Genomic DNA, 288,358 nt, shown 5'->3' on the forward strand with positions numbered 1-288,358 from the left:
TATGTATGTATATAAGTATGATATGTATGTATGTATCTATGTATGTATATAAGTATGATATGTATATATATAAGTATTATATGTATGTAAGATATGTATGTATGTATATAAGTATAATACGTATGTATATAAGCATGATATGTATGTATGTACATAAGTATGATATGTATGTATATAAGTATTATATTTATGTATATAAGTATGATATGAATTTATTATTATTATAGATTATTATTATTATTATTATTAAGTTTTATTTATAGGGCGCCACAAAGTATCCGTAGCGCCGTACAAGGACAAACAATGGCACAGTACAAGGTGAAACAGCACAGTACAAGTAACAGTAAGCACTATAACTCTGGGGGCTCAGGCACAGCAGGAAAGAGAGGGAGGGGAAAAGTGAGATAAAGTGAGTAAGATATGTATGTATGTATATAAGTATGATATGTATGTATGTACATAAGTATTCAATGTATGTATGTATGTATGTATATAAGTATGATATGTATGTATATAAGTATGATATGTATGTATGTATATAAGTATGATATGTATGTATGTATGTATGTATATCAGTGTGATATGTATGTATGTATATAAGTATGATATGTATGTATGTATATAAGTATGATATGTATGTATATCAGTGTGATATGTATTTATGTATATAAGTATGATATGTATGTATATCAGTGTGATATGTATGTATGTATATAAGTATGATATGTATGTATATCAGTGTGATATGTATGTATGTATATAAGTATGATATGTATGTATATAAGTATGATATGTATGTATGTCTATCAGTGTGATATGTATGTATGTATATAAGTATGATATGTATGTATATAAGTATGATATGTATGTATATAAGTATGATATGTATGTATGTCTATCAGTGTGATATGTATGTATGTATATAAGTATGATATGTACTTTTATTGGTCCGCAGGCTATGGGCAGTCACATGTGCAGAGTGCTGGTTTATTTTGGAATGTGGAGCTGATATTGTACATTGACATGTGGGTACCGAGGTATAAATCACAGTGATTAATATTCAGTAGTCTCGGCTCTCTGTATTGCTTGGATGTAATGTTATTTACCAAACATTTCCTTCACGCACAGTTTGATCCCTCTGTATGACAACAAACAGCCTCAAGTCCCCACTGTCAATTATTTGAGAATATAAACAGATTATTTTTACAATTACTGCAAACAGCTGGAACGTCTCAAGTTCCTTAAAGAGACGTTTACCAGAAAAATAATACTGCACTTTATGATATAATGATTATAATTACATTTTAACGTATTCTGCCCTGATGCTTCGGTTCTGGTTTAGCCGTCTCGCTATGGCTGGCGAGTGAGATTGTTATCCTATATTTATGTTCTGCAGCTGCGTGTGACAATGTATAGTCGCCGTCACCATGGAATTTATAGGTAAAATGTCATCTTTTAAGTTATTTTTAATACTTACCTCGGGGTATATTTACTAAACTGTTGGTTTGAAAAAGTGGAGATGTTGCATATAGCAACCAATCAGATTCCAGCTATCATTTATTTAGTGCATTAAACAAAATTACAGCCAGAATCTGATTGGTTGCTATAGGCAACATCTCCACTTTTTCAAATCCGCAGCTTGATAAATATACCCCCTAGACTCTTTGGCTTTTGTATTTTCACATATACCAGAGTGTCGGCAGCCACACTACAATCTCTTCAGACTTACTGGATACATGACAAATTAAATCTCCACTTAAGAATATATGGCTATTGTACCATTAGAGAAAAGTTAAAAACAATATATTACAAATCATGGGCCTGATTCATTAAGGATCTTAAATGAAGAGGATTCTTATTTCACTCTCCTGGACAAAACCATGTTACATTGCAAGGGGTGCAAATTAGTTTTCTGTTTTGCACATAAGTTAAATACTGACTGTTTTTTCATGTAGCACACACATATCAACTTTAAATTTCAGTGTACAAATAAGCTATCACGTATTTGTGTGTTACATGAAGAAACAGTCAGTATTTAACTTATGTGCAAAACAGAATACTAATTTGCACCCCTTGCAATGTAACATGGTTTTGTCCAGGAGACTGAAATAAGAATCCTCTTCATTTAAGATCCTTAATGAATCAGGCCCCATGTTATTATCTATTGGGGAATATTTCATAAACATGTCTGGGCTAGATTTTTAAATACAATCTAATTAAGGTATGCAACATCTCCAACCGTTTATCTCATTTCAATGACCTGGCTCCGCAAAATTACATCTGGTTATTCTGCGTCTAATTCATACTTAGCAATGAACGTCCTCAATCTGCGCAAATCAGGATGCCCGACGCCAACCAAGAGGAATTTGCCCTGCACCTCGGCCATTTCCTGCGGACTAAACGCGGTTCTGAGTTTAGTAAATAGCTCAGTAATTATCTTTCATACAAACAAAACAATATGCACTAATAATAAATATTTGGCATTATCATTAGTTCCCCATCATGGCGATAAGTCTGATTTTTTTTATTGCCACTTGTTGATGCGATAAAACAATCACATTGCAGTCATTTATCAAAAAAAAATAATGTCCAGCTCGCACTGGCCCGGATCGGTAACAGTTAACTCACCGCAGCATCGGGCCACTGTTTGTGCACGTGCAGATATGGGCTTCAGTTCCGCTAATAATAAAAAAAAAGTATAGTAAAGTATAAAAATAGATTTTATTTATTTATTGTAAATGCATTTACATTTTCAAATACAGGGAAAACAGCAAAACACAAGTATCAAAGACCAGAACAATAGTCATTGTACAAAGTAAACAAACTACCGGAGCTGGTGTAAACACTGCAAGAACGTAAACATCAATGAATAGTCCATCAATGGTGAAAAAGAGAAATGTACAAAACTGAAAAGAGCGGTGTATAATGGTGTATTTTAAGTGGGGGATAGAGAGGGGGAGATGGTGTAACCAAGACCAAAAGCAGGATTTTATTTTGTAAAAAAATGAAATAATAAATATTGTTCTGGGAACAAATATTTTTTTTGAAATAATTTTGTTGCACCCTGAGATGGTTGTTGTTGAAGAAAGCGGACTTTTGTTGTTACACAATGGCAAAAGTTGGATACACGCAGGTGGTATGCTGTAAAAGCTGACTAAAGCATTGCATGGGTTAATGTCATGTGGATAACACATATCACCATGCTAATGTACCCCTGTCCTTTATTTTTCGTCATGTGGTCTTTCTTACGTGCTACCGTGGCTATCTCTAGACCTAGCGGAGCCGACTCAGTATGGGGGACACCAACCCATGTCACCCGGGGGAGGTAAAGGAAGAATTCTAAACCAATCCGAAGATGTCAACAGTAGGGGGCTGCCAGTTACCACTGGGTCCTGTGATGGGGTTTAAAAGAGCCTGTCTTGATAGAGAGGGTGTTCGTTTTGGGGAAAGACCAAGTCTAGAGGTATTATTCTGATTGGAGTAATCTAATCCTTGGATTAGACCTGGATGGACTGTCAGGATTGTATATCATATAGGACATTAACACCTGTACTGGACGTGTTACTCGGCTATTGTTCCTGCTCTTCCTGCTCTAATAGCATAGGAGTATTTCTGTGTCGGTACTGAGTGATCTGAAGATCCCCCTATCCTCACAGTTGAGGCTTCCCCATGTAAATGCCATGTAATTACAGAAACTTCTAATTTATTAGTCGATGGCATAACGAGTCCTAACACCAGTAAAAGCACCCATAATAAGTATATATGCCAGGGACATAACAAAATTGTTGTGAAAAATTTTGGGGGGAATACGGGTCTCTCACCTCCGTCTGGGGCCTCCTGCGATGGCTATAGTTTCACCCCTGCTTCTCATCGTTTGATAAATAGGCCCCTACATTGCACTTAGAGTGTGACTGATGTTTCCTGAATGGTGTCCAAAAACTTACTAAACGTTGTTTCCAATAGGCATAGACGCAAGTACACACAAATATACACACACATGTATACAAACACTCACACATACACACGCATGTACACATACACTCACACATACACAAACACACACATGTATACATACACATACACACACATGTATAAATACACTCACACATACACATACACTCACACATACGCAAACACACACATGTATACATACACTTACACATACACACACATGTATACATACACTCACACATACACACACATGTATACACACACTAACACATACATACATACATACACACATACACATACATACACACACTCACACATACACACGCATGTATACAAATTGACCCTAGTCTCTGTCTGTCTGTGTGTGTGCGTTAGGGAATTTAGAGTGTAAGCTCCAATGGGGCAGGGACTGATGTGAGTGAGTTCTCTGTACAGCGCTGCGGAATTAGTGGAGCTATATAAATAAATGGTGATGGTGATGATGATACACATACACACACATGTATACATACATTCATACATACACACACATGTATACATACATTCATACATACACACACATGTATACATACACTCACACATACACACATGTACATATACTCACATATACACGCATGTATACAAATTGACCCTAGTCTCTGTCTGTCTGTGTCTGTGTGTGTGTGTGTGTTAGGGAATTTAGAGTGTAAGCTCCAATGGGGCAGGGACTGATGTGAGTGAGTTCTCTGTACAGCGCTGCGGAATTAGTGGCGCTATATAAATAAATGGGGATGATACACTCACACATACACACACATGTATACATACATTCATACATACACACACATGTATACATACATACACACACATGTATACATACATTCATACATACACACACATGTATACAAACATTCATACATACACACACATGTATACATACATACATACATACACACACATGTATACATACATTTATACACACACATGTATACATACATACATACATACATACACATGTATACATACATACATACATACATACATACACACATGTATACATACATTCATACATACACACACATGTATACATACATACATACATACACACACACATGTATACATACATACATACATACATACACATGTATACATACATTCATACATGCACGTAGATGTGGACAGATTCCAAACAGATTTTCACAGAGGGGGACGTGGAAGGAGAAAATGGCATCACCGTTACGTTGTGCAGACAGCCATATTCTCAGATGTAATAAGTCTCAGATTTAGGGATGACACTGTCTCACTGAGAGGGGGACTGAACAATACCTACATAAGCCTTATTCATACAGGTGTCTAAGAACAAAAGTTAGTTCAGCGCTAAGTGACAAGTCCCAAAATGTTCCAGTACCTCACCTCACACTCACGCTCTCCGAGGGGGGGGGGGGATTAACACGGTAAAAGAATAATAATAACGATATGTGATAAAAAAAAAGTGGGAAAAAAATTAAAAATTAACATCAGCTTCAAAGAGCGTTACATAACCCGCCTGTCAAGATAACATTACGTTTCTTACACAGCGCAGATCATTGGTAGCTATAGCTTATGTATTATAGCTGATAAGGATTTATTACAATGTTTTCTCTCACTAGAGAAGAATGCAGGATTCAGAATAAACGCAGAGTTCATAAACTGGTCAGGAAGCAGCTCTATAGCTTCTTTAATCCATAACATGAGGAATGTAGACTTGTTTTATAATATACATTTCTACTTATAGATAATGAGGACAGTAAGTAGAGTTCCCCTCCTACGTGGTAACACACGAGGTAGAGATGACCTCATGTTGTGCTGTACTCTCTTCTGTAATACCGTCTGTAATTGTTGTTTTATAGCAGAGAAAACATATCCAGATCATCCAATAGGAAACCTGGGATCCTGTGGGCTGTGAGGGTCATGGATCGTTTATATATTTTGGTGTGTTTGATATACGGGGGAGAGAAGGGGACACAAACCATAATTGTCAACTAAATGACTCTCATGTACTGGCAAGTATGGCGGGGATGTGGTGAAACGAGTTGTGTTGCTTTGTCCCCGCCCCTTGTGAATCGCATCATCCAAATCCCTGTCCCACTCACCTCACTAGGAAGTGAGCAGGGTGCAGGAGAGCTGGCCAGAATTTGGGAGTCTTTTGGACATTCCGAGAAGAATTGGGGAGTTTTTCAAAACTAGTACACTGCCGAGGGCCACATGGGGTCTGGATCCGACTCTGGGGGGGTTTTGAAAACAAGTTTTTGCAGTTTTTGAGACAATGGGATTGATTCTTTAATAACAGGCCAGGGGGTAAATGTATGAACCTCCGGATTCTTCATCTCCGGCGAGTTCAGCATTTTCAGCGCTTAAATTTAAAGCGGCGCTGCCTTGTAAAGGGAAACTTCCTTTTACAAGGCAGCGTAGCTTTAAATTTAAGTGCTGAAGACGCTGAACTCGCCAGAGTTGAAGAATCCGAAGGTTCATACATTCAGCCCCAGGGCAGAAAAATGCATCATTGGGACTTATAGAAAAATTGATGGAGAGACGAGTTCTATCACCGGCCTCCGCTGTCATTGAGTCTTTAATTTGTATATCATTAGAGAATGACATAAATTACTATTCTATGAAGTGGAGTTTGTATGGTCATGTTGAGGTTTGAAGTATTGGCAGATTTCTGACGTCTGACTTTAGTGGATAAAATAAGCACATAGCTTGGGGAATAGTCCATGGTGCTATAAGTTACTAATTCCTGGTGCTATAAGTTACTACTTTATATTGCGCACTTCCTTTGTGTTTTTGGATTCATCAGGATTATCATATAAATACAAAATCAAGAATGAGTGCTAATGTATCTCCAAACAGCAGCCCGAGGTACACTAAAGGAGCCACCGACTCTCTAAATGGACAGTATATAACAGAAAAGTGTAATTCACAGCGCTAGAGAGATCACATGCAATGGAATGCCAGCATACATGGATTGCTGTAACACATAAAATAATACACACATAGAGTAGTAAAGTCCCAACAGGTGGATAAATATCTAGAATGCCTTCAGGTGATTAATCCCTCTTCCAATTGTGATCTATGTGGCCAACTTGTGCAAATAACCACGTGAAGGGATCCCCGCAGGGTATGAGCTTACAAGATACTCTCTTTAGGCACAGCACATCAAAAAAACCATCTGGCGGTGAATCCACAATTATCTTCCACAGGGAACTCCAACAATGTGGGATATATGTGCAGAAAAAAGATCATAGTATAATACCATTTTATTTAAAAATTGATAAAACAATACACAGATTCTAATGTGCTTCTAGGAGCGTACCCCATTGTAGGATTCAGATAGCATGTCAAATGAGAATAGGAGTGGGTTTACCCGATGTCCATCCGCTCCCAGCCAACAAGTGAATCCGTGGGGTAGTCCAGAAGCAGGGTCTTCCTAGTTACCCAACGCGTTTCGAATATAAAATATTCTTTGTCAAGGTACCAGGAAGCTCACAGAAATGTCCTTATAAGTTCTCACAATCCGATCATGTGATTTAGTCCGCAAATCACGTCAAGAGTAAGCGGTCACGTCACTATAGACCAGAGCGAGGCTTGGAAACTTCTCATCTTACACATGCGCAGATGGAAGTTGACTCTCCTTTATTCATGCCTCAAATCGATCTTCATAGTGGAAGCCAGACTCAGACTTGCAGCGTTTTGTAGGAAACATGGACGCTAACTTGACTGTTTCCTACAAAACGCTGCAAGTCTGAGTCGCTGATTGTGTCTCATTAACTAGCATGAGAAAGACACAATTGGCTTCCACTATGAAGATCGATTTGAGGCATGAATAAAGGAGAGTCAACTTCCATCTGCGCATGTGTAAGATGAGAAATTTCCAAGCCTCGCTCTGGTCTTTTAATTTGATTTTTATTCCCAATTTTAAAGCGCTATGGAATTTGCTGGCGCTATATAAATAAATGTTGATGATGATGATGATGATTCCACTTTGTTCAATGCAACTTCATTCATATCCTCCTGGAGAGGATGGACCTTTCATCACATGACCGGCCCGGAGAGGAGGGTCTATCTACTGAACACATCAGACTGTGTCCCGGTGTTAGCAGCAGCATAAATGAGGCATATGAGTTGCCTCTAATCACGGAACACTTCGAACAGACGGAATTTCCATTTGGGCTTTGCATTCACCCCAGGAGTTTTCCATCGCTGACATCCACCATCCTACGGTACTTTTCTCCCAATATCATCAGACATAATCGCTAGATTGCATGACAATATTATAACCTGACCATTATTTAGACAAAGTTAGGATCGAAAACAACACTTCACCGCTGATTCTAAATTACCATAGTGCACATATAGGTAGGTCATCAGCCATTATTAAATATATACTAGCAGTACATATTAACGAATGTGATACATTGTCATTAGTAATTTGTTTACATTTCAGTTTGATGCAACGGAGCCAGTAGAACATCACTATATTCAAGTTCCTATCCAGCAATATTTATTGCTGAATTTTTAATTTGTTTTATCATCTGACCTCATTTTACTATTTATTCATGACCTTTTTCAAACATTCACATTATTCATTAAACTATCCATTTATTACGAATATTTAAGTTTTACAGCTTCTGTTCTCGTGTGTGATTACAGATAGGGATGTTGTGCGCTGGATTTTTATGTTTATTGTGTTTATTCAGTGTCAGAGGTAACTTTACTCCAAGCAGCACAGATTCTCTACAGGTGGAGTGTGCATCTACAATTGCTATATACCGTATTTCCCAATGTATAAGACGCACCTTTTTCCCAAAAATCTTATAGAGGGGTAGTGAGGATCCGGGAGGATAAGAGGGGGGGGGGGGGGGCAGCGCTGCAGTGGCAACAGGGGGGGAAGGGCGATTGTGGGGGCTTGCTGCCGGCGGCTGCACACTATGTGCAGGTCCGTTCCGCAGAGACAGGCAGGGAGAGTGTGCTGGCCACAATCAGTGTGCTAAACACAATCAGAGCAGCCGGGCAGCACACTCTCTCTGCCTGTCTCTGCAGAACGGACCTGCACATAGTGTGCAGCCGCCGGCAGCAAGCCCCTACAATCTCAGCACACTTTTCTACAGTGGCAGCGGGGAGATCCAGGGGGAGGGGAGCAACGGTAAAGTGGCAGTGGGGGGATCCAGGGGGAGGGGGGCAGCGGTATAGTGGCAGCGGGGGGGGCGATTTTGTACATTCTACAAAATGATAGCTAGAATCTGATTGGTTGTTATAGGCAACATCTCCACTTTTCAAACTCGCCGGAAAATTCTCAGCTTGATACATTTACCCCCAGATCTCATGAATATGTGAGAAGTAAAATGAACAGGCTAATGTGGCCCGTACAGCGGTCTTGCGGTCAGGTGTCTGCGCATGCCCAGAACTGGACCCTACACCAGAGAACCCAGCAACGTTCAATTCATCATCATCATCATCATCATTTATTTATATAGCACCAGCAAATTCTGTAGTGCTTTACAATTGGGAACAAACACAGTAATATAACAATACTGGGTAATACAGACAGACAGAGAGGTAAGAGAACCCTGCCCACAAGCTTACAATCTATAGGACAATGGAAGTCTGATACGTGAAGGTAAGTGCTACATATTACATATTGGTCCTGACAGATTGCAAAGGTAAAAAGTACTTAGTGGGTTATATGATCCAGTTACACAGTGATGTTGGTCACAGGGTTGTTGTCTTGTGTGAACTGTGTAGAAGGTGGTAATAGGGTAAACTAGGGAGATTAAGAGGGACAAAGGACCCTTACAATAGACTAGGATTTCATAGAAGGAACAGGGAGGGGACTGGGCGTATGCACGTAGTCAGTGTACAGAAAGGATGTGCCAAGCTGGAGTGCACACAGCAGCGTCTGGTTCAGCTTTGGGCATCTCTCAGGTACGTGATTTTCTGTCGTATCACCTGCACCAGCTACCGGTCGGGTGTAAGTGCCGAGTGATAGTGATGACGGCTGTGTATGTAATATTTTATGTATTTTTGCGGAACAATGCACCTAATAGCATTAGAAAGAGTAAGTGCTTTGTATAGAAGTTCTGTTTGTGGAATTTACTAACTCAGCTGGGGAAAGAAATGTCTGTATTCTAGTAATTCTGATGTACGTCAGTGAATACAGAACCATCCAGAATCCCCTTTTGTTGTCATTCCGCTTAAATTTACAGCATCTGCGTCAGACGTCTCCTGGTCTGAATGGAGCCGAACAATCCCCAAGCACCGCCGGCCTGGCCTGATGCAGGTGTAAATGGCGGCCATAAAATAGACGCATTTACTTGTGTATGCAGAGCTCGCGTAAAAACGTATCGCTCGGCATACTTTAAATGCGGGTAGAGCAAAAAGGAACCTTTAAAGCTATAATGAGGACTTCCGTTTCATGCTTAATAATAAATAAATTTAAATAAAAAACAGTGTGCCCTTCACCCCTAATGTGCTATCAGCACTAGCACTCATAGCTTAGGCTGGTAGCTGAATTTTAGTAAACCCCTCCATTCCCTATAATAGAATAAGTCCCTAGCTTTGTTGTAATTATTATGGTCCCAGCACCATAGGGCAACAGGAAGGTGACAGTATCACAAATAACCGTGTATTACAACAGAGTTATGCAGAAGAGCATCTCTGAACCCAGAGCACGTCGAACCTGGAAGTGGATGAGCTACAACAGCAGAAGACCTCACCGGGCTCCACCACTGCAAGCTAAGGGCAGGAAACTGAGGCTACAGCGGGCACAGACTCACCAAAAACTGGACAGATGAAGATTGGACAAACGTTGCTGGCTCTGACGAATCTCAATTTCTGCTGCGATATACAGATGGTAGGGTCAGAATTTGTCATGAACAACATTAATCCATTGATCCAACCTACCCTGGGTCCACGGTGCAGGCTGGTGGCACTGGTGTGTTTGTCCGGGGAATGTTTTCTTGGCACACATTAATATCATGATGCCAACATGTCACTATGGACCGGAATCTCTATGGAATGTGTCCAGCACCTTGTTGAATCCATGCCTCAAAGAATTCAGGCTGTTCTGGGGACAAACAGGGGTCCTACCCGGTATTAGAAAGATGCACCTAATGAAGTGTCCACTGAGTATACATTTCCCAGTTCTATAAGAAGATTGTAGATCATCATCATCATCATCATCATCATTTATTTATATAGTGCCACTAATTCCGCAGCGCTGTACAGAGAACTCCTTCACATCAGTCCCTGCCCCATTGGAGCTTACAGTCTAAATTCCCTAATATAGACACACACTCACACACAGACAGACAGGAAGACAGACAAAGAGAGAGAGAGACTAGAGTCAATTTTGATAGCAGCCAATTAACCTACCAGTATGTTTTTTTGGAGTGTTGGAGGAAACCGGAGGACCCGGAGGAAACCCATGCAAACACGGGGAGAACATACAAACTCCACACAGATAAGGCCATGGCTGGGAATTGAATTCATGACCCCAGTGCTGGGAGACAGAAGTGCTAACCACTACGCCACTGTGCTGCCCTTATAGATTAAAACATGTGTTCCCAGTAAGGTACATAATCCGCCAGTTGATCAGCAATTTAACGATATTCATATTATGTTCCGCTCATTTTGGATTAAGTGAAGTGGATGAACAATATTACTGTATAAATTAGCGCAATGAGGCGAGAGACGGTGTCATTATTTTCCTGTGTGCAGAAAACTTTGCTTTCAAACCATCACTGGTTTTTGTGTAAATATTGGTGGTGACAGCTGTTCTCCTAGTGAACTAAAAGCTCCAGAAAGAGATAAAAACTGCTGATACCTGTTTTCAGGGCGATGGATAATCTGCTGCGTGAAGAGAACAAATCTCAGCAGCGGGAGAGGTGTGCAACGTTCTCCTACAGGGGTGAGGGAGATGGAACAGCTATGTCAGAGCTTGCAGTTTAAATATTGGCATCAGAGACACCATAAAACAATGTACCCCCAAAACAATGGCTCTGTCTGATATAGAATGCTGTTAGAGTTCATTATTTCAAGTTTAGTAAATAATAAAAGTAGAGATGCTCAGGCTCGGTTCCCCGAGAACCGAACACCCCCGAAATTAGCAGATCCGAGTACCGAGCCGATCCGGTTTCGGTACTTTCGCGCGCCCTTGGAATTGAAAATGAGGCAAAACGTCATTGTTACGTCGTCGGATCTTGCGGGTTTTGGATTCTATAAGTACCGACCTCCACGGTGATCCAGCGTCATTTCACAGAGGGACACAGAAGGGGTAGCACAGTTCTTGGCAGTCTCTAGTGCAGTTGGGTCATAGGTAGAAAAGAAAGAGGAGGGGGTAGCAGTGTTCTTCAAAGTCTTGGTCTTCTAAATCTGCAGTCACATTGTACTGTGTTATATAAGTAAAACACAAAGAGGAGAGCTCCATTGCTCCATTGCAAATTGACATTGCTGAAATAGAAATAATAGGGCTGGCAGTGTTGTTCTTAATCTACAGTCACATTGTACTGTGTTATCAAAATAGATTCACAGCAGTACACAGAAGACCAGGAGCACCAAGCAGCTGCTGGCACCAGTCATGATGATAGTAATCCCTCTATGTCATCTGCTAAAGACTATGTTAAAGTGCATAGTGTTTTTGAGTCAGGGAAACAAAAATCTAAAAAAACACCTTGTACCTTGGTCAAGAACAAAAGACGTGAAATCCAAGTTATCTGCAGAAAAAAATAAAATTGCCAACACGCCATTCTACACACGCAGTGTCAAGGAAAGAATGAGGCCTTCGCCTTTCTCTATGAGTGCGAGATCTGCAACTGTTACTGGGGCATCTTCTTGTAAGGTCAGACATGACCAAGCAAGATCTTGTCATTTGTGGTGTACAAATACTTTTACGTGTAAAAGCCGAGATGGAAGAAAACAGTAAGGAATTAGAGGAAAATGTATGTTCATATTCAGAAATTACACAAATTCCTAAGGAGAGTCCATCCACGAGTGCTATGTGTAATCGTGACCATTCTGATAGTGTACCCGTAAAGAGGGGCCCTTTCAGCATTTCTGCAGATGTGTGCATGAACAGCCCGAGTGTAGCTGGTGATACACAAATTGAGGATGCCACTTTGGAATTGCAACAGGATGAGGGGGATATTTGTGTAGCTGATGACGGCGCTAATGAAGCTGTTGATGAGGACGATGTTGTTGGTGTAAGTCCTGCACTAGTGGCAGCAGTTCTTGCACGTGATAAGGAGAAGGCCATTATCATGCCTGGGCATAAGACCAAAAAATCCACCTCTTATGTGTGGAATTATTTTTACTCAAACCCTGACAACAGTTGTCTAACCATTTGTAGCGTTTGTAAAGCCACAGTAATGTAAGCATAGATGTCTAAATAGACATGGATATGTATTGCCCTCCACTTTGCTGCTGTTTCATCAGTATTGCACAAAGTGCTTGTAATCTGCACTTTACGTCAAAGGTACCTAACTATATTATAATTTTTCTATTCTGCCACTGCTGTGTGGCAATGTGTCCTAGATGTGCTAGGAACTGCCGTGTGTTTGAGTCATTGCTCTATCGCTTACCATCCAGCCAGGTCACTGGAGTCTGTTTGAAAGTGTATGAAAATAATATTGTGACCTGTGACGTGACCAAAATTGACTGCAAATGACTTGAAATCAGTGCTATTGAGGTTAATAATAATATAGGGGTTTTATAAAAAAATAGGGACCCAAAACCAATATCAAAACCAAAATATGCAAGGGTGGTTTTGCCAAAACCAAAACTCGAAGTTAATCCAGTTCCAAAACCAAAACCAGAACACGGGGTCGGTGAACATCTCTAAATAAAAGTAAGAGTCAGGAAAAGGGCTATTTGGTGACCAGCAGGGGCGGACCTAGACTTTATTTTTTTTTGGGGGGGGATGATTTAGCATAGCCACGCCCCCTCCATTCTGATTGGCTGGTCCCAGTTGGCCCTGGTCACACCCCTCACTTTTTTTTATCGCTGTCCAGGACACAAGTTAAAGGTAGGCTTGTGCTAGGGTGGGGGGCGATTGCCCCGATCACCCCCCCCCCCCACGCGCACCACCGGATCCGCTACTGATGACCAGTCTTAGGTCTGGCGACTATATCTTGTGACCTGTGCTAACAGTAGAACTAGTATCTTAAGCTGGGCCCCCGAACATGCTCATTAGAGCGAGAAAGGGGGTATCCAGAGGAATAAAGGTCTGGATAGTACTGCTCAGATTCCAATCATGAGAAAATATTGGTAAATTGCAATTAAAAGGCATTAGAGAAGGGGGATTATTAGGAATGGGGTCATGGTTTACCACTGTAATTTCCTCAACAAACAACTTAGAATAACAATCTATGAGGTCTTCTTTATCACAGGGAGAAGAGCCCTATTTACCAATCCTTGAAGCCGGAAATAGCTATTGCTGGTTATCACCATTGATTGTGTGTGCGTCTCCTGTGATAGATACATGGGAAGCCTATTTAAGAAGGATGCATCAGTCCCTGTACCACCACAATCCACTGATTCCAATCACCATCTCAGGATTGCAGCAGCGATAGTGGGTGGAAAAAATGCTTTATTTCATTAAATAAGGCATTTTTTCCATGTTAAATGATTTTAAAATTGTTTTTATATTCTTTTTTTTAGTTCCCAGTGCAGTGCTGGGTCACAAATGCAGAGAACCAACCCCAACTGGCCAACGAAGAGGTAAATCTCTGGTTAGCGCTGCCAGACTGTTCCCCAGTCCAAGTTTAATGATCAATAGCAGTAATAGCATCAGATGTGAGGATAGAGAATCTCTTCTATCACTGCTTTCTGTTACATATATTTCCACAAAATATACTGTATATTACCTATGTGACAATGTAAATAACTTTAAAAATGATTAATCGCATTAATCTTCCCTAAGGTTTCTTTACACTATTTCTTACCACTAAATGATTACATATCCCCATGTGAGCAGATATTATATCACACTGGACCTTAGGCACTTTGTAGTGTAGAATGTGTCGGTATTTTCACTCAAGTCTATTTGTTATGAGTTCTCTGTAGATAACCCACCACTGGCACCAATTAGGGTTCTTTGTAAAACTATGTTAAAAATTAAATTTCTTTAGTCACAGTAGTTTAGATGTCTCTGAAATGCAGAATCTTTTTAGATAAATGGCCAGGACCTAGTTGTAATGTCGGTGAATAGGTGAGCTCTATGTGCATTTTGTGAATGTGGTATCATTTATCTGTTTTAGTTCAATATGAAGGGGCAGGCTGGGCTGGGGGGAGGGTATCTGCTCCCCGAGCTGGTCCCATAGTGGGCTACCTTAGCTGGGTCACTGGGCCACCTGCATTTTTTTCCTTTAAAATATTCCTAATAGGCTGCTGAGTCTAGCCCCCCCCCCCCAGCCCCCCTGGCTAAAATTTGCCAGCTCTCCTTTGTCAGTATGTATTAGTGGCATGTATCGGCTGGCTTGGAATCTGATCTATGTAGAAATGTCCTTAGCATACCTCCCAGGGTGGTGTGTAATGGACAGCCCTTTAGCAGGGTGACCACGCTCTCTATGCTTGTGGCAAAGCCCTCTGTCCTGCTGCCAGGAACAGACGTTTTGGGAGGTAGGCCTAAGACTTCCCATTCGTGTGGATGATGAACTGATAACTTTAAGCTCTTTATCCTACTTCTTTCCCTATTCTACTCAGTCTGACTGCTAGCTCTCCTGACTGAAACGCCTACTCTCACCCATTAACCAGCCAGCTTCTCTTCAGGGATTCAGTGACTGTCTCTCTGTCTCTCTCTCTCTCTCTCTAACAGATGGAACTATTATGCTCTTTTATTTTTTTACTCTATTATCTTTCTTATTAAACCGTATTCCCTTCATCATTCATTAATTATGCAGTTCCTATTTTTTATTACTATTCTACTCTTATTCTCTATGCTTTTCCCTCAAATCTGTACTCTCTTTAGTTTCTTTGTGGATCTCTTTCTTTTTTTCTCTGTCTGTTTCTCCGTGATCTTCTCTCTTTTCCTGCACCTCTGTAACCCTCTCAGGTCACAGTTACAGGGAACAGATCATATCCCGCACCCTCCACTCTATCTTCAGACAAATATGACAATTAAACAGCAGCTCTGGCCAATCTCCTGCTTCTCACTGTTGTGAATGTTAAAGAAACGCCCCCTAATCTTCAGGACATCACATGTTAATAGGGTTATCCCTGTTGAAAATATCGTTCACTAATGTCCATGGGCAGATCCTAAGACAAATGCAGCCTGGGGGATCTTAATCAGACTGGCATATGAGCCATCACAGTGAACATTAACATTAACTGACGCGTGCTCCACGCTAAAAGCAGGTTTTTTTTCTTGGATCTATTGGGCAGTGGCGTTTAGACCCATCCATGGGGCAGACATATTAGATTTACTAACAATATTAACCAGCCTAAAATGTTGGGGGCTAAAGGAACAGAATGCTGCCGCCCTAACTTACGGTCTTATGATGCGTTGACGGTTATAATTCAGACATATACCCTGAAAATCTATTTGGACAATGTTGGACAATGTTGCACTATTACGGTTTGTTCATTATCATTTTCTTAATTACCTGTAGCGGCAGCCAAGATATCATCATCTATAGAGAGGAGCTAGGTGGATTTGGGAGTTGGAAGCTGAATACATGGTACATACACTACTGCCTCTCATATTCCACACACATGCAAAAAATACATTTCATTTCGTAGGCTCAAACATTTCAATGACACACGAGCAGTAGAGAGAGCTCATTATGGGGCACATTTATCAATCTTTTCCAGGGCCCGATTAAGGGTTCCAGCCACCCTAGGCTATTACCGCCGCAGCGCCCCCCCAATATAAGCGTATAGGAATACGCCTGAATATGTATATTCAGGAGAATTCATCAGCATTCAAATTTAGACAGAGTGCACATTCTCTCTTACCTGTTCTTGCTCTTCTCTGTTCACTTTTCTTGCAGCTTTGTTGTCTTCTAGCTGCTTCTGGAAAGTCGGGGTCCTGTTTTGAAAATATGCAGCAATTGTATTATAATGCTAAATGTTAATGAATCCTGAATGATTAGGCTCCAAAACACAACAGTCCATTATGGCCAGATAAAACTACCCCATAGCACAGGCATATGTAGGCAATAAAATATATGAAAATTGTTGTCAAAGAGCTATAATCAAATATAAATCTCTCTCAGCCCCACCTGACTAATATTTAGCAGTCTAATGACCCTAGAAGCACAGAGACCATCCTCATACCGGCCAAACAATACAAAGATTATGTCCCCCCCAAAGCTGCTCTATTTTTTTTAAATAGTCCCCTCAACCATTTCATCAGCCCTGTTCAGCCTCTTCACCTGCCCCCTTTAGCCACTTTAGCCATTAGCATTGTTATCTGCCCCTATTATCATTGTTACTTGCCCCATTAGCTTCTTCACCTGCCCCTTTAGAATTAGCTGCCCCCATTAGCATTGTTACCTGCCCCCATTAGCCTCTTCACCTGCCCCCATTAGCATTGTTATCTGCCCCTATTATCATTGTTACTTGCCCCATTAGCTTCTTCACCTGCCCCATTAGAATTATCTGCCCCATTAGCATTGTTATCTGCCCCAATAGACTCTTCACCTGCCCCTTTAGCATTATCTGCCACCATGAGCCTCTTTACTTGCCCCTCCGCCCCCAGACATTAGGACTTACCTGTTGTTCCTGGGCAGCAGTCCTCTCTCCAGCGCTATACATGACAGGCAGTCTGGCAGCGATCGCTGCTAGCTGCCTGTCAGCGCGGCCGTGGGCGCTTCTTACTGTGGTCACGTGAGATGTGGAAGTCCTGATCTCACGTGACCACTGTTAGAAGCTCCCGCGGCCACGCTGACAGGCAGCTAGCAGCGATCGCTGCCAGACTGCTTGTCATGTAGTAGTGACAGTCGGGCCGCCCCCCTTTAGACAAGGGGCGGTCCTGATGATGCAGGCCCAACGCTGCCTCACCAAAAAAAAAAAAAAAAAATGACAGGCAAAAAAAATTAATCTCGGGAACGCTGCGCCCTCCAGACTCCAGCGCCCCAGGCTGCAGCCTGATCAGCCTATTGGTTGATCAGGCCCTGATCTTTTCATAAAGTGAAAAATAGTTTTCAATCCTTATCGCATTGATAAGGATTGAACTATTTCTCAAATTTATGAAAAACGGATCACAGAAACAGCAGTTCCGATAAACTGCTGTTTCTGTGATAAAAAAAAAATCATACTTACCCCCCTCTTCAGAACGCGCTGTCTCCGGATCTCCTCCAGGTCCTCTTCGCTCCTCTTCATACATTAATTGCACATGTGCAGTTCGAAGCAGAGCTGACAGCATTGGAATATTTCATTTGTGATAATGTACGCCAGCTTCAGCATGACAAGTTTCCGAAAAAAATGTTTTTTCGGAACTTGTTAGATTGCGGCCGGGAGCAGTCACCATACTGTAGAATGAAAAAAAAATGAAAAGGAATGCAAAGCAGCAGATATCCACGATATCCACGATAATTGCTGCGATGCAGCCTTCTTAAATATGCGAGGGACACAGAGGGTTGTTTTTTTAATGGTAAGTGCACGATAGTGCGTGATAACAACAGGTCTCCATACTGATATATACAATCAGACTGCTTGTCATGTAGTAGTGACAGTCGGGCCGCCCCCCTTTAGACAAGGGGCGGTCCTGATGATGCAGGCCCAACGCTGCCTCACCAAAAAAAAAAAAAAAAAAATGACAGGCAAAAAAAATTAATCTCGGGAACGCTGCGCCCTCCAGACTCCAGCGCCCCAGGCTGCAGCCTGATCAGCCTATTGGTTGATCAGGCCCTGATCTTTTCATAAAGTGAAAAATAGTTTTCAATCCTTATCGCATTGATAAGGATTGAACTATTTCTCAAATTTATGAAAAACGGATCACAGAAACAGCAGTTCCGATAAACTGCTGTTTCTGTGATAAAAAAAAAATCATACTTACCCCCCTCTTCAGAACGCGCTGTCTCCGGATCTCCTCCAGGTCCTCTTCGCTCCTCTTCATACATTAATTGCACATGTGCAGTTCGAAGCAGAGCTGACAGCATTGGAATATTTCATTTGTGATAATGTACGCCAGCTTCAGCATGACAAGTTTCCGAAAAAAATGTTTTTTCGGAACTTGTTAGATTGCGGCCGGGAGCAGTCACCATACTGTAGAATGAAAAAAAAATGAAAAGGAATGCAAAGCAGCAGATATCCACGATATCCACGATAATTGCTGCGATGCAGCCTTCTTAAATATGCGAGGGACACAGAGGGTTGTTTTTTTAATGGTAAGTGCACGATAGTGCGTGATAACAACAGGTCTCCATACTGATATATACAATCAGAGAGACTGAGAACTATACATCTGAAGTGGAATATAATTAACTGTACACATAGTACTGGCTCCTGTTCCCTTATAAGTCCCCACTTATATAAATCTCTAATTATTACAGCTTTATCCACCATTTACCAGGAAAATAAGAGAAGTGAAATTAACTTCTCCCCATGTGGATCTCTGATATATCGGCTTCTTCTTCTGGAAGAAATGTTTCCTGGCTGGGATTAAGGCGGCACGTAGGCTGTATCACAAGGTGCTGACTAGGTCCGTATCCTGTCTGTGAGCCGCGCAGGGGAGACCTCACACACTAACCACTGCGATGTACCTGTACTAGTGGAGCGCACTGTACTGTACATAAAGATCACTGTAATACCTGTACTGGTGGAGCGCACTGTACTGTACATATAGATCACTGTAATACCTGTACTGGTGGAGCGCACTGTACTGTACATATAGATCACTGTAATACCTGTACTGATGGAGTGCACTGTACTGTACATATAGATCACTGTAATACCTGTACTGGTGGAGCGCACTGTACTGTACATATAGATCACTGTAATACCTGTACTGATGGAGTGCACTGTACTGTACATATAGATCACTGTAATACCTGTACTGATGGAGTGCACTGTACTGTACATATAGATCACTGTAATACCTGTACTGATGGAGTGCACTGTACTGTACATATAGATCACTGTAATACCTGTACTGGTGGAGCGCACTGTACTGTACATATAGATCACTGTAATACCTGTACTGGTGGAGCGCACTGTACATATAGATCACTGTAATACCTGTACTGGTGGAGCGCACTATACTGTACATATAGATCACTGTAATACCTGTACTGGTGGAGTGCACTGTACTGTACATATAGATCACTGTAATACCTGTACTGATGGAGTGCAATGTACTGTACATATAGATCACTGTAATACCTGTACTGATGGAGTGCAATGTACTGTACATATAGATCACTGTAATACCTGTACTGGTGGAGCGCACTGTACTGTACATATAGATCACTGTAATACCTGTACTGGTGGAGCGCACTGTACTGTACATAGAGATCACTGTAATACCTGTACTGATGGAGTGCAATGTACTGTACATATAGATCACTGTAATACCTGTACTGGTGGAGCGCACTGTACTGTACATATAGATCACTGTAATACCTGTACTGGTGGAGCGTACTGTACTGTACATATAGATCACTGTAATACCTGTACTGGTGGAGCGCACTGTACTGTACATATAGATCACTGTAATACCTGTACTGGTGGAGCGCACTGTACTGTACATATAGATCACTGTAATACCTGTACTGATGGAGTGCACTGTACTGTACATATAGATCACTGTAATACCTGTACTGATGGAGTGCACTGTACTGTACATATAGATCACTGTAATACCTGTACTGGTGGAGTGCACTGTACTGTACATATAGATCACTGTAATACCTGTACTGGTGGAGTGCACTGTACTGTACATATAGATCACTGTAATACCTGTACTGATGGAGTGCAATGTACTGTTCATATAGATCACTTTAATACCTGTACTGGTGGAGCGCACTGTACTGTACATAGCGATCACTGTAATACCTGTACTGATGGAGTGCACTGTACTGTACATAGAGATCACTGTAATACCTGTACTGGTGGAGTGCAATGTACTGTACATATAGATCACTGTAATACCTGTACATGTAATACAGTGATCTCTATGTACAGTACAGTGCACTCCATCAGTACAGGTATTACAGTGATCTATATGTACAGTACATATAGATATAGGGACTTAAATCAGCTTAGACACCTAGGTGTATTTGACAGGTTCACAGTAAATCACTTATGTTATTTTTAACATTTTAATACCATTTTATCCTCTCATTTATCCCCACGGGGCACCACCTCCCTTTATATATAATCCCAGGATAAATCCTCAGCTGCACTACCGTTGGCAGCCAGTAGATGTCCCCGTTGAATCTGCCCCTACAGATTGTCAAAGTCATTTTCTACTGGACTTCAACCATTCCCTATAAAAATGCAAAATGCAACAATTTCACCACTGGATTCATTAAATAATCACCACAAAGCAGCAAGTAACTAACACACGTCATTTTTCGTTCTTAAAAATAACAAATCAAGCTGCAGATTTTATATAGAGACAAACTTCTTATCATGCAGATCAGACTGCGCACGTGAAACTCATAATATTTTCATTACCATGGAGTCAAATTCGAAATCGTTCGACCTTTAGTGTTGTTTTATAATGAACTTGCAAAAAAATCATTAACAGCCACAAACTGATTCATCATTTTGCCAATAAAAAATGAACAGAAAATGAACAGACTATAATTCCTGAGATAACGGCGGATTTCTTATTATTGAACATCCCAGCAATGGTGTTTTTATCTACTATAGACGTATTATTTATTATACTAGATGTACAGCAGCTAATCTGTGTATTGGATTTGTTTAGATGTTTTACAATCAGAGTAAATTTATTCTTAGTAAATGTTTATTTAGTTTGTATCTGCAGCATTTATAATATTGATGATTTTAAGCTTTGTCTTTTGTAATCACTTTTCCATTAAGCTCTCTCCACTTATTGTACTTGTATATAATGTTGGAGGGATACGTGGGCGGATTTGATCAGCCAATTTGGTTGTTTTCAGACCAATAATTCTATTTGATCAAAATGTGAGTGGATTTGATTGGATAGAAGCAGTGATGGTCCAACAGAATCTGGGGCCTACGGCAATAAGACCATGTGACCATGTGACCCTTCCTTATTTACCAGTGGTAGAACCTTCGTAGAAGCTGGAGATGTGGTGGCTATCTAGCCAGAGGGGGCTGGCATATATATTAGCGTAGTTAAGCCTCACTCCAGAGCAACACTGTGTATGTGCTGGCCTCCCACATAATCAGAAGAGGGGTGCCTTAGGGGTGGGGGGTTTCCAGTTTCCCAGTAAACCCCCCTACACGGGAATCAGTTCTGTGATTCAGAAGAAGCAGAAACAGGTTCTAGGAACCTCCACCTCCTGCCTGCATTAAAATAACTGTAACACAGACTGCAACCTATGACCTATGTTTTAATGAACATTGGCTTCAACAAAATGGCTGCCTTTACTGTTCTTAATTCTGTTTTTTGGTGTTTCTGTGACTTTACTAATTCTGATTTGTTTTTTAATATTTAATTGAATGTGAGAGGAGATTAGTATTCATGTTGTAGAACTGCATTACTTTCAAGATTTTACATTATTTTAATTTGGAAAGATGATCAAGATTGATTTATTTAAAGGTGGTCAATATTAATGTAAGTTTTTAACATACAGTTTACTTTATACATCAGTCTTATTTTTCCCGCATTCATTTCACATATGCTGTTACATTTACATACACTGGACGTTTCTAACTTTATTATTATTGCGGCAAGTGGTTTTTGTTTTGCTTTCTTTAGCCCAAAAACCAAGCTTTTAGAAACCGCCCTCTACAGACCCTGTGTTTGCCCCTGGTGGGTCCTATGGAAGATAGATCAGCATTGTCCAGCTTCCCTCCCAAAAACATCCCAAAAATAATATAAAATAATAACATTCACTTACAGTTTATATGTTTATAACATTAGTAATGGGGAAAATAGCTTTTTTGAGTTTATTTCAAATGCAACTAAAACCTTAACGTGGATCATCTCACTAAGGTATAAGCGCAGAGAAAACTGATCTGCGAGACTGGAGAACAGACACGCGCTGCAGGCACCCGAGCAGCACCTCGGTTTTTATTACATTTGTCCCATTTCGGTAAAGCTTTTATTACAGTACTCAGACTGCGCTCAGAAATACACAACTCCGCTAAAAGCTGGTGGAGAACTGATCTCGTTCTGTGCAGCCAATCAGATTCTAGCTATCGTTTAGTAGAATGAACTAGAGAAATGATAGCTTGAATGGGCAACATTTCCACGTTTACTTTTTAGAAGTTTTGATAACCTTACCCCTAGGTGGGAGGTGTAATTAATAATATTAGCACTTTACCAGCCCATGAACATAAGTAGAAAAAAAATCATGTATTACAATTAATAATTTTGTGAACAAGGGTTTTGGGTCGACTTTTAAATTAAAGTAATTTCTTTTAAAACTCTGTGGTTTATGTTTTTTACTGGTATAATGAGCTGGGGATATTGCTATTAATAACTATTTGTCTTAACCTTCAGACTTCATTGTTGTCTTAGATCCATGACCTGTTAGAGGCAGATAACTCGGGACGTGTCCAGATGCGTTGGTGTCAAAGAAGATGTTTTGAGTTAAGAGTCAAAGTGGGTGTGGCTACAGTATTATTCGCCACCAATAATAAAGCAGCCGATGGCAGCCGCAGAGGTCACCAAAGGAGGACCTGAGATGGTAACAGCAATGACAGATGAACTGTCCGGGTCCAGCAGCTGAACTAACATAGTTCCAGTAGATCATCTAAATAACCCCAAGCACGATGACTCCTCCGCTCCACCATGACATCTCCCACCATCTCTACCTGCCGCTCCCGCACCAGCGTTCCAAAAGGAATTATTGACTGTTATTAGTACTGACCTCCGAAATGACCCAATTTAGGCCGGACAGCCCTCATTTGAAGCCAGGTTTTACGGAAAAGTGGGCAGGATTTGTTAAAAAGTGGGCAGCACAGTGGCTCAGTGGTTAGCACTTCTGCCTTACAGTACTGGGGTCATGAGTTCGATTCCCGACCATGGCCTTATCTGTGTGGAGTTTGTATGTTCTCCCCTTGCTTGCGTGGGTTTCCTCCGGGTGCTCCGGTTTCCTCCCACACTCCAAAAACAAACATACTAGTAGGTTAATTGGCTGTTATTAAAATTTACCCTAGTCTCTCTGTCTGTGTGTATGTTAGGGAATTTAGACTGTAAGCTCCAATGGGGCAGGTACTGATGTGAGTGAGTTCTCTGTACAGCGCTGCGGAATTAGTGGCGCTATATAAATAACTGATGATAATGATGATGGGTTGATGAGTATATTAAGGCGTGCCATGTGTGAAATGGGGTCGTGTTTTACATGGATCAGGGGTAAAGTTTATGCCTCGATTTGTTGGGAGCGATGTCAGTACAATGACTGATACAATCCTACCATACAGGGAAGATTGTTAAAGGGACTCTATCACCAATTTTGTATTATTTATGATGTCTAAAATGAAAGTTAAGCTGCAGGTACTGTCTGTTCTATCCTTGGTTTCTCTCCACTCACTTCCAGCCTCCTTCCCTCTAAAACAAATGGTAGGGGGGCGCCAATATTTGGGGGACGGGACGGGACCTAAAACACTGATCCAGTGCCCCCCACACTGAGCGCCGGCCGTTGACATGGAGGAGAAGCCGGAGGAAGCTTTTTACCTGTGAGGTTGCCGGTTGCTGCTCAATGTTAGTGTTCTGTTAGGAGCGTGGGGCTTGCCTATGATGTCACAAGTCTGACGAGCGCTGCCCGCCTGAGGTGGGGGAGCAGTCTCCAAGTGGGGGGCTCAGGCACCATCTACCGTGGCCACCAAGCTTCAGCTGGCCCAGGTGTGAGGTGGGCTGTGGATTGTAGCACTCAAATATAGGAATACGTCTTATCTGGATAGACAAGAAGAAGAATAGCGATGCTTCAAATTGGCGCTATAACTGCTATTTGCAGCAGGTACTGTCAAATAATGTACAGGAAACTTCTCTGTACAAGTTTTTATACAAATACGATTCTTTGTAATAAGATAAAGCACATGGGAAAGACTTTAATCTGCATTTAAGGCGACTTTGATTAAAATGAGACTAAAATAGTTTTTTTTTCTTGTCTATAAAACTTTTACTGAACGTTGATCTGTGATCGTCTCTTTGTATCCAGCCTGCAGATAGTCTGGGAGACGCGGCCATCGTACCCTGCGACATGCAGCTTGTTTAGAATGACAGAATAAATTACAGAGCACTTGGGTTCCCAGCAGTGAGTTCAGAGATACTTCCTAGATAAATAATTGACAGGAAACCAAAATCACAGACTGAGAGCAGAAAGTGGGATGAGATGTTTTCATAAAAAGCACAGCTCATCACTTGCAGAAGTTAAAGCTCATTTTCCCCCGTATTTCTGGGTGTTGGATCAGCCTGGGTGACGGAAAACTGCTGATCGATACAACTTGGATTCATTTCAACAAATTAAGTAGTTTCTTAGTGAAATCAGGCAAATACAACTTACTAAACATTACGTGGATTGGGGTCTAAGCAGAACAATGCTTATTACATCTTATTGTTGTATTTATTGTAAATATGGCCACTGATTAGGTCGTGATGTATGTTGATAACTTATGTCATTGATGTAAATCCTAAAAGTGAAAGGGTTAACTAACAGTGGGGTATTTTTTAATTTACTTATACTTTTTTAATTTATATATTTATTTTATTTTTGCAACTAAGCATCAGGTTCTCATTAATAACATCTTAGAAGACACTACCTCACTCTCTCTCTCTGAACGTCAAACAAACTGAGGCTGGGTACAGACTACAGGGTTTTCAGCTGATTATCGGGCCAATCACACGATAAATGACCGTTCGGTCCAATATCGCACTAGTGTGTACGCTCCAACGATGAACGGTTATCGTTCCAGAGCCCAGCGTATTATTTCATTTAGTTTTTAAAGCAGACTAAAAATCTTGTTCAACGATGTAACAATGTCGTTCCAATCCTGCAGTGTGTATGTACTCAGGACTGGCAGTGTCCATAGATCTCTATTGAGTCGCAGAGTCACCATTTTTTCTGCTGATGGTTAGGACAAATCTGACGGTAAATCTTGCAAAACATGTTTAGTGTGTACACAGGAATCGGCTGCTGATCGGGAGTTTTTTTCTCAGTCGTTGGTAAAATTTTTAAGAATATCACATTAGATTTATCATTACAATGAACTAAGCTCTTCAAAACTGTATATCTTGAAGAGGAGAGATAACACAATAATTTATTTCTGTAGGGTACATGGAGCCAGTGTGTCGATTGGCAGAGAGGGATATTATACTAGAGTTTCCTTTGCTTGTTATGACAAGACAAAAACTATATATACCTTTAATACTTTAATGCTCTGTCACCTCCCAAGATTGGAGCCAATATATATATTCTATAAATTTGTTTGAAGCATCACATGAGGTCTGGCTTACATTCATGATGACAGACATATAATCATGTGATCTAACAAATATATATGAGGCCTAACTTCTAACCACGCTTCATTGGTTCCCAGACAATTGACAGGCTGCATTCTCCTGAATATTAGTTCATGTCACAAAATAGCTGCATCCTTTATCTGGAGATAAAGGATCCACTTTAAGAGAGATCATTAGGGCTCCCTCCACACAAAGTTCTTGAGACCCACTTGTTGTTTTGTGATCTCCCTAAAATATCTAAAGTCGAACAACTGTCTGAAATTCTCTGAAAAAGGAAACAAGCAGATTCACTGGAACAAAGTTTTCCGCCGACTATCCAGTTTCCATGCACTGAGACCATAAGATGAATAATGCCTCTCCTTCCAGATTTGGTGAACACATTATAAGGATTGAAGACTTACAGGGAAATACATTAAAACATTAATGTAAATATGTAGCAATGTTACCTAATCAGTCTTCATAAAACATTATCGAGGTTTAAAAGAAAACAGCCTTTTGTGCTACATCATACTTTTCTTCTACAACCTTCACTTCCATCCAGACGCCTCAGGTACGACAGATACTGTCCATCCTACTTTGTTTTGTGGGTCTCTTGAGACATTCCAGTCATAATACGTCTACTTAGACTAAGAACATCTCGAGACGTGAACTCTGAAACACCTCAGGAGACCTGCAAAATCCCATGATCTAATGCTTGAAGACTTAGAGGGAACTTTGCTTATTTATGTTCATAGTTTTATCTGTTATCTCTTCTCTTTTTCAAAACGTAGTCCCCTTGAAACTCTGTTGCCTCTCGCCTTTCTCCTACAACTCATCATCCCATTCCACTCTACAATGTCATCTCTATGTCGTTCCTTATCTCTTCAACATCTCCTAGTAGGTAAAGAGAGGTCCTTCCCCTTTCAGCAGCGATCTATCAGTACACACTTTAACTGTTAGACATACCATTTCTGTTACCTTGATTATTCAATAGAATGGCTTGACTGAATTAACTATTTGGCTGGATACAAAGGGTTGCAATATTACATCAGGGAATGACACTTCACGCTTGTGTGAAACATTAAGACATTTAACACATTGTATCTGCAGCGTTACACGATCTGAGGCTGTGATACATTTTGATACAATAACATTTATATTGATACATATTAATACATATGCCAATGCTAATTCAGCCAGTATAGTACCGTGAAGACACATTGCACATAATCTGGAAGTTGTAACCAAATGACTTCCTAGATTATCTGTTGACCTAGATAACTAACTTGGGCTGCCAGCTAGCTATATTAACAATTACTCAGACATTGTTCTGATTACTAAAGCTGGGTACACACTACAGAAATTTCGACCAACTTTTTATGCCGAGCGATTTTACATGCGATCGATGTTCCGATCGCTCGGTCCATGGACTGCATACACACTGGCCTTGGTTAGGACGATAAAGGGAAGAGCGGACGTCCCTTTGGTGACTTTTTACAGCCATGTTGCCGTGAGCAATGACTGTAATTTCATACTCACTGTTGTGGATCGGTCGGAAGTTTATACACACTACACAACGGAAACGAGATTGGAACGAAAATATTAAATGGTACGACCAACCAAATGAGGCGACAATCGTCCATTTGGGAGACTTTCGACCATTGTGTCACTGCACACACTGACCTGACTTTTGAACGAGAGGTCGTATGTCGGCTGATTTAGCCGATTATTGGATGAAAACTGTGTAGTGTGTACCCAGCTCTACAACCCAAATATATTCCACACTCATAACGATGAACATTTGAGACAAATGGTAATTACCTTAACTCACCAAACTCAATTTACCACCCTGTCATGCAATATGGCTTCTGTTGTCCTGCTTTTTTCACATAATAGGGCAATAGTCTTTATAGTTCCACTACATACAGTATTGCAGGAAAAGCAAGGCCAAAACATACCTAAAAACAAGAAATAACAATACACATAATACACCGATGCTCTGGTATATATACATAGCCTGGGCCAAGGATTAAAAAATACAATGAACTGTGAGAAACGGGTGATGAATAACAAGTCCTCAGTCCACTGGGACCCCATGTCGTCACACGGACCATTTACATAAGATGAATGTGTGGGAAAGGCTCATTTACAATGGCGTTACCTGGTCTGTAGAGGGCTTATACCTGAGGACCCAGAGATTGGGTCTTGTTCCGATATGTATAATGAGATGAACTCTGCACTCTGCACTAACGCACATTACTAGGTGCACTCCAACCAATGTGCTAAACACCTTCAAACACACAGAGTGACAATACTGACAGTCCCGGTGTTCTCTCACTCTTTTAGTTAATTTAAGTCATACATTAGGCTACACCGCAAAGCATTCTGGGGGAAAAAACGAAAAACTTGAAATGAACAAAGTGGGAGGATATTGGACTTTAATTTGATATTTTTACTGTTTCCATTTTTGCTAGGTGCAGATTTTATTTATTGAGATATTTATATAAACTTTGTGGTGTAACCTTGAGATGTGCGTGGTGGGCATGTAGTCACACTTACGCAGGTATCGGCTCAAGTGGACGCATATCTGCTACAAACTTACATAGGAAAAAACGCATGTAAAAAAACGTATTTGCATATTTTCACTCGAACGCATCTCAAGATGCGTCTAGCTAAAAAACACTGCCAGACTACATTAGGCATATATGTGTGTATACGTATGCTCCTTGATAGCTTAGAGAAAACATAGGGTAGAGAAAGAGTAGAGATAGAGTAGAGAAAGTGCACTGATAGAGTAGAGTAGAGATAGAGAAGAGACAGAGTAGAGAAAGCACAGGGATAGAGTAGGGTAGAGTAGAGATAGAGTAGAGACAGCACAGGGCTAGAGTAGAAAAGAGTAGAGTAGAGATAGAGTAGAGACAGGGATAGAGTAGAGTAGAGTAGAGATAGAGTAGAGAAAGCACAGGGATAGAGTAGAGTGGAGTAGAGATAGATTAGGGACAGAGTAGAGAAAGCACAGGAGTAGAGTAGAGTAGAGTAGAGTAGAGATAGAGAAGAGACAGAGTAGAAAAAGCGCAGGGATAGAGTAGAGAAAGCTCATGGATAGAGTGGATATAGAGTCAACAGGTTTAGTAGGAAATGAGAAAGTCACTACCCTATTTGTACACAACATAATATAATGAAATGTCATGTATACAAGAAAGAATATTGTTTGGACAGTAATTGATAGGGGCAAAAGTCACATTTTCAATATAGAATGTAATTAAATACAAATACAAATTAAACTCAAACATCTGTTGTTTTTTTTCTCTTCAACTATCAAAAGGGAAATCTTCTTTTCTGCAACATTCCAAGTGGAAATGTCAATGTGAATAGACAGTGAGGACTTTTTATACTATAACTGTGAGGTACAGTAGCTGGAGGGGTCAATGGCTACATCGTGCTGAAGATCATCATCATCATCGTGTATCACTGCGCCTGCCTCCAGCACCCGTAAGATCTTTGTCTCTGTGGATGCGTCTACGTCCAATTGAGTTGCAGGTAAGTGAACATGCCCTCGCTGTACTCCGCCCAGGCTGCCACGTAACGCCTCTCAGGGTGTACGGCCACGCAAATCAGCAGTGCGCAATAAATACGAACCTATGTGTACGCACTTTTGGTACATGTGCTTGGTGAAATATGTATCTTACGCAAAAAAAAATATGTGTGTCTACTTTTAAATGAGCCCCACGAAGAAGCATTGGGGGTCTTTAGCCATTCGTACACGACCCCTAATGATTACCGTTAAGCCCACAGATGCTGCTGCTCAGCTGAACCTTGTGTGCGCCTCTGCAGCTCACAGAGGATGTGTCCGCTCTCTGACATAAAGCACACATCCATGTAACAATGTGTCTGCTAACTTCACATGATACCAGGAGGTCAATAGCCCCAGATACACGTGGGGAGAAAGAGCCCTCTTCACAAGTTTATATTCCTTAATCTCTCTGCTTTATACATGGGAAGCTCTGCTGACATAGAGGCTGCTCAGAACCAGGGCTGGGTGATGAAAACAAGATGTATGGTGGAAACTCCTTCACTGCCGCAGAGTCAGCGTATACTATAGTTAGAATGTAACGATACAGCTTTTATTTATCACACTGTATTAAAGTCCCTTCTCACTGCTGGGCGAAAACTTTTAAAAGCTGAAATAATGAGTTAAAAAAAGCCTAACATTTAAAAGAGGGTTCCAGTCTCGGGGAAAGTGATGGACCAATAGGAAATAAGGGTCGGCTTGTACTTTGCAACTTTTTCACCGAGAAGGTGACATTGAATTGTAGTCAAGTTTTTCTCAGATGTTGGTAAATGGGATCATTTTATCATTGTGAGGAAGGATCCAAGAAAGATGGAAGAGAGTAAAATTTATGCACAAAAGTTTGCGGAGTAAATGCGGAGTTTACTGTGGTTAATGAGCAGCCAAAAAGAACATAAAACTAACGGCGAGTAAGTTAAAAGAAGGAATAGCATTAAAAGAAATGGATAAGCAGAACAACAAATATGTATTTTATTCTAATAAATAAATAATAAATGAATAAAAGTTGAGCTCTTATAAATATTCAGTTTTCCTTAGTTAATTTCTTAAGATAAAGGAAAAGCAAATTATGTTTTTGGGCTAATTGAATTCCCCGTTCACGCACACAAAAAAAATGTAACATTTTCGCTTCACGCAGTTCTGCTCTTCACCTGTTGACGCCATCGCAAGCAAAATCTAAAGAATTTTTTTGCCTATGTTATTTCCCGATAGTACGGGGCGAGCGCCAGAAGTCTTATTGATTCTTGTTGCACAACATTTTCACTCGCGTGCAATGAATTGTATCACCCGAGTCTGCTCTCCACGCTCCGGGGCTGGTGGAGCGGGAGATATGGTAGTGTGCGCTGCGTAAGAACACTCTGCCCGCGCCCAGAAAGCGGGCGCACACATATGCTCCTATAGAGACCTGCGTGATTCTATGGCCAGGATGTGCCTGTTGGAGGTGGGAAGGGGCATCCTAACGTTGGCCATATACAGTAAGGGCTTCAGACCTGTATGCAGACACAGATATGTCTATTACAGCTGAGGTATTTGTATCAGTTTCCGGGTTACCACCAGCGGGTAGAAGTAGAACAGGTACTTGCCGACGAAGGCTACCCCTTTTGTATGGCAGTGCCTATTTATCAAGTATTGCTAAATAACACCGTCTCAGAATGGCGTTAAAAGAGTAGACCGCCCAAAAAATTATATATATTTTTTATTTTAGGCCGGTTCCCTCTAAAACATGAGGACAATGAGTGTGCTCCCCCCCAGCACCAGGCTACAACAGGGAAACCTGCAGGGTGGGGGGCCCGTGTCCTAGTGGTTATCAAAGAAGAATACAACAGTCCTCAAACCCTTGTGTCCCACTTGACTAAATAATAAAATCTTATTCATCTGTTCCTCTGTCTTTCACCAAAAATCCCGTAAGAGCCGAGGAAACTGATTGTGACTGTGATTGGGAGTGACCGAGAGTCCCGTTAGCTGCTCAGCCAATCAGAAGCGTTCTTCTTCCACGCTAGAGATAAAGCTCCGACAGTTGGGGAATCAGCGCTCCTCGATGTTACGAGCAAAATGTAATATTGCGTCTAACTATCCTGCTCGCCAAACTGCGCATGTTCACGTGAGGACCGCACGTCCATTGGGTTGGGTGAAACTTTGGCTATAATGAGTGGACCTCTGGGCACTTATCGTAGTGTAAGTGAACATTACCCCTCATTACGCCGGATAGAATCAGCCCCTTTGTGTCGACGTTTCAAAATGTGAACATGAAACAATATTATAGATGCCCATCATGAACGTCTGCTGAAGAATGTCCGCGACATGTCCAAGGGAGGTCTGCCACCTGCACTGTGGACACGGCTATCATAGCACAGATATCTATGACTAGAGGTCTCTGCACACACCCTCTGGAGCTTTACATGGTATTCACAGCTTATCTGTACACAGAGCTCTCACTGATCCCTATAGTAAAGCTGATCCCTATACACACCGACATGTCAGGTACCGTGAATGCTCCTTGAGCTATTTTTAGCCGTCAAAATGTTTTGAATGACGTTCTAAGAGTAGATTGATGATTAAATACCAGCATGTACGTAGACTCACCCAGGTATCCAGGGAATCTCTTTGTTTTCACAATTTTGAAGACATTTAATTACCTTGTTAGATGTAGTAAGAAAGGGGTCGGCCCTTGGAGACGTTTTACAAGTTTCTTTAAGGAAGGCTGAAAATATAATACGGGTTTATTTATTATTATATATTAACATAGAAACATAGAATTTAACAGCAGATAAGAAACACTTCACCATCTAGTCTGGCTTTCTTATAACCTATGGTAACCTCAAACCCTGTTTGGTCCTTTAATCTTTGATATCCTTATGTCCATCCCAAGCATGTTTACATTGCTGTACTGTATAAGCCTCTACCACCTCTGATGGGAGGCTATTCCTCTTATCCACTACCCTTTCTGACTCTGAACCTCCTTCCCCCCAGTGTCAGTACATGTCCTTGTGTTCCAATACTTCTCTTCCTTTGTAGAATGTTTCCCTCCTGTACCTTGTTATAACCCTGGATATATATGAACGTTTCTATCATGTTCCCCATTTCCCTTCTCTGCCCCGAACTATACATAATAAGATATTTTAGTCTTTCTGGGTAAGTTTTGTGCTGTAGACCATGCACCATTTTAGTTGCCCATCTTTGTACAGTCTGTAATGTATTTATATCCCTTTATGGAGATATGGCCTCCAGAACTGAACACAGTATCTAGATGAGGCCGTACCAATGACCTATACAGTGGTATTATTACTTCTTTCTTTCTGCTACTGATTCCTCTCACTATACAACCAAGCATCTGACTTACCTTCCTCATTGCTTTGTTACATCACTTACCTGCCTGTAAGTCACCTGAAGTAGTGACTCCTAGATCCCTTTCCTCCGCAGTAGTTTCCATTATAGTGCCATTAATACTATATTTAGCATGTGGGGTTTGAGACCCAAGTGCATGATTTTGCGTTTTTTGGCATTAAACTAGTTTCCACTCTCTTGACCGTTCCTCTAGTCTACATAGATCATCAGTCATTTCTTTTACACCATTATTATTATTATCCTTTCTTTGTAAAGCGCCATGCCTCCAATAGTCCCTATTTTTATGCTCCTATAGACTGCAACTCAGCGGATTGAAATGGACAGATCTGTGGTCCTGTCCTGTCCAGTGCAGGCTACAATCATTCCCGACTGAATGTCACCAAGTCACCAGCCTCCGCCCTTAATTAAAACTTTTCATTTACAATACTGCACTACATTTACAACACTAAATATATAACGGTGTTCCCTCTATTACACGTGTCCCAGCTTTCCATTACAATTTTTTGCCAACGGAGACCAAATGACGCGACTGGGGGCGCCAACTATTTTTACTTTGAAATAGCTTATTTATACAAACTGAGTTGAGTGCTAAAGTTTGCCAGCCCTCCAATGCTGCCCGCATTTTCCATGCCACGCCCGGATCCGCCCCAGTACGATCAGCTCCTCCCATCTCAGGAAGTAGACATTCGCCCCCCACGTACTCAGTACAACCATGCCGCACTATGCTGGGTGGGAATCTGACAAAAGCGGGTGCAACGCTAAGAGTTATCGGAAACGGACGAGTGCAGTGTTCTAGACCTCTGTCTCTAGCAGCAATGTTGTTACTGCTATTTATGGATCATTTTTATGCTTTCAAATCACCCAAAAGGAAAAGTCCCATCAAGCTATTTCCTGTATACTGACCACAGGCTACATAGCATAATATTATAGTGTCCCTGAATCATTTATCACTCTCGAAAAGTATCGGTTTAATAAGAATATCATAATGATCGAACCCTGACGCTGACCCATTTAGTTAGACAGTGCCAACCATATTACACAGCGCTGCACAGAGAATATTTACTTCTCAGTAACTCCTCCTATTCTAATGTACTGTACGGATAACCAAACCATACCTCCCAACATGTCTGCCCCCTGGCAGCGGGACACAGGGTGTGGCCATGGCACAATGGGGGCGTGGCTATGCCCCCAGAAGGTTGCCTGGTGCTGTAAATGTATCTATAATTGTATTTAAAACTGGAGATTGGCGAGAATCCGGTGATGCGGTGCTGGAGGATTCCCCATAGATCAGTGCAAGGTCCGCTTGAACCTAGCACCCGGGGCTGACTGGCCAATTTAAGCCCAGGGGGCGGTACTCGGCTCAGCCTATTAGGAACATTTTAAAGGAAAATAATGCAAGTGACCCAGCTCAAGGTAGCCGACTATGAGACCGGCCCGGAGGGGCAGATGTCTCTTGTCCAGCCAGCCCCTGCCCAGCAGGAGAGTGAGTGAGAGATGGGGTCTAGAGACGGTTATACTGCTGCAACCCGGTTGCCCACATGGTACCAGAGAGCAGCAGCGCCGGTGCCCCTTTAGACAATGCTGGAAGGATTCTGTCAGTGCGCTGCCCCCTGAAGGCCACAGGAAGCACTGCACAACAGTCATACTCATACAGCTCAGAGTGACTGCAGCCCGGGGGTCTGGCTACTGCCGTTCTGGGACTTATTTCAGTTTGAATTTGTACGAGATCCCCAGGAGCGGGGGGTCTGGAATGTACTTGTGGACAAGAGATTTGAAAAGAAATCTCCCAGCCCGAACCTAGTAGTGCCAATGAGAAGTCAAAGCACGGCCCAGATTGAGGTCCAGGTTGATTCAAGTGGAAGAGAAGTAAATCAGCCTGGACTGGATACAAGAATGAAGGGATGGGGTCTGGATTCCCCTGACAACGTGTGTGTAATAATGGTATATAAAGATGGCGCTCTGTTCCTGTTATATTCCTGTGACCTACAGCTGACGCTCTCATTCATCCTCCAGCTGTCCAATGTTACGTCCTGAGACAACGCTGTCCCCGCTACCAGGTGGACCTGCTCCATAGTAAGCGGATCAAGAGGAACAGCGACAGTCACCAGCAAAGAGGTACTGCAGCAGCTCCACACACCAGAAAAGAGGGGCTGTGTCCTAATTCATCTCTAATAGTATAATGCTTGGATATCCTTCACATATTGGGGCTCAGGGAACAAAAATTTTCATTGGGGGGAGGGGGCAAGGACTACTGTAGGACTTGGAGCCCCTTTTTCTCATGCTTGGTATCCTGTTTTACGACAGTTGTATCAGTGACTGTAGATATACAAAGACCCCCAATCATATGTTTATTTTTATCAGTGTTTCAGTGATTGGCCAAAAATGTATTTATACATTATTAAATAAATATTATTATTAATATTAGATACCAAGTAGTACCATAGCTGTTAGAAAGATAGATAAATTCAATTGTTCATCTTAAAAAATTACATTTTTCATAATCCTTAACCTAGTTTTTATTCAGATTTCGTTGACAGCCAAAATATCATTTCATTGGGAGTATATTTAAATCTATAGTCACCGCCTCACTGGTCTGAGCTATAAATGTAAATTGCTATATCTCATGTTTGTTACTGGACGCACCGCACGAAATTCAGGGTAAACGGAAAGTAAATAGTTGTTTACTGCGGAACACTTAGATTTTTTAAAAATAAACAAATCAATCAATCTGTATTAAATCTATACTAAGACAATCTATATTACAGTACATCTGGTAGTTATACTAAGACAATCTATATTACAGTACATTTGGTAGTTATACTAAGACAATCTATCATTTTAAAAAATTTCACAAGTTTAGAACAGATTCTGTGGCTTCAGAAAGCAGCACGAAGGCTTTTGTATAGAAGTTTATGAGGGGGGGGGGGGGGAAACACAGTCTTTGCCCACCCAACAGAAATCATGGTGTGGCAACTGCCCCCTCTGGTCTCTACAAGCCTGGGGGCCTATTTATCAAACTTTTTTTGCTGGAAATCCCCTGAAAACGGACGTAGCCGCAAATAAAACTACCCTGCAAATTTATTATTGGTGCATCGCGGCAGATATCACAGATATCTGCTGCTTTGCATTTTTTTTTCGAAATGCATAGCAGTCCCCATAGATGTCTATGGGGACTGCTATGTACCCAGGGGCGGTGCTAGGGTTCTCGGCGCCCTAGGCAAAATTTCGCCGCCGCCCGCGCCCGCGCCCCCCGAACACACTAAATAAAAAAAAATTAGATTTCACTTACCTTTTCTTCCTCTAGCTGCTCCTCGCGATGCATGCTGAGAGGGGAGAGGAGGGGGGAATAACTTTATTCACACTGTCTGTCAGTGACAGACAGTGTGATACCTCAGAGGCGCCGCCGGACAGACTATCACATGCTCACTGACGTCGCTGCTGTGCATCTCTCTCGTGCCGCTGAACCGCTGATTAGAAAATCTAGTCAGCGGCGCCCTGCAGGTCCCTGGCGCCCTAGGCAACTGCCTAAGGTTGCCTAATGGGAGCGCCGGGCCTGTATGTACCACAATTTAGCAACCTTTGAAAAAACTTTTTCAACCGGGGAAAGTGCATTCGCCCGTAATCAATGTACAGTAAATAATGCAATAAATAATTTTTTTTTTCTGTGCGTTTTATGGCGAATTTATAATCCACATAAGGATTGGACGCATCATGCGGTGTCCGGTGTAGAAGAGCACAGCACCTACATGCTATTTCAGCAGCGCACGAACCTAGAGACCTGCGCCTTGATGAATTCGTGAGTGCGCAAATCCTAAATACGTGCGTATGATACTGAGCGCGGGTGGCACTCAGTGTGCGCCGCGATGAATCAGGACCATTTACTGCTCTACAATACAAGAAAAGCTCTATCTCACCTGTAAAAACTAATATCAAATTTGTTTGGGTGGAGAAAAATAATTAAAAATCGTTCTTGGCGATACCGAGGCAGCGCTGAAGAGTGAAAATCAGAACGGCGTCCTGAGCGCGCACCGTCATTTATACCTCTGGCACCAGAAGGGTTAAGACTTAGAAAAAAAATGTTTAAATCGATGCATGTGTGTAATGAAGGGTGTTTTATACAAGTCCAGACAAACATGTCCTCTGCTGTCACCCAACCCACTAAAAATCCCCCCCCACCATAAAAAATACAGAACGCAATGGTCCTGGGGTGGCGTCACACCCCAATTTCACGACGTCACCTTTGACATGAGGTATTTGCTCCAATCGTTCTCCCAGAGATCATCAACCGGGAAAAAATCCAAAACCACTGGATTAAAATTTCACTCTCAAATTTGGAAAATCCCCAAGTAGATTACGACAACCAATAATTTCAGTTTTGAAGGAGGCGTAAATGGAAATTTATGGAAAATGATAACGTGGCAGGAGGCCATGAGGTGGCGCCCAGCGAGTACAGGGCAGGTTACACAGCAGGGTGGAAAATTTTATTTCTGCTAATTAGCTTATTTCTGCTTTATTTTACATCTTTATTCACTAAGCTGAGAATGAAAAAAAAAAAATCATAAAATTCCTTTAATATAATAAGTTAAGATATTGTATTTCAATACCGGCAGTTTAAATACAGGGACAGGCAGAAACAGCTCATCCACTGGAGGAAAATCTTTTTGCAGTTACTCATCGTACGCTGCCACATTTCTATAAATGTCTGTCACAAAGTCGCTGACTTTGAACAATAAACTGCAGTGTTAGTAGAATGTGAACTGGGGCCTAAAATACAATTTTTGGAGTAAACCTTGGGGGCATATTCATAAAGCTCTCAAATAATCAATATATGTTTTAAAATTGACTTAAATCCTTTCCTGTGCTATTCATACCTTAGTGAGCAGATATTTTGTAAAAGTGAAACTTTGCATTTAAAAAAACAGCAATAAAATTTCACTTTGAAAGTAACTGTTTACATCTGGTCAAAATAGGAGGAATTGTCAGTGACACTTTTGGAAAAAAAATGAGATTTGGCTTTAAATAGGCAGAATAGTAAGCAGTATCATTTAGACTAGAATGAGGTCTTAAAATTGATATCAGAAAAATATGTCCTCCAACATTAAGGGGTCTTCCACCTTTATATATTTAGTGACCTCCCATTTCTATTATATTATTTTGGTGGGGTCAATCCCCACAGACTATTTATATAGAACCTCTACTTGGTCGTTTCTGGAGCTGGTGAGATCCAACATAATGCCTTAAATTGCGCAGTCCTCCAATTGGCAGCCAGACCCCCACCTACAGGGAAGGGGGGATAGGGGGTAACAAAAAAGACAGAATACTCCTTTAATGCGCCACCAGTTTCTAACTTCAAGCTCAATGCATAACAAATGTACATTTAAATAAAAAGAATTGAAAACAATATTTTTTGCCATTAAGCGCAGCAATAATGACCCCCATTGGAATAAATATTGGAGGGGCCGTACCCCTCACATTCTCCCGCCAGGTTTCTGAGTCTGAGATCTGTTGCCAAATATTTCAGTACATAGCTATGAAGGGGTAGTTAGAACCGGGCATCTTTCTATAGATCCCCAGTGAAGCGAATAAACTAAAAATCTGCAAACGATTAAGCACTAAGAGCCATAGGGTGGTCTCCAAAAGGAGTTCTGCATGGTCCAAATTAACTAGACAAAGGGTGTCTCTTAAGTTGCTGTGGAACTGCAAGTCCCAGCACACCATCAGCATGCTGAAACCTATAGTTCCACAACAGCTGGGGAGCCCCAGGTTGTGAGCCCATAAACATAGTTATATTTATATATTTATATTTTATACATCCATTATATTTAGTAATAATAAAAAACATACATGTACTTCTATCATTTCTTTCCACAACAGCAAATCCCAGAGCCATGAGTTGTAGATTTCTATATTGCATGTTGCTAGGGAACAGTATACAAATGAAATACAATTAAAAAAAAAAAATGCAAATATTACTCCAGCTCTCTGTGCAAGAGCCCAGGGGGGATAAATAAGAGTTAACGCGGCTGGAAGCCAGCGAGCAGCAATAATACTACATGACCCCATCACACCTCCTGACTGACAGTAACTGATGGAACACTTGACTCTTCTCTTAATTGCAGCAATATGCATCTGTGGCTGAGGGCTTGCATGCATGGGATAGTCAGCTGGGGGGGCTGGCAGCGCAGGGGTTAAAGGGCCTGTCAGTCAAAGTGCTGATCCACATCCCAGTTCTGCAGGCACGTGTGTGCAACAAGGAGAGAGGGAGGGGGGGCTGCTGCTTTTCCTGTGTTCTGTAAAGTGGGGAGGAGAAGTGGGAGTGTGCTGGAGGGGAGAGGGCTGGTGTTGGTTGCAGTGTCTTGCTGGCTGCGGTGCACTGAGCCCTGAGTGTGTCAGCTCCGCCTCAGCTCTATAAGAACAGCAGATCCTGCAGTCCTGAAGTCTATCAGAAAGTTACATCAACGAAATGGTCAGCCCCAGAGCCGCAGCAAAATGCTGGATGGACACCTCTTTCTGGGATGGCTGTCATTGGCACTTATAGTCCTCCTCTCCATTGGGCCAGCGGCTGCTTACTTTGGGTAGGTGTCAGTCCCTTGGACCAGAATGAACTTGCAAAATAAAGAGCAATTATTCTTTTTTTTTATTTATTTATTTATTTACTTTTGTTACCAGTCCATTGTTGCTGTGTGTCCCCGGGTTGTGCGTCTGTCACTGGCACAGTGATACATTGTGTCTGCTCCGTCACTCACCTTTGCGCAAGTTGTGACAAGTGTTTGGAGAGAGGAGAACCTGCCTCTTACACTGATGTGAACTGGTGGAGTCAGTCCCTCTGCAGTGGAAGGAGCTGTGTCCTGGGCTCTTAGTTGGGGGACTGTGTCTTACTGTAAAGTCATTTTCTGTCACTGCACCAGCCCATGTCCAGATTGTGTTACAGCAGATGCAGAGCCCTGTCCCAGACTGGAGGCTTCTTCTCCAGGCTGATGGATGAAGCTGTGTATTAAAGAGCTGCCTCTGTCCCCTCTCTGCTGTGAAGTCCCTTGTAGCAGGTTGTAACTCATCCACACAGGACATGTTGTTGCCTGGATCCACTATTTGTTTATTTAATGTGTGTGTTGTATTATTACTGTGTGTGGGATGTTTTTTTTTCTCTGACCTCTTCCCTCTCCCAACACTTGGTGCAATAAGATGGAATCTATGCTTGAGGCTTATTGTGTTTTGTTTTATATACTGGTGATTTCACACTATGGGTTGTGTTGTCTTTGCATGATGATTAATGCATTATATAAAGAGGGGCAATGGTTTTATTGTCATTCTATGTTGTTGGGATATAACTTTCAGTTGTAATTTTTGCAAGTGTAGAAGTTGTCACTGAACTTACTGAATGTTATTCTTCATAGCAAAACATATTATTCATATGACTGTATTACTCAATAGAAGTTTTCAGTTGTTATTTTACTATTCTATCTGTAGCAAGACCAGCCTGTGCTGGTCTTGCTACAGGTAGGTGATTTATTTTCTTTAATTGCACCTTTTGATTATGGACACGGTGAGCCTGAAACTAAATGTAATACTGTATTTCCCATTGTACTGGCTCAGGAAAAGATTAGCGGCTAATTGTGTTGGTAAGAGCATGCAATATGAGAGCTTTGATTAGATTCTGATTGAACCTGTCTGGTGTGTTTGAATTTGATTATTCAGCTTCTTGTGTCTATCACACAGAGACATGTTGAAGAAACTTGTCTAGTTTGCTTGTTATTTTTTGTCAAGTATCATACAGCGCAGTATATTAACTTCTGGAAACAAATATCTCTCTCGACATCCTCCTTCCAGATGTTGGTGGCGTTTTCCAGAGTTAAATAAGAAATTTTTCTGAATGTATTCTTCTTAGTGAGTTACTTCAACGGGAAGTATCTGATTGGGGGAAATAGCAGACACCTCTGTGACAATGTATTAGGGCTGATACACATGGACCTTAAAATCCAGCAGACAAAGCGCGTTTAATGTGCGATCAGAAGGTCTACTAGACGCCTACTCACGCCAGGGCTCTAAAAAATAATGTAGGCAGATGGACCTGTACACAAACACTTCTGACAAGTGTTCACTTTGCGGGGTAAATTTTAATGTTGACTGTAGTGTTCACAATCGTTAAGGCTCAGTAAAAAAATATTCTGGTTGTGAAGGCATCGCACAGCTTCCACGGTGCGAGGATACATTTCTAAGTTTCTGTGAGTGTTGTCTTTCGGTGCCTGAGGGTTACGAAGCCTTATGGGGAAACTAAAATGTTAGGATCGAGGAAACAAACCAAAGATGCGTATTATTTTATCCGCAATATGCTGCATTTCTTGGTTGGCATGTGAGTGGCACCGTGGCTTGTCTCGGCACAGAAGTGCCCACTTACTGCCTGTAAGTTTTTGGTTTACGTTGATTGGGCGGCTCTGAGATTTCGGCAGCAAAATACTGTTTTCATGTGTCAACTTTTTCCTCTGGATGAAGCGGTTATAGAAGAGTTAAACTGGTGCAAATCCATTTTCTGAACAGTAGCTCCTCAGCGGTTATGTTACAGGGACACAATGCCATCGGTGGAAGGTCTAATGAAGGACGAATGGTGAAAAACTGTTATGTTGACCGAACAATGAAGGTCAAGGAAAGGTTGACGTTCAGACACAACAGTGAGCGACTTTGGGGTCACTATATCCTCTCCTTCATTTCCTCTTGTCGGTTTGCAGCGACAGCGTCAATATACAGGTCACAGTGTTGTTCCATTTCGCCAGTTTTAAAAGAATGACCGGTCGCCCTTTTGGATTATCCCAGGGGGTCACATCCAACATTTTTGAGGCTTTCGATGGCATTCCCGACATTGGTTACTTAATTACTTCTTGTTAATATGGGGATTTAAATGATTGTCAAATTTATCACCTGTTACCTACTGTAAAAAAAAGAACATTCCTTAGAAATGTGCCGTAGTGACACTATTTGGCCAGCAGGGGGTTCCATTAACCCATTAATGAGTCCTGTTCTCTCAAGTTTAAGGATAATAATACGAGAGACTTGCAGGTGTATCCTGTTCTCAAAGAAAATATAGTATTTTCATGGGAAAGTTTCTTTTGTGTTATTCTTTTCTTACTTTTACTATTCCTTCTTCAGCATATACTTTATGTCCTCTTGGGGAATGTGCAGCCTTTAAACACGTGACCGATATGACACTGAAATGCTTAGAATGCGCTTTTAAAACAACTGTTCTACATTTTATTTTGACGTCTGCAGATTTTCTCGTGTTTAAATACCTCCAACCAATTTAAATATGTTTTCTATTTTTTTTTTTTTAAAATACTTCCAGCTGTGGAGTTTCAACTTTAAAGTTGCCGTACAGACAAGCCCGTATGCAGGTGACTGTTCTTTTAGCTGAGTGATATTTTGGGAGATTTGGGCGGTGTATATAAACAAGCATTGTGATGTCACAGAGTGTAAGAAAACACCGCACTCTCTGTTCTGCTTCCTGCAGATTTTTAGGCAAGATTTGGCTTTGACAGGATGCAGGGAAAATGTTTTGAACATGTTTGAAATGTAATTTTACATCTATAGAGTGACAGTAACTCCAATCCAGATGTCTGGGTAGATTTTAAAATGTATACGTACTGAATGTATCAGTTTACTGTTGTGTAGCTTTTAGAATCTGATAGTTCCTCTATACTTGTACATCAATTTCAGATTGTCCGACTACTGATGTCTCTAGATCAGTGATGGGCAAACTTTTTCAGGAGCCAAATAAAAAAGAAAAACTTTAGGCGGGCCAATAAAATTTATTAAAAAACTCAAATATCGAAATATATAATACAAATTTTTACAAAACTAATGTGATGAATGACGCTGTGACTGCACTTCTAGAAGTTCCTCGTATCTATTTTTTTTTATTTAAATATAAAAACAAATAATTATATTTTAAGAATTTTATGCATATTTTAATGAAATTTTTTAAAATATTGGCGGGCCGGATAGAACCTCTAAGTGGCCAGATCTGGCCCTCGGGCCGTAGTTTGGCCATCACTGCTCTAGATAATTGCAGAACATTGCTCTGTCCCATCTACCCCCTGACAGATACATAGTAATATATTGTGCAGATTATTACATTACTGACCTCTATAGAGATCTGCAGAACATTGCTCTGTCCCATCTACCCCCTGACAGATACATAGTGATATATTCTGCAGATTATTACATTACTGACCTCTCTAGAGATCTGCAGAACATTGCTCTGTTCCATCTACCCCCTGACAGATACATAGTGATATATTCTGCAGATTATTACATTACTGACCTCTCTAGAGATCTGCAGAACATTGCTCTGTTCCATCTACCCCCTGACAGATACATAGTGATATATTCTGCAGATTATTACATTACTGACCTCTATAGAGATCTGCAGAACATTGCTCTGTTCCATCTACCCCCTGACAGATACATAGTGATATATTCTGCAGATTATTAGATTACTGAGCTCTGTAGAGATCTGCAGAACATTGCTCTGTTCCATCTACCTCCTGACAGATATATAGCGATATATCATGCAGATTATTACATTACTGACCTGTCTAGAGATCTGCAGAACATTGCTCTGTTCCATCTACACCTGCCAGATACATAGTGATATATTCTGCAGATTATTAGATTACCGAGCTCTGTAGAGATCTGCAGAACATTGCTCTGTTCCATCTACCTCCTGACAGATGCATAGCGATATACCCTGCAGATTATTACATTACTGACCTGCAGAACATTGCAGAACATTGCTCTGTTCCATCTACTCCCTGACAGATACATATTGATACATTTTAAACCACATTTAGAATCTTGATTTTGAGAGGATAATTATTGGGGGTTGAGTCTGACTTCAGCCCACACATGGTGAGATCGCAGTGTGTGTGTGTGTGTGTGTGTGGGGGGGGGGGGGATCTTCCTCCCCTGGGTAAAGCTAAACCAAAGGTTCAATACAAAAACAAGGCAGTACATGTATAACTACGGTGCCTGAAACACATTACATAGTATCAAGGCAGAGATAACAACAGAACCTCCATGTTTTGCTAGGGGACAGAAACGTGGCAAATCTCCTCCGCAAAGCACAGGGTGTTTGTTATGTTTTCTACATTTTGACTTACTAATGTCTTGTATATTTGTGTACTTGTTAGTAAATAGTGATATTTATTTGATCCTTGGCGATGATAAGTGATTTATGGCGGCAATAAAAAAAACAAAGCCATCCTTCAATGGGGTAAACAGGAGCCTTAGGGGTAAATGTATCAAGCTGCGGGTTTGAAAATGTGGAGATGTTGCCTATAGCAACCAATCAGATCCTAGTTATCATTTATTTAGTGCATTCAACAAAATGACAGCTAGAATCTGATTGGTTGCTATAGGCAACATCTCCACTTTTTCAAACCCACATCTTGATAAATATACCCCTTAGTCTGCTTTCTCTAGGACCTGTTTATATCTCTTTTGTAGGGGAGCACAGTAGATAGAAATGAGCGATCGTCAGGTTGACACAATCAAATCTTTTTGTCTTAAGTATCATATAGGGAAACTTAATTCTAGAATGTTGCGTGAAATGAGTGAGAAGAAGACTATACTGCGACGGTTCCGTCCCTGGGACAATTGTTAGATGTTGGAAATGGAATAATGTAATAGAGTGGAAAACAAAAGGATTCTTCTTATCTAATGCGGGATACAAATGAACTCCTGATAGATACTTTTAGATACATTTGCATTTCAATGTGACGATCAGGTGTGAAGATATGTCATATAGAAATACCATATATAAGGATTAAGATAAAAACATCCTTTCACTCTGTCCAGTATCACTACTAATCTGTAGCACATCCATATGCTAATTACAATAGTTTGTAAGAATATTTTACAGGTTCAGAGTCAAATATAATACAAATGGGAGTATGTGGGTTTCGACGCGTTCCGCCGAATGCGATGTGCAGAATTCTTTCTGTAGGTACCTTGGAGATTACATAAATCATTGTTATTTTTTTGTAATCTGTATGGTAAATGTATCAGAATTGCAGGACAAATTAATTCGTTTGTGATATATTTTTTTTGCGGCAATAAAATATTGTCCCTTCCTGGACCTTAATAATTTCATTGTTGTATTTAAAATGTTTGTTTTTTTTAAATCCTATTTTCCCATATCTATGGTATTGAGTTACATGAAAGCAGACCTGCCACATACAGAGGATACAGTTGTTGCTGTGGGCTGAACCGGTATTCACACTATCAATTCACCAGGAACTAGTGACATCAGTGAGACGCGAGGCACCGCCACTAGTGACATCAATAAGACACGAGGCACCGCCTCAATAATGTTAAAAGTTCTGGAAAAACATGACAAGTTGTGTTGTCATGATTATTGGGTTCAGCCAACGAAATGACTGTGTTCAATTTGTCTCTAAACACCTTATGGATCAAGGAGGATCTATGTATCTATGCAAATTAACTGATACAGTGTTTATTAGTTTATTAATACGTCATATATACCACACACATTGCAGATCCACCCTTGGCTTTATAGTCAAATTTATGAACACACTGAACTGCGGATGCCGCTGGTGCAAATGAAACGGCTGAAACAAGCGTATTTACCAGAAGCCCCGGACTTGAATCAGTGGCATCTACGTTGCAGCGCCCTGGAACACCCCTACTGTACATTGCCTACAATCGTCGGTCCCGTCTCACCCCCTTTAAATTGTGTTACTTGCGTTTGCATTGTGCTCCAATTCAGAGCAAGCGCAGAGCGAATTTACGGAAGATCCAGAATGCAAATGGACATAAATTATGACCTCTATGTTAAAATTTGTCTATCGATGAAGCATTTTTTTTTTCTGTTGTGAAAAATTATAAATACCCCAATCTGCGAATAAAGTAAACGGTAGAAAAGACTGTTTAAGTGAAGTTAACTACAATTCCCAGCATGCCTTGCACATGGTTAGCTAATTTTGCCTGTAGCCCTCAACGTCTAGCCGTAAAGAGTCTACCAGAAATACTTTGGGTCTTTGCTCCGAAACGCATAATTTAAATTCTTTCACCCTTGTACTTAGTATAAGACTCTGGTATTCCTTCTTTCCAAAACCCAGAACAGCCTTTAATTGTGGTATAGTGTAATGACAGGAAAACATGAGCAGCCTCTGTGCACTGAATGTGTTTTACTATCTAGGGCCTTTCAGTTTTAATTCAAGTACAATAAGCTTTTAAGTCGACTGTTATGCTCTTCTGAGTACTATATATACGGCGTGTTTCAGTGCTGAAGGGGGATATGACAGTATGTGTAATACTGGTCTGCGATACGCGATCATCTGATAATTGTCTGGTAATTATCCCAAACGCTGTATGTTAATGTTATTTATGTAATGTGTTTTCAGTACTGTTATATATATGTATATATATATTACGTTATACCTAGGGGTATCAATTATCTTTAGCTGTCGCAGTAGTTTATCTGAATGTGCTCGTTTTGTCCTGAAGAGATAGATATTCATCCTATCAATTCATAGAAATTAGTAACACGGCTGCAGTTTCATGAATACTGTTTCAGCTTAGCAAACGTCTGACCCCTCGGTGAGCAGGTGACTGGTTTACTTTCTAGTTAGGATAATAATTGAACCTTTTTTTTATTTGAATTTCTATTTTTGGGGCATTGTAGCTTCCTGTTTTTTGGGAGTAATCCTCCTTTGTCTTCATGAGTAAGCTCCAATACCGTCAGTTAATAATGCAGTAAGACCACCGACGTCATCGAGAAGTCAGCAAAAGTCAATCACTCACTACATTTAGTCAGAGCTTGGAGTTGTCGGGAAATACCCAGAAATGAAAACGCTATTAAACAGTTACTATTATCATCCTTTATATAGCACCAGCAAATTAAGTAGCGTTGTACCATATCCAACCAGTTACCTTTTCGGAACAACTGGGGTCACTTTCCGACCAGGGCCGTATCTTTGTGGAGTTTGTATGTTCTTTCCGTGTTTGCATGGGTTTCCTCCGGGTTCTCTGGTTTCTTCCCACACGCCAAAAACATACTGGTAGGTTAATTTTACTGCAGCAGGTGGACAATTAAGCGTATTTACACAAATTGGAAAGCTCTGTGTGTCCATATGTTTTGTACTTTCATAAATGATCTTTTCTGTGTTTAAAATACTCTAAATATAATGTACAATTATTTTGTAGACAGAGATTACTGATGCTATCAGCCTTTATGGTATATTGTGTGGTATATTAGAGGGATAGATCTTTGTTTTATTGCAGAACTAATTGGTGACTTTTAATATCCTTTTATTTATACACATACATTATCCTATATGTTATCTTTTATAGACACTACCTTAGAAGACATTTGCCCATATAATATGTGAACAGTTACATTATTTTTAAAAAAATCTGTACTTACATTGTTTTGGTTTAAATTTATTTTAGAATTATTTGCAGCATTATTTTGTATTTTGTTTTCTAAGTTGAAGGTGGAACTGTCATGAGGTAATGAGCGAGGAGGTTAATAATTATTTAAGTTAACTATTTAAAATGCAATAGAATTGTATTATGATCATGTCCAGTGGTCAGGTTATGTTGGAGGTGTAGTGTCCTATGTCTGTATACAGTGTAATAGGATTGTATTATGATCATGTCCAGTGGTCAGGTCATGTTGGAGGTGTAGTGTCCTATGTCTGTATACAGTGTAATAGGATTGTATTATGATCATGTCCAGTGGTCAGGTCATGTTGGAGGTGTAGTGTCCTATGTCTGTATACAGTGTAATAGAATTGTATTATGATTATGTCCAGTGGTCAGGTCATGTTGGGGGTGTAGTGTCCTATGTCTGTATAAAGTGTAATAGGATTGTATTATGATCATGTCCAGTGGTCAGGTCATGTTGGGGGTGTAGTGTCCTATGTCTGTATACAGTGTAATAGGATTGTATTATGATCATGTCCAGTGGTCAGGTCATGTTGGGGGTGTAGTGTCCTATGTCTGTATAGTGTAATAGGATTGTATTATGATCATGTCCAGTGGTCAGGTCATGTTGGAGGTGTAGTGTCCTATGTCTGTATACAGTGTAATAGGATTGTATTATGATCATGTCCAGTGATCAGGTCATGTTGGGGGTGTAGTGTCCTATGTCTGTATACAGTGTAATAGAATTGTATTATGATCATGTCCAGTGGTCAGGTCATGTTGGGGTGTAGTGTCCTATGTCTGTATACAGTGTAATAGAATTGTATTATGATCATGTCCAGTGGTCAGGTCATGTTGGAGGTGTAGTGTCCTATGTCTGTATACAGTGTAATAGGATTGTATTATGATCATGTCCAGTGGTCAGGTCATGTTGGGGGTGTAGTGTCCTATGTCTGTATAGAGTATAATAGAATTGTATTATGATCATATCTCTATCTATCTCAATCAGGCTTAATTTACAATTAGTTATGTTATTTTGAACTGTTAATGTAAGTTGTACAATATGCTACACACACATTAATGTTTCCTCCACACATTGAAGCTATTGATGAGATTTGTTTGTTTTTTCTTAAGAGCGTTTTGCAAGGGATTTATTGTTAAACAAACATTTTGTTCTCTTATCTTGATGTTTAATATTTCCATGTTGTTACTAATCCAGCGTAGTCCGTACACTGAGGCTGGACACAGAATGTGCTTGTTCCTCTGTCAGCGCTGTTTGTGTTTAGCATTTCACAGATCTGTTATGCTGTAATTTAGTGATGACAGTGAGTTGAATTATTCATGATTCATTTTGTGGATTTATATTCCAAATGTAAGTCTGGATTGTTTTCCATTCTTCTTTCTGCAGTAAGTTGAATTGTCAGCTCAGTGTAATGTGTGACTATGGGGCAGGGCGGACAAACAAATGTAGAATTCAGGAGTTAGGTCACAGAGCCAACGGAATATTTTTGGGTACAAACCCACTGACTTTTAATTTAAGTATTTTTGTGGAAGTGAGGGGGGTCGTAGGCTTTGGAAGCGCCAGGCTGTTGCTGGATATCATGGCAAACTTCGGCTGCGCCCACTTCCGGTTGCTGTGGTAGAGGAATCTCTGCTCATTTTATGAGATGAGAGCAGAAATGAGCGGAGATTTTAGGCCGGACATTTTTTTTTTTTTAAAGCTTTCTTATTTGTGCTGAAAAACTTCTGTTGTTAACTATGGATTACTGTACATTCAGCTACGAGTGACAGGTTTATAAGTGCACCCCCACTTTGGGATTTTCAGATGTTAATTAACAGGTTTAATTTGTTCTTTAATCCTATAGAGTGTTGTAAAGTGATATGTAGTATACTCACGCTCTATGTAAATAAATAATAATAATAATAAACATAAGACATAATCCTATTGAGCAGCACGGTGGCTCAGTGGTTAGCACTTCTGCCTCACAGCACTGGGGTCATGAGTTCAATTCCCGACCATGTCCTTATCTGTGTGTAGTTTGTATGTTCTCCCCGTGTTTGCGTGGGTTTCCTCCGGGTGCTCCGGTTTCCTCCCACACTCCAAAAACATACTAGTAGGTTAATTTGCTGCTATCAAATTGCCCTTAGTCTCTCTCTGTGCATATGTTAGGGAATTTAGATTGTAAGCTCCCATGGGGCAGGGACTGATGTGAGTGAGTTCTCTGTACAGCGCTGCGGAATTAGTGGCGCTATATAAATAAATAGATGAGGATGATAATTAACTATTGTGTCAGTCACGTAGACAGAACTGCACATTTATCATATATATACATATTTTACTGTGTGTTATAGCTGTGTAATAACTTAAAAATGTTACATTTTTACCCGTCTGCACAAATTCAATGTATCGGTTCCCTCAGTGCGTAATAGCCGCAGAGCACTCGATGGGGCTTTTCATTGGAGTATGCCTTTCCTCCACCTATCTGGATATCCACAAGGTCTGGGGCCACATGAATGTCGGCCGAAGTGCGTCTCAGTCGCTGTCCGTTGCTGCACTGTTAATTTCAGATTTTTCAAAACCGCTTGACAGATATACTTAAAATAAAAAAAAAAAAATATATATATATATATCAAACAGCGTTCAGCAATTTTTCCTGTGTCTACTGTTCTCTTTTGTTCGGACACCGTCTGGCACTAGTGGTGACATTACACAGAACAGAGTCTTGGATTCTCCCCCTGTATAGTGAGATTTACAGCACAGCACAATGTGAGTTACACATTATCCTGCGCGTATAATGAGACTGAGTATTACTGTACTCTCCGATGGCCGGCTGGGGGACAGGAGACAGCTGTAATGTAATCTCGCCATGGTCGGATCTGAGGGAAAGAATGTAGGTACCGCGCTATGTGTGGCCGCTCGGAGTGACGGCATTGGGGAATGAATCCTGTATGGCGCATGTTAACAAGACTGCGTCACCACACAGTTATGCGTCAGCCTTGGTGGGTCGTCGGTGGAGCTTTCGGTGAAACATTATATTAACTGATATCTCAGTTCTCCCAGTCAGTCTGTGGGTATGGTCAAAAAAATTTCGAAGGTACCTAGCCAGCTCGGCTCGGTACTCTGATCTGCTAAGTTTGGGTATATTTGGTTCTCGGGAAACCGATCCTGAGCATCTCTAATATAAATACCAAACATACACAAGGTCATTACTATTTATTAAACTACCTATACTACATTGTATTACTCACACTAGACAAGGCCTCTTTAACCAAACAATAAAACCATGGGGCAGAAAACAAATTCTGGATCCCAGACAGAAATGTACAAGAACCGCACAGTTTTATAAACAATAAGACAATTGTCCGGTAATGATATTATTGATACATACAGATTTTTATCACCGAGCATCTCCTCCTACGGTCACTGGGAAGAGCCACGGTGCACTAGGTAATGAGAATAATATCATACACAGCCAGGGTCATTGAGTGACTCCTCCCACAGTCACTGCGAGGAGCACTGTTATATAAAATAATGAGCGGTGGAATGTCATACACAGACTGTTTCCTACAGTCACTGTGAAGAGCACCGCTACATAGGGTAATTAGAGTAATCCACAGACATGATCAGTATGCTCCACCTCTAGTCACTGTGAGGAGCATTGCTGTACTAGGTAATAAGCAGAAGAATATTATACATACTGACATGGTCACTGACCATTTTCTCCAACAGTAACTGTACGTAACACTGGTCAGTAATCTAATAAAGGGCAGTGTGATTAAATCTAATTTTGTGTATATTAGACATGACCTCCTAAAGTTTTCGGTGAATATATTGTATTGCATTGTTAGGGAATTAAGTGCTTCAATGGCCACCCAGATTGCACAGTGTGTGACGTGTCATGTTTATAATTGTAGTGCTTCCAGATCCAGGGCCGTAGCTAGGGCTGTGAAGGGGGGTGCAATTTAGGAATATTTTAGGTTAATATAGTTAAAATTGAGGGCTTGGGGGGGGGCGGAATTTGTCTTTCTCGCCCCAGGCACTAGAATTCTAAGTCACGGCTCTGTCCAGATCCATCAATACTGCTCTTCAACTGATCTGTTTGTGGCTCTATCAACCTTCTCTAGATTGCAAGCTCTTTGTTTCAGAGATGGGGAATAGGTATATGGAGTGCTGTTACTATTATTTCATGAATGTATCTAGTGCAGCCGGACCAGGATGCCCATCCCCGGATACTATTCTCTAGTGTAAAGTTGTTGAACAATACTTCCGAGGCCCCGCGGTCTTACTGCTGTCTCCCTTAGTCATGAGGTACCTGTAGCGAAAACAGAGTGGGGAATCCCACGAGGTCTCAGGTTTCCAATGCCACAACTGATGGAAGGCAGAGCCAGCAGGATACATGTCTGTACTGTGTAAACAAACACTGCAGCAACTCTACAGCGTGCTCCAAACCTACGTCCATGTATTGCACAATAACCGGGCTGTAACCGAACACTCCGCCCGCTTGGAAGTGAATGCTAAGTGTCGCACTCGGAATGTGACTGGAAGGGAGAGTCACTCTCACGTTCCACATCTTTGGGACTCACATCTGGTTTCAGTTTATAGGATACGGACCTTATTTAAAATTGGCAGCAGTTCCTCTTTCTTTACAACAACGATGCAACCTCATAAAGGGGGAGGGGGGGGGTTAGAACGACTCCAACGTGACTGCAGTCATAGAAAACTGTTTATACATTTCTTTTTAACATTTCTGGGGTAAATCGTTATATATGTTATGATAATGGTATATTTTAGCAATGATTAATGAAAGTGTCCTTTGCCTGCACACGGTGGAGGCAGCCATGTTCTGGGCTGATAGTCATGAGAGGGCAACCAATGGGTTCACTAGAAAATAGTCACATGACTAAAACATGACCCACAGCCTAGGAAACAGTGACATCTAAGTGACCCATAGCTCGGTGAGGTCACTGCTCTTTAGTTATTTGATGGTTTCCATTGTCATGAATATCATGGTAGACAAAATGGCTGCCTCCTCTTTGTGACGGAGAGGCGGCTTAAAGGAGGTGACGGAGGAAGAGCTTAAAGCCGCGCTGCTACCTATGGGATAAGTCTTGCTGAGCTCGTCACTAATGTTTTCGGAGATATGGGGGCTGCCCCATGCAGACTGTTTCCTGGGGTTCCATCCGCTCTGTAATACAGCACCGGCAATTTCCGGCTCTTCTTGAAAAGGGAGAGCTGCGTGCACCTATGTATATTATGGGGATAGGAAGAGTTGGAGAGCAGCCAAGCACTGTCTAATATTATAGCCACGCCCCCATGCATGCTGGTCACGCCCACTGGCGGCGTGGTGTGGAAACCCCCCTCTACAAATCCTGTGTTTGCCCCTGGGGGGAAGGTGAGCGTTTTTTTTGCCGGGGCTATTACAGGAGGACTGCATGAACCCATCAGGGTAGAGAGAAGTTAGTGAGGTGCAGCTTTAATGCTATGTACATGTGATATTATGTAATTGTGACTTTCTCAATCGTCCACCTCGCTACGCCACAAAAGGATGAGGATGAGGAGGCAATGTGCAGCCCTTTTGAAGGTTGAAGGGGTCACACATGTGAATAAGGGAAACAGGCAAGTAATGTATTCATTCATAATTCATAACGCACCACCCTATGCAGTAGCGTAGCCCCAGAAATTTCATGTAAATTTATTAACGAACTATAATTGTGTCAAGTGACAAAAGGAAAGAGGAAGCTGATCACAAGAGCTTACAGTCTCATAGGAATAGAATATATTTGACAGGTTGGTTCAGACTGAGCAGTTTTAGGAGTCGTCTGAAGAACATCTTAAAATGTTAATTATTTTGAATCACCATCACTGTGTGTTTCAGAATGACGTGTGCTTCAGCGTCTATGAATTCCTGTATGATAACTGTAAGTGGGATTAGGAGCTATTCCCACTGCGGTGCCATGTGGTGAGCTGGTGTTAGTTGGCGTCTATGGATTCCGCGGCTTAGAGAAGGAAACATCATTATTAGAGGACAGTGGCAGCGAAACACAGATGGAATGTGCACATGCTCCAAATGGCATCTGAAAACGAGTGTCTGAAATTTCCCTTAGTAGCCGGGGACCTGGGGGTGTCCAGATGTCAGACCTGACGCTCATAGCTAAAAAATTCTGGTGTTGCAAAAAACAGCTGGAAGAGAGAAGTGTCTGTTTCATTGACTCTCTTGTTTTCATCCAGCTGAGCTGAGCACTTTGGTTCAGACAGATGCTGGAGTTTCTGGTAAATGGTATCATTAGTGGTGGAGTGTTAATTAATTTGAATGCGTACAAGGTTACTTCCCTTCCTCTCAAAGAGGAAATATTTACCCCAAAGTAAAACATTCCTTTCCTATAATCACATTTTGTGACTGAGCATTAACACACGTTGGGTGTATGGCTTTACTTTCTTACATTATGTATCTGACAACATAATCATGAGGCATCAGTAGGACAGGAGCTTCAAATTACTACTCTGTGATCCTGGGGGATTCTGTTCCTTCCACTATATAACTCTCAGTCTGTGACTTCCGGCTGCCTCCATTCCCCTCCTCACATCATGTCACTGCCCCTGTCACATGCAGCCCTGTCCTCACTAACACATCACTCATCCCCTGATATACTCTGTGCTGCTGGGGACCCTGCTCCTTCCACTATATAACTCTCAATCTGTGACTTCCTGCTGCCTCCATTCCCCTCCTCACATCATGTCACTGCCCCTGTCACATGCAGCCCTGTCCTCACTAACACATCACTCATCTCCTGATATACTCTGTGCTGCTGGAGGACCCTGCTCCTTCCACTATATAACTCTCAGTCTGTGGCTTCCTGCTGCCTCCATTCCCCTCCTCACATCATGTCACTGCCCCTGTCACATGCAGCCCTGTCCTCACTAGCACATCACTCATCTCCTGATATACTCTGTGCTGCTGGGGGACCCTGCTCCTTCTACTATATAACTCTCAGTCTGTGACTTCCGGCTGCCTCTATCCCCCTCCTCACATCATGTCACTGCCCCTGTCACATGCAGCCCTGTCCTCACTAGCACATCACTCATCTCCTGATATACTCTGTGCTGCTGGGGGACCCTGCTCCTTCTACTATATAACTCTCAGTCTGTGACTTCCGGCTGCCTCTATCCCCCTCCTCACATCATGTCACTGCCCCTGTCACATGCAGCCCTGTCCTCACTAACACATCACTCATCTCCTGATATACTCTGTGCTGCTGGGGACCCTGCTCCTTCTACTATATAACTTGTAGTCGCATTGGTGATTGGGGAATACAAACAGCGAATTTCAAACCAAAAGTCAGGCTCACACAAATGTTAGTGCCCATTGACTACAGAATAGTAGGAACCAAAGGTGGAAATGGTTACAAATCACTGAAGGATACTGCGTTGGCTTTACAAGCGTATTCCAGCAGTGGCCAATGTCACCAGAATGCACCTTGCACAATGTGTCTCTGTGGCTTGAAGAGAATTGTGGACATTCATAGCAAATTAATAACCATACCAGTCATCCAGAGTTATAATCTGGTTGCTATGAGTAACCAGGGTGGGATTATCCAACAGGTGATGTAGGCGTCCACCTAGTGCACAGTGGGACCTCGCAGAACTTGAACTCTTTTTAAAAATAAAATGTAGAAAAATGATGTAAAATAATAAAAATGAGCTAAAATAATGTCTGCAGAGATCGAGCTGTTGTGTCAGACACTGAAAGGTAAACGGAGGCATAAGTTAGGGCTGGCTCGGCGGCAGAGCACAAGGTGTGGTCGTTCCTGCTGCTCCTGGCCTCAGTCACACGAGGAGCGTGCGCTGATCCCTGATTGGAGGAGTTCAGCTCAACCGACTCTGACTGCTCTCATGGGGTCGGGCTGTTTCTGAGTAGCTGAGAGGAATAGAGGAGAATCGGGTAAAAAGAAGGGGGAATGTGGGGTACAATGCGAAACAGGGGGCATGTGAGAGAAGTGGGTGGGCACAGGACATGTGGTGGTAAAGCTGGTGGGTAGGGGAGCATGTGAGAGAAGTGGGTGGGCACAGGACATGTGGTGGTAAAGCTGGTGGGTAGGGGGGCATGTGAGAGAAGTGGGTGGGCACAGGACATGTGGGGGTAAAGCTGGTGGGTAGGGCAGCATGTGAGAGAAGTGGGTGGGCACAGGACATGTGGGGGTAAAGCTGGTGGGTAGGGGGGCATGTGAGAGAAGTGGGTGGGCACAGGACATGTGATGGTAAAGCTGGTGGGCAGGGGGGACGTGAGAGAAGAGCTGGTGAGCAGCAGTGGGCATGTGATAGTAAAGCTGGTGGGCAGAGGGGCATGTGAGAGAAGTGGGTGGGCACAGTACATGTGGGGATAAAGCTGGTGGGTAGGGGGCATGTGAGAGAAGTGGGTGGGCACAGGACATGTGGGGGTAAAGCTGATGGGTAGGGGGCCATGTGAGAGAAGTGGGTGAGCAAAGGACATGTGAGAGAAGTGGGTGGGCACAGGACATGTGGGGGTAAAGCTGGTGGGTAGGGGGGCATGTGAGAGAAGTGGGTGGGCACAGGACATATGGGGGTAAAGCTGGTGGGTAGGGCAGCATGTGAGAGAAGTGGGTGGGCACAGGACATGTGTGGGTAAAGCTGGTGGGTAGGGGGGCATGTGAAAGAAGTGGGTGGGCACAGGACATGTGGGGGTAAAGCTGGTGGGTAGGGCAGCATGTGAGAGAAGTGGGTGGGCACAGGACATGTGGGGGTAAAGCTGGTGGGTAGGGCAGCATGTGAGAGAAGTGGCTGGGCACAGGACATGTGGGGGTAAAGCTGGTGGGTAGGGGGGCATGTGAGAGAAGTGGGTGGGCAAAGGACATGTGAGAGAAGTGGGTGGGCACAGGACATGTGATAGTAAAGCTGGTGGGTAGGGGGGCATGTGAGAGAAGTGGGTGGGCACAGGACATGTGATAGTAAAGCTGGTGGGCATGTGAGAGAAGTGGGTGGGCACAGGACATGTGAGGGTAAAGCTGGTGGGCTGCAGTTGGCATGTCAGTGTATACCAGGTTTGTGATATTGTTGTCACTTGTGTATGGGGGTTACTCCTAAACCCGTATCTGCCTCGAGCTCCACGGGGGTCTTAATCTGGCTCTTTTAGTAGCTTTTTTTCCTTTGAACCAATTTTCCTAATTGTCCCTCAAACAATATGTTTTTTTCTTCATCCAGTGAACACCAGGATTAAACGCACCTATATAAGTTTCTGCAGAGATGTGTAAATAGCGATCTCTCGTCCTGGGGGTCGATGGGCGATTAATCATTTACCAGCTTGTGAAAGCCTTTAACCACATAAATGAACAGGACGGCCACTTCCCTCTCTCCCGCCAGCCAGGACTTGGTTTAATCATTAAACGACGCATGCTTTATCACTGATTTATCAAGAGCTGCCTGGAGGCTAATTTATCGATAGATAATTGCTTAGGGTCATAAGGTGACTATAATACCTGGCTGGCACTTTCCAACTAACTGGTAACTGGATTTCCACCACTGATAAAAGAACGTATTATGGAAAAGACACATTTCCCGAGTGTCTGCTTTTACAAGATCGTTTATGAGAGGGGGGAAAATAGTATCACTAAGGCTGGGTGCAGACTAATGATTTATCTATAACAATTTTACTAACGACTGAAAAACAAAGTCCCGATCAGCAGCCGACTCATGTACACACTATATAAGTTCTAAAAGATTCACCTTCAGATCTGTGCTCTTCAACTCTCATAACCGTCGGCAGAAAAGATCGTTACTCCGTAAACTGTATGGAGATCCTGGGCCTGAGTCACTAAGGTAAGTAAGGCAAAAAAAGGAGTAAATGTTCTCTGGACAAACCATGTTACAATGCAAGGGGTGCAAATTAGTTTATTATTTTGCACATAAGATAAATACTGGCTATTTTTTCATGTAGCACACAAATACTTGATAGCTTTATTTTTACACTGAAATTGATCTAGGACATGCCCTACCCCAACTATAAATCTGTCCCCACATTTTAAATTTACCTCCCCCTCCAATGCAGCATGGTTTTGCCCAGGTGCAAAGTTACTAATTTTTTATGCTTTGCTCTCCTTAATGACTCAGGCCCAGGGGAGCACACGGGGGGAGTTTCTGGGTCTCCATAAACCCCTCCCCTCCGCTAATGAAGTGCCCCACATAGCGGTACTGTACTATACAGCAGCCGCGGCGCTGTCAAAGAAGCGTCCGCGGCGGTGCTGTATTGTATACGCTTCTTTGACAGCGCCGCGGCTGCTGTATAGTACAGTGCTGCCGAAACTGAGCTGCTGCGCATGCGCGTGCGGCTTTTTTTTTTGGGTGGGGAGGAACCCTCCCCCTAACAATCCTGCGTGCGCCCCTGAGGTCCCCTGATCATACACACTGCAGGATTTGAACGAGATTGTTCCAGCGAAAACATAGTATGTGTGTTATAGTAAAAAATATATAACTTCTATCAGTATGGACAAAATATATTTATATGCTTGTAAAGTAAAATCTTGGTACATCAGTCCTAACCTTCCATTTTGTACACACGTGTGTTAACGTGTAACCTATGTGTACCTATAGACATATAACATCACAAAAGGGTTTAATCATATTTCCACGTTTATAAATGACCCTTAGTGAATTGGGTCGTGGGGTTGATGTTAACAGAAATATGGCAGCAAACAGTGAACAATCTCCTATTGAATTTTTTAACTTCTGAAATGTAGCAAAGGTATTGGTTTACAGTACCGATAAGGGTATATAGAATATTTATAATAAACGTTAATTATTTTTTACTGATTAATGCGTAAATAAGGACGGTGAAGAAAGCAAGAGAGGGAGATACAAGTACATACTATTTTTAAATAGGTGCCCCCTCCTACTAGTTAGTATAGAAGGTAATCTAGGGGGGTCAAATCTTTTACACCGATTTCCTGTTTATGCCAGAGATGGTGTTGAAATATGACATTGTAAAGATATTGTGTGGGAAGCTCGGTGACAAATGGCTTAGTACATTGTCCGCGACGTTCCCATGTTCAGACCCTTACTCACATAGCCCCCCTCGTTCTGACTCATGCCCTCCACCACTTCCAGGGATGAGAACTGTGGTACAGTATTTGGGAAAGCTTGGCTGTAATTTCAGTTGAATAAGACACTGTGCGTCGTGTAATGTCATCTGCATGGAGTTCTTGAGAAAAGTCAAAATTTCCCAATGTTTGTGTGAACATAAAGTTACATTGTGTAGAGGTTGGCGTCCCCGGCTGCAAATTTATGCCGCATTGTTATACGGCGCAGCTAAGAAAAGGATGTTTTCCGTCAGTGGCTGATCCATTTAATTTGCCCTTTTCCTCGGATCCATGGACGACTTCCAGGTATTTGGGGAAACCCAAGCATCCATCCCACACATTTACTGAACAAAATACAGCTTAGTCCTGAATATTCTAATATACTTGATATTTTTATTGTCAGTATATTAAAGTGGAATTAAGTAAAAAAACAAATATTGGTCACAAGGAGGGTAAACTCTACTCTGTACTGTCTTTGTTAGATGTAAATTTAGAAGTTGCTCCCCGCATGCTTGCATTTTTCTCTGAATTTTGTCCCATCGATTTAGCAAATTGTCCTGTAAGCAGCAATGTTTTTTTCTTTCTTTATCCAACTATGACTTGATTAGTTTTGCAGTTGAAAGGCATTTGCCGTTGCTCTTGGTCCGTATTGCTGATAAGCTCTTGTGAATAGCCAGTGTTTATTAGCTTAGCGATCGATAATCAGCAAATTCTTGGTGTGTTTGCATAGGAAATTCACCGGAGTGAAACAGAGAACACATAGGCATCAAACTCCTGTGTGAAACAACTCTTAGGAAGACCAAATATTGAATTAACATAATCTGTATTCTGTGAGGTTTGGGCAGCACAACAATTGAGAACCAACGTGGCATTCCTATCAGATCTCTCTTAATTATAATCTAAATATTGGAGGAAGCCAAATAATGTGCTGGCGTTTTTACTATCTCTCGTGCAAGTATCTTTCCTGTACAGTATGGGTGTAATTTCCCTGACAACGTAAAGTAGCTACATATAGGCAACCTGCCTGAACTTCAAGAGAAAGCAGGGTATGGCATTCTGATACTTGTAGTCCAACAACACATTATTTTTCTTCTTCACAATTTCTACTCTGTCCACATCTTTTCAGGATCCTCTGACTAGTTTACTGTATGAGCGTCTGGAGGAGAAAGTTGTCTCCTTTCACTTGTAGTACAATAATTCTGCTATTTTAGAGTGGAACCACAACGTTTGGTGATCGAGAGCCCATAGATTGTAAGCCTGCGGGCAGGGGCCTCTTACCTCTATGTCTGTCAGTATCACCCAGTATTGTTTTATCACTGTGTTTGATCCCACTTGTACAGCGCTACGGAATTTGCTGTCGCTATATAAATAAACGATGGTGATTCTGTGCTCTTAACATACTGGCCTAGTCTCCAGATTCTGCTCACTTCTTAGTGAAATGGTCGGGACGGCTGCCTCAATGACGTGGTTTTCCGCAAATCACGTCATGTTGGCCACGCCTACCCGGCACTTCCTCTACCTAACTCTTCCCCTCACACTGTGTAAACACTGCAGCCCGTTTGTTAATCATACAGATAGGGCAGGCTTTATTGCAGCAATTAGTCCACCTGGCTCCTCAACTAGAAAGAAATAAGCAGAAATAATCCCTTAGATTGTACGCTCCTCTGAGCAGGGCCATCTCTCCTCCTGTTTCCACCACTTCTAACTCTGCTCTCCAGCTACTTAGCCCTCCTCCTCGAGGACCCTCCACCCCACGTCCACTCTCGCTCCCTCCTCCCCCCTGGGGGTCTCCCTGTCTTCCGCGCCCTCCTTCTTGGGCCCCGTCGTTTGCGGATCCTCCCTCCCCCTTCCCCGCCCTCTCTAGCTGTGCATTGAGCTTACTGAGTTGCTGTGTTTACTGTACTGTGCTGTCTCCCATTGTATTGTGATTTTGTTTGTCTCTGTACGGCGCTGCGGATGCCTTGTGGCGCCTTATAAATAAATATTAATAATAATAATAATAAAAGCAATGCTGTGATATACACTACAGTCTACTCCATCTGTATACTTACCGATAAATTATCATGAGCTGGATACAATGATAATGCAGTAGCAGGCTGGGCTGGGGGGAATGTGCCACCAGGGCTACCTTGGGCTGGGTCACCTGCATTTTTTGTTCCTTTAAAATGTTCCAAATAGGTTCCTGAGTCGAGCCTTGCCCTCCGGGCTTAAATTTTCCAGCCCTCCCCTGCGCTAATGAAACCAGCGGCAGATTACCGCTGCACCTACCCGCGGTGTTTGATGCACATTATTCCATTCTGCAGATAACTTGTTAAGGATCAGTATAAACACAATCCTCACTTGGCAAGTAACGTAATATACGGCACTCGCACGTTCCACTGCGATTTGTCATATTTAGCACCTGAACTGACAAAAAAAGAAATTCTTCACGTGCTGCAGTTTGACACATTCCAGTCCCCGGGAAATACTGAGCAGGGGGGGCCCCGGTGTTTTCACATTCTGCGTTATTTCAGAATGCGCTGCTACATATTCACATCACACCAGAAGGACGATTGTTCTATACGCAATGGAACGCTTTTTAATGATCCGTTGTCAAATTTCTTCCAGCAATTTCAGATCCTTTAAAGCTTTTACTTTTATTCCCGATAAAGACAAATGTCTTTGTTTCTTAATTCTTCAGATCCAAGTTGGGTTTTTCTTTTCTTTCATATAAAGCATTTTACAGCTCACAGAACATTAAGGTTTAAATGTAATGCACAAGAGATCCACATAGAATCCGTACATACAATATCTCCGAGGTGGTCTGCGTTATAGGATGATGTGGAGATCTGGACAGTTGGGGGGGTACGGATACTGCACTTGAATTTGTGTGACGTGAACTTGGACATAACAGTTCTGTATGTTTTCATCCAATGCCATGTCTTATTTTTTTATTAATATATTTGCAATTACTTTCACTTTATAGCTAACTTTTAAAACAACAGATAATGGTTTTTTTTTGTTTTTTTTTAAAAACAACACACGTTAAGGTTTCAGAGATGCTCCCTCTCTAACTGAAAGTGTACCTCTCACCTCTATCATCATCATCAACATTTATTTATATAGCGCCAGCAAATTCCGTAGCGCTGTACCTCATTTATAGAGGGCACCGGAGGTGCAGTGGAAATCGCCTTATTCTTGGTGCGTGTAGACCGTCCGCTCAGCACATATCAAGACAGCTATCCGCTCTCATTAGACATCTCCGCAAAGTATAAATACGTCTACAGAGGGGCGAAAAAAATCTGAAGAGGCGCAGTGTGCAAATGTGTAGACGTCACGTCAAAGTCCAACTTCCGACCACTTTATAACCACCCTTTAAGTTAAAAAAAGTATCTGTTTTTATCCCAAAATACTGTACGGTTAGGCTAAGTCACTAGGGACTAGTGGCAAGACTGAGGCACGAGGCAAATATTGGTTGAAATCTCCGAGGTTTGATACATTTTTAAGGGGAAAGCGGGATAAAAATAATCCACACCTCAAGCCCTACCACAAATCCACACAAATATGCCCACTTTCCACCCCGTCACGCCCACTTTTAATGGAAGCTCCTCCCCTTTAAGGTCACAGAATAGGGACTTTCCCAACACAATCCGAACATTTGGCAGGTAAGTTGATCAGCTGAGCATTGGTTTATTGGACATATCACATTAACATTACTTAGTTCCTGTTAATTCACAGCACCCCACTAACCTACCAGTAGAAAATTGTTTTTCTTTAAACACAAAAGCGGAGATAAAAGCCCTATCTTTGTTAAAAACACCCGTTTTTGCTGCAGTTAAGACTTTTCGCACTTTAGTAAAAATAGCCTAGAATGTTGCATAGCATTGATGCATGGGGGCAGCTCCTGAACGAGCCCTGTATTGTGAATATGGAAATTCAAATGGCAGACGAGATATTTACTTTGGAGCGCGCTGGAGGTTATTCAGGCTTTGCTGTTTAATAGACGTATTTCTACATAGTAAAAGAATTCCTTTATAAATGTTGCAGTATGTTTGTCCTAGAAGTATGATGGCACGAGAGGGGCATCGGTGCTTGTGCCAATGCAGAGATCACAGCTGTGAGATGTTGTGTCCATCGTACATCTAAATCACCAACATGCAGACTGAGGGGTCCATAGTCACAGGGGTGCTTGTCAACCTTGGGGAATTGTATAAAAGCAATCATGGATTTCCTGTTGGCTTATGGCGACGATAAAACGATCACCGCACTTTAACAAAAATTCTTGCAGGGAATAATAACGTCTAACGTCTCCTGCCACTCTGCGGGAAGATTTGGAGTATTTTGTGAAGGTCACAACTTGTGTATTTTATTTTATTGCCCCCTGAAATGTCTCTTTCTGGTGAGAGACTGGAATAATACGATGTTAATGGTCTGGTGTCTGCTCTCCCACTTCCTCACTGTACGCTGGACCTGGGAGTATGGCGGAACGAGAAGGCGGGCAAGGGGGTCCGTCAGCGGTCACCCCACTTGCCTGTTGGGACGCTCCATCTCGCAGGCTGAAATCTCTGAATTCCTTATACTTTTAATGTTTAAGTCTTAGGGAAAACAGGGGACTGGAGGGGGGGGGGATTATTTTCTCAGTAATGGTTCCTATGGGGATTAACCTTGGAAGGATAATGTTTATGTAACCTCTGAAAACAGTCACAAGACACTAGCTGGGTCTTGAGCACTGAAGGGTTCTGGTGTAAGGGAAGTCTGATGATGTCACAGCCCTCGCTGCCAGCGCAGATGGTTACAAATCCTGACAGTACGATGCAGCAGGAGAGGAATGAAGCATGAATCACAGCGTGCTTAGTATTGTGAAGGACTCTCCGTGTCATACTGAACAGGAAACAGTGTAACAAGCTATAAATTTCATACCCTGCCATTTTTTTTTTCTTTTTTAATTCCAAGTTTTAATTTATAGACGTGTTGCTGAGCAATGCATCAGAAACACACACAGCTACACAAAGAGCCTCCCCGCTTAATGTACATTTATATAGGAGGCTTTAGCACACAGTTGTATCACGTACGCTGTTTGCATCACTTTTTTCATAAATACACAGAGTGTCGTTTAATTACAAAGATGCAAATAATTTTTTTTTTTTGCGTAGATGACGACATTAAAGTGTGTCCTGATTTCTCTCTCGTTATATGATCTTATATAATGTACACGGAGGGCCTGGTTCATGTCCGAGCGCAACTTAAGTTCCGTGTTTAAAAAGAGCGTGCAACTAGTGCGTAGTTCCGTTCGCAGTCAAATCCAAGTGTATCTCAGGATACGTTTCGATTAGTATCTGGGTATAAGTACGTAAACGTTACTTGCCGTATGCAGACGGACTGCAGTACACTTACAGCCATGCAATAAAAGTTCAGGGTGCATAAAGATTTAATTTTCTAATAAATTAAAATAACAATTGTTAACAGTATAAAAGATTATATATTTATATTCAAATCTAAGTTTGTTTTATTGAATATTTTTTTTTTACATTCATGACATAAAGATTATTTCAGTGCGTACTGAACATATAATGTATTTTTATACTATATATTAGTTTCATACACATGTTCTGTGCTTGCTAGTGGCATGCATACGTGTAACTTTTAATCCAAAGACTATGCCGTGCCAGTCATCACTGTCAGTCACGTTTACGCCTGCTCGATAGTGGGTGCCATGATATCGCTGAAAACCAGTGCACTTACGTCAAACACAGGACATTAATCGGTCGCATCCGTTTCAGAACGCCCTCACTGTGCATGGCCTACGTTAGTCCGCGCCGTCCCCCTTATTCCACCATTCAAACCGTAGGCATTAGTAAGTGTCAGTGCTGTTCAGACATGAATTACATTCAATTGCATTCGTTGGCGTAGGGTCGGTCTCTGGGTATGCACAGCGCTATTTCATGTAAGATACATTATACAAATAGACAAAAGTCCGAACACCTTTTATCTCTTAGCCTTAAATAGCCCAATTTTTAGTTGGACAGTCATGATTTTCTGTTCTTTTGATTTAGACATGGAGAAATTAGGGAGGGGGGAACGTAGTTCGGGGTATGGCTTGTTTGGATCAGGAGGATCATCATCATCACCATCTATTTATATAGCGCCACTGATTCCACAGCGCTGTACAGAGAACTCACTCACATCAGTCCCTGCCCCATTGGGGCTTACAGTCTAAATTCTCTAACATACAAAGAGAGAGAGAGAGACACTAGGGTCAATTTGATAACAGCCAATTAACCTACCAGTATGTTTTTGGAGCACCCGGAGGAAACCCACGCAAACACGGGAAGAACATACAAACTCCACACAGATAAGGACATGGTCGGGAATTGAACTCATGACCCCAGTGCTCTGAGGCAGAAGTGCTAACCACTGAGCCACTGTGCTGCCTGGCCTGATGTCCATATAGAGAGTGTTGTGACAGATCCTTTGTCATCTTTATGTCTCAACCTATTTGTCCAAGATGTTGTTTTTTTTTGTGTGTGTGCGTTAGTAACACTTTGTGGCTCATCTCGAGTTGGTCGTGCAGTATTTGTGCCAGGCGTACAAGTGTGTGTAATTATGCCCACCAGAACGTAGAGATGCAGCTAGACGTTATTAGTCGTAAATGTCAAAGTGGCATAACCCTTTGTACACAGTATAATAATGTAATGACGTCTTATATACACGAGACAGAATATTCTCTAGTCAATAATAAATGCGAAAGTGGCATGTTTAATATAAAATGTAATTAAATACAAACACATCCCCATCTGTTGTTTTCCCTTTTAAAAATCAAATGAAAATGCCAATTAAATAATGAGTGGGCACCTGCCGCTTGGTATGACAGAGAAATTATGCTAATCAATTAAAGACTATCAGATGTATGGTGCAAAAGGAAAAAAGTTCTATTGCTGTAATAGGGCTTTTCGCACCTTTGATAAACCAGCCACACAATGTGTTATCACCCAGAGGACCCATCACAATAGTGCCCCCTATGTACAAATTATACATGAATACCTGAAAAGATTTAGTAAGAAATTATCTGGTCCATAATATAAAGAGAATGTTTTCTATTTGTGTTATGTGTAACTACAGTTTGTAGTGAAATAATTGTCTGTCTTTGGACCGATGTGCTGCTCTGTTACGCAGTGTACAAGTCCATGGGAACAATATGTATGAATGTACAATATGCTGCAGAACATCCAGAGGGCAGGGAACCAGGGGCTGGTAGGATCGCAGAGGGATTTAATTCTCATTCCCACCGGCCAAACCAAGCTTCAGGAATAAACCCAATACATCTATCAGCAGCACATTATATTCTGCTCCAAGCATCGTCCACTGAAATCCATTCTGACCTACAGGACTAATTCAGAGCCGCAGACTCGATGAATTCATCTGTATGGATCGTGTTTAAGTAAAGATAGCCAAGGACGACGGTGAATGTACTCAGTGCAAACCCCGAATCATTTAAAATAATAATAATTTAAAAGGTTATAGCAGCAATAGATGTAATACACAGTGGGTGAGATATAGTGGATGGTGCCATTATCGTTTCACACACTTATGTCTGATATTGAATAATGTAGAGGCCGCAGCGTGGAAATCCAAAAATCCATGCGGTGTGATATAAGTTACTGGTGCTGGACGTTACTATTACTGGTGGCTGGACGTTACTGGTGGCTGGACGTTACTGTTACTGGTGGCTGGACGTTACTGGTGGCTGGACGTTACTGGTGGCTGGACGTTACTGTTACTGGTGCTGGACGTTACTGTTACTGGTGCTGGACGTTACTGGTGGCTGGACGTTACTATTACTGGTGCTGGACGTTACTGTTACTGGTGCTGGACGTTACTGGTGCTGGTGCAGGATGTTGCTGTTATTGGTGGCTGGACGTTACTATTACTGATGCTGGATGTTACTATTACTGATGCTGGATGTTACTATTACTGGTGCTGGATGTTACTATTACTGGTGCTGGATGTTACTATTACTGGTGCTGGATGTTACTATTACTAGTGCTGGACGTTGCTATTACTGGTGCAGGACGTTACTGTTACTGGTGGCTGGACGTTATTATTACTGGCGGCTGGACGTTACTGTTACTGGTGGCTGGACGTTACTGGTGGCTGGACGTTATTATTACTGGCGGCTGGACGTTACTGTTACTGGTGGCTGGACGTTGCTATTACTAGTGTGTTACTGGTGCAGGACGTTGCTGTTACTGGTGGCTGGACATTACTGTTACTGGTGCTGGACGTTACTATTACTGGTGGCTGGACGTTACTGGTGGCTGGAAGTTACTGGTGGCTGGACGTTACTGTTACTGGTGGCTGGACGTTACTGGTGGCTGGACATTACTGTTACTGGTGCTGGACGTTACTATTACTGGTGGCTGGACGTTACTGGTGGCTGGAAGTTACTGGTGGCTGGAAGTTACTGGTGGCTGGACGTTACTGTTACTGGTGGCTGGATGTTACTATTACTGGTGCTGGACGTTACTATTACTGGTGGCTGGACGTTACTATTACTGGTGCTGGACGTTACTATTACTGGTGGCTGGACGTTACTGGTGGCTGGAAGTTACTGGTGGCTGGAAGTTACTGGTGCAGGACGTTACTATTACTGGTGCTGGACGTTACTGTTACTGGTGGCTGGACATTACTATTACTGGTGCTGGACGTTACTGTTACTGGTGGCTGGACGTTACTATTACTGGTGCTGGACGTTACTGGTGGCTGGACGTTACTATTACTGGTGCTGGACGTTACTGGTGGCTGGACGTTACTGTTACTGGTGGCTGGACGTTACTATTACTGGTGCTGGACGTTACTGGTGGCTGGACGTTACTATTACTGGTGCTGGACGTTACTGGTGGCTGGACGTTACTATTACTGGTGCTGGACGTTACTGTTGCTGGACGTTACTGGTGCTGGACGTTACTGGTGCAGGATGTTGCTGTTACTGGTGGCTGGATGTTACTATTACTGGTGCTGGATGTTACTATTACTGGTGCTGGATGTTACTATTACTGGTGCTGGACGTTACTATTACTGGTGCTGGACGTTGCTATTACTGGTGCAGGATGTTACTGTTACTGGTGGCTGGACGTTATTATTACTGGTGGCTGGACGTTGCTATTACTAGTGTGTTACTGGTGCAGGACGTTGCTATTACTGGTGCAGGACATTACTGTTACTGGTGGCTGGACGTTGCTATTACTGGTGCTGGACGTTGCTGTTACTGGTGGCTGGACGTTACTGTTACTGGTGGCTGGACGTTGCTATTACTGGTGCAGGATGTTACTGTTACTGGTGGCTGGAAGTTACTGGTGGCTGGAAGTTACTGGTGGCTGGAAGTTACTGGTGGCTGGACGTTATTATTACTGGTGGCTGGACGTTGCTATTACTAGTGTGTTACTGGTGCAGGACGTTACTGTTACTGGTGGCTGGACGTTGCTATTACTGGTGCAGGACGTTACTGTTACTGGTGGCTGGACGTTGCTATTACTGGTGCTGGACGTTGCTGTTACTGGTGCTGGACGTTGCTGTTACTGGTGCAGGACGTTACTGTTACTGGTGGCTGGACGTTGCTATTACTGGTGCTGGACGTTGCTGTTACTGGTGGCTGGACGTTACTGTTACTGGTGGCTGGACGTTACTGTTACTGGTGGCTGGACGTTACTGTTACTGGTGGCTGGACGTTACTGTTACTGGTGCAGGACGTTACTGTTACTGGTGGCTGGACGTTGCTATTACTGGTGCAGGACGTTACTGTTACTGGTGGCTGGACGTTGCTATTACTGGTGCAGGACGTTACTGTTACTGGTGCTGGACGTTGCTGTTACTGGTGCAGGACGTTACTGTTACTGGTGGCTGGACGTTACTGTTACTGGTGCTGGACGTTGCTATTACTGGTGCTGGACGTTGCTGTTACTGGTGGCTGGACGTTACTGTTACTGGTGGCTGGACGTTACTGTTACTGGTGGCTGGACGTTATTATTACTGGTGGCTGGACGTTATTATTACTGGTGGCTGGATGTTGCTATTACTAGTGTGTTACTGGTGCAGGACGTTGCTGTTACTGGTGGCTGGACATTACTGTTACTGGTGCTGGACGTTGCTATTACTGGTGCAGGATGTTACTGTTACTGGTGGCTGGACATTACTGTTACTGGTGCTGGACGTTGCTATTACTGGTGCAGGATGTTACTGTTACTGGTGGCTGGACGTTACTGTTACTGGTGGCTGGATGTTGCTATTACTAGTGTGTTACTGGTGCAGGACGTTGCTGTTACTGGTGGCTGGACGTTGCTATTACTGGTGGCTGGACGTTACTGTTACTGGTGGCTGGACGTTGCTATTACTGGTGCTGGACGTTGCTGTTACTGGTGGCTGGACGTTACTGTTACTGGTGGCTGGACGTTACTGTTACTGGTGGCTGGACGTTACTGTTACTGGTGGCTGGACGTTACTGTTACTGGTGGCTGGACGTTACTGTTACTGGTGGCTGGACGTTACTGTTACTGGTGGCTGGACGTTATTATTACTGGTGGCTGGACGTTATTATTACTGGTGGCTGGATGTTGCTATTACTAGTGTGTTACTGGTGCAGGACGTTGCTGTTACTGGTGGCTGGACATTACTGTTACTGGTGCTGGACGTTGCTATTACTGGTGCAGGACGTTACTGTTACTGGTGCTGGACGTTACTATTACTGGTGGCTGGACGTTACTGTTACTGGTGGCTGGACGTTACTGTTACTGGTGGCTGGACGTTATTATTACTGGTGGCTGGATGTTGCTATTACTAGTGTGTTACTGGTGCAGGACGTTACTGTTACTGGTGGCTGGACATTACTGTTACTGGTGCTGTACGTTACTATTACTGGTGCTGGACTTTACTGGTGGCTGGATGTTACTGTTACTGGTGGCTGGATGTTACTGTTACTGGTGGCTGAACGTTACTATTACTGGTGCTGGACGTTACTGTTACTGGTGCTGGACGTTACTATTACTGGTGCTGGACGTTACTGGTGGCTGGATGTTACTGTTACTGGTGGCTGGATGTTACTGTTACTGGTGGCTGAACGTTACTATTACTGGTGCTGGACGTTACTGTTACTGGTGCTGGACGTTACTGGTGCTGGACGTTACTGGTGCTGGAGCTGGACGCTACCGTTACTGGTGGCTGGACGTTACCGTTACTGGTGGCTGGACGTTACCGTTACTGGTGGCTGGACGTTACTATTACTGGCGGCTGGACGCTACTATTACTGGCGGCTGGACGCTACTATTACTGGCGGCTGGACGCTACTATTACTGGTGGCTGGACGCTACTATTACTGGTGGCTGGACATTATTGTTACTGGTGGCTGGATGTGTGGGAGTGCAAGAGTGATGGTGATCAGCAATAGATCTCTAATTCTGTGAGGGCGGATGGGGAGAGTGTAGCAAATGGGAATATGTTGTGGTTAAAGGAGGGGTAGTTCTATAGTGATTGGTCCAGGATGACCAGACCGCCTGGAAGGCAGAAGGAGTATTGTGCAACATGCAACATGCTGTTATGGTCTCCATACGATAAGTGGTTCCACGTTCTGAATAGTCGTAGAGAGAGAAGGTGGGGAGATAGTTAATATGACGGAGTGGAGAATGGATTTCCAGCCAGTAGAGGTGGATTTTCGGACAGATCCACCATAGGTACCTCTCTGATCGCAGGTGCGCCAAAAGAGATCCGAGGAATTGGGGAAAAACTAAGCGAATGCGGGTGGGGACCCAAAAACATCTTGTGACCGTTCTCTTTAATCCGAACCGAAATTGATGTTTTAGGCGCATTAAGTCTGATATTAGCCCATTCTTTCGGGTCCAGTACCTTCTCCTTGTCTCACTCCCACGCCAGTTCATAGGGGTCCTTTGGGAACTGATTGTGTTGAAGTAAAATCTGATATATGGTGGAAATAAGGCCCTTGGTGACAAAGGAACCACAGCAGAGTTTCCAGCAGCGAGTATTTCTTAGACACTATGGGGAGCTTGAGGGAGGTAAAGTAATGTCGGAGTTGGAGATATTGGTAGAACACTTGTTTGCATTGTATTACAGAGGGCTGTGAAAGTGGGGAAAAACTTACATGAGGGCTAGGTGTCGTACAAAGAGCAGGTTATGGTGTGTCCAGTGACGGAAAAGTTGGTGCTCTCGTCCCGGGGAGACATTACTATCACTGGTGGCTGGACATTATCACTGGTGGCTGGACATTATCACTGGTGGCTGGTCAATACTATTACTTGTGGCTGAACATGACTATTACTGGTGGCTGGACATTACTATTACTGGTGGCTGGTCAATACTATTATTTGTGGCTGGACATGACTATTACTGGTGGCTGGACATGACTATTACTGGTGGCTGGACAATACAATTACTGGTGGCTGGACACGACTATTACTGGTGGCTGGACATTATTACTGGTGGCTGGACAATATTATTACTGGTGGCTGGACAATATTATTACTAGTGGCTGGACATTATTACTGGTGGCAGGTTACTGGAAATTACTGTTGCTGGTGACTGGTTATTGACATTACAATTAGACATTACTATTACTAGTGACTTATTTCTGGGCACATCTACGGCTGATGACATAATATTGGATATAACAGTTGCATAATACTGAGCACTGCTACTATTGCTGACAGTATTATTTGATACTGTTATCACTAACATAATACTGGTTATGTCTGCTATTGCTGTACATATTACTGGACATGAAGGCTACTGCTGACATATTCTGTACTGCTGATGCTTACTGGTGCTTCACAAGTGGTCTAGTACCTCATAGTAACAGTATTGGAAACCAACTAGAGATCCCCAATCAATTACAGGTGCACTATTAAAATATCTACATCGTTTTATTATTCATCTTTCTTTTCCTATTTTATTTTATATTTTGTAAGCAAAAAAAACATTTCAACGGACCAGTGGAGCGTGAGAGGGCCGCATGTAAGACCCCCTAAATCTATCAGGTTCTCCACCTCTGCCATCATCATCAACATTTATTACAGATTGAATATCAATAACTGAATTATACGCTGCATACACTGAGAGATACAGCCAGAGCCGTAACTAGGGTGGTGCGGGCGGTGCCATCGCCCCGGGCGCAAGCCCTAGAGGGCGCAGCAGCCGCCCGCTACCTTCCCCTACCCGCCGGCATATTAAAAAGAAAAAGAAAATTGCAGCTGTGTCAATAAAGTTAATACAAAAGGAGGGGGAAAAAAAAAAAAAGTCACCTGATCTCCCGGCGCCTCCCGGCAGTCTCCTCGCTCCCACTGAATGTGACGTCGTATTCAGCGAGGAGCACTGCTGGGGCAGAGGCAGCGTAACAGCACAGGACACAGGACGCAGGACACAGGACACAGGACACAGGACGGGTAAGTAAAATTGTATTTATATTATGTGTGTGTGGGCAAGCTATGTATTTTTACTCAGCTTAGGAGGTCACTCAATATTCAAAAGCCAGCATTTTTTTGCAAAATGCCTTTTACAACAATCCAGTAACTGTTTTACTAAACAATTGATCTATAAGCGATCTGGAATGTACCTAAAGTGCTTATTTATTAACTTATCCAGCAAGTTAGTAGGTCAATTGTATTTTAGAAAAAAAAGTAAAATATTAAAAAAAAAAAAAAAAAATTTGTGTTCTGCAAAATTAAATATCCTTTTTGCTTGTGGGTGCTTGTGAGTGCTAAAGGAGGCACACTGGTGAACATTTATTTTCTTTACTACCCTCTGACCTATAAGATCTGTTCTGTTACTTGACCTAATATTCCCATCTTGCCTCTTTTTAGTGTACTATATTAAAATAGCAATGTATGTCATAGGGCTTCTCCTTTCTATATAAAAAAAGCTAGCTTAATGGAATCCCACCAGTGTGTGTGTGGGTGTGGGTGTGTGTATATATAGATATGTATATATATATTATATATTCTTTCAGTAAAATGCTAGCCACACCCACACATTAGGTTGGCCACACCCACTTGTCAAATGCCACTCCCACTTAGATGGGGGGCACCGGTGCCCTGTCTCGCCCAGGGCACTAAAATGTCTAGTTACGGCACTGGATACAGCTGACAGTAATTAATACAGAATTTCAGTACTGTCGTTTTTGGTGGTGTTTCACTAGAAACTCAATTTACCTGCATTTATTTTGTCTACCTTGTACGTCCCTGTTTTATGTATGTCCCTGTTTTCCTCACTGTCTGGCGCTGCGGAGCACTGTGGCGTCTTACAAATCAATGATGGTAATAATAATAATTGCACTTAATTGTAGATTAATTAGTTCAGATTATAATGAGTAATATTTCATTGGCAAGTTTACATCAGGAAAATACTTGTAGTAGGTTATTTTTTTTTTTTTTTTTTTTCATGTGATCCCCTCTTATCAAACCAAGGAAAACATTTAAACATTGAAACATGATACAAATTTAGATAATAATACAACAATTTGTAACCGTTTCTTCAAACTCTGTATCAGTATTTTGTGAGCTAATCCTGCTACAGTGCTGAACCTCCTCACCGATTACAACCTGATACATTCATCTAGAATTGAGACTTTTATTGCTTCGTGTATCTACGGAAAAGATGAAGATGACCCAAGTCCTCACCTCCTGATGCCCTGAAGCCTTTCACCAGCCTGTCCAGGAGGAGCAGCCAGGATAAATACTTCCATTACAGGGAGGGTATTAGTGTACCTGTAGGTAAAACACAAGCAGCCACAGGAAACATTAACTGGAACACACACAGTGATGCTCTCTCTCCCCCCTGTTTATTAATGGAGTTGGCAACCTTAGTCTAAGCTCTAGAAAAGTGGTTTCACACGCGTTTTATGGTGTCTAAGCCACAGCCCACGTTTCAGTGATTTTGGAACGTAAAGGAGCAATGCTAAACATTCATATGGAAGCTTAAACACCACTCTATTGTTATATACCATATGTAGAGTATTTGGAGGATAGGTAGAGGAGGAAATAGATAAATAGTATATATAATTTTTATCTCATAAGTCTTTTAGGTCTCAGTTTCGATAAAAAGCAAAAGTATTTTGACCTGTATGTTAGTGGAATACTGTAAAGCCTTTTTTATGGAATCCCCCCCCCCCCCTCATTCTGAGCAAATTGCACATCAGAACTGACCACACCTAAAACCAGACTCTGGGGCATCTCGTTCCAAGTTCAGACTGGTTTGCAATGAGAATACTGAACCAATACAAAACTGGACAGGGGCAAGGGATCTGAGACAAAAGAAACGTTGCAGTCTAGACATATAAATTGTTGTTGTGGAGTTTGCATATTTTTATCTTTTTCGGATATCGTCCAGGAAAAGGGGCCACAAACGTTTAACGCATAATTAAATATTTTAATAACTGTTTTCAAGGGTGGTGATTTGTTCTGTATCTGTTATATTGCCTGAATGTCAGGATAGCTCTGTAGAAATCTTTTATAAATGTTGCTCAATGCTCCCTGCCATATTCGAGTGTATTTCCATTCCTTGTGCCAAGTGTTTTAGGTCAACATAATACAACAAAGTTGAAAAAATCCCACAAACTTTAACTAGTAAAATATCATAGACCAGAAATGAACATTCTATTAATGTGTGTGTGTGTGTGTGTGTATAGATAGATAGATAGGTAGATAGATATGAGATAGGTAGATAGATATGAGAGATAGATAGATAGATATTAGATAGATATTAGATATGAGATAGATAGATATTAGATATGAAATAGATAGATATTAGATATGAAATAGATAGATATTAGATAGATATGAGATATATAGACAGGTAGGTAGGTAGATGGATAGGTAGATAGATATGAGATAGATAGATAGATAAATATGAAATAGATATATATTAGATATGAGATAGATGTGAGAGATAGATACATATTCGATACATATGAGATAGATAGATATGAGATAGATAGATAGATATGAGATAGATAGTTATTAGATAGATATGAGATATATAGACAGGTAGGTAGATAGATATGAGATAGATGTGAGAGGCAGATAAATACATATTAGATACATATGAGATAGATAGATATGAGATTGAGATAGATAGATGGATATATAGATAGATAAATAGCTGGATAGATAGATATGAGATAGATAGATATAAAGATATTAGATAGATATTAGATAAAGATATGAGATAGAAAGATATTAGATAGATAGATAGAGCATACCCGCCTCCACTATAAAATGCAGAAATTAACAGCATTGAAAGCTCTGAATGCGGAGCTTTGCCTGAAATTTGGGAGCCTCCCGGGACAGTAGGCAAGTATGAGATAGATAGATAGATAGATAAATATCACCCATGAAGGTCATAATGGAAGACAGCTAAAACAGCAAAAGTTGTTTCTAGAACTGATTTAAATTAAAATATATTATTCCTTTGTTATTAAGTTGGACATAATACATTTAATGAAGGAGATGGAACTGTGGCTGCATCGAAGTGTGTCTGTGTGTGTCTGTGTGTGTCTGTGTTTGTATATCTCAGTGTGTGCGTAATTTCTCACACACGCAGATTATTTTTACTAATTAGAGTTGACAGCTGTTTAACTCCACAAGACACAGCAATCTCTGCTGCCTAACTTTATGTTAAGTGACAATTGTGTCACGATTCTACAGTTGTGACTTAATATCCGCTGAACAGCTGACAGCCGCCCCCTCCCCCGTCTTACTTTATGAAAACACTTTTTTTCCGCTGTCCTACACTGTTTCATTAAACCTCAGCGCACGTATCTGATCAGAGATCTTGGAAAAACCCCATCGCATCTCGTATCTCGTGTCTGAATCCTACTGGGAGTTTTATTGCAATGAGTAACGTGATCCAAACCCGGGACTGGTTTCTGGCGTTTAACACTGATCATATTTCCTACTACAGATCTAATGCAAGTCTGTAATAACAAACTGTACATGACATTTTATTTTGTATCTATCCAATACTGAGTCTTATCTGTTTATTTTTTTTTTATTTATATTAGAATAAATCAATTTAATGCAAATGGAGAAATGAAGTATGCTCATTTTATATATATATATATATATATATATATATATATATTTGTGTGTGTGTATATATATGTATATATATATATATATATATATATATATATATATATATATATATATATATATATAATTATATATATATATATAATTAATATATACAGTGTGTATATATATATATATATATATATATATATATATATATATATATATATATATAAATATATACTTGATTTCTTTGCATGTGTGGATTATAAGAGTTGTTGCTGACATTTGGTGTAACTTTCATTACAATAACACCATTAAATATATATTTACTGAGATAAATGTTGATGTGTTCAATACTTATTTCATCCGCTGTAAATATGGGTAAGGGAGCTAATTCCGACAATGGGAATGTCAGCACTTAACCTTCCGATAGTGTGATTGGCAACATTCACATTAAAACACCAACCGGCGGCTGTACCTCAGACCTGATGGTATTTCTCTTTTAATGTTATTTAACATAAAGCCCACTATGCAAGCTTTGGTTGGAACTATTGAAGTACTGGTATTTTTGTTCACTGTTCTGCACTGTTGTACCCTGTATGGTCCACTGTCTGTTTTCTGTACGGAAATTGGGCAAATCTTGTCAGCCTTATAAAGACTAATAATAATGTCTGCATTGTGATTGGTGACATTGCGAATGCTTTAATATGGAGTTGGTCCCCCTTTTGCAGTGATAACAGCTTCCACTCTTCTTGGAAGGCTCCACAAGATGTTGGAGTGTTTCTGTGAGAATTTGTGCCCATTCATTCTGTAGAGCATTTATGAGGTCAGGCACTGATGTTGGACGAGAAAACCTGGCTCACAATCTCCATTCTTGTTCATCCCAAAGGTGCATTCAGTATAGAAATCTTCCTCTATCCTCAAAAACGATCAGTTTAAAGGTTTTACTTTTTTATGTTTAACTTTTTTTTTTTTTTATAAAGAATTTGGGAGAGTTTAACATTCTTGTCTTGTTACTTGTGGTATTTCATGAATCTCTTTTGTCTTGGATAATTTGTCGATCATTCTATAATAAGGTTATGTATCAGCATTGGTTCACTAATTGTTCTTGGAAAATGAGTTAAAACTTGACTGGTTGCTGCGGGTTACAGAATCTTTTTACAGTGCACCAGTTTTCATAGCTGTCACACCAACACAGTTTTGTTATTATTGCGTAGCACATCCAGCGTTAATATGTAAATTTATTTATTTAGAGCCAGGTTAAAGAATACATGGGTAATAACATAGGCTCCGGCATCCATAAGGTTTGGCAGGTCGACCAATAGCAGGCCAGCCTTAGCGAGTAGCATGGTGCAAGGTGCATTTTCCACATTCCTGCTGACCCGCTGGCAGCACATAGTCCGCCAACAACAGGGGTCAGCAGAGCATAATCGGGCATCACAAAACATCTGGGGGCCTAACAAATCCTTGTAAACTCCATGTAAGTAAACTTTTGGGATGGGATATACTATAATTTTTTAAATTTTCGTTTTGGGTGGAACATTCTTGAATATGTTTAAAGGTAACTTGCGGAGAATTAGATATGATTTATATATTGCCTTTGTCCGATACAGCGCTGAATGTGCTATGTCCGGGTGTTCTGCTCTTTTCATGATGACCAAATTCAGCCCAAAATCCAAGATGGAGGCAAAAGGTACAGTAATAAAATAGCCCATCATGCCTTCAGTTAGACCCAATATTATTTAAGATTTCCTGTTTTTTTAACAGTGTACATCATTGTACATTCCTCCAGACTGAGTATAGACATGAAATACTGATATTGATATACGGATGAAGAACTGCTGTTTTAGGAAGGTGTTTGTCGGTATTGGGGTAAGTCCCCACCCATTGCTATAGTCTTCTGTGTGGTTTCTGTGATTCCGGCAGGGCCTGAGGTAATCGGCACTTTCACAAATGTGCTTCATCTGTAATACAGGAATTGTGCGAATCCAAGATTCGACTAAATCCTTGGGTGCGTGATTGGGCAGCACAGTGGCCTAGTGGTTAGCACTTCTGCCTCACAGCGCTGGGGTCATGAGTTCAATTCCCGACCATGGCCTTATCTGTGTGGAGTTTGTATGTTCTCCCTGTGTTTGCGTGGGTTTCCTCCGGGTGCTCCGGTTTCCTCCCACACTCCAAAAACATACTGATAGGCTAATTGGCTGCCATCAAAATTGACCCTTGTCTCCCTCTCTGTCTGTCTGTCCCCCTCTCTGTCTGTGTGTGTCTATATTAGGGAATTTAGACTGTAAGCTCCAATGGGGCAGGGACTGATGTGAATGAGTTCTCTGTACAGCGCTGCGGAATTAGTGGCGCTATATAAATAAATGATGATGATGATGATGATGGTCGAAACATCCAAATTTAGTCAACTGAATCCAAAATCTGCAACTGTAGAGCACAGAACACAGGGCTACCACTTCTGTAAGCCAAATATAGAGATATGAATGTATCATTTAGGTCCCACTTGCTTGGAATTCGGATTTGGTTCAGTATTAGACAGAATTGTTTGCTAAAACATTTTGTATTTGGTCGAATCCAAAAATATGAATTTGCTGCATCCCTAATACATTGACTAATACACTGGGCTATTTCTTTGTTCCTGTCTGATGATATTGGATCAGATGTTATTTTTTAAAAAAATTTAAAAATTCCTTTTGCACCTAGACATTGCAAGTCAGTGATATAGTGGTGCCCATTTTTTACGTCTTACCCCCTTTCAGTGAGCTAGTTTTACACTCACACCTCCTATGGTCACAATTAAAGGGAATTCCCCTGGCCATATTTGAAACTCCCATATTTTTTTTTTTACGTGCCCCCAGAAATCCAGCCCCCATGCCCCTACGTACCCACTCAAGATTGACTTCCGAGGGGCAGGATACTGACCAGCGTCTGCACTCTGCACGGTCTATTGAAGGATCGCCGAGCCATAGACGAAACGGCCGAACGTGAGTAGTTGATCAAACTAAATACATACATTCTAGACCATTTGTACAAGCGGTCTTTATAGAGCAGCCTGGGAAAAGATTGTCTGTCACTGAATATCACTAAAAGAGCTATAAAATAATTGACTAAAAGTGAAATAAAACCCACTAGTCACGATTAATACATATTATAGCCTACGAATTATTGATCTAAATAATGCACATAAAACACCTGAAATTTTATACAGATTGAGTACAGCATCTGGCTGTTCTCCTTGTTGATAGCTGATATGCAAAGTTGGTTCGACCCGGTTCACATCCATAAAACATATTTTTTATTTATATGAATTATTAACATTTATTTATATAGATCAAGCATACTCTGCAGCACTTTCAATTTGAACACCCAAGGAGGTTTGTGTGTGTGTGTGTGTGTGTGTGTGTGTGTAAGAGAAGGGGGGGTGCTTCTCTATCTTATATCACTCTGGGATGGGGAAGGACAGGCACAGCATACAGAAGCATTAACATACCCACACACATACAATGATATGGTGTGAAGCAAGGCAACAGGTCAGAACTTGGATTGGTAGAGATTACATTGGTTACAGTTCTGTTCACAGACCTAATGACTAAAAATGGCCACATAGAACAACCTGACCGAATTGGACATATCCAGTAATTTGTTGGTTAGATCAAACAGCCCAATATCAAAGGCCCAAAGTGATCCCTTTACCACTCGAAAGTCCACAAACAGAAATTTCAGACCAGTTAGGTCTAAATGGCTACTTGAACCAACCAGATTGTTAAGTAGAGAGAACAGATCTGATCTGAAAGATCATGTAGAAGGTTTGGTGGCACCATGTGGGGTGATATCACAAATTGGTCCAATATTGGCATGCACATGGTTTCAAGATATCTGGCATGCTTGAAAAAAAAATCTGATCAATATAGATCAGATAATTTTTGGGCACACATGCAAATTTGATTGTCCAATGTCTGATTGTGTGTTCTGCTGTCTGCTGCTCCTGTTGTGATTGCTCTGTCCGAGCGAGTGTGTGGCCAGATTGGAGACAGACACTGTGGCTGAGATACAGGTTAAGGCCGATGTGTGACCAGATAGTCAGACACAGATGGGTGTGATCAGTGACAGGTACAAATGTTCCATTCCTACTGAACCGTGCAGCCAGAACATGTGGTTTAAAGATCGTTCAAATCACAGATATTCAACAATAGTGACGGCCATATTTAAAACGGAAGTTTTGTTAAAGGTAAAAGTTGCCGTTTAAATATGGTCATCACAATCGTCTGCGATCTGACGGATCCGCTGGTTAATACATTTACTGGTCTTTAATCACCAGACTAGTAGTGTTTACATTAATAAATTGTTACATGTCAGGATTATTTAAGCTTCATGGATCTGAGTTACTAATGTGCAGACTGCTAGTTAACAGAAATGCTGATTGAACACAGGAGTATGACCACAAGTGTTTTTTAAACTGATCAATCAAAAGTGAAAAAAAACAGAGCTTGCTCTGCTTTGCTATTTGAGCTTTTTGATCTATTTCAGTAACTACCTTAAATTGATGTGTCAGTCTTTGCTGTTGGGGAGGAGGGGGGGTATAAAACCACATTTTAATATTGCCTCCTTTCCATTAATGTCAGGGGAGTCGTCATCATCTATTTATATAGCGCCACTAATTCCGTACCTCTATACAGAGAACTCACATCAGTCCCTGCCCCATTGGAGCTTACAGTCTAAATTCCCTAACATACACACACACTAGGGCCAATATGAGAGCAGCCAATTAACCTACTAGTATGTTTTTGGAGTGTTGGAGGAGACCCACACACACACACACACGGGGAGAACATACAAACTGCACACAGATAAGGCCATGGTCGGGAATTGAACTCATGAACTTCAGTCCTGAGTCCTGAACACTAATTGTGATGCTATGTTTCATGTGCATGTGGGGTGTAGTAGTCTCGGGGTAGAATTGGGGACTGAAATATGTTTCTATGGGGTAGATAACACATACTGTGCTTAATAAAGTTATTAAGTTAATTAATGCTTTAACCTGTACTGGAAAACCCTCTGTGTTTGTCTACCTAAACCTGATTAATCATGTTAATATTTTGTACATTTAATGAAAGCTCCTAAACCCCCAGGTATTCAGACTGTTGCTATAAATGGCTACACTTTACTCTGCGTGCTTCTCTTTCATTTGAAGTCTAAGGGGCATATTCAATTGTCGGCGGAAATTTCGCACTCGTCGCTCTATTACCATTACTACGGTAATAGTGCGCATACAAACAGTTAATACGGTAATTTTCTCGCTGGATTTCAGCTCTCAGCTCCCTGAGCCGCGAGCTGAAATCCAGCTAACTATTACCGTATTAACGGTAATAGTTTTTCCGCGGCGCGGAAAAGAAACAATTAAATGACAGCTCTGAATTTTGTTTTACCTCCTTAATGTATAAAACAGTGATATGAGAGAGAATTCATTATCAACAAATGTATCTGTTTCTGTTTCATTATCATCTGTGGAATTTGCTGCAAAACCTGAATAACAGACTGACGTAGAGAGATTGATACTGTGGGTTGTACTATGCAGCAAGAGTGCTGGGTCTTGGAGGAGGGGCCTATGGGGCTGGGGGAGGGGCCATTAAGGGTCAGGGGTGTGGCTAGATATTGTGAGAAGCATTGTGAACACCAGGGGCCTGATTCATTAAGGAAAGTATAGCCCAAAAAAAAATTAGTAACTTTGAATCTTGGAAAAACCATGTTACAATACAAGGGGTGCAAATGGGTTTATTATTTTGCACATAAGGAAAATACTGGATGATTTTTCATGTAGGATGCAAATACTTAATAGCTTTATTTTTACATTGACATTAAAAGTTGATCTAGGACATGCCCTACCCCAATTATAAATCTGTCCTCACATTTTAAATTTACCTCCCCCCTCCAATACAATATGGTTTTGACAAGGTTTGTTTTGCTTTCCTTTCCTCAATGAATCAGGCCCCAGTTGTTCATGTGTTTGCAGAAAGACGCTCAATTCAACCAACGTGCATAGATTTTGCATGCAAAAATGATGACGTGTAGTAAGAACACACAAATGTGACACGAAATAAAGGCTTGAAATCCCCTCGCTCATAAATGAGAGTAAACCAAGCAGTATCTTACAGAGAAAGCCTAAACTTGGAAATGAACGATGGGTGATCGTACGGTGATTATTGGACTATTTACCCACGTTTCTTATAGATGCACTAAACTATAACAAACGATCTGACATTTCCTTTCAGTGTCAAACCTGCTTTAAATAAATAAAAGCTTAGATTTAATTTACACCTTTCATCAATGTTTGTGAAGAACCCCCAGAATTTATTAGAAGTACAGGAGTCGAATAGGGGGTGGGGGGATATGTTCCCTTAACATATTTGCCAAGAGTAACTAAATGTTGCATAAATCCATCTTGCCTCCTACAGAGTCAAACACAGGATTTGTAGAGGGGGGTTTCCACACCACCAGTGGGCGTGACCAGCATGCATGGGGGCGTGGCTGTAATTTTAGACAGTGCTTGGCTGCTCTCCAACTCTTCCTATCCCCATAATATACATGGGCAATGCTGCGTGCACTACTGTTAGGTGCACACAGCTCAGAGTCGTGTGAAATGGGGGCAGGGTCCAGCCACCTCAATTATACAGTGCCCCAGGCTTGGAGGGGGGTTTCCAGGCACTAGGAACCCCCCCCCCCCCCCCCCCCCACTCCCCCTTGGTTTGCCTATGTCCTAAGAATAAACCAGCAAAGGTGATATTGTTATTTTATTACAGAGAATTCAGCCAGTCTAATTTCTCAGTTTAATAAGATACTCCCCCCCCCCCCTTCCACCCATTCCTTTCTCAATTCATTATAACAGACCTTGGCTGGCAGCCAGAACAGACCAAAGACCATTATAAATACAATCTGATATATTTTTTATTAACGTAAAACTCTAAGGCTAGGCACACACTACAGGTTTTTCACCCGATTATCGTTTCAAAACACATTGTATTGATTGTTTGATTTGATTTTATAAACGGACTAAAAATCTCTACAAAATGATGGCACAATGTCGTTCCAATCCTGCAGTGTGTACACACTCGGCACCGGCAGTGTCCATAGATCTCTATGCAGTGTACAGAGTCACCATCTTTTCAGCCGATGGTTATGACGGATGAAGAGCACAGATCTGACGGTAAATCTTGTAAACGTGTATAGTGTGTACACAGGAATCGGCTGCTGATCCGGACTTCTTTTTTCAGTCGTTGGTAAAATCATTAAGGATATCACATGGGGAGAAATTTTCTGTAGTGTGTACCCAGCCAGAGAGGTTGATCATTAGACATTTTTTTCCACTAATAAGTAGCAGATAAAATAATACTAGTGGTTTGCTAATCATAATATGTTCAATGGGTGGTTCTGAATTAAAAAAACACTATATGTGCGATTTGTAGTCTCTGCAAATACATTGGAAAACAATGTGTTACTTTATGTTACTTTGTTCTATTAATCTCCCTGAAACTCTCATTACGCAGGTCAAAGGGCATTTCCTGCCATGAATCACCTTAACACATTGCGTAAATGAGGGACTAATTGCTCATCCCAGTATCAGCAGCGGGCACAATGAATGGCCTGTAAGCCACGCGACATGGTTAAATGGTGGCATTGCGTAATGAAAACCATTAGTCGTGCTACAAGGTGGTTATTAATTGCTTGTGTAGATCATCCCATAGGAACTAAGCTGCTACAAAATAGGCAATCGCTGGTAAGCGATTATTCACCCATGACCGAGGGACTTTAGCGCTTTACCTCTTATAGCGTTTATAGGATTGGCGGTGTTGTATAAATAAATGGTGATGCTAATGATGAAAGGATTTAGGAAATATTTACAAATTGACTCCCAACCTCCTTGTTACACCGCACCATACTCGGTATGGTCCCTGAGTTGAATAACACCGTAAACCTAGACTTACGTTAGCCATGACTCATTATTACATCAACAGACAGAAGCAGTACAATGATGGGGCAGGAGGCTGGGCCAACGTTGTGCACTGTTTGCAGCCTACTAAAAATCGTCCACCTTTATGAGACCAATTTCTTCAGCCTACAGCACTGTGGATGAGGGTCACAGTTAACGCATGGGCTAGTAAGGGAGCCGGGAGTTAGTTTGTAGGATTTTCCACCAAAAAGGTCAAATTCTCTTCTTAATTGGTAGAGAGGGTCTTGTAAAATCACTGAATGTAATATAATTGTATGACCGTTACCGTCGCTCTCTGTACCCGGAGTATCTATGTTGTTTTCAATTCTGTTTTGTAAAGTTTACAATACTTTGTTCAACGTTCTAATCCCTGGAACATGAGTGGGATTTAAACGTGGTCCGACCTCTGATCCCTGGTGGAACACACAGGACGTTCCCGTTTTCACTTTGAGACTGGCTGGTTTGAGAACGTCACCCTCCGGTGACTTTGTGGGGTTTTGTTTCGCTGTTATCTAGCTGCGGTATGACATGGTGACTGTACTGATGATTAGTGTGTTGGCCCATTAACACTGGCACACATGACTAACTGGGGCATTTTTGTTTCCCAGCCAGCAGTTTAATTTACGTAATTGGTTGGGAATAATTAAATCTGACATGAGAACACAGACTTGCAATTAATGACGGCTATTTTCGGCCTCTTAATCCAGGAATCCCTTTCTACACTGGTTTTACAACGAGTCCGCCGTGCTCGTATCAGCAGACCGCATTGGGGTGACACACAGGGTCTACATCTAAATCACTGCACATTTCGACAGCACTTCAAAGGGTCCAGCTAAAGCCTTCCTGGACTTGTGATGTGGAGAACAGCTGAGCTGGGAAATCTATTAATCCAATTGGGACAAGTCGTTGCACAGGTAGAATCACATGTGGGCACGAAAACCATGGTGCAACAGCAAATTATGCCCCCTGGTAAAGAGAAAATGACTTGTCTCTGGGCAATAAGAGCTCAGCACAGACAAACGTAATCTCAGAATCTAATGTTGCATTACATATGGAACGCGTCGGGTGTGACCCGTCGGGATCAGTGATCCATCCATCTGCATGTTTCTGGTGTTAACTGGAGCAGCGGTATATACTGCAGGGCAGACTGAAGAAACTGCAAATCGAGCATGTTGCCACACGCTTGGTTGGTCGAGTTGGACAGGTCCGGCTTTTCAGTCATCAGGTTGAGCAACCAGATTGCACAGAGTTTGGAAGTGCATCGTACCAGTTATGGGACTATATGTGAAACAAAATCAGGGTGTGTGCGGACAGTTTGAAACAAGATAGGGGATCCTTGTGACAAAGCATCGCCAGGTCCCCTAGTAAAATTTAGGAAAGGCCCTGACAATGCGGATCAAACCACACAGACTTCCGTTCTGCTCTCAGAAGAGGAAAAGCTTCTTTGTGCACGTGCTGGACCCAACCTATGCCTGCTGAAAAGAGGCCCGTGCTCTTCTCTTTTGAAAGCCAAGCGGGAGACTTGAGGTGGGAGAAGGTGACCCGACATTCCCAGGCCCCCCTCACAACTGGGCTCAGTAAAAGCTGCAACCTCTGCAGTGATGAAACTGACGCAACTGCTGCCTCAGCCACTAGAGAGCTGAGGTTCTCTGAGCTGCTGGGCATTCCCTAGGATGATGAGTAAATTAATGGATAGCGACTCTCCACAAATTTTTCTGTGCCCAGTTTCTCGAGTGTCTTTGCTGTTCTTGTCTCAAATAACGAAATGTAACCAGTGTATGATGAGGGGTATTTCCATGAAGAGCCTGTTTCATGTTTGTAAAGCCCTTTAGGACACTTCAACAACCTTTAGAACATTCAACTTTTGTTCATGACAAAGTTTTCAGACTGATCACCATGAAACACAGATTTTGGTTGTAACACTGGATTTACACCAGCTGATGGTCCAACTCCTTGTAGGCTATGTACATAGGGTACGGCTGTTTGCTGTCTTACAGTCAGTGCTGGTCACAGCGTTTCATGGGTAGACAGTTAGTTTTTTTCTACTTACAATATGGACCACAAGACGAATGTAGCGTAGAGTTAGCATCTCATAGACAGAGCGCAATCTTGTCCGTACACAGCTTAACTATTATATGTGTTGAGCGATGTTATGTGGTTCTGCAGTTTGCACAGAGCATTTTTGCTACTAGCAGACTACAAGCCAACCCCACAAACTCTGACTTTACACTGTCCTTGAGTGATGCCAGATAGGTAAACTCCACCCACCGAAAGTCATTTTATTTTTGTCAGCAATGTCCTTTACTCTGGACAGGCTGTATGTATGTTAAAACTATAATTTTATGCTCCACATAGGAACATAAGAATGAGAATCCACGGAATGGTGTTAGATAAGGCGAGAGCCATAGGAAGGGCATCACCAGCAGGAAGATCGGTGATCACATGCTCTGACTTTACACGTTGGCTTAGAATTGACAGCGTTTTTCTTCAGCTGATCTCTGGTGCTGAGTAAAGCACAAGACCCAGGACACCTGCTGAGCCCCCGGTTATCGGACCAGTCACTAACATATCGCTGTGCGGTATTAGTGCGGATGACATAGTAAGGTCAACAGATGCCAAATAGTCTCAAGTGCCCCATAAGTTGTGTTATTTATGGAAACTGAATTCACAGAAAAAGTGGGTGCTGAATATTTCATCTATCTGCTGCCGGAGGTGATAGGAATATATAGCAAAACTCCATTAACCCTCTGATAAATGACCTACAGGTGCCAAAGCTTGTATTCAGCATTAGATCTGGTGACGAGTGAAACTGTCCTTCACTTAGTATACAGATCTTTATCTATTTCCTATGTATGTATCTATCTATCTATCTATCTATCTATGTCAGAGTTATCTGTCTGTCCATCTATCGAAGTAATATTGTGGTTACACTCATTGTGTTGTGATCATGCCTCTAATGTACTATGATCAAACCCTCTTTTCGGAGGAGCCTTGTCCATAATTGGGATTTTCAATTGTTGGGAGGTATTCTATCACTGTTTATCCTACCAATTGGTCTTTGACACCACAAGACACATTGAAGTTTCTTTCTACACAAGTGTATCTATCTAACAATTGCTCTTTAAGGCTGATATCATTTAGCGTGTTTGGCAGGTTTTAAGAATGTGTTTTTAGTACTGCTTGACCTGAAAAGAGGAACTCTCCGAAACTTGTCATAAGAAATTAACTAATTCCTGTACCATTAAATACTACAGTGCTTGGCTACTCTTCCGGAACATCCGAAAGACTGCCAAATTTCAGGGAGTTCTCTTTGACTGCCAGGAGAGTAGGCCCTCCTCCCAAATCCTGACCAATCGACTTCTAAAGAAGGTGGGACCTCGATGATGTGATTTGCATCATTGGTTCTTGCTGGGTGGATGCTGATGACATAATTTGTGCAATCAGACCACACCCCCTGCTGTGCGCTGATGTCAGCGCATCATTGAGTAACAGAGGGTGGATTATTGGGACATTAATTCCATTGTCATGCCTCCTGCACGCTCCCTCTCCTCTGGGATCTCCTGGTTGGAAGGTCCCAAAAGCAGGAATAAATGTGTTAGAGCTGCAGCGGAAGCAGAGGTTCAGCAGGATTACCAACCAGTCTCTGTGTTGGTCCTACCGCTCACCTAGGTTATAATATATAACAATCAATTGGCAACCAAGCACAGTGATCCCAATTGTTTTTTTGATAATCCATATATCTTAAGGCTATGTTCACACGTTCCTGTCATACGTGTTCTTGCGTCTACATATAAACAGGGCAGCATCCGCCCACTAAACACACGGGGCCTGATTCATCAAGGCGCGTATCTGACGAAACTGAGTGTATTGTCCGCAAAATCATTCGGGAGATACGGCCGTGAACGCTGCGTGTTCATATGCAAAGGACACTTACTACAGTCTATGATTTTGGGAAGTGAACTGGACGGGGAAGGGGCGTGCCAAATTCAAGCGCACACAGCCCTATCCAAATCAAGCCCCAAAGTTACTTATTTTTCTGCAGTATCTCTTGCTCCAGCTACAGGGCTAGTCCTGATCAGTAGTGATGGCAGTCTTGTATGCATGCTATAACATATGTTTGCAACAACAACATTGTAATAAGTGTATGTCATAAAAAACTTATTTTTTTAAAAAAACACACTTTTATTTAACTGTTTTATCATTAATGCATTTATGCATTAACAGGTGACATTAATTCAATATTTTTTCCTGTGCGCTCTTTTGCAAATTTATAATTCACATAGGTATTGGACGTATCCTGCAGTGTACTGTGTTATAGAGCACAGTAGACCTGGCCCCCGATTTTGAAAGCACACGTATCTAGAGATCCGTGCTTTAATCAATTCCCTGTAAAGATAGCAGTGAGTGCGAGTTAGGATCAGGCTCTGGCACTTGGCAGTTTTGGTTACTCCAGTGTGCGGACTGATGTCAGTATGTAACGTGTGTATACTCCCATATAGTTAGCCTAACTCCTCTCAGTACAGGACATATAATCCCAGCACTTAGCAGTTCATAACATGGGGAGAGTGAGAGAGGAGAAAGGCCGGGCAGCTGGGTGAAGTGCAATTAATTTGTCTAAAATTCATCATTGCAAAAAATGGTAACATGAGCTCTGACTATTAGCATTTCCTACGACTTTAGTCCACAATAATCAGTTCTGTTTATATCTACATCTAACAGCTCTAGTCAACTTGTGGATCTCCAGCGCACAGGTTCACGAATATACATCTAGGTGACTTTTATTATTGTTATTAGTATCCTTTATGTAGCTCCAATGTATTATCCAACCCTGTAGGAGCAATATTTGAATCATGTACATTAGTTGCCTAAGATTTCTCGGTTACACAGACATTTATTCTTGCAGCTGCCTAGTCTAATACAGGACAGCAATGTCAGACAATGTGTTCCCTTGTTTGATCTACTAGGCAGCCCCCCTATAAAGGGTATTTAAGTTGTAAAAGAATAACCTGCATTGCACTCAGCTCTCTTATCATGGTCACACACAGATTTGTAAGACAATTTGGTGGACAAAATTAACACTAGACATAGACGTTGGCGGTAATATTCCATGTAAGCTGAGTGATCTGGGAATAGAAGTGTTAAAACCCTAACAAGAACTCCACCTTAAAGGGCTTTATTGGGAATCTGCTGCTCAGTGTAACCCCGCTCAGTAATCCCGTCCCCTCCTCTAAGAGGTTGCTCTCCTAAGAAGAAATAGTGATTGACGTGTGTGGCCCCATAACTATAGTCTGCTTCAAATAAAACCAGATTGGATAACATTTTGATTGAAAACAGGAAATCCCGGGTAGTTTGTGCTGCCAGCCCATTACATTGTTCCATCTGTGACAATCTTGGCCTTTGTGCTTGTTGTCCATCCGGGCACAGGTCCTGATATTTAGCAGATGGGACAGACTTGTCTCAGGGTATGTGCAGAGTCTTATGTAAAGTAAATGGCAATTATTTTAATGCCATTTGTAGAGCGAGGAGTGTAGAGCGAGGAGTGTAGAGCGAGGAGTGTAGAGCGAGGAGTGTAGAGCGAGGAGTGTAGAGCGAGGAGTGTAGAGCGAGGAGTGTAGAGCGTGAGCTCAGAGCGAGGAGTGTAGAGCGAGGAGCTCAGAGCGAGGAGCGTAGAACGTGAGCTCAGAGCGAGGAGCGTAGAACGTGAGCTCAGAGCGAGGAGCGTAGAACGTGAGCTCAGAGCGAGGAGCGTAGAACGTGAGCTCAGAGCGAGGAGCGCAGAACGTGAGCTCAGAGCGAGGAGCGCAGAACGTGAGCTCAGAGCGAGGAGTGCAGAATGTGAGCTCAGAACGAGGTGCACTAACATGGTTTACGAGCTTCCATGATTCATGTTTTTTTGTGCAGTAGATATATAAACATCTATTTCCTGTATACACCAGTATCTAGTGCATAATACTAATAATCAACACTAATAATAAACATTAAATTGTGTGAAATTAAAAAAATAACGTTTTGTAAAAGTTTTGTGAGTTTTCCTGCTTCTTTTGGAGAACATTTTTTTTTGCTTTTTGCTTCCACATTGGGTGCAGACGGCTGTGTTTTTGTAAACTGCTTCATATATTTTAACTGCCAAAATATAGGTTTGTTGTGCTGTATTCCACGGTATCCTTGGCCACCCCCAATATCCAACCACTATACTATGCCTGTCAGCAAAAGTAAAAATGAGGTGTAGATATTGGGTGGTCTTACCAGTAGCTGGCAGCGCTAAAACTACCTTCAGCTTTGAGTGTCAATGGAGCGTTTGTACCTCGTTCGCAGCCACTTGGTATCCAGGTGAATTGTTGACCATTTAAAGCTGCAAATTGTGCAGTACATCAACTGGATCCCTCCGTCTGTTGTCCTGGAGGGGAAAGAAGCTTATTTTTGCAACCTTAAACCGTTGAAATCTCCTCATAGACTGTATTGTTGCCACATGTGCTGTTCTCGTTTGTGGGTAGTAGAATTCTTTAGTAATAAGTCAAGGTTTTCTTGAGCGTGTGCTTCTACAGCAAAACCTTCCCATCTCGCTCAGGCCAAATGTTCCTTTTTAGCTATTCATTCTGTCTTTTTTTCCCCCCCGTTTCACCATTTGACCCTCATTCTTCTACACTTGGACGTCTTTCTGCTTGAGAGGTAACAAACTGGTTTGCAGTACGAGCCAAGGGTTGGATATGTGTATACTTCTTCAATGGCAGACTCCCCTTACCACATCCTCTAAGCTTTACAGCCCTTGGTCTCAGCCTCTCAGGGAGTGCTTCTAGTTCCTGTGTGTATTATAGAGATCCGTGCCAAATCTGCAGACTGTAGGGGAGGTAGGAGCGCATTAAATGGTGTGTCTCGGACAAACACAAACCCACAGCATTATATCACATTCTGAGTGGTTTACAGAATAATTAAACCATAATCTCTCGTGCGACGGCTGCGTTGAAGAATTTACATCTAGCTGATTTGTATTTTTATCCTTTGTTTACATAGCGCCAGCATTTTACGAAGCGCTTAACAAAGATTTAATCATTCACATCAGTATTGACTTATATTTTTATTTAAAATAAAAAGTTGTATTTGTAAATGGAACATTTTCCGTAACTCATGGAAACCAATAGGTTAGTAGAGATTGTCAACCTGTGGCTCTCCATCTGCTGTGGAACTGCAAAGCCCAACATGCCCTGCAAAATCATGCTGAGACTTCTAGCTCCCCTAAGTTGAAAAGCCTCAGATCGCCAGGCTCTGGTGTAATACAAGCGAGACAGATGAAAGAAATTGTCTGATTGGTCGTTATTTGCACTGTTATTAAATAAACAGGCTGGATGCTGGTAGATGCATGTATATTTATTATCAGACACAAAGGGAATCTGTTGCCTTTAGGGCAATAGAGCAGCGGGCTTTCCTCTGTGACATATTATTATTGGCTGGTAAAGCCATCTGGGATGAGCGAAAGGTTGAATAAATATTTGAGTAGAAAACATTTCTACGATGCAGAGGGCCGGCTAGAGAAATGGTTGTGATGAATAATATTAATATGTAATGTGAGATAAATGTGACACATTGTTAAACGTTAGTTACAGGGATATTAAGGAGAATTCTCCAGTCTGTGAGAACTTAAAAAAAGATATTGATAACTTCACATTATCAAGACATGGGTACCCACTTTCAGACTCATTCCTCTCACCTATGCCGATCTGGCTGGATGGTTTTGCTTAAAAGAACTACTTCCATGAAAATGAGCCTAAATATGGGGGGGGGGAGGGTTATTTTGTCCCAATTTTGCTCGTATAAATGATGGGATCTTTAAAATTCTCATTTCCTTCTTTTTTTTCATACTGTCCGTTTTGGGTCATTGATATATATCTATGTGGACAAAGTTGTCAGCATGCTGGGACTTGTAGTTACACAACAGCTAAATATAGACAAGCAGTGGTTCGCCAATGGCTCTGGAATTACAACGCTCAGCTTGCCCTGACATCCAGTTCATGGGAGGTCATGCTGGGACCTTTGGTTCCTCGTATTGTGCTCCAACACCTACAGTTGTGGCTAAAAATATTGGCACCTTTGCACCTTTTTTGAATTAAATCACAAAATCACGAGTTTAAATTAACAACAGTATTTGGTCTCCACAACTATTTTTCTGTTAATATTCATAACCTTTGTTTTTTTATTCTGAATTTAATACTATATATATTTTTAAATCAGAAAATGAAAATAAATGGCATTGTCAAAATTATTGACATCCTAGACTTAATATTTGGTAGCACAGCCTTTGGTCAAAATAACTGCAATCAGCAGCTTCTGGTAGCCATGGATGGGCTTCTGCACCTCTTCGCTCGCCCTCTCGTCTACTCTTCTTGTGCAAACAGCTCCAATGCTCCCAGAGTAAGTGGTGTCGTTTCCTACATCCGTCTACAAGTGTCTATGGGATTCTCATTACTGGCCACTTCAGAACGGTCCAGCGTCTTGTCTTGGAACATTCCTGGGTCCATTTTGATGTGTGTTTGGGGTCATTGTCCTGATGGAAGACCAGTGACCTTCAACGCAGACTCGGATTTCTGATATTGGGTTCAACATTGCACTCCACAATGGCCTGGTAATCTACAGATTTAACAATGCCATGCAGATGTTCAAGACAGCAACCCCAAAACATCCATATTTGTAGAGGAAGGTTGTCTTTTCATTCTGGTTGATGTAGACATAGGAATGATGTGCTTTTCTTATGTCTCACTCTGCAGTGGTTCCCTCCTTGGCCTCTTACTATATAACCCCCTTTCCTTGAGTTGGCGATAGATGAGTAGAATCTGTCTAGCCTTGTGTCTGAAGGTCAGCTTGAATCTGTCCAGCAGTTGATTGAGGTTCTTTCTCCACCAAACAATCCTGCGCTGCAATCTTCGGTCAAGTTTTCTCTTTCCAGGGAGGTTGGCCATGGGCCTTAAACTCCCTGATAACATTACATAAAGTGGAAATGGAAACATCAAGATCCATGGAGATTGATTTGTAGCCTTGAAATTGTCCATGCTTGGTTCCAATCTCCTGTCTGACCTCCTCAGACCGTTCTTTGGCTTTCTTTCTTTTCTCCATTCACTTTGCAGTACACACAGTGACACCAACAGGAGAATAAGTCATTTTCTCTATTCAAGCTTGTTTAATGATTTTTTTTTTTTTTTATTGCAGGCACCTGCAACTCACCAGAGGTGAATCCGTTACTACACCTCTTTGTCTCTTTGCCTTCTCACCTCTTTGTCTGTTTTACCCAGTTTGTTTATTAGGTTACTGTGTTTGTCCCCATTTGTAAAGCACTACGGAATATGTTGGCGCTATATAAATAAATGATGATGATGTATGAGGTTTAGGAGAAGAAAGAGGAATTAATTCCAACAAATTGAAAATAATCTATAGCAATCCAGCAACTCTACGTCAGTATTCGGGGCCGGTCTCTTTTGCATTTCTCGGATAGACTTGACCTCCAATAACCCTGTGTGCCTTCTGAATCATTCCCCCGAAATGCTTGGCTTTCAAAACAAAAAAATAAAGTTTGACGCAACTACTGAACTTCAGAATATGATTCTAGAATGACAACATACCCCCGGCCCGGCGCTAATCTTACATTACGCTCTCAACTGCTTCCACTGTGTCAACAAAACTCAAAGACCGGAACAGACAGACAGGAGATTAGATCGTTACGTTGTAGCACCGTCTGAGAACACATTCACTTTAAAGCTGAATTAAAGAGAAGTAAATGACACAGTATGAAAAAATATTTCTAGAGGGAACAGGCTCTTTTAAGACGTAAGTGTAGTGAGGACATGGCGCTGTTTACGTAGTAGGTAAATACAGTGATTCTTTTTTAAAACTGACAAACATTTCAGTAATCCTTTATCTTCCTTTAAATCTCAGTGAGAATCGTTCTGGCTCACGGTTGGTTTATTGATTGTGAAAACACACATTGTCAATCACACACACAGCTCATAGCTGCTTCTCCTGAACAAAAGCATTAGCTGAAAGAGAAAATATAATTTAATAAGGGGATCCCAAAACAGGGGCTTATCCATTACTGGTGCTCAATGCAGGAGCTGTAGACTCAAGAATAAGCTGGGTGTCAGGTGCTTTGTGTTAGCCAGGAACTTATTTTATTCAGCAGATCTTCCTTAGAGTGGGTAGAGGCACATACACTGAGCAGCTACAACATTAAAACCACCTGCTTAATATTGTAGAGTTCCCCCTAATGCCGCCAAAACAGCTCTAACTCATCGAGGCATGGACTCCACAAGACCTCTGAAGGTGTCCTGTGGTATCTGGCACCAAGACGTTAGCAGCAGATCCTTTAAGTTCTGTAAGCTGCGAGGTGGAGGTCTCCATGACTCGGACTTGTTTTTCCAGCACATCCCACAGATGATCGATCAGATTGAGATCTGGGGAATTTAAAGGCCAAAATAAACACCCTGAACTCTTTGTCATGTTCTTCAAAGCATTCCTGACCAGGCCACCTTCTTCCACTGCTCCATGGTCCAGTTCTAGGTGCTTTGGAGGTGGACAGGAGTCAACATTGGCACACTGACCGGTCTGCAGCTACGCAGCCCCATACACAGCAAGCTGCGATGCACTGTGTGATCCGACACCTTGCTATTATTGTCAGCAATCTGTGCTTCAGTAGCTCTTCTGTGGGATTAGACCAGACGGGCGCCTTCACTCCACACATCAAAGAGCCTTGGGCACCCATGACCCTGTCACTGGTTCACCTGTTGTCCTTCCTTAGACCACTTTTGGTAGGTACTAGCCACTGCATACCAGGAACACCCCACAAGACCTGCTGTTTTGGAAATGCTCTTACTCAGTTGTCTAGACATCACAATTTGGCCCTTGTTAGAGTCGCTCAGATCCTTACGTTTGCCCATATGTTTTGCTTCCAACACATTAACTTCAAGAACTGACTGTTCACTTGCTGCCTAATATATCCCACCTCTGACAGGGCCATCGTAACCAGATAATCAGTGTTATTCACTTCACTTGTCAGTGGTTTTAATGTTGTGGATGATTGATGTACAAGTCAAAGTAGATTGTTCTCCCGGAATGTCCGGGAGACTACTAGGTACGGGTGAGACCTCCAGGAGATCAGGCAATATTCCCATAAGGAATCTTCCTGCAAGGTGTACAGAGACGTGACGTGAAGACATAAATCGCAGTGGAGGGGCTGTGATGAGAGGATTAGCATCATCATCCACTTAGCTCCATCCACTTTATGGCGAATGTCACCAACAAGTCACGCCCACCTCTTCTATTCGTACTACATATCCCAGAAAGGACGTATAAAAATATTGGTATTAGTATGATACAGGCGCATTATCACCCTGCTCATTAAAACTCTAGGAAACTAGCAATTACCTGTCCATTTGTCTGTACGTAGCAGTGGTACAAGTGTCAGTGCCCGGCCACAGTACAGCTAAGATGCTAATACCCAATTTTTTATGACCCTCTTTAAACACCCCGACATTAACAGCTGCTTATAAATTCCAGTAAAAATAATTAGAGACCAATTCTCAAAAAATGTTGAAGATTAAAAAGTGAATAAATTGAACATGAAACTGTATCTATGCCATCCCTTGGACAACTCTAACTTAGCATATGTCAAGTTAGTCTATTGGTAATTCAAGGTAAAAATGTAGTTATAGTAAGAATTGTACAGATCAGTAATTTAACATGGGATCCCTCGTCTATGGTAATTCTCTATAACACTTCTCCTCTGAGCATACAGCTTACACCACTACTGCATGATACAGTACATATAGACACATAGACCCTCTATTGTACTGTACACACTAAAAGCCGCTCCCCTGCAGGCACCTGTCTGTCAGAGATCGTCCTCCTAATACTCATCCCTGTCCCCTAAAAATGAAGTAAACAAACTAACGTGCTGCCACTAACCAGCTAATCCTATGAAAGACTACATTTGCTTAGCAGGTTATTTTCAAAAAGTATCAAAGAGCAAGATACTATTATGGGGATAGTGTTCAATGAATTGTTCTAAATCAGGGGTCAGGGAACTTTGTTACCTTTTACCCTCAAATATATTTAGATACACCTACATTACCCCCTTGATTTGAAAGGAAGGAAATCATATATTATTAATTATTGGAATTAAAATTTCTTTGAAAGTTTCAACTTCAAAACTTCAGGTTTTGGAGAAATGATGTTGCTTCATTTTTGATACGAGAGCATCAATATTGGGGCATTTTGATGTCAGAGCAATTTGGATACAGTCTTCAGCGTCCAATCAATTTCTCTGCTTTGTGTTTATGTTCGTTAGAGTGGAAAATCCTTGTTCGCAAAGGTAGGTTGTTGCAAAAAGCGGCAACTTTTTGACTGCCTCCTCATGTGCAATTTTAATGCCTTTGCAGCTGTTGACATCCAAAAATATGACAGATCTGCTTTGTTTTCAAATGCAATACGTGCTTCATTATTGCATCGAAGCTCAAGAAGTGCCTCTGCCAACCCTTGAGGCTCTTCTGGTACAACAGCAATTTCACATTTAAAGGGGTCTACAATCCAACTGACAGCATGTGAATCGGCAGCATTACCCCCCCCCCCCCCCCCCCCCAGGAATTTTAATTTTTACCCCTGTTCCCTGACCACTGTTCTAAATGATGGTTTTATTAAGTATGATTCATCTCTACAGCCTTGTCTCACTGAGCGCAGGGTGGCAGTTTCTGGAAACGCATTTTAAGTTACACGTGAGGGTGGCATGAATAGCGGCGATCGCTCACATCATGTTAGGGGCTGCAGATGAATTGTGATATATATATATATATATATATATATATATATATATATTAGAATATTTTTTCATTAGTCATATCAGGAAAATGCTGCAATAACTTTTCTTATATCTTATTTCCAATTTAAGGACAGTTGTCCTTTAAAGAAGAAGCACTTTAAATGTATAGATAAAAATGTGGGCTATTATAATTAACGTTTTGGAATTGGTACAATTTGCAAGTTCTTAAACCACACTGATGCTCTGCGTAAAAAAATTTGCTCCGTAGCCGTTCTCACACAAGCCTATCCTTTCATTGTGGGATGTATCGCTATGTCCTTTCACAATTTGGGGTGTTTTAAGTTTCAGGTATTTATTTTTAATTTGCTGAAAGAATGCATAGCATAATATTTGCATTATCTTTCCTTGCTTTTGTAGAACAATTCCCCTTCACATATAATACTGGGACGTTTTTAGTAGAAATTTCCAATGTGCGCAGTTGGAGTCTGATCCTCTGTTTGTATTGAGAAGGTTCGAGAGATGTTTTGAGCATTAATGTGAAGACTCAAACTTGTGCAAGGTGGCGCGGAATGCGACCTTTGACCTGCGTCAGTAACCGTGTAGCGAGTCCAAAGGGAACTTTCCACACCAGGATTCCTCGGAAATGGACCTGTCAAATTTGTATAGCTGGTTTATGATATGTAGTATGATTGTAAGTTCTTGCACCTTGTGTAATGTCTGATCACTGTATTTGGTGTCGTGGGAGACTTTAAAGGGAGAAAAGGTGGAATGTGATTGGCTGGTAAGAGGCCTGGCTCTCCAATCATGTGCTACCTTTCCCTTGGACAACACAATTAGCATGATCACGGCCCATCCCCCCTGATACATAACAAATCGGCCATATTGACGCATTTTGCTTTGAAACACATCATCAAGGCCTTGCTCACATCAGAAGACAGTGGGAGTTTGGCCTAATATACTGAGAGTTATCCATCGAGGGTGGAGGAAACCTTTAATGAATAACCATTATGCCATTAAACAAGCTGACTAATGTGGGTCGAACGAGCGGGAGAAATCCGCCAATCGTTATTTCACTTGACTCCTCCCACAGCAGACTGGGCGAGATACCCAGCTTAGTTATATCGGTCAGTTGAGGTCATCTGAGTGTCACATGAGCTAACTTTATAAAAATGCCAATACTTTTTCTCTAGGGGAAATAATCATATTTGTGCACATGCTTTGAACCAGTGGGGGGCACAGTGGCACAATGGTTAGTATTGCTGTTTCACAGTGCAGTGGTCATGGGTTCGATTCCGACCAGGGCTCTGGTTGTGTGGCGTTTGTATGTTCTTCCCGTGTTTGTATGTTCACCCTGTAATTTCTCTGGGTGCTTTGTTTTCCTCCCACACTCCAAAGTCATACTGGTAGGTTAAGTGGTGTCTGATGAAATTAACCCTAGTGTGTTTGTGTGGTAGGGAAAATAGATTGTAAGCTTCACTGGGGCTCGGACTGATGTGAGTGAATAAATGTTCTCTGTAAAATGCTGCGTAATATGTAGATATATGTATATAAATAACCGATGCTAAATGACTACGCAACAAATTTTGGGCCAGCAATTGTTTCTGTTTGAGCCGATTCTTGACTAGAAGTATTAGGCCGAGTGCAGTGCATTTAAATAGCAATCTAATCGGATAAGGAAGTAGTTAATCTAGGAATCTAATGGGGCGTAGGGAGGGGGGAGCATAATTACTAAGCGATTTTCGTAGACCAATCCCAGATGTTGTCTTTTCTGCAATCTCATCATAAGCGCAATTAATGTCTAAACAGCTGTCAGTTACGTCTATAAAGGCTTCGTTTTATATAAACTATTATAAGCATATTCTGGCAGATAAGTTCTCGTGCAGCCAGTGATGTTGTTTTATGATGTGCTCAGTGTATTAGTCTTAATCTTTTAAGTGCTGGGATCTCCTTCTACTGAATATGTTGTTATTACTGTAAGGCTGATATATGGCGGAGAACGATGCGGCACAGAGGCTGCGCGCTGTTCTGACACATCTTACAGTGCAGCGCTGCAAGTATAGCCTTATCTTTTTGGCAGGCTAGCTATATAAATATTTCAATTTATTGCCTGTATTATACAACATATGTATCGTAAATTATAGGACATGTTTTTAAAGAGGACCATATAAATGATTATTAAACTCGTATGTACTTCCCAAGCATTTTTAGGCATGTTCCACACTATAATAGTCACCTATTGTTTTAGTTTTCTCCACTTAGTGTCCGTGTGTACACTAGTTTGCAGTGGGTGAAGCCAGAACCAACTACAGAGTAAAAGATTAAACTATCGATGCACAGAAAATGGAAAAACCTAATTGCCCGATACTGTGAACCTCACAGCAGACGATTCACTCAACTCTATTTGAGAGTAGTACGCGGTTTAAATCCATCGTAAAATGATTTTCATATAACTGGTTAGTGGGCTATCACTCAGCACTATGGAAATTTACAGACACCATAAGAGATTGACTAAAGCAGTGGTCAGGGAACGGGTAAATTACCCCAAATGGGGTAAAAATGAAATTCCTGGGGGTAATGCTGCCGATTCACATGCTGTCAGTTGGATTGTAGACCCCTTTAAATGTGAAATTGCTGTTGTACCAGAAGAGCCTCAAGGGTTGGCAGAGGCACTTCTTGAGCTTCGATGTAATAATGAAGCACGTATTGCATTTGAAAACAAAGCAGATCTGTCATATTTTTGGATGTCAACAGCTGCAAAGGCATCAAAATTACACATGAGGAGGCAGTCTAAAAGTTGCTGACTTTTGCAACAACCTACCTTTGCGAACAAGGATTTTCCACTCTAACGAACATAAAAACAAAGCAAAGAAATCGATTGGACGCTGAAGACTGTATCCAAATTGCTCTGACATCAAAATGGCCCAATATTGATGCTCTCGTATCAAAAATGAAGCAGCATCATTTCTCCGAAACCTGAAGTTTTGAAGTTGAAACTTTCAACGAAATTTTGAATAGATTCAATAAAAATTTTAATTACAATAATTAATAATATATATGATTTCCTTCCTTCCAAATCAAGGGGGTAACGTAGGTGTATCTAAATATATTTTGGGGTAAAAGGTAAAAAAGTTCCCTGGACTAAAGGGTCACCCAGAAATCTTAGCGTGCCTAGGACCCAACAAATTTTCCCCAGCTACATCAAAGGATGGGTAATCAATATTTTGTATAGAAATCCCACGTGTGTCAGGAGTATGAACTTGGAGAATCTTTGTAGAACAACCTATGTGGCAGTGCATGTTCAGATGTTTGGATTAATTATACACGGTATATAACCTGAAAATTGGATCTTTACCTAAAAGGCAGCAAGACCCCCGTCTCCACCCAGGTAACTTGTCCAGTGGTGGTCTCTCCTGGAGACCTTGTCCCTTACTGTACGTTTGTCGCTGGAAGCACTGCAGGGTAAGATTCAAGCAGCTACATCAGAATCTAGTCAGTGCCCAATTCACGTTGACTACAGGGCAGAAAAAAAATCCCTTTGCCTGTGGAAGTTAGGGGTACTCCCAACGCACTGTTATGTGGGTGGCTTCCTTAGGTGGAATATTTCATTTTCTAGTTCTCCTTTAAAATATATCTGTTTTACAGACATAAGGATCCATAAAGAGCAGCTCTGTAAATAATATATAATAATAATAATAATAATAATATATACACATTCTGCAGTGTAGCACAATGTAAATATTGCATGTATAGCCCAGTGGTTTCAATGGAAAAGATAGCAATCTCTCTAATTGGTGCAAATGCATGAGCCAAGTGAGCCGAATGCTTCAATAAAAACATCTGTAACTTGTAAAAATGTGGGATAACTGTAAATCCAATTGTCCCGGTCTTTACATAGAAGCAAAGATATATGTATATGCACCTATATTTTTTTTTCCGCTTTTAAATCTTGATGTTACAGCCGGGAGCAGGTGCTGCACCCTGACCTTCAGTGTAAACAATCGTCTTATTAATGCTCTTATACCAAATGTAAACCAATCCTTAATTTGGGAGCACAAATCTATTTTTGGGAGCACAAATCTTCCCCTGGCAGGAGTGAAATATTACAAGCAGCTAATTAAGTGTGTGTGCCGTCCGGTCCGTAAGGCCCTCTTAATGTTCTGTAATCTCCTCGCGCTCGCTATGTGTAACATGCAAAGAATTCCAGCAGGGAAGACATAAAAAAAATAAACCCACTAATCCTTGGATAAAAGACTTGAAAATAAAAGTACAAGCAGGAACGTGTGTAACCCCTTCACGCGATACAGCGTAATGTAGCACATCTGCCGTTAGTCTCAAGTGCAGACCGCGGCAGACATAGAATGGGCGGGGGGTTGACAAAGCGCCAGATCTTAGACCAAATTTTAGATGCTTTTCAACACAATTTAATAAAATACAAAGACATCTTAAGTGACACTTTGCAGATTACTAAATAATGTAAAAAGTATTTAAAGTTAGGTTTCTTTGTCCACTAACTCTCCCATGTCACACACTAAAAACACATACACGCATAGGACACACATATAAGACAGACATATACATGGGACACACATAGATAAGACACACACATGTGACACATGCAAACAGACAAACACATAGGACACACACACACACACATGCACACACATATACAGATACATTGAGCAGAGATAGATAATAACATCCAGTGTGCAGGTATCTGTCTCTATCAGTAATGTACCTGTCTGTGTCCTGATGCTGAGAATGGAGCTGAGTAATGAAGAATAAAAAGTAGAACTCCTGGTTTGTTCATTATGCTGAGGGGAAGGTTGTAAATAAAGTTTTGCCAGAACATCAGTTTCAGGTGAATTAATCTTACAGAGTGTCTCTATAAATTATACAAGCGGCAGCCATTTTTTTGAAGACTAAACTGCATTGGGGACTATGTAAATAGCTCAGCCACTATGGCTTCTGCATTGGAGACAAATGGGATTGTGGCAACTGAACACCAAGTGATGGTCAGTACAAGTGTTTATTTGAGTCAAATAATTTAGAATAACAGCTAGCATTTCCAGTTGGAAGCCTAGTGCCAAATAATCCCCAATATTTCAATGACTAAATTAAACTAGATGGGTCCAATTCATCTTTGGACGTAAGACTAAATTTCCTGCTGTATCTTGCGTGAAATAGCTCTGCACATGCTCAGTAGCGGACATTACGCCAATGAGCGCAATTTTATGTCTGAACAAAAATGACATTTACTACTGCACACAACTTGAAGGGCAGAATGGGACTGGGAAGGGGCGGATGAACATAGGCAATGTACAGTAAGGGTGCGCCAAAACAGATGCAGCCAATTTAATTCCTGGGTTTCTCTAAAGTACATGTGTGACCGGATGGTCTTACTTCACCACCCGGTCTGTAGGGGGGAAGGAGGAACGGAGAGAAGTTCTTCCTGCAGAGTTTATCTTGGTTTCCTTCTCACCGTCAGTAACCGACTGTTACTGACCACTTCTACTGGTGTCATCTTGCCACCAGACACCCGCCGACTGCGAATGCCAATAGTTGTGGGAGAATTCAGCCGCCACCACTGGGCTCCTTTGCGGAACACAGAACCACTAACTTTTGGGTAGCTGGTATAACTGCTGCAGCGCCTCTTTGCTGAGGGCTGGCTGGTACCTCCTGACCGCTTATTATGGATCAGGACTGCTGGGTCACTTGCAGAGCATTGACACAGAGACGCTGGGTTCAACACAGGACAGCCGTGGAGCGGATTAGAGTGTAAGCTGTTGTCTGTTGGTCACAGGATACAGCAGGTAATAGTCTCAGGCAGAATCTTCAAGCAGTGATGGTTTATTGCTCAAGAGCCCTGACAGAGACTTTTCCACACCAGTTAGTGGTCCTGGTGAACATCCAGAAGTGTAGATGGAATGATGCTACTTGGTAAAACATAGCTCTTTATATACAGTTTCACACACATACCCTGTAGGTAATCCAGCCTCCTGCCCCTTTAAATAATCCCGGCTGCTCCATGAATCAGCCTGGAGGGGTCAACACCTTTTTACACTACATCTGAGATATTGCATCAGATATTTAACCTCAGGATATATAATATACTTTAGACTTGCAGATAACGCAATTGTAAACAAAATTTACACCAATCTGTGATTTCCTAAACAACTTGCTGTCCCATTATTCAGACAGGTTTCCTATCTCTCCAAGACACAGGATGAAAGGTAACAGCCCCCTGCTGTGCATTCAAGCTAGAAAGACCTGTTGGTCACTGAGATGAAAAGGTCTTATTAACTTAACGAGGATTTCTTTTCTTCCTTTCTGACACAAACACAGTTCCCCCAACATATGAACACTGCATCAAACATCAGTACATTTCTAATACACCAATGCAACACAATATAAAACAAAACCCCATACATTTGCAATGATATACAGGGGAGCACTGCTCCCCTAATGGAAATAAATATCTACAATAATTTGTCTCTATGTGATCCAGCCACAACATGTTTGTAGCTATATCATTTGCACCAGCTACAGTAGAGGTGCAAGTGCTGAGTGATACAGGTGACTGATCACGGCATTGTCTTTGTATTAAGAACGACACGTATACGTACCACTAGAACATGAGTGTGCGAGGAAGAGAGACTATAAAAATGTATTGTATGTACTGTACATATTAAGAACATCTTGATTTATGTATTTACTGTATATGAAAAAAAGTTTTGAAAATTAATTTATTATATAATTAGGAAAAAAACTAATAATAGCTACACAACCTGTGGTGGAACTACAAGTCCCAGCAGACCTTGGTGCAGGCAAAGTATACTATGGTTTTTTGAGCTGGAGAACTGTTTGATTTACGCCCGGCCTGCACAATCAGTGCTTTGACTAATGGGAAAGAAAATAAGTGACTGCTCTGTAATTTAGTCTAAAATGAATTTATTTATGCTGCTTCCGAGGGAGGATGGTCCTAGTTCCACAGCAGAGGGGGCTGTATTATAACTTGGGCAAATATAAAACGCTCAGACCTGTCAAAGCTTAGTAAATATTGAATTCCATTGGTCTCATCACCTCCATATTGCTCAAGTTAAACAGAAACATATTTGTGTACGTAGGAATGAATTATTGTCTGTTTCCCAGGCACGGTGTAACTCTCCCTGTATAAGAGGATGTTACTACTGTATAACATTCATCCATCATAATACACAGCTGGGCCCATACATCTGATCCGCACATGTGAGCTGCTCACTTACAATACAGGGATGTCCCAGCGGAGCCGCTACAGAACGCTCATTTTATGGAATCCAGGGTCTGAGGGGCCTATTGTTAAGGGGACTTTCACCGGTGTTAAGAATTAATTTATTTTTAAATGCTGTTAACCGCGATGATAATTTGATTATTAACACTATTCATCAAAACAATTGCAAATGGGGAGATGAGCAATTCTCTGCAGCCCCCGTGCATCCTGTGCTACTGGTCCGGGAAGTAATAGTCAACTTAGCGCTTCGGCGAGCCAGCCTATGTAGATATGCACATGCGTGGGCCAGCTAGCGCGGTGGTGCGCGACGGAACGAAAAACCCTAGATTTAGGCTTTCGGTTCTGCTAGTAATAATAAAAAGAAAAAGTAAAAAAAAGAAATAAAACATATATTTATTTTTAAAAATGAAACATTGAAAAAAATGATTCAAAGAATGAAACATTTTTTAAATGACTTTAATCTGTTGCCATCCTGTGATAACCTTAACGGGACAGATACTATACTTGTTAATCAGACTTCCCCTCTGCCACTAACCCTTTGCTGTATAGCGCAAAGTTGGAAAAAGCACCGTACCTCTGCGCCCTGTAATAACTTGTCCCCTAAACAGAATCACCAAATATAGATCCATTCTTTAGATTACATGTTTGGTAAAAGCATACTTGCCAACTTTTCCTCGTTGGCTTCAGGGAGATCCCGGGGGAGGTGGGCATGCGGGGGTGGGGCTTGATGCTAAGACAACACAATTTTTGCGCCATTAAGTCCCCTCCCACCACTTATCTATTGTGGGGGCAAGAACCGGGAGGTTGCCCTGCTCTCCTGGGAGCCCGGAAGGTCTCCCGGACACTCCAGGAGAGTAGGCAACTATGCGTTAAAGAAAAGCAGCTAATGAATCTCTAGAGACTGAAGTGTCTTTTACATTTCTGTCTCCATTACTGAAGTCATGTTGTCTTACCTGTCAGTCTTTGATTGGTCTCCATGAAAATGGCCACCTCCATAGGCATCAATACATGGACATAGGACACAATTTCTGAACTGTGTCATCATGCCACAGATGGCGAAGCCAACCACGTCTTGTACTGGCTCAGCATCAGGGAGAATGCCAGACTCTTCCGGGAGTGAGGGAGATCACCCCTATTTCAGGGAGTCTACCTGACATTCAGGGAGAGTTAGCAAGTATGGGTAAAAGGAACAAGTTTGGGATTTCGTGCTGTTACATTTTGTACATACCTTCAGAGGCATAGCGTGGGGGGAGCAAGTGAAGCATGTGCTTGGAGCGCCAGATGTACGGTGGGGTTTCATCAGTGGCGGTTGGCTCCCTTAAGCGTCGTAGTCCTATTATGTTATGTCGTGGATGATGTCATCGGAGAGGAGTCTATTAGTAAAGTACTGGAGATGGGTGAGCAAGGACGGAGGAAGAGATGGGGTGGGGCAATTTGGGAAGGGGTTAGAGAACCGAGGGGGATGAAGCAATTGACCTGGCGGAGGGGGATTTTCTCCTTGTGCCATAACTCTTTGCTACGCCCCTGTATACCATTTATATAACGGAGAGCAGATTCTATTCATCTACCACGTATAAACCATAAACCACCGATTTTTTTAAATCTGAATATTTTCTCAAACTTTTCTTGCACATTAACACAAGACACAACACCAATTATTCAGAAGGAATCCTACCATCTAATGATTTTAATTGAGCAGCTTGTACAGGCCGGTTCACAACTTCGACTAAAGACGCTGTTTTTTTTAAGTCTGTGCTTATCACTATGTACTTGTATAATCAGGCTTGTTGTGTGTTCCTGTCACCCTGAGACACCGCACACTGCTGATCTATGAACACAACTATTTCCCACAGCTGCTTCTTACCCCCGGAAGTGAAAGTAAAGTCATTATGGACCTTTTAATACTTCTAAAGCAGCAACTACAGTAATATAAACTGCTGCAATCACAGCACATGTGTAGCATCACGCACAATGTAAACATCACCACAGCAAAATATATTCAATGAAACCTCTGTTATTTACAAACACAAGTTTCATGTTCTCAAGCAAACCCCCATGTCCCAAAAATTTAACAAATTCATAAACAACCCATAATTTTCTTCTTTTTTCTATAATTGTTTTATAACTGTATCTGCACATTGATTCCTATTTCCCAGTGTATTAGTTGTTTTTTTGTAATATGAAAGGGAGCAATGATACTTGGTTGACGTGAGTGTATATATCTGAGTATTGTGATGTAGACGTCAATAACACAGCGCCACCTGCTGTCCAAATTATCACGAGCAATTGCAGAATAATTTGGGATTACAAAGCAGTACACTTTGAATAATGTATTTTTCCTGCATCTTTATATTTGCTATTAATAAAAGGATTTATGTAGCGTTGGACATAATTTCCAGCTAAAGCGCAGGCGTAAAATGTGTTCAAAAATAAAACGCATTCTACATATAAGGCATCTCAGCTGATCGTCATTATCAGATTGTATCTTACACCAGTGATAGAGCACCCGCAACAGATCCGTTTCCTGAGAGGTGTAACAGCGACTGCGTCCAGGTCTACATCGGTCACATTTACTTGAACAAACCCTTATTGTACTTGGCCTTTGTTTGCATGCTCTCCGCTCCCTCCATCCTCTTCTATAAGCGCAAGGGGTCGTATATGCAAATACAGACTCAGACATAAGTCTTTTTTGTGCCCATGCGCAGTGATATTTCTACATAGGCAAACCAAAGGGGGGTTTACTCGTGCCTGGAAACTCCCCTCCAAGCCTGGGGCACTGTATAATTGAGGTGACTGGACCCTGCCCCCGCTTCACACGGCTCTGTTTGAAAAGGGAGAGCTGCGTGCACCTAACAGTAGTGCAAGCAGCATTGCCCATGTATATTATGGGGATAGGAAGAGTTGGAGAGCAGCCAAGCACTGTCTAATATTATAGCTACGTCCCCATGCATACTGGTCACGCCCGCTGGCGCCATGGCGTGGAAACCACCCTCTACAAATTCTGTATTTGCCCCTTGGGTCCAACACTACACGAGGCCCAAAATGTCTATAATGTCTCTATTAGTTAGTAGTTTGTCAATGTGAAGTCCAGTAATGTAGATACACAGAAACGGGTGGTAACCTCTTAATGGTATCCTCTTACGACAGGCAGATGTTTACCATAATAATTAAAATAATGCAATTTCCTGGTTTCTTTCAGATAAATGTTGGGGCAACCTGTCCCAGAGTCACCTCTGAATTATCCTGTGCTGAGTAATAGCAGTACATAATTCAAGTCCCAAGATTAAAGAGCAAATAGTATTTTCCATATGTGTATATCAAAGACATAGATGAAAAATATGTACATGAAATAAATGTGATGTTTATACTTATATAAAAAGGTCCACCCTGCTCTCTTATCCCTCTGTAACAGGGAAGGAGATACGTCTTTAACAAGACAGACACAGAGTGACTGACAGGCTTTGTGGAAATGCACAGTGCGGATTGGTTGATCCATACTCAGGGGTGGTGCCAATGATGTCACATAAACTCAGATGACTGTATTCTCAGCTTTTTGACCTGCATCAGCTCCCATCAGGACATTAATGTGGGAGGAGCTTCAGTTGTGAGGAACTTGGGCTGGGAGGAGCTTCAGTTGTGAGGAACTTCAGCTGGGAGGAGCTTCACCTGGGAGGAGCTGTAGCTGGGAGGAGATTCGGCTTTCTTTCATGGAATGGGAGAGATAATACTATAGTTTTTAACAGAGCAGCAGTAGAATGTTGGGGTAACACTGAACAGTGTATTTTAACTTAATGGTTCATGTCTGAACATTTCAATTTTGGACTTTAGTGGTCCTTTTAGTCTCTACCTTTGTTGGAACTCCACGAAGTTAGAGGTTTATTCAATATACTAGAAACTGATGAATAATAATATTAAGGAATGGGCTGTGAGTTATAAAGAGTCCGTTTGAAACTAAGGGACTGCGCTCATGGAAGAAGATTTCATTATTCCAGATCTTGGCGGCCCCTTTAGCAAGGGATGGATATCCTGGCCTCCTGCCATGGGGAGAGAGCAGTGTCCCTGGTGGTGCTATGGTGTCCAGATTGAATATGCTGATGTATATTTGGCTCTTCCAATTTGGGATCTTTCGTTGCAAACTCCTGAACCCCCTGCGATAGGAAAGAAGACTTAACACAGGGGCCAGAAGATGACCTCACTTTGTTGAGCATCTGTACTGGTGGAGCCTAAAACCTTACTCAGCCCCAGGTGTAGTAGCCGGTGACCTTGGATAGGTGCGAGAGTATGAAATATTCTGCAGCAAGTTGTGCAATGTTCTGCAGATGAGAATAATAATCTGCACATTGTTACTGCAATAACAAGAAAGGGGTCTCCCTGGGTCCTGGAATTGTGCAGCACGGTGGCTCAGTGGTTAGCACTGCCTTATAGCACTGGGGTCATGAGTTCAACTCACGATCATGGCCTTATCTGTGCGGAGTTTGTATGTTCTCCCCGTGTTTGCATGGATTTCCTCCGGTGCTCCAGTTTCCTCCAAAAACATACTAGTAGGTTAATTAGCTGCTAATATTAATGTGTGTGTGTATTAGAGAGTTTAGACTGTAAGCTCCAATGGGACAGGGACTGACGTAAGTGACTAATATGCTCTGTACAGTGCTGCGGAATTGTTGGCGCTATATAAGTAAATGATGATGAATATGGTGTAAAATATGAAATGCAAAAAGTAATTTTTGTTTATGGTATTGGTGCAGCCCTATAAAGACAGTGGGCCTGATTCATTAGTGATCTTATCTTATGCAAAAGTTAAGATGCTTATTTTTAAGAAGAAGCAGGGAGATAAGAGTGAAGTTAAGATGGATTTTCATCTTAACTTAAGAAATTCTTCACTTACACAGTGGATTTTACTTCATATCTCCCTTTTCTGAGCATGCACAGATTTGCTTAAGATAAGCAAAAATCGGCAGATAAGATCACTAATGAATCAGGCCCAGTGTTCCTTGTGAGGTTATTTGTTTGTGTGTGTATTATTAATAAACAGTATAAATGAACAAGTGATAGACGGTGAGGAACCTACTTCATGTATCATCTGATTTATTCTCAGCTAGCTGGCTGTACAAGCCCATACACCATTGGAGTGACTCTAAACTCTACATGATAAACGACTGGGCAAACACTGTCATTGTCCTCGGTAATAGAGCGTGACGATTCAAGGATGACAGCTACTTGTCTGATGTCATTTCCATTTAATCTTTATTGATAAAATGGACACATTTCTGATTTGACCTGGGTGCATTATTTGCATTCCAGGTGCTGGGACAAAAGAAGGTATGTTCTGTGTTTGTAGTGCGCCCTTTCCCCGTGTCAGACGCTTATTCTCATGCCTCTAGGGGTGTAGTTTGGCCAATTCTCCTTTTGCTTCTGTCTATTCTGCGTGAATCAATGGAGCGGTCTGGGGACATCCTTAGAGAGGCAGCCTGAGGTGATGTTGATCCTTTAATCTCCGCAGTGCAAATTGCGAGACATCCAAGTGACAGGCTGGCCTTTCATATAAGGCCGCTGTAATCTGCAGTAAATTGTTTTAGACTTTGGGATTTGTAGGTACATAATCAGTCTGCTTTGACCTGGAATTTGATGGCTGTGCTTACAGGTTGGATGAAAATGAACAGAGCTTGTTTGTCATCGTGTAGGGAATACTGTAAATAATACAGCTACCGCTGTTTATTTGTGTGCTCATAATAGTGTGTGTTTGTGAGTGTGGAATAGTGTGTCACTGTGTGTTTTTCCATATGTTTATTTTACTGAGAATCCAAGTCAGTGCCATTTGTTTTTAAATGCAAGCTACAAGAAATCCTGTGTGTACACATCCTTAGTATGTATTCTGTGTTTGTGCATGCAACCATTATAGAGACACAAGTGTATTATATAATGTAGTGCTGTCTCTTTAAATACAAGAACAACATGATGTTATACTTGCCAACTTTGACAAGGCCTGGTCTGGGAGATTGGGGGGAGGTGGGCGTGTTGGGGGTGGGGCCTGGCGGTTTGCATCATTTGATCACGCCCCTAAACGGCAATCACCTTTTTTGACCAATTGCAGCAGGGGACGGGGGCCACAATGACGCGTTATCCGTGTCCCAAGCCCCCCCCCCTGCCACTTTACTACTTCGGTCTTTAGGAACTGGGAGGTTAGCCTGCTCCTCCGGGAGTCCTTGAGAACTCACAGAAATTCGGGAGTCTCCCAGACTTTTCGGGAGAGTAAGCAACTATGCATGATTTGCTATGCATAGAAAGTGATACATTGTTATGCAGGGTTTGGATATAGATCAAGAAGATATGTTCAGGTTGTAGTTTATGTTTAAAGCTGGGTACACACTACAGAAAATGACTGCAATTCTCATGCAGATCACATGATTAATGATAATTCAACAGTGTGTACGATCTAAGGGGGGTATTCAAATGTTAGCGAGATCCCCGGAAAATGAGCGCTCTAAAAATATTAGCGTTAATACGGTAATTACACGCTGATTTACATCTCGCAGTTCCCTGAGCTGCGAGATGAAATTCAGCGAGTAAACTACCGTATTAACGGTATTTACGCGCATATTACCATATTAACGCTAATATATTTTGAGCGCTCGTTTTTCCGGGGATCTCACTAACAATTGAATACCCCCCTAACAATCATGTATTATTAAACCAAAACACATTGCATCTGTTGATTTGGTTTTATAAACTTCCTAAAAATCACAATCAACGATGGAACAATGCCGGGCACATGTGGAAGTGTGTACACACTCAGGACAAGCAGTGTATGCAGATATCTGTAGCGTGTACAGAGTCACGACCATTTCAGAAGATGGTTATGAGAGATGAAGATCACAGATCTGACAGTAAATCATGTAGGTGTGTACACAGGAATCGGCATGATCATCGGGACTTTCAGTCGTTGGTAAAATCATTACAGAAATTGCATTTGAAGTCATTGTCTATAGTGTGTACCCAGCTTAAGCCTACAAGAAGGCATACAAATTTAGCGCCTGATGCAGAGTTGAATGCACACGTTTGCACAGTGATTTAGTTCCGTGCAGGCCCACAAAATTATGCAAGTACCTACGTGTTTGCAGAATTGCAAGTTAATACAGACCTGAGCGCCTTTTACACCCATATTATTTGTACCAGACCAGGTACTAGACCACACTAGGTAACCGCTTGTGATTGGCCGATTGGGAAATTACCTCTTGTCAACCCTTGTAGGATATCACAATGTAGAATCTAATAGAGCATATGGTACATGGAACAAGGTATGTATTGCAGAATAGGCAGATATTGACTGTGTCCTCAGTCCTGCACCTCGGAGAGCTGACATATAGCGTATCTTTAGTGACTGCTCTGCCGGCTGGCTTGGAACTGCGTGAATAGTAACATTATTACAAGAGCAGATGGAAATGTTTTAGTTCTGTCTAAACAATTATCTGAAGTGAATTGTGTACTTTACACAGTTCCAACACCTCGCTGTAATCATTCTGAGAAATTAACAATACGCGTTCAGTGTTTTTGGGACGATTTGTATTTCACGCCTTTTTCCAAGAGTCTCCTTGGGGAGTCCCGAAGGGTTTTTTTAGGATTTGCAGGAATATTATTAACATGATTCATTAGCTATATAAAAACATCGACACTCCGGATCTACAGTCAGGCTCTGGTGGTCCTCGAGTTCATTATAATGATGTTAGGGTGATAATACAATGTTGCAGAGTTTTAAAGAAAATATATTTTTTTTGCAGCCGTATCATTCAGTATTTGCAATTACGGCAAAGTTAAATTATTTATTTTTGTGATCAAACATACCGGCCAACTGTCCAGAGGTATGCAAAATGTCTTGATTTTTCCAGTCTGGAAAGGGGCGGTGCCTGTATATTTGGGGGTGTGGCCTTATCAGATGAGGGTGTGGTTTGGCTTGATTGTGGGGCCTTTTCTGCATTGATTTGTGGGTGCATCCTTACTAATCACACGTTGCTGTAGTTCTGAGAAAGACCGTCCATGTTCATAACACCTTCCCAAAATCCTTTCTGTTCTGTTAGTTTGGGGAAGGGATGTTTAACCATCTTGCTGTGAGAATGGGAGACTCCTGACTTCCAGGTAGGTCTTCCTGACTGCAGGAAGAGCAGGCGCCAGTCTCCCGCATCCAGTCCACTTCCTATTGAAGTGAGCGGGTTGGAGGCCTCCGTGACCAGGTTGATCGTGAGTAATTTCAATTCCCCCCTCCCCCACCCATGGGTAAATAATTTGATCGTGGCATTGCATCACGGGGGTCAAAATGATGTCATTCACGCACCACACTTCTCTACACACCTCCACTTAGCAAGTTTGGGTTTAATACTTGATCTGGGTCAATGTCACAGTAGATTTGTTTTGACTCCAGTTGGCAATATATTATTTATTTCTAAAAGTTCTTATTCTCGGTGTCTTTTAAACCAAAAATTAAAAGAGTAATTAAAAAAAATTAGGTGGAGTTAGAGCAGAATTCTGTTGACATATGTCTTATGTCATTGTTACTTAAATATATACTGAGTAGGACATGATATGACTACTATTATGACAGAAAATGGTCTCATTGCTAAGTGACACGTTATTTATATAAGATACATAACTTGGATGTCTTGTTACGTTACGACTTGCTCTTAAAGTATTGCTGTTCTGTGGTTGCCCCCCGAGCGCTGACAGACGACTTTACAACAACCATCTTGCAGTATAAGAAGTTGCTGCTGTTTTATCCCAGGGAAAGCAACGAGACCTCTTACACGTTAATCTCTCTATACGACTGATGGATATGCTGACAGGGGCCTTGATTTACTAATCTCTCAGAAATCATTGCTAAATAATTCCTTGTGGCTTAAAATAGAAATATGTATAACAGTACACCTGTGCCTAATGGAAGCTGCCATTGTGGTGGTGTGAACTTATATTCATGGATATACCTCAGAGCCTTGTGAATTGATAATGTCTGCCTCCGTTGTGTGCCGGTCCACTTGAAATTATATTGAAAATATAAGCAGATATTGTAAGTCTAGACCAGAGTTTCCCAAACCCAGTCCTCGGGGAGCCCTAACAGTCCAGGTTTTCCATATCTCCTTGCTGGAGCCCAGGTGTATTCATTACTGAGTGATACATTGTAACAGATCCACAGGTGGTATAATTATATCACTGGTCACCTGGAAAACCTGCACTGTTAGGGTTGGACTGGGTTAGACTGTGATGAGTAGAGATGCTCACTCCGGCCGTGTATATTTCTATTTGTTGAATCGGTACAAAAAATTGTAAGAAAAAAAAATGTCTGTCATTCCTGGAATTTTTAATCGAGCAAGAAATTTCAACTAAATTTGAGAAAATAAATTTGGTGCAACCAAGTTTAGACTGATTTACCCATTGAACTTATATTGATACATTGTAATGGTTTTAATTGCAAGCTTTGAAGGCAAACTTGGAACACAGAAATGTTCGTAATTTAATTAAAAAAATTATTTTAAAAAATATATTTTTTATTAATTAAAAACATTATTTGAATATTGTTTAAAAATATTTTGAAACGCTGATTTTAATGCAGACAGTGATCTTGGAACTGTGAATGATAAACCTGCGATCTGGGGGCGTCAGCTGGAAATTTTGAGCCTCCAATTTGCATCCGGATCAATTAGTGACTCGACTGTGAACATATTTGTGACCATTGAACCAGTGAAATTTGACACAACTTAGATAGAGGCCGACGTGGGGCTGGCCAGGCTGGAGGGCAGCGGGAATGTGCCGCTTGGGCTAGTCCCATAGCGGGCTACGATGGGCTGGGACCTTGTAGGCTGTGTGGAGAGGCCCAACGTTTACCTGTTACCTTGGCAGCACTTTCGGGGGCTGAGCCAAACTTTACCAGGATGCAGCGTATCCATTCATTAGGAACTAGAGACATTATCGTGACATGAGGCTGACTGTTCTTTATCAAGACATTGTTACATTAATTACTTCCCACTGGTCACAGATAGAAATTAGTAACTATATTTAAGTCACGCTACTCATTAATAATGTTTTTATTTTCTGCGCTTTAAATAAATAAAGTCCATAAGTAAAATACTAATATAAAACGGTGAATGACTATGTCAGCCTTTATTTGGGAGAAAAATAATAATTATTAGTATTAGTTATTTTCTTGTACATTCCAAAAAAATGTATATAAATTTGAAATAAGCTACCTTGTAACTGGCATGAAAAAGCGCATTCTATATGTACATCGGTTACATTGTTACATTGCGTGAAACGGGCACGCCGGGCGTTGTGTACCTGTTGGCTTATTTGCGTTTCTCCTTGCGGGATATTTACATAGTGAGGAATACAGAGAAAAACGCGTTGTACCGGCCTAGAAAATGCTAAGTAATGCACAATATCTATCTCTGCCGAGCCAAACTGCACAAAATATGATTTGTAATAGTCTCAGAGCTCCTTCACATATTTGCGCTTGTTAAATAAAGAAAACGAGCAAAAAGTAACCAAACAAATTAAAGTAATAATTAAAATGTTGCACGTTACAATTTTTTTTACAATGTATTGGTGCCATTCATCCCTTTTTTAATGCAGTTGTCAAGTGTTAGTGGCTGAAGGGCAGTAACAGGATAGGTGTGAACGACCCCCTATTGTTGATATAACTCGTTTACAGAATAGCGCTACATAATCCAGCGTCACATGACTTCAACGTGCGCTGTTTCTGTACTACTGTCATCATGCAAATGTTCTTACCGTCCGCTGGTGCTTTAATCACAAACTATACATTATCGTTCCTGTTAGTAATGTAACTTTTCGGATCATTCTGTATAAAATAGTTTAGAAAATGTATCAAATATGCAACTTATCCAAACATCTGGGTTTGCTGGCAGGAATTTCCTGACGGAAATAACGGGATTCTCCTGCTCAGACCTTGCGCTGCATTTTTCACACAATTATTCTTTGTGAAATTAATTCCATAGTGACACTGCTGCTAGTAATAATGAGATGCCTGGTCTTCTATATTTTCTTATAATTCTTTATGTTGTGCGGTCAAAAAAATACATACAAATAGTATAACACATACTTCCCAACTCTCCCGAAATGTCCGGGAGACTCCCGCATTTTGCGAGAGTCTCCCGGACTCCCGGGTGAGTGTGACAGTCTCCCGAATTCTGCCCACTTCACTAGGAAGTGCCCCACTTCCTAGTGAAGTGGGCAGAATTAGCTCCCAAACGCTGCGATTCCCGGGGAATCGCGGCGTTTGGCCCCGCCCCCGCTGTCAAATGATGCATTTTGCATCATGACGTCACGGGGGCGGGTCCAAAATGACGCGCATTTTGGACCCCCGCCCCCGTCACGCCCACCTCCCATTACAGGCTCCCGGAAAACAAATCTTCAAAGTTGGTAAGTATGGTATAACAGCAGGACAGGAAGTCCAATGTGATACTACAGATCAATATAATTTAGAGCTAAACAATACAGTGAAAATAATACAATAATAACAATTATTTTTGAAAGTGAGAGGGGGTCAGGGGTACATGACTAGTAGCGAAGAAACATTGTCCTTGTCTACTTATATTGGAGAAACTTATAACGCGTCTGTTTTACTAAAATGAAGGCACTCTGTAATGTGAATGAGGAAGGGGGTACGTCTTGGGGGGGACCTGGGCATGCCTGTTATTTTAAGGTGTAAATGACTCAAAAATATATAATGTCACGGCTTTGAGGTTTTCGAAAAAAATTATCACATTGTCTCACAGAAGCGTAATTAACTGTTTCTTTAACGTAAGGGGAATCCAAACTGCAAGTCTGCGGTGCCTCTTCACTGCTCCTCCCCCTGCTGCGTGACGCACAGATTCACACCGACGAACAGTGATTGGGTAGGGCTATGCAGCGAATTGTGCCATGACGGCCCCACCCCTACCACTTTAGTAAGGAAGTGAGCGGGATGGGGGAGGGTGGAAATTCGTGAGTTTCCCAGACATTCATGGAGATTTGCCAAGTACAGATCTGAGAAGTCACTGTTGAAAAAACATTCCAAAACAGGTCCCCGATTTGCGGGACAAGATTATTAAATGAGGAGCATCTAGGACAGAGGTGCTCAAACTCCGTCCTCAAGAGCTACCAACAGTTCATGTTTTCAGGGTTTCTTTAATCTATTTTTCTGGGTCAATAACTTCTACAAACATGAAATCCTGAAAACATGACCTGTTGGTAATTCTTGAGCACTTGATTTGAACATCTCTGATGTAGGAAGGCGTTCTGTGACCTTCTGAGGCATGCACACCATTGTCCTCACCGCAAAAGGACTTTTTACAGGCTCTCTGGAGGGGCCAGTGATTGGGAGTTGTCCTATATAATGTACAGTGTATATATATATATATATAATCAGCAACAGCAGCTATTTATATAGCGCCACTAATTCCACAGCGCTGTACAGAGAACTCCCTCACATCAGTCCCTGCCCCAGTGGAGCTTACAGTCTAAATTCCCTAACACGCACAAAACACACACACACACACACACACACACACATACCAAGAGAGACTAAGGTCAATTTGAGAGCAGCCAATTAATCTACCAATATGTTTCTAAAGTGTGGGAGGAAACCAGAGCACCCGAAGGAAACCCACACAAATAAGGTGTGTGTGTGTATGTATATGTATGTATATATATATATATATATATATATATATATATATATATATATATATATATATATAATATATTCTGTGGTGTGTTATCCAAAGTATAGTTTTATTCAAATACACAAACATTGCACGTACCAGAAATAAATAAAAATGTTAGCATATCATAGTCACTTGCAGGTTTGCTCTTGACGTCTGTGAATTATCCAACAAAGAGCAACTTCACACACAGTTATCCGCGTCTAATCACTCTACGCGTTTCGTTGGGAGCGATCATAATATATATATATACATATATATATTCATATGTGCAAATAAAAGTGCAATGCAATTCAGTGATTTTTCTATTTTCCCTTTGCATTTTAAAAGTCCCCCAAACTATCTTTAGAGGAACTTCAATTTGGGCACATTAATGTGTGCACGGAACGATGGAATGTGCAGAATATACATGTATATTCACGTGTCAGATTGGTAAGGAGTTATGAACGTGTTGTAGGTTTAGGATAAATCAGGTCTCGGTAGGTGGAAATTTTAGCAATGAAATCCATTTACAGTCTTGAATTTGATTAGTCAGCAGATAAAACAAGTCTAAGTCTGAGTTAGCGTAAACTGCTGGGTGTCGGGATGGAAATACTATTTAATGAACGTACAGCAACATTCTATTAGCCAACAAAATTCTTAACATTTCTTCAAACTCTTCATTGTTTCACACAATCCCCTTTCTTGTTTCAGAGCTATTTTCCAGTGCTCACTAATGCGCCGCACATATTTTACATAATCTTTTCTGGTGCATTTATTCTAAAAACCACACGTGTCCGAAGTTAAACACTTGGTGCCTCCTTTGTATATATCATGCCAAGCGGCCCTCCCTGGGTGTGGTGTGTCTAACACATCTGTCTTGGGTTTCTGTAAGAATTATTTCATGATATCAGCCTATTCTTAGACAGAAACGGCACGGCGAGGGGGAGCCCAGACTGACCACGTGTCCGGAATACAACTTAACCTCTTATATGAGAGGGAAATGTTCATCTTGTTACCAGGTCCTCTGGTAATCTGACTTCCAGACACATTTTCAGAATTCTCTTTGCTCGCTTCCACTTGGGGAGCGAGCATTGTATTCTTCACAGCTCTCCTGCATTGCAGGTTGTAGGAAGACGACCCCAGGAGAGGACAGAGGTCACGTTTTAAAATAAAATGAAGAATAAAAATAATATAGGCAGAACCTTGTATGCCACATGGAGTGGTCAATGTTGGAGTGTTGACTATGTCTAGTAGACAGAGTGGACCTAGCTTTCATGTGGTACATAAGCCACATTGGTTTCCATGCATTGTTCCACTTAACTCCGCACGGTGGAGGCGGCCATTTTGTGAGCCGATTTCAGTATTCGTGACAATGCAGTCACTATCAGCTAGTAAACTGGTTTAAAGCGGTGCTGCCTCACAGAAATACTTCCAACATGACTCAATGGTGCGAAAGATGTTTTTGTTTTTTCATATTCCCCCGTATTTTCAGTTTGTAAATTGGGACATTAGTTTGTGTGCAGCAAAATGGGGCTTGGTCACCCCAGCCAGTGGGCATGGCCAACGACCAGAACTACTAGTGACCCCAACTCCTGATCTCTCCTCTTAAAACACCTCAGGATTGCTGGTCTTTCCAATGCCAGGTACGCGGGACACATCTACCGAGACAAGAAAATTCCTGACGGTCAGGATGATTGTCCCCTCAGATCAGAACTGCTGGACCTGAACTGTGACAGATGGGATGTATGGTTTACCTTCTCGTGGACCCATGGCCTACACACGTTGGAGTCAGCCATTTTGTGGTAAATCTTGTAATCATGGTGACAGACCTGCTTTAAATCAATGAATTCACAAGTAAATGTTACGAGCGACGGGGAGCCGCCGCTCGTTCCTATCTGCGTCCCGCTGTTCTCATTACAACGGCTGGGACGTCACTTCTGTTTCCTGTGCCCCGGCCGTTGTCAGGAAAATGGCAGGGACGTCACTCTAGGTCAGCGTCGTGTCATGGCAATGCTGAAAGCCGGGCGCATGCGCCCTAAACACCTGTGGAGCTAATTAGCCCATTAATCAATCTACTCCTGGGGGCCAATTACTGTATCCCACATCTTCCTGCTGATTGGTCCTTTTCAGTATTTAAGACAGGGAGGGCTTAGCCTCCCTGCCGGTTATAGCGTTCCCAGTCCTGTACTATTGCTGACCTGCTGTTGGTTTCCTGTCTACCTGATCTTCCGTTGTGACCTTTGCCTGTACCTTGCACCTTGCCTGTTTGCCTGTGACCCTGACCTTTGGCTTGTATTCTGGACTTCGCTGTTTGCCTGTGACCCTGACTCTTTCGCTTGTATTCTGGACTTCGCTGTTTGCCTGTGACCCTGACCTTTGGCTTGTATTCTGGACTTCGCTGTTTGCCTGTGACCCTGACTCTTCCGCTTGTATTCTGGACTTCGCTGTTTGCCTGTGACCCTGACCTTTGGCTTGTATTCTGGACTTCGCTGTTTCGCTACAGACCTCTGACCTCGGCCTGCCTCTGATCACCCGCTCCAGTCTGGGCTAGTGCCGCCCATTCCACCTGCGCTACGGCCATCTTTGATTAACTTTTACTACTCTGAGCATAAGTCCTGGGGGCATCTAACTACCTGTGAGCATATAAAGCTCTACGGAAAAGGTGGCTGCTAAAGGTGAAGATCTCTACTCTAACTGTTCTAAAAGCTCATCTTGGTGGTCGTGGGCCTAACAGTAAAATGGATAATATTTAGTAATATTGATGTAAACTATGGATATTACCATTTTATAGATATCTATTTTTAAAGACTAAGTACATTCAAAACTATTAATGTGATTTTATTTGAAATTAAGTGAGATATAAAATAAAATATCAAATTACTTACCTGTGTTCAGGCAATTCACCTGATCCACCCGACGCATTTAGTGGTCCCATGCAGGAGATCCTATGCTCGTACAGGCCATGTTCAGCGTTGTCAAAGTCCCATTTGTTTTAATGGGAGATTCACTGGGGAGGGGTCTGACAACTTCAGTGTTAGTGTGAACCAATCTCGTCAGAGCCGGAGACAGGATCCATTGCTCACATTGGGGGACGCGCTAAAGTTAATAAATTAACAAGCGTCCATTGTGATGATTTAATTTTACTTATAGCAGCGATAAAAAGAATCCGCAATTTTTTCATTAATATCTCGTTGCTATGAAGCATTATTTTATTAGTTAGTTTTCTTCTGCTGTTTCTATCTTGAAATGGCGATAACAGAACAACTATTGCGGCGGTACACATACTGCCCCAAGCTAATGTCAGCGACACCTGCCTAATCTTATAGCAGTGCTATCGCCACCAAGGGCACCGAGTGGGCGGAGCATGTGCTCGTTTCGTGTAGTGGGAGGACCCACTGACCTGGTGTGGCCACACCCCCTTCGGCGGCTAGGAGAGGGGCCCCAAGAAGTTGTATCAAGGCCACAAATTCCGCTTGTCGGTCCTGATCGCCACCAGTACCCCCTTAATGTACAGGATGAAGTCCTTTCACTCCGAAAAACCCCCATTGTCTCTTTTAATAGGGCTCCAGTTTCCAAATCCTCCCCCCCCCCCGAAAAAAAGTTTGTGTATCAACTGACAAAGTTTCCTTAATGAAGGAATCGGAGACGGTGCGATGGTGCTGTAGCGGACTGTGACATTAAATGTATCCGTTACCTGCCCGCCAACCGTACGAATGAGTACGATGTCTTCTTCCAACTGGGCTTCTATTCAATTCACAAAAGCAGCATCGTGTATCTGCAGACCTGACTCCTCCGTTTGCTCGCGTCGTTAGCACAGACAGTGGGTTTAAATATAAATTACAACTTCTGTGGACTGTTATTGAGGAGACGAATTGGCAGAGAAAGGGAACAGTCAGTTTTGAACTTTCTGAAACAACACAGGGCTTTTTTTTTTCTCCCTTTAATAATCCAGTGTTTTTTCAATTATGTATCACTGAATTACTATAGAAGTTTTGCTTTTAAGAACTGTCTCAAGCTGCAGAAATTAATGTTAATACATGAAAGAAATACAGGTAACAGACACAGATTTACCAGCAGTCACGAGACTTCGAACTCCGCAGTCAAACTTGCTCACTAGACAAAGTATTAAAAAGTAACTCACGCTGCCATTTTCAATGCGTCTTTGATTCCCAATGACCACGGAGACAACACATAGATGATATCTGGATATAATTGCTTCCAGCATATTATTTTCTTAATTTCTGATATCCAATTTTCACACTTATTGTAGACTTTTATCATAGTTTGCAATGTAATAGTAGAGTATTAAACATGTTTAATCAAATATCTTTAAAGTACACCTCGCACCAGTGGCACCTGTGTGCAGGTAATGGAATAGGATGGGAATAAGGAAACCTCTGCTGACTCGTTCCATATAGTCAACTTTTCCTGGTGTCTTCACCACTTACCTAGAGTTGACTAACCTACGTCAGTGGGAGAAGGCTCCTACAGCATGGACCTTCTGCTAACGTGACATTATAGGTCATGTTCACCCTTGATCTGGGGGGAAGGCCATAAGATGTCATCATGAAATTATATTAATATAACGGTGTTCTGGAGCTTTTCTCACAATGCCTCCTCTTGAAATTGAGTCAAGTTTCAGTTATGTGGTAGCTTAGCAGGGGCAAACGCAGGATTTGTAGAGGGGGGTTTCCACTCCACGCCAGCAGTGGGCATGACCAGCATGCATGGGGGTGTGGCTATAATATTAGACAGTGCTTGGCTGCTCTCCAACTCTTCCTATCCCCATAATATACATGGGCAATGCTGCGTGCACTACTGTTAGGTGCACGCAGCGCTCCCTTTTCAATCAGAGCCGTGTGAAGCAGGGGCAGGGTCCAGCCACCTCAGTTAGGCTTGGAAGGGGGGTTTCCAGGCACTAGAACCCCCCCCCCCCCCTTCGGTTTGCCTATGCTTAGCCCCCTCCGCCTTCGTAGAGACGGAACCTTAAGCCAGTAACATGTGTTGCAGAAGGTTGGTGTGAGATATTGCTGGGGGTTTCCCTTTAGACAGAGTCGATATGATTCTAAATCCGTTGAAGGAGACCCCCAATTTATGTAGTGTCTGGATTTGCCTGTTCCTGTTGCATATCGTAACTAGGCCATCTTGTTAGATATCTCCGCATGAGCTACATCCAGTTGACAAGAATGTTCTTCAGCACTTCTTTTTCTCTCAGAATAGTACTTTGCCCCTGGTATTGGAGAAGCCCACTACCACAGATAGACACCATCTCTAGAGCCCTAGGGTGTGTGGAGGTGTCGTCTGGGAATGCTTGCCCACTACTGTGTACCTGCTCGCTTTACCCCACCTCTCAGCTCAGTTATGTTGTGTTTTCACGCATTTCAGAGGTTTTCCCCTCAGTCTCTACTGTGGAAACGTAAATTAAGTTGTTTCTCAGGAATCTGCTTATTAGTTCCCTGTGGCATTTGTATTATGTTGTATGGTTTATTGCTTCATGCTGATTTTACCTATTAGGTAGATTTTTTTTGTGCTGATTTTTTTTTTGGGCGTCATTATTCTCTTTCAGGAATCACTAGTTCTACTCGGTATCCTCTGGAGAGAGATGGTTTGCCAGATGTTTCTATACAGTAGCCCACCACAAAACAGAGGGTCACAGGCATTTTTTATACATAACAAGGTTTCTTTTGTACAAAAACATATTTATTGGGACCTAGACAGTTATTTTGTTGTTCTTACAGGTACATTACTTTGACTTAGCTCGCACTTGCCTACTTATGGCCTTTGGAGGTGAGGTCCGAAAGACAAGTAGGAAGGTGGAAGGGGGTGTGTGTGAAGGGGGGGGGGTGACAACATGATATGCGCTTTCATGGCTCGGCCACCTTTGTAAGAAAATGAGGTGGGGTTTGGTAGAGTACTCTGGCAGGACTCCCCGATACTCACGAGTCTCTCGGACATTCCAGGACAGCGGATAAGTATGACTAGGATTACATTTGTTGCAGCGTATTTCCCACATACGACTTTCTTCAAATGATTGCTCTTTGGGCTTGAAGAGTAAAATTATAATATGAGTTTTCTTGGAGGGAATCAACTTGCTATTACACTGCAAATACAATAGACCCAGCCCCTTACGATCTCCCCCTGTGGCCTCCAGGCGCACAATATCTGGTCTCCAAAATTTCCATGTGGTTGACGCATTGAAGACACTGTCATACCGCTGGTAAACCATTCACTCTGTACTCTGATCCCTGTACCTCCCTGGAGAGAGAGGGAGAGAGTCCATAATACTGCTGGATGCTGCAGCTTCAGTGATGCCCAAACTATCCCAGCTGCATGGTCGGATCACTTGTAGTGTCACATTACTTTATCCCCCTAATTATCAGGCTTAGAGGAATACTTTGTAACCCTCCCTGATGTAGTCTACCAGATATCAGGAATATTTAGCAAATAATAACAGTTTTAGTACACTCCCCTGTCCTTTTTGTAGTCTGTGATCAGGGCATGATAATTTGACCAGACAATTTAGTGGTAAATAAAAAATCTGTTTCCTTTTCAGTTTCTCCGTTATACCCATAAGGCTCCACAACTCCTATAGGCGTGCCCAAATATCACACTTTCTCTCCCTTTTCCCTGGCGTTCCTGACAGTGGTGGGGCTCTAACTGTCGGAATACTCCAACTGGGGGGACGAATTGCTCTTGAATAATATAAGGAATTAGGGTAAATTCCACAAATAGACCGGCTTTATGTAACATTGGAAACATGATCTAGATAATGAAGGAGATAGTAGTAAGGTTTGGTAAGAAATAGAAAGTTACCCCCTCTCTATTACTTAGGAGATCATAGTATAAAATCCCCTCTTCTCTCTCCCCTGACACTATATCCCGGCACCCCGACCCTCTCCTGGGATCCTGTCCCCTGAAATTCTCTCTGTTTATAATAAGCAAGATAAACACCAAATTATATGGAGTTCTACAGTTTTTCTGGTATATTCATTAAAACTGAAATTCACAGATTTTTTTTTGCATGTGAGGATACCGGGAATAATAAACTGAATTCCTCCAAAAATAATCACAGAAATCTGCACCACCTGATTTATGTTCCCTGTTCGGCTGCATGGGTGACGGTTCCATTTTAAAAATAATATATGTAACAGGGTTATTGCTTCATAGCAAAAACCTATCCCTTTAGGTCTATGTATGTTACAGAAATATCACTTTTATTTATTTCAGTAATCTTCGTTAAACCTGCAGCCTTTTCTTATTATTATCTTCTCAATTAGGGGTCTATTTATTAAAGTTTTTCGGGGCTTTACCGTTAAAATCCTTATGTATTAATCTAGCATAGCAGCAGATATCGGAGATATCTGCTCCTTTGCACCCATTAGCGTTTTTCTGAGCACTCCCCATAACAATGTACGGGGAGTGCTCAGTAACGCTATGTATTAAAGACTGGCAGGTGAAGTATTTCTCTTTTTTTACTTGTTAATGTACGCCCTCTGAAGCTGGCGCCCTCTGAAGCTGGCGCCCTCTGAAGCTGGCGCCCTCTGAAGCTGGCGCCCTCTGAAGCTGGCGTACATTAACATATGTAAAACATTACACTGAAAACAGTGCTGCTCTGACGAGCAGAGCTGCACAGCGCACGTGTGGAGGGATCACATGATCCCTCCATCACATGCTTCAGGTTCCTGCAGACACGGATCTCTGTGCGCATGCCCGAGTTTACCGGTCGGCGCATGCGCACAGGGATTGAAAGAGGGACCGCAGAGGGAGGAAAAGAGAAGAATCCAGTGCAAGGTAAGTGTAAGACTTCACAGGAGCAGCCGTTTTTCGGAACGGCTGTTCCTGTGTTGATTTTTAATACATATGAGAAACTTTTCAATCCGCATCTATGCGATGAGGATTGAAAAGTTTCTACAGAAAAAAACGAAGGGTCATAAATAGACCCCTTAGTCCGATACCAATAAAATCAATTTGTGGCTTTAATTTTATGAACCTTTTCGGTTTAATCAGTAGATATCACTCTCAGGTTTTGCTGGTATGAAGTAGCACATGATGGTAACATCTATAGGTAAAAATACAAATTTTAGGAGCTTGAACTCTTGACCCAGAGAATGTTCTGAAAGCGCCCGGACAGTTCAGAAGGAAACCTTGGTTTAGCAGAGAAGCTGGCAAACCTCGCACAGTCATGTAAGGATTAAGTCAGATTTGTTAGAAAAAGGCTCCTTTTAAACAGAAAGACCCAGCAAAGGCCAAGATCGGAGCCTGAGGAATGTAATATTTCAGCAAAGCTGTCATGGTGTAACTGTGGAGTTCTACATCACTCACCTCCGCTGTGTTCTTCTCTTACACAGCACAGCAGTGATGGAGAGATGGACGGACTCAGCCCCTCTCCTTACACCCCTGTAATCCAAAGTTTATTCTTAACTCCTGGCCAAAAGGCAACTCCCAGCAGTTGTGATGGGGCTCAGTAACGCTTTGTTATTGTAAAGGACTGTGTTCAGTTTCATGAGGTTCATACCAAGCTGAGGCAATTTGTGGCCCTTCAGTGAAGGCCCAGCAAGTATGCTGAAACTTGTAGTTCCCTGGCAGCTGGACAGGTTGCTCCTTATGCTTTAGATCAGAGGTGGGCTCCCAGAATTACTGGGACCACCTCAATATAAGTGAACTAATCACTTGTGTCATTTTGTTAGTGAGGACAGGGCTGCATGTGACAGGGGCAGTGACATGATGTGAGGAGGGGAATGGAGGCAGCAGGAAGCCACAGACTGAGAGTTATATAGTGGAAGGAGCAGGGTCCCCCGCAGCACAGAGTATATCAGGAGATGAGTGATGTGTTAGTGAGGACAGGGCTGCATGTGACAGGGCCAGTGACATGATGTGAGGAGGGGAATGGAGGCAGCAGGAAGCCACAGACTGAGAGTTATATAGTGGAAGGAGCAGGGTCCCCCGCAGCACAGAGTATATCAGGAGATGAGTGATGTGTTAGTGAGGACAGGGCTGCATGTGACAGGGGCAGTGACATGATGTGAGGAGGGGAATGGAGGCAGCCGGAAGCCACAGACTGAGAGTTATATAGAGGAAGGAGCAGGGTCCCCCAGCAGCACAGAGTATATCAGGGGATGAGTGATGTGTTAGTGAGGGCAGGGCTGCATGTGACAGGGGCAGTGACATGATGTGAGGAGGGGAATGGAGGCAGCAGGAAGCCACAGACTGAGAGTTATATAGAGGAAGGAGCAGGGTCCCCATCAGCACAGAGTATACCAGGAGATTAGTGATGTGTTAGTGAGGACAGGGCTGCATGTGACAGGGGCAGTGACATGATGTGAGGAGGGGAATGGAGGCAGCAGGAAGCCACAGACTGAGAGTTATATAGTGGAAGGAGCAGGGTCTCCCCAGCAGCACAGAGTATGTCAGGAGATGAGTGATGTGTTAGTGAGGACAGGGCTGCATGTGACAGGGGCAGTGACATGATGTGAGGAGGGGAATGGAGGCAGCAGGAAGCCACAGATTGAGAGTTATATAGTGGAAGGAGCACGGACCCCAGCAGCACAGAACAGTGATGTGAGTCTCAAAATCTCAGGAAAATTGCAGTGTCGAAATTACTGATTTAGAATGTGGAAGAACTGCCACAGTTGTACAGATGGAACATGGTTGGTTGGGACATTTTGTACAGCCCAACACCCCATAGCTGTAGTTGATGTGTCATTACATTGTACAGTAGACAAAGCACCACATGACAGGTGTATGATAGCGCCTTTCAAATAAAAAGTGATCCATCTGTATTAAAAATGTTTTTGTTTTTTTAGAACTTTCACTGTTTAAATGGACAATATCATTAAATTTGTGTATAATTTAGATTTGTGTTTTGACATAACCTTTAGGAGGTTACTATTTCTATTTTATTTAATCAGATACACTTTTGTCTCAGTTCAGTTGTTACTGTTTTATTGTTGGAGTAAAGGCTTCTTCTGTTAGAGCTGCTGTTCTTCTTTCTGTCCCATTTATTCCTCGCTCTTAATGGCTTGTTACTGTGCTGTAAGCAATACGCAGTGCTGTCTATAGCCAGAGTCAGACTAATGGAGCAATAACAGCGCTATTGTAGACACTCGGTGGACTCCAAACTAATACAGAGAGAAATATGAAAACAAAAACAACTTTATTTACAGTTTATTTGTAATGTGGACATCGTGTTACATTCCAAGGCATAAAACCAAATCATAATGACAAGAGAGTCCCATATAGATGAAAGCGCTTTAACCCATATATGTGTGATTATATCTGTAAAACTGAACTTCAAGGAGTTAATGCTTCATCATCCCAGGGCGGCCAATTAGAAGGAATGAGGGAGTGCCCTATATAGGTCCCTGTTTGTCACACGTCCGGCCTCACTCTCCCGGACTCCCGAGAAAGCAGGCAAACATCCCGGATCCAGTCATCTCCGTTGTTGGAATGGGGTGGTCCTAACGGCGCAGTACGCGTTGCCACGCCCCCTTGACTGACCCCCTCCTGGACAGCTGCCTTCAAAAGTAGGCAAGTATGGTTTTAATCTTCTTTCACTGCCACAGAGCAGGCACAGTTGGTTGGTAGGAAGGCACTGCGATCAGCGGCTGGGTCATATGGCGTTGTCGCTGATTGCTATAAGGCTCGCCATTGTGAGTCTAGAGGGGGTATACGCAGCGGACGCCAGCTTTAGCGCCGGCCAAGCAGTTAAAGATTTGTTCCGTGCTAAGTGGAGTTGGGCCGTTAGCCGTCCACGCTTGGTTCAGATACCAGTCGGTTTAGCTGTCCCACAGGCACTTTCTCTTCCACGATATAATTTAATAAACTGTGACCTTCTTCTCCACTTATACAAGTCTCAGTGTCTTTTATTATTTATATTAAGTTAAGTTAAGAGAAGGTTGTGGTATAAAGTAAGAAAACATCCCAGTTATGCAGTTTATAGCATTTCCTTAATACCAGCAATGAATGTGGGAAGGGGTTAATGGAGGGGTAATCTTTAAATCTGGGAATGGGATAGCATTTGGTTTTGTTTGGGGATATGCTATAATCCTGTCAGAGTAACTGCTGATTCCTGTGTGCCCGTTACAGCATGTAGTGGAGGGGGGATTTTCTTTGTCAAAGTAATATTCAGCCTATGATTTCATGAGGAAGGAACCAACGACATTACTGAGACATTCTCATCCCACAAAATACCTGCCTCAACAATTTGTGATAATGCAGCTAATCAGGAAGATGTGACATCGCTGAGACACTTTGGGAGTACACTGAACTTGTTAATAAATGAATGTAGAGTATTAATTCATTCACCCAAGAAGTTTGGTACAACCCACAAAATGGCTGCCTCCACGCTTGTAGACAACAGCTACTCTTAACAGTTGTTTGGGATAATACTGCTGCACAGATAAATTACCGCATTGGAAGATTTCTTTTCATGCACTTATTATAGCGTACCTTTGTGACTACATGTCAGTGCTGGTAAGATGTTGGTCATCATTGCTGAAAGCAGTATGTGGTCTCAGTTATTTCAGCTTACATTGTCTCATAGTGGGTGTGAGCCGCTATATCAGTGGTGTGGTCTGATTTATAAGTAATGGAGAGCAACATTGTACAGTATACTGAGAGAGAGGCCGTTTCCATGGAGACAGAATGCTGCTTCTGTGCTGATACTTTGTATCATATTTGAGCTGAAAACTAGTTTGTCTTGTAAAGTTGTGTAAGGAAGTGTCCTGGGGGTAAATGTATCATAGTGCAGGTTGTACAAGTTGCCGGAAATCGTCGAGATCACCACTTAAATTTAAAGCGGCGCTGCTTTGTAAAGGGAAATTTACAAGGCAGCGCCGCTTTAAATTTAAGCGGTCATCTCGACGATTTCCGGCAACTTGTACAACCCGCACTATGATACATTTACCCCCTGGAGTTAATACAATCTAAGTTGCTCTGACAAGCAATAAAATATAATCCACTCCATATTATAATAATAAATATAAATATATATATATATATATATATATATATATATATATATATATATATATATAAATAAATATATATATATATATATATATATATATATATATATATATATATATATATATATATATGCACTCAAAACTCACCTCTTCATCAAAGCCTACCAACCATCTACTTAACCCCCATCTCCTCCCTTTAGCTCGTCCTCCCTTCTCTCCTCTTGCCTCAACTGGCTCCTCTTGTGCCTGGTCTGTTTACCCTCCCTTAGGATGTAAGCTCGTATGAGCAGGGCCCCCTCCCCTCCTGTCTCCATACCTGTTCTTCCGCTCCGTCTTTACTGCATATGACTACCCGGAGTTTCTGAAGTATTGGTACTTTTTGTTCATTGTTCTGTATGGTTTCACCCTGTATAGTCTACTGTTAGTACTGTGTGCGGCGCTGCGGATACCTTGTGGCGCCTAACAAATAAATGATAATAATAATATATATATATATATATATGTGTGTGTGTATGTATGTGTGTGTGTATATATATATATATATATATATATATATATATATATATATATATATATATAGTTAACCCGTGCACGATACTCATGCATTCTAGTCAAATCAAGATACTTAAGGTCTTAAAAAGGTTCTTGTCATGCATTTGGGCCTAGCCCAGGCCTCCTCAGGGGAAGATCGTTACTTCCCGACGCAAGCGGCCTTTTTAATGTGTGTTCATGAGGTAAAATTACCTCACGAAAGTGAGTTTGACCCCTCAACTCGTAAATTTAGCCTTTACTACCCCTCCCACGGGGGGAAGGGGGGATGATGGAAGTTAACTGACTTGACTATTCTAATTTTTTTGTCAAATAATGTCAGTATACTAAATTTCAGGTCAATTGGATGAGCCCTTTCTGAGAAAATAGTTTTTTCCACACACACACACACACACTAACACACTAACGCACGCCTCTACACATGTGTGTTCATGAGGTAAAATTACCTCATGAAAATGAGTTTGAGCCCTACCAAATTTCAGCCCATTTTGAATTTTTTTTCCCACACACACTAAGAATTTAGTAGGTCAGTGTATAACTCTGCCCAGCAGGTGGCGCTGCAACTTGTTTGTTTTTTTTCCACACACACACAGACAGACGCCACTAAGCATTTATATATTAGATATATATATATATATATGGATCTATAGTTGTTGAACAACTGTGACATACTGTTGTGATTTATCTCTCTATGTCTTTGTATTAAATTCTGTATTTTTCTTATTGCTGCTGCTGGTCTGTTTGTTTATTGAACAGCTATGGATCCTGTTTTTTGAATCATGGACTATGCACAGCTTTTCAAGTTATTGATTTACTTATTGTGAATTGCGTGCATCCTGGTATATATATCTATGTACCCACACCGCACATGCTTGTCTTTAGAATTTTTCCAAGACAATTACTAGTCTGATTGCATTCCTCACTTGTTGCTACAGTCACAATACCTGACACCAGAAACTACCTCATTATAATTCCAACAACGGTGATGCCTTGTGCTCCGAGCAGAAGAGCTTACAGCCAGGTCACGTTTATAGCTAATTCTTCCATTTGATATCTAGATGAATAAAAGTATTAAAATATTTATAATATTACTGCAATAATGGAATTACTATTTTGCTAGCAGTTCTGTGATAGATTTCCTTTCAGTCATACGTGTATATCGCATATTTGGGAATAGCCATGTTTTGCACAGTAGAGTGTAAGATAAAGTCGGGTCTCACAGTGTTTATCAGACGTGTGACAGTTTTTGGACATGTATGAAAGCGAAGAATCTTCTCCAGAACCTCATCTAGTCCATCGGCTCTTTGTTCCACCATCATACCACATCTGACTAGCGAGATAGTTTTTTGGAAAGGATTTACCCATCCACCTAATACCCTGCTAACAGCTGATAAGATGGAATACTTTGATTTAAAGTGTCATGACAGAATGACATAAAGCATATTAACAGTAATTACGGGCATGTTTCCAGGAGATTCATTATGATCAGAGACTCTTCTCCAAAAATGTAACATGTACAATTGCTCACAGATTATAAATCCTTTGCATTGCGATATCTTTCATTGTAATCATTATCATTCTTTTGTTCTTAACGTCGTAATTTTTTATCTGGTGTGCTTGATTTGTAAGCTCTGATACCGTGACACAGACTCGCCGCTGTTTCCAAGATGGTTGAGCAGATGCCAACTTGAGAAATGTCCTATTGTCCGTGTGCCAGGGAAACAGAGGGTCTGTGTGCGGACTGAACAAGTCTACAGTATAGCTTCATTAGAAGTAGGAGGAATATTACACCAGCCGGGTAATGGGGCAGTCATCGAGGCGACCTCGGAGCAGTCAGCGGTGAATTCTTGTTCAGCCGTACAATGCCGCGGTTTATTGAGTGGCTGGTGGTATAACATGACTGCAGACAAATATTATAATAATACAAAATGGGCCTTTAATTAGCAGTGCGACAATGTGATAGTTTGTCAGTCTCTGGCAGCCCGGAGCAGCTGCTTATAAAACATTGTGTTTATCAGATAATAAATCATGTGATACCTGCTAATTAAACGCATTGCGCCGTCTTCTCATATGCGGAATAATAGTTACAGTTTCTCCTAGGTATGAATTGGGTGCTTTGGTTTGTTGCAATCGACTACAACAATTATTAATTTTTTTAAAAAAATTTGGAATCGTCATCATCTATTTATATAGCGCCACTAATTCCGCAGCGCTGTACAGAGAACTCACTCACATCAGTCCCTGCCCCATTGGAGCTTACAGTCTAAATTCCCTAACACAGACACCCACAGACTAGGATCAATTTGATAACAGCCAATTAACCTACTAGTATGTTTTTGGAGTGTGGGAGGAAACCGGAGCACCCGGAGGAAACCCACGCAAACACAGGGAGAACATACAAACTCCTCACAGATAAAGTCATGGTCAGGAATTGAACTCATGACCCCAGTGCTGAGAGGCAGAAGTGCTAACCACTGAGGCACCGTGCTGCCCGGCGACCCTATTCCCCAACTAACAGATGATGGGACTCCCAAGCTCGAGAATAACTCACCCCCAGCACATCTATTCTCCCATAGGCCTTCATGTCCAGTAAATACCATACTTATCTCCAGAAGTTTACATTCACATCTGAGACTTTAAGTCCACATGGGTGAGTCTGTCCTGAATGGAAAGAATATAGCGTCAATATACCTCCCATGGTTGTGATAGATGCAAATAGGGCATAGTTGCTCTATTTCCAGTCTGGGAGAGTCTGGGAGACTCCGGAATTTCTAGGAGGTCTACCAGACTCTTGGGAGAGCGGTGTATACTCCCGACTCCTTCCTGCTTCCATGGGGGAGCTTAATGAGAGGGAATCACGACATCCTGGCCCCACCTCCCACTGTATTATGCCTGTTAATGACGCGATTCATGTGGTAAGCTGATCCTACCTCTCCCGCGCACTCAGCCCCACGACATCTCCCCCGTGAAATCCAGGAGGGGAACTTAAAACGGATGGCAAGTATGGGATAGGGATTAATTCCAAATATAATAAATACAACTTCTGTTACAACTTTGCAAGGTAGGTTGTAGGTTGGTCAGTGTGAAAAAATACATGTAATACATATTTTGGAGGAAGTTGGATATACAATAAATCTCCTTTAAAACTTGACTTGTCGTCCACACACAATGGAGGCAGCTACTTAGTGTTCTGATATTCATTAAATTCAGTCTATCAATTGTCTAAGAGCCGGTGCGTTATGAATATACGTCTAGTACTAGTCCGACATTGGCTCAGTGATGTCACTGACGGAATGCAAAGTGGTCCAGCCCCCTAAATGGCAGCATGTAGGTGACAGGTCAACGTTAAGTAAACTCTATTTATTTAAAAAAGGAAAATAAATGTTGTTAAATATTTGCTTTAATTTTGCCTTGTAAATGTAATTGTTAAAACATACTGTGCCCTGGATGAGAAGCCGGATCTTTGTACGAATTGGCATTCTGCAAACTCTGATAGATCCGACTGTTTGATCTAAAAGGTCGGATCTTACAGGGAACACAGTTAAGCTGGGTCAGGGGCGGATCCAGAAGTTAATTGTACCCGGGGCGATTTAGGGGGGGCGATTTAGCCCCGCCCCCCTTTTTGACACCTAAGGCTGCTGACGGCTGCACACTATGTGCAGATCCGTTCAGCAGAGAGAGTTAGGGAGAGAGTCCTGCCCAACTACTCTGATTGTGTCAATCAGAGCAGTTGGGCAGGACTCTCTCCCTAACTCTCTCTGCTGAACGGATCTGCACATAGTGTGCAGCCGCCGGCAACAAGCCCCTGCTAGGGTGGGCGATCGCCCCGATCGCCCCCCCCCCCCCCCCCCCCGGATCCGCCACTGAGCTGGGAGCTGGGTACACACTAATGTAATCTGCTTCAGATGTCATTTCTGTAGCGATTTTACCTACGATCGGAAGTCCAGATGAGCAGCCAATTCATGTGTACACACTATACAGTTTATCTGTGATCTTCATCTCTCATAAGAGATGGTGACTGTACACTGTACCGATATCAGCCTACGCTGCTGGTCCTGAGTGCGTACACATTTGCCCGACAATTGTTCCATTGTTGTTTGTGATTTTTCGGAAGTTTAGAAAGCCAAGTAAACAGATACGTTGTGCTTTGGTACGATAATACATGTTCGTGGGAGTGTACACACAGTTGCGATGTCTGACCAAACGGCCGTTTGTTGTGTGATCTGCACGATCATCGCACAGGTCTGTACCCAGCGTTAGATGCAGGAATTTTCTGAAGGATTTTCCAGCTGAACTGATAGATATCTGGAAGATCCAGACCAGATGCTGACAGATATAACCCTAAAATGACTAATTATCTCTTTATATTTAGAATGTAAGCGACTAAACATTGTGAGCGGTTTATCTACTCCTCTCAATATCTGATTTCCGTTCACTTTCCAGGCTGACAGGGAACGAACCGTTGACAATTCTCCCCCTGACCTCAGAAACGGAGGGAGCAGCAGAGAAAGCGCATTACAAAATCTGTGACCGACTGAAGCTTGAGCGGAAGCAGCGTAGGATGTGCCGACGAGACCCCGGGGTAGCGGAGACCCTCATGGAGGCCATAAGCATGAGCGCCCAGGAGTGCGAGTACCAATTCCACTTTGAACGCTGGAACTGCACCCTGGAGGGACGATACAGAACCAGTTTACTGAAACAAGGTAAGGGCCGTTACTTCAGTCAGTTTGATGTGCTTTAGAACATACTTAATTACTTTTGCGAAGTTCTTTCCGGGAGAGGAGCGTGACTGGAGGGCGGAGGGGTGAGGCGCGGCCATTCGCGTCATTTTGGCCCTGCCCCCCCGCGACAAAACGTCATTGCCGTTGCGGGGGGCTGGGCCAAAATGAAGCGATTCACCACTAATTGCGTCATTTTGGGAAGACAGTAGCGAAATGCGGGAGACTTGCCAGCTCTCCCGGGAGTCTATGGGACCGACTCGGACATTCCGGGAGAGTTGGCAAGAATGCTTTAGAAGTGGCGTGCTCCATCTATACATCCCGATAATTATAGAGCCACTGGCAGCTGATGTCACTAATATATATTTTATACCCGCTATGAACTGAGTCATACGTAAATATTTAGAGCACTCTGGTCAGGCTCATTGTTTCTATTACCTCCAAAACGTATGATTGCTGCGGACATGTTGTGTTTCTTCCTGCCCCGATCCACACTACTCCTGCAAACCAACCCATCCCCCATCACTTGCCCCGTGCAGACCCCGTCTGGTGTATAAGCCGGACCTGTTTTCAAGTCATAGTTCTGTAAAGTGCAGCAACATACACCCCAAAATTGAAAAGTTGAACCATGAAGTTAAAATATATTTTTCAGCATTACCCCCCGACATCCCCTGCAGCTTGGTTAAAAAGTAAAGTAATACCTCCGCCTCTGTTAGAGCCCTCCCACATCTTTAGAACAGTGTCCTTGATGGGATCTGATGTAGGTCAAAAAGCTGAGCCTGCAGTCATTTGAGTTACTGTGACATCACTGCCACCTCCCTTTTTATGATTTTCACCAATCCACACACTGCATTTGTCAGTCACTATCTGCCTCTTAGATAGAGAAGCACCTCCCCCCTTAACCATAGTATGAGAACAGCAGGTATACACACAATTAGTATGAGGACAGCGTCTTGCTGGGGCTTTCAAATATTTTGATAGAGAAAACTGAGATAACCAGGTAGACCTAGGATTTGTAAGTATCATAAAGCAATTCAGTCTTTTCTGCTGAGGCTTCAAAATGCTGTGAAACGGTAGGGATATACGCAATATGTATAATTACCGCTGGATGGCTGCAAATTGCCACTGAACCTATATGTTAGAAGCTATGGAAATAAAGGAATTTATTAAATAGCAAAATGCAGACAATTCAGTTTTTTATGTGGCCCAAAGATTAGGGCTCTCGGCAGTAGTGGTCCATTGTCCTGATGAGCCCAGACTGTTCTTCTGGGGTGTGAGCCTGCTCAGGAGAACAAGGCAGAGGGACTCTGCGGAGGCGGGCAATAGTTAGCTCTGGGGCCGGGCATTGCCGCATTCAGCATTTGATATGTACTACCCTGAATGTTTTACTCCGTTCTGTTTATTTGTATAGAATTGGACAGAGGATTATGGGCAATTTAGTTCCTAAATACACCGGAGGATAAAGATACAAATAGATTCACATTCCTGTACGTTCACAATACAGAATTTAATTTGTTCCTGTCGTATCTGGAAATTTGCAGAGCAATAGACACAAATGGGAATAATTGTTAATAGAATTGTGTACATAGTATGACAGTATTTCTGTTAAAACAATGTTTTGGCTCAGGTAAGAGTTGTATGTGTCATAATAGAGCCAGTGATTGGCAAATGGCAGATGGTTTACACTGTTGTGTTTTTTGTTCACTTGATATTAAGTGTCCTGTAACCCTTCCAGGGATTTTTTTCATGTGTTAAATACCAGAAAGATTCAATAGTGAAGCAAGTGGTAGGGTGAATGTGACATACACTGCGGTGATGCCTACTGTAGAAAGCGTTCATGTATGGGTGGATCTAGGGCCAATTTTGCCAGGTTGTAGGGACAGCGGACCACAGTAAGGCTGCAGGAGCTAATCCGTGCGCCCAGCCAGTTCAGCTGCTCCCCAAAATAAGTTCCGAGCCCCTAATCTGCTAATTACAGAGCAGGCATCGGAACCAGTGCGGGGGGACGGGGGAGCAGTGTGTGATAGTCGCATTGAAGGAGGCAGAGAATAATATAGTCCATCTGACCCTCGCACAGTGATTTTTGATTCATCATCATCATCATCAGTTATTTATATAGCGCCACTAATTCCGCAGCGCTGTACAGAGAGCTCACTCACATCAGTCCCTGCCCCATTGGAGCTTACAGTCTAAATTCCCTAACACACACACACAGAGAGAGATACTAGGGTCAATTTTGATAGCAACCAATTAACCTACCAGTATGTTTTTGGAGTGTGGGAGGAAACCGGAGCACCCGGAGGAATACCCCCATGCAAACACGGGGAGAACATAAATCGTTCACCTTCTAAAAGCAAGAGACACTAATAAATATTTTTTTGTGTGTTGTATGTTTCTTTAATTATAGGGTCATATCCTGTAATTAATGTCACAAAACTTAAATGTGAAGGTAAAGTTTTTCCTTGTGTTATTCATGTAGAATTGTCGTGTGTGTTGGGCCACATTATCTCTATCAGAACCTTGTACAGCGGTCAAATCTCTCCCAGTGATTTCTCTCGCTCCATTTGTCATGTGGCTGCCGTCATCTAATTGTATCGTGTAACACTGACTTAAATATTATGAATCATGATTTACACTACCATAATCCACCTTTAAAGAAGACTTGTCACCGGGTCCTATAATATTATTTTAAATATTGTATATTAAAAGAACTGGTTGTGGATCGAGCAGTTTGTTCTGTGATCCTTACTGACAGTTAGAATAGAGTGCTAGCTCCCAGGCACAGTGCGTAGATTAAAATGCTCTTTTCCGCGAACGGTTCCCTGGGGAGATCCTTTTCTAATTTATTTATGTTTGCTTAGTAGTAAGACAAAGCAAAAAAATCAAAGTACCTGGGGACACATTTTGGTTTACAATGGGGTAGATTGTGTTCTCATATTCATTTTTCTACTACACATCTGTGAAAGAACATGAAAATAGTTTTTTCAGTGTTGAGTAGCAATATTACAATAACAATTAGCTGACAGTGTTTTCTGTATCTCAGAGAGTCTGTGGTAGCCCCCCCGTTGGCTGAAGTTTGCCGATTTGACTTCTAAAGTTACCAATTTTCATAACTTTGACAACACATTATTATAATAGAGGGAAAATCAAATTGTTTTACTAGGGTGCGAGCATTTATTGTTAGCAATTTTTTAAATTCTTGCATTCTGTGCTTAACGAATGTAGAAGTGGGTGGAGCTAAAACCAGCCTTTACCCAATCAGAGCACAGGGATATTGAGTATAACTTCTGTCCCCCGCTGATGAACAGATCGTTGTATAATAATGGAAACAAGATACTTTTAGGGAAGAAAAGTTGTTTAAAAAAGTTGCTTTGTTCATTGTGATATTTTTATTATTAAACTTATTGTTTAAAAATGAGACTTTAAACAACAATTTTACTAATTACACTTCTTAAATGATCCCCATGAGCGAATTTACTGCAATTCAGTCCACACATTAATTTGGGATCCCCCAACCAGCCAAAATTTGCCAAACTCTTAATGCTGGATTCTCCCTCGCTATGATATGTGTTAGGTACAGCAGTATATGTGGCATGGGGCAGCTGTGACAGTGATGACTTATTAGCTTTGGTAGTATATGAAAAGAACATCTGCAGAATGAGTGACGGGGTCTGTGGTATGTTCCGGTCACAAGTCACAAACATTTTAACTCTTGGTTACCCGTGTGAGAAAAACCCACAGGTTCAAATCAGTTTACGGTGTGATTTACACGTCCAGCCGCAGGGTCGGTAATGCGAGCGATAGTGCGAGTGTAGGAAGCCAAGATCTATTTATATACCCTCAACACAACATACCATCACTTTCCTGTCCCCTGGGATAGAGCATAGAGACTCTGCACCTCCTGTAGCCGTAGCACTCAGCGTGCATATTGCTGTACACTCGCTCCAGGGCGTCTGGGCCTTATCCAAATTTTGCTATGCGTCCGGGGTAATCACTGTGCCACCCCTGCCCCCGCCATGTCCCTGTATTTGCACGTAGCAGAGCCTCCAAATAGGACCACTTTCTCCTGGTACAAAATGCTCCGCTCCTAAACTTCCCACTTAATTTATTATTGCAGTTACCTTTGCTGAATACATTGATGAGAGAGTTGTCGTTAAACATCTCATTTCATTAATTCATCGTTGTTACATTTTCATAATGCACTAAACACTGTGCAAAACCATACTAGGTTTAATTCCTCTTTAATAACATAAGAATCACTGGTGTGATGTAACTCAGATATCAGCCCTATCTAGTGTAACGTGCAGTAGATTGGCGAAAGCTTGTTTCTGATTGCATAGGCAAACCGAGGGGGTTTCCTAGTGCCTGGAAACCCCCCTCCAAGCCTGGGGCACTATATAAATGAGGTAGCTGAGCCTTCCCCCGCTTCACACGGCTCTGCTTTAAAAGGGAGAGCTGCGTGCACCTAGCAGTAGCGCACGCAGCATTGCCCATGTATATTATATAATAGGAAGTGTTGGAGAGCAGCCAAGCACTGTCTAATATTATAGCCACGCCCCCAAGCATGCTGGTCTCGCCCACTGGCGGCGTGGTGTGGAAAACCCCCTCTACAAATCCTGCGTTTACCCCTGGATTGGTTGTTTTTTTTCTTCATTGAAGACGGATCGCTGCTTCCGTGCCCCTAATGGAAAAAAAGGTGCAAAAATCAAAATGTGCAAATGGATGCGGCACACTTGAGGCTTTCCTCTAAAGAGGAAGGGCACCCCTATCGCTGATCCTAAAGGATATCGCCCTCAAGACTAGGAGGTGTCCCTTTACCTTGGGATCCGTCGAAGCTGCACCAAGGGTTCGTAAACTTGTCCAGCCCCAGGAACGGAGGGTATGAAAGGTCTGGGGGGGGTGTATTAGATTTTCGGAGAACCACGACCTCTTGATCCATGAAAAAACCCATAAAAGTGGAGGTCACAATCAAGGCGTGCAGTAAATAGTGCCACGTGGGTACGGCTCCAGTCTCGTGGCCGGGCAAATATAAAAATTCTCCCGTCCAGCCAAAAGTCCCAAGAAATGGGAGGCTCTTGCAGAGAAAGAAAAGTGGTGAAATTCGGTATAGTGCATTTTATATCACGTGACGGTGGATCATTAGGGGGATTCTCAGGCACCCCCAGGTCTGTTACTGCTGATCCCTGAGATAGTCTGTCCTAATTATGTGAATGAGTAATTACTCTGGATGTCAGGGTTCAGATCTCAATCACTGTTGACTTTCTGACCTGCCCCCGTTAATTGCTGACATAGGAACTCAGATCCCTTTTTTTCCTAATTGACCCACAAAGAATTGAGAATAATCCGACATGTTAAAAAAGTTTCTCCTGTTATCCTGTTGTCTGTGGAATCGTCAGTGTTAATTATGATTCACATTTGCAGCTGTACTGAAGCCAGCATTGTATCTCACAATCTGCGGATGATTTCAAATGGGAACCAAAGAATTCTAGATATAAATATGCAAATAAGCAGCATTTGTTCTCCTTCTATACAGACTGATTAAACACTGCCGGCGTCCAGCATGGATACAAGTGCGAGATTACGCTTCTGTCTATACTACATGATTGCAATGTTTAATCATTTTATATGAAGCTATTTTGTATATGTGGTCATTTGCATATGTCTACCCACAATTCCCTGGTGCAGACGACACTCCTGTTAATACTGCTCTAATACTTTTAACAGCTTTTTCACTCTTAGGGCTAGATTTACTAAGCTGCGGGTTTGAAAAAGTGGGGATGTTGCCTATAGCAACCAATCAGATTCTAGCTTTCATTTATTTAGTACCTTCTACAAAATGACAGCTAGAATCTGATTGGTTGCTATAGGCAACATCCCCACTTTTTCAAACCCGCAGCTTAGTAAATCTAGCCCTTAGTGTAATATGTACAGTGCAAAATTTACGTGCTCTGCAAACTTTGAAGCGTCACTGTACTGGAAGAAGTTGGCGTAGGTCTTCTTAAACTCTTTTAACACCTTAACCTTTATAGATGATTTGTTATTCAAGGCGTCAAATAGTTTTGTATGTTGTATTTTGGAAATCTAGTTGTAACTGGAAAGATAAAATCTCATTGAGGGAGAGAAGTGGGAGAGGAAGACTGAGGATGAAATAAAGGAGAGAATGGCACAGAAGGTAGAAAATGACAATGATAGAGATTTAAAGGGCTTTACGTTTATTTTACCCTCTTCTATGGCACTCAAATCTCCCCTCTCCCCTCCTCTGCAACTCCTACCCCCTCCCCAACCTGATTGTGTCCTTTCCCCTGGGATTCTGTCACCTTTTATTTGTAGTATATTTATTTCATGAAGATTAAATACAGCATAGCCTAAACACAATGCACTGTGAAACGTAAATCAGACATACTATCTCAGGGGCAAACGCAGGATTTGTAGAGGGGGGTTTTCACACCACGCCGCCAGTGGGCGTGACCAGCATGCATGGGGGCGTGGCTATAATATTAGACAGTGCTTGGCTGCTCTCCAACTCTTCCTATTCCTATAATATACATGGGCAATGCTGCATGCACTACTGTTAGGTGCACGTAGCTCTTTCTTTTCAAGCAGAGCCGTGTGAAGCGGTGGCAGGGTTCAGCCACCTCAATTATACAGTGCTCCAGGCTTGGATGGGGGTTTCCAGGCACTAGGAACCCCCCGCCCCCCCGCCCCCCCCCTGGTTTACCTATGTATCTAGCATAATACAAGACATAAGGTACACTATTTTACATTCTCCACTATATATCAAGTCCTGCACTATTCATTCATCACTTCAACAAGACAACTGTTCCAACAGTATAGTAATGGGTGTAAGGGGGTAAACGGGTGTGAGGGGGTAAGGGAGGGTAATCACAATCCTAAAACTTTATTAGCAGACTAACATTCAACAAAGTTCAAGCAGTGTGATGGGGAAGGGAAGGAAGATTAAGGGGCGGGAATCACAGACACATATAGGGAGAAGGAGAAGAATTCAGTCCTCTTCCTCAGGACTGTCCATGGAGATATAGTATCTTAGCGGGCTGTGGATCATCCTGTGACCGTCCCGGATAGTCATTTTTCTCCCTTGTCAATATAAGACAATTCCTCCCCGGCAATAAAACGTCATTACCACAGTTCACAGGGTGCCAGGACTCCTGAATTGCCCAATGATCGCGGGTACCAGGATATAGTCCGTAGAGTGCTGACTCGGACGTTAGTCAGCTCCTGGGCCCACTGTCTTCGAGTTCATGTTCCAGGGCATCCTACATTGCCTGTGCAGATACACAATCCCAAAATATTTTTTTTTGTGTGTAATCCCCCCTTCAGGAATAATAAACTCTGAATTCCCCAAAAATTAAAAACTGAAATCTGTTACCCCTCTTTTCTGGCCCTATATCTATTGTAGAGTGATTATAATAAGAATGATAGACAAAGGTTCAGAACCAGCAGGACAGAAATGTGATTCTAGATCAGATTCTAGATTGGGCAGATGGGTACCCCCAGTAACCCATACGTTGTACCTACAGGGGAAGGCTGTGGCTGGAGGTATTGGGAGCAGGGTCAGATATGTCCCATTCCGGAGTATTTTGTAGTAGTATTTTATTATTTACTACTTTTTCAGACAACATAATGGCGGCCTCCAGTCATAGGCTCACCGCTCAATGGCCCTGATTTTGGAGGGACATCCTGATTCGCGGACCACAAATGGGGCGGTGCTTATCAGAAATGTGGGTGGAGGTTTACACAGATGTGTCAGTACTTTGGACAGGGCAGGGGCGAGGCTTTGTCCCATTTTCGGGATGCTAAATGTTGGGAGGTATGAAAAGGTGCGTTGGCTGAAGCGAAGTCACTAGTCAGTAGGTATTATACATTCATCTCTGTCACATGTAAGGAAAAATGTCTTTTACTGACGTTTCAAAATCAGTGTTTTTTAGGATTTATTTCCACTTAAATATATTTAGCTCTAACAAGTATTTGTCTAATTTTTTTATATGTGAATGTTATTAGCTTATATTTCCTTTTAAGCCAACCAACAATTACAGTAATAATAGTGATCCTGTTATAGGATTTTCTTTTACATGCTGCGTATATACCTTGGTGTGAATCCTGGATGAAGCTGGATTCTGTAACAGGAACATATGTGATATCCTGGTGGAACGTCCTCACAAATCACAGTCGCACCGCGCACAGCGTCCGAATGCCGCTGATTGACATAGAGCAAATTGCTGGGCAGCTCGGATCCATTTACATGCAGTGACCCAGCATAAGACGGTCACCTACAGCTTATCTCTCAGACGTTTTCTTGTTAGACCATTCTCTCCCTTGTGCCCATGTAGCTGTAATATGAAGTACACAGATTCACCCACTGCACTCATACCGCACACTGATGCTTGGGTATGAACACAGCGGATGTATGTGTCTACCCCTTGTCCCGGCCTATGATATACATATAAGCTGAGCAGATTTCCAACTGCAGCATCTTACTTCTGGAACATATGTTGCTCATTCAGAGTAAATGTAGAATGTTCGTATTATGTGGGTATAATGCCAACTGTGCCAGTAATGCACCATAGTGGGGTACGAGAGAATGTCTCAGGATGTTCCATGCAGGACAGACCTACAAGGGCCGCTCCTAGGTTAGTGCCGCCTTTTGTATCTGCTTTTTAAAATATTGGCAATAGTTGACCATTTTCTCCCGCATTAGGTGAATGTGATATTATGGGCAGCAGTTACATCTGTCCTACATCAGCTGTTCAACTCTAGTAACTAACGCAGCTCATATTATATCTCCCATCACCCGGTATTAGTATCACAGCTCCCATTCCCCATGCCCAGTAAATTATACCAACATTATCCATCACTCCTTAGTATATAACACAGCCAAGCTTATATACTGGACCATAGAGGCTGTATTATATACTGGACCATAGAGGCTGTATTATATACTGGACCATAGAGGCTGTATTATATACTGAACCATAGAGGCTGTATTATATACTGGACCATAGAGGCTGTATTATATACTGGACCATAGATGCTGTATTATATACTGAACCATATAGGCTGTATTATATACTGAACCATAGAGGCTGTATTATATACTGGACCATAGAGGCTGTATTATATACTGGACCATAGATGCTGTATTATATACTGAACCATATAGGCTGTATTATATACTGAACCATAGAGGCTGTATTATATACTGGACCATAGAGGCTGTATTATATACTGGACCATAGATGCTGTATTATATACTGAACCATATAGGCTGTATTATATACTGAACCATAGAGGCTGTATTATATACTGGACCATAGAGGCTGTATTATATACTGGACCATAGAGGCTGTATTATATACTGGACCATAGAGGCTGTATTATATACTGAACCATAGAGGCTGTATTATTTACTGAACCATAAAGGCTGTATTATATACTGGACCATAGAGGCTGTATTATATACTGAACCATAGAGGCTGTATTATATACTGTTCCCTGGGGGTATTTGTTATATAGGGCTCATTTCCAAAACCTGCCCTGTCCCGTTATCTACCCCCCCCTCCCCCCTCCTCCCTCAGCAATTCTGGGACAAATCACATAGGAAAAATGAACATAAAAAAGGAAAACTGTTGTTTTGTCTCCAGGGCGGCACTAGACATGAACCTAGGCTGCCTGGGGTTGATGGGTGGATTTTAAACACCAGTAGCCAATCAGAATAAATCAGACAAAGCAAAAACATTGAATCAGAAGGGGAGCTGAAGGCTCTATTGTAAAATAATTATTTTCATTGTGAGCAAATCTTTAATGCATTAACCTGGTGATGTCCCCTCTGATCCACTGTGACCTGTGAGCAGGGTCAGTCTCCTCCCTGTGATCTTGTTCTGCATCAGTAACAGACTGACATTTACTTAACATGTCTGTTAGTTGTTCTCCTTGTTACCACTGTACAGATCTGTAGGAATTGAACAGAGAATAAACCATGAATATCTGTGTTTACAGTGTATACAATAAGTGCATTATAAAGTGCACTTGAACTATAAATTTTCTGATTTATTAGTCTTAAATAAAAACATTTATTATTTATTGTGCAGGTAAGAGGGAATATAAAAACGCATTGTATGTACAGTACACATTAAGGGCATCCTGATTTATATAGTAAATGTAATAAAAAACATATTTTTTACAAAGCACATATTTTTTTATTAATGATTATAATATTATGAGTTGATTATTTTCTTTTTATTAAAATAGTTTTTTGCATGCGTTCTGATGGGACTTTATGTTGCACGTATGAATTGCGCATATCCTGCACTGCTGCTTCTGTCTACATATGACAGGAGCGTACTTACACCCAGATTCAAATCGAAACACGTTTCGAGATCCGCTCAGATTTGAATACGGGTGAATTCCGCTCACGTTCTGTGCTCTTTTTTTTGTATTTTACCCGCAGGCTGCGTTCGGACTTGAATCAAACCCACAATTAGTAACTTCTAGTTTCTGTGCTAGGACAGACATGAACAGATATTACCTACAAAGCGGTGATTGTGATAATCTCCTATAGGTTGTGACGTGCTGATAAGACGTGTAGTGTCATTTGTTGCCGTAATCTGATCTACACCGGCCCCTGGTTACACGGTGACAGGTTTATTAACCCCTGGAGCTCTGGTTGCCGACACGTTGGACCGCCCTGCGTCTCAGTTCCCTGTCCTCCCGGCACAGAAAGGGTTAATGTTCTGGTCGGTGATGTGAGACGCTGGGTAACTAGAGAGCTGTGGGTGGCAGGCTTGGGAGACACCTGAGGTTAGAATGCATGTATTCAGATAGCTTTTATTATCTTGTTAATTAATATCTTGTGCAATCATGTGGCACACTATCCAGACAGCTTACCATATGCCCCACATCAAACCAACCCGGGGGAACTGGCTGCGATCCGGGGTCTTCATGAAACCCAACTGCAGCGTTCGCCTCCTGTAAAAATATTCCTCAGTTCTGCTTTTCAGGTCACATAATCCTCTTCCAGTCAGTGTGTTCTTTTCATATATATAAACCTATATTTCTCTTACAGAATCTCTTACATTATTCTGCTCCTGTTTCTCCAACATAAATTCAGCTTACACTATCCAGGGCTGTGAGAAATCACCTCTTACACCAATTAAATAATTTACCCATCTTCGTGTAGGTGGAAAAAACAGGAGCAGAAGATTGTAACTCGTATCCAAGTGCAATGTGATATATGTGATATATAAGGTCTTTGGTGATAATCACAGCAGGAAAGAGAAAGATGAAGCAGTTTATTTAGTAAAAGTTGAAGGAGGGCGTGTATATACCAATCAATTAAGATCGTCTGAAGGTGGCTAACTAGTTTGGCTTCGTATGAATTTACTTCCCGGAGATGTCATTGTGTCTATGTATAAGTTACATAGTCAGAGCATTAGAACACTGACAGCACCAGACCAACCAATAGCCAATCAGAGCAGAAGAACACTCACAGGACCAGACCAAGCTGTAGCCAATCAGAGCAGTACAACTTTCACTGGACTAGGCCAATCTGTAGCCAATCAGAACAGTAGAACACTCGCAGGACTAGGCCAACCTGTAGCCAATCAGAGCAGTAGAACTTTCACAGGACTAGGCCAATCTGTAGCCAATCAGAACAGTAGAACACTCACAGGACTAGGCCAACCTATAGCCAATCAGAGCATAAGTACTCACAGGACTAGGCCAACCTGTAGCCAATCCGAGCAGTAGAACTCTCACAGGACCAGACCAACCTGTAGCCAATCACAGCAGTAGAACTCTCACAGGACTAGGCCAACCTGTAGCCAATCAGTAAAATGTTCATGACACAATGGGAACATATACAAGTGACCGTTGCTATACACACAGAAGTAAAATATGCGTTATACACGACAAGTCAGAACCCAGCACTGACACTTTTCATTCTTTCCTTTCCAGGTTTCAAGGAAACAGCGTTCCTTTACGCCATTTCCTCAGCGGGGCTTACTCACGCCATGGCTAAAGCGTGCAGCGCTGGCCGGATGGAGCGCTGTACGTGCGACGAGGCCCCGGACCTGGAGAACAGGGAGGCCTGGCAGTGGGGGGGCTGTGGAGACAACCTGAAATACAGCAACAAGTTTGTCAAGGAGTTTTTGGGGAAGAAATCTGACAGGGATCTCCGAGCACGAGTGGATCTACATAACACCAACGTGGGGATTAAGGTGGGTGTATGCTGTGTGTGCGCACAGGTAGGAGGAGCCAGAAGGGCAGGGTGACAAACATTCTGTAAAATATGGCATAATGCACTCAATACTGTAAATGATGCGGATATTAGAAGTTGCCAATCAGTTCTGTGCAAAAATCACTGTTTGATGCATTTACCCCCAGAACTCACTGATTATACATATATCATTTACAGGTGTGTTTATACATTTATTACCATCACTTGTGTATTATGTACAGTATTATATGATATACTCTATCGTTCATGGAACAATACAATGACATCATGTATGTACAAGTTTATATTGGTTAGTTTCATCTACATTTTAAATAGATGATAACCGGTTTGTTTGTTTATTACATTGGAGCAAAAACAAGATTCAGTATCAAAGGTGAAACTTTGCAGCATGATGCAGTATATGAAAACACGCAATCAATTATAAATAGATGTAATTTGATATAAATAATAGAAAAGGGTTACTATATTATTATATAGAACAATATAGTATCACCGGTAACGGAATAAACAGGTGAGTAAGGATATAGATATCCATAGGGGGCCCCATTCTTATCCGAAGGCAACTAGTAAAAAAAGAGCACAAAACGTGAAAGTAATTCTGCCCGTATTCAAGTCTGTGCGGATCTCGAGATACGTTTCCATTTGAATCTGGGTATCATCATCATTTATTTATATAGCGCCACTAATTCCGCAGCGCTGTACAGAGAACTCATTCACATCAGTCCCTGCCCCATTGGGGCTTACAGTCTAAATTCCCTAATACATAGACAGACAGACAGACAGACACACAGACTAGGGTCAATTTTGACAGCAGCCAATTAACCTACCAGTAGGTTTTTGGAGTGTGGGAGGAAACCGGAGCACCCGGAGGAAACCCACGCAAACACAGGGAGATCATACAAACTCCACACAGATAAGGCCATGGTCGGGAATCGAACTCATGATCCCAGTGCTGTGAGGCAGAAGTGCTAACCACTGAGCCACCTTTGCTATACATTACTTGCCGTATGGAGACAGACAGAACTTGGTGCAAGATACTCACCAGTATATGTGCTATATAAAGTCACATCAGAATGCATTGTACAAAAAGTATTTCAGAAAATGAATTAACAACACATAATACTATAATCATTAATTAAAATATGTGCTTAAAAATATATATTTTATTACGTTTTGGATTTTTACATTAAACACATAAATCAGGATGTTCTTAATTCGTATTCTATATACAATACATTTTTATAGTCTCTCTTACTAACATACACATGTTCTAGTGGCACACATACATGTAGTTTTTAATATAAAGTACTTGCGAGATATCCAGGGCTTGAATTGGCTGCATCCACGTCGGAACGGCCTCTGTGCTCCCTTACTGTACATTGCCTAAATCCGTTCGCCCTTTCCCTCCCCCGTAAGTGTCATTTGTGTTCGGACATGAATTGCACACAATTGTGTTCATTGGCGCCAATCTCGTTCTGACTCATGCAAAGACCGAATTCACGCATAACCCATAATATCTTACTATGAAGCTCTACAAACAATATAACAGGTAACAGGTGAGTTAGGATTTCATCTCCATAGAATAGTTACAAATATAACTATACTGAAAAAGAAAATATGTCACACATGCGATATATGGTGATGTAGTGGTCTGTTATTCTACATCCGGCCGTAGGGGAAATGTGTGAGTCTTCAGTAGCCGTACACATGATCATACATTGCATGACTCATGTGTAACGTGATTAAATCTCCCTATTATATGCTATCTCTCAAAGTTTTTGCAACCATGACACAGATTATGAAATCATCACCCTGAAAGTTCGGTCCTATTGTGTCTCCACAAGAGCTTTCAGTGTGACCTCAATCACTAAAGAAAGAGGAAGATTGTTTGGCATTGGACGCGAGTAATTAAACTTAGAGCCTCTTCAGTCTCTTCCTTATTGAAATGTCTGGGATCTGAATGGACCTCTTATTAAAAAAACACAATTTCCCCTCTATTGCCAAATAAAGCTCAGCTGTTAGTCCTGTGAAAGCAAATTCCCAATTCTGGCAATGGTCTGGGAGCCTCTTCCACTTGCACCCAGCACTTACCCCAATAATGGCAAATCATTAAAGCTTAACTCCTGAGTCTACAGATCTCCCCATTGCTTTTGTCCTGTTAATGTGAGATGATCCGGAGTTTTGTTCTTTATATTGAACATATATTTCCGTCTTGTAATTGCTTTTAAGCGTACGTTGAGGGATGCTGTGTGTGGTTTTCTGCCTTACAAGATGTTAATGTTGTTTTTTTTCTTAAATAAAATTAAAGTGCACAGTTTCCGCAATTTTAAAATAACTTCCAGATTTGCTTTGCCTTGGAGAGGTGCATTGACAGCATTGAACCATAATGTTTTCGGTGGAGTTCATTAAGTTTTGCAACAATGCTGAAAATGACTTGTCCGGGGTCTGGCCGTCCCCTGATGTCTGTAATAGTCCAGCTACGTTCTCTTCGCTTCTCCTGACCCTCGCTTGCAAGCTGGCGGAGGTGTTAATGTGCGCAAACTTCCCATTCAAGCAGCGACGCGCCTTCCATTTGACTCAGGAGGAGCGAGGAGAGGATCGCTGGGCGCTTACAGATATCACAGGTCCCACCAGTACCCGGAGGACCGGCAGACCCCACGTAAGTGATATTTTGTATTATTGTTTAACTTATTGAACTCCACTTGAATTGTCAGTTCTGGGCGGAGTTACCCCTTTAATTCCGTCACACGTTCTACTCCTTGGACTGGTTTGCATCCCGTGATGATGTGTTTACTGAAGTTGTTGGCATTATAAATACTATCTTACAGTAAATATTCACTTATAAAGCCCAAAGGATAAGTAAATATAGTGAGAATATTGAAAAAATAGGGACATTTCAGGGACAAACATTTCCAGGCACAAATCTTTAGAGCTTGGGACAGTCCCTGAAAGCTGGGAAATGTGTTTACACGTGACACGTGACGTCACGTCTGATTTTCTACACACGTTTATCATTGTTTGTACTAACAATATAGTTACTGTATTAATCATTTGGTTACGTTGTTATCTCTAAAACATTTGTGATAAGATCACAAGAGGTTGGTTCCTACTAGCGATAAACTCCATCTTTAAAATCAATATTTAGCTAAATTTCCAACGACGCAGACAATCAATCTCATTTGCTTGTTGAATAATTTTAAATTAAAAATGGTCTCCATAAAAAAACTAAAAATGTATGATATACAAAGTTTTACTCACCAGCGATTGGCAGATCCAGCGTTTCGGATGCTTCACTGGTACAGCTAACGGTCTGTGAATGGGGATTTCATGTGGGAGGGGCTTTGACAACCCTGAGCAATGTGCATTGGAACAAAAGGGCGGGTCTCCTGCTCTGACTGTTTTTTTTGTATCGAGGACCAGACGAATTGTCAGATCCATCAAGCAGAGGTAGGTTCCCAATAACTGTACTACAATTACTGACCAATCACGGGTTTCTGACTTTAAGTCTTTTATAATGTCTGGATAGTCATTTCATCCTTGTTTAAATACATGTTATTATCATTAAAATAAAGTCTGTATTCTGCGTGTAGATTGTATTTAATATTACAAAAATAAAATATCGTATTAATGATTTAGATAGGTTGGCGCATTAGTCAACCGCAGCTGTGCATAAGACATTAACCCTGTGATTGGTCAGGCTTTACTCACCGTCGTCGGTCATTGCTTCAGCACCGTTCTCGGCAACCTGCTGTACAAAAAACATCCTTTAAAGAGATTACCCACCTTTAGTTTATTGCCTTGTTTATTCCCTCCTTTGATAATACTTTCTGTCTCCCTTCAGTGTTTTTTAGTCATGCTTTTACATCATCAGTCTGAGTGGTATATTATAATTGTACCCTTTGATACGACACCGTTCTGCCTTTATCTCGTCTGCTTTATGTCGTATCTCAGAGCTACGAAAATAAACAACTCAAACGGATGATATAAACGCATGGCTGGAAAACACTGACATAGCCAGCAACATGTGTTTTTGTAAATGTCAGTAATGAATAATAATTAGACATTCCTTGGAAGATGGAACATGAAGATCGGCTATTCACAATGTTGATAATAAGAGATAAATAATGGTTTAATCTGCAATTACATTTAAAGGTCTGCCTGGGCCATTCTCTCACAGCAGACAACCATTACGTCCTGTGGGTCCCCTCCGGCATTGAAGCAGTTACATTCGTTCACCCAGGTTCCACTCGTCTTGAGTGTGGGATGTTTTAATTAAATTTGTCCATGTTTCTCAGCAATGTATCATTAAGCAGGACTTCCAAACCAGCATTCAGAATCGTTGCTAAGTTTCTTAATCCCCCGAGGTCCGACCTTCACTGAGGTGTGTTTGATCAAGCATGTCCCCCCCGAATGTGAGGGGCACCCTGCAGGGATATGCGGTTACCCAGTAAAGCATGGCACTCTACCATCTCTGTGATGTATCACTTCTCTCCTCTCAATGAACTGTACAGCAGAGGCCATGTCCTAAAGAATGTTGGATTTGTTCATGTTTTTTTCTTTACTTACCAGACTAATCATGGGCTGGAGGAGTGGAGGGGGCACCCGGCTTATTATTTTCCTGGGGAGAAACTTAACACACAGCTGATTTTCAGAGCACGGTCTAGGAAATATGACAATGAAGTATTGCGTATCATATGTACCGTATATATCGCACAGCGAGCGGAGAGTGGCTGCTTATTAACCTCCTAAATAGACATTGGAACGTAACTCAGTCTAGAGAGCTTTGTACAACAGTTATTGTCGGTAGACAGGCAGCTTTTCAACGTTTTTTCATAATTTTGTCATCCTGTTCCATTGGAGGAGGTCTAAGGGGTCTATTTAACAATAGGAGAATAGCCCTTTTTCCAGCGAATATGGGAGTTTTCACCAGATTCCAGTGCACACGCATGCGCAGATGAACCAAGGACCGGCTGGCGGAGCAGTAAGGTCGCCTCTTACCGCTGCAAGCCAGTAACTCCGGCGAGCTTAGCGTCTCCCAGCGGCCCCGGGAATAGCGGAGAGAGAAGGTGTCCTATCGCTGCGTCTTGGAAAGTATTCCATATCGCCAGGTTATATAAATGGGCAGCATGGTGGCTCAGTGGTTAGCACTTCTGCCTCACAGCACTGGGGTCATTAGATTCCTGACCATGGCCTTATCTGTGAGGAGTTTGTATATTCTCCCTGTGTTTGCGTGGGTTTCCTCCGGGTGCTCCGGTTTCCTCCCACACGCCAAAAACATACTGGTAGGTTAATTGGCTGCTATGAAATTGACCCTAGTCTGTATGTCTGTTTGTGTGTATTAGGGAATTTAGACTGTAAGCCCCAATGGGGCAGGGACTGATGTAAGAGAGTTCAGCGCTGCAGAATTAGTGGCGCTATATGAATAGATGATGATGATGATGTAAATAGACCCAATTTATTATTTATCCCCCTAATGCAGAGTTAAGTATTATTTTTTTGGTTCTCGTCACTGAAGACAGAGATAAACAATCACTTATTGCCTAGATAGTAAAAAAAAATATCGGCGAGAGTTACTCCGCTTCCCAGGCCACTCCGGCTCAGTTCCGCTAATTAAGAATATTAGACCCCCTTGTTTAGTTTCCTCTGTTGATAATTTATGAATCAGAAAACGCATTGCCACAGTGCAGATTTTTTGGGTCTGTTTGTCCACTGTGCTTGTCCCGACTTTGCCTGTCAAAGTGCAAGCAGTTTTCAGGACTAAGGTCTGCAGCATTCACAGGTTGTACACTCTCCTATTTGAGTTTGTTCTCTTCTTATTCCTGCACATTGCAGGCAACATAAGTAGAGAATCTCTGAGGTCGAGTCAGAAGAACCGGGTTCCTTTAGCAGATATCTGCTTAGCGCCGGTGTATGTCAGCACAGCAACCAGGAGTGTATTTGCATCCTTCACCTGCACATAGCAAACAGCTAAATGCCAGGTTTCTGTCACTCTAGCACCGATAAGCTCCATAAATGCTGCGCGCAGCGTTCCCAGAGCTTATTGTGTCACCGGTAAGGAAACAGATACTCTCCAGGTTCCTGCTCTATGTGCTTGTTCCGGCACACTGTCTTCAAAATACCCTGCTCATCCCCCCATAGCTAAACATGGTGCTTAGTACAGGGTCATATTTAGCCAACAAACATAACATCTCGTAAATGTATTATTACTGGATAATATACTACTGCAACAGTGACCATTTGATGATATATTATACATGTGTAAGTGAAAACACAACACAACCTCTCAGCCGATAAGTCAGTCACCGTGTTTGACAAGCAGCCTCTGACCGACCTGGTGACCGTGCAAAAATAAATCGTCTCTTTGTGGAAGCAGGCGTTACGTTTTTGGGCGCTACTGTGTGTGATGGGATGGTACGTGTGAAGGTCTCCGCTGTCACAGGAACGAGGTGTGATTGTTGGCCCCGGTCGCTGATACGCAGAGCGTTTTTCTGAAATGGTCTATGCAACATCAAAGTTTGGCCAGATCCCAGCCTGAGCTCCGTGCCCAAGTTCAATTTTGACTGCTTCACGCAGGATTTTCACAGCTAAGTCATAAAGTAACTGTCAATAAATATTTATTCACGTTTTCCTTGGTCTTTCAAGCGTGACTAAAGCAATACATGCCTGAGAGTTTATATATGTCTTGTAGAAGGCTCCCCGGTAGCGGAGCTTAGTCTGAGAACTTAGACTTCCTAAAATAAAAAATGTAACAAGCCCGTGCATGCTGGGAGTTGTAGTTCAATTACCACTGGGGGGGCATGTTTACCATAAGGCGGAAAGCTTTATAGCTTCGTTTTCAACAACAATAGGTTATTACCGGTGGCAATATTAGGTTTCCCCATATATATATTTTTCATTTAAATTTTTTACATATTTTTTTTTTTTTTAATGAGCGGAATGAATTTGGGATTTCAGTTCCACTGCACGTTGTATAAACCGTTCAGCCAGGTGACCCATGTCCCCCCAGACTGGCTTGGCGAATTGACGAGTATTGCTCAGCCTGCCTTGGCGAGATCTTAATGCTACCTTGTGTTTATTACAGATTATTTTATCGCTGTGATAAGCGGTGATAAATTATAAAGAACATGCAGTGATAATTTAGAGCCCTTGGGTGAATAAGCTCTATTTAGAAACATAACCGTTCCCAAACACACAGCGGAGGCAGACAGTTTGCAGGTTGAAGCAATTTTCATGATAATGCAGCGTTATCAATTTACCAGGATCTGGGAACATCGCTGAGGCGTGAGCCACTAGGAACCAGTGACCTTATTAACTAGAATAAAGTGCCTCGTACCTCCCTGAGGTTATTAGCGATTAGTGCCTCTTTAAGTGCTTCAACCTTAATCCATCAGTCTCTTGCATTAGGACATCAGAAGTCACGTATAACATGATAGCGCGATTACACCACAAATACCGCTCACTAGAAGCCATTGTCCCTTTTATAAATTAGATGCCGTGTTTTTTCTCGCCCAGTGTTTGGTGTTAGCAAACATTGATAAATGGATTCTTCCTTGAACGAGGAAGTAGGTGAATGAAATTCTCTTTAGAGCCAGAGAACCATGACGTTGACAAGTTTCCATGAACCAAAAAGATTCCAGAGAACTATTATTGATTAACCCTGTCTCTCTTTAGTTGTCTTTATTCCATTTATGTAATCATCAAGGAATAGCGAAATGTTACAAATATCTATATCACATTCTATATATTTTGTCTTTGTTGTTCTTTATTTTAGTTCTTTATATATATATATATATATATATATATATATATATATATATATATATATATATATATATATTTAGATATTAAAACATCTCCCAATAAAAAATCAGGACAAAACAGATCCTGATCCACCCAGACCGCACACTTAACCGTCTTTGACACACATTCATTAGGTCATGACAATGATCCAAATAATTAACCTAGGTACCCTTTAATCTCAAAAAAAGGAGGGGGCTACCCACACTAGCAATGCACACAATTTGAGTTTGTATTAAGAGTGGCGCTTGCAGAGGCGTGTCAGGGGTGTTAACATGTAAGTTAGGCAGCACAATGGCTCAGTGGTTAGCACTTCTGCCTCACAGCACTGGGGTCATGAATTCAATTCCCGACCATGGCCTTATCTGTGAGGAGTTTGTATGTTCTCCCCGTGTTTGCTTGGGTTTCCTCCGGGTGCTCTGGTTTCCTCCCACACTCCAAAAACATACGGGTAGGTTAATTGGCTCACACATTGGCCCTAGTCTGTGTGTCTGTCTGTGTGTATGTTAGGGAATTTAGACTGTAAGCTCCAATGGGGCAGGGACTGATGTGAGTGAGTTCTCTGTACAGCTCTGCAGAATTAGTGGCGCTATATAAATAAATGGTAATAATTAATAATAATAATAATAATAATAAAGTTCAGTACACTGAGGACTTGGAGACGCTAGTCAATCACACCTCTTATAGATGCGGACGATTTTGACTCCGACATAGCCCTAAGATACGCCTTTCAGGATGATGGCGGTCGTGTACGTTTTGTGCCTACGCAAAAAGCGCAATTTGCACCCAACCCATAATGAGTTTCTAAGCTTGATATGACACCATCTCCCACTATCTGTTTTTGTTTATTTTTTTAAATTCATTACAAGGTCATTTATTTACCCAATTGTCTCTTTGTAACCACTTTGTACAATTGACTTTTCTGTTGGAATCTTTTATTTTCAATATTTGACGTGCTGCTGGTCCATCTTTACCTCTCCTCCTTTGTATGCCGCTGATTTAATCGTCTTTCTATCCTTTTAGGTCATAAAATCGGGAGTGAAGACCACGTGTAAGTGTCACGGAGTGTCCGGATCCTGTACAGTCCGCACCTGCTGGAGGCAGCTTTCTCCTTTTCATGAAATCGGAAAGCAGCTGAAGCAAAAATACGAGACTTCGCTCAAAGTAGGAAGCACCACCAACGAAGCCACCGGAGAAGGGGACATTTCTCCACCCAAAAAGCCGGTTTCTGGGCACAGTGACCAAATCCCAAGGACTACAGACCTAGTTTACATTGAGGATTCGCCAAACTTTTGTCTGATGAGCAAGTACTCTCCCGGGACGTCGGGGAGGAGGTGTTACAAAGACAAGAACTGTGAGAGCATTTGCTGTGGTCGAGGACATAATACGCAGAGTAAAGTGGTGACGAGACCTTGCCAGTGTCAGGTTCGATGGTGTTGCTATGTAGAGTGTAAGCAGTGCACGCAAAGAGAAGAGGTCTACACCTGCAAGGACTAGCGGACTCTTGTTCTCCGTGGAGATGTTATGACACCGTCACAGCATATGGAAACAAACAGGGTTTGATAGACAATTTTTGGATGGAGAGCTATATATTATGACATAAGCACTTTGACGGGTAACGCTTTACCCAATTGTGTTCTTGTTGATGTTCTGGGTTTTGTAGGGTGAGGTGGAACCTTTTCGAGTGTAATGAAATAATTGCCTGGGTAGATAGTGGACATTCCAATGCCATCTTTTAAACACGGTCATCTCACGATCCTTTCTGTTCTCACCAGCCTCCGTGAACATTTAGGTTCTAAAACGGTGACGCAGTCTGACTGGAGACAAACTTAACTTTGCTAGGACAGAAAAAAACCTCTAACTAAGATTAACTGGATGAGAAGGGAACCAATTCTATTCTCCAGTTTAGCTTGTGTGTTTTTTATTTTTTTGTTTGTTTGTTTTTGTTGGGTTTTCTTTTATGTTTGTTTTTTTTCGCAAAAGAAAACGCAAGTGTGGCCTGGAGGCGGTTGCAATGGTCTACGCCGAGGGACGCTTGCGTATTAAACAATGCAAAACCAAACAACAACTTTGGTCTTGTATCGACGCTGCACACAAATTGATTTTATGAACTGATGTTTGTGCCATCACATCTTAGACGAGTAAAGATCAACGTAGCTTAAAAAGTAAGTTGTCTTTAGATTACGGCATCCGTGAAATCCAGATGCCTTTTTAGCACTATCACTGTCTTAAAAACCACTAGAAAAGTTTATTTTTCATTGTATAAATATATAAATATAGACGTATATTTTGCTTTTTTTTTTTTCCTTGATTAAAAAACTGTCCCTGTGGAGGTTATAACTATACAGCTCTTTTAGATTCCTATTTTCATAACCTAGATCAGAATAATACTTATTCCCACGTATCCATTTAATATTTTAATGTAAATTAAAAACACAGACATCTTGGTTAAAGGCAAGTTGACAATCCAGCCTAATCCGTAGAGAAAGAAATATGTACATTATTACCATTTCATTCCACTTACTGTAATACTAGAAGCAGTAGAGTCTATTAGAGAGGCTGTATGAAAATAACCACTATATGTAAAGGACTATGGTATCATTAATCAAATGTTGCCAGCTACACAGATCTTGCAGTCTAACAAGACGACAACAGATCCTCGCCCTTGCTAAACTGTGAAATAGAAAAAATATTTCATATCAAATGAGACCTAATTTAAAGAATGTTGTTTAGAAAACTAAGAAGCATGAAAAAGCTACTCGGGTTGATCCTAAATATAGACAGGCCAGTGTAAGTCTATATTAGTGTAATGAAAGGGAAGAGGAGGAAGAAAACTGACCTGTTAGTTGGTTTTCTGCAAACAAAGCATCTGCTAAACCAAGCAATGGACAATGATTCGCTGCCAGGGAATAACATTTCAGCCCAGTTTGGTGACCATTCAAGGAAAACTGTCACTACTTATTCCCAAGATATTTTCGAATCCAGTTTTGAAATCAAAATATGTTGATATCTGCATAAAAAGTTGATCGTTTTCTTTTAAGTAAAGGCTACTGGACCATATACAGTCTAATATGCCGTTTTTCCAGTCAAGGATGGCTATTGCCACGGGCAAACGCAGGATTTGTAGAGTGGGGGTTTCCACACCACGCCACCAGTGGGCGTGACCAGCATGCATGGGGGCGTGGCTATAATATTAGACAGTGCTGGGCTGCTCTCCAACTCTTCCTATCCCCATAATATACATGGGCAATGCTACGTGCACTACTGTTAGGTGCACGCAGCTCTCCCTTTTCAAACAGAGCCGTGTGAAGCGGTGGCAGGGTCCAGCCACCTCAATTATACAGTGCCCCAGGCTTGGAGGGGGTTTCCAGGCACTAGAAACCCCCCTCGGTTTGTCTATGATTGCATAGACAAGATGCAGACTAGAATGGGCTGTCATTTGTTACCATTTTACAGAATGCACAATGCGCTCACTAAAACTTTTAAGGGCTCCTTGCTAAGGAAGTGACAAGACAGTTTTATTACGGGATAGATCCATGAGTATTTATGTCTTTTTGCATGTGATTCACTCTTCTGTTGCGCGTAAAAGCTGTTTTTTGGTGGTTTGTAAAGCTGTTGCCTGCTATAGACGACCGTTGCTAGACGATAATTAAGAACAGGTTTCAATTCATGTTTTAGAAGTAGCTGAATGCCCTTATGGACCCTAATAGTTCTCCGCAGCCACATTCACTTTGTATTTACCAGCTACTCAGTACTGAGATTAAATGTTGGCCACCAAAACTAATGACAACATACACCATCCTCCCATTAAAACTTACCCCTCCAACCTCCCAGAGGCTCATTAATATCTGCACAGTATTCTCGCAACGCATTTCACAACAGGGCTTTTCACTAACAGGCTTATGGACTCCACAGCAATGACTAAATTCTTAGATATTTAATAACTGTATAAAGTAATTAGCAATTATCTGGTCATTAAAGGTTTAAACTGTATTCAGTGTGGATATATATATATATATATATATATATATATATATATATATAATATATATGTATATATAGTATGTAGATACAGTATATATACATATATATATATATATATATATATATATATATATATAACATTTATTTATTCAAAAGCATTTTGAAAGACCATACTATGGTTTCATTGTGGTATTACGTCCAGTTATTAACAGTGATAAACATCTTTTTATACTCCATTTTTAAATAGAGATATATATATATATATATGTTTGTTTGAGTAGACACAGATTTTGTGCCTTCAGTACTTATGAAGAAATTGCATGTCTGTGTGTGTATCAAGAAACGCGTTGGATTGACTGAATCAAGTACACTAATTGCACACAGTTTTTTTTTCTATCGACATATTTTCAATAGTCCCAGGAAATGCAAAGTGTGTTAGTGCAGGAGAGGACGAATGAACTACTGAGCGGAAAAAGCTCTTATGAGTATAGTATTTCACGCACTGAAGCCTAGATGCTTTCTGTATTTAAAATGTATTTATGACAATGTGGATATATTGCTTTTCCTGTTATATAGTGTACATAGTTGGTTTTATTTTCCTGTGGTATTACAAAATTTTAAACAAAACAGACCTAAAATCTTTGACGTACTTTCCATATGTGACGACAGCTGGTACTCAACCCTCAGTATGTAGAGGTAGTTACAGTTACTGTAAGGTAATTGTCAAGAGGTCAAGCAAACACAGTTAAAAATCACTGCACGTAATAGAATTACGGTCTTAAGAGTCACTGGACCTGCGTCATTAAGGAGAGCAAAGCAAAAAAAAAAGTAGTAATTTTGCACCTTGGCAAAACCATGTTGAATTGGAGGGGGAGGTACCTTTAGAATGTGGGGACAGATTTATAGTTGGGGTAGGGCATGTCCTAGATCAACTTTAAATTTCAGTGTAAAAATAAAGCTATTATGTATTTGTGTGCTAGATGAAAGCCAGCCAGTATTTAACTTATGTGCAGGAGCAAATTTACTCCTTTTTTTGCTTTGCTCTCCTCAATGACTCAGTGTTCATATTCTATATCGTCCACCTGCATGATTTCCATACATGTACTTAGTTTCTATGAGATATTTTCTATTTCTCTGAAGGTTAAGGAGAAATGTGTTGCTGTCATTGGTCAAAGGATACTTTTTCAAATTGCTTTTTTTTTTTTTAAATAAAATCTGAGGCACGACGCGTTCAGGGCTGCTCAAAAGCATACAAAAAAATTGAGTCACTTGGGACACACATCGAGAAAGTCCATTGAGTTTGACACAAGTGTACACATGTCCAATGCAGATTAAGCAGCCGGTGGCCGGTGATTTAGAAAATATTTCTGTTTTTTTTTTTTCCCTTCCTAATTAGTGTTTTCCTTATGCTTCCAATATACAGTCCTACCAAACGCTGTATTGCCTGGAGAGGGTTGCAAGGAGACAGTGGGGCCTGTTTATAATACAGTGCTGATTTAAAAAAAAAAATCAGTTATAGGTCCAATGCAACATAAAAAAATATTGCCCTCCCTTACTGAATATGGCAAAACTTAATAAAAACTTTTACAGTTAAAAAAAAAATAAAAAAAAAAATTGCTCCGATAGGTGAATTTTTTTTTTTAATCGATAAATTTTTTTTAATTTTTTTTTTAAGTTTTTAATCTTTTGTAATGTTCCTGAGATGGCAATAACAGACTAGGCACATGTACCACTGCAGGCTTCCCTATGCAAAACTTATCACAGTCACAGTTATCGCCGTTGGTAAACATTTAATTTATAGGGTACATCGAAAAGATGCCCTACCCCCACCCAGAAATCTTTCTGTGATAGATCAGATGTTAAATATTTTTGGCATGACTGTGGTACTGTATTAGATAGCCCCCTTCGCTTTTAAATTTCTCAAAGTCACCAAAGTCGGGAGAATATTTTTGGGTTCCTGTGTATCTTTTACAACAGGATACCAGGTCTGACACCTCCATCATTTTGCTATATATATATATATATATATACATATATATATATATATATATATATATATATATATATATATATATATATATATATATATATATATAGTGGTTTGCGATGTGTATGAAACACTTAATTGTAAATTGGCTCCACTGTTTTAGTTACAATGGTGTGCTTATCATTCAGACCCCCCACTCTCATGATCAGCTAAGCTGGGCACACAACTATGCAATTATCCTGCAGATCACATGATAATCAACCGTTTGGTTCGATACAGCAAGAGTGTGTATGCTCTCACAAGCACGCTTTATTGTACCAAAACACATCGCATCATCTGATTTGGTTTTGTAAACGTCCTAAAAATTACGATCAGTGATAGAACAAAGTTGGGCAAATTTGGAATTGTGTATGTACTCACGACTGTCAGTCCAACACTTCTGCCGATCGTACACACTCTACTGATATACAGTGGAACTGAGTCACGATCTTTTCAGCAGATGGTTATGAGAAATGCAGATCTCAGATCTGATGGTTAATCGTGGAGGTGTGTTTGCATGAATCGGCATGCTCATCAGGAATTTTAGCCGTTGGCAAAATTGTTAGAGAAATCACATATGAAGTAAGATTGCATAGGTGTGTACCCAGCTTAACATGGATATGTACCTCTAGTATTTTGGGTTTCAAAGCTATGATAGACTTCTCAAGTAAGGAAAGGATTATATCTTATACATACATTCACTTTATGTGCCTAGGCCTGAGAGTACAATTAAAAGACCCTTAACTTGTTGCAGAACCCAACACTTACTATGTAGTTAAGGGCCCTTTATTTGGTTGCTCAAACCATGAAAACTGCAAATGCCTTATTCAATTCTTCAAATACATCCAACACTTTACACTTTTATACAGAGACATTGAAAAACATATAGTTATTTTTTTTTTTTATTAATTTAATAAACCACAAATAAACCAATCAATCATGTTTTTCTTTTGCCAGATTAAATTGGCTAGTACCGAAATATGCTTGTTTATCAGATTCTCTATATTTTAAATATTCTCATATTGATACAATATAACAGAGGAAACAAACTTTATTATTACTCTTTTTTTTTATCAACAGTTAAACATATGATTGGGTGATCATTTTTAGAAGTTACTGTGTATTTACATGTTTTCTTACTTGCAAACTCAGAAAACGTTTGCTATTTTTGTAATAGAAAATTTTATACAAAAAAAAATAATTTTTGCACCTGTGTGCCTTGTTATTTTGTATCGCGTGTGCTTTTGTTTTGTATATCTAATTATATGGAAAAAAAAAAGTTGAAAGAAAGCCTTTCATATGCATTTTTATATGTTTCCCAGTCGAAATGCAATGGAAATCCTTCTAATTATGTTACTCCCTCTACTTTGTGAGGGTTTAAACTGTATTGTTTATCTAGATATCGCCACCTTCTTATATAACCCCTGTAATACATAGAGAACGAAGGTCAAAAGTACAGATTGTTACATAAATCAGAGTGTTTTCTAAATCCCCATTTTCTGTTCAAGCAAAATGACACATTTATGAGCTCTTGTAAATTCTAAAATATTTTGATACAAGTTAGCAATGAGTGTAATAAGTGTTTTATACTGTATATATATATATATATATTGTAAAATAAATATTTTTTTCTTTACTTTGGATTCCCATAGACATGAAATAAAAAAGGGAAATATTTAAAATGTTCAGATTTTACAATGACATTTTCTAAATTTTATGAGGCATACAACTTAAAATTACTTATCGCAATCGAATATGTGATTATTAAAAAATTACAAAACAAGTTAATTTTTTATGTACGTATTTTTTTCTTTAAATTAATTTTTTAAGTTAATAATGATATAAAATATTATATACATAGGGCACATTATTTCAATGGGGCCAGGATTTTTTTTTTCAAAAGAGATGGAAAATATTGATAGTCTTGTTTTAAAAATGAACCAACCTCCTATGGAGGCAAGACCACAGTTACTTTAATTTTTCAATCTGAAATTTTGTATTAGCCATTCATAATATTAACATTTATGGTAATCTGCATTTAATATTTCCCTTGTTTTATTCTTAATTGTTTCTTGATTCTTTTCTGAATTATAAAGAGTGACTTATTTTAGACAAATTTAAAATGTACAGAAAACATTATAGATGCCTTTATAAGAAAATATATTGTGTAAAATAATCTTTTTAAGTTGCACTTAAATAGGAATATGCCTTAGAAAACAAAATTTAAGTCGGAATTAATAGAAAATAATCACTACCGTATATAAAAGTTCCAATATGAAGGAACAGTTTGTAGAATTGCACAGATGCAAATTTTAAATGCCATAACCTACTGTATATTTGTCAGAAAATTAAAAAGAAAAAGTTGGATGTTGGCCATTTTTTTCTTTAATGTTATTTATTTGCATCAAATCCTTCATTTTTTTGATACATTACTTCTATTATTAAAGGGGATGAGCAACCTCATTCAAACATTATCTTTTTACCACCGCAGACAATATTTTTATTTTTAAAAAGCAAAGAAGTAAAAATACAGTTCCATTATGCAGAGATTTATTTGTCTCCTGTCCCCGGCAGGTTTGACTGTTTTCTTGTACAGTCAATTGCAACGCAGTGAGGAAGTGGGGTTGAGTGACAGGGTGAACACCCCCTAATGTGTTACAGTAATGTTCAGTAACAAGTCTAAAAGGCAGTAGATCAAATGTTTTAGATACAATGTCTTATAGAACTCATGCAAGTCTATTCCTTGCATAAGTTATAGACTATACATTAAATAAAATATATATTTTATACAATTTAATGTTGTCTTTGTTCAAAGTCCTTAACCCATTATGTAAAATAAATTTTGGTAGGCCAAATAGTCCCTATCTGAGACCTCCATGTGACATTGAACTATCTTGGCCATTCTGACTAACCGAGTAGGGATCAGCAAATTGTTTCTTAGGCAAATTGGCAATGCCCCTTCCCAAAATTCATGACATTCATAGGTAAATTCAGAACAAATAATTTTTGTCATTCCGGTAGCCACAGATTTATGTAATTGTTAACTGTGCTATAATATTAGAACTGCTACAAGATGCCTGCCTAACATATTTCACAAGCTGATTATTTATAGAGGGAGATTAATTTTGTCATCTGCTATTACGCAGATATCTTCAGTTTGTGTCAAGGATGTCATTTTTTCCCCTTCCTTTGGACTGTGTCGATTCTGTTTTATAAGACAGGGGGTAGGCTATCCGTGTATCTTCAGTTCTTGAACTACAATTCCCAGCATGCTTTGGCATGCAGGAACAGCTGCAGGTTTCTTATGTCTACTTTAGATTTGTAGCCTGTACGTTAGAGGTAGGCAACCTATGGCTCTACAGCAGGTACGTAGCTACAAATTCTGCCACTGATCTTAGTAAGCCATTCAGAAAATTAATCATTAAAGAGCATTGTGCAATGTAAGATGCCTCACTATCAACGTACCAGAAATTGTGCCGGTACCGCCATGGGTACCACACTGCCATGGGTACCTATCTTGGTTTTTTTTGTACAAAGTTCACATTTTCCGCTAAAATATGAATTTAGATCTGAAAATTTCATTTGTGCACTTAAGAGAGAATTTTTATGATGAAGGGAGACCACCAGAAAATAAAACAGAGGAAGGAATACGGAATCTTTTTTGTACATTTTTCTTATTGTCTTATGGGAGCCTAAATTATTTATCTCTACCTCATGTGTACAGCTTGTAGGTATAAATCTGATTCTGAGTGGCTGTTGAGAATGTATTTAAGTTATTTAACATCTTTGTATAACAAAAGCAAACAAAAAATAAAACAATAAATGTATTTTAAATTATAAAATAACTTAATATGTGTTTTCTTATTTACTTTCTCTGGTAGAACATTGGGTTTGGTCCTTAAAGGAAATCTCATAAAAACTGGTGTTATAGTACTGTTTTGGCTACACCATCTTTACTCTCTTGAAACAATTGTATTTTGTTTTGTCATTATCTCTTTTGCATGTTTCCATATACCTCAAAGGATCTACTCCACTCAAGTCACTGATTTTCCTAATTTTATATATTGCCATATTAGCGACTTCAGTATATGTAATCAATAGCATATCAAAGGAAATAATTGCTGCTATAATTTCAGCTTAATCCATAGCTTTGAGGAGAAGACCATATTGGTATTATTATTATTATTATTGTAGATTTGTAAGGCCCTACAGTGCTCTGCAGTGCCATACAGTAGGAAAAACAGGACATACATAAACAAGGACATACAAGGGAGACAAAACAAGTGCAGTCAAAGTGTATGGAGGACCCTGCTCATTAGAGAGTTTACATTCTAAGGGGAAGAGGGCACAGCTGAAACAAGAGAAGCGAACGTGGCTCAGAGTGATGATTGGGACAGCTGTGAGGGTACATTAGTGTGAATTGTATCCCGAGTATAAGGTAGACTCTAAAAAAAAAGTGATGGGTTTTCAAAGAGCATCTAAAGAATTGAAGGTTGTAGGAAAGTCTGATTGGGAGTGGTAGGGAATTCCATAAGTGGGGGGCAGCACAGGAGAAGTCTTGTAGGCAGGAGTGAGATGAGACAAGATACAGGTCAAAGGTAGATCTAAGGTTAGAGGGACAGTATTTTGATATGAGATTTGAGATGTATGCAGGGGTGTTGGTGTTGAGGGCTTTGTAGGTAAGGGTGAGTAATTTGATTTGGTTTTTGGATGAAAAAAGGAGCCAGTGGGGATTTGCAAAGTGGTGCATCAGATGTGGAGAGGTGAGAGAGGAAGATCAGTCTTGCAGCAGAATTTAGGATGGATTGAAGTGTGGATATATGGGTGTCAGGAATGCCAGATAGCAGGAGGTTGCAATAGTCAAAACAGGAGATGATGAGAGAATGGATAAGAGTTTTGGTAGCATGATGAGCAAGAAAAGGGTGTATTTTGGAAATGTTTTCAAGGTGGAGTTGACAGGACTGGGAGAGAGTCTGGATATGAGGAATAAATCAGAGGGTGGAGTCAAGTGTGACACCGAGGCAACGGGCTGGGGAGACTGAGGAAATTGTGGTGATATTCACAGTTAAGAGAGATTTGTGGGAAGGGGGTTATTCTGGCAGGAAGGAAGAGAATAAGATCAGTTTTGGACATGTTGAGCTTTAAGTAGCATTGAAAGATGGTTACACGAGATAGTACAGAAGGGGAGAGGTCTGGGGAAGAGATATAGATTTGGGTGTCATCAGCCCACAGGTGGTACTGGAACCCGAATGAACGAATTAGTGCCCCAAGAAAAGAGGTGTACAGTGTAAAGCCAAGAACAGAGCCTTGTAGGACCCCCAACAGATAGTGGGAGTGGAGGGGAAGATGTGCCATTATGGTAGTTACAAGCTGGAGAAGTTTCAGGAATTGGGTACCAGAATTATTTGCCTAAGGGACCACCAGGACAGAAGATCCACCATTAAACCTGCTACTAATAAAGTCAATAGATTGATCACACTTCAGGTCGCATTGGTGTGTCTTGATTTCGATTATGTGGGAGCTCTAAAAATTAGCAAAAACGCAGATATAATTGAGTTAAGTGGGTGCAGGATATTAATGGCACAGAAACAATTCTGATAGTAAATAGTAAATATTAGTATATCTGAAAAGCAATGTGAATTATAACTGACGTGTTTCACATGCAATTAAAATCAATCTCACATATAATCTATATTAAATACTTTCAATGTGTTTTAGTTTCTCTTTGTTGTTCAAAACTTCTTGACACTTTTTTTAGTTTGGTTTCCTGACAGACAGATATCTCCAGACATGTTCGGAATCTCTACTCTAAGTAGTCATGGGGCTTTAAATATGGTCAAAATGTTTATATACACATAGTCCCCTTTGGGGGAAAAATTAGGATACAGAACAAAATAAATTACTGAGTGTAAACTTAAAAATGTAGAAGTTGTACTGTGTAGCCAGTTTATTGACAAACATTGTCACATCAGAACAGAGAACTCATTTTCAAATACAATGATTCAGCCAGAAAATCAGGGGCAGTTGTGAATGTACAGGCCATGGCCAGTTCAGAGTGACTAGTCGTAAAGAACAAGTAAGTAATGAAATTGGACCAACCGACGCATTTCACTCCATCAGCTGAGAGATACTTCCGAGGACTAATACATCATTGTGTCAAAACATTCAACATGTGGTTTATTTTGAGCTGTAAAATGCTTCATGTTATCAGCTCATACTCATTTTGGTGGTATAACCACTTTAAAATGTTCTTGTGGCAGAACTTAAGTCATTGATTACTTACCGATACTAACTGATAACTTTGGTGAAAGAATCTATTAAACCCTCGTTTAGCGATATCGTTTTGACAATAATTTGTGATTTTCACCAGAAGAATTACAGGCTATTCTGTTAACCTACTGGAGGAAGAAGATTGTGATCAGCCCAGTGTGCAGACCTCTTGCAGCTTATTAGTTTAAACCATTTTCATACAGTCAGTTTTCCTGGCTCCACAGCAATAATTTAACAGCCAGTTTCCTCTCAAGTAAATTTGTGCTGATAGTACACTTAAATTCTTCCTGTCTCTGTCTTGTTGTGGTGAGACCCGCAAATTCTCATACAAATAGAAAAATTAACAGCCTATTACTTCAACTTGGATTTTTAACCGTACAGTGTTGTTTAAAACCCAATATTTGTCTGATGACTAATTTTCAACAGATGGGAAATGACTGCGCAATTAAAGTTATTTTTCAACTTTGAGTGGTGCGAATGGAAGTGATGAAGTTTAGGAACTCGTTATAATTACAATCAGACTGCGCCGTGATTGACATTCCTCAGTGGATGCTGAAGTACACTGACATAGTGAAGATTTAAGGCCCATTTGCAAGGACGGCGAAGGAGGCAAACTCCGTTCTAAGCATCCGTGGACTGAAAAGTGCAAAAAATAAACTTGGAGTGGATTTCGCAAACCTTCAGATGTAAACAAATAATTAAAAGGAAGTATAATTTATAATGTTTAAATGTAAACTGTTTTAACTTGAATAGAGATCAGCAAATGACTCAATGCATGATTTACCATCAAACCACTAATAAAGACTAATAAAACACATAACCTACTGTGAAAATTGTATAAAGTCCACCCATAGATAAATACAAGAAGAATTATGTGCATCCAATCACCAGATGCAAACAATATTTGTATTATACACAATGCAAAACGAAAAATGTCTAACTACAGTGATAACAAAAAGTGTGAATACAAAGCACTGAAATAGAAAAGGCCTCTCAGAGGCTGTAAGGGTTTGTTTGTTCACAAAGTGGAAATGTACAGTAACCAATAGCTTCACTCGTCTTATGGAACCTTGAATGAGATTGTAATTATGGGGTTTCATACTTGTAGATGTAAAGAGGGTGGACCCTACTATTAGGTGGACCTAGGCATCTTGCCCACTATTATTTTCAACATGGGTTAGGAGAGAAGAAATAAGCAACATTGACATTTGTTTACATTGAAAATACACTAAGTGGGTCCTTCAAGATGGTGTTCACAAAGCTTTTCGGGTATAACACATACTTGCCAACTCTCCCGGAATGTCCGGGAGACTCCCGAAATCCGGGTCGGTCTCCCGGACACTCAGGAGAGCAGGCAAGTCTCCCGCATCCCGCAATTCCCTGGCCAAAATAACATGAATCACGTCATTTAGCATTTAGGCCCCGTCCCCGCGATGAAAAATGTAGTTTTGTCGCGTAGGCGGGGCCAAAATGACGCTATTTACCGCGCCATGCCCCCTCCCGCCCTCTAGTCATGCTCCTCTCCCGGACTGCACTGCCTGAAAGTAGGCAAGTATGGTATAACAATTCCACCTTGGTGCTTCCTAGCATTAATCTAACACCAACCATCTGTCAATTAGATTGGCCAGCTTCTTCCACATCGATAGCTCCACCATCAGAGCCTTTTAAACACTAAGCTCCTCCCCAGCTCTATCCTGATTGACAAATGTCAAACCCAGGGGCATAGCCACTGAGCAGATTCAAGTTCTTAAATGTCATCAAAGGCAGAAAATATTCCTCACAGATCCCCTGTTCACCTCTGAGAGTTAGTGGTCACAGGTGTAGAGTTAAGCCCGGCCTTGTTGGCTCAGGGGACACGTGGACAGCCTACTGCAGACACGGAGATGCCTGGCTAGCTTTCGCACAGGCTAAGTGGTTCTGGTCCCTGGGCTGTTCCCCAAGTCAGAGTTATTTTATTGGCTATGAGAAAACAAGAAAATGCGGCCAGCTGAGCGGAAAGAGTATTGGCGGGTATCTCATTCCTCTTGCTGGCACTGGACTGGTCTGATATAACCTGGCAGGTTAATGTAAGGAGGATGACGGCTGTCTGCAAGAGAATGATTTCATCCCCGGATATCAGGCACCCGTCACACCTATGGCATTGGGGTTGATTATAAATAGACTTGTTAAAGTGTGTTGACCAAATTTTGAGGCAACATTACTAACTGTGAAGTTTGCGCTAGCAGTCATACAGAAAATGAGGCTGTGGGATTTGGATATAGCTGACCTTAAGCTGAGAAGTGGGGAGCTTCCCACTCATCCGGAGGTAATAAGACCGGTCAGTTAAGGTACACGGTTTAAGTTGAAGAGGACGCACAGCTCCCTCATTTGAAGTCCTGGTGATAATTTACGACAACATAGGCCTACAGATTCCCGGCTTTGTACGCACACTGGACAGGAAGAAGTGCGGCAACGCTGCCTTTGGGAAAGAATCTGGGGATTGATCAATGAATTAATGATTTTTGGCTTATTGGATTTTCCTTATCTGTTTGTGTGAATTAGATGAAGATCTGAACACTTTGAAGGTCACATTTATGTACAAATTCAGACAATTCTAAAGGGTTCACAAACTTTCTAGCACCGCTGTCTGTTCATTGTATAGAATGACTGGAAAACAGCAAGAATCTGACATCTTACCATGTACTTCTAATCAATCGTCTGTCTTGAATGGTCAAGGTAGATGAATCACTCCAATGTGTGCTCCAGTTTGTGTGTGATAAAATATATTAAAGACACACCGGCAATGTGTCCTTGGAGTTCAATTAAAATTCTGGGAACTATGTCCAAACATATTGTGCATTTTTTTTTAAAATGCATGAAAGTCAGGAATATGCACCTCTGTATTCAACAAGGAGCGGATGTGAAGATACATCAGGTGATGAATACGGGTCTAGGTCCGCTCTGCTCTAACAGACATCACACTGCAGGGTACGTCCAATACATATGTGGAATATAAAGTCACAAAAGAACACACAGAAAAAACAACAATGTCATCTGTTAGTGATACAGTCATTAATGAGTCAATATTTAACAAGTTTTTGTTTCATTTTTTTTTAATTAATAAAATACATTTATTAGGATGTTATTAATGTCTACTGTACATAAAATAAATGTTTACAGGCGCTCCCGATGGCAGACACATGTTCTAGCTGTATACACAGCCGTCATCACTAGTAATCAGCACTTACACCTGACCTGTAGCTGGTGCAGGTGATACGGCAGAAATCACATACCTGAGAGATGCCCAAAGCGTGAATAGGACGTTGCTGTGTGCGCTTGAGCTTGGCACGCCCGTACTGTACATTGACTATGTGCATACGTCCAGTACCCTCCCCGTTCTGCCCCTGAAGTCATAGTCTGTACCCAAGGTCCTTTGCACTCGAAGATTAATTAGATACACTTGTGTTCTCTGGCGTATGGTCTGGTTCTGAGCAAAATCTAATGGAAAATACAGCACGTATCGGCATTTACGGTCCTTAATTAATCAGGCCCATACTGTTTTATTTGACGATGAACCATTTGTAATATCACACATTTGCTTTGCCTCTGCAGCATCTTTAACTACAGCATTGTGCATGAAATTGTACAGTAAGATTGTGCTATCATTCACTAGTTACATGCTGGAATGTGGCAGGAAAAGTGACAAAATTATAATTGCAAAAAAACAAAACGTTTTCTAGCGTACATTAGTATTTGTGCATGAACTTAGACAGGGAAAGTGTCTGTCCGTCCCAGATATTCTCAACACAATAACATTTATAATAAAACCAACACCAAGCAGTGGAGAGAAAGGGCCTGATTCATTAAGGAAAGTAAAGCAAATAAAATAAGTAACTTTGCACCTTGGCAAACCCATGTTGCATTGGAGGGGAGGTAAATTTAAAATGTGGGGACAGATTTATAGTTGGGGTAGAGCATGTCCTAGATCAACTTTAAATGTCAGTGTAAAAATAAATCTATCAAGTATTTGTGTGCTGCCTGAAAAACAGACAGTATTTATCTTATGTGCAAAACAATAAACTAATTTGCACCCCTTGCATTGTAACATGGTTCTGCCAAGATGAAAAGTTACTCATTTTTTTGCTTTACTTTCCTTAATGAATCGAGCCCAATAAGTCTACAAACTTTTATTCACTTATTTAACCATAACTTTAAGATGAGGGGTGTACCGTATGCCACGTCCACCCAACCTGCCACCTGACCTTCTGTCCCGGAGGCTGAGTTCCCCACAAAAATAGAAATATAGTCTCTCCTTTTCCAAGGGACAGCCAATAAGCCGCCTCCCCTTAACTACCACAGAGACGTCATTGCCCACCTTAAATTGCCCGCTGCTCCCAATCACGTCTTCCTGTATGCAAATATGCAAATATTGAAGCTATCTGATCCCAGATTAGTGTTTTTATTTCTTCGTTATAACTGTTTCGGCGGGTCCGACAAATTCAGGAAATTGTACCCAACTCCTCATATCACCTACCTCCATGATGAGATTCTACGGGAATCGCCATCATTTTGCCCTTGTGTTAAAATTACGTGCTTACGTCATTACGTCACGGGGGGGGGGGGGGGAAATGACGCGACTCACGGAGCCCCGCCCCCTCACTCCGACATCTACTCTTCTGGGGGCCAGCCTGTAAAGGTTGGCAACTATGGTATACATCCCCTTTGAGAAGTGCCCCCATACTGTGAGTGCAGTTGCTGCAACTGGGCGGCGGCTGCTCTGCAGGAAAAGTTCCCACAGTGATAATAAAGGAATTCTGTGGTTGAGCAACGGTAACAGTGAATTAGGCAGAGTCCCTGGATATTGCATTGTGATTCGGTCTTTCTGAGCACCTACACATTGTCCATGTAACTACACAGCCTCCTTCCCAGGTGTTAAAGGGTCCCTGGATATTGGGATGCTGTGTGTAATTGACAGTGTGAGCTGTGGGGGTGGGGTATGAGGCTTCCTGGGTGGGATGGGGAGCACCAGGTCAAGGAGAATCCTTGGATAGTGGGATCTAGCTAATGCCCGAGTGCATGAACCTCTGAAGCATGTCCATTGCTCGCTGGCAACTGTGATCGTGTGGAACTACTGCCCCCAGCCACACTGAGTATGCAGCTGTGTAATTATAGATACTGGATGGACAGGTGGAAGGAAGGAGTGATTCTAACATTAATACTCAATGCGGCTGCAAGACTCATCTTCCTATCTCGCCGCTCCTCCTCTGCCTCCCCTCTCTGCCTTGCCCTACACTGGCTCCCCTTCCCCTACAGAATCCTTTTCAAACTCCTCACCACCACTTACAAATCTCTCCCAGTCCACTGCCCCCTATATCTCTAACCTTGTCTCCATTCACACTCCTGCCCGCTCCCTGCGCTCGGCCAATGATCGCCGCCTCTCCTCCACCCTGGTCACCTCTTCCCACTCCAGAATCCAAGACTTCTCCCGTGCAGCCCCCCTTCTCTGGAACGACCTCCCTCGTTCCATCCGTCTCTCTCCTACTCTGTGCTCCTTCAAACGTGCACTCAAAACTCACCTCTTCCTCAAAGCCTACCAACCATCTACTTTACCCCCTTCTCCTCCGCTCATTCTGCCCTCTCTCTCCTCCCTGCCCCCCTTTTCTCTCCCCCTTGCTTCACTGGCTCCCTTCTGTGCCTGATTTTGTTCACCCTCCCTTAGGATGTAAGCTCACATGAGCAGGGCCCCCTCCCCTCCTGTCTCCATACCTGTTCATCCGCTCCGTCTTTATTGCATTAACATGCCTGGAGTTTCTGAAGTATTGGTACTTTTTGTTTATTGTTCTGTACTGTTTCACCCTGTATAGTCTACTGTTTGTACTGTGTACAGCGCCGCAGAAAGCTTGTGGCGCCTAACAAATAAACGGTAATAATAATTAATAACATCTGCTGAAGGTGTAAAGATTATGATCTGTTCCGGAGGAGTTTGGCGTTCCCCAGATTTGTTCACCAATGGGGACGTTTACCTGCAGGAGGAAGAGGAAGCGAAATAAAAATACACATTTTGTTTCTATGAGCTGCTCTGGCAGACAAAGTTTCTCACTTTACACTGTGCCCCACTAGTGACCTCTCCGTTCATTTGTGTTTAACCATCTGACTCTCCGGCCACACCCACACCATAGCTGGAGCAGAGGAGGGGGGGGGCGACAGCCAGTGGGGTGTACCCACACAAGACCATCAGGGGATCCACAGAAGTGTGGAGCAGATTCTTAGGCAGTTTGGCTTAAATTTCCAGTTCCTGCCATGAATGTTTGCAGGTTCTTTATAAGTAGAGTTGTCACCCAATGTAGCGTTAAGGGGCAGGCTGCGCTGGGGGGGTAGGGGGGCATCTGCAATCCGGGCCGGTCCCATAGTGGGCTACCTTGGCTGGGTCACTGGGCCACTTGCATTTTATTTCAGTTTAAAATGTTCCTAATAGGCTGAGTCATCTTTCCCCCGGGCCAAAAAAATGCCAGCCCATCCGTCGTAGTATTCTGTATAGACTTCTCTCTCTCATGCCAAGAATCCACACAGATTGGCACATCTAGCCTGTGCCAGCACCTACTTACGTTTAAGCCCTAATTGAAATCTAATGTTTTTCTCATCACTTGTGCAGCACCAATATCATCTACGAGTTCCAAACTGATGTAAAGACCCCTTGATATTAGGAATATCGCTGTCCACTGTTGCTATGGAGCCCTGAGACAAGTGCCTGGTTTGTGGGAACGTTGTCTCTGTCTGTTACACTCTGCGACTAAGGATTGTGTTCTTGACAAATGTATCTCCTGCACATTATTACTTCTACACAGACATATAAGTGCATAGCGCTATCTCCGAGTATAAGCCTTGTGCTTGAAACCAATTGAAATATTCTCAATATCAACGTCAACACTCTGTTGTCAGCTGGAGGAACTGAGAGGCCGTTATCTCCGGATAACTCGTCTAACAGAGTCCTGGTTCTAGACGCAGCGTAATGCTCTGTACAGACGGCTGTAAAGTGGAAGCTTTGCACAGTAAATAGACCGATGCACGTTATACTAATGTGGTGATAATAATATTTTATTCACTTACACATTTGATGCACATGCAGTTATGTTATTACTACTTCTTCAGTTTGGTTGACTGTAAAAAAATAAATCTATTAATGGGCTTAATAAAATTTGCTAAAATAATTGAGACGAGAAAAAAAAAAAAGAATGCAATTGTACCAGTCATGTCTATAGAGAGAGGACCTGTCTTCATGCAGAATAAAAGAGAATTATATGTAGCGGAAGCGATTTTCAACTGGTCTGTGCAGAATTGCTACACTGGCTTAGAGCCGTTGAGCACGACTTACACAGGATTTAGCGCGCAAGTACTTTTGCGCAATGTACAGATGGATCTTGGTGTAAAATTGTTGCCCCGCACAAGTGTACAACTTGCGTCCATATTTAGAGATCCGCGTATTTTGCACTCGGTGGTGCAGATCAGAGGGGGTTAACAGGCCGCAAACTCAGTACATAATGGTGCGTAGATGCAAGTTAAACACGACCCTTTAAAATTCGCTTTACTTCATACTTCATACTTGCCAACTTTTCCTCATTGGCTTCAGGGAGATCCCAGGGGAGGTGGGTGTGCGGGGGCGGGGCTTGATGAACCACATCATTTTGGCCCCACCCCTAAATGATTGTCACAATTTTGGCCAATTACAGCAGGGGGCGTGGCTAAGATGACGCAATATTTGCATCATTTAGCCCCGCTGGGGCGAGAACTGGCAGGTTGCCCTGCTCTCCCGGGAGGTCTCCCAAAAATGCGGGAGTCTCCTGGACATTCCAGGAGAGTAGGCAACTATGCTTAAAGAAAAGCAGCTAATGAATCTCTAGAGACTGAAGTGTATTTTACATTTCTGTCTCCATTACTGAAGTCATGTTGTCTTACCTGTCAGTCTTTGATTAAATCTTGGTCTCCATGAAAATGGCCACCTCCATAGGCATCAATACATGGACACATAGGACACACTTTCTGAACTGTGTCATCATGCCACAGATGGCGAAGCCAACCACGTCTTGTACTGGCTCAGCATCAGGGAGAATGCCAGACTCTTCAGGGAGTGCGGGAGATCACCCCTATATCAGGGAGTCTCTCTGACATTCAGGGAGAGTTGGCAAGTATGCTTTACTTTAAGTTACACAGATCTTTAATTACATTATTTACAAGACATACATTTAGTACATAAATAAGTACATAAACCGGATGCCAGTTTTGAAGATAATAACTGTGCCATCTACACATAAGAGTTGGACGTTAAATACAGACAAGGAAACGCAGGTGGACAGATTGTCGCTGATACGAAGCTAATCTACGTATAACTTTATATGAAGCCCAGTGTGTGGATATTTCAGCCCTGAGCTTACTAACGTTCTTGTCTATGTCGTACATAAGTTTGTCCGGCTGGTTTGGCGTTCCTTCTTTTTATACCATGGACATGTAGAAGTGGAGAGGGAAACGGTACAATGAACATCTCCTTTTTAAGTATTAATGGTCTGTTTTGACCCTGGCCTGTATTGTTATTGCCATGTATGTCAGTTTTTTTAAAAAAAATAATGTATTACATGGGAGAGTTTGCAGCCACCTCTGTGTTTTGGCCGTCTTGGGCTCTGCGCATGCGCAAAAACGGGACCTACGCCGGAGAGCGCAACTGCATGCAATTCATGTTTGCACGTAAATGACACTGCCTACGGCTTGGAGGAGCACAGTGGGTGGTGAAGGGGAGGACTAAGGTAGGCAAAGTATAGCAAGGACGAGCCTAGGTCGCAGAACAGCGTTGATTCAAGATTTGGGCATCTCGGAGGTTTGTGTTTTTTTAGCCGCATCATTTGCACCAGCTACAGGTTAGGTGTAAGTGCTGATTACTAGTGATGACAGCTGTGTATACAGCTACAGGTCAGGTGTAAGTGCTGATTACTAGTGATGACGGCTGTGTATACAGCTAGAACATGTGTTTGCAATCAGGAGCAACTGTAACAATGTATTTTATATACAGTAGACATTAATAACATCCCGGTAAGTGTATTTTATGTAAAAGAAAAAAAGGAAAGAACACGTCACAGTTGACAATAATTTAATACTTTTTTTTCTGTTCTGCTGGGACTTAATACTGAACATTTGTATTGTACGTATCCAACAGTGTGTTGTGTCTGTCTGCAAACGTCAAGTGCCTTATAGCCAGAGCGTACTTAGACCTGTATTCTACAGGAGACGTTCAGGTCCAGTAGTAGTTAAACACAGGTGTACGGGCGCTCAGATGTTGTGTGTTTGTTTTAAACGCAATTTGTGTTTAGATTTCGTTCCGTACAGAATGAGGCGTCCTGTGTGCAGGGTGTGAATATAACATCCACTCACAGACTCGTTGACGTTAAAATCACAAATATTTGCGCACTGTTAGGAACCTTTGCGCTGCTGTGAAAACACTTTCACGTTTATCCCTCTGTACGTCATCATTGTAATGGCGGAACATAAGCCGCCATCTTTTACTCATATCGGATGTCTGGTCTGCACCGGTCCTCCCATCATATAGCGGATGCCCGTCAGCCCTCGCAGAGGCCGCCATCTTGGATGGCAAAACCCAAAGAAACAATACAAAAGTAGGCACTAAAATGGTTAACACCTCACTGCTAATGACCCCAATTGTGTCCTAGAGAAGTCTCCTTCTTGACCTGTTCTAGACATGACCTGATGGTAACACTTCCGGACGCTGCTGTAACAAGAGATTTTTAGGCACAAACCTCATATCTAACCTCCGCCAGACCTTTAAAAAGCTGCTAATGTGAGTCGTAATGCCACGGTAGTCTGTGATCCACAGCGTTTGGACAGCTGTTCCCACACAGGAAGTGGGTGCAGCAAGAACACATGTTGTAAAAATTTGGGAATTTATTTTATTTCTCAAACTTAAACTAGATCGGACGGCAAAATAATAGCGGGGATGAGATAATGTCATCACCCGGCCAGGCTTCTGCTGAGCCCAGCACAAAACGTCTGCATGTTTTATTTGTCAGAGTGATCCCAGCATGACGGTCGAGAACAATTTAATAAGAGGGAATCTCGGTGGATGTTATGCGGTGTGACCGGAGTCAGCTCCCAAATAGACTCCTCACCGTTTTATAAACTGCAGTCACAGTTACTGGCACAGCTGGAGAACACATCACACTAGCTGTTCACACACTCTTCAGATGAGAAGACCTAGGCAGCCTGTGCTTCTCCAGCTGTCAGGGAATGCTGGGACTAGTAGTTCCACAACACTTAGAAAGCCACATATTGCCTATCCCAGGGGGATTATGCATTTTTTAGAGAAACAGCACTGTTTAAAGAGTATTGTTATATTTGGGATGGGGAGAGGGGATTATAATTTAATCAGTATAGTGCCCAAACCCCAATGCCTTTTAGTAGGACTTCGGTGATTTTTGTTATTTGATTAAACTAGTTGTGGGAAAACAACAGAAAAAATATAGGGGATTAAGGGGAAATATCTCAGAGACCAGACAGTCCTGATACATTAAAGGGACATTAAATACATAACATTTATTTAATAAGGAACAAAAAGTTTATTGAAGATAACTGTCACATGGAAACACAATGTTATAATGTTGTAACACACACTGTAGACTGACTGACACACCCTCATCTGGTTGTGTCTTGTTTTTATACAAGTCATTTATATAAAGTGTGTTCTGTCCTCCTGTTCAGTTCTACATACTTATACTGAGAATAACATCCAGCACTGACAATGAAAGAAGTGGTACTGTGTAATTATACATTTACACTTATACTGGGAGTAACATCCAGCACTGACAATGAAAGAAGTGGCACTCTGTAATTATACATTTATACTTATACTGAGAATAACATCCAGCACCGACAATGAAAGAAGTGGCACTCTGTAATTATACATTTATACTTATACTGAGAATAACATCCAGCACTGACAATGAAAGAAGTGGCACTGTGTAATTATACATTTATACTTATACTGAGAATAACATCCAGCACTGACAATGAAAGAAGTGGCACTGTGTAATTATACATTTATACTTATACTGAGAATAACATCCAGCACCAAGACCTAAACAAGTGGTACTGTGTAATTAATTATACATACATACTTATACTGAGAATAGCATCCAGCACCGAGACCTAAAGAAGTGGCACTGTGTAATTATACATACATACTTATACTGAGAATAACATCCAGCACTGACAATGAAAGAAGTGGTACTGTGTAATTATGCATTTACACTTATACTGGGAGTAACATCCAGCATCTGGACTGAAAGAGGATGAAGAAGAACAGATACTGAGAATTACATTTGCCATATAGAATAATGTAAACTCCTAGTTATGGGAGCGGGGGGGCACTGCATAGCCTAGGGACAGGCTGGGCTGGGGGGTTCTGGGCCACCTTTATTTTTTTTTCCTTTAAAATAGGTGCTGAGTCGAGAGTTGCCCCCCCCCCCCTCCATGCTAAACTCTGTCAGCCCTCCCCTGATAGCCCGTACCCTTGGCAACATTTGGGGGAATAAGTGGTGTCTCTCCAGCCTCCTGGTCCTCAGGCTGGGGGCTCAGCATCGCCAAGTCCCTCTCACCTCTGGGCACTGTACCAGCCACTTTCCAGCTCTGCCACTGCCTAGTGATATCGTTCCGCTGCTGGGATCATACCTGCCAATATGCCTGATTTATACATTGGGACGAAATAGCCAATGCCTCCTTTAACCCAAAGAGCGCCCATGCCTACCCCTCCAGAGGGCCCAATGAATATCTGGACAGACCTGGGAATATTAGGACGTTTATGGGTCTCCCCTCTGGGGATGTTTGGGGCCCCCGGTGTGAGGTGAGCAGCACTGATGTAGTGAGAGGATCGGATAGTGGCAGTATCCTGGTTATTTATTCTCAACCATTGGTTCGATTTCTGTTGATCTACATCCTGGGAAGCGTTGGATGATAACAGTGTTACCGGTGCGATGATTGGACGGCTGCAGCTGACAGTTATGCTGCTTGTTTTATAGAGATTAGTTTTACACAACATTCTTCTTTAAATAGTTCTTCATCTTTTACCTTGTTACTAAAAACAATAAATATCTGTCAGTAACAATATTGCATCTGTTTACAAATGATACATTGAAACCAGGTGGTTTGTGCCTAAAGTTTATATTTCCAAATTCTGGGGCTCATAATTACTTATTTTGCTATATTCTATTGTAGAAGTCGTTTGCCCGATGTGGAGCTGGCTACAAACTGCGCTTACAACGTAACCGTAGGTCGGATCCTGTAGTTACTGTGTATTCAGAGACGCACCCAGCTTAAGATCTGAATAGTGTGTAGTAAGATCCACGTTAAGTGTATCATGTACGTAGGGTTGTAATGTCTAAATATACATAATAATATGATAAAGCAAAACCAGCCTTATGCAGCCAGCCTAGGCTGCTCCTGACAACATCGGGGAACAAAAAACTGGGGTCCCCCCAAATTTACCAGTACCAGAAAATGCTGCAGAGTGGGGTCACCCTGCCACAGTAACAACCAGCCCTAGGCCCTTAGGCACAGGGCTGGTTGTCCACTTTCTGAGATTTAACCAGCCCTGTGCTGAATACAACTACGGCTATTCCCAAAACAGGCCACGTTAAAAGGTTGGGCATGCTGGTGCTTGTAGTACTACCAGTGCCAGCATACCCATGGCTGCCAGCGCACACTGGGGTCTATTTACCAATGACCTCATAATATGAATGAAACTTTTCAATCCTCATCGCATAGATGCGGATTGAAAAGTTTCTCATATGTATTAAAAAATCAACACAGGAACAGCCGTTCCGAAAAACGGCTGCTCCTGTGAAGATTTACACTTACCTGTCACTGAAGTCTTCTCTTCTCCCCCCTCTGCGGTGCTGCTCGCCCCTCTTTCAATCCCTGTGCGCATGCGCCGACCAGTAAACTCGGGCATGCGCACAGAGATCCCTGTCTGAAGCAACCTGAGGCAAGTGTGGAGGGATCACATGATCCCTCCACACATGCGCTGTGCAGCCCTGCTCGCCAGAGCAGCGCTGTTTTCAGTGAAACTTTTCAATTATGGTAATGTACGCCAGCTTCAGATGGCGCCAGCTTCAGATGGCGTACATTACCATGATTGAAAACTAAGTATCAGTCATTGATACATAGCGTTACTGAGCACTCCCCATACACTGTTATGGGGAGTGCTCAGTAAACCGATGAGAGAAGCAAAGCAGCAGATATCTGAGATATCTGCTGCGATGCTGCAATAATACATAGTAATTTAGTGGTAAGTCCCCGAAAACAGCAGTTTTCGGGGATTTACCTCTAAATTAGAGGGGAGAGATCTTTGATAAATGGGCCCCACTGACACTTGGTGAAACACATCCCTCACTCATCCTCTTTATTGCTCCCCTAGATCCAGGTTAGCACCGCTGGCATGTCTTGGTACGATAGAAAAACAATAAGTGACATCTCAGAAGAGCGAATGAACACTTAGCGGTAATGCGTATAGGGGCACATTTATCAATATTCACATAAAGTGAAAAGTACTTTTCAATCCTTATCGCAATGATAAGGATTGAACTACTTCTCACATTTATGTACAGCCGTGCACAGAAACAGCAGTTTCGAAAAACTGCTGTTTCAGTGATAAAAAAAATCATACTTACCCCCCTCTTCGGAAGCGCTGTCTTCGGGTCTTCTCTTCATTCTTCAATTGCGCATGTCCAGTTCCAAGAACTGGACATGCGCACACAGATCCCCTCTCTGTCTCTGCAACGATAGTTGCAGAGAGAGAGCGCTGAGTGACAGGGAGGGATCATGTGATCCCTCCACACATGCGCTGTCCAGCTCTGCTCTCCGGAGCAGAGCTGACAGCATTAGATTTCCTCAATTCGGATGATGTACGCCAGCTTCAGCTGTTCATTAACATGACAAGTTCCCGAAAAAAATGTTTTTTCGGGACTTGTTAGATTGCGGCCAGGAGCAGTCACCATTCTGTTGAATGATGACTGCTCCCAAAAATGAAGAGGAATGCAAAGCAGCAGATATCCATGATATCTGCTGCGATGCCCCCTTAATAAATTTGCGGAGGACACTGTGGGACCTTAATGACCCGTTATAAGCACTATCATGCTTTATTAAATATGCCCCATAATCAGGTAGGGGGGCTATACAATTTGGACTTACATCCAACCCGACACGACCCCCTGTATGTCAGTAAGCAATGATGACCGATACTAATTTCTTTATTCATTTGTCAGTAAATATTATGCCTTTTCTGGTTAGCAGTGGAGTGAGGAGAGGAGGACTGCAGAGCTCTGTGTAGGGCAGATAGCGGATATGAAATAAAGGTCATTAGCTGGAAAGTCTGATGCTGTCTTTCAATAGAGCGTGAAATTACTGATGTATTGACTGTTTCTTAAGGTCCCTCTACCAAACCATAAATCTTTAAAGCACCGAGACGTCGGCGGGCAGCCTGCAACCTAAACACTCGCCCGGCAGCCGTTCGTCATCTTGTACATATTTATTTTTATTTTTTTCCATTCATTCATTTTAATCTTGTTCACAGGTGTTTCCAGCGGTTTCATCTGGCCCATCGCGTCCTGGAGGTAAGCGACAGATCCCCATCGCAGCTCACCGAGGAGGACCATGGAAAGTCCGAATGGAGAACTCTGGAATAAACCTGTAGGTGGTCTGAGACGTGTTTACTCCTATTTATTGCTGCAGCGTCTCCTCATATGGTACGTTTCAGTCACACCCTCGCAGTCATCTCAGAAAGCCATATGGATGGAAGCACTTTCCTATAATGGCAAAAAGCAGCCGGCACAGATGAATCCAGCAGAGTTTCAGGATTCCTTGTGTCACTGCAGCTATTTAGGAACAAATGAGTTTAATAATTTTTTTACACTCACAATATTTCTGCACAAACTGGTAAACGTTTTAGTTAACAGGATCACCCAGGCTAACCCAGATAACAGCTTATTTTTAGGTCACAGGGAGACAAAGTTACTTTTTATAGAACACTGGGATTCGAACCGGGGTCTCCAGGAAGTTCCGCACTGTCATTGTCACAGAGACTTCTCCTCTCGGTGGTCATGTGATAGCTAGCAGGAGTGATACATTGTAACATTCGTATGAATCTTCATTTATATTCCAGGCTGGCACTGAATTCCTGGCCATTGGGCAATCTTCTTAGAGACAGGGCTGTACCCACATGACACACTGATCATGCTACTTACCTGCACTTACCTGAAGCCACACCCCTGTGCATAGAGCTGTATGTGAGTGGGTGGAGCTATTGCAGCATGTTAAAACATATTTACATCAAGAAATTTATATATATATAGTCTGCACACCCTTACTGATATTGCAGGAGTTTGTGATATAAACCTGAAAATCAAGATAAATCACGTCACACCTTTTACCACCTTTAATATATTTTGCAACCAACAAAATTCGAGCGAAAAACCTACACTACCCTGGTTACACAACCTTTCGTAATGGGACTATTACTGTGTTCAGAGTTAACTAATCACATTCAAAATCATATTCAAAAGTGATTATCATATACCTGCCAGGCGCGCAAGTGATTGTGATTAACCCCAAATAAAGATCAGGGTGTAAATATATCAAGCTGAGAGTTTTCCGGCGTATAGCCCCCGACATATAGCCCCCCTACCAATCAGATTCTAGCTATCATTTATTTAGTACATTCTACAAAATGACAGCTAGAATCTGGTTGCTATAGGCAACATCTCCAATTTTCAAACCAGCCAGAAAGCTCACAGCTTGATACATTTACCCCCAGATGTTCTTTTAGGATTTCTTTGCAGTTTTCTTGGTTGCCTCCTACTGGGACAGCCGTGGCCTGCTGGGAGCTTTCAAAACATCTTGCTGCCTCCCTGAAATTTTGCTATTGAGGCCAGCAGTAGAATGTTCACATCTCTGCATATTCCCCTAGTATGTCTCTTAATGCTGGTGTCTCCACTTATCACCTAGATACACTGGTGTCTCCCCTTACTTCCTAGATACGCTGGTGTCTCCCCTTATCACCTAGATACGCTGGTGTCTCTCCTTACCGCCCAGATACGCTGGTGTCTCCACTTACTGCGTAGATATGCTGGTGTCTTCCGTTACCACCTAGATACGCTGGTGTCTCCCCTTATCACCCAGGTATGCTGGTGCCTCTCCTTACCGCCCAGATATGCTGGTGTCTTTCGTTACCACCTAGATACGCTGCTGTCTCCCCTTACAACCTAGATACGCTGGTGTTTCCACTTGCCACCCAGATATGCTGGTGTCTTTCGTTACCACCTAGATACGCTGCTGTCTCCCCTTACAACCTAGATACGCTGGTGTCTCTCCTTACCGCCCAGATACGCTGGTGTCTCCCCTTACTGCCTAGATATGCTGGTGTCTTACGTTACCACCTAGATACGCTGGTGTCTCCCCTTATCACCTAGATATGCTGGTGTCTCCCCTTATCACCCAGATATGCTGGTGCCTCTCCTTACCGCCCAGATATGCTGGTGTCTTTCGTTACCACCTAGATACGCTGGTGTCTTCCGTTACCACCTAGATACGCTGGTGTCTCCCCTTATCACCCAGATATGCTGGTGCCTCTCCTTACCGCCCAAATATGCTGGTGTCTTTGGTTACCACCTAGATACGCTGGTGTTTCCCCTTGCCACCCAGATATGCTGCTGTCTCCCCTTACAACCTAGATACGCTGGTGTTTCCCCTTGCCACCCAGATATGCTGGTGTCTTTCGTTACCACCTAGATACGCTGCTGTCTCCCCTTACAACCTAGATACGCTGGTGTCTCCCCTTACCGCCCAGATACGCTGGTGTCTCCCCTTACTGCCTAGATATGCTGGTGTCTCTCCTTACTGCCCAGATACGCTGGTGTCTCCCCTTACTGCCTAGATATGCTGGTGTCTCCCCTTATCACCCAGATATGCTGTGTCTCCCCTTATCACCCAGATACACTGGTGCCCCTCCTTACCGCCCAGATATGCTGGTGTCTTTCGTTACCACCTAGATACGCTGGTGCCTCTCCTTATCACCTAGATATGCTGGTGTCTCCCCTTATCACCCAGATATGCTGGTGCCTCTCCTTACCACCCAGATACACTGGTGTCTCCCCTTACCACCTAGATACACTGGTGTTTCCCCTTGCCACCCAGATATGCTGGTGTCTTCCGTTACCACCTAGATACGCTGGTGTCTCCCCTTATCACCTAGATATGCTGGTGTCTCCCCTTATCACCCAGATATGCTGGTGCCTCTCCTTACCACCCAGATACACTGGTGTCTCCCCTTACCACCCAGATATGCTGGTGTCTCCCCTTACCGCCCAGATATGCTGGTGTCTTTCCTTATCACCCAGATATGCTGTGTCTCCCCTTATCACCCAGATATGCTGGTGCCTCTCCTTACCACCCAGATACACTGGTGCCCCTCCTTACCGCCCAGATATGCTGGTGTCTTTCGTTACCACCTAGATACGCTGGTGCCTCTCCTTATCACCTAGATATGCTGGTGTCTCCCCTTATCACCCAGATATGCTGGTGCCTCTCCTTACCACCCAGATACACTGGTGTCTCCCCTTACCACCTAGATACGCTGGTGTTTCCCCTTGCCACCCAGATATGCTGGTGTCTTCCGTTACCACCTAGATACGCTGGTGTCTCCCCTTATCACCTAGATATGCTGGTGTCTCCCCTTATCACCCAGATATGCTGGTGCCTCTCCTTACCACCCAGATACACTGGTGTCTCCCCTTACCGCCCAGATATGCTGTTGTCTTTCGTTACCACCTAGATACGCTGCTGTCTCCCCTTACCTCCCAGATACACTGGTGTCTCCCCTTACCACCTAGATATGCTGGTGTCTCCCCTTATCTCCCAGATATGCTGGTGCCTCTCCTTACCATCCAGATACGCTGGTGCCTCTCCTTACCACCCAGATATGCTGGTGTCTTTCGTTACCACCTAGATACGCTGCTGTCTCCCTCTTACAATCTAGATACACTGGTGTTTCCCCTTATCACCCAGATATGCTGGTGTCTCCCCTTATCACCCAGATATGCTGGTGCCTCTCCTTACCACCCAGATACACTGGTGCCTCTCCTTACCGCCCAGATATGCTGGTGTCTTTCGTTACCACCTAGATACGCTGGTGCCTCTCCTTATCACCTAGATATGCTGGTGTCTCCCCTTATCACCCAGATATGCTGGTGCCTCTCCTTACCACCCAGATACACTGGTGTCTCCCCTTACCACCTAGATACGCTGGTGTTTCCCCTTGCCACCCAGATATGCTGGTGTCTTCCGTTACCACCTAGATACGCTGGTGTCTCCCCTTATCACCTAGATATGCTGGTGTCTCCCCTTATCACCCAGATATGCTGGTGCCTCTCCTTACCACCCAGATACACTGGTGTCTCCCCTTACCACCCAGATATGCTGGTGCCTCTCCTTACCACCCAGATACACTGGTGTCTCCCCTTACCGCCCAGATATGCTGGTGTCTTTCGTTACCACCTAGATACGCTGCTGTCTCCCCTTACCTCCCAGATACACTGGTGTCTCCCCTTACCACCTAGATATGCTGGTGTCTCCCCTTATCTCCCAGATATGCTGGTGCCTCTCCTTACCATCCAGATACGCTGGTGCCTCTCCTTACCGCCCAGATATGCTGGTGTCTTTCGTTACCACTTAGATACGCTGCTGTCTCCCTCTTACAATCTAGATACATTGGTGTTTCCCCTTATCACCCAGATATGCTGGTGTCTTCCGTTACCACCTAGATACGCTGGTGTCTCCCCTTATCACCTAGATATGCTGGTGTCTCCCCTTATCACCCAGATATGCTGGTGCCTCTCCTTACCACCCAGATACACTGGTGTCTCCCCTTACCACCCAGATATGCTGGTGCCTCTCCTTACCACCCAGATACACTGGTGTCTCCCCTTACCGCCCAGATATGCTGGTGTCTTTCGTTACCACCTAGATACGCTGCTGTCTCCCCTTACCTCCCAGATACACTGGTGTCTCCCCTTACCACCTAGATATGCTGGTGTCTCCCCTTATCTCCAAGATATGCTGGTGCCTCTCCTTACCATCCAGATACGCTGGTGCCTCTCCTTACCGCCCAGATATGCTGGTGTCTTTCGTTACCACCTAGATACGCTGCTGTCTCCCTCTTACAATCTAGATACATTGGTGTTTCCCCTTATCACCCAGATATGCTGGTGTCTCCTGTTACCGCCTAGATAACTGGGCGATCACTGTTCCTCAATCTGTCCTCTTACCGCTGTTGATGTTTATATTCCACCCCTCTTGCTAAAATGATTACCTAGCCCGGCGGTTCCCAAACTGTGCGCCGCGGCTCCCAGGGGTGCCGCGGCGCTGTCACTGGGGTGCCGCGGGCCAGACATAAAAAAAAAAGAACACAGAAACTTACCAATCCGCCGGGCGCAGGGACCCAGCAGCCTCCTCTCTCCCGCAGCTGTCACTGAATATCGATGTCAGTAACAAGCTGCTGCAGCAGCTTGTTACTGACGTCGATATTCAGTGACAGCTGCGGGAGAGAGGAGGCTGCTGGGTCCCGGCGCCGCGCGGATTGTTAAGTTTGTGTTCTTTGTTTTTTTTTTATGGCTGGCGCGGGGCAGAGTGAGAGGGATCGTGGCAGAGGAGGGGGACAGATGATGGTGACAGCGGGACAGAGGAGGAGAGCAGAGGATGGTGACAGCGGGACAGAGGTTAGTGACAGGATGGTGACAGCGGGACAGAGGAGGAGAGCAGAGGATGGTGACAGCGGGACAGAGGAGGGGGACAGAGAGCAGAGGAGGGGGACAGAGGGGCAGAGGATGGGGACAGAGAGCAGAGGATGGGGACAGAGAGCAGAGGATGGGGACAGCAGGGCAGAGAAGGGGGACAGAGAGCAAAGGAGGGGCACAGTGGGGCAGAGGAGAGGCACAGCGGGGCAGAGGAGGGGGACACAGTGTGAGAGGGGCAGTGGAGGGGGACACAGCATGAGAGGGCAGAGGAGGGGACAGCGTGTGAGAGGGCAGAGGAGGGGACAGCGTGTGAGAGGGCAGAGGAGGGGACATTGTGTGAGAGGGCAGAGGAGGGGGGACAGCGTGACAGAGGGCAGAGGGGGCAGTGTAAGAGAGGACAGCATGTCTGGATGCAGAGGGGGCAGTGTGTCTGGATGCAGAGTGCCTGAGGGCAGAGTGTCTGGATGCAGAGGGGGCATTTTTGCATACAACTAAATAAGTATTTCTGTCCTGACCTAAATACTTATTACAATTTTTTGACCCAACTACTTCTAAAACAGGACTGCTCAATAATTATTTTGGAGGGGTGCCTTGAAAAAATTTGGAGTCTCTAAGGGTGCCGCGAACTGCAAAAGTTTGGGAACCACTGACCTAGCCTGTCTTTGCCTGTTCTGTACATCAATCACCTTTTCCCTCTCCTTCTGCTCTCAGTTTGTTGTGTCTCCTCTAAACTCGTGTCTGGCGCTGATACGTTGACTCACAGTATTCTTCTATCTCTTAATATTTATCAACCTATAATAATATTCTATGACATTTCGTTCTGACAATACAAATACAACCTGAGAATTTGCCCTGTAGGGTTCTACATATTTAGGCATCATTAGGAATTTAAGGAATGGATTTGCAGTGAGGTGTTCATCTGTTTCTGCCATAAAGCCGATAACAGTTTCCACCTTGAACGCCTCGATCCTCGTCTCTTGGGAGGTTTGGCGCAGGCCATGAATTACAACGTCCTTTGATGATGACGGATACACCTGCTCCCGCGGTGTAGTTCAGTTCTGAATAGATTTGATCTTGTGATCCCAACATCTGGTCTTCGTGTCATGGGCCATCCTGAGCATTCCCTGCTGGACAGTTAGTTGGTGTTGGAGCTGTATTGAATATATATATATATATATATATATATATATATATATTTGCAGATATTTCACTAGACAATCCGAGAGCTCGTTGGCAATGAACATTTTCATGTCCCAAAATTGAAAGGTCACGTTTTTCTTTGTGCTATGAATATCACAAGACGGTAAACTGAGACCACTACAAGAGGTTGTTTACAGCGGGCCATTGTCATCTTTATATTACTATACACCTAGCTGTCCTGCTCTGTACCTTTGTAACTTTTTAGTGCTTTTTTGAGAGTCTGAGATATGAATGTCTAACCTTGCTTTACTAGTGTTACAGGGTTACGCTAATACTGGGAGATTTTGGGATTGAAAGTTGACCTTGACAGGCTTTTTATGCTTTTGGTGATCTGGAAAAGACACCAGGTTATGCTGGCAAGATATGATGCTAAATCCTCAGCCAATATTGCTAAACTGTCCCAATAATGCCACACGTGTGTAATCATATACAGTTACATGTCATGGGACAGGGCTTTTTCGATAAGACTTGGAAATTCGAAGCAAAGATGCTTTGAATACTGAGTCCTACGGCCTGATTCGGAGTTGATTGTATATTGGTTTCCGCAGCGTAAATTGTGTAAAAAGGCTCTGGTTACTTGGTAACTGGTTACTGTGATGCATTTACAGAATCCTGTGAAAACTATCCTTTCCCTTTGACAGAGAAAAGAAAAAGTCTATTTCTGCTTCTCCCACTTATTTTCCAGTAACCTGGACTGCATAAGCCCTTTGCATTTTTTTCATGCCATTAAGATGCAACTGGAACATCAAATCCATCAGTCTGATTAATTACAACAAATGTTGCCTCCCAGCCAGTAACATAACAGAAGTCATGTTTTCTTAGTGCTGTTACAGGAGAAGTGGGATTATTTGAGAGTTCATGAATCATGATTAGCTTGGAATCTGTCACAATAAAAATAAATATTCCTATAAATATTGATCCCCTAGCCGTTTGGCATGTGCTCAAATGATAAAACGCAGCCCATATTAACAGCACATCAAGTACCTGTGAAATACGACCGTGCTTAATGTGCGATTGTGCGTGTCGACACGTGGGTGCCATAACACGTTCCATCTGTTCTCCAACTTAGAACAACATGTGCCATATGTAGGGAAGAGGTCAGCGCTCCCATCCCTTATTCAGACCCTTGTATGTATTCAACATTTCACTTTCAGCTCTGAGTAGAATACACGTCTGAGCTTCGGTTGGCCAGTTCCTCTGCTTTCTGGCTCAGTAGATTGATTTATGTTGAAACAGAAAAAAAATCACTTAGAGAGATATTTTGGGAATATAAAAGTTGCTTGTCATGGACATCTCTTTATAGCCATTGTTCATTTTGACACATTGCACAAATTATTGTTCAAAAATGTGATGTTAAAGGAAAAATTCATATTTGCAATAAATGTGCAAAACCCGAAACCTACAGGTAGTGGACAAATAATGGGTGAACGAGGGACACCAAGCATAGTGAAAGCACGGGCAATTTCCTGGCACAGTTTAATTGCAGTCATTGTGTTCTAAGGCAAAGTGAGTGGTAATGGCTACTTAATGGTGATGAGTGATCATCTTCACTCCATATTCAAGAATTTATTTTCTGGCAGGAGTAGTGTGAGACAGCGGAGTGTGACTGACAGGCCATGACACAGAAATGAACGCCATACCCCATAGCGCCATATTTGTAGATAGACCACACAGAACTGCAAGGGCGCAGAATGTCCCTCGTTCCGTAGTTTCACCACATGTTCTTCCTGGGTTTACCTGTCAATGATCATTTTCAATTGCTGGTAGAATATACAGTATGTATTTGTTTTATTTCAGTGGGGTGTGATGGGGGACTTGGGAGCTTTGCAAATATGGTAACTCTGAGGGGATGCAGGGATATGATCAAATACAGCGAAAAAGGTTAAATCTGGGACTGGGAAAGGCCAGTGATGTCACAGCAGCTAAAATGACTGAAATCTCAGCCTTTGTCTTGCGTCAGATGCCATTAGGACAATGAAGGTCATTTATGAATGTACAAAATGTCCTGCAATAAAGCACCTGTTATACAGGTAAGAACATGATTTGTGAGCCAGGGTAGTAGCATCTGCTAGAGCCTGATTCATGTTCAATGCAACTTATAAGTCGTGTTTGAAAAAAGATCAGCAGATCTCTAGATATGTTCCTACTTCAATCTGGGTGTAAGTACGCTCCGCCTATAAGTTACTTGCCGTACGCAGACAGACAGAACAGAGAACAGGATGCGCACAAGCACAATATAAGGTCACATCAGAAGTCATAAAAATTAGAGATGCTCACTGACCCCTGTGAACTGGTTTTGGTTTTGGATCTGGATTAGCTTTGTGTTTTGGTTTTGGTTGTGGATTTTTTAGAAAAATATGCTAAAATCACATAATTCTGCTCTTTTTTTTTGTTCCTACATTATTATTAACCTCAATAACACTAATTTCAAGTAATTTGCCGTCAATTTTGACCACCTCACAGGTCACAATATTATTTTCATACACTTTCGGACAAATACTGCAGCGATCTGGCTGGATGGTAAGCGACAGAGTAATGACACAAACACACGGCAGTTCCTAGCGCATCTAGGATACATTGCACACAGCAGTGGCAGAAAAGATAAATGGGGGTCCGCCCTCCCTCCCACCCAACTTTATGCTGGATCTTAAAAAGGAATCCAAAACTCGCGAGATCTGACGACGTAACAATGACATTTTGCCTCATTTTCAATTCCAAGGGCGCGCGACAGTACCGAGCGCTGGCTCGGTACTCGGATCTGCTAAGTTCGGGTGTGTTTGGTTCTCGGGGAGCCGAGCCTGAGCATCTCTAATAAAAATATGTTTTGATCATGAAAGAAAATAGGAGCTGTTATCCGTATAATCATTTATATAAATATTACATTTCAAACATATTTTTTCCGTTAAATAAAAATGCTGTCAATGCGAACTGTACACACAATGCATATTTATTAAGGGTGTGCACCGGCCACTTTTGGGGTTTTGGGTTCTGATTAGCTTGAGGTTTTGGGTTCTGTTGCCAAAACACCCCACGAAAGGTTTTGGTTCTGACTTTGGGTTTTGGGTTGATTTTTTTTTAAAAAAGCATAAAAAGTGCTAAAATCCATATTTTGGTTTTTTTTTCCACTCCTACACTATTATTAACCTCAATAACATTCATTTCCACTAATTTCTAGTCTATTCTGAACACCTCACAATATTATGAACCTAGCTCAACCTCACACACATAAAAGACTTTCCACCTACAACTATTTGGTTCTAAAGCCAACAGAGAGCCCAGTTTCCCTCTCTTCTTTCCTCCCCTCTCCCTATAATGACATCCCTATGTTTGCTTTTGCTTTCTCCAACCCCTCCAGGGGCGCACAGAGGATTTGTCAGGGGGGGTTTCCTCCGCCCACAGAAAAAAATAATAATTCTGGAGACCTGCTGCGCATGCGCGGCGGCGCCGTTTCGGCTGCACTGTAGTATACAGCAGCCGCGGTGCTGTCAAAGAAACGTCCGCGGCAGTGTTGTATACAATACAGCAGCGGTGCGGACGCTTCTTAGACAGCGCCGCGGCTGCTGTATACTACAGTGCCGACATTTAGGGCACTTTTTAGCGGAGGGGGGGGGGGTTTCTGGAGACCCAGAAACCCCCCCCCTGCGTGCGCCACTGCCCTCTCAACCAAGTTTCTAGAATGGTTCTATCACATTTTATCCCTTTCTAAATTTGTGTCTTACTTCATATATAACACTGTTTTAATTGTTTATCTAAGAATCCGTTTTATGTTAAGTATACCACACCATTCCACTGCCAAATTCTTTTTCTGTACCCTCATACCTTGATAAATCTGTGAAATTCAAATAAAAATCGATTTACATAAAAAGATGTAACTATGTTCAGTATTTGGTTAATGAACTCACAAGCTACATGCGTGAGAGCTCTTGATATGAATATATCACTGATGATCTTTATTTGTCCTAGTGCCACAATGGTTTTCCTTCCATATGTCACTTATAGTAGTGCTTGATAAATATGTTATGGAATACAGTATACAGTTGTTGACAATATACCTACATAATGATTTCTCTTCCTGTGAAATGGCTTAGTAATAATTAGTAATCATTACATTCAATCTGCAGAAATATATATTATTGCTCATAATAGCTGTGGAAATATAAAAATATGCTTAACTTATGTCCCAATGTTTAGGCTGCTGCCTAGACATCTTTGTCTAACACCTCTGAGCAAGATGCTTGTCCCACGTACACTCCAATTTCTTTCCATCCCTTCCCAGTTTAATGTTGTTAAACCCAACCACCCTCTTCCCTGATCTCAGCCCAAATGAAGATGGCGGCCGCAAGCGGGGAATTTATGACATCCGAGTCTCGCGAGATCCGACGCGAGACTTGGACGTCAGAGCCTCACTTTCATTTTTTTTGGCGACGGAAATACCCGAACAGTGCTTGGATCCCGTCGGATCCGCACTGTTCGGGTGGGCTCGGATTAGCGGAATCCGAGCCCGCTCATCCTTAATATTTATAGTCTGTCTTACCTGCATACACATGATCTGTGACAGCTAGTGGCAGCATACGGGTAGTTTTTAAATCAAAGACTATGCTACCCTCTGACCAGCATTGCTGTGTGACTGATCACACAGCACACTCAGTACTTTTACCTTTGCATTCTAGCTGGTCCATTGTGCAATATGATGTAGCACGTGCCCTTGTGCTTCAAACTCCCATTGTCCCATAGATTGTAAGCTTGCGAGCTTACCTTACCTCTTACCTCTCTGTCTGTATGTATTACCCAGTATTGTCTTATTAATGTTTGTTACCAATTGTAAAGCGCTACGGAATTTGCTGGCGCTGTATAAATAAATGTTGATGATGATGATGATGCTATGCCTGTCATCACTACAAGTTGGTACTAACACCTATCCTATAGCTGGTACAAGAGACCCATGATTTGAATCCTCCGTATCGGAACACCTTTACCGTATACCATCCCTCCCACCTTCCCACCCCCGTTCACCCCCTAAAGACGAAGGCAGTCATAGGTGTCATTTGCATTCAGACATAATTGCATGCAATGTCGTCGTCCATTGGCGTAAGGTCCGTTCCTGGGCATGCGCTGAGCTTGACACACAAGATACGATGCGGCCAATGGACGTACATCCGAATATCAATCAGACCCTTAGGGTCATATTCAATTGTTCCGAATCCCCGCGGCATTAAAACTATTACCATTATTACGGTAATAGTAAGCTGGATTTCAGCTCGCGGCTCAGGGAGCGAGAAAAATACCATAATAACGGTATTTACGAACACTATTACCGTAATAATGGTAATAGTGCGCAGAGCATGAGATTTTTGGCGTTTCCGCCAACAATTGAATATGCCCCTTAGAGTCCTGATAAATATAGGAAGTTATTATAGCTTTCTGTAATTGAAGGGTGAGGTTATACTGTGTTAAATGTTACTTATTAAAACAACTACAGTAGAACATCAGGGTAGCAGAACAATGTATCTTATCTATATGATACATTCTATTTAGTGATTTCGATAATTGCTGGTTTACTTTTTAAACTCTATTCCTATATTTGTTTCTTCTAAAAAACAATTTGTCTAAAGAGATGTTTAATTTTTTTTTATTTTGAAACTTGTAATCTCTCGTTTAATTTAGAGAGGAAACAATTTCTTTATTTATTCCTCGCGTGGCCCCCGGGACTGCACTCCTGCAGCGCTGTTTTTCCATAAATACTTTTGCGGACTCCTTGGAAAGTCTTCAGGAGCTAACACGGTGGCAATGGAGGTAATAAAAGAGACGTCACCCAACACTGTGCAAACAGTTTATGTCACACTGTTTAGTAAATCAGCCTTTTTTTTTCCCCCTGGATTGTGGAAAGAAGCTGTCCTTTAAGTGCTGGCTGGAAAGTGTGAGTGTCTCTGCGCAGTGGCAGCATTTCGCTGCTGCTGGACGCTGCGCTGCCTGTTTACTTGTGTTTGATTGTTGTTAGGGAGGTGTGTAGAGCAGAGCTCCATCTCCACCACAAGCGTTTAGCACTTTGAGTAAAAAAAAATAAAAAAAAAAAATAAAAAAAATATGAGTGTGTTAATTAATATTTTATTGCCACTTAATGAGCAAGAAGTTTTGGTTATTTCCAGAGAGCTGCCATGTAAAACAGTCACCCAGCCAGTTTGTTATGCAAATTTGCCCCTTTTCTGTTGGTGGAGTTTTGGATTTTTCCCTAGAGGGAGGGGTGATTGTGCTTTGAGAAAAACTAAGTGCTTTGCTTGAGTTCAAAGACAAGACTGGCAACATTTCAGGCACAAATTAACACAAGTTAACGGTAGACTATACTAATAGTTTGGAATTGCGTATGCTCAGGGTGAAATGTCAGGCTTTCTGTCTGCAAAATGTAACAGCCGGCCCCCTATGAGGCTGACTACACTTGATGCACTAACTTCAGACACAGACATTATTTAAAAAAAATTATATATATATAAATATATATCAGAAGGTCTATTTTTAGGTGTGGCACTCCCCCATATTTAGTTCTGAGATCCAGGGGTGACTAAATACACAACGCACATTTTTACATACAGAACGGAGACGTACGTTATAATGACATGTCACAAATTCCTGCATTCCTCTGCAGGTTCCAGCAGTTTTGGTTGATGTTGTTTGAACACACAGACATCTCTCCCTTCATTTCCACTGCAACAGACTGCAGGTGTAGACTAGGTGATGAATAATCAACTTTAAATGGGAAAATGTAACCCAAGAATAACATTGCTTTACATGCATGTTCAGCAACACAATTAGTCACAAATTGTTTTAGGCAGAAAACCTTAAGCGTGTGTGTATACTAATTATATAGGCTGTGCTATATAGTTTATCCTGCAGAGGTATCGAGGTACATGAGAATACTGCCCCCAGTGGCTAAAAATATACCAAAACGTAGCTCACTTGATTTGTATATTCAATCTACAAAACACATACTTCAATATCACCGGTGCCTTAATCAAGACAGATGCCCACCCGGGGTGTAACTGGCGTTTCTAAAACACTAGGCTGTCCCTTACCTGTACCCGCCCATACACCGCTGCTCTGCTCTGGGGGCCAGAGGTGAATGGGACATACCTCCCAATTTGCTAAAGTTGTCCGCAGGCGAACCCTCAAATCCTGTCTATATTGGAACAATTAGGAGGTATGAAAACATATAGGTGTTTATAAAACCTGGTGTACTCCGCAGCAAGTAATCAGATTCTGTTATTTTTCTAGTACACTTTGCAAACTGAAATCAGATTTCTCATTGGTTGGTGCCTGGCTGTAGAGTTTATACAGGAGAGTAATTAGAGTTTATGATGCACAGTTTGCTTCTACAGTATGTATTAAATTACATGTAGGGACAAAGCGCATTAAATGGCATCAGTGCACAGTATACAACAAACACTGTATGTTAAGGAACTAAATATGATAGAACCACGTAGTTTTAATTATTGTAGCTTTACTACAAGGTCTGGGGCTCTTTATACATGGAAGCTGGCTCATCGGGACATTTTGGCCCTGTCCCTGCATCAAAATGTGCATTTTGTCATGGGGACGGGGACAAAGGACACGATTCGCCATGCATCGCACCATTGAAACCCATTGGGGACAGGATGCGGGAGACTTGCCTGCTCTCCCTGGGGTCCGGGAGACATACCAGGAATACGGAAGTCCAGGAGAGTAGGCAAGTATGGCATTAACCATTAACATTCATTTACCGTCATTTACAGTCTATTTTCTAACGATCTCTTCACAATTGTCCAAATATTCACCAATTTTGTCTGCAGCGAGCTGGCTGAAATCAGTGACAGAGTAGCGGAAAAATTACATGGTAGGTTATTAAAAGATACAATCACCATTTCTGCTTCATTTTCCATTAATTCAATTCCATATCTCATATTATAAGTCAAAGTTTAGGTCCTAGAACTTTGTCAAGACAACCACATAGAGCAACAGAAAATATTAAAAAAACATATTTAGTTACCTGACTTCTTATACAATCCCAGATTGTCTTCGGCTGCAGCTTATGATTCATCAACAGGTGATAGTCTGCAGATCACTGCAGAATATATGATATATTTACCTGGAAAGACTAAAAGATCTTAATATGTATAGTTCGGGGCAGAGAAGGGAACGGGGGGACATGATAGAAACTTTCATATATATCCAGGGTTATAACAAAGTACAGGAGGGAAACATTCTACAAAGGAAGAGAAGTATTAGAACACGAGGACATGCACTGACACTGGGGGGAAGTAGGTTCAGAGGAAACTACTTCACATAAAGGGTAGTGGATAAGTGGAATAGCCTCCATCAGAGGTAGTAGGGGCTAATACAGTACAGAAATTTAAACATGCTTGGGATAGACATAAGGATTTCCTTACAAAGAATAAAGGATCAAACAGGGTTTGAGGTTACGATAGACTAAATGGGCAGACTAGATGGGCCAAGTGGTTCTTATCTGCGTCAAATTCTATGTTTCTATGTTTATGAGGCAATGGCTCCCTTGTATTCTGTATGATACACTCCAAACAATATGCATTCCACCCTAGAATGCATAAACCGGGGGTGCCAAAACTGGAAGTACACAAATGGGTTTTCACTATAACTGGTCATTGACAATTCTGGTCATTGACAATGGATATAAAGTGACAAAAGATTTTGGTTCAGCTGAAAATTAGGAATCTTGAATCCTGATTTTAGTTTGTATACAGAGCTCGTGGTAGTTAAAATTAAAGATAATATTCTGCAAATTACAAATTATGTCCCTTCTGCTTTATTGTAATGGGAGTTTATTTATTACCGCAGAGTTAAACGGATTACTTGATTCCTTTGTTCCGCATACATGAGAAATATACTTCCATAGACCGTCCTTGAGTTTCATGCTCAGTTCCAGTTTTCAAAGTTTTGCCCCAAAAGTTAATCAAACCTTAGACAAGGAAGCAATTAGTTCTCCCATCAACCATAATATCTCCCGAAATAACTGACACAACACCAAGTAGTGGAGAGAGAATATGTCCACTAAGTTTTAAAGTGGATATAAATTGTCTACACTCCTATTGAAATTGCAGGTATTTGTCATTTAAAGCCTTAAATATACATAAATAATGTCGGTCCTCTCTCCAACTTGCAACCCAAAAAATTATAGTGAAAAACAAATAGACAATTTTTAGGAATAAAAAATGAAAATAAAAAAATCTACAATACCCTAGTTTCATAAGTGTGTGCACCCCTAAACTAATACTTTGTGGAATGACTTTTTGTTTTATTATAGAAGTGTGTATTTCTGAATAAGTCTCTATCAACTTTGCATATCTGGGAGAAAATGCATTAACCTGAGAGTTTTCTGGCGGGTTTGAAAAACCAATCAGATTCTAGCTATCATTTATTTAGTACAGTCTACAAAATGACAACATGAATCTGATTGTTTGCTATAGGCAACATCTCCACTTTTCAAACTCTCCGTAAAACTCTCAGCTTGATACATTTACCCCATGTAAAAGCTCTAGGTCCATCAAATTGTGAGGGGGCCTCCTGTGCACGGCCCTCTAGGTCATTCCACAGGTTTCCAATGGGATTGAGGTCCGGGCTTTGTCTGGGCCATTCCCAGACTTGGATCTTCCATTTCTGAAGCCATTCCTTGGTGGACCTGATTGTGTGCTCATATTGGAAGGTAAAATTCATCTTCAACTTTCTGACAGAGGCCAGTAGGTTTCATGCTACAATATCTTGATATTTGGAGCTATTTATTATGTCCTCTATCCTGACTACAGCCCCTGCCCCAGATAAGGAGAATCAGTCACAAAGCCTGATATTGCCACCACCAGGCTGCACAGGAGGTGCGGTGATCTTTGGGCGATGACCTGTGTTGTCTTTACGCCAAACATATCTTTTAGAATTAGGGACAAAAGTTCAACCTTGGTATCATTAGACTGTAAGACAGTTCCCACAAGGTTTGGCGTAAGTAAATTAAATTTTTTAAAAATTTAGGTGGGCTTGGATGTTTTATTTCTGAGAAATGTTTTCCATCTTACCACCCTACCCCATATCCCAGACATGTGCAAAACACGGGAGATTCTTGTAACAGGGGGGTTAATGCAGCTTTTTTCATGTTGTCATCTTGGTACCTGACCTGTTTTATTCTCCTCCTGTCATCAGCTTTGGAGGGACGTCCTGGTCTTGGCAATGTCCGGTTGTGCCACATTTCTCCACTGCAGACTGCAAGGAGATCCTACAGGAACATCTGGGGTTAAAAGTATCAAGCTGTAAATTTCCGGCGGGTTTGAAAAGTGGAGATGTTGCCTATGGCAACCAATCATATTCTAGCTGTCATTTATTTAGTGCATTCTACAAAATGATAGCTAGATTCTGATTGGTTGCTATAGGCAACATCTCCACTTTTCAAACCAGCCATAAACTCGCAGCTTGATACATTTACCCCCTGATCTATATTTGGGATTCATCTCATTCGCTTTCATTGCTATTTACCTGTCTGGTGCTTTGATTTTCTTGCATGTGCTGGTTTAAATGAAAGCTAAGTGTTGATTGGTTTCTGCAGTTTTAGTACAGATTTGCATCTTTCAGTAATGTTATTAAAAAATCATCATAGTCCCAATTAATTTAATGTTTTAGATAAGTAGTAATAAAAAAATTAAATAATGTTTATGAGGAAACCACCCTTAGCTGGGACGGTGGTTACCCTCCATGACATTCAACTCACTCTGTCAGACTACAGTATATCCAAAATACGGATTTATTACTACAGCACAACATCATAAGACGGTCACAAGATACAGGGGAAATGGTAGCGTCTACCCTCCAGCAGCCTCTTGCAGTCAGCACTCCAAAGTAATAATCTCAGTATCCTTTAGAACCATATTCTCCTGCAGTATTACCAGTATTACCGCTACCGTTTAGCTAAACAGTTACCATGTAACCCTACCCAGCCTGGGATACTGGCTCACACAGACCCTGTCCTAATAGGGTTTCCTCTGGCGGCACCACTATGCTTGGCCCAGAGTCCTTTGTGCTGGTATTATGTACACCAGGATCCTCCAAGCTAGAATCTCTATTAGTTTTCTGATCTCCTTATATACCTGGCTGTTTACACAGGGAGTAGGGTCAAATGTCTCAATCCTCCCTCTTTCAGCAGGGGTCTATCAGTGGAGACTTTATCTGTTAGACATACCGTCTTTATATAACCTTGATTATACAATGGAATGGCTTGACTGATTTAGCTATTTGGCTGGATACACTAAACAAAAGGTTACAATATTACATCAAGGACTGGAACTACACGCTTGGGTGAAACAATAAGACATTTGACACATGTATTTGTATCTGCAGCATTACACATTCTGAGTCTGGGATACATTTTGATACAATAACATTTATATTGATATATATTAATACATTTTCTATTGCTATTTCAGCCAGTATAGTACTGTGGAGACACATTGCACATAATCTGGAAGTTCTAATCTAATTGCCTCCTAGATTACCTGTTGACCTAGACCATCATCATCAAATATTTTTATAGCACCACTAATTCCGCAGCGCTGTACAGAGAACTCACTAACATCGGTCCCTGCCCCGTTGGAGCTTACAATCGAAATTCCCTAATACACACACACATATACACACATGGGAAGAACATACAAACTCCACACAGATAAGGCCATGGTCGGGAATCAAACTCATTGCCTCAGCGCTGTGATGCAGAAGTGCTAACCACTGAGCCACTGTGGTGCCCGAAGATTTGCTTTTAAATTTAGCTGTCAAAGTCACTGAATATTGGTGTTTTGCAAAAATTGCTCCTTAACATATTGACCCCCTGGAGTTTTACAAATTTTTTATTTAAATAAAATTGTATTTAACCCCATGTGTGTGTCTTTAATTGTTTCTTTTACATTAATTGTGGGACTATAGCTGAAATAGACAATGCAGAATATCTCTTGCATGCTATGCAATACTCAGAATGTGACTTTACTATGTATATAAGAAGAAACATAGTATCACTTGTTGTGACAGCTGAATATAATTCTCATTTTATATTATGTGTGATCAGAGAACTGCACAGTACAACTTCCCCTGGCCTATTTTCTGCATGGACTCCTCAGTGTATGTTGTTGCTATGTGTATGGGTTTATACACAGTACTACTTCTCTGTAACTCTCAGTATCTGTTCTAACACTATATGTGTGCACAGTCACAGTGTAATGTATAGTCTATTGTTATAGTCTTCATGTGACGTTTGTGGATGCATCTGTCCAGCACTGTATTTATTCACTAGTTTTTGGGATGAGGGGTTGTAACAAGGAAAGTGTTATGGAAGAGGATGGATATGAGCCTGGTGTTCCTGCACCGGCCCTGTAACGGATGATTGGAAAGGACAGCTGTACTAACATTAACTAAGATGCTCGTTTAAAACCTTGGCACCCAGAGAAGTGTCAATCACCATGTAAACAGCTTGAAACACTTGCAAAATAATCACAGATTGTGAATAATATTTTCATGTTTCCAGACGAGGAAAGGCGTATTTTCATGCACTGTCTTACACAGAGGTCAGTCTGGAGTTACTGATGTACAGTAGCTGAATTTACTGACATATGTTAAACATAACATCCCACAAGTGTACACACGACAACTACTCATCTGGATGTTTGGTGGAGTAACAGGAATAAGACCAAATAAATCAGAAAGCTAGGTAATTATTGTGTCAATAATTTCCATCACTTTCTTTCTTTCCAGTACTAAGTGGTGTAAAAGTTATACGTGGCTACTCCCAATATACCCCCTGCTGTAAACTATAAGGATATTAAGTTACAGAGGCGTTATCTGACCAAACCTTAACATAACACACAGACTGACACTCACACATACAGTAACAGACTGACACCGGGACTCAGGCTCACACTGACAAATACTAGCAAGGAGACTCTCATTTACACAGACTAACACAGGCTCAAAATTTCACACACTAACATTTTCAAAGGCTAAAACACAGGTTCACACTGACACACAAACTCACACTGTCACACAGACTCACAACAGCACACATACTCAAAATTACACAGACTGACACACAGATACACATTTATACATACTGACATATAGGGCTAGATTTACTAAACTGCTGGATTGAAAAAGTGGAAATGTAGCCTATTGCAACATATTCCATCACTCATCTCCTGATATCATCTGTGCTGCTGGTGGACCCTGTTCCTTCCACTATATAACTCTCAGTCTGTGGCTTCCTGCTGCCTCCATTCCCCTCCTCACATCATGTCATTGCCCCTGTCACATGCAGCCCTGTCCTCACTAACACATCACTCATCTCCTGATATACTCTGTGCTGCTGGGGACCCTGCTCCTTCCTCTATATAACTCCCAGTCTGTGGCTTCCTGCTGCCTCCATTCCTCTCCTCACATCATCTCATTGCCTCTGTCACATGCAGCCCTGTCCTCACTGACACAATTACACATGGGCACAGGTCAGTGCCTCCCAGAAGATCAGCACTCCCATCTCCTGATATACTCTTTGCTCCTGTGAACATTCATCATCATCATTTATTCACTGATTCCGCAGCGCTGTACAGAGAACTCATTCACATCAGTCCCTGCCCCATTGGAGCTTACAGTCTAACATACACACAGACAGACAGACAGACAGAGAGAGACTAGGTTCAGTTTTGATAGCAGCCAATTAACCTACTCGTAAGTTTTTGGAATGTTAGAGGAAACCGGAGCACCCGGAGGAAACCCACACAAACACAGGGAGAACATACAAACTCCACACAGATAAGGCCATGGTTGGGAATTGAACTTATGACCCCAATGCTGTGAGGCAGAAGTGCTAACCACTATGCCACAGTGCTGGCTATAGGTTGTTCAATCCCCAGCCCCTTCAAAACTGGGGACACACAGATGTGTAGAATATGATACACAAGAGCTGACACTCCATGTCTTGGGGATAATCACTAGAGATGCTCGGGCTCGGTTTTCTGAAAACCAAGCCCACCTGAACTTAGGGGATCCAAGAAGGCTCGCCATTACTTTTGCGCATCCTTGGATCTGAATTGAGGCAAAACGTCATTGTTGTGTTGTTGGATCTCGCGGGTTTTGGATTCCATAAGTACCTCCCTCCCCAGGAGATCCAGCACCATTGCTCACACAGAAACAAGGGTAGCAGTGTTCTTGTCACTCCCCAGTCTCCAATGACATTGGTCAGTGCCATTGGTCAGTGCCATTGCTCACACAGAAACAGGGGTATCAGTGTTCCTGTCACTCTCCAGTCTCCAGTGACATTGCTCAGTGCCATTGGTCAGTGCCATTGCTCACACAGAAACAGGGGTATCAGTGTTCTTGTCACTCCCCAGTCTCCAGTGACATTGGTCAGTGCCATTGCTCAGTGCCATTGCTCACACAGAAACAGGGGTATCAGTGTTCTTGTCACTCCCCAGTCTCCAGTGACATTGGTCAGTGCCATTGCTCACACAGAAACAGGGGTATCAGTATTTCTGTCACTCTCCAGTCTCCAGTGACATTGCTCAGTGCCATTGCTCATACAGAAACAGGAGGGGTAACAGTGTTCTTGTCACTTGGCAATATTGACTGGAAATGACTGGAAATGAATGTTATTGAGATTAATAATAATAATGTAGGAACAAAAAAATAGCAAAATTCTGTGATTTTATTAAAAAAAATATGGATTTTATAAAAAAAAATGGATCCAAAACCAAAACCAAAACACTAAATTAATCCAGATCCAAAACCAAAACAAAAACATGGGGGTCAGTGAACATCTCTAATAATCACCCTCACTTATGACCTCTACACTCTAGCAGCTCCCCTGAACTCCTGGCTCCAGTGTCCGTTGTCTGTTCCTCTTTAGATTCGGGCATCACCCAGGGTACAGGTGTCCTGGCTCTATTACTATGCTCAGGCTCCCTGGCTTCGCAGTCTTACTCACCCAATGGGTTGACAACACCGATTCGGGCGTGGCACATTATCGGCCCCATCACAACCATAAGTGAACTCAACAGCTCTACTAGGCCACCACTTGGGACTCTACGTTGGGTATCTCAAGTGCAGCTCTCTCCGTCTTACTGCTGTTGGTCCTCGCCTAGGTGAACCTCTGATCGACTACCAAACAAAGTAAAGACTATCACGATGGGCTTGATTTTGAACTCAACTCAGAGCCAAGGCATTCTTGAACAGAACTCCAAGAGCTCGGTTAGGATAAGACATCAGAACAATTAAACTTTCATGTCTTTACTTCCATGTTTACCAGTGGGGGACCTCTCAATCTTTATCTGTAGGACCCCTCTCCGTCTCTACATATGGAGACCTCTCCATTGCTAATTGCCATTCCTTTCCCACTGGGTTGAACAGGTTATCCTTAAATCCTCCTGCCCCGTAACGTACTCCCGATCCCCTCCCCGGGTAAGTACTGTCATTCCCCTCGACTATGCTGTGGAAACCATTAATGACAAATAAATCAAAAGTAAATACGTAAAAAAGTATAGAATAAATAGACCTATGTGATTATCTCCTGTCAAATTATATGTCTCTATATGAAATAAGGTTGAAATAGACAGGTGTAAAAGTGTATATTTTCTCTATAAAACCCCTAATTTCATTCGACCCTCTAGAATTTTTTTTTTTAAATTAATCATCATCTGTAACAATCTTGTTACATGGAAATTACATTGAGAGTTATTGATCCTTTCCAGGATAAACTTCTGGTCATTGGTTCACTTGTAGATTAGTTCATAGATTACCCAACACCTTTGCCCAATGCCCAAGTCATGGCTCCTTTTCGTCGCCCCACTCAGGCGGTATAACTCAGACGACTTGTTTATATTGACGCTCAGGTGTAAACTCCTCCCCAGGCGTCAATCAGGAGTCGCTGCTTTTACCACATTCTTTTCTGCATCCGTATTTGTCACCACTGACTGAGATTGTGGAATTAGCTAAATACATTATCACTTAGAACGGAGCAAAAGGAAATTAATCACGATCGAGGGCGTCTTGTGAGGACATGCCCAAAGACCAACAGGAATGAGCGCCAGCCGACCTGTCAATTATAATGAATGATATTATAACAGCTCTTTAATTTGCAGTTATAAGAATCAGTATGAAAATATACACAAAGAGACAATCAGCAGGTTCATAGATCACTTAGACAGATTCATGTCATGCAGAATATTACAGCAGATTATGGTTCTATATGTATTAAATGTATGGTCTGTAGTCCTAGATATTGAACACGTTTTGCCCATCCAAGATTCTTATTTCTGTAGTTATCTTTGATCAGAATTCCCAGCTCTCCTTATGACTATAATCGTAAAATATGTGATGATGCATTCTCTACTGTGAATTATATGGACATTACAAGTCATCAAGTAGATCATGTGACCATATAAGAAAACAAGGCTATAAGCCGGGGACTTCTATACAGATTACAAAGTCCAAGGTCACTTCCAATAGACCTAATTTATCTAATTTACCATAGGAGAGAAGATCGTTCATAATATATACGTGAAGTAATAACAACTGAACTCACCAATTATGAGAGTTGTTATCGGAACTCACTGTTCAGACTGATAGAATTTACAGGAGTATAATTATCATCATCATCATCACCATTTATTTATATAGCGCCACTGATTCCGCAGCGCTGTACAGAGAACTCATTCGCATCAGTCCCTGCCCCACTGGGGCTTACAGTCTAAATATATATATATATATTAGAGATGTTCAGGCTCGGTTCCTTGGAAACCGACCACACCCGAAATTAGGTACTCGGTACTGTTGCGCGCCCTTGGAATAAAAAACGAGGGAAAACGTCATAGTGACCTTGTTGGATCTCACGAGTTTTGAATTCCTTTTTAAGATCCCACATAGCGGGGAGTGGGAGGGAGGGCGGACCCCCATTTTTCTTTTCTGCCACTGCTGTGTGGCAATGTGTCCTAGATGTGCTAGGAACTGCCGTGTGTTTGTGTCATTGCTCTGTCGCTTACCATCCAGCCAGGTCGCTGCAGTATTTGTCCGAAAGTGTATGAAAATAATATTGTGACCTGTGAGGTGGTCTAAATTTACTGCAAATGACTTGAAATTAATGTTATTGAGGTTAATAATAATGTAGGAACAAAAAAAGAGCAAAATTATGTGATTTTAGCATATTTTAGGATTTTTTTTATTTTTTTTTAAATCCAAAACCAAAACCAAAACCAAACGACACGAGGGTGGTTTTGCCAAAACCAAAACCAAAACACAAAGCTAATCCAGATGCAAAACCAAAACCAAGACCAGTTCAGGGGGGTCAGTGAGAATCTCTAATATATGTATGTATATATATATATATATATATATATATATATATATATATATATATATATATATATATATATATATAATTTATTGTTCTTAGTAATGCCTTTAAATCTTTAAAGTGACCTACAGAGACATTTATATTATTTCTGACCCTCAACAGTGACTCCATTTAAGGTGTAACTGTCACTTTAGTGTCACTTTAGGCAATATTTTAATTAGCTGTCGGTGTGGGTTGTCCCTTGGGCTGAAGACCCCATGGCTTGAGTCTCATGTGAGTCATATGATGTACAGAGCCAACCAGAGGCCTGATGTCATAGCTGATGGTTTGATGATGTCAGCACTTCACACTCTCATTAAGGGCTTGGCGCTAAATTGGACGTATGTGGAGCGTAATTAATGCTCAAAAAAGCCGCCCGTAAAAATAACGTATTTATACCCACATGCTGAGTCGGGGGAGGAAATATATGATAAGTTGTCTGCTCCGGTATCTGTTTAATAAGCATTTGTATCTAGGTGACGAGTCTGCTTTAAGCTCTGGTTTGTTGATTCTAATATTGCAAATCCCCTGTCTGCCAGTCTCTGATATCATATTGTTACCCTATGAACTGTGGATTCCTGGGAAACCTGAACCCCAGCGGAAAATATAAAGCTGTTTAATGTGTCAACAATTTGTAAATTGCAGAATGTGACCTGTTAATATTACTAATGTAGCAGATCTCCCTATCACTTACCGTAATTAGATTTATTCTGTCCAAGTACGTGGCTGGCATTGCTTTGGGTTTTACAGATCATATTCCGAAATCCTACGACAAATAATGAAGGGAACGCAAACAAAGATATGCACCGATGATCCCTACCGCGGCTGTCTCCGGGGGAACTGTCGGGAAATGTTCTCTTAATGTCGGAATTAAAAAAAAAAATAGATAATTATATAATATTTTATGCCTTACTGGAAATCCTTTTAATGCCACCGAATAATAAAGTTCAGATTGATTCAGAGAGCAATCAGCTGCGTGGACCCGGTTCACTGGCAGTTCACGCTTCTTTCCCAGAGAGATTCAGGTTCCCATCCTAAAACAATACAGGAAAGCCAAGGACATCGCTGGGTTCCCTTTGTTACATTGTATCACCACAACTTCATTTTATTAAAAGACTTGTTTCATACATTCACTGTATTATCTTCCTATTGAAATTTACTCTGCTATCTTTATATTGTCTCCATTCTATATGTCCTATCTAATCCTATGGATGTTCTAACATAGACTAGAGATTGGCCAAAGCCCTGTGGGCATATTAATACACTGATTGGCTGCAGGTTAGACACGCCTTTTCATGGTTCTAGCGCTCTGGTTGGTCTAGCCCTGTGAACATTCTAATGCTCTGATTGGCTGAAGATTGGTCAAACCACATGATGGTTCTAGTCTCTGATTGGCTTCAAGTTGCTCCAGCACTGTGAACAGCCAATCTGGAAGTGCTGTTTCCTGGTAACATTTCCAGAATATGTTCCTTCCTTGGACAGGGTTGCACTAAACACCTGATCCACCCATAACCTGCATTCATAGCCTCATCTTAGCTGGTCAATGACTTCTCTCCAGTCTGCCCTCAATGTTGGTGCCTGATTTATTCACACCTGTTGCTGCTCCACATCTGCTTTCCCTCTTTGCCAGTCCCTGGATCTCTATAGTCTATGGAATCAAATTCAAAGTATTACTCCTTACTTACAAAGTCCTCAAACAATCTGCTTCTCCTTCATCGCTAATCTGGTCTTCACTTGTTCACCGTTCTCCAACAATGGCCTACTACTTCCGTCCTCTTGTACCACCTGGTTCTCACCAAATCCTGCAAAACTTTCCCAGCACAATGCCTCGTTCCCAGGTTTGCATCCTTCATACGCGCTCACACGACCCAGCTCAGGAGAGTCCTCTGGGTGACCAGGTCACCTTCATTTACAAGATGTAACGGACTTACCTTGTCGCAGCCGTCCGGAAGCCGCACTTCCGTGTTCGGCGGTCACGTGACAGCAGCCTAGAGGCGGGGATTTTGACACTTGCTGAGTGTCAGAGTAACACTTACCTGTTCCTGGCTCCAGTTCTTTGTGGATTCCTGTGTCTTCCAGTCTCCTGTGTCAGCCTGTGCCCTGACCCTGCCTGTTCCACTATTCTGGCTCTCCAAACCCATGTGTAACGACTCGGCTTGCTGGCTACTCCTCTATTCTTGTGACCCGTGTACCGGCCTGATTGACTCTGAGTTGCCTCCTGATTCTGCCTGCCTCCATTCCTGTGTACCGAACCGGCCCGATTGACTCCGCATCTTCCGCTCCTACTCCGGTGCACTACATCTTGGGGCGAACCTGAGGACTGCGACCAGCGACTCTTGGCAGCGAAGCCCACCCCGCCACCGGGGAGATTGTTAGACTCCGCACCTCAGGTAAGCCAGCGCTAATCAAGATTAGTAGTAAATATCCAGTATCTGTTACACAAGATGAGTGAAATTTTCTGTTCTGCAAACTCTTCACTTCATTTTACATTTGAGAGTGAAAATTCGTACTTCTCGCTGACAGAATTTGGCCATAAGTCTTACCCCAACCACACAGCAGGATGAACCGACTGTCGCTTTCTCAGCTATATTCAATCTGGGAAATGCGATTAACAGATACACTGCTGAATGTAGACGCAAATACAGAACTTCAAGGTTGTGAAAATACCACATGAACTTCGCCCCTCTACGAAAACTAACAAACTCAGAGTGCTACCATGACAATCTTACTATAATGAGTGCAATATCTGTCACTAACCAAAACTCTACCAATCCCTGTGACTGTGCTCACTACAGCTAAGCAGAAGAGCTTTACTTCTTAATGACTTACATTGTTCGACCCCAAAGATTCTATAATTAGAATTTAGATACTGATCTGGTCTGGGTTTGGCCAATGGGTAAACACCTCACCGTGACATTTGTGACCTACACCAATGACTTACCAGCTCTCTTACCTAACAAAACCAATAAGAACCATCAACACAGCCAGAGGACGCAGACAAGAGACAATACATCTAGCTGAGTCTGCCTGGCTCTGGTCATCAACTCATTATCCCAGCACCGGGAGGCCGCAGTGCTAACCACTGTGCGCCAGTCTTAGATTGTACATTTATTGAACCTTCATCAACGTTCGATTAGAGATTTGAGATGAGACTGAAAATGAAAACTGCAGGGCTGGCGGAGTCAATTTATTCTGCGTTGTGGTGTAGTTGGGGTATATTAAAGAAGAACTCCGTCCCAGAACACAAATAATAGGGTGAGCCACAGTCTAGTTCCAAAAAATATAATAATATAATAGATATAAATAAACAATTTGTCTTTTATTATGCTGTTTATTAACAAAATTGTCTCTTAAAAATATCATTTTTGAACAACAAACAAAGTAAAAAAATTACAAAGTTATGAAATGTGTCTTTTACATTTTTGATTGCACCAGTAATAACACAATGTGAATTGATTATGTAAAAAATATTAGCCTAGTATGTCATATCTGAGTATTTGAAGGTTAGGCGGTCATAGAAACCCTGTATCGAGCCCCATCCAGCTTCCAGCTGCATACTCCCTCCTGTTAGTCCTTACTGGAATGTGTCAGCGGTCGATCCCTAATATATAGTGATGGAACCAGTGAGCTCAATATAATAAACGTTGCTACTAAACAGGAATTAATTTGCTGGGTATCATGTTTAGCGTAGAAGTACTGTTATGGCTTTTTAGGAAAAGTTTTAAGTGAAACTTGCGATTCCGGCTTCAGCTTTGCTAATGGTTGTAAGTTGTAACATTTAACCTCTGTGAACTCCACCCGATCATCTGTCATTAATGGCGTCTTCAGAAACAATTTCTACTATTCAGCGACACAAAATGAACTATTATTATATGTTAGTTAGGTTATTCAGCTTGCAGGTCACAAGATCACTTGGCCACCTACACGGATGTTGTATAACGAGATCTGTAATGTCTTTATTTCCAACGTTCCTTAAGCCTTTTCATTGTACATCTACTTCTAGGTCTTTGAGTCAAAATATTTTTAGCAACACTTCTGGGCCAATTGTAAAATATATTTATATGTGCACTCTGAAAAACATCTGCAACCCATAGGCAAACCGAGGAAGGGTTTCCTAGTGCCTGGAAACCCCCTCCAAGCCTGGGGCACTGTATAATTGAGGTGGCTGGACCCTGCTCCCACTTCACACAGCTATACTTGAAAAGGGAGAGCTGCGTGCACCTAACAGTTGTCCACGCAGCATTGCCCATGTATATTATGGGGATAGGAAGAGTTGGAGAGAAGCCAAGCACTGTCTAAAATTATAGCCACGCCCCCATGCATGCTGGTCACACCCAATGGCGGCATGGTGTGGAAACCCCCCTCTACAAATCCTGCATTTGCCCCTGCAACCCCTGACTCCCGAAAACACCTCAAGGTCCTGTCGGTTCCTATTGTAACTCATATAAGTATCAGATCCTAATCCATTACATTATACAGCTAGGTGCTGTGCCCGCTTGCCTAAAACCACCCAGTAAACAGTCACAGTGGACTGTCAGTGGGCTTCCATACAGGAGAAACATTAAACTGCTCGGAGGAGGTGGAGGAGGAAGAGCAGGAGCTTTAACTCTCTCTGGCAGAGGTCTTATACCAACAAAATGTTAGCAAGCACTAGAACTACACTGAAAATCTGCTGTTCAGTATAACCCTGTAAAATGGAACCATATTCAGATGTTAACAGAATAAATGTTGGATTGCTCAGTTTATAATAAACAGTTTTAGTCATTTATGACACAGTAACCTAGGGTTTTCAAACCCTCTAAAAGAAAACTTGCAATGAGAAAAGATGTCTAGAAATTAAATATTTTTAAATGAACCTCTTAGACATAACACAGTTACCAAAAGAGATATTTAAATGAACACATGAACATTAATGATCACAATAGATGGTCGTCATGTTTAAGAAAAATATTATAAAACAAGATTTAAAAGAAACATAACTCCACCTCACAAAGATATACAATGATGTTTTACTTCATCCCAAACTGATTCCTGCCGTCATCTAAAAGGGGATCATCTCCATGGCAATGGTTCTGTGCGATGTAAGAATTCCAATGTGCAAAGATTATTGGACTATCGCTGGGTAAAAGTCAATATCTCAATATCTCGTTCTTAATGAGTTTGCTAAACTGTGCAAATCGTTAGAGAAGGGATCAGACTTTGTGAACTTTAATGCAAATTAAATTTCAGGGAATAAGGAGTCTGCTCTCGAGCAAGAGGAGTCTTTCAGCAGCTAATCCACTCGGCAAATGCGGGACAGTGAACAGATCCTCACTTCCCATACTCCAGGGTTTTGTCTGCAGTGCTAAATTACAAGTGGACGGAGAAGATTGTTTTCCCTGATACACAAATTGAACCCCATATGAATAGCCCCGCTCTGGAGGGCTCGTCGTTAGAGATAGACCGTAGCTTTTCATTGTAGAGAAAGGATAAGCACTAATTATACATAGCCCGTGAACAGGATACTTCACAAGTAATGGAAGAAGTAGCCCCATAGCTGCAAACTGGCTGGAAACGTATTTTAGTATTTTTATATTAGTTCATTAATAACTATAAACATTTTATTTTTCCGGTCACTTTTTATTTAGATACCTTTTTGCTTATTTTAAAGTTTGTTTTGCATCAGAATAAAGAAGTAACAATGTTATTATTATTATTATCTATTATTTACAAAGCAATGACATAAACGATGTACATTGAAGGGATCACTATATAAATAAATAGAGTACAATGACGTGAAACAGAAGGTGAAAATGGCCCAGACCAAGTGAGCTTACAATCTAAGATGGGTGGTGAACAATTGATACATAAGGTAGCGAAATAGCAGCTTAAGTTATTGGTGGGGAACGTGGGCATGGCTACTGTGAGGCAGCCGCATGTTCAGGAACCAACAATGAAGCAGCCATTGGCGGCCAGCATTTCGGGACAGGTACCGGTGTTGTGGTACGGCGGGAATGAGGAGAGACAGGGTGAGATGGAGACATGAAACATGGACTAGTCTATGTAGATATGTGAAGAAACCAAGACTGTCCCTCACTATTTCTCTTATCTGAAGCTCCTTCCTCTTCTGGTTCTGGAGAAGACTTTTGTGCGGCACTACTGTGGTTATCGGCCAGCTCGGAGTAACTGTGTATGCCCAGAATTTTTCTTTAGCATCATGCTTGCTGCCAGTTAAATACAATATAATAATAATAATAATAATAATAATAATAATAATAATAGACATAGAGTCAGGACTTGTGTTCCCCATGTTTGGTGGCAGCTGTTGCCAGCAGGGGGCAGCGGAGATCACAAGGAAGAGCAGAGATGGTAACAGCAACACCAGTTGAACTCTCTGGGTCCAGCGGCTGCACTGAGATGTATCCAGTAGATCTTCACAACCCTGTCGTTGGCGTGATGACTCCTTGGCACCACCATTAAATTATCCGCAGCCTTCACAAATGATCGGTTTTATATCTGTAAGAAGAAGATTATGTGGGAGGTCAGGAACAGAACTATTCTTAGATGCGGCCATCTCTAACTGCTGTCTGCATGCCATAATTTATATATAATATACATCGTACCTATATGTTACTGTGCAAAATCAATGTCCAGTTCTAAACATGTTCTGCACACCTTGACCGCTCGGCTCCTGTGACCTTCCTCTGACCTCTGACCTCTGACCTGTGTTATATCTTCACTAACAATCATACATTCTGGTGAATTGTACACATTTAAAACTAGGGAAGGAACAGGATATTAACAGCATCCATCTCCCTTGCCAACAGTACCCCACGCCTACCCACAATGCACTCTGTATCACGCTCTGATGGAGCCACAGGCAGAATTACACAAACACAGAAGTATCTTCTTGCCTTTGGCCAAACTCACCTAAAATGGTAGATAAATTCAATTCTGGGCACTTTTTCTGCCTCTTTCACCCTACGCCGCTTCCTCTTATTTTTTTAATGAAGAATTAATTAGTATTAGAAGTCACTTCTAGAGATCGATGACTCTTGATATTAGAGAAAAGTTGTGGCAGTATTTCTTTAAGAATCAAAGTGTTATCAATGAACTACGTTGTAGCAACATAGATCATGGTCGTGTTGAGTGTTGAGTCACCAAGTGGGAATTAAACACTACTAAGACAGAGCGGCTTTGCTCTGATCAATCAGTTTAGCAAGCGCCAACATGCTCAAATTATCATCATCAACTATTCATATAGTGCCACTAATTCCGCAGCGCTGAACAGAGAACTCATATCAGTCCCTGCCCCATTGGAGCCTACAGTCTAAATTCCCTAACATACACACACACACACACACACACACACACACACACACACACACTAGGGTCAATCTGATAACAGCCAATTAACTTACCAGTATCTTTTTGGAGTGTGGGAGGAAACCGGAGAACCCGGAGGAAACCCACGTAAACACGGGGAGAACATACAAACTTCACACAGATAAGGCCTTGTTCGGGAATCAAACCCATGACCCTAGTGCTGTGAGGCAGAAGTGCTAACCACTGAGCCACTGTTCTGCTCCAATTATCCATTTTCCCATGCTTTTTTTATCCCATACCAACCGCACCAAAGATGTGGGAACTGCATTGTGCTTTAGCATAGAGCTGGGGGGGAGGGGCGTAATTTTTTGTTGTTGCAAGCCTGATTCCACTAGGGTTGGTGGACCATATGCCAGGGGAACTTCAGTGTCACTCTGATTGTCACCCCAATCATGTCACTATGGCCGATGAGCAGTGGTGGAGGGGCTGTGGCTTTCTTAATTTATTTACTTTCTTTTGTTGCAAACCCTGCAAATGTCCTTGTTGCTGCTGCTGACTATGTACAGGCCTATAAGTCGGCCAGCCTTTGCATAATATACCTTTACTATACTCAGCATGAGAAGGCCACTTCCCTTCCCTATATCAGCTCTCTAGACATACGTAGTGGTAAGTGTAAGACGTCACCCACTCTGCGCTCCCCGATATATGTGCGGCCTCTTAGTTGACCTTGCACAGAGCAAGTTCACACAATTTGCACAACTCACGCTGCATCAACACCAATGACTTTTACAAACTGCTACAACAATCTTCTCTGCTTTTAATCTTATTATTAGAGGTGGGTCTTTTTTGTTACTTGTGTTTTGTTCAAGAAAGTTTCCCCCAAACCCTGTGAGCATCCGTCCTGTACTCTTTTGCATGGATTTTTTTGAGGTGCAGAGGACAATGTTGGAGGTACAGTGTTACTTATTTATATCAGGTGACATATTTGCTTGATCTGGGAAACAAAGCCAAAAATGAGATTATCATGAAAAACACAAAGTGCTTGTACGGCACTGCCAAGAAATTTTTAAAAATACCAATTTGGGAGCTGTTTCAGCCCATAGGAAGAAATGTATAATGAATAATTTGTGGTGAAATAGTAACAAAAATAAAACTAAAATTCAATACATTTGAAATATTTCCGTCTCTTATTGTTTAGTGTGTCCCAAGTTTTTTTTCTACAATTTTATATTTTGCAATTAACACATGAACTGGTCACGCGTTGACAGACTCTGATTGCCGTCTACAAGCGAGTTGTGTGGCTGTTTCTGCGTTATCCTAGAGGACACTATCATTATTTGAGCAATGTGTGAGAATCACGGCAATATCACAGTTTTGGGGTGTGCCAAGGATGGGTGAAGTTTCCTTCTCCCGTCTAAATCATTGTCTTACTCCTGATTATGATGTCATAAAGGCTTTGGGTTCCTTGTTACACCCTGTCTGTCTTTCCACAACCCCATTTCAGTCACTATCGTAATCTTTACCAGGACCGAGCAGGTTGAAAATGAAGCTGAATTATTCTCACAGAAAATGAATATTCTAAAAATTCAATATTTTCCCTCCTTGGAGCAGGCGATGTCTGACAGGCAGGAAGTGGAGCTGACCAACCTTTTGTGGTTCTTGTCATTACAACTGAGCTGACACCTCTGGAAGTAACTCATATAACCCGGTGAACATTCACTTTTCTAAAAAAAAAAATCCTCTTCATTTTTTTTAATTTGTTTTCCCATAAATTATTAATACATTTCTAAGCTGGCCAGAATACCCTCAAAATAACAATAAATCAGTTCACATAAATGAACGCTATCTACTTAGAAATAGACTCCACATAGCAACAAGGAAAAAAAACATGCAAATTATTAATGTAAAATACATATTTAACATTAGATCATAGTATTACTAAAATCCCAGCTTCCAGTATATCATCCCAATTTCCAATTATGCGCTGCATCAGTTTCATAGAGAAAATACATTTTCTTTTTTTTTTACTTTAAAAGCTAAGTTTGTATTTTTTTTTTTTTTGAGGGAGGGGGGCGAGCAGAACTGTTGCACAGTAGTTAGCATTGCTGCTTCTCAGCGCTGGGGTTGTTTGATCCAATTCCGATCAGGGCCCTACCTGTGTGGAGTTTGCACGTTCTCTCTGTGATTGCTACATACTGAGTAAGTGAATTGACTTCTGATGAATCTATTCCTTGGGCCTGATTCATTAAGGAACTTAAATTAAGAAGTTTCTTATTTCAGTCTCCTGGACAAAACCAATGTACAATGCAAGGGGTGCAAATTAGTTTTCTGTTTTGCACATAAGTGAAATACTGACTGTTTTTTCATGTAGCACACAAATATCAACTTTAAATTTCAGTGTACAAATACGCTCTGGAATGTACAGGAGACTCCTGAAATTCGGGTCGGTCTCACGGACTCTCGGGAGAGCAGGCAAGTCTCCGCATCCCGCAACTGCCTGGCCAAAATGACGCGATTCGCGGTGAATCACATTATTTTGGCCCCGCCCCTGCGACAAAACTGTATTTTCGTCGGAGGGATGGGGCAAAGTGACGCATTTGGCTGCGCCCCCTCCCGCCCTCCAGTCACGCTCCTCTCCCGGACTACACTTGCCAAAAGTAGACAAGTATGATATGTACCGTATTTCCCCATGTATAAGACGCACCTTTTTCCCCAAAAATTTGGGTCTAATAGCAGGATGCGTCTTATACAGGGGTAGTAGCACTTACCCTGTCAGATGATTCCTCTGTCCGGTAAAGTCTTCTCTCTGTCTGATCCTGATGCTGGAAACCCGATTAAGGTCCTCTCTGCGATGGACTCTGAAAGGACATCCGGACATCGCAGAGAGGACCTTAATCGGGTTTCCAGCATCAGGATCAGACATAGAGAAGACTTTACCGGACAGAGGAATCATCTGACAGGGTAAGGCAGAATTGACTATAGCGCTGTCTCTCCTCTGTATATGCTGCACAATTACTCTGTGAAAAAATTGAGGATAATGTTTATCCTCAATTTTTTCACATGATTTATATAGGTGCGTCTTATACAGTGGAGCGTCATATACATGGGGAAATACGGTATGTGCACAAGATAAAGTGTTACTATACTAAACATTGTCATTATTAAACAAATTGCCCCCTGTCAATAATTACCTCCAATGTCTGCCCACCCCGTCTAAGCTGACTGACCCAATGCTTGATATCTCTGATAAACTTTGTGAAAAGGACGCCCACCTCCGCTTCTCACCCTTCCCCCATTTATTTAACAGAAGCAGCAAAGACTCTTTTTTAATTAATTTTTACCTTTCCACAGAAATGACCTAAAAATTTAAACCTGGTCGTTTGGCCTCAACGTTTATTTTAGAAATTCTACTGTTGTTTATCTTGAAAACGTCCATTCACCCCTCATAACTTTTGCTCATTTGTATTTTCTTCAAAAATTTAGCACCAAATGCAACACTCTACTTCCTGTATCTTCTAAAAAATAAAACAATCAGATTAAAAAGTTCAAAAAAATGCACAAAATGGTGCTCACTTCCGTCCTTGATCGTACGCTGCAGACCCAAAGGGGTTTCTTTTTAAATGCAATTATTGACAAATGTAGTAACTATTTCTATATGTTTCTGTGCAGAACTTTTGCACAAAAGTCTAAGTTGGGATTCCTGAGTTTCAAAACTTTTGATGTAAAACAGCACTAAAATTTTCTAAAGGTGCAAAGTTCAAACCAGTGCGTTAGTTAGAGCTGGTGATGTCCTGTTCATTGCAATGAAATAGTTCCTAATTTAGTAACCGGACAACTGACATGCTTATATTCTATCCAATTGTGTGATTGGTAAAGATTGTAGAATAAAAAAATGGCAAAAAAGAAATAAGCTAAAAATAATGTAACTCAGTTTCTACGTTGCTCACAAGCGGCTCTGCAGATTAGACCTGATTTGTGTAAATGGTGAGTACAGCCTAGGCTAAAATTCTGGAATAAAGACAAAGAATATTCTAACTAACTATTAGAAATGAACAAAAATGGCCAAACTGTTGGCCTGGAATATTTGCGTCGGATTTGGCTCCAAGACTTTGTATGTTTTTCCTGTGGTTTTTCCAAGGTCCTAACACAACTACACGGTGGGTGAATCGACTGTCGTTGCACTGGCTCTATTCATAGGCTACAAATCCTGCAAAATGCAAATGTACCAACAAAGGGCCTGATGCAGAGAGGGAAATGCGCCAGTTTGTGTAGCGCATCTTGTGTGAAATCACTGCGCGTGCCCAGAAAGTGGGCGCACACGTATGCTCCTGTGCAGATGCAATCCTGGCTCATTTGCCAGTTTGCTTCTGGAGAAGAGGGATGGGGAGGGATTGGGGGGGTCTAACGTTGGCCTAGTATAGCAAAGGCAAGTTTACGCAAATGCGACTCATGCAGATGCGCTTCTTAGTAGGTATATCGCTTACACCTGATCTTGGCCAGGTGCAAATACACCATGATGATGATGACTTGTCATACACCAGGTGCAGATGCTGCCGATTCGGAGGTGTGTATATATATATATATATATATATATATATATATATATATATGTCTCTCCATATGGGCATAAAAATATAATTTTTCCATACATTTTTTTTTTAAGTGTAATTTACTCCCAATTTTGTGACCACCTCTGCAGCACATGAAGATTGTGTTGCAGAAACAATGCACCTCTGCAAAATGAGCCGTTCTGCCATGCAATTAGATTTGCACTAAATTTCTCTACTAGCTGTGTGAAAATAATCCATGGTGGCAAGAACATTTTTATATATCTTTTATTAACAACAAATATATATAATTTAAAAAAAAAAAATGATCTAAAGAGGACATGTTCAGGTTAATACTTCCGTTAAATAATGCAAAACTTACCTTACAATGATGGAAGCTGCTTGGTCCCTACTTACCTTCTGTATCCAGTGGTTACTGCTGTTACCTTAAAGATGTGATTACTGGGTGCATGAAGCACCCAGCGATCACATCATCCAGCTCTTGTGGGCATATTTATCAATAAGTCTCCTTTAGTGGCGATGTGGGTGTCTTTTCATTGCAGTTTATCGGAAAAAAAGATAATCAGCTGCCTCAGTAATGTTATTGCTGAGTTTGCATTTCTTGCAAGCTCTGCTGAATCGGAGAAAGGTGACCGACCCAAGAGGACTCTGCAGCCTTCTAAACAGGAAAAGTGGAGGTGTTGCCAATAGCAACCAATCAGATCCTAGCTATCATTTATCAAGTACATTTTTGAAGATGATAGCTAGAATCTGATTGGTTGCTATGGGCAACACTTTAACTTTTCCTTTTTGAATGGTTTGGTCAATCTAGCCGTACAAGTTGACTACATAGTCACACACACAGGAGGTACAGTTTGTTTAAACGCTTTTCTTTCTATACAAAAAATGAAATTTAACAAAACAAAAATCACAATGAAACACATCATTAGCTGATCGTATTTTATTTATGAAATAATTCATAACAGGTCCTCTTTCAAGTAAATTTTGTATAACTCTACTTTATAGAAAACAGCCTAAACAGCTAACAGTCTGCACTGAACTGGAAGCGTAACATTCGCACTACCCACAATTCCCAGGGGAACGCTTAATTCTGCAATCTCTGTTTCTTGGTGAAAACACTGAAAATGTCTAATAGTTTAAACAGAACAAACTTTAAAGCAGATTCTAAAAAAATAAAACGATCTCACACCTATAATCTTGCCAGACCCGATATACGCAGCGAGTGTCACTAATTCATGTGTGGCCCGATGACAAGCGGCCTATTAGTATCTAAGCCTGTCATAGCTGTCTGCTTAGTGCTAATGTGAGCACAATCTCCCCCCGTATGAAGTCACATCCTGTCTTACCATTGTTAGCTAAATATAGCTGTCTCTTCATATCGGCCCTTTGATTGGGTTTTAGGTAGGGATGTGCACCGGCGACTTTTGAGGTCTCGTGTTTTGTGTTTTGGATCCGGATTTTCGTTATTTTTGAGGTTCGGATTTGTCTCGCAAAACACTTGACGAAAGGTCTCGGTTCGGATTTAAGGTATTGGATTCGGATTTTTTTTGAAAAAAACATAAAAAGTTTAAAAATCAAGTTTTTGGGCTTATTTTCACTCCTAGGCTATTATTAACCTCAATAACATTCAATAACAAGCATTTCCACTAATTTACAGTGTATTCTGAACACCTCACAATATAGTTATTAGTCCAAAACGTTGCAACAAGGTATCTTTCTGGACTGCGTAGAGGAGTGGGTCACCACAATATATATAATAAGAAAACCATCAACTTGTTTGATTCGCACCAATAAATGTACCTGGACTGCGTAGAGGAGTGGGTCACCACAATATATTAAAAACCCTGAACTTTTATGATTCGCACCAATAATTGTACCTGGACTGCGTAGAGGAGTGGGTCACCACAATATCTTAAAAACCCTGAACTTTTATGATTCGCACCAATAATTGTACCTGGACTGCGTAGAGGAGTGGGTCACCACAATATCTTAAAAACCCTGAACTTTTATGATTCGCACCAATAATTGTACCTGGACTGCGTAGAGGAGTGGGTCACCACAATATATTAAAAACCCTGAACTTTTATGAATCGCACCAATAATTGTACCTGGACTGCGTAGAGGAGTGGGTCACCACAATATCTTAAAAACCCTGAACTTTGATGAATCGCACCAATAAATGTACCTGGACTGCGTAGAGGAGTGGGTCACCACAATATATATAATAAGAAAACCATCAACTTGTTTGATTCGCACCAATAAATGTACCTGGACTGCGTAGAGGAGTGGGTCACCACAATATATTAAAAACCCTGAACTTTTATGAATCGCACCAATAAATGTACCTGGACTGCGTAGAGGAGTGGGTCACCACAATATATTAAAAACCCTGAACTTTTATGAATCGCACCAATAAATGTACCTGGACTGCGTAGAGGAGTGGGTCACCACAATATATTAAAAACCCTGAACTTTTATGAATCGCACCAATAAATGTACCTGGACTGCGTAGAGGAGTGGGTCACCACAATATCTTAAAAACCCTGAACTTTTATGAATCGCACCAATAAATGTACCTGGACTGCGTAGAGGAGTGGGCACTGGGCACCACAATAAAATATATAAAAAACCTTCAACAGGTCTGCATTACACTACACATACGGCTGCTCCTCCATCCTCTCCATCATATACATGTTGGAGTTTTAGCGTGTGACAACCTCTTGTTTTTGATAATGTCAGTGCATTTTGAATATTTTTCAATTTGCCCCACACCACTGAATGTACTTTATCTATGATACGCATCTATCTATCTTGACTGCGTAGTGTGGTGGCCCCGGTACACAATTTGGTACCGAGGCCACAATATAATTAAAAAACCCTCCACGTGTCAGAATTCCACCAAACAAGTATCTGGACTGCGTAGTGGGGTGGCCCCGGTACCCAACTTGATACCGGGGCCACAATAAAATAAATACACCCTCCACGTGTCAGAATTCCACCAAACAAGTATCTGGACTGCGTAGTGGGGTGGCCCCGGTACCCAACTTGATACCGGGGCCACAATACCTCCTCCAAACATGCTACAGACAATTCGTCATTGAGATCCCATTAAGTATGTTAAAGACAGACAGGGTCCAAGTGTTATTAGTTGACTTTGTAAAGAAAAAAACTGTCCCTGTTGCACATAGTCGTGCAATGAAGACTTACTTTTTCATTTAAAGGCACGATCTTTCAAGTGTAGTGTTTGTAAGTCTAAGTCATATTATACTTTTGGTAAAATTGGTTTTTTTTGTTCCTCTTTATGGTAATTAATTAGTAATAGAATTAAAGTAGGAAATAGAATTAAATAGAATTAAAGTAGGAAATAGAGTGGTATAGAGTTGTAGTGTGGTATAGATAGAGTGGTCCACACAATATAATAATAAAACCCTCAACTGGTCTGAATTCCACCAAACAAGTATCTTGACTGCGTAGTGTGGTGGCCCCGGTACACAATTTGGTACCGAGGCCACAATATAATTTAAAAACCCTCCACGTGTCGGAATTCCACCAAACAAGTATCTGGACTGCATAGTGGGGTGGCCCCGGTACCCAATTTGATACCGGGGCCACATTACCTCCTCCAATTTCCAAGTGTAGTGTTTATAACATCTTAACACTACACTAATTCTAGCACGTCAAAACCTCTTGTTTTAAATAATGACAGGGCATTTAACTTTTGATTTAATTTATTGAATTTGTTGGCATTTTCTTTTACTTTTTGAACATGGCAAACGACTGTTGAATGGTCACATAATGCCAAAAAAAAAGGTGCAAGATGGAATTGTCCTTGGGCCCTCCCACCCACCCTTATGTTGTTGAAATAGGACATGCACACTTTAACAAACCAATCATTTCAGCGACAGGGCCTACCAAACAACTGTGGCTGAAATGATTGGTTTGTTTGGGCCCCCACACCAATAAAACAATTCATCTCTCCCTGTACAAACTAAACAGGCTCTACTGAGGAAAGATGTCGTCCTTATCCTCAACCTCTGATTCCTCTCCCCCTACAGTGTGTACTTCCTCCTCCTCACACATTATCAATTCGTCCCCGCTGGACTCCACAACCACAGTCCCTCTGTACTGTCTGGAGGGCAGTGCTGTACTTCATTGAGGAATTGATTATTCATTTTTATAAACATCATTTTTTCAACGTTGTGAGGAAGCAACCTCCTTCGCCGCTCACTGACCAGGTTCCCCGCTGCACTAAAAACTCTTTCCGAGTACACACTGGAGGGGGGACAACTCAGTTAAAAAATAGAGCCAGTTTGTACAGGGGCTTCCAAACTGCCTTTTGGAGTTCTACCACGTCACTACCTCTAGTTAATTTAGATTGCAAGGCTTGTAAATATAAATACTTTGAAGATAAAAAAAAGCAGGCTGCACAGACTGTGGAGCTAGAAAGTGAAATTAAATGGACCACGTTACTTTGGTGGCTATCTATGCCCCCCCGCCCTACACTTGTAGTTGAATATAAATAAAGCAGCCTGCATAGACTGTAGAACTAGCAATTCAAATATACAAAGAAATGGACAAAGGCAGTTTGGTATCTGTCTGCATCAGATCCCCTCTCCACTAGGAGTAAAACAGAAAACTTTTCAGCCGTTATATAATCTAGAATATAAATAGAAATTGAGAAATGCAATTTGGTATCTGTCTGCATCATAATCATCAACATCCTCCTCAGCGCCAGCTACATCAATATCCTCCTCCCAGTGCACAACATTCACACCTTCATTAGCCAAATCTGTAACTGGACTGTGGGTGATCCTTCCAGCATATGCAGAGGGCGTGCTGCAAATGCTGGATGGAGTCACCTCTTCCCGTACAGTGATGGGAAGGTCAGGGTTCACAACCAACAACACCCTTGGACTCGCCTTGGGGATTTGTGATGTCATCTGTTTAGAAGGCAGAGTTCTTTGCTGTTTTGTTGTTGTTGCTGACAGCATAACTCTCTTAAATTTTTTGTAGGGGGGGGGAGGAGGGCTTTGATCCTTGGGTGAAGTTGGACCACTAGTCATGAACACGGGACAGGGCCTAAGCCGTTCCTTGCCACTACTTGTCGTAATTGGCATATTGCCAACTTTACGTTTCTCCTCAGATGATTTTAAGTTTCTTTTTTTGCTGTTTTTTGAGAACTTGGGCTTTTTGGATTTTACATGCCCTGTACTAGGAGATTGGGCATCGTGCTTGCCAGACGACGTTGATGGCATTTCATCGTCTATGTCATGACTAGTGGCAGCAGCTTCAGCATTAGGAGGAAGTGGGTCTTGATCTTTCCCTACTTTATCCTCCAAATTTTTGCTCTCCATTATATGTAGCACAAGATACTGCAGAATGTGTGAACTTGGTAATATTGCAGTACCAATGGACTTATAATGCTGGATTGGTTTTGCAAATTTGGTTATTATTATATATTTTTTTTTTTTTTAATTTTTTATTATTTTTTACTTTTTTTTTATTTTTTAAAAACTTGGGAATAATGGGGAAATAACTATGCCCTTAGAAGCACAGAGCACAGGACACAGCACCACTGGACTGAACAGGACACGGCACAGGACCCAGCAGCACTACGGAACTCAGCAGGACAGAGCACAGGACACAGCACCACTGGACTGATACTGCAGAATGTGTAAACTTTGTAATATTGCAGTACCACTGGACTTTTACTGCTGAATGTGTGAACTTGGTAATATTGCAGTACCAATGGGCTTATACTGCAGGATTGGTTGTGAAAATTTTGTGGTAATTAAAAAATATTAAAGTAGTTTTTGGTATTTTTTAAAAAAACTTTTTTTTATTTTTTTAAACACAGGGGAATATTGGGGAAATAACTATGCCCTTAGAAGCACAGAGCACAGGACACAGCACCACTGGACTGAACAGGACACAGCACAGGACCCAGCAGCACCACTGACCTCAGAAGGACAGAGCACAGCACACAGCACCACTGGACTGATACTGCAGAACACAGCACAGCACAGCACAGCACAGCACAGCACAGCACAGCACTAAACAGCACAGCACAGCACAGCACTAAACAGCACAGAACTAAACAGCACAGAACTAAACAGCACAGAGGACCACCTAACACACCCTCCCTCTACCCTGATCAATGCCCGAGTGAAGATGGCGGCGACTAGCGGGGAATTTATAGGATCCGAGTATCGCGAGATCCGACAACGGGATTATGAGTCAGAGCCTCAGTTTCACTTTTGAATTTGGCGCCAATACCCGGATCTGTCTCGGATCCGACTCGGATCCGCAACGTTCGGGTGGGCTCGGATTTCAGAAATCCGAGCGCGCTCATCCCTAGTTTTAGGCAGCTCCTCTGATCCAAAATCGCATTAACGTTTTGGCTGTGCGCTCCTAAGCCTGGAATCAGACAGTTTTCTTAAGTTCCTAAAGACCCGGCCTTAGGTCAGCGCTGGGACAGTTGTCTGTTTTCATTACAGAAGGGCTGGGGAAACATATTGTTTCAGGTGTAGCTAAACTGATCGAAAGACGGTGGGAAATCCATATTAATAATATTTATTCTTTCAATGAATGTAGAAATGACACAGTAATAACCCCTTCATTGATAGGCTGACATGTCTTCGTGACAGAGCGCAGACAGGGAACACAAACTAGCCAAAGGATAATTAGTATTTTCACAAGTGAAATGACCCAAAGCTGACATTGTTAGTCATAGTACACGGGAGTCTGCTCTCATCTGAGATATATGAACTCAATCAAGTGTAGAGGAGCTACTTGTAAGGACTTGTCTCTGCGATCTAAGGTGCAACCTACGCACAGCGGAGGCGGCTGAACCGTATTCCTGAGAATGCAGCCTATCAGTTCACAGGGAACTAGTGACGTCACTGCGGCACGGTGAGCTTCAGTGATGTCACTGGTCCCTAGTGAGCTGATAGGCTGAGTGTTGATTTGGCCAACAAACACGGCTGTGTCAAACACTAAGGAGCAAGTGAAGCCATTATATGATGTTAATATATATTCAAGGCTTTTTATTACCAAGCTGAATAATAATATGCATGAAATAGCAGCAGTGTTTATACATAACTATTTATACACCGATCAACCACAACATTAAAACCAGTGGCAGATCCAGGGATGGGGGGGGGCGATCGGGGTAATCGCCCCCGCTAGCAGACACTTGCTGCCGACGGCTGCACAGTATGTGCAGGTCCGTCCAGCTGTGACAGGCAGGGACAGTGTGCTGCCCGGCTGCTCTGACTGTGTTTAAAACACAATCAGAGCAGCCGGGCAGCACACTGTCCCTGCCTGTCACGGCTGGACGGACCTGCACATAGTGTGCAGCCGTCAGCAGCCTAAGATTTTAGAAAGGGGCGGGGCCTAAATCGCCCCCCCCCTATCTCGCCCCGGGTACAGCATTTTTCTAGATCCGCCCCTGATTAAAACGACTGCCAATTGAGCGAGTATCATTGATTATCTCGCTACGATGGCACCTGTCGAGGGGTGGGATATATTAGGCAGCTACTGAACAGTTAATTCTTGAAGTTGATGTGTCAGAAGCAGGAAAAATGAGCAACATGTAAGGATCTGAGTGACAACAGCCAAATTGTGATGGTAGAAAACTGGGTCAGAGCATCTCCAAAACGACAGGCCCTGTGGAGGGTTCCTGGTATGCAGCAGTTAGTACCCACCTAAAGGAAGGACAACCGGTGAACCAGCGACAGGGTCATGGGGGCCCAAGGCTCATTGATGCCCGTAGGGAGCGAAGGCTAGCCTGTCTGGTCCAATCCCACAGAAGAGCTAATGTAGAACAAATTGCTGAAAAAGTTAATGCTGGTTATGATAGAAAGATGTCAGAACACACAGAGCATCGCAGCTTGATGCGTATGGGGCAGCGTTGCCAGAGACTGGTCACAGTGCCCATGCTGACCCCTGTCCAGCTCCAGAAGCACCAACAATGGGCACATGAGCATCAGAACTGGACCATGGAGCAAAGGAATAAGGTAGCCTGGTTTAATTAATCTGTTTTCTTGTACATCATGTGGGTGGCCGGTTGCGTCGTTTACAGGGAAGTGATGGCACCAGGAGAAGAAGGCAAGCCGGCGGAGGCAGTGTGATGCTCTGGGCAATGTTCTGCTGGGTCCTGGCATTTATGTGGATGTTACTTTGACACGTACCACCTACCTAAATATTGTTGCAGACCAAGTACACCCCTTCATGGCAATGGTATTCCCTGATGGCAGTGGCCACTGTCAGCGGGATAATGAGCCCTGCCATACTGCAAACATTATTCAGGAATGGTTTGAGGAACAAGACAAAGAGATCAAGGTGTTAACTTGGTCTCCAAATTCCCCAGATCTCAATATGATCGAGCATCTGTGGGATATGCTGAAAAAACAAGTCTGAGCCATGGAGGTCCCACCTCACAACTTACAGGACTTAAAGGATCTGCTGCTAACTTCTTGGTGCCAGATACCACAGGACATCTTCAGAGGTCAAACCAGGTTATCTCAAGGGCTTCCACATGGATACCTCCCAACATTTTAGTACCTGCATCGGGACAGGGGGCATGCTGATGTCATGATGAGGTCGTGGTCACATCACAATGGGGGCAGAGTGATCACCCCAGAGGGCTGCCCCTTAGAGACCTCCCGTCCCCGCCAAACACTATAGCATGCATCCGTTCACCGCTGCTCTGCCACCCACAGCACAAACATATCCCAAGTGAGACAGCCAGACAGAGCCCTAAAATCAGGACTGTCCTGCAAAATCGGAACATTTTGGAGTTATGCACATGTCCCACTTTTCCCACTAGAGTCCCTTTTTTCACATATTTTGATCTCGCCACACTTTTTTTCCCCAGTTTATCAGGACAAGTTTGTACAGGTCCCTCTAACTCTTTTACCTTTTTTTGGATTAATTAGGTTGATTTTATGGCCCAAGAATGCAAAACTGGTGACGTTGAACTGAAGAAACAGATTTTACTTTTTAGAAAAATTGTAAAAAAAAGGTTAAAAACAGATTTTATTTATTTTAAAATGTAAAAAAATATTTGAAATCAGTATCGGATAGCAAAAAATGTTTTTTCTGAGAGTAAGGCTGGGTACAGACTACAGAGAATGTCTCCCGATGCGATATCGTTAAAGATTTTACCAACAACTGAAAGTCCCAATCAGCAGCTGATTCCTGTGTACACACCTACACGTTTTACCCGAGTTACCTTCAGATCTGCACACTCCACAGAGATCTATGGACACTGCTGGTCCTGAGTACATACACCCTGCAGGACTGGAACAACATTGTTCCATCGTTGAACTAATGCGATATCGGGCTGAATGGTCGTTTAACTTTTGATTGGCCTGATAATGGACTTAAAACTAGAGATGTTCACTGACCCCCGTGTTCTGGTTTTGGTTTTGGATCTAGATTAACTTCGTGTTTTGGTTTCCCCAAAACCGCCCTTGCGTGTTTTGGTTTTGGTTTTGGATCCCGATTTTTTTCTAAAATCCCTTTTATTTTTTTGCTAAAATTACATATTTTTGCTTTTTTTCCCCCCTACATTATTATTAACCTCAATAACACTAATTTCAAGTCATTTGCAGTCAATTTTGACCACCTCACAGGTCACAATATTATTTTCATACACTTTCAAACAAAGACTGCAGATTTAGAAGACCAAGCCTGCCAGACCTATTATTTGCATTTCAGCAATGAGAATTAGCAATGGAGCTCTCCTCTTTGTGTGTTACCTACTGTATATAACACAGTACAATGTGACTGCAGATTTAGAAGACCAAGTCTGCCAGACCTATTATTTCTATTTCAGCAATGACAATTAGCAATGGAGCACTGGAGCTCTCCTGAATGTCACTGGAGATGTTGAAGAACACTGCCACCCCTCCTCTTTCTTGTCTACCTATGACGCTGCCCAACTGCACTAGAGACTGCCAAGAACTGTGCTACCCCTTCTGTGTCCTTCTGTTAAATGGCGCTGGATCGCCGTGGAGGGCGGTACTTATAGAATTCAAAACTCGTGAGATTTGACAACGTAACAATGACGTTTTGCCTCGTTTTCAATTCCGAGGGAGCGTGAAAGTACCGAGCCAGCTCGGCTCGGTACTCGGATCTGCTAAGTTCGGGTGTGTTTGGGTCTCGGAGAACCGAGCCTGAGCATCTCTACTTAAAACACTGTAGTTTGTACCCAGCCTAAAGCATTTTTTAATGATTTTATTTTGTCATCGCCATCCTGAGATAGCAGAACAGGTATTGTGACAGTACTTTCATTGATGCAATATCTGTATTGTATAGAGCAAAAATGAGCTTTATCACTGGTGAAGACACCTGTTGTTCGTTGACAATAAGGCTCATACCCCTTAATAAATCTGCCTCTTTAACCCTGAGCTATAAACTCCACAAAATGCAAATAAATTCCAGTTCAGTCTCTTGTTTGCCATTCGATTCAATATTAAATAATTCTTTACTATCACACTCTTATTGTACATTACGCAATGCATCAGATGTATGCTCAGGATTTATAGAAAATGCATCAGTGTTAATTATTAATTCAATACATCTATGTTTCTTCCACTGAAAAATTTCTAGGAATCATAAAAACTTGATGGAGGGAAACGATTTTTCTGTCACTCTTGTCGAAATCTCACAGAAGTAATTCCGCTCCAACTCAACGCATGACTAATGAGGGAACTGACACCGAGCATAATTACAGCTCAGACAAGCCTGACATCTCTGTGATGTGTTTCATGCTTCTGCCCGTCAGTTCCATAACATTAATTCCTCAGAAGGTTCGTCATCTAATAGTATAACTGTAACTCTACAATACTGGTAAATTACACCGTGTAAACATTATTATGTTTGACTTACACTGTAGGGGGTCACTTGCAGTTCTTAAGTTCATAAAATGACACGAAACATATAGATAAAAAGCTCAATCAATAGTAACAAGGTAAATGATGATTATAAATTTTCAAAACTCTTCTGCCATTTGGCCAAAATTTTTTGCATGTTTCACAGGTGGAATTTGGTCTAAATTGCTCCCATTTCTACCCCAACAATACCACAAAGCAGAATGATTTGACTATCACCAATCCCAGCTCTAGGCTATAAATTCTGTGAAATGCAAATCAACAAAAATAGCAAAGACGGACGTGCCGTTGAATGATAAAGCAGAAGCCAAACTCAAAGATTGTATCTGCTGTTTCCTGTCTTGACTATTGTAACACCCTAATAATCCTTCCATTAGCCAAACTAGCTTCCCTTCACCTGTGTCCGATCTGCCCAAGACCTATGACTGTCATCCTCCCTTATCATCATCATCATTTGTTTATATAGTGCCAGCAAATTCCGTAGCACTTTACGATTGGGTACAAACATATATAAGACAATACTGGGTAATACATAAAGACAGAGAGGTAAGAGGGCCCTGCTTGCAAGCTTACAATCTATGGGCAACCACCTTCCACTCCAGCATCTAAGTCTTTCCCTGGGTAACACAATGGAATGGACAGCTCAGACCATCAGTCTAACCTCCAACTTTTAAAGCATGCTCTGAAAAGACATCTCTGCAGGCTTGCTTCTGAACATGTCTAAATACCCTGTTAGTAGAGATGGCTGAAGTCACAGACAAATTTCAAGTTTCTCAGTGAACTAGTGAACTAGCTGTTTTGCAGAGATGGTAAATTCCAGGAAGCAATCTTTCAATTCCACTTTTTCTTGCTATTCTGCTCTGTATTTGTACATGCTCATCTAGAAGAATTTATTGTGTATGAATAAAACTGGCTGACGATGGTCGAATAAGACTGAGGACACCTAAGGCCAAATTCCACCGGAGAAATGTGCAAAATTTCACACCCAAATAGGAAATGAGGCAAACATGTCTGTGGAACAGTTTTGAAAATTGCGCTCAGCTCTCTGTACCTCTGTAGTTTGGTAGATAACTCCATTACCGTTCACCTGTACCTGCCCTCCTCAACTAAGTTACTCTACAACAGTCACACTACATGTTCCACATTATTTTCCCCATCAATATTTTCTCAACGCATTTTACTGTTTGTCTTCTGCTGCCTTGAATCTTACTGGATGACCAGCACATAGGGCTTTTCTTTACAGTGATCAAATGTATCTTGTCTAGTGTACAAAATAATCCCTTCTATCTTATGTGTAATTTCTCTTACCTCCTTGTGGCCTCTCTTTAACAATATTGAAGATTTTCTATTGCTATTTATTGTAGTGATAGAAAAAATTCTATTACCCAGTTTAACAAGAAAAGGTCACATTTCTTTCTTTATAGTGTAACCTGGGTTTGCGCCATCCTGAGAGTGTAGAAGTGATATCAGTGGAGGACAAAGGACACTGATGCACAGGGGGAGACACTGTATACTGGGGAATGGTGGGTTCTGTGTACTGTGTAGAGAAAGATACTGTGTACTGAGCAATGGGGAGACTCTGCCCTTCCATCACTCTCTTCCCCTTACGTCAACCACCCCATCTATAGCTGCTAGTGCCTAGTGTCACCTTAACATCGCTGACCCCCTCTACTTCAAGGGCTCTCTTGAACCCGTCTTGTCTCCTATTTCCTCTGTATAAGCCCCAATGCTGCCGCCTCACTTGATAACAATTCATTCTTTCAAATCCTTGAGGCTTGATTCCCCAGACTTGATACCTTCAATGGTTCTGCTGAGGTCCATTGGTGGAAAGCCTGCACTGATCCACTTCTACTCTGCCCCCTCTCTTGCCAAACAGTCTTACTTTAAAGCTCTTATCTCAAACATGTCCAACAATCACTGCCGTCTCTTCACCACTGTCGAACTTACTCTGTCCTCCCCGTTCAGACCCGCCTCATCTTTCACGCTGGTGGCTTTACAACTTTCTTTAAAAAGAATCAAAATCATCTCCCACTCCCCCATCCTCTCTTCCTTCCCTCTGGCATCTGAATCTAAGATTCTATCTCTTCTCTCGACCACTTCTTCCTCAATCTACCCCCTTTGTCCCTGTTTATTCTAAAGTCCTTTGCTCCCTCTCTTCGACATCCTGTTGGGACTTTTCCTACATCTCCCTCTCCAGAGGTGTCTTCTCCTATCTTCTCCCCTGACTTTTCTCTTCCTGTGTTAGCTCCTGTGTCAAATTACCTCTAGGCCATCTCCACCTGGATGTGCACTCTGAGCTTGTAGTCTTCCACCTTCTAACACAGTAGTTCCCTCGTACATATCCCTCATGGTACACTAAATCACTCTCTCGCTGGCCCCCAAGACTACTACCTAGATGTGATTCTCGACTCTGCTCTTTGTTTCTCTCCTCACATCAAGGCCCTCTCAGTCCTGTCACCTCCTCCTGTACAATATTTCAAATATCAGTCTCTAACTAATTCAGGAGGTAACTAAAACCCTAGTCCACTCGCTCATCATTTCCCGCCTTGACTACTGTAACCTTCTCCTCATTGGCCTTCCTTTAACTTGCTTCTTCGAGTCCATCATTAACACTGTGGACAGACTAATCTTTTTCTCCTACCACCCCTGTGACTTCCCATTGGCTTCCAAATCCAGTTCAAGCTCCTTATCTATGAACCCCCCCTCCCACTTCTTTCCTCCCTTCATTGTTGACCTTATTGTAAGATATACTCCTGCTCGACCCCTACACTGACCTGCGTCTCTCCTCTGGCTTATTCACCTCCTGGTGAATTCAGTTCTCAAAACACCTCCTCTTACCCCTTTTGTAGACGTATGGAGAAGATCTGGTGCAGACACAGAGAGTATTGTAGGATTTAAAATGTCCCCAACATGGCACCCTTCAGCTCAGTTGGTGGACTTGAGAGGTTGTGGTAGCTAAAACTATATTTATCCTTATTATTATTATTATTATTATTATATAGTTTACCATGTGACATTATGTAATATAAAATCTCACACTTTAAAATGCTTAAACTCACTGAAAAATCATGCATTTTTAATTATTTAGACAGAAAGGCACTTTTACAAGCCAGTGATAATCAGTTAAAGTAAACACACGAGAGAGAGAATTTAAAGTACAAAAATGAAACATTTGGAAAGAATTGGATAGTAAGAAATTAAGGATCATTCAAAGATGAACAAATTACATTTCAGAATTTCAGCATAATGTATTTCACACAATGTGGTTTGAACAGACCACGGATGGCAAATGACGAAAATAAATTTTAATTTGCAATAACTTTAATCTCTTGTGACCATTGACTGTCAGACAGTCTATCAACTCTTTCTAAATACTTTATTCCCCAGGAGTTATTAAACTGCACTCTCGAAAAAATGTACCCATCACATGTCAGGTGTAGGCTGAAAATGATTAATTGAATAATTGTAAGCAGAATTGCAGACATATAGACGGGAATGTTGTAATTGTATTGTCCAATCAATTCTAACGTACTGAAATATACATTAGTGTTGATTTTAATCATACTGGCAAAGTTACATTTCTGCCCAAAATTCGCAATCAAACCTGACGTTTTGATTATTGTGATGTTTTAGGTTAAATATTCACATTTTATTACGTATATTTAAGTATAAGTATTAAAATAACACTATGTTTTACAATCCTCTCTTGTTGGTTACTCTGCAAAAGAACAGCAACATTTAATAGATAGATGTAAAACTGCTTAAATATACAAGCTATCATAAAGGGCATAAGTTGTCACTGAAATGTAGTTTATTCATTTTTTTTTTATTGTATTACTATAATGTCCTTACTCTTTAATAATTTAATAAGAAAAATCCCACAGCACACCGCTGTTAGCCGGTAACAAAGCTGCTAGATCTTCTTATACATAAAAATGCAGAATTCTCAGTTACACACATTTGCAAATGCATGATAAGTGGATGGCTCATAAATTGTACAAAAATGTGTCAGATATGTCTCGGTTTTGTTTTATACATTACAAGCTCAGCACCGAGGAGCCCACCCCGACACATACCCCTCTAAGCTGCAGGATTTAATAAGTCTCACTAGCGACAAAAGGGCCGGGGGTTATAAATACTGTATGTCAATTATTGTGTTTTTTCCGGCAGGAGCTTTAATACAAGTCCCCTATTCTCTCTTTCTAACCTATACAAACTTAATAGTTATGTATATTATAATATTTCAGCCCATATACTATAAGTCTACCAACCAGAAGGAGCGATACCTCTGGATATATCTGGTGAAGTGCACAGACTTCTGGTAGCTAGACTTTAGACATCACAGATTTGTTTCTGATGCAAATTGTCAATTTGACTCCTATATCCTTCATATGCAGAATACGTATTCTATTGAAAATATCTGCAAAGAAAGAACATTATTTTACTTAGAAATTGTTGTTCCTGGCTTCCAATCTTTTCAGCACCCTTGGGGGTAAATTTATCAAGCCGAAAGTTTCCGGCGGGTTTGGAGAGTAGAGACGTTACCTATAGCAACCAATCAGATTCTAGTTATCATTTATTTAGTACATTCTACAAAATGACAGCTGGGATCTGATTGGTTGCTATAGGCAACATCTCCACTTTTCAAACCTGCTGAAAACTTGATACATTTACCCCTAAGAGTCAACCAGACAATTTTCAGCTATTGTACAGGAGTGGAACTGAATCAATTATGTTATATCGAATACATGAAACCTTTTAGTGGTAATATAATAGAGTTAAGTTCTTTTTATTAGATTTTTATATAAAGTAGAATATTGTGATTGTTTTGTATTCATGTTTGTGCATTTATTTTATCTACCTTGCACGCCCCTGTTTTATGTTTGTCCTATTCTGGCGTCTTACAAACCAACGATAATAATACTAATTCTGATTCTTGGGTGGGTATTCAATTGACTGCAAGTTTTTTTTTTTTCCCGCAGCGTTAAAAAAAACACCCGCTGGTTTTTAACTGCTATAGTGTCCATATTTAGTTAACGCAGTGTAAAAACTCGTGCAATTCAATTGAAAAAGAGGGAACGCTGCATCTGCGCCTTAATCATTGTGTTTGCGAGATTTTAGGGGAGCAAAGGGGAGTTTTAACGCGGTCATGTATAACACAAATAAAAGGTTTTGCATACATTATCATACATTAGATTGCATTACACATTGATAATATCTACATTACAGTACTTTCTTTAGCATATTTTTTTATTTAACTATTTTTTTTACTATAGAATCATCTATACCATGTCAAAACACATTAGTTCAAACATATTTGTACCAAAAAACATACATAAATATATTTAATTAGTGGGTTTTTTTTTTAATGTTTATTTTTTTCCATTATTTTTTCATAAGAAAATCAACTTTTACATGTTAGGCATTGCCGATAAACAAATCTCTCTTTTTTTTTTTCATTTTTACATGATTTCAAATATTTTTCTTAAGGTATTTATTTTTATCACACCCCACAGAGGTGCGAGATAAAACAGCATATTTGCCTGTTTAACGCGCCGCGTTAAAAAAACAGTTGAATAGCTTTTAACGCGGCTGCCTCTCGCACACCCTATACTTTCAATAGACCTTCTACTGGAGCGCGAGAGGACCGTTTCATGAAAAAAAACGTAGCTTTAAAAATGTAATTGAATAGCGGGTAAAGTTAACCTGCTCGAGAATGATAAAAAAAGGCGTTAAAATGATTTAACGCGGTCCTCAAAAAAAAACTTGCGGTCAATTGAAACCCTCTTTGGTGTGTGTCGACTGCGATATGCAGGATTTTCCTGTAAAAATCAGGACTACTGAGGATTTTGAATCCAAAATCTGATAGCTCTTTTAAAGAAAAAATGTTTCATTTTTATACCAATATTTTTCAGATAAATTGTTTCTAAATAAACACACGCAAGCTGCCCTAATCCACCTTTTATTCCCAAACAGTTCATCACAATCCTCTGGTTGCTGCATCAGGCTGGATTAATAGTGACTGATAGAATGCAGGACATTATATGCACCACGTCTGTGATTTATGCATTAAACTGATTTAGGTTCTCAGTGTGTAACTTTATGTACATTGTACAGTGTGCAGAGTTTGCGAACTTTGATGAGTTTCACCCAGGAGGAATTTTAACCTGTGATTTATTTTTATGGGGCTCCGTCATCGGGTGTACAGTGTACTGATGGGGGTGGGGGTAGGGGAGGGAAATGACTTCATTTGGAATAAGTAATTGGTTCATTTCCTCCTCTTGCTTCATGTGAAAAGATTCAATTTTTCATAAACAGTCAACGTGAATTTGCATTAGCTGTGAACCCCCAACATCCAGAATGTGACACATTAAATCATATTTATACACAAAAAACCCCTGTGCTTTCTCCCTCGGTCCGTATGCTACATTGCATAATTATTATTTTAACAATCGAAAAGTATTCATATATATATATTTATTAATGTGGGAATTTTTATACATTTTCTTTGTTATGTATTAATTTCTTTTCCGGGTATATAATAATTATTGACGATTTTAAACAAATCAGGTGCTGTAACTTAATCTGGTAACGACTAATATTTGAATATTTAGATTTTTCACATTTACACTGAATTATTACTATTATTTTTATTTTTTCCCCCCTCTATGTTAGCTGTGCCATTAATGATAACCATATGCTTTTTGAAAATATTATTTCAACTGTTATCATTTTTTTTTTTTACTCCCTTCAATTCCTTTTAAATAGACTCCAACCAACGTAGACATTTTTTGGAAAATGCCAATTCTGGAAGCAACGTGTGAGAGAGCGGTTCCGGGAAAAATCCAGATTTTATCATCGCTGTCTATTAAAGAGACCTCTCATAAAAAAAACTGTGGGCTTTAAGCTGTCAGAATATAGCTGTGCTTCAAACTTGTTTTAGAACAGATATACATTAAATATAATTACTCTTTTTATAAATGCCAAAATAGCTTGAATATTTTATATGTGGAAGTAGTTTTAGAATATAATAAAATAGTATACTATTGCTATCTGTTAAAGCTTTTATGCACTATTAATTATGATACCTGTTATATTAAGGTCCGACAGACAGGGAATGAGGGGTGGGGCTTAATATTGCATATTTACATAAAAAGAATATTTTTTAGTTTTTAATCTATTCAAGCAAATTTCATATTGTTATTTTTTGGGGGATGGTGGTTTGGGGATAGCTATTTTTTTAAACTCATTAATTTCCCTAAAAATGTAATCAGCCAGTTCTCCTGCATATAGGGCTATAAAAAGCTGAGGGGGTCTAGTTGAGTTGGATGCAAATTTAATCAGGACAGTCCAAAGTTTGGGGCTCTGTCCCGCTGGCCCACCCAGGTGAGAATGTTGGCGGAAGGGGGATGACCAATGGGCAGTCATTGGGATGTGGCCACACCCCTGTCCTGCTGCCAGGTCTTGCATGTTGGGAGGTAACTTAATATGATCCCCTGAATGCGTATTTTACTCCAGATTTGTTTTTTATTTGACTTTATTTTTTTAAATTTTATTTTATCAGACTTTGAGGAGTCACTGGAGACCCCAATATGTTTCCCTAACTGGCAATACTAACTAATTTAATGTACAGAATACATTACTTGGTGTGATTGTGAGTTCTTGGGATGCACAAATTACCATGTTATACTTATCCAACCTTCTCCCTTATAAGTCAATAGAAAGCTGCGTCGTCAGGGTAAAATGTTGCGCTTGATTCTCTGTGTAACAGGCGCTAGGTTGAGCTGTTTGTCAAACCGCAACACTATTCATCTGTAAACTGGATCTACCGTAACAATAACTATTATAGCAGCGGTAATTAGACCCAGCCCTTCAATATGTGCAGGCTGGCATAGGCACCCTGAGTTCAGTTTCTGTCGTTTCTTCTTAAGCACATTGGGTGACGAGAGGAAGGTAGGGTGGTTTAAAAGTACACGGCCTTTCTTGGGGGCCCAGTGTCGGTGATTGTTGTGGAGGCGAATGGGGCTTCAGCACCAACCGCCCTGGATTCAGCGGCAAATGTAGGATTCATAGAGGGGGGTTTCCACACCACGCCACCAGTGGGCGTGACCAGCATGCATGGGGGCGTGGCTATAATATTAGACAGTGCTTGGCTGCTCTCCAACTCTTCCTATCCCCATAATATACATGGGCAATGCTGCATGCACTACTGTTAGGTGAAGCTGTGTGAAGCAGGGTCATGGTCCAGCCACCTCAATTATACAGTGCTCCAGGCTTGGTGGGGGTTTCCAGGCACTAGGAACCCCCCTCATTTGCTTATAGACAAAGGAACAGGACTTAACAGACCAATAGCTTCATTCTGCCAAAGCTTCTCATGCAGCAAAAGAGAGGGGTCATACAGCCTAGGAGGGACCCATAAGATGCCCCTTCTAGGGCCTGCGATTCCTCCTAGTTGCCCCGGCAAGGGGGGTATCTAAATTGAAATACTATTAAATTAACGTCAGGGCTGATTGGGGGGAAATAGGTCTATTTATTAAGTGTGTATGTTATTAATTTTGCACTATCAAGGCCCCCAGGCTGACGGTCTTTCATTTCAAATTTCCAGTCCAGCACTTCTAAGTCCCCGTTGTGACCGCTGCTCGTACCGCAGTTTGCAGGTAATTTTCACTCACCAGACATTTGCTGCCTCTTGTGGGGCTGAGAAGTACATGGCCCAAACACCACGAGGTCCTTACTAATGCTCCATATAGAATTTGTCACTTAAGTGATTGGTTCCAAGACGACAAGCGAGAAATGTTTGCAAAATCAAAATATCTGAGTAAGTACCACATTGATTTGATTACACATTTTATCTTCATGTGTCGTAGAGTTCCCGGGTGCTGACTAAATGCATTTGCACATTGAGTAATTTAAAGGGAAGCCCAGAAGGATTTTGCAACTTTGTATCTTCTTAACAGGATTACGGAGGCACCCAGCTCTTGTGTCATATGCTTTTTATACAACTGTAAGAAGGAAATAAAGTACATTGACCTTTATGAATAATCTCATGCATTTGCCATCCTAGAAACAGACCTTACAACTCCCTAATTCCAGTTAGTTAACAGTGTACATCAGTGGATTATTGCTGGATACTCTAACATGAACTCACTCTCTGCTACATAAAAAATTCAGAGACACCCACGTAACATTGAGTTGTCACGAGCATTAAATTGGATGCTTACATGGCTTTTAAAGGTCCCTTGACAACCATATCCACGGTGCAGTTGTCAGCTCCGCCCAGGCCCGGCGCTCCCATTAGGCAAGGTTAGGCAGTTGCCTAGGGTGCCAGTCTCTGGTGGGCGCCACAGAATTAAACAGCATTTATTAGTGTAGTTTAAAACTGTGTGGCGACCGCTGAGCATACCTTCCACGGCCGCTGCACAGCTTCAAATAGATCCACGGGGAGGGGGAGGGGCTATGGATCACCACCGCCACCCTCCCGTCCAACAGCTGATGGGGCGCTCTGTCTCCTCCCCTCCACTTACTGACTGTCGGGCGTGACATCATCATCACGGCCCGACAGTGTCAGTGATGGACGGGACCCGGCAGAGAGGACCAGCTTTATGGAGCCAAGGTAAGGAAAGACGTGGGGGGGGCGGATTTTGACATTGTGCCTGGGGGGGCGGATTTTGACATTGTGCCTAGGGCACCGAGGACCCTAGCACCAGCCCTGGCTCCGCCCCTTTCTAACTCTACTGCATTCATTCCATTTGACTGTCCCATGTGATAGCCAATCAGAAAACCCTTAAGGACAGGTTTAATAATGGCTTACTGAGGGGTATATTTCCTAAACTTTGGGTTTGAAAAAGTGGAGATGTTGCCTATAGCAACCAATCAGATTCTAGCTGTCATTTTGTAGAGTGTGCTAAAGAAATGATAACTAGAATCTGATTGGTTGCTATAGGCAACATCTCCACTTTTCCAAACCCGCAGTTTAGTAAATCTAGCCCTAAAAGTATTTTAAAAAAAAATCTTTATGCATTTTTATTAAATAATATGATCCTCAGTGCGTATAGTGTGTCCATCACCTACGGTATTATTCATGAGAATAATACCTAGTAGTCAGTTCACCAATAACCAGTACCTAATGAATATCTACCTCAGACCTCATTATTATTATTATTATCTTTTACCAATAGGGTGCCACAAAAGGTCCGCAGCGCCGCTTATGGAATTTACAGTATTATACAATACACAGACAGCATTGATACATAGTAATTACATAATACATTATTAAACAGTGGAGGAGAGTGATAGTGACGTCCATCGTGAAGTAGACCTGAGCACAAGAAGATATGACCAAGACAGCAGCCAGAGGTACAGAGGGGGATGGAATAGTAGAAGGAGAACATGGGTGAAGGGGGCCCTGTGGCCCTCTGAACTTTTATCTGCAGCCCTCAGCTCCTTCCAATTGTCAGATGTGTTTGTTATAGCTTGTAACACTTGCTTAAAATGTTATTACAGATAGGTGTAGATGTATTGTTATACTATAATGATAATATGTGGCCCCTTTAAAGGATAGAGGGCCACACCATGAAGTGTATTAGGCTGCCTATCGCTGCACCAGTATCTAACAGATTCATAGATTACAAAATGATTGAGCTCAGAGAAGAGCTGGAGGGGATGTAGCACCTACAGGGCCAGATTAACCCTAGGGCTAACTGGGCTACAGCCCAGGGGCCTCGGGCATCCAGGGGGCCCTTGAAAGTGCTCAGCAGCAGTATTGATCGGTCGGGGTCGGGGGCGCCCCCGGTGCGATCAGTGCTACTGAGCACTTTCCCTGCGGTCCTTCCCTCGCGCACTGTAGTCTCCTTACTGAGGAGATCTCGTGAGTCTCACTCTCACAAGATCTCCTCAGCAAAGAGCGTACAGCGCACCGGGGAAGAACTGCAATGCCAGAGAAGGTGGTAAGTGCCTTGGGGGTGGCTCGGCTCACCGGGGGGGGCGGCTCGGATCACGGGGGGGCCCTCACGGGGGAATGGAGTCCCCCTTAGCCCAGAGGCCTCCATTCCCTTAATCTGGCCCTGAGCACCTATGAAAGGGGATGTAGCACCTATGACAAAACCTTATTCGTTCTTTTCCTGTTCTGTGCTGGGCTCTTGTAACCTCTTATACTGTTTTATACAATTCTCTTTTAATGAAGGGTTTCAGGCCATGATATGGTCTCTTGTTCACACTGGAAACCGACATTTGTTTGTCTGAGTTCTGTGCTGTTTTTACAAGTTCCCCATCATGTCAGTAACAAGTAATTCTAGTTCATGTACAAAGCCTTGTACTGTGACATTAGGTCGTGCTTTTTGTATTAACTCTAACAGTTTCTTTTCAAGACAAATGATTCGCTTTCATTTACTTAGGACAGGCACAGAGTAACATACTGTTATTTCAAATAAAAAGAACTACCATCATATATTATAGGAGACAACTAGTCACACCAACGCGTTTCACAAAGAGGGTGTTTTTCACTAATCTGATCTTTGGCAAGAATTCATTAATGCCTTACAGGAGCCATTGAGGTAGAGAATAAAGGACATGATACATGTATATGTAAATACAAGTACAGAACCCACCACTCATATTTACACTAACGGGTTATTAGGGTGAGGACGGAGATGCAGCACTCGGTGAACCACAGGCAACGTCCAGGATGTTCATAGCTGAAATCCTGAAGCCTGTTGGGAAATACAGTCTGCTGGTATTGTCTGGGATTTCTACAGCCATTGCTTTCTGCTGGTTGCTTTCTTTGCAGTACAGTGGACAGCAAGTTGTGGCTAAATGGTGATGTGACCTTACCACTTCCACGTCCGCCCCCTTCCTGTACTTGATACATTATCTCCGACATAATGAATCAAGTTGATACATATTTTTATAGTATAACATATATCTGCTTGTTACAAAATTTCTATTCACGTCAAAAAAGCAAAACTCACCTGGAAAGCAATTTTGGTTACAGGGGGAGCCACTTTCAGATCATTTTATTTTATTGACTTGGACGTCCTGCAACTTGTACTAAATACATTGCTTTATCTTTCTGGCTCCCTTCTGAACCTTTCAGCCATGTATTTATTTTATCAGAAGGAATCGTTCATCTTTGTCACCCTTCGATATATAGCAATGCTGCTGTCTGAATACACTTATAGCTATTGCAGTGAGCATGGTCTTGGTAATAAATTGCTCTCCCCGATGATATAATGGCATGGCCCTAAGGCACATAAGTCAAAAAGATAAAGCAACATGTTTTGTTCAAGTTTCATGTACAAGATCATCATTTAAAGTCATCTGAAGGTGACAAATATACCAGCAGCAAACTGAAGAGTCACATACAGCGGGTAGTGAGCTATCAATCTCATATATTTCTGTTTTGGTAACGTCTTGTGCTTTCCTGTACACCTGTTCTTATACAGCCGCCCTCCACAATTCATGTTTTTACATATACCTCCCTCGCACTCTGTATTAGTACAATGAATCGTACACGACATACAGAAATCTATGAGACTTTCCTGAACCACCATGTGAGGTTACCCCTAGACCACAGGGATTGGGGTCTATCTGCTCAGTTATCAGATTAATGTAATTCATCTTGAGAGCACGGCCAGCCACAAACATTTCCTAATGTATCCCGGTGAGAGATCGGTCCTTACAGCTTTTTTATTTTTCTAGACACAATTTTCCAAGCACACAGCTGTGTTTGGGTCTACGGGCTTGCTATCACTCTTATTATAAAAGTACAATGCTTGCTAAAATTCCCCGAAAGGCTACATCACACTTTCTCACCCCTGCTGTTCATGGACATAAATCTGAGCATTTTAATAAAAATATAAGTAAATCTAAAACTAGCTGTAATTAAACATATCACACAATCGCAGAGGAATCTTGGAGACGGAGGAGGAGGAGGGGGGTGGTCTTCTTTCTGACTAAACCGTAGCCTAGTTGAGTACTGTTCCCCACACAATTTGGTAAGCAACCAAACAGATCAGAGGCTCTTTTGGATCCCATCCTAGAACAAGCTGCCAAGTGCCATAAATAAAAGGAAAGCTGGCGAACAGCTGAGGAACAGCAATTAGGATATCATCAGATATGAGCTGATCCTCGGGGCTCGCATGAAAGGTAGTCTCCTCAAAATTGGCTTTTTAATAAAGCAGACGGGGAAGGAATGTGCAACGGCTTAAAAAAACATCGGTTGCACTTGATTATTGTCTAGAAAATTTACTATGGAAATTTTTTTTTTTATTTTATGTTCTTTACCAAATACTTGGAATGGGATGATAGAAGCGTCTGCCAAGAAATTGAACTGCAATAAAATAAAGGAATCCATGTAATATAGCTGCACAGTTGCAGACAAGCATTTGTTATTTTTTTCTATAAAGGACATTTATACATTTTTGATCAGTCAGCTGGTGCGTCTAGTCAGTTTAATGGTCTAGAAAACTATGAACAGTATCATATGAAAATATGCGTTATGTTTTCATGTTTCAGGGGTGTAATTGGGAATAAAGGGGCATTTTGAGGGACCCTCCCCTGTGATAGGGATTACACATTCCTGCTCAGCCCCCGAAGGTGTATTTAGAAGAGTCTTTGCACACCTGCAAGAGATACAACACAGCAAGGACTGGATTATTCAGGGTACACATAAAAGCACTCAATATAGAATATACTTTACTAGTAGGTCCCCCCAACAACACATGTTCCTGTACCCCCCCCCCCCTTTGACACGAGCGTCACTTTTTCAATCGACTCAGTTTTCCACTTGCCAACCACTTAAGTTTTTTTCCCATTTTGCACATTCACCATTTTATTGCTCATTTCCCCTAGTGCAAAAAAAAGATACAAAAACAAAAAAGTACAAAAGGGTGCGGAAAACTTCCTGCCCTCCTCTGAAAAGGAAGGGCCCCTTTATGCCCAACCCTCGAGACCAAAAGGTCCCTTAGGGAGGAAGTGTTTTCAGATCATCTTCGCCATAAGACTATCCACCGCAGCTTCACACAAGGTGCGGAAATGTGCCCAAGGAGGGGGAGCAGAAGGCCCTGAGGTTCCCGCTCCCCAGAAGGTGGGGCATTGAGGGTTCAGGGGGGCGGGAACCTCAGGGCCTTCCGCACCCGCTAGATTCATGAAAAAAAAAAGTGAAAGTGACAAACAAGGTGGCAAATAAATAGTGCTGTACTTATGGCTAGGCAAATATAAATATTCTCGGGGCCAGCCAGGAGGCCAGGGCACAAGGAGTCAATTGCAGAAAAAGAAATGTGGAAAAATGCACTAAAGGGTCTTAAAAATCATGTGATGTTGCAGCATCAATCTGATTCTTCGGCTTCCTTGGTTCACCACTCCAGGGGCACAAAGTCCAGGGCTTCCAGTCTTGTGGCCAGAGGACCGAGTACCGCACTGCCGTGCTGAATTTGATCCTACTGTAGTGCAAACTGTACATATATACATGCTGCGATTACATTCATGCTATGCAATTGCAAATGAACTATGCAGCAAGTCTATTTCATATCTAATACATTACTGGTGTGGCAACTTGGACAAACTCCTCCCCCTCCATGCTGTGAGCATTTTAGCAGCTGAACCCCCTGTTACTACAGTAGCTCTGCCTATTCCACTAACAGAGCAGAAGCCAATCAGCAAATATCACAAGTCTGCAGCCTTATAAAAGTAGCTTACCGCGCCTCGATCACTCATTCCTTCTGGATTATACTGGGGGTAAAGAGCAGTGGATGCTCTGTGACTGTGACCACTAGTAGATCTGACTACTGTGTAAACTGTATTTACTTCATAGCTGTGTAACCAGTGCTGCAGCATTGCTGGATTTACATTTCCCCTTTTTTAACTTACACTTTTACCCCTAACTACACCACACCGACCTCTGCAAACCACAGGTTTTTTCTGTATTTGTCATTAGCGTCAGTAACTATCTAGGTGTTGGGCAGCACGGTGGCTTAGTGGTTAGCACTTCTGCCTCACAGCACTGGGGTCATGCGTTTGATTCCCGACCATGGCCTTAACTTTGTGGAGTTTATATGTTCTCTCCGTGTTTGCGTGGGTTTCCTCCGGGTGCTCCAGTTTCCTTCCACATTCCATAAACATACTGGTAGGTTAATTGACTCCTAAAATTGCCCTTGTCTCTCTCTGTCTGTGTGTGTATGTATATCAGGGGATTTAGAAGCTCCAATGGGGCAGGGACTGATGTGAATGAGTTCGCTGTACAGCGCTGCGGAATTAGTGGCGCTATATAAATAAATAGATGATGAGGATGACGATGAGATATACACAGGCATTGTGACACCATCCACAACTCTTCAAATAGAAACTTTTTTGCGGCACCTGGGATTCAATGTTTGTGTACTGCCGACAATCGCTGACACAAACTCCTCAGTTATTCGTTCAGCATTAGGAGAAAATATGCTAGAGAAACGCGTCAGTTCTTCATATCAATCACATGTCATCAGTAATGGATATAGAAATGCAACGCGCCAAATTTCCCTTCCAGGGAAAGACATGATCTATTAATAATGGCCAATATATTTCAATGGGAATCATGCAGACATTTTTTGAAAAAGCAGAGGACAAGCCCCCAATTCCACAATGTAATGACAGAGAATGGTGGAAGCATCTGAATAATACTATAGTATTAATCCCTGATTATTTTCTGCTGGATTGTTGGGAGTAGCAGCTTTGATCGGTGGTCAGGATTATCCAAGTTTGCTATTTAAAGTCTTTCCTGCCCATGTTCTAATGTATTATCTGAATGTGTTCAACGCTGCTGGTGGAATTGTTACTGTCAGTTATCCAGTCAAAGTGTCGACTGAAAAAAAAGGCACAAACCCTTAAATTTACACACAGCGCCTACATAAGATTTCCTAGAGCAATAAGTGCGCTATCTAATAATGTTACTGTATCATGATAGGTGTAACATTACATTGATTTGAAATGGAAAACAAACTAACATACAATTCCCCGACATGTAGAAACTAGATTCCATAAGACAAAAAATTGCAAATACACATTTCTGTTATAACTATTTCATTTTTCAGAACTCTCTGAGATGCTGGATCGGACCCACAGGCCCTGATTCATCTGCATTACGCACTGTATCTTGCATGAAAAAACTCTGTAGATGCTCAGAAATGGACTTTACCCCAGTGAGCGCAATTGCATCCAATTAATGTCCAAACACTGACACTTCTGACTGCTAATGACTTGAAGGGCGGAACGGGGATAGGAGGAGGGGGGGGACGGGGGACTGTAGGCAATGTACAGTGAGAGTGCACCAAGCTGGAGTGCATGCATATCCGTCCATTTCAAGCTCTGTGCATCTTTCACTTACGTGTTTTTAGCCGTATCACTTGCACCAGCTACAGGTCAGGTGTAAGTACTGACTGATAGTATGCATGCCCCAACATGTGTGTGCAAATCAGAGAAATTATTCAAATGCATTGTATGTACAGTATACTTTATGAACATCCTGATTTATGTATTTATATAAAAACATTTTTCAAATTTTTTTTTTTACCATTTTTTCAAAATTAATCACTATAGTATTAATAGTTGTAAATTCAATGTAATTTTTTTTGGATGCATGCCTTCTGGTGGGACTTTATATTGTCCATATGAATGTGCGTATCCTGCGCTGTGTTCTGTCTACATACGGCGGGTACCGTATAGCCAGAGAGGACTTATACCCAGATTCAAATGGAAATGTTTCATGAGATCCACTTAAATACAGACTTATGTGAGTGTAAGTTACGTCCGATTTTTTAAACATGCTAGTTGCGTTCTCCTTGTGTTTGAAGATGAATCAGGCCCTTAGGTGTTATTTCTGAACCAAAATCCTTTTTGATGACATCACATGTCACGTTTTTCACGCCGCTGCATCTAGTTTGGCTCAAACAGCCTGGTATTGAAGGGCATGAAGGCGGAATTATTCGTGGCCGGTGGGAGGAGTTGGGCGGAACCTGGGCATACCTTGTGTGTAGACTGTGACTAGTTGTTGGGACCTGTTCTTAAAATGAAACAAAGGGGCGGAGATTGCGGATATTTAGGAGTGTTTCTTGCTTGTGGAATAAGAATATGGGAATCTCGGTGAATTGTGTACTACCAATTTGAACCGATGAATGGGAATGAAAAGCTGATTCATCAATTGATTTGCAAAATTTGGTGTGAATTGTGAACTTGCCTTTGAAATGAATAGGAGAAAGATAAGGGTTTTATACATCTGACAGCATCTATTACATACACAAAACCAAGCTACGTCATGTAATATCTTTGCAATTTCGGAGCATTGAGCAATCAGCGGAATCTGACACTTAATATTTCTGTATAATATATATAATTCTCAGCTTCCTCCTCTTTGTGGCTTTTTATTCTGTTTTTGCTTGTAATAAAACTTGGTAAAATATAATCTTTTCCTGTGTTGCCCAATAATGTGGTCTGACTGTTGTGCGCTATCAGACGTTGGTTTGTGGAGATGGCCCAACGGGACCTATCTGCAGTGATTTATACTTCTCCACTAACCAACTTTTGGTTTGGTGAGGCAGAACTAGAAGATTTTATTTTTTGTTTAATAATGTTTTAGTCTACCTCATCTAACCTTAATGGTTGACCTGGGTTGCTTTGCTGCAAACCCTTCGTCTTACAAGTCATCGATGATACAAATACTGCATGGAATAGCGAGTTGGTAGCTTGTATCGAGGACTGACGTGAATTAGTTCTCTGTACAGCGCTGTGGAGTCAGTGGCGCTATATAAATAAATGGTGATGATGACTGGTACAAGCCCTTGGTGGTGCCTCCCTCCGTCTCTGCAGCAGCAACTACCTCTAGAGAGGTGGTAAGGCAGGTGGGGGCAGCATCCTGCGGTCTTCATACCCGGAGGGGGGCATTGGGTTGTGACATCATGGCCTAGCCCCACTCTCCCAGCGTAACACTGCCATGCACGTGTAAGAAGCTGCTGGCTGCTTCTCATTCACGTCAGCGACCAGCGCTCCGTGTGGGGGCATTAAAAGCGATAGAATAGTGACATTATGTCCCTTTATCAGAGTTTTAGTCTCTCCCTAAAAATGAACGCTATAGGCAACTGCCTAATGGCAGCGCCAACACTAAAATTTGCACCTCTGCTAACTGCTTTGTCCAAAACTGGATGAATCTGCAATTTAATTTCTTGTTTGCATATATATTTCAGATACTTTATATGTATCTTATAGGTGGATGTTTCTTGTATCAATATTTATTAATAAACCACATTTCAAGCACAGGAAAAAGTGCAATACCTCCAGCGCACTGTACGTTACAAAAATCTACATTTTAGTACAATCAGATGTGTACATCCTCTGCATATTTGTGTGAAGGATAAATAGTTTGTGAGTTATTTTGGAACCCCGCTGCCAAATAAAACAAGGGAGTCTTTTGTGAGAGATGCGTCTTCTTGATGGACTTTCAGAAACAGAATTGGCATCGTCGGAGCAGCAAGAATAAAACTTACAGACGTCTCCCCCAGGACGGCTGCATCGCAGAAAACGTCTTTGTTTATGTTTTATGCCGATGTGCCGAAACGTTCCGAGACATAACAAATATTGTTGCATTGATAGATACGCGGCTTGCCAAAATAAACTGGAAAAGTTGTTTTGAAAGCATATTAAATTGAAGAACTAACCTGCATTTACTTTCCATAGCAATAAATTCCATTGAGGAAGACACTCGCAGCGCCGTAGAATTCCAGGAGTCCTGATAGTGACCTGCCCGCTCCTGCCGCTGCAGTCTATCACACGACTTATCCCTTAAGGTATATCCACGTAACATGTACATGTGGAGTCCCTATAGATGAAAGCACTTAAATGGTGTACATGTGTGCTTCTGTAATCTTACACATACCTACATGGGTTAAATCCTTCTCCCAGGCCAATCAATGAATATGTCTGGGGAGTGTCCTGGAGTTTGCTTTATATGTGACATCACTTCCTGGCTGACTCCCTCTTCTTCACAAGATCCCGCCCACCGCACCAATTATTGCAGTTTCATTGGTTAATTTCACGTTTTAACGCATATTTTCTTCCATCGTCACAGAGCAGGCACAGTTGGTAGAAAGTCACTGCGATCAGCTGCTAATGCATATGGTCACTGACCCCTTCAAGGCAACAGTAACAGACACTCGCTGACCGAGACTGCCAACTGCGCACTATTTGTAGGAGAGTAGTTGCTGCCAACACTATTACTGACACCTGCAACTACTTATGACTGTGTGTTTGGTTTTTCCTGACCGCTTACTTTGGATCCAGACTGCTGCGTCATGGCAGAACGTTGACTCAGGGATTGGGTGCAACACAGGAAAGATGGGGAACAGATTAGAGTTCGGCACTTGCCTGTAGGTCACAGGAATACAGCTGAAAAAAGGGGAAATATATGTTCTTGAAAGCAGAACGGTGTCTATCGATGTTAAAAAAAAAAATCTTACACACTAGTTTGTGGTACTGGTGATACTTTCAGAAGTAGAAGATGGTACTCACTTTACATGGGGCTATACTGCACTTTATATACAGTTTTTACAAAGATGTTGGCAAAAATTAATCCACCCTCTTATTCCTTTACATAATCCAGGCTGGTTCACAATCTTGCAGGTAAACCAGGGTGGATGTTCTTTATACTTTCCAACATTGGTTTCCTTGGCAGGGGGGCTCGGGTATGAGCAGTCGGCAAACATGCGGCAACATGGCCAATATTCGTTTTCTATTTATACTAAATAATCTGGGCATACACAATTTGTGTGATGATCCCATAGTTAAATATGTAACGTTCACTGAAGGCCAAACACAATGAGATATATGGATCACGTCAGACAACCTGCTCTAAAGGGTATTGTAATTTAAAGTATAACTCCAGCTCAGTGTAATATATTCACAATACTCTCTCCCCCCAAGTAATAGATCTGCGAGGGTCTTGGGCGTGGTAGAAACACATCCTGCTGAACTGTAACAGATACATCTCCCAGGATGACAACTGGGGGAAAGTAAACTTAAGGCATTGAGAGATTGTCAAGACAGCTGACTGCTACTGACCAATCAGTGACGACCCTTCAGTGCACTGATTCTACCTTTTCCTGAGCGTGCAATTTGGAGAAGTGTTTATTACAACATAATTAGAACCCTCCATGGTTTCCTTTCCCAGAACTCTGACTGTTCTAAAGATATGTGTGGCTTGTATTCAAGATATGGATATGTCCATTGCAGGGATGCTGCCTTCATTAATATGGAAAATTACACCAGGCGATCAGACATACACATATGCGGACCCTAAAAGGCTTACCTTAAGTAAGCATCTAAGTCACAGTCATATGCATCTGTAAGGGCCGTGGTTGGTTTAATTTTGTGATTGACCCTAAACAGCAATCCTATTTATGAATTGAAGTAGTAATAATATCTTCACTATGTCCCCCTCCTCCTCCACCACTCGCTGTGTATGGACTGAATGGACGCGCTGACCACTTCAACTGTTACCGCGCTGTGAAAGTTTAATTACTTGGATGAAGGGAGTTATTGGTAATTTACTGCATACTTGCCAACTCTCCCGAAATGTCCGGGAGACTCCCGCATTTTGCGAGAGTCTCCCGGACTCCCGGGCGAGTGTGGCAATCTCCCTGATCGGCAAAATTCGGTTTAAACGCAGCGATTCACCCGGAATCGTCAAGGGGTCGGGGCCAAAATGACGCTATCTCGGCGCCCCGCCCCCTGTACGCTCACGTCCCAGCCGGCATCTCCCGGAAGCCAGAAAACAAATGTTGGCAAGTATGATTTACTGTACACTAATATCGCTTGTGATGCGATTAATACGCAATCGGATAATTATTATAGCAAACAACAGCTTAAATAAAAGATTAATACATTTCTTTTGGTTTATATAAAAATACAATGTGGTAATGAAATATTTAATGTTTCCAACATGTTAATCATATTGTGTTTGGTCTCATTCTTGACGTCTTTCAATTGAAATTTAAAGCGGCAATATGGGGACGCCTAAAGTTAAGTGTTTAAACACTTAACCCGACATTGCCACTTTAAATTTCTACTGACAGACGTTGCGATGACATCAAGCTGTAGTGCCCAACACTTGTCCAATCGTAATAACTTTCTGTCAGCATGGTGAGCCAATCGGAGATCTCCAGCGTCGGCTTCAAGGTAAGTCTGTTTATTTTCACATCGGATTGACAGAAATTCGGATTTTACTTGTAGGGCTTCTTGATGTCGGATTAGTAGTAATCGCGAAAACGATTATCACCATCTTCTACCACTGTTACCAATTTAATTTCAAATTTCTCTCTTGTGTCATTATTGAATACCATACAAAAGTGTAAGTGTTATGTTAATCTAGTATTAATGTCTTATTACATGCAAATTGTATTTTTACTGTTATAGTCATTGAGACCAATTATCTCTACTAAGGACAAGATCTTCATTCTTTATTCTTTATTCACAAAGTTCCAGCTATCGGGACAGTTAATAAACGTACCAAGTAGCTTTCCCCCTTTCACCTGGTGTATGTGTGTGAGTCATCATCAGTCATTTATTGTAAGCTCTCGGGGTCTCTCCGAGTCCTCCCCTGGTAGACCATGCCAAGATCTGTGACCACAAAGAGAGGACACGACTGCATTTGAGAAGAGGTGAGACTAATTTAACTGAGACACTCAGTGGCGCAAGGGCTATACACTATTAAAGTAAAATGACATTACAAAAAGAATTGAGGATTGGGAGGTCTGTTTGTGCAAAGGGTTTAGGTGGATTTTTTGACCCAGGAGTGTTAGGAGAAGCCCCAATCGCCAAGGAGAAGGCACCTCTGGGTGTAAGATGAACTTGAACTAAAACAATATATTGAAAAATAAAAATTGATGTTTCTTTCTCAGAAAAGCACCATAAAAGTTGAATACTTTCATTTCAAAGCTGTCACCCGTTTCGTTGCAGCTTTCTAAGAAATTGCTGGTAGTGAACTTGCTGGGGCTCTGCTTGCTGATACTACAACACGAAGCCCCACTACCACTCCATAGCAGCCGCACCCCCTGTTTATATCTTTAGAATTCCTGGTAGACAAAACAAATAATTCCGTCTACATGTTTCCAGTTGCTGGGAGTCGCTGTTGTTCACACCTGTGCTCGGGGCACGATTACTCTACGAAGGGGGGAAAACTGAAAGTGATCTTGGCTGAGACATAAGGGGGCAACGTGGAGGTTCCAGAGGGAGTGATGGATCTGACATGTGCTGGGGATATCTTTTGAGTTATCCAAAAAAACTTGAAATAACATTTGACATGCTTGTGTGCAAACACTGCAGCTAAAGATAAGATTCCTCACATTCCAGAACAGAGGAGCCCACAAAGCAGATCCATCATCTATAATAACACATCCGCTTTGTTTAGATTATTAATTTGCACAAATCATAGAGATCTCAGTGTAAGTTCTGTTTGTGTTAATGTCAGAATACAAGAAACCTGCATAGAAGTAACTGTAAGCTCTCCTGTACAATTCCTCAGCTCGATGGGAGTATATAGCGAGGGCCTGATGTGAATGGTCGGCTGGGCGTAGGGATGAATGAAGTTGCAGTGATATCGGGAGCAGGTCCTTTCTCAGAGGTGCAAAGTTCTAGTGATACATTCTTAAGGCCTGATTTATCAACAAACGCAAAAACAAATGTAATCTACTTTTTTTTTAGGCACATATACATCGGGTGTACGCACGTCTGTATTCAACAAGGAGCGTATGTAAAGATCATCATCATCATCATTTATTTATGTAGCGCCACTAATTCCGCAGCGCTGTACAGAGAACTCATTCACATCAGTCCCTGCCCCATTGGAGCTTACAGTCTAATTCCCTAATATACACACACACTCACAAAGATACGTCTGGTGATGAATACGGGTCTAGGTCTAACAGACAATACACTGCAGGATACGTCCAATACATATTTGGAATATAAAGCCACAAAAGATCGCACAGAGAAGAAAAGCTATTCAATTAATGTCACACAGCCGTCATCACTAGTAATTGGCACTTACACCTGACCTGTAGTTGGTGCAAGTGAAATGAATTTCAGATGCCCAATGCTTGAATCGGACGTTGTTGCGTGCGCTCGTTCTTGGCACACCCTTTCTGTACATTGACTACGTGCATACGCCCAGTCCCCTCCTTGTTCAGCCTATGAAATAGCTGGCTGTAGTAAGGGTTCTTTGCAAACAAAGATGAATTGGACGTTGCTGCGTTCTGTGTCGTGTGGTTCTTTCCTGGCCATGCACTTTTTGAGCAACTTATCCCCATTTTGGCTCCTTAATGAATCAGATCCTTAGAATTCCCTACTGTGGGTCATTTACTGTTGGACTAATTTGCACCCCAAATCTATTATCACTGTCTCTCTCCTCCTCACTGTGCATGGTAAGAAACACTGGACTGAACTCAGTTATTACATTCTTAGGCCGCAACGCAAATTTAGACGCAGATTGATTATTTGAGGGCAATTCCAAGGTCTGGGAAGTACACGTGTACCTGGACGGACAAACAGGCACAATTACACAAATAAATACTGTATCAATTCAACAGAAGCCCCCTCGCTGACACACTTTGGTGGTCAACTTGTGGGCTGCCCCGATGTCCGTGACAGCAGCCGATCCATTATCAAATCAGTTAAATCACTGTAAAACAAAAGAAACATATGTAAGGTATTAACAACATAATAAATAAAGCCAAAACTAAACGGTCAGTAAATGATCATTACATTTAGTGATGTCATTCTGCATTTTCAGAAATATAAGCCACAAAATAACTGCTGGAGTCGGCTACTGAACTTCAACGTTAATTTACTGACAGTTTAGTTCAGCTTTATATATTACACTGTTAATAGTTTACATGGAACAGAGTTTCTTTGTTCTCTAATAGTTTGACCATATCTCGTTACTAAATAAAACAAATTAATAAAAAGGCATTTTCTGTAGACAGGTAACTGATCCTTTTGTCCTGTGAACTGCACGGAAAATAGGTAACGTCAATCTGCTGGGGAAACATTTATTTTGAGGCATGTACAAATTAGAGTTTATTAAACTACAACCCGGCAGAGCTCCATTATGTCTCTGCCGCTGAGATAACGATAGCAGAACCAACTTTTATCCAGGCTCGGGAGGAGGATATAAGACAGCCGGACCAGGAGGGCTTTCAGATTGGATATATTTATTGACCTACAAATATTATAGATCATATGTGGTTTTACACAGTGCTTCACACATACATTGTTTGACAAGGTGTCCTGTACAACTGAGCTTACAATCTAATTTTTCGTGTCTAAGACAAATGCAGAGCCACAAGAAGATTACATTGTGGGGTCACTGAGGTTATAATAGCTACAAATATACTATTAGAATTATTTCCGAAAGTTAAATATACTTCAATGTTCAGCTATTGGGCACTGTGCGGGTGGGCTGGACCACTCCGTCATATAAACAAAGGGATTTTGGGATATGGAACAAGAACCACTAATTAGCCAGACAAGAGAGTTTCATCTCCCAGGAGAACTCTAGTGCAGTGAGCACCATCGAGGAGAGATTTCCATTAGCTGCTGTAGACAGACTGTATACCGGAACAGGTGGAAATCTGTCAAACTCTAAATGTACAGGATAAATATCTGATGACAGCTCTGGTAAAAACAAGTGAAAAGATACAGGATAAATAAAGCACTGGTGTATGATATATAACCACTATTGCATGATTGATATGAACATGATTGTTGATTAAAGGTTATGTCACCTCTTATTGAAATACACCACAACTATTCTCAAACCTGCACTGTCATTAGATTATGGGATATGAGAAGGCTGAGGGAATACTGTAAACCTGATAGAAGATTTACTACACTATATACAGACATAAGATGCAACAGCCCCCAACATGACCTGACCACTGGACAGGATCATAATACAATTCTATTACACTCTATACAGACATAGGACACTACACCTCCAACATGACCTGACCACTGGACATGATCATAATACAATTATATTACACTCTATACAGACATAGGACACTACACCCCCAACATGACCTGACCACTGGACATGATCATAACACAATTCTATTACACTCTATACAGACATAGGACACTACACCCCCAACATGACCTGACCAGTGGACATGATTATACTACAATTCTATTACACACATAGGACACTACACCCCCAACATGACCTGACCACTGGACATGATCATACTACAATTCTATTACACACTATACAGACATAGGACACTACACCCCCAACATGACCTGACCACTGGACATGACCATAATGCAATTCTATTATACTCTATACAGACAAAGGACACTACACCTCCAACATGACCTGACCACTGGACATGATCATAATACAATTCTATTACACTCTATACAGACATAGGACACTACACCCCCAACATGACCTGACCACTGGACACGGTCATAATACAATTCATTAACACACTATACAGACATAGGACACTACACCCCCAACATGACCTGACCACTGGACATGGTCATAATACAATTCTATTACACACTATACAGACTTAGGACACTACACCCCCAAAATGCACTGACCACTGGACATGATCATAATACAATTCTATTACACTCTATACAGACATAGGACACTACACCCCCAACATGACCTGACCACTGGACATGATCATAATACAATTATATTACACTCTATATAGACATAGGACACTACACCTCCAACAGGACCTGACCACTGGACATGATCATAATACAATTATATTACACTCTATACAGACATAGGACACTACACCCCCAACATGACCTGACCACTGGACATGATCATAACACAATTCTATTACACTCTATACAGACATAGGACACTACACCCCCTACATGACCTGATCACTGGACATGATTATACTACAATTCTATTACACACATAGGACACTACACCCCCAACATGACCTGACCACTGGACATGACCATAATACAATTCTATTATACTCTATACAGACATAGGACACTACCCCCCCAACATGACCTGACCACTGGACATGATCATAATACAATTCTATTACACTCTATACAGACATAGGACACTACACCCCCAACATGACCTGACCACTGGACATGGTCATAATACAATTCTATTACACACTATACAGACTTAGGACACTACACCCCCAAAATGCACTGACCACTGGACATGATCATAATACAATTCTATTACACTCTATACAGACATAGGACACTACACCCCCAACATGACCTGATCACTGGACATGGTCATAATACAATTCTATTATACTCTATACAGACATAGGACACTACACCTCCAACATGACCTGACCACTGGACATGGTCATAATACAATTCTATTACACTGTATACAGACATAGGACACTGCACCTCCAACATGACCTGACCACTGGACATGATCATAATACAATTCTATTACACTATATACAGACATAGGACACTACACCCCCAACATGAGCTGACCACTGGACATGATCATAATACAATTCTATTACACTGTATACAGACATAGGACACTACACCCCCAACATGACTTGACCACTGGACATGCATGATCATAATACAATTCTATTACACTATACAGACATAGGACACTACACCCCCAACATGACCTGACCACTGGACATGATCATACTACAATTCTATTACACTGTATGCAGACATAGGACACTACACTCCCAACATGACTTGACCACTGGACATGATCATAATACAATTCTATTACACTATACAGACATAGGACACTACACCCCGAACATGACCTGACCACTGGACATGATCATAATACAATTCTATTACACTGTATACCGACATGGGACACTACACCTCCAACATGACCTGACCACTGGACATGATCATAATACAATTCTATTACACTGTTTACAGACATAGGACACTGCACCTCCAACATGACCTGACCACTGGACATGATCATAATACAATTCTATTACACTATATACAGACATAGGACACTACACCCCCAACATGACCTGACCACTGGACATGATCATAATACAATACTATTACACTGTATACAGACATAGGACACTACACCCCCAAAATGACCTGACCACTGGACATGATCATAATACAATTGTATTACACTCTATACAGACATAGGACACTACACCCCCAACATGACCTGATCACTGGACATGGTCATAATACAATTCTATTACACTCTATACAGACATAGGACACTACACCTCCAACATGATCTGACCACTGGATATGATCATAATACAATTCTATTACACTGTATACAGACATAGGACACTACACCCCCAACATGACCTGACCACTGAACATGATCATAATACAATTCTATTACACTCTATACAGACATAGGACACTACACCCCCAACATGACCTGACCACTGGACATGATCATAATACAATTCTATTACACTGTATACAGACATAGGACACTGCACCTCCAACATGACCTGACCACTGGACATGATCATAATACAATTCTATTACACTATATACAGACATAGGACACTACACCCCCAACATGACCTGACCACTGAACATGATCATAATACAATTCTATTACACTCTATACAGACATAGGACACTACACCCCCAACATGACCTGACCACTGGACATGATCATAATACAATTCTATTACACTGTATACAGACATAGGACACTGCACCTCCAACATGACCTGACCACTGGACATGATCATAATACAATTCTATTACACTATATACAGACATAGGACACTACACCCCCAACATGACCTGACCACTGGACATGATCATAATACAATTCTATTACACTGTATACAGACATAGGACACTGCACCTCCAACATGACCTGACCACTGGACATGATCATAAAACAATTCTATTACACTGTATACAGACATAGGACACTGCACCTCCAACATGACCTGACCACTGGACATGATCATAATACAATTCTATTACACTATATACAGACATAGGACACTACACCCCCAACATGACCTGACCACTGGACATGATCATAATACAATACTATTACACTGTATACAGACATAGGACACTACACCCCCAAAATGACCTGACCACTGGACATGATCATAATACAATTGTATTACACTCTATACAGACATAGGACACTACACCCCCAACATGACCTGATCACTGGACATGGTCATAATACAATTCTATTACACTCTATACAGACATAGGACACTACACCTCCAACATGATCTGACCACTGGATATGATCATAATACAATTCTATTACACTGTATACAGACATAGGACACTACACCCCCAACATGACCTGACCACTGAACATGATCATAATACAATTCTATTACACTCTATACAGACATAGGACACTACACCCCCAACATGACCTGACCACTGGACATGATCATAATACAATTCTATTACACTGTATACAGACATAGGACACTGCACCTCCAACATGACCTGACCACTGGACATGATCATAATACAATTCTATTACACTATATACAGACATAGGACACTACACCCCCAACATGACCTGACCACTGAACATGATCATAATACAATTCTATTACACTCTATACAGACATAGGACACTACACCCCCAACATGACCTGACCACTGGACATGATCATAATACAATTCTATTACACTGTATACAGACATAGGACACTGCACCTCCAACATGACCTGACCACTGGACATGATCATAATACAATTCTATTACACTATATACAGACATAGGACACTACACCCCCAACATGACCTGACCACTGGACATGATCATAATACAATTCTATTACACTGTATACAGACATAGGACACTGCACCTCCAACATGACCTGACCACTGGACATGATCATAAAACAATTCTATTACACTGTATACAGACATAGGACACTGCACCTCCAACATGACCTGACCACTGGACATGATCATAATACAATTCTATTACACTATATACAGACATAGGACACTACACCCCCAACATGACCTGACCACTGGACATGATCATAATACAATACTATTACACTGTGTACAGACATAGGACACTACACCCCCAAAATGACCTGACCACTGGACATGATCATAATACAATTCTATTACACTGTATATAGACATAGGACACTACACCCCCAACATGACCTGACCACTGGACATGATCATAATACAATTCTATTACACTCTATACAGACATAGGACACTGCACCTCCAACATGACCTGACCACTGGACATGATCATAATACAATTCTATTACACTCTATACAGACATAGGACACTACACCCCCAACATGACCTGATCACTGGACATGGTCATAATACAATTCTATTACACTCTATACAGACATAGGACACTACACCTCCAACATGACCTGACTACTGGATATGATCATAATACAATTCTATTACACTGTATACAGACATAGGACACTACACCCCCAACATGAACTGACCACTGGACATGATCATAATACAATTCTATTACACTCTATACAGACATAGGACACTACACCTCCAACATGACCTGACCACTGGACATGATCATTATACAATTCTATTACACTGTATACAGACATAGGACACTACACCCCCAACATGACCTGACCACTGGACATGATCATAATACAATCCTATTACACTGTATACAGACATAGGACACTACACCCCCAACATGACCTGATCACTGGACATGGTCATAATACAATTCTATTACACTCTATACAGACATAGGACACTACACCTCCAACATGACCTGACCACTGGATATGATCATAATACAATTCTGTTACACTGTATACAGACATAGGACACTACACCCCCAACATGAACTGACCACTGGACATGATCATAATACAATTCTATTACACTATATACAGACATAGGACACTACACCCCCAACATGACCTGACCACTGGACATGATCATAATACAATACTATTACACTGTGTACAGACATAGGACACTACACCCCTAAAATGACCTGACCACTGGACATGATCATAATACAATTCTATTACACTGTATACAGACATCGGACACTACACCCCCAACATGACCTGACCACTGGACATGATCATAATACAATTCTATTACACTCTATACAGACATAGGACACTGCACCTCCAACATGACCTGACCACTGGACATGATCATAATACAATTTTATTACACTCTATACAGACATAGGACACTACACCCCCAACATGACCTGATCACTGGACATGGTCATAATACAATTCTATTACACTCTATACAGACATAGGACACTACACCTCCAACATGACCTGACCACTGGACATGATCATAATAGAATTCTATTACACTGTATACAGACATAGGACACTACACCTCCAACATGACCTGACCACTGGACATGATCATAATACAATTCTATTACACTGTATACAGACATAGGACACTACACCCCAACATGACCTGACCGCTGGGCATGGTCATAATACAATTCTATTGCACTATATACAGACATATGTGGTGCTCGATTCTGTTCCTTCTTCGGAGAGGGAATATCACAAACCCAAAAATGAGACTCCAACTGAAATGAGTCCCTAATAAACTGGAGACACTTTAGAAAGTTGGATTTATTAGAGGTATAAAATAATGGCTTGGAAAGGATGAATATTGGATAGGTCACAGGGGATAAAATTACAGTGCAATGTAATAAGTGATTGATTATCTGGTTAATAAAATACACCTAATAGTGAATAGGACCAGTCACTGTATTATGCTACTAGAATTAGCAGGAAGGTATCTACAATTTAAACAGTTAGTCATAAACATATTTCTATATCACAAAGGTATAAACCCCGTCAAACAATTATTCAATCCTAATTGATAAAGATATATATAGATTTCAGTTTGGTTCAGAGCTACTCCTGTTTGTCTCAATTTGTAACTGTGAACCACATCTAGATCTATACATATTGGAGATAGAAACCTCCTTTGTTTATTTAAACATTTTAGGGGTCTATTTATCAATGTTGGGTAGTATGTGGCAGAAGAATCATTTCGTATCTCTTCATAATGCAGCGATAGAAACACTTCCTGTCAAACTAACTCTTCTGGCAAATGGAGCATCTGACCGTCTGCCCATTGCGATGCGCAGCTAAGGTCAATCGATGGGACCCGGCGTAGACATGGTATAGCAATGGGACGCGGCATATCGAAGGGATAGTGATGGGAACCGACACTGGACACAAAGGTTCTTCTCTAGCGCTGATTTAGTACATAGAACTCCATTGAAAAGACAAGCCAATGCCACCTTGAGATGGCGTTCATTTTTTCACAGCTGGCAGTGAAATGGAAAGCTTTTTACCGCTTGGTAAATTGGATCACAATACAGTGTCCATAGAAATCTATGGGGACTGCAATGACCAACGTAAATCAGGTTATGGCTGGAGATATGTCTGATATCCCTGCTCTAACCCCTTGATAAATTAAAAGTCGAGCTGGGATGGTCATTATTTGGAGAAGTTTGGCTCATCACAGCTTAGTAAATAAAACCCTTACAGGGGCAAACGCAGGATTTGTAGAGGGGGGTTTCCTTACCACGCCACCAGTGGGCGTGACCAGCATGCATGGGGGCGTGGCTATAATATTAGACAGTGCTTGGCTGCTCTCCAACTCTTCCTATCCCCATAATATACATGAGAATGCTGCGTGCACTACTGTTAGGTGCACGCAGCTCTCCCTTTTCAAGCAGAGCTGTGTAAAGCGAGGGCAGGGTCCAGCCACCTCAATTATACAGTGCCCCAGGCTTGGAGGAGGGTTTCCAGGCACTAGGAAACACCCCCTCGGTTTGCCTATGCCTTAGTTCCTGAAGTTGAGTTGAACTTACACTAGTTTGCACAAAGTAAATTTTGCACCTTTGTCACTGTGCGTGGCTGCAAAGGGACAGATACGCGCCGATGCAGACCTGCACATACCTAGCACTTGCGCCTTCTTACGAAGGGATAAGCTGAACAAGGGCAGTACATATCATGCAAACACCGGCTGACTGCAGTATGACCAGCAGAAACAGGAATATGCGTCAGTTAGCAGATGTATCTTTTGCGCTTGCTAGAGGGCAGGTCCAAATACACAGTGACGTCTTGTTGTAAACTGCTGCCGATGTGGAGCAGGATGCATCTCAATAAGTGTGCGCTTCTACATACGGGAAGACATACGTTATGTTTGTGTGCAGTTTTGTAGTGTAATCATTTTAGAGTAACTCATGCCCTTAAGCAATTTTTTAGCTTTAACCAGCACCTTTATCCATTTTGGTTCCTAAACTCTAAGCAAGTCACCTGTTCAGGACTTATATCTGATGACTAAGACTCTTTCCAGAGACCTTTCCAGGATGTAATAACTGACTGGAATGACTCTTTTGCTGGACCTGGGAGCGGTGGCTGTGAAAGTTGACCTATAATTTTTTTGCAGATGACCTCTGTCCCTATCTCACCCTGGTCTGTTTTATGCTATTGTAGCGCCTGCGGAAAAAACAAGCAGATGCACAAAGAGTTCTTACCCGATCACGACTGGTCCACCAACCATTCACACCGTACCTTCAGCACATGCTTCGGTCTAGGAGAAAGGCAATGGCGATTATTCAAAGGAAGTATAGTTTGGAAGGAATAAGGGAGTGTCCGAGGAGTTGGGCAGAAGTAGAGAAGCTGCACTCTACTCCTACTGCTGAAACCTCAATTTTGGTCTTGGGCTGGGCAGAAAGCTGCAGATGTCCGTGTCAAAAAAGACTCCACCTTAATGTCTTACTCACCAATTTACTGGTGAGGGCCTCACCAAGAGAAAAACAGAATGGAGGACACTCACCATATAGTCGATGTCTCCTCTTGATGGTTGTCTGAGACTCCCAGGAATGGCATCTAGGAAAAATGGTGACATTCCCCCACAGAGCTGTCTATCGTACTCTAGTGATAACTATAATAACAACAGTATTGCCCTTGCCCTAACAACACTCTATGTGACTAGTATTCTGTGCAACATTGACCTCTAATATTAGTCTACTACCCTGGGGCACCTACAATGCCAAACAGCCAATCAAAAGAGCCACAGACAAGACAACACAGATCAAGATGCCAAAGGTCTAACTTTTATGTGGCCTGACTAATGAGTGCAGGGACAATAGGGACCAAAAATGGAGGCACCTGAGCGAGGGCAGTTTCTCAATGACAGGAGCCTCCCTCCCACCTGATGCCAGGCCTAACGCCTAATTTAGTCTCCACTGGCCTAGTGCCTAGGTGTAATTTGGCCTAAGGCTCTATTAACCTGAATGATACTGTCTCCATCTTGGCTTTAAGCCTAGCAAATGCTGCGCAGGCTTCTATGTCTGAATTACATGTGGCCCCAGGCTAATCCAGAACAAACTGTGCTCCACAGGTGATTAATCCTGAGTGTAAAAGTTGCGCCCATAGAACAATCGAATGAGTTCTACATTAAACAAATGAGCCCCCCCAGGCCTTGTGCCCATCTAACTACTACACGGCCTAGTGCCAAAAATTGTGCCCGTGGGTTTTGTGCCCAACAATGTGGCCGGAAAACAGAGTGCAGATGCAGGCGTTGGAGATGTACAAAGGCCTTACCTGCCTCTGGCAGCTTTCGTCGGCAGCAGGGGAGAAACGTGATAGCTCAGTGCCGTACCCATGTTTTTTTTTCTAAGAAACACGCAGTTCTCTGGCTCTCTACTGCCTGTCGCCATCTTCTATCTTCCACTGGATCACTTATTCCTTGCCGCTCACCTTCCCGCTTGATCTCGGCATCGCCGCTTGAAGCCTTCACTGCAACTCTTTTGGCTTTAGCTTGTCGACTCGTCTCTGGAGCTCTGTTGATTCTGCGCTGTGTCGCTTGCAATGGCAAAGCTGAGATCACCTTCAGTAACCTCTTGCCTTCGAGAAGCCTATATAACAAGTATCAATCCTTGGAAGGCAATAACAGATTCAAATCAGTTAAAAAATGCTTAATTGTATGAATAAAGAACTGAAATCTCACTGGCGATATTGTTTTAGGTAGTTTTCAGCAAACAAGGGATTCTTTATATATAATAATCTGTGATAAGATCATCATCTTCTTGACTTAATAGCATTACTATTTATTTTGGTTCAGTTTGCTTTATGGAGGAATGTTGCCCAAAGACGAAGAAGAACAAATCAGTGATAGGAAGAGTCTTGGTGGAGGAAGATCAATCTAATTACAAAAATACAAAGGTGCAGCACAAATGCCCTTCAGTCCTCCTTTGTGAAATAATTTGCCTATTTCTGCACATACAAAACTATTTTTATGACTATGCACATGGGGTTAGCGGGTGAAGACATCGGTGACTAATCCTCTATGTTTTGTCTTGTTGTCAGTCAGGATGACCTCTGTTATCTCGACCTCTGCTCCGGTCATCAATCCTCTCTCTGTTGCAGACTTGCAGACAGTATCCCCTGCTCTCTATATATCATAGACAAGAGTTAGCATTCAAAGCTGTCACCATCCCAAGGAGTGAAGTGATCTTTTAGCTCATTTTACTCCCAGGAGTGTGTACAGCCATAATACACAAGGCGAACAACAACATTGACATTAACGGGATTACGGCCTTTAAATATATGTCACACATTATTCACTATTCTTCTCTCACTCACTATTCTTCTCTCACTCACTATTCTTCTCTCACTCACTATTGCACGAAGACACATAGGGGTAAATGTATCACGCTGCCATTATGCATTTTCAGTAATTTTCTCGGGCAAGTGTAAACTCGCTGATATATTAATGCCGGAGATGAGTTTTTAACAAAATTGCCGGTTTAAAAATTGCAAATTTCACCACTCTAACTATACAAATCTCCAAATGTATGAAGCTGCGATTTTGCAAACTCGCGTGAGTTTAAAGTCAAAATTGCCAGATACAACATGTTGCTTTCTATAGACGAGCTTGCCAAAGGCATCACTGTCTACCTATACAACCGCAGGTCCTGGTGGTTAATGTTTAAAAATAGATGAATGTTTAAAATGGGAAATGCGTGGGGTACCCCCTCTAAGCACTATAAACCCTAGGGCTGCCAGCCTACTGTTGGTTTCGTGAAAATCGGGAAAAAAATTTGCGTGGAGTCTCCCCGAATTTTATGCAACCAGCAGTAGGCTGGCAGCACTAGGGTTAATAGTGCTTAGAGGGGATACCCCACGCATTTTTCTTTTTAAACATTCATATTTTAGAGAGGCCAAAATCACGTGAGTTATCAAAGTAAAACATTCAACCAATCACAAATGACTATTTGTTTGCAAATGGCGATTTTCAGCTAAACACCGCCGAGTTTAATGTGCTGCAAATCGCGAGAGATGAATAGCGATTTTGAAGTTCAGACAAAAAAATCGCTACTTAATAATATAGCGACTTGAGGAAACAAATTGCCGTTTATCTCTTTCTCGATTTGCCGGGATTTTAAATCGCTGAAAAAATCGGACCTTGATACGTTTACCCCCTAGAGTTATGCAAATTCCATCTGTGTAAGAGAAACATTATTTATAATGCATCTAATGATAAATGAAGACCTGCATAGAGATGAATGCACTGAAACGTCAGGCTGGTAGGCTTACATTGCGCTTATCTTCAGGGGTTAAAGATTTCCCTGGCTTGCTTTGAATTATATCCAATAGGCTGCAGGTCTGAGTCTCTCTTAGGAACTCTCAGACGCTGTAAGTTAGCGCCGAGGATTCTGGGCCAGTTGGCCATCCCTAGGTTTGGTTGTACAGTATTAGCTAGTTAGTAGAACTTACATTGCTTTCATCCCACCAACATTTATACAATTTAAACTGGACCTTAGTTCACCTATATTGAACTCTATGTCCGTGTCTTATTTCAGGTATTAAGTAGTTACCTTTATTATATAAGGAGTAGAAGGTGACTGTATAGGGGGAAAGTATCAGCTGTTTAAAATATATTTGTAAGAAAGTACTGAATGCACACAACAGGATTGTGATGTCAGGATTGTATTCAGGAACATATCAATAGGGGGTGCAAGGGATACCGCGGCCGCCGGGCATGGAGATAATGGTGGACCCTAGTCTGAGGCCCCCTTTCAGAGCAGAGTGTGGGGCCCGGGGGGGGGGGGGGGTTGCAGTATTCTTGGCCTAGTCAATGTCAGTTCTAGCAGGGGGAAAGGTCAGTTTTCGCTTAGTCTACATTAGAGATTCTCAGGCTCGGTTTCCCGAGGACCGAACATACTCAAACTTAGCAGATCCGAGTACCAAGCCGGCTTGGTACTTTTGTGCTTTTTTGGAATTGTAAATGAGGCAAAACATCACCGCTACCTCGGATCTCGCGAGTTTTGAAATCTATAAGTATTGCCTTCCAGGGCGATCTAGCACCATTTCACAGAGGGACGCAGAAGGGGCAGCACAGTCTGTAGAGCAGCAACATAGATGGAATAGAAAGAGGAGGGGGTAGGAATGTTCAACAAAGTCTACAATGACATTCAGGAGAGCTCCATTTCTCCATTTCTAATTGTCATTACTGAAATATAAATCCTAGTGCTGGCAGGCTTGGTGTAATTCTGAAGTCACATTCTACTGTGTTATATAGGTAACACACAAAGAGGAGAGCTCCATTGCTCCATTGCTAATTCTCATTTCTGAAATAGAAATAATAGCGCTGGCTGGCTTGGTCTAAATCTGCATACATTTTACTGTACCATAGCTCACTCAGTAACAGGAGAGGTGGCAGGATTCAGTACTGAAACAGAAATTGCAATAATAGTGCTGTCAGTGTTCTTATAAGTGTCCAGTGACATTCTACTGTGCCACAGCTCATACAGAAACAGGAGGGGGATATTGTTGTTGTCACTCTCCAGTCTCAGTCATGATGAAACTAATCCCTCTACCTCATGTGCTAAAGCCCTGTTCAAGTGCATAGTGGTTTCAAGTCAGGGAAACAAAATTGTAAGTAAAAAGCTTGTACCTTTTTAAAGTAAAAAAAAAAAAAGCTCTAATAAAGGTGAAAGTTTACTGTAGAAAAACATAAAATTGCCAAGATGCCGTTCTACCCAAGATATTACCAAGCAAACCAGCATCAGGTAGCTCCCTTCTCTTAGCTAGATTTCAGCACTTGCAATGTACACTGTCATCATATTCACTCTCATCATTGTGTACATGTTCTTTAAACAATACTAATTCATCCCCGCTGGAATCCACCATCACAGAAGTCTGCGTACTTTGGTGTAATTGCCGTTAATGGACTTCAACATGGAATTTGCAGTTTATTTTATGGCAGCACTGTCACAATTTTTGGGCAATTCTTTTAGACCAGCCCAAATGTCAAAATGTTGTGCTGACTCAAATGCATCACCACTGGGTGTCTTGGGAAAGCTTATTTTTTTCCTAGAAGCAGTTGCCAATGAACTGAAGGAGGAGACATCGTTGTGTCATGTACCACTTGAGCTGTCAGCCTGCTGACCAGGAGCTCATTGCATCTATTGTGATCTGGGACAGTGGGAAATAAAGACATAGCTCTTAAACCTAGGATCAAGCACAGTTGGCAAAATGTAGTGATCCAATTTCAAGATGTTAATAACTCTTGGATCCTGGCGAAGCGAATTAAGTACTTAAACTACAATTACAATATAGTTAACGCATTTGCATTGTTTCATTTCCTCCTTCAATTTCTCTAGCTGCTTCTAAGTCTAATTAGGGCAATCACTTGACTCAAGCTAACAGTGCCTGCACTCTCTTCACAGGTGACTACTTCTTTGGACTAAAGTACATTTCCCCCCAAACTCTATTCTTCTTGCAGCTGCTGCATTCTCCTACATGCTGTTGCACAATCCCGAAAATGACCCTAAATATTTCGGGACACAGACAGCATCTCCTGCATGTCATTGACATTTTTTAAAAAGTTCTGTACCTCCAAGTTGATTGTGTGAGCAAAACAGGGAATGTGATGGAATTCCCACAGCTGTAATGCTCTAACAATATTGGTGGCGTTATCAGAAATCACAAATCTTCAGGAGAGTCCAAGCAGGATAAGCCAGGTTTCAATGACATCCCTTAGTTTTTCAAACAGCTTGTCAGCGGTATTACCTCTGACCTGCGCCTTGTCTTGTCTCTGATAACCACCTCTCACTCCCGCCTTCAAGACTTCTCCCGTGCTGCTTCCCTCTTATAGAATTCCCTACCACGCTCAATCAGACTTTCCCACCGCCTTCAAATCTTTAGATGCTCTTTGAAAACCCATTTCTTTTTTAGAGATGGGTTGCACCCTCACAATTATCCCAATCTCCACTCTGAGCCACACTTGCTCCTCTTGTTTCAGTTGTGCCCTCTTCCCTTTAGAATGTAAGCTCTCGAATGAGCAGGGTCCTTCATACCCTTTGTTTGCATGTCTCCATTCATTTTGTCTGCCTTGTCTGTTCTTGTTTTACGTATGTCTTGTTTTATGTATGTCCTTGTCTTCCCTACTGTACGACACTGTGGAGCACTGTGGTGCCTTAGAAATCTACAATAATAATAATAATAATAATAATAATAATAATAATAATAATATGCCTCTTAGTGAAGCAGATAATACACAGAGTAGCCTACCTCAGAAAAATGTGACCTACTTGGGTACATGCTGCTGCTGTCCCTGCTGGTGAAGGCGAATCACCAACCCATTGGGCTGTCACAGTTGTATAATCTTTAGTTTGTTTGTCCGCTTGTCCACATATCTGTGGTTAAGTGTACAGTTGGTAGAATGGCATTTTGTAGCCCAATAATTACATTTTTGCAAACCTTCTGGTAGAGGTGAGTAATAGCTGTTCTAGTAAAATAGTGCTGTGATGGAATTTGGTAACGGGGACACAATACCTCAAGTAACTGTCTAAAACCAGCTGCATTAATAGTGGATATTGGACGTAGATCTAATACTACCATAGTCGCCATGGTGTCTGTGATCTGCTTTGCGACTGGGTGACAGCTGTCATACTTGCTTCTTCTCGCAAAGGATTATTTAACAGTCAGTTGTTCTAAACTACGAGTAGTCTTCTTCTTGGTCTGCTTCTGGGATGAAGATCCACCCCCAGCAGCAGCAGCAGCAGCAGCAGCAGTGGGACTAACGCTGAAGAATTCTTCTGAGGAATCCAGGATAGTGGAGAAGTCATCTAGAGTTACTAACTTGGATGCAGGACTAACTCCGATCCCTACTGAGGATATTGATCAAGACGGTGTTGTGGGTGTAGATTGCAGGTGTCGGGATCTAGCTGAGAGAAGGGACCTAGCTGATGATGGATTGCTTGATGTTATTTTTTAAGCATAAGTTTTTGATTTTCCAAACAGCTTGCCATGAACTCACTTCAAGTGGCGTAACATGGATGAGGTTCCTAGATGGTTAATGTCCCTCCCTTGACTAACTGTGGCTTTACAAATGCTACAAATGGTTAGACAACTGTTGTCAAGACTTAAAGGTAAAAATAATTCCACACATAAGAGGTGAATTTTTTGGTCTTATGCCCAGGCCTGACAATGGCCTTCTCCTTATCAGGTGCAAGAACTGCTTCCACTGGTGCAGGACTTACAAAAACAGCATCATCCTCATCAACATCCTCATTATTGCCCTCGTCAGCTACACAAATATCATCCTGTTGCAATTCCAAAGTGGCATCCTCAATTTGCGTATCACCAGCTACACTTGGGCTGTTCAGGCACACGTCTGCAGAAATGCTGAAAGGAGCCTTCTTTATGGGTACACTATCAGAAAGGTCATTACATATAGCACTCATGGATAGACTCTCCTCAGGGATTTCTGTCATTTCTGAATTTGAACATACATTTTCCTCTAATGTCTTAAGAAGATGCCTCACTGACAGTTGCAGAGCTAGCACTCGTAGAGAAAGGCGAAGGCCTCATTGTTTCCTTGACACTGCGTGTGTAGAATGGCGTGTTGGCAAGTTTATTTTTTTCTGCAGATAAATGCCTGGATTACAGGTCTTTTTTTCTTGACCAAGGTGAAAGGTGTTTTTTTACATTTTTGTTTCCCTGACTTAAAAACACTATGCACTTTAACATAGCCTTTAGCAGATGACGTAGAGGGATTACTGTCATCATGACTGGTGCCAGCAGCTGCTTGGTGCTCCTGGTCTTCAGTGTACTGCTGTGAATCCATTTTCATAACACAGTACAATTTGACTGCAGATTTAGACTAAGACTGCCAGCCCTATTATTTCTTTTTCAGCAATGACAATTAGCAATGAAGCAATGGAGCTCTCCTGAATGTCACTGGAGAAAGGGACCGGGCACCGCAAATCGCGTCAGTTTGGGCCTATGCTCAAGGCGCAATGATGCACAAAACCGGCATTTTGCTGCAGGGGACAGGGGCAAAATGATGTGATTCACAACAGACGCGTATACATGCTAGAACATGTGTTTGCAATCAGGAGCAACTGTAAATCTCAATTTTAAGTACAGGAGACATTCATAACATCCTAATACATGTATTTTATGAGGTGGGGGGGATTAAAAAATACTTTTTTTTTAATGTTTTTTCATTAATGACTATTAGCAGTTGACATTAATTGTTTTTTTTTCTTTGCATCCTTTTGGGTCTTTATATTCCACATATGTATTGGACGTATTCTGCGGTGTATTGTCTGTTAGAGCAGAGTAGACCTAGACCCGTATTCATCACCAGATGTATCTTCTTATCCGTTCCTTGCTGAATACGGATGTGCCTATACCCTGATATACATGTGTTTCAAAAAAAAAAACACAATTTACTTTTGCTTTACATGTCTTAATGAATTAGGCCCATTATGTTACCTACAGATCCCACTGGGGAAAGAGAATGGATAAATAATTTTGCAGACAATATTAATTTTCTTCATAACGCAAAGATTGATGCCTGTCATCTATATATCTCTGTCCAGGCTGAGGTTATTCTACATTATCCGAGTTACTAAAACATCGGCAGACCTGCTGATGTTGGATGTGTCCAAAGCTCTTGTTTTTAGTTAAAGTTTGGGATTGTGTTTGGGGTGAGAAGTGCGGCCTTATCACTGACAGGTGGTAATCAGGAAACAATGGTCATTCCTTCTATCTTGGCAAATACGGACTTGTGTACATACTACAGGGGTTAAGACACAATGACCTCTCTGTACCTGACCTCTAGCTGGGGTCCTCACCAGTCCTCGGGGACTTGTCAGTACCCCGGCTGTCAGCCACTTACACACGTCATCCACTACACTCTCCACATCTCTTGGGCAGCAGTAGTGGGTATTACAATCTGTCACCAGCCGTAGGAGAGGGCAGATCTCAGAACTCATCAGTAATATGAATGGCACTCGAATCCTAAATTCCTTCCCCTTAGTGTCAACAGTGTGCCGCTTCGTAGTATTCCTCTACAGATTATCTTCCATCAGGATGATAGGAAGAGGCGTAGAGAGGATCAGAAAGAAGGTTCCTATGACAGACTCGTGTTTTTACAAGCACAATAGCTAATGGACTGGTTAATGTACAGGATTATCATAGTCCGTTGCGCAGGACTCCTCCAGGTGAGTTGAGAATTAGCCCCTGAGGGCTCTCCGCGGAGGCGCGTTATAGGAATTGAGGGTCGGAGTTTCCATTTAAAGTTCTTTCAATGTGGATCTAACACTGTTATCATTTATGCAGTATTTTGAAACATTCGATTCATGTTCGGACGCAACTTGCTTTTTAAAAAGGGTCAGAGAACTCGGGAGTAGTTCCGACAGAATTCAAATCCAAACGTATTTCAAGCTATGTTTCCATTTGAATTTTGGTGTTCCGATGTTCTGCCTAAACGTTACTTGTCAGACTGTAATATACGCACAAGTGTCTTTGCGATATAAGGTCACATCAGAATTAAAAAAAAATATATAATAAAATAAATGAACTATTTTTAACAGTATAATCATTAAAAGATGGATTTTAAAAAGGACCAAATATATATATTCCCCCCCATTAAACACATAAATTAAGATGATTTAATGCCTCCTGTACATGCAGGGCCTGATTCATTAAGGCAATGCAACTTTAATTGTGTTTTTTTTATAAAGCAAGTGAATCGGGTATACGCATATCTGTTCTTCAGCTAGTAGCAGAAACGTCTGGTGATGAATACGGGTCTAGGTCCGCTCTGCCCTAATAAACAATACACAGCAGGATACGTCCAATACATATGTGGAATATAAAGTCCCAAATGAAAGCGCAAAAAAAAAAATATTTAATTTTTTCATTTCCCCTTCCCCCAAAAAATACATTTATCATGATACATTTTCATTTTTACAATTGCTTCTAATTGCAGACACATGTCCTAGCATCTATACACAGCCTTCATCACTAGTAATCGGCACTTACACCTGACCTGTAGCTGGTGCAAGTGATACAACATTAAAAAAACGTACATGTGAGATGCCCAAAGCTTCAGCTGGATGCCTCTGCATGCGCTGGAGCTTAGCGCGCCCTTACTGTACATTAATTATGTGCATACGCTCAGTCCGCTCCCTGTTCCGTCCCTGAAATCGTAAGCTGTAGCAAGGGTCTTTTGGGCTCGAAGATGAATTGGTCACTGCTGCGTTCTCTGGTGGGGTTGTGCAGAGCGATTTTACGCAAAATACGGCACGTATCAGCATTTACGTTACCTAATCAATCAGGCCCACAATAAGTTTAAATAGTCTATCTTACTTGCATACACGCACGCGATCTTTGCTATCTAGAGGTACGCCTACATGTGTTTTTAAAGACTATGCCGGGTTAGCCATCACTATCAGCCGGCACTTACACCTGCTATGTAGCAGGTGCAAATGATACAGCTGTAACCCAGCATACTTAAGTAACACAGGCTTGAATTAGCCGCATCTCCTCGGGGCACCCTTACTGGACATGAACCGCGTTAGTCTGTCCCGTCCCTCCACCGTTCCATTTCTCTAGTCAAAGGCAGCCGTAAGTGTCAGTTGCGATCAGACATGAATTGCATGCGATTGTGTTCATTGGCGTAAGGTTCGTTTCAGAGCATGGTCGGCACTTCTGTACATTTATGGCAATATGCTGCAATGCCAGATGGGACTTCAATAATACGGTAATAGTCTCTAACGATTCATCATATTGGGCCACAAATCTTTTAGCAATAATTTAACAAATGTTTTTTTATAGAATTTTTTTTTTTTAAATAGAATTTTTGGTTTAAGAGCAAAAATTTAGTCAAAAGAACTCCTCTCCAGCTGTGCCCATATCCCTACTTCCATTCCTTTCCAAACTTCTTGAACAGCTAATCTACAATCGTGCAACACACTTCCTCTCTGTTCACTCCATCCTTGACCCCTTACAATCCAGCTTCAGCTCTCTCCACTGAGACTGCCCTCACCAAGGTGACTAACGATCTACACTTAGCCAAGTCGAAGGGCCAATTCTGCCCGCTTTTGCTCCTTGACCTGTCTTTTGACACAGTTGGCCATTCTCTTCTCCTTACTCTTCACTCTCTTGGCCTTCCCAGAACTTTCCTTTTATGGTTTACCTCTACCTCTCTGAACGTTCTTTTACTGTCTCTTCCTCTCCATTACTTTTCTCTCTTTACACCTTGTCTCTTGGTCAACTCATCTACTCCGTTGACCTCCAATATCACCTCTCTGCTGATGACACTCTAATCTACCTTTCCTCCCCTGATCTCTCTCCCTCCCTCCTCTCCCGTGAGTCTCTCTTCAATCTTCACCTGGATGACTGGACGCTACCTAAAGCTCAACATGTTCAAAATCGATGTTCACAGGATTCACAGTGCGCAAACTACTAATAATTAGTTCATATAACACCTGATACCAAGTGCAAACGAGAAAGTACTTCATAGTATCCGCGGACATTCCTTCCTTCTCATGGAATTGATCAAACCAAAGCGAACTTTAGTCCACGCGTTCTCCCCTTGATTATCCCGATCTCCACGAATACAGCTTAATTGTAGAAAATCAATCAAACCGGGGGCGCTTCCATGGTGAGTTATCCAAAATATAATTTTATTGAAATACACAAATATTGCACGTGCCAGAAGTAGATAAAAATATCAGCATATCAAAGTCACTTGCAGGTTTGTTCCTGACATCTCTGTGGATTATCCAGTAAAGAGCAACCTCGCATTTAATGTTTAATCTCCCTACACATTTCGTCTAGGTGACTTTCTCAGGAGCAAACCTGCAAGTGACTTTGATATGCTGATATCTTTATCTACTTCTGGTATGTATAATATTTGTGTATTTTAATAAAATTATATTTTGGATAACGCACCATGGAAGCGCCCCCTTGTTCGTTTGATTTTCAAGAATGTATAAAACCGAAGTTATCATCTTTCCACCACCCTTCCTCACATCCCATCCTCTGACCTCCATTAAGGTTTTCCCTGAGATCAGGGGTTAAATGTATCAAGCTGAGAGTTTGAAAAGTGGAGATGTTGCCTATAGAAACCAATCAGATTCTAGCTGTCATTTTGTAGAATGTACTAAATAAATGATAGCTAGAATCTGATTGCTTTTTCAAACCCGCCGAAAAACTCTCAGCTTGATACATTTACCCCCCAGGTCTTGTTGTACACTATAATAGGACACGTTTTGCACCTATCTGTTGTGCAGAGTTCTGTGCGCTCTGTAACCAATGTACTACAAACACGTGTAATCTAAAACGAACAGTATTTCAGGGGGAAGACAAAAGAGATGAATTGTACAGAGGGATTGTCCCAATGCATTAGTAAGTTAAACGTTTCCCTATAATGAGCATTATAAGGTGTATCCGCAGACCCACAAAGCTCTGTGCAGATTCCAAGGACTAGCTAGTGAGCGTCCACCTTGAAATGCGCTATACGGACAGGTCAGAACTTTTCCCACCACTTACTTTGCACGGAAATGCAGCCACATCGCCTCTAACCTAACAGCATCACACCGCGCCGTCAGGTCATGATTTATTAAAGACTTAGGTCTAATTAAATATGTAATTTGGACTGAAAGAAAGAAAAAGGAAAGAGAGTAATCTCGGGGTCGGGATTCGTTGTGTTGGTAACCGAGATCTCTGTTAGTTTTGCAATATATCTATTTTTCTGTTATTTCAGCTGCTTGTACCTGACAAATGTATTTTCTGCCTGTGCTTCTCTCAGTGGACACGCTATATATACTGTATATGTAAATACATCGAGCTGGAGTCACTTCTTGCATATTCTCAAAAATAACGTCTATGGAGGAAAAAATTTCAGCACCAAACTGGTCATAATAATAATTACAATTACTGTGTAGATGTCTTAATATTTTGCTTTGCTAAATTAAACTGCTGTTAATCTGAATGCATCTATTCTGTTTGACTACGATCAGAGCATCTTGTAGTATTCACTTGTTGTCTCCTGCTGGGTTGTATGTCTGAGTTTGGAAATGAGGCAGATAGAAAAACGTGTAGCCATTCAGATGATTGGAATCCTCACAGCAGTGCATAGTATGTTGTGAGATAAGTGTGTTGATCAATATAGAGGCAGTGACCTGTCCAGTTGTGTTATAGTGCAAGTGAGGACAGGGCTGCATGTGACAGGGGCAGTGACATGATGTGAGGAGGGGAATGGAGGCAGCAGGAAGCCACAGATTGAGAGTTATATAGTGGAAGGAGCAGGATCCCCAGCAGCACAGAGTATATCAGGAGATGAGTGATGTGTCAGTGAGGACAGGGCTGCATGTGACAGGGACAGTGACATGATGTGAGGAGGGGAATGGAGGCAGCAGGAAGCCACAGACTGAGAGTTATATAGTGGAAGGAGCAGGATACCCAGCAGCACAGAGTATATCAGGAGATGAGTGATGTGTTAGTGAGGACAGGGCTGCATGTGACAGAGGCAGTGACATGATGTGAGGAGGGGAATGGAGGCAGCAGGAAGCCACAGACTGAGAGTTATATAGTGGAAGGAGCAGGATCCCCAGCAGCACAGAGTATATCAGGAGATGAGTGATGTGTTAGTGAGGACAGGGCTGCATGTGACAGAGGGAGTGGCATGATGTGAGGAGGGGAATGGAGGCAGCAGGAAGCCACAGACTGAGAGTTATATAGTGGAAGGAGCAGGATCCCCAGCAGCACAGAGTATATCAGGAGATGAGTGATGTGTTAGTGAGGACAGGGCTGTATGTGACAGAGGGAGTGGCATGATGTGAGGAGGGGAATGGAGGCAGCAGGAAGCCACAGACTGAGAGTTATATAGTGGAAGGAGCAGGATCCCCAGCAGCACAGAGTATATCAGGAGATGAGTGATGTGTTAGTGAGGACAGGGCTGCATGTGACAGAGGGAGTGGCATGATGTGAGGAGGGGAATGGAGGCAGCAGGAAGCCACAGACTGAGAGTTATATAGTGGAAGGAGCAGGATCCCCAGCAGCACAGAGTATATCAGGAGATGAGTGATGTGTTAGTGAGGACAGGGCTGCATGTGACAGAGGCAGTGACATGATGTGAGGAGGGGAATGGAGGCAGCAGGAAGCCACAGACTGAGAGCTATATAGTGGAAGGAGCAGGATCCCCAGCAGCACAGAGTATATCAGGAGATGAGTGATGTGTTAGTGAGGACAGGGCTGCATGTGACAGAGGGAGTGGCATGATGTGAGGAGGGGAATGGAGGCAGCAGGAAGCCACAGACTGAGAGTTATATAGTGGAAGGAGCAGGATCCCCAGCAGCACAGAGTATATCAGGAGATGAGTGATGTGTTAGTGAGGACAGGGCTGCATGTGACAGGGGCAGTGACATGATGTGAGGAGGGGAATGGAGGCAGCAGGAAGCCACAGACTGAGAGTTATATAGTGGAAGGAGCAGGGTCCCCAGCAGCACAGAGTATATCAGGAGATAAGTGATGTGTTAGTGAGGACAGGACTGCATGTGACAGGGGCAGTGACATGATGTGAGGAGGGGAATGGAGGCAGCAGGAGGCCGCAGACTGAGAGTTATATAGTGGAAGGAGCAGGGTCCCCAGCAGCACAGAGTATATCAGGAGATGAGTGATGTGTTAGTGAGGACAGGGCTGCATGTGACAGGGGCAGTGACATGATATGAGGAGGGGAATGAAGGCAGCAGGAAGCCACAGACTGAGAGTTATATAGTGGAAGGAGCAGGGTCCCCAGCAGCACAGAGTATATCAGGAGATGAGTGATGTGTTAGTGAGGACAGGGCTGCATGTGACAGTGGCAGTGACATGATATGAGGAGGGGAATGGAGGCAGCAGGAAGCCACAGACTGAGAGTTATATAGTGGAAGGAGCAGGGTCCCCCAGCAGCACAGAGTATATCAGGAAATGAGTGATGTGTTAGTGAGGACAGTGCTGCATGTGACAGGGGCAGTGACATGATGTGAGGAGGGGAATGGAGGCAGCAGGAAGCCACAGACTGAGAGTTATATAGTGGAAGGAGCAGGGTCCCCAGCAGCACAGAGTATATCAGGAGATGAGTGATGTGTTAGTGAGGACAGGACTGCATGTGACAGGGGCAGTGACATGATGTGAGGAGGGGAATGGAGGCAGCAGGAGGCCGCAGACTGAGAGTTATATAGTGGAAGGAGCAGGGTCCCCAGCAGCACAGAGTATATCAGGAGATGAGTGATGTGTTAGTGAGGACAGGGCTGCATGTGACAGGGGCAGTGACATGATGTGAGGAGGGGAATGGAGGCAGCAGGAAGCCACAGACTGAGAGTTATATAGTGGAAGGAGCAGGGTCCCCAGCAGCATATAGTATATCAGGAGATGAGTGATGTGTTAGTGAGGACAGGGCTGCATGTGACAGGGGCAGTGACATGATATGAGGAGGGGAATGAAGGCAGCAGGAAGCCACAGACTGAGAGTTATATAGTGGAAGGAGCAGGGTCCCCAGCAGCACAGAGTATATCAGGAGATGAGTGATGTGTTAGTGAGGACAGGGCTGCATGTGACAGTGGCAGTGACATGATATGAGGAGGGGAATGGAGGCAGCAGGAAGCCACAGACTGAGAGTTATATGGTGGAAGGAGCAGGGTCCCCAGCAGCACAGAGTATATCAGGAGATGAGTGATGTGTTAGTGAGGACAGGGCTGCATGTGACAGTGGCAGTGACATGATATGAGGAGGGGAATGGAGGCAGCAGGAAGCCACAGACTGAGAGTTATATAGTGGAAGGAGCAGGGTCCCCCAGCAGCACAGAATATATCAGGAGATGAGTGATGTGTTAATGAGGACAGGGATGCATGTGACAGGGGCAGTGATGTAATGTGAAGAGGGGAATGGAGGCAGCAGGAAGCAACAGACTGCGGGTTATGTTTATTAAACTGCATTGAAAAAGTGGAGATGTAGTCTATAGAAACCAATAAGATTCTAGTTATAATTTATTTAGTACATTCTACAAAACGACAGCTAGAACTGATTGGTTGCTATAGGCAACATCTGTACTTTTTTAAGCCCGCAGTTTAGTAAATATACCCCTGAGAGTTATAAATTACAAGTTGCAGGAACCTTAACAGCACAGAATAGAAGTTCAGGTCACATTTTCGCAGTAAGACTGATTGTGGTGTTAGTGCACCTCCATATAACATCTTTGCTCACACAACTTTTCTGTGTATGTGTCAGCATTAGATATGAGTTTCCATTGGCTCATTTGCAGGACTTTGGGCAACATTTGGCCATTAATACTGTTGTTTGTCAAATCAATGTGGAAATTTGTTATTTCTGCTTAAAAGAGAAGAAATAATTTCAAAAAGTTTTTTGAGAGTAACAATAATAATATTTTTAATGTAAATATGTTCTGATTGTTTTGTCATTTTCAATGTAGAACATTTTTTAAATAACCATTTTTTAGCATATCCGTTGATTGAATGATCATCTATGAAGAAACCTACTGTGTGTGTATCATTTGTGAGTGCATTCAAAACCTTCAAAACTGCCAAAATATAAAATAATGTTCAAGGTTTGTGATGTCACTACTTGCAGGCTGGTAAATTAAGAGGCAAATCATTGTTTTGTCTCCAGTAACCGGAGACAGCTGTCTAAGGTGACAGGTTTTCAGGGCACTAATTTTTAAATTGATATTGAAATCTAAGTGCACGATTTGACGTACCCTAAAATACCTGGAGCTCAGACAGACAGCATTGTGGCACAGTGGTTAGTGTTCCTGCTTCAAAGCGCTTGGCGTCCTGAGATCGATTCCAGCCCAGGGTCCTATTTGTGTAGAGTTTGTATGTTCTTCCTGTGTTTGCGTGGGTTTTCTCCCACACTCCAATTACATACATGGTAAATTAATTGGCTGTGTATATTAGGGAATTTAGACTGTAAGCTCCAATGGTGCAGGGACTGATGTGAGTGAGTTCTCTGTACAGCGCTGCAGAATATGGTAACGCTTTTTATATAAACAATATATAATAATTCACAGCCGTTCAAAGTTGCTGTGGAATTTCCCACAAACAAAATTCTCTGTGGAATCATCTTTTGCTTTGCCATTCTGTGGAATGTGTTTGTAAGTATGAATTAATTTTAAATAATTGTTATAGTTTAGTTTTATTAAAAGCCTTTTCTGCTTCATATCTAAGCTTGAAAACACATTTATGTGTATACTGTTTACAAATGAAAAATAAAAAAATTATATTTGTTAATTCCTTGAGGACCAGATAGACATGGGGGTAAATGTATGAACATGCGGGTTCTTCAACACCCGCGTGTTCAGCGTGTTCGGCGATTAAATTTCAAGCGGCGCTGCATTGTAAAGGGAAACTTCCCTTTACAATGCAGTGCCGCTTGAAATTTAATCGCCGAACACGCTGAACACGCGGGTGTTGAAGAACCCGCATGTTCATACATTTAACCCCCAGGAGTTAGATGCTTTGTCTGGACATTCAATCTCTCATTACATTTATTTACCATCTGTTTATTATCTCATTATCTATTGTGTTCCTGCTTGTACCGTTCGGTGCCATAATAAAAATATTTTTTTTTAAAAATAAAAAAATTACGTGTCAAAATGCAGATTATGGTGAATGGGCCGCTGAACGGTGTATAAAATTTTGCTCATCTTAAAACGCCTGTTATGTCACTATAAAAATCTTACCAAACAACGCTGGTTTGCGCAGTTATTTATGAAACACTAACATTAACATTAGGATTCTGGGGACGTTCCTTGATGAGCGACGGGACTGGAATTTTACACCACTGCAGATCAGCTACCGCAGATTAGGTCTTATCTGATATTTTAATGGGACTGCACCTTCTAGTTTGTAGGTGCACCTTGCCTAATGTAACACAAAGCTTCTCACACACAAAGTGTCATGTGTAATAAAGACCATTCCAATGTTTCCTCATTCTCACGATTCATTTACGTTATGAATGAGGATAAACCAAGCAGTAATTTCTGAGAAAACGGAAAAGTTCAATTCAGTAAAAGGGGTGGTTGTAAAGTGGCAGGAGGGTGGACTTGAGCTGGTTAAACTTTTGCACAGTATATTTTAGAGTTTTCTGTCTCTCCGCACACTCTGGAGTATTACTGGTATCCCTAAAACCAGAGAATAGACATGTACTTTGATGTGCACACATCTTGGCCTCCAGGGAGCCACACAAAAGCATTTCTGCTGCATATTAGGCTTCTTAAGTGACCTCTAATACTAAATTCCTCAAACTGTAATAACTTCAAGGACAAATATTGCTACAGTGTATGATGAAAATGCGAGTTTGCAGATAAATCGTGAAATAGAATTCCGCGGAATAGTGAAGCAAAAGCCAAAGTTGAAGATTGTATCACACGAACTTCGTGGCTCTGTGAAGCAACCTGCTCCATTGCTGAAACGCGTTTCACCACATCATCAATCAAACTTTTCTTTATTGCATTGTCACATAAATATGTAATACAATGTAAGAGACAGACATACATCTGATGGCAGTCACGTTTTAAGTCATTTCTTTCTCTAGGATATGAATGTGTATATTTACATAGGGTGAAAATCACCTTTACAGTAAATAATCCTTTCCTGTGCCGATGGGGAAACTGTCTTTCACTAATAACTTATGACCATTAATTAGATAAATCAGTAAGCAAACTTGGTTTTTCTAACGTCTCTTTATAATTTAACCCTTCCATTCCTTTCAGTAATGAGGTTGCCCAGCTACGCGCCCAATCGCATTTTCCTGCGTTCTTCTGAGGTGACCACAACTGTAACCTAAATCCAAGATGTCCCTGGTATACCTGCATTTATTCCACTTCTTACGGATACCAGGATCTTATTCGCATTTGCGCATTTTGTATGATCATTGTAATAATTAAATAAAAATTGACGTCACTTCCCCATAAACCTTGTTGCGGATAGAAAATAATGGAGAACTGCTTGAAATATGAAAAAATATTCCTGATTTGTGGGATCTGTCCCAGCGTCCCATCTGTGGTCACCTTTGTCCTGCGGATCGGCGGATCGTAGAGTTGTGAATTAGGCCCCTTACACTGCGTTGAACAGGTATTTGAAGGGGAGGGGTAAGGGGCCGCCTGGTGGTTAAGAAGCGCTGGGCACAATTCAGGGTGTGTGCCCAATCGTGACATGTTCAAGCCCCCTCCCACCACATAGGCAAACCGAGGGGGGGGGGGGGTTCCTAGTGCCTGGAAACCCTTCTCCAAGCCTGGGGCACTCTATAATTGAGGTGGCTGGACCCTGCCCCCGCTTCACACAGCTCTGCTTGAAAAGGGAGAGCTGTGTGCACCTAACAGTAGTGCACGCAGCATTGCCCATGTATATTATGGGGATAGGAAGAGTTGGAGAGCAGCCAAGCACTGTCTAAAATTATAGCCACGCCCCCATGCATGCTGGCCACGCCCACTGGCGGCGTGGTGTGGAAACCCCCCTCTGCAAGCCCTGTGTTTGCCCCTGCACCATGTGGTCCGATATAATGACATATGTTCTGTAATCCATAGCGGCCAACTGGCTACTGTAGGTTGCAAAAATATGTTCTGAAAGGTTGCTATGGGTTACAGCACCCCACTGCTCTTTGCACCTGCTTAGTAATTAAGCACTAGACGGCATGAAGCTATCAAACTTATTGTCGTATTCTTTATGATTAATGCAAAGTTTATTTGTGAACTTTTAAAGAATATATTATCTTTATTATCTTGATTTGCCATATATACTTCTCCTGATTCAGCGACATATAACAGAGATCTTTTGAACACCACCCGCAGAAATAGTCATATGACATTTATCTCATAATGAAACAAGAAGCTGATTTGCCTACGGGCATTGCTGCCATCTGTAAGAATTACTCCCAGGGGGATTTCAATAGAGTCTTTATTTTTAGCATCGCTCTTGGCCGCATAATTCCTGGGGTGGTGAAATCGAAGCCAGTAATGGGACAACATAATACTTGTGTGACCAGCCTACCGGTGGCTTAACTGTGCGTTGTAGATCTTGTTCGTGAAATGAGAAATCGGACAAACAGCTTAAGGGGTGACAGACTTCAGTATCCAAAATGTTCCCGAGGAACCAAGTGCTGTAATTAAAGTACTTTCAGGGGCAGTGAGTAGACCTGGCAGGGATACCGCTGCTCTATCCATGAATGAGATTTCTGTACCTATATCTTAGGAAATAGAAATCCTCAATCTGCTGGTAAGATGCTGATTGTAGCAGCGGCTGCAGTGTAAATAATACACTATATAGATTTGGGACTTCTTATATTTTATAAGCCACATTGGGCCTGGTTCATTAAGGAATGTAAGTCCATTTACGTGGCGTATTTTGCTTTTTTCCACTCTGCGCCTGCGCAAAATTAAAATATACGCAAAAAATGCAATTTATGTTTGCACATAAATAACACTCCTGACTGCCTATGGTTTGAAGGACAGTACGGGGAGGACACTGGGTGTATGCACATAGTCAATGTACAGTAAGGGCGGTTTCAGGTACGTGTGTTTCTGCCGTATCCCCTGCACCAGCTACAGGTCAGGTGTAAGTGCTGATTACTAGTGATGACGGCTGTGTATACAGCTAGAACATGTGTTTGCAATCAGGAGAGCCTGTAAATATATATTTTATATACAGTAGACATTAATAACATCCTAAAAAATGTTTTTTCATTAATGATTATTTTTTTAACAGGCGACAATAATTGAAAACGTTTTTTTTCTGTGCGTTCTGCTCGGACTTTATATTCCACATGTCTCAGTAAAGCAAGTGCCGTATAGGTGGAGCTACTTGTACCCGTACTCAACGCGAGACGCTTCTTTACATCCGCTTGTAGTTGAATATGGGCGTGTGTATGTCTGAATAACCTTCCTTTTTAAGAAAAATGCACATTACGTCCGTTTTGTGCGCCTTACAGGATCAGGACCATTGTATTTATAGTTTTACTCTGTTTTTTTTTTAAAATATAACATTTTCAAGTGTTTTGTATTGGAGAATCCAGATGGTATAGGGGTGATTTCATTTATTTATACCCTCAGTGATAGATCCCTTGGTATTGTTATCTAAGGCTAACTGTCATGGTGCTAAGCTTTAAATCAGTATTAACGGTGATCATTATTGTTACACTTTATTCATAAGGCGTTACGAGGCGCTGTACATGGGGGAACAAAATAACATAAGTACATACAGATAAGAACAACAATGGGTATAGAGAAGCAGAGTGATATAAATTGCATGGCATGCATACAGAACTCAGCAGAAGACCAAATAGGGAGAGAGATGAACACGGAGAGCGACAGACATGAGACATTGGACCTGATTCATCAGGACACGCATGCTGAGCGCCACGTGCGATTGTTTTAAAACGCTCGTAATTGGCTCTGTGTACTCCTGAATTCAACCAGGAAGAGATCTTAAGATACGGGTGCTGATTAATACGGGTGTAGGTTTGCAGGATACGTCCAATACCGATGTGCAAAAGAAAGTACAGAAAAAATAAATATTTAATTAATTTTACCTAATAATATAAGCATTAATGGCAAAACATTTTAAAAGCATTCTTATTATTCCCCCCCCCCCCTTAGCAAATTCATAGGCTGTATACATCATACTTGCTAACAATTTTTTAGGGTAATCTAATGTCTACTGAACAGCAAAAAAAAAATTTTTTTACAGGTGCTCCTGAAACAAACACATGTTATAGCATACACAGACTAGTCCTGTAGCTGGAGCAAGAGATACGGCACAAAAACAAGTAACTCTGAGAAGCTCGGAGCTGGATTCGGACGTGGCTGCGTGGACTTGAGCTTGACACGCCCCTACTGTACGTTAACTACAGATGAATGGCCCTTCCCTGCCTCGTTCACTCCCAGTAATCGCAACCTGTGTCCTTTGTGTACGTACATGCAGTGAATATTGCTGAGTTGATTGGCGTATGTCCCGGTTCTGCGCAGAGTGATTTTTGTGTACGATACTCACAAAATCAGCTGATATGTGACTTGATGAATCAAGCCCACGGAGTACCGATATGAAACACAGGTTACAGACATGGGAAGAACATACAAACTCCACACAGATAAGACCCTGTTCAGGAACTGAACTCATGACCCCAGTGCTGTGAGACAGAAGAGCTAACCACTGAGCCACTGTGCTGCTCTATTATGGTACTATTACAATTGCTATGTTATAAACTATTGCAAATAATTAAAAGGGAGACCATCTCCTATCCTAACTTCTGGTGACGTTACTGTGAGGTCTCCACGCTTCCACGACAACCCAAAAGTGGAAAAAACACTCCCGCATATGCAACCTGGTCATCAGTTTGTATACTCCGTTACAGTCATCGGGTGCCTGGGAACAGAATTGACGGGGTCCAGTCCTTACACCCAGCGCTGGTACCAGAGGCTGCCGGTGATTCTGCCAGTGCACTTTGACATGTTACATGTCTGCTTGTACACATCCTGCCAGATTACGGTAATGTCAGCGAGGTTTTATACAATGTAAAGCAGTAGGATGTTATTTTCATTTCATGTGTGGAAAGTGGTTTGGTAACAATGTAAGTGCTGGGACACAGCAAACAGTACAATGTTGCTTTATTTTTAAATTGTACCAGAACGTGACTGTTAGAGTCTGATTGGTCGCTGACAAAACAACTCTTTGAGCAGTGCTACAATGTTATAACATGCTGGTAACACTATATTTACCATATAAGCTACTGTATAAAATGTGAGTCATTCCTGCCTAAGGCTGGGTACACACTACAAAAAAATGTATCCTGATGTGATATCGTTAACAATTTTACCATGGACTGAAAGTCCGGAACAGCAGCAGATTCAAGTGCACACACTGTACACGTTTTACACAATTTACCGTCAGATCTGTGCTCTTCATCTGTCATAACCATCGGCTGAAAAGATTGTGACTCTGTAAACTCTATGGAGATCTGCCTCAAATGCTGTTGGTGAATGTATACACAGTGTAGAATGACATTGTTCCATCATTTATAGAGATCTTTAGTTTATACATACATAGTAACATAGTAACATAGTAACATAGTAACATAGTTGATTAGGTTTTAAAAAAACACCAGTCCATAAAGTTCAACCTATTTTGGATCTCCTGCGATCCTGCACTTATATTTGAAATTGATCCAGAGTAAGCAACCGCCAATCTGTTTCAATTGTGAAAATACCCCCAAACCCAATATTGCAGTCCTATTTTTACCCTATATCCAGTACTATCCTTCATTTTAATTAACGGCCGTATCCCTGGATACACTTTTCCGCTAAAAATTTGTCTAACCCTTTCTTAAACATATCTATTGAATCTGCCATCACAACCTTCCCTGGCAGTGAATTCCATATCTTGACTGCCCTTACTGTAAAGAACCCCTTCCTTTGCTGGTTGTGAAATTTCCTCTCCTCTAACCTTAGGGGGTGACCACGTGTCCTGTGTATAGTACTTGGGGTAAAAAGTTCCCATTAAAGCTCTCTGTATTGACCCTTAATGTATTTGTACATAGTAATCATATCTCCTCTTAGACGCCTCTTTTCTAAAGTAAACATCCTAAACTGGCTAACCGTTCCTCATAACTTAATGACTCCATACCCTTTATCAATATTGTCGCCCTTCTCTGAATCCTTTCTAGCTCCAAATTATCTGTTTTATAGAGTGGTGCCCAGAACTGTACTGGATATAAAATCAAATAAAACAATACGATGTGCTTTGGTGCGATAACACATGATAGCAGGAGTGTACACACTAATGTGATATTGGGCCGAACTGTCGTTTGTCGTTTGATTGGCACAATAATTGGGTGAAAACCCTGTAGAGTGTACCCAGCTTAACAAGCGTTCTGTAAATACAACGCCTCTATACTGATGACCCAAATGTTACTAGTAAGGTAAATGATTGGGGACTCCTGCATCACAGCCCTGTTCACACTTTAATTTATGAAGTGAGGATTACTTGACACTGACTCTGTTGACTCTGCGGCTTTATTTCTAATTTAGGATTGAAGTTTGGGAAGTATTTTTCGCTTACTAATGACACCAGTCTTATTTAAAGATGTTTTGCTATGAGAATAGAAAAAACACAAACTTCGCTTTTTTATTTTCCGAAGAAGGAGGTCTTGTAAAAAATTTTTTTAAAAGGTTGGTGGTCTCGGCACTATTCCCAATACCAAGGGATAACATCACACCCGCCAACCAAACTGGCACGCTGATGAGCCATCTCAGGCTGGTGGTCACACTGACCAGACAGCTAACACTCTAGAGGTGGTCTGTGATCTGAGAGCAGTTTTAGTGCTGTGTATGAAGCTTCTTATGACCTCCAGCAAGATTAGTAATCTGTGTGTATGTTTAGATTATGTAGCAATTTCTTTTCTAACCATATTATATATGTAGTTATATAATATAATCATATAAGATTTCTGTTCTATAATTCAAATGTGTGCGTAGTCCATATTCCTTACCTAAAGACATAATTACAGTTTATATTCATTTCTCTTATACTTTTCTATAAATGTTCAGTTTAATCCATGAGTTTGAGATTACTAAACTAAATAAAGTTCTGGGCATACTTATCGCACCGTCTAAAAAGTAAAAGTTGAGATGTTGCCTATAGCAACCAATCAGAATCTAGCTATCATTTATCTAGTACATTGAAAAAAACACTAGCTAGAATCTGATTGGTTGCTATAGGCAACATCTCCTTTTTAGAAGGTCTGATAAATCTATCGCTATATCTTGACATTTTGCATGTATCACTTGAATATTGTCCACAGATGGTAGAATTCTGTCAGTTAATATTTAATAAAACATATTTTTGAAATAAAGTGTCCCTGACAGAGCTCATTTTAATATAATGTCCCACTACATATACCAACTTCACCTGCAATATTTGTAGAACACATATTTCCCAGTATTGTCAAAATAAAATAAAAAAATCAGGACTAAATAAGCCCCACCCACAGTCCAGGAAAGCCACGCCCATGATTTGTTCACATCAACCCCACAATCTGAGTAGCCACAACCTCAATTTATCAAACCACGCCCACATCCTAATACTACAATCCTTAACAGGTTCAGAAATTGTGCTGGTCTCGAGAAAATTGTCACGATTGGGCTGTATTCTGAAAAAATCTATACTGGGTAGTGGCACCGATCAATAATGCCGCTGAACACTGTCAAGGGCCGCCTGAATGCCCGAGGCCCCTGGGCTGTAGCCCAGTTAGATCTTGGGTTAATCCGGCCCTGGTTCTGCCATTGAAATCGAGGGCTGTAGTAAGTGTCCTTCGGGCTTGAAGATTATTCGGATGTTACTGCGTTCTCTGGAGTGTGGACTGGTTCTAGACATGCTCAGCGTATCGCCATTTACACTCCTTAATGAGTCTACACACCTGCCAAAGAGGTAACAGATAAAAATCTGGGATGGGCTGGATGAAGACTAACACCTTAGTGATGTCACTACATTCCAGCAAATCAATTGGCTGCATTACAGCGACCAATCCAGAATTTATGAGCGACATAGCAATAGTATAGATTTATACAGTTCTTGTTTTATTTTTTTATACGTCATTGTAAAATTTTAAGACACTGTTACAGCAGCTTATCTACAACAATGAACTTTATATAACGGTAATAATCAATCAATTATATTGCATACATTACCTCAAAGTAACAACTTTTTTTTTTGTTTGAACCATCATAGAATTGCTTTTAATAAGTTCAAAGTAAAACTATCGGCCAAATAATTTAATCATAGTTTTTACGTGAAATGCGAAGTGTTAAGATTTGCTTAGAAACATCAATACGCAGAAATGACGCATAAGTTGTGCACAGTTCAATATTTATGGCCATACGTTTCGCCATTCAGCCTTTCGCGCTGCATTGACCCCGCCCACACGCATTATATTGGCCGCGTGACTCGGTTAGATTTAAATAAACCTCAATCTTGTTGTTTAACTTAAAAGTGCCCAATAAAAAAATAAATTCAATGAATGAACAGAGTGCATTTGACGAAAGCTCTGCGATCGTCCGAGATTTTAGGTATTATTAAAATAATAAAACAAGTACTGCAAAGGGTTAACTACTTCCACCCTGTAACCTGACGCAGAGAGATGGCTGAGATTATGGGGAACTGGCTGTTTTACAGATAATTTCTACAGGAACATGTGGCACATCCATTTGAGATCTTTCTGATGACTCAGACAAGTTACATAATTAAATATAGAAGATCACCTTGAAAATATTTACCTTAAATTAATTGATTTTGACGTTGGAAGGGATCAACCTTAGTAGATGGGGTGGGATTGTATTTTGGAATGCGAGGAAACCTCAAACAGATGGCTGGGTAATTAGCAGCGTGAACAGCTGCTGGGATATTTAATAACACGGTGCAGATATCACATAGGTGATGTAACTCGTGGCAACCAATTAGACTCATGCAAGGACCTAATGAAAGCAAACGTGTGATTGGCTGCCAGAGGTTGCGGTGAAGCCACTATATGTCCCCGTTTCCCCTAGGACGCTCCCAAAGTTTTCATTGGAAATCTTTAATTGAGAATATTGATTTCCTCCCAAAGTCCAAAAACATACAAGTAAGTTATTTGGCTTATGATAAAATTAAGCCATCTGTATGTGGGTGGGGGGGTATTTAGATTGTAAGCTCCACTGGGTAGGACTAATGTAAATGATTAAATGATTATAAACATTTGCTATTAAGTGCTAAGTAATTTGTGGTTGTTAAACATATAAATGATAATAATTATAGTAGTTGTTATTTGGAGAAAGTAAAGATTCCTGGTTTTCATAGGAGTAGTTTGACCTTGTCTCCCGGCTGCAAAGTCTGTAAAGAGAAGGCACACAATGGTACCTGAGAGGCAGCACTATATCTATCACCTACTGATGTTTAAACTTGTTGACAGGAGAAGGGCTGAGGGTTGTCATAACAAACACTGTAGAGATCCATTAGCATGTTAATAGGTATATATCACTGTGGGTCTATATTGTAATGTAGCCCCCAGAGTGGGGATCGGTATTATTATTATTAACATTTTATTATTATTTATTTTTTTATAGGGCGCCACATGATGTCTGTAGCGCCGTACAGAGGGCAAACAACAAGACAGTACAGGGTATAACAGTACAATAAAGTAAACAAATGACACTACAGCTCTCAACACAGCTACTGGGGTGCAAGGGCTGAAACCTTTGCCCATTAGTGTGGGTGCAACTAACAGGTTTAGAGCCACTGGAAGAGGTGCAGAGACAATGGAGAAGTGGATTCCAATGGGAAAAAAGCCCAAGGAGGAGGTGCGCAGTGTAACTGGTGAGCACAAGTTATAGGTTATGAGAACAAGAGGTAAGAGGACCCTGCTCACTAGAGCTTACAATCTAAAGAGAAAGGAGAAGAGAAACGGTTGACACATGGAGATGAGCCAATGTAAGGAGATCTGAGGTCAAGAAGCAAAAATGGGTGAGATGGAGGATGACAGAGGTTGAGATACTACATGTTGAAATGGTTAAGTGGAGGACGAGTAGGCTTTTCTAAACAGTTGGGTGTTCAATGATCTTTGGAAACTATACAGGCTAGGGGACAGTCTGATAGAATGAGGGAGATCATTTCAGTGGTGGGGGGCCAGCCTGGGAGAAATCAGACAGGAAGAGGAATCAGAAACTGAGAAACAGTAGAAACAGAGAAGAAGCGGTTGGCGAGGTAGGAGGTGAACCACGAAAGGATGGTTTCAGAAAGGCCAAAGGTGTGGAGAAGGGGAGAATGATCTACGATGTGAAAGGGCGCAGAGAGGTCCAGGAGGATAAGCAAGGGAAAATGGTCCCTGGATATGGCTGAGAGAAGATAATTGGTGACTTTGGTCAAGGCAGTTTCTGTGGCGTGAAGGTGGTGGAAGCCAGATTGGAGAGGAGCAAGGATGGAGAAGTCAGAGGGGTAGCTACTGAGACAATTATAGACAAGCCGCTCAAGTATTTTGGAGGCAAAAGGTAGCAGAGCAATGGGGCGGTAATTAGAAAGTAAGGTGGGGTCATGATTGGGTTTTTTTAAAAATGGGTGAAACAAGAGTATGTTTAAAGGATGAAGGGAAGATTCCAGTGGAGATGGACAGACTGAAGAGGTGAGCAAGATGGGAGCAGGCAGTGGGGGAAAGGGAGTGAAGTAGGTGCGACGGAATAGGATCAAGGGACAGGTTGAGGGTGGGGAGGATAATATAAGAGAATGGACTTCTTCACCTGTAGTGGTGCAGAAGGAGCACAAGAGTTGGTGGCTGGAGGGAGAGGAGGGTGGAGTGGTAGGGGTTACACAAGAGTTATGGGAGGAGGAGATTTTAGGACTGATAAGTAAAGTAGCCACCAGAGCCTGGGATCTGTATTGTATGGTGGTCAGCCATGGGTGCAAAGCTGATGGGGGATAGCAGGATATTGAATATTTTAGGCTAATTTGGTTA

At 41.7% G+C, this 288,358-nt stretch overlaps 1 protein-coding gene and 1 long non-coding RNA gene across 3 annotated transcripts; one reads left to right on the forward strand and one right to left on the reverse strand.

Annotated features, from left to right (window-relative positions):
- The first annotated feature begins 39,773 nt into the window (after positions 1–39,773).
- Positions 39,774–157,979, forward strand: WNT9A (Wnt family member 9A). Of its 2 annotated transcripts, XM_075214147.1 has the most exons (5): positions 39,774–39,994; positions 78,856–78,981; positions 133,689–133,948; positions 145,934–146,196; positions 155,037–157,979. In XM_075214147.1, exons 1-5 carry the CDS (start codon positions 39,909–39,911, stop codon positions 155,508–155,510), a joined length of 1,209 nt encoding a protein of 402 aa, XP_075070248.1. In that variant the 5' UTR covers positions 39,774–39,908; the 3' UTR covers positions 155,511–157,979. The 2 variants fall into 2 exon arrangements, with proteins under 2 accessions (XP_075070248.1, XP_075070249.1); XM_075214148.1 differs by lacking the exon at positions 78,856–78,981 and having other exon boundaries at positions 39,776–39,994.
- On the reverse strand, positions 73,537–101,584 carry LOC142159342 (uncharacterized). Its single transcript, XR_012692938.1, has 2 exons — positions 101,513–101,584; positions 73,537–73,687 (listed from the first exon to the last, which is right to left on the reverse strand). It is a non-coding gene; the product is annotated as an uncharacterized LOC142159342 (long non-coding RNA).
- Positions 157,980–288,358: the final 130,379 nt, after the last annotated feature.

Source organism: Mixophyes fleayi, chromosome 5, assembly GCF_038048845.1.
Source record: "Mixophyes fleayi isolate aMixFle1 chromosome 5, aMixFle1.hap1, whole genome shotgun sequence".
Classification (NCBI taxonomy): Eukaryota; Metazoa; Chordata; class Amphibia; order Anura; family Limnodynastidae; genus Mixophyes; species Mixophyes fleayi.

Bases quoted from the DNA above. Each gene is read 5' to 3' on its own strand.
- WNT9A (XM_075214147.1), top strand. From the start codon at position 39,909: ATGCTGGATGGACACCTCTTTCTGGGATGGCTGTCATTGGCACTTATA. The intron at 39,995-78,855 runs GTAGGTGTCAGT...ACGTGCCCCCAG, and splicing joins CCAGCGGCTGCTTACTTTGG to AAATCCAGCCCCCATGCCCC. The intron at 133,949-145,933 runs GTAAGGGCCGTT...TTTCCTTTCCAG, and splicing joins AACCAGTTTACTGAAACAAG to GTTTCAAGGAAACAGCGTTC.